This window comes from Lathyrus oleraceus, chromosome 4 (genome assembly GCF_024323335.1).
Source record: "Lathyrus oleraceus cultivar Zhongwan6 chromosome 4, CAAS_Psat_ZW6_1.0, whole genome shotgun sequence".
In the NCBI taxonomy this organism is placed as follows: Eukaryota; Viridiplantae; Streptophyta; class Magnoliopsida; order Fabales; family Fabaceae; genus Lathyrus; species Lathyrus oleraceus.
The window spans coordinates 153,295,185-153,583,542 of NC_066582.1; the positions used below are offsets into that span (position 1 = coordinate 153,295,185).

General features: G+C 36.3%; 2 protein-coding genes, 51 non-coding genes and 1 pseudogene across 53 annotated transcripts; 52 read left to right on the forward strand and 2 right to left on the reverse strand.

The window, feature by feature from the left end:
* Positions 1-32,507: 32,507 nt before the first annotated feature.
* LOC127074254 (potassium transporter 5) lies at positions 32,508-36,695 on the forward strand. The gene is made up of 7 exons (XM_051015556.1): positions 32,508-32,765; positions 32,845-33,067; positions 34,063-34,353; positions 34,443-34,703; positions 34,792-34,844; positions 34,936-35,050; positions 35,131-36,695. The coding sequence occupies exons 1-7, from the start codon at positions 32,583-32,585 to the stop codon at positions 36,462-36,464; spliced, it is 2,460 nt and encodes an 819-aa protein (XP_050871513.1). The 5' UTR covers positions 32,508-32,582; the 3' UTR covers positions 36,465-36,695.
* An 8,721-nt stretch (positions 36,696-45,416) lies between these two features.
* On the forward strand, positions 45,417-45,488 carry TRNAW-CCA (transfer RNA tryptophan (anticodon CCA)). The gene has a single exon. It is a non-coding gene; the product is annotated as a tRNA-Trp (tRNA).
* An 810-nt stretch (positions 45,489-46,298) lies between these two features.
* On the forward strand, positions 46,299-46,370 carry TRNAW-CCA (transfer RNA tryptophan (anticodon CCA)). The gene has a single exon. It is a non-coding gene; the product is annotated as a tRNA-Trp (tRNA).
* Positions 46,371-47,181: 811 nt separating this feature from the next.
* Positions 47,182-47,253, forward strand: TRNAW-CCA (transfer RNA tryptophan (anticodon CCA)). Its single transcript has one exon. It is a non-coding gene; the product is annotated as a tRNA-Trp (tRNA).
* Positions 47,254-48,943: 1,690 nt separating this feature from the next.
* TRNAW-CCA (transfer RNA tryptophan (anticodon CCA)) lies at positions 48,944-49,015 on the forward strand. Its single transcript has one exon. It is a non-coding gene; the product is annotated as a tRNA-Trp (tRNA).
* A 2,567-nt stretch (positions 49,016-51,582) lies between these two features.
* TRNAW-CCA (transfer RNA tryptophan (anticodon CCA)) lies at positions 51,583-51,654 on the forward strand. The gene has a single exon. It is a non-coding gene; the product is annotated as a tRNA-Trp (tRNA).
* Positions 51,655-53,344: 1,690 nt separating this feature from the next.
* TRNAW-CCA (transfer RNA tryptophan (anticodon CCA)) lies at positions 53,345-53,416 on the forward strand. The gene has a single exon. It is a non-coding gene; the product is annotated as a tRNA-Trp (tRNA).
* An 808-nt stretch (positions 53,417-54,224) lies between these two features.
* On the forward strand, positions 54,225-54,296 carry TRNAW-CCA (transfer RNA tryptophan (anticodon CCA)). The gene has a single exon. It is a non-coding gene; the product is annotated as a tRNA-Trp (tRNA).
* Positions 54,297-55,112: 816 nt separating this feature from the next.
* TRNAW-CCA (transfer RNA tryptophan (anticodon CCA)) lies at positions 55,113-55,184 on the forward strand. The gene has a single exon. It is a non-coding gene; the product is annotated as a tRNA-Trp (tRNA).
* Positions 55,185-55,991: 807 nt separating this feature from the next.
* Positions 55,992-56,063, forward strand: TRNAW-CCA (transfer RNA tryptophan (anticodon CCA)). The gene has a single exon. It is a non-coding gene; the product is annotated as a tRNA-Trp (tRNA).
* An 808-nt stretch (positions 56,064-56,871) lies between these two features.
* Positions 56,872-56,943, forward strand: TRNAW-CCA (transfer RNA tryptophan (anticodon CCA)). The gene has a single exon. It is a non-coding gene; the product is annotated as a tRNA-Trp (tRNA).
* Positions 56,944-57,748: 805 nt separating this feature from the next.
* TRNAW-CCA (transfer RNA tryptophan (anticodon CCA)) lies at positions 57,749-57,820 on the forward strand. The gene has a single exon. It is a non-coding gene; the product is annotated as a tRNA-Trp (tRNA).
* Positions 57,821-58,631: 811 nt separating this feature from the next.
* On the forward strand, positions 58,632-58,703 carry TRNAW-CCA (transfer RNA tryptophan (anticodon CCA)). Its single transcript has one exon. It is a non-coding gene; the product is annotated as a tRNA-Trp (tRNA).
* An 807-nt stretch (positions 58,704-59,510) lies between these two features.
* Positions 59,511-59,582, forward strand: TRNAW-CCA (transfer RNA tryptophan (anticodon CCA)). Its single transcript has one exon. It is a non-coding gene; the product is annotated as a tRNA-Trp (tRNA).
* An 808-nt stretch (positions 59,583-60,390) lies between these two features.
* Positions 60,391-60,462, forward strand: TRNAW-CCA (transfer RNA tryptophan (anticodon CCA)). The gene has a single exon. It is a non-coding gene; the product is annotated as a tRNA-Trp (tRNA).
* Positions 60,463-61,267: 805 nt separating this feature from the next.
* Positions 61,268-61,339, forward strand: TRNAW-CCA (transfer RNA tryptophan (anticodon CCA)). Its single transcript has one exon. It is a non-coding gene; the product is annotated as a tRNA-Trp (tRNA).
* Positions 61,340-62,147: 808 nt separating this feature from the next.
* Positions 62,148-62,219, forward strand: TRNAW-CCA (transfer RNA tryptophan (anticodon CCA)). Its single transcript has one exon. It is a non-coding gene; the product is annotated as a tRNA-Trp (tRNA).
* Positions 62,220-63,028: 809 nt separating this feature from the next.
* On the forward strand, positions 63,029-63,100 carry TRNAW-CCA (transfer RNA tryptophan (anticodon CCA)). Its single transcript has one exon. It is a non-coding gene; the product is annotated as a tRNA-Trp (tRNA).
* Positions 63,101-63,909: 809 nt separating this feature from the next.
* TRNAW-CCA (transfer RNA tryptophan (anticodon CCA)) lies at positions 63,910-63,981 on the forward strand. The gene has a single exon. It is a non-coding gene; the product is annotated as a tRNA-Trp (tRNA).
* An 807-nt stretch (positions 63,982-64,788) lies between these two features.
* TRNAW-CCA (transfer RNA tryptophan (anticodon CCA)) lies at positions 64,789-64,860 on the forward strand. Its single transcript has one exon. It is a non-coding gene; the product is annotated as a tRNA-Trp (tRNA).
* Positions 64,861-65,667: 807 nt separating this feature from the next.
* Positions 65,668-65,739, forward strand: TRNAW-CCA (transfer RNA tryptophan (anticodon CCA)). Its single transcript has one exon. It is a non-coding gene; the product is annotated as a tRNA-Trp (tRNA).
* An 809-nt stretch (positions 65,740-66,548) lies between these two features.
* TRNAW-CCA (transfer RNA tryptophan (anticodon CCA)) lies at positions 66,549-66,620 on the forward strand. Its single transcript has one exon. It is a non-coding gene; the product is annotated as a tRNA-Trp (tRNA).
* An 806-nt stretch (positions 66,621-67,426) lies between these two features.
* Positions 67,427-67,498, forward strand: TRNAW-CCA (transfer RNA tryptophan (anticodon CCA)). The gene has a single exon. It is a non-coding gene; the product is annotated as a tRNA-Trp (tRNA).
* Positions 67,499-68,306: 808 nt separating this feature from the next.
* On the forward strand, positions 68,307-68,378 carry TRNAW-CCA (transfer RNA tryptophan (anticodon CCA)). Its single transcript has one exon. It is a non-coding gene; the product is annotated as a tRNA-Trp (tRNA).
* Positions 68,379-69,184: 806 nt separating this feature from the next.
* TRNAW-CCA (transfer RNA tryptophan (anticodon CCA)) lies at positions 69,185-69,256 on the forward strand. The gene has a single exon. It is a non-coding gene; the product is annotated as a tRNA-Trp (tRNA).
* Positions 69,257-70,064: 808 nt separating this feature from the next.
* On the forward strand, positions 70,065-70,136 carry TRNAW-CCA (transfer RNA tryptophan (anticodon CCA)). Its single transcript has one exon. It is a non-coding gene; the product is annotated as a tRNA-Trp (tRNA).
* Positions 70,137-70,942: 806 nt separating this feature from the next.
* On the forward strand, positions 70,943-71,014 carry TRNAW-CCA (transfer RNA tryptophan (anticodon CCA)). The gene has a single exon. It is a non-coding gene; the product is annotated as a tRNA-Trp (tRNA).
* An 816-nt stretch (positions 71,015-71,830) lies between these two features.
* On the forward strand, positions 71,831-71,902 carry TRNAW-CCA (transfer RNA tryptophan (anticodon CCA)). The gene has a single exon. It is a non-coding gene; the product is annotated as a tRNA-Trp (tRNA).
* Positions 71,903-72,707: 805 nt separating this feature from the next.
* Positions 72,708-72,779, forward strand: TRNAW-CCA (transfer RNA tryptophan (anticodon CCA)). Its single transcript has one exon. It is a non-coding gene; the product is annotated as a tRNA-Trp (tRNA).
* An 810-nt stretch (positions 72,780-73,589) lies between these two features.
* On the forward strand, positions 73,590-73,661 carry TRNAW-CCA (transfer RNA tryptophan (anticodon CCA)). Its single transcript has one exon. It is a non-coding gene; the product is annotated as a tRNA-Trp (tRNA).
* An 810-nt stretch (positions 73,662-74,471) lies between these two features.
* On the forward strand, positions 74,472-74,543 carry TRNAW-CCA (transfer RNA tryptophan (anticodon CCA)). Its single transcript has one exon. It is a non-coding gene; the product is annotated as a tRNA-Trp (tRNA).
* Positions 74,544-75,352: 809 nt separating this feature from the next.
* On the forward strand, positions 75,353-75,424 carry TRNAW-CCA (transfer RNA tryptophan (anticodon CCA)). The gene has a single exon. It is a non-coding gene; the product is annotated as a tRNA-Trp (tRNA).
* An 810-nt stretch (positions 75,425-76,234) lies between these two features.
* TRNAW-CCA (transfer RNA tryptophan (anticodon CCA)) lies at positions 76,235-76,306 on the forward strand. Its single transcript has one exon. It is a non-coding gene; the product is annotated as a tRNA-Trp (tRNA).
* Positions 76,307-77,116: 810 nt separating this feature from the next.
* On the forward strand, positions 77,117-77,188 carry TRNAW-CCA (transfer RNA tryptophan (anticodon CCA)). The gene has a single exon. It is a non-coding gene; the product is annotated as a tRNA-Trp (tRNA).
* An 808-nt stretch (positions 77,189-77,996) lies between these two features.
* Positions 77,997-78,068, forward strand: TRNAW-CCA (transfer RNA tryptophan (anticodon CCA)). Its single transcript has one exon. It is a non-coding gene; the product is annotated as a tRNA-Trp (tRNA).
* Positions 78,069-78,878: 810 nt separating this feature from the next.
* TRNAW-CCA (transfer RNA tryptophan (anticodon CCA)) lies at positions 78,879-78,950 on the forward strand. The gene has a single exon. It is a non-coding gene; the product is annotated as a tRNA-Trp (tRNA).
* Positions 78,951-79,759: 809 nt separating this feature from the next.
* Positions 79,760-79,831, forward strand: TRNAW-CCA (transfer RNA tryptophan (anticodon CCA)). The gene has a single exon. It is a non-coding gene; the product is annotated as a tRNA-Trp (tRNA).
* Positions 79,832-80,641: 810 nt separating this feature from the next.
* TRNAW-CCA (transfer RNA tryptophan (anticodon CCA)) lies at positions 80,642-80,713 on the forward strand. Its single transcript has one exon. It is a non-coding gene; the product is annotated as a tRNA-Trp (tRNA).
* A 23,502-nt stretch (positions 80,714-104,215) lies between these two features.
* On the forward strand, positions 104,216-104,287 carry TRNAW-CCA (transfer RNA tryptophan (anticodon CCA)). The gene has a single exon. It is a non-coding gene; the product is annotated as a tRNA-Trp (tRNA).
* An 810-nt stretch (positions 104,288-105,097) lies between these two features.
* On the forward strand, positions 105,098-105,169 carry TRNAW-CCA (transfer RNA tryptophan (anticodon CCA)). The gene has a single exon. It is a non-coding gene; the product is annotated as a tRNA-Trp (tRNA).
* Positions 105,170-105,979: 810 nt separating this feature from the next.
* Positions 105,980-106,051, forward strand: TRNAW-CCA (transfer RNA tryptophan (anticodon CCA)). Its single transcript has one exon. It is a non-coding gene; the product is annotated as a tRNA-Trp (tRNA).
* An 809-nt stretch (positions 106,052-106,860) lies between these two features.
* On the forward strand, positions 106,861-106,932 carry TRNAW-CCA (transfer RNA tryptophan (anticodon CCA)). The gene has a single exon. It is a non-coding gene; the product is annotated as a tRNA-Trp (tRNA).
* A 1,526-nt stretch (positions 106,933-108,458) lies between these two features.
* Positions 108,459-108,530, forward strand: TRNAW-CCA (transfer RNA tryptophan (anticodon CCA)). The gene has a single exon. It is a non-coding gene; the product is annotated as a tRNA-Trp (tRNA).
* An 813-nt stretch (positions 108,531-109,343) lies between these two features.
* On the forward strand, positions 109,344-109,415 carry TRNAW-CCA (transfer RNA tryptophan (anticodon CCA)). The gene has a single exon. It is a non-coding gene; the product is annotated as a tRNA-Trp (tRNA).
* Positions 109,416-111,108: 1,693 nt separating this feature from the next.
* Positions 111,109-111,180, forward strand: TRNAW-CCA (transfer RNA tryptophan (anticodon CCA)). Its single transcript has one exon. It is a non-coding gene; the product is annotated as a tRNA-Trp (tRNA).
* Positions 111,181-112,705: 1,525 nt separating this feature from the next.
* On the forward strand, positions 112,706-112,777 carry TRNAW-CCA (transfer RNA tryptophan (anticodon CCA)). The gene has a single exon. It is a non-coding gene; the product is annotated as a tRNA-Trp (tRNA).
* An 813-nt stretch (positions 112,778-113,590) lies between these two features.
* On the forward strand, positions 113,591-113,662 carry TRNAW-CCA (transfer RNA tryptophan (anticodon CCA)). The gene has a single exon. It is a non-coding gene; the product is annotated as a tRNA-Trp (tRNA).
* Positions 113,663-115,354: 1,692 nt separating this feature from the next.
* Positions 115,355-115,426, forward strand: TRNAW-CCA (transfer RNA tryptophan (anticodon CCA)). Its single transcript has one exon. It is a non-coding gene; the product is annotated as a tRNA-Trp (tRNA).
* Positions 115,427-118,531: 3,105 nt separating this feature from the next.
* On the forward strand, positions 118,532-118,603 carry TRNAW-CCA (transfer RNA tryptophan (anticodon CCA)). Its single transcript has one exon. It is a non-coding gene; the product is annotated as a tRNA-Trp (tRNA).
* Positions 118,604-121,171: 2,568 nt separating this feature from the next.
* Positions 121,172-121,243, forward strand: TRNAW-CCA (transfer RNA tryptophan (anticodon CCA)). Its single transcript has one exon. It is a non-coding gene; the product is annotated as a tRNA-Trp (tRNA).
* Positions 121,244-127,016: 5,773 nt separating this feature from the next.
* TRNAW-CCA (transfer RNA tryptophan (anticodon CCA)) lies at positions 127,017-127,088 on the forward strand. Its single transcript has one exon. It is a non-coding gene; the product is annotated as a tRNA-Trp (tRNA).
* Positions 127,089-127,895: 807 nt separating this feature from the next.
* Positions 127,896-127,967, forward strand: TRNAW-CCA (transfer RNA tryptophan (anticodon CCA)). Its single transcript has one exon. It is a non-coding gene; the product is annotated as a tRNA-Trp (tRNA).
* Positions 127,968-165,781: 37,814 nt separating this feature from the next.
* Positions 165,782-168,744, reverse strand: LOC127074255 (serine/threonine-protein kinase SAPK3). The gene is made up of 9 exons (XM_051015557.1): positions 168,385-168,744; positions 168,009-168,083; positions 167,425-167,526; positions 167,265-167,318; positions 167,100-167,192; positions 166,899-166,991; positions 166,610-166,714; positions 166,417-166,515; positions 165,782-166,344 (listed from the first exon to the last, which is right to left on the reverse strand). The coding sequence occupies exons 1-9, from the start codon at positions 168,505-168,507 to the stop codon at positions 166,066-166,068; spliced, it is 1,023 nt and encodes a 340-aa protein (XP_050871514.1). The 5' UTR covers positions 168,508-168,744; the 3' UTR covers positions 165,782-166,065.
* Positions 168,745-271,232: 102,488 nt separating this feature from the next.
* LOC127077190 (uncharacterized) lies at positions 271,233-271,332 on the reverse strand (annotated as a pseudogene).
* Between the last annotated feature and the right edge of the window lie 17,026 nt (positions 271,333-288,358).

Sequence of the window (288,358 nt, forward strand, 5' to 3'; positions counted from 1 at the left end):
CTGCCAACTCTCCTTTTTTATCAACTTACCTAGTTCTAGATTGGATGATGTGATTTTTCCTAATAGGCTTTCTCAACACCTTTTTCCTATTGTTGTCTGTGTTCCCGCTACCACTGATACATCTAGTACACTATATGCCCCACCCAATCCTGAATCTACGTCTTAACATAGTCATTCATTATCCAATGGTCCAAACCTTGATATCCTCCAACCTGTTCAATCCTTACCCAACAGTTCTACTCCTCTTATCCGTGCTCCTACTTTAATTCCTAACATTCTAAAAATTATTCTTTAAGACAATCCATAAGAGTATCACACCCCTAGTTACTTAGCAGATTATCTTGATATTCCACCACATCTCCATTACAACAAAATATTGCTTATAATTTGTCTTTCGTCCTTTCATATTATCAATGTATCCTACATATAAATAATTTGTCGCACCATATTCTCAAATATTAAACCCCAAAACATTTCAAAAAACCATTAAGCTTGACTGTTGGAAACATGTTATGAATGTTGAATTGAGAGCCCTTACAACAAACCAAACATGGAATGTGGTTGACCTACCACCTGGAAAGGTTCCTATTGGTTGTGTATGGGTCTATAAGATCAAATGTAAGGCAAATGGTTCCACTGAGAGATATAAGGCTAGGCTAGTAGGTAAGGGTTACACTCAAATGGAAGGTATTGATTATTTTTGATATATTCTTTCATGTAGCTAAGGTTACTACAATTAGAGTGTTATTGTATATTGCTACTATTAGAGGATGGCATTTGGAATAATTAGATGTTAACAATTCTTTTCTCCATGAATGAAGAGGTATATATGACCCTTCCCTCTGACCTATTTGTATCCAATTCTTATCAGGTGTATAAGCTTCAGAAATCATTGTATGATTTGAAACAAGCAAGTAGGCAGTAGTATTCTAAGCTTTAGTTTATTTTTATCTCTTTGGGATATTGTCAATCACAAGAAGACCATTCCTTATATGTCAAATCAAGCAATGATAGTTTCACTACTTTGCTATTTTATGTTGATGACATAGTTCTTGTTGGGAACTCTATTAAGGAAATCAAATTTGTCAAACATCTTTTGGAGCAGAATTTTAAGATTAAGAATCTTGGTCAGTTAAGATTTTTTCTGGGCTTTGAGATTACTAGATTAAATACAAGAATTTTCTTGAATCAGAGAAAATACACCCTTGAGCTTTTTGAGGATACACGGTTTCTTGCAGCCAAACCATCTTTTGCACCTTTTTTATCCAACTTTCAAGTTTTCTACCACAGATGGTCAACCATTAGAGGGTCCTTCTTCTTATAGAAGGTTGATTTGTAGGTTGATCTACTTGACAAACACAAGTCCTAAAATTTCTTATGATGTTCAACATCTGAGCCAATATGTCTCTTATCCTTTCTTACCACATTACCAAACTACAACTAGAATCCTAAGGTACCTCAAATATTGCCCTGCTAAAGGAATCTTATTTCAACTTATAGTGCCTTGAAATTATACGGTCTTACTGATTCTCATTGGGCCAGGTGCCTTGAAAAAAGAAAGCCAACCACTTATTTCTGTGTCATTCTTGGCTCATCCCTTCCATGTCGGAAATCCAAGAAACAAATTATAGTTTCCAGATCCTTAACTAAAGTTGAGTATCAGACAATGACATCTTTAACACGTGAGATACAATGGGTTCAATATTTGTTTAAACACTTTTTGATCAATTTCTCTCAATCATATTTTATTTTTTGTGACAGTAAAGCTTTTATTTATTTGACTCGCAATCCTACTTTTCATGAAAGGAGGAAAACATATAGAGCTAGACTGCCATGTGATTAGAGAGAAACTTCAATCAAAACACATTCATTTTTTTGCTTATATCCACTACTACTTAACTATCCAATGTATTCACTAAACCACTGCATTTTCCAACCTTGTCGTCTATTTTAACCATGTCGGAACTTTGCAGAATCCATAGTCTAACTTGAGGGTGGATATTAGCTTAAGATTGTTATAGTAAGACAAGTAGTTATGTATTTTGATTGTTATAGTAAGACAAGTAGTTATGTATTTTGTCTTATATAATTGAGTATCTCTAATGCAGTTATTTGTATAGTTAGTTTGTTAGTTTATTCAAGTAACTCTAACACCAAGTGTATGTATATATAGAAGTCCCTTTCCATTATTGATTTAATTGAACAATTATATTTTTCATAATGACTCGACTTTCTCTTTCTTTCTATTTTTTTTGTTTTCATTATCAATGTCACTTGAGATCTTCATCATTAACAATATGCTAATACAAAAAAAAATAATATCAATAGAGTTGTGCTAAAATTAAACTTTATTAGTCATTTTTATGGATTATATTCCGCCATTATATATTTCTAAGATTTAAATTATATATTTTGCATGTCACTAATGTACATTTTTATCCAATAAACGAATAAAATTTTATTGTACTCAATGATTTTTTTATATTTCATTCACTTAATCGATATAGTAACAGATATACATATCAAAATATGTTAGATCATCAAATTGGAGCTTCAACAATCTTAAGGTGAGAGATACACCACATATTCACCTAAAATCTTAAGGTGATAGATGTGTCGGTTCTCTTATTTATAAATACTCTAGTCTCCATATTTCTTATCAATGTGGGACTTCCCGATACTTTGTTTCTCAAAGTTATTAACTGACACTTTATTTTTCTCAACAACACGCACTATGAATGTACATTCAACTATATGTCTATCAACTAGTATATATATATATATATATATATATATATATATATATATATATATATATATATATATATATATATATATATATATATATATATATATATATATATATATATATATATATATATATATATATATATATATATATATATATATATATATATATATATATATATATAAAATAGTTGTTTGGATAAAAAGTTATTGTCTCGCATTTTCAATATTTAACTCATAGAAGCATTAAACATGGAAATAAGACCGATGTAAAGAAATAAAGATTAAATCTATAATCAACAACATCAATGTTTACATGAAATTTCTTATTAACTATGCTTAATCCCCACACACAGAAAACTAGTTACACATAGTTATGATAGTGTTTACATGGAATTATGTTCAAGGAGTGATTGCATCAAAATCTTGAAATTCAAGTATTTGATGTTATCTACCTTGATGCTAAGCTCTCAGGCTCGTTCCCGTTCCTTTTCTTCTATGTAAATAATGTTACAATCTCATGATTTATATCACGAGCTTCTATTTATATATTTATGAAAGTGAGAATTTGTTAGGAGAACGAGCTTCTATTTATATAGTTTGCATTATAGAGTATGAAAACATATCATGCATACATTCGGAATAATATATTCAATATTTTATTTCTCCATTTGATAATTTGTCGCCATACTGATGTAATCATATTTTTTACAATTTTCATTAATGGATAGGAATAGTATGTTGGTGATTGTGTTAGGGGCAATAGAGACTCAACATTGCCTCTGTTAGGCAGGAGCGTTGGCGTAAGATTTGACCGGATAAAGTTAGACAATATGAGCCACAAAAGATGATCATGAATTTGAAAAGACCAAAAAGGATCATGTTAGGTTGAACTTTCTAAAAGATGAGTTTCAGAGACATCTAGAAGTTGCAAGTGGTGGTAAAATCGACGATGACGAGGTTGAGAAAAACCTGCATAGGTAGATCTACATTAATATTTGGTGGGTTCAAAGGTTTGTGCAAAATAAAGGTTCAAATTCTATAATTCTATAATTCTAACATATTGGAGGGTGTTTTGAATCTTTAGATCATAGAATCTGACCATCCGATAAATAAGCTAATTAAGTTATTTTTTTTATAAAATTTAAATCATGGGCCAGTTTGTTTTAGCTTTAAAAAAATGGATTTTTTTTTTGTATTTTTGAAAATGGATTCTACAAAAATATTTTTCAAAATATTATAAGTTTTTTTAAATTTGTTTTTTATAAATTAAAAGATTGAATTGTTCATTCTATAATATAAATATACATTATTGAAGATCAAAATATAGTCAAAATCACAAATTTTTCAAAAAGTTGTATTTTAAAAATGATTTTTATGAAAAGCTATTTGAAATAGCTTCAAAATTAAGTGATTTTTTGAAAATTTGATATCCAAAAAAAGTTTTGATAAAATGATAAAATACCTAAAATAACATTTTAAGAATAACTATTCAAACCAAATTTTCATTTGAAGCTTTTATGAAAAGTTTCTTTGTAAATTTTTTTTACACTTAAATATGTAACACTATAAAAATCATTTTTAGAAAAAGCTAAAACAAACGGGCCCCATATCAACACATTACTACATCATAAATTATGTTAGGTTCATTTTAACTTCACACCATCATAAAAATGAACTTTTTTTCCATACATTGTCAAAACAAATTATATCCTTGTTGTAGTTTTTTACGAAAAAAACTTCTCTCCACTTGTTTATGATCAATGTTGATGTTACAATGTATGTTTTGAATGACCTATTGAACCAAACACATTTTAGTTTCAACCACTGTGACACAAGAAGGATGGTTAGTATTAAGTATTTTCTGCAGTGATGGACGTGTTTGAAGATAAATCATAAACAAGCAAAGTAAATGCATCAGATAAAATTTAAAAAAAATCCATGCAATGGATATTTATGAATGGTAATGAGTTAGAGATTGATTGATAATATCTTGTAGTGTGGAAGCACTGATTGTTAAAGATAGATGGATCATGGGCGTCGTCGCGGTGAGAATCGGAGATCAGATTATTGGATTAATTAGACTCGTAAAACATTGATATCACCACCGAACTTTTATTTTTTCAAGGGAAGGGGAAAAGATTCAAAATAAACCCAAAAATAAACATGCGTAGCAAATAGTAAAACTAGAAGCAAAGCAAGTAGAGATCAAAGGTACGGGGGTTGATTATGCAAAGGAAAGGTATTAGTACCCTAAGCATCTGTTGTACTCTACATGAACCTTTTGAATTTATCTATGTTTTGGTTTAAAAGTTATTTGCATTTTTGAATGGGGTAATAAAAGGGGTAGAAAATATTTTGGAAAGTGTTACTTGACTAAAGGTAAGTCAAAATTTTGAGTTTGAGATGTTTCATGTGTACTAAAGCATTTGAAAGTGTAATTGAAAAATCCATTGACTAAAAGTAAGTCAAGGTTTGAGTTTGAAATGCCTCATGTGTACTGAAGAATTTTTGAAAGTGTAATTTAAAGTCCATTGACTAAAAGTAAGTCAAGGTTTGTGTGGGTATTTTAGCTTGAAAAGGGGTAGAGTTTGGTTTAGGGTAAATGCAAGAATGGACAAACAAAGTCAACAAACAAACAATACATGATTAGGAAATTAACATAAGATCTTTTCCCTTGGAGTTAGATACATAAAGATACATAAATTTGTAAGACATGAATAAGTTACTTACAAGTTTTTTTTAGGCATGATGAACATAAACAAGACATGACAAAGGTTTACATAACACCACAAGATATAGCACATGAACAAGTATGAGATGTTCAAAACATGGATCATATGAATATGGTATGGACAAAGTAAAACCCTAAGTGGATTACTATGCATACAAGTCAAATAAGAGGCAAGAACATGTTAGGGACAAGTTTAGGCCTAAATCCTAATCATGTCATGAATAAGAAACAAGCAAGTGGAAACCCTAATCACTTCCTAACAATTCAAACAAACATGTTTTCAAGGTGAATCAATTTAGACATGGTATGAAAATAATTAAGTTTAAGCATGTTAAGGATAAAAATAAACACTTAAAAGAATATGATATGATCATACAAGCTTTCAACATCAAGAACAACCAAGAAATAAATCAAAAGGAATCAATTAAGATCCTTAAAAACACTTAAAAGGTACATGTTTTCCATCAAACAAAAAATGGTGAAATAAATATTTTTTTTTGAGATTTTTTTGTATCATCATAAAATAGACATTCTCATGAACACATGGCAAAAGAAAGGGGTCAAAAATGTTAAAGGATCATAAAGTTATGGCTTTTTCAAGTTGTAAAAAAAATGGAAACTAACAAGTGATAAAAGAAATGCATATTGACTTGGCCATGTTAGAACCCACGCCCTTGGGGTTCCATGCGCTTCTTGGTAAAAATATAAAACAAAAAGGGTTGGGGCAAGGGAGATTCGAACCTCATACCCTTTGGTTGCAAGTGACTATGGCGCACACTTCTACCACAAGGGTGGTGATACATCCGTTAATCAAAACACAAATTTTATAATATATTATAAAACGCGTTTCACTTTAAATTTTCATCGCCACCTCAGCATCATCATCAACCCCGCGCTTCTCTTTCTCTCATTCTCTCATTTTTCATTTTTTTTCCAGATTTTTTATCAATTATATCTCTCTCATTTCTCAACCATTTTTCATGAAATAAAGACCAAAGTTGCTCAGAAGAATACAAGGAACACAATGATATGATAGATTTTAGCTAACACTCAAAGATGAGGATGCACGAAGGCCAAAACCAGATATGAAACCCTAGGTTCCGTGCAATATAAACTCACATAAACAACAAGATAAATGACATGTAAGCTAATGATCATTCTTAACACGATAAATGCTACATGTTTGCTTCAGAAATCAAAATGAAATGACGTATGTATGATGAGTTTCAAAGTGCAAGAATGTACCTATGGGAGAAAGGTCCAATGCCTCTTCAACACTACTTTCAGTTAAAGTTTGATGCTTCTCCTAATGCTTATGAGTTCCCAGAAGATGATTGGAACCCTTGGTTTGTAGAATGCACGAGCCAAATAAGAGAATGAGGGTCAAGGTTGAAAAGCTCTCAAGAATGAAGTTTTTCTTAGAAAGCTTGGTGTGTGTGTGTGTGAATAGATGAGGCCTTTCCCTCTATTTATAGTGATCCTTGAGGGTCTGATAAGTCTTACATATCATAAAATAATCATGTTCTTTGCTGGTTTGCTTACTTGGTTGGGTTTTGCACAAAACACCAAGTGTGAAGCATGGCAAAAGTATGAAGTGCATTGAGTGTTTCACATTGCTTTTTATGAAGAAAAGGGGTTGACTTAAAGTTTAGATTTGGTGTGCATCTGAACCAAGTCCATTTGGGAGCTCAATGGTACTAATTGTTGGATTAAAGTCACTTTACATAAGTGGAAGTGTGACCTTTATGCCAAAAATGGAATGATTCAATGTGCAATGGCTTATTGCTTGGATAATGACTCAAAAGTTTATGTAATCTTATGATTAGAGTGAGATTTAGAAGCAATAAGGACATGTACCTAGAGATCTTACAGATTTGCTTGAGTTTGCAATGCAACTTGGGCTTGTAACTTGACTTAGAACCACTTCACGATGCAATTTTCCCAAATTCGATTATTCTTGCTCTTGGACATTTTGGAAAGGTGAAATCATGATCTACAACTTTCATGTATTAAGTTTTCCTTGAATCAATTGGGATCTTGGTGAAAAATTGGCATAAAGTTGGCCATTTGATTAGGCCAACAGGCTGGAAATTTCACCAAGTGTTTTATCACTTGAAAAGCAAATAAATCCTCCACTTCATGGCCCCATATCTCCCCATCCATGCATTTTTGGGGGTTCATCACCTAGGACAAAGTTGAATTATGAAGCAAGACCTTTAATTTGATTATTGGAGAAAATAAAATGGTGGTTTGGATCACAAGTTATGGCCTTGGAAAGTTGGATACTTGGACATGATTTTTAGGGACATTGTAAATTCCAAATTCTCCATTTTTGCCCATTTTACAAGTAATCTTGATTTTCATGATTAAACTTGATCAAATGAATTTATTGATCACATTTTCATGATCCTTGACTTGAAAAGTCCATAGTTGACCAAAAATCTTAAAAGTCAAACTTTGACTTTAGGCATCTGTTGCTTTTTCATCAATTATATTCAAAACTTTCATTTGCTCATGAACCTAAATTCTTGAGTCATTTGAATTATATGAGTCAGTTATGAGGACGCATTTGAGGAACTTGGATCATGCCTTAGTCAAAGAGTCAACATTAAGTTGACTTTAACCAAAAACCCTAATTTGGAGTGTCAGATGAATTATGGCTTGGCGAACTTGAATTGAGGTGAGTACATATTTTGATTGTTGATGGAGGGAGAATCTTGATCACCTTGAGATATTTATGATCACACTAAGCCTTGATTGATCCATCCATTGAACTTCTTGATGCTAAAACCCTTACTTGAAAACAAAGCAAAGTAAGCCATATATTTTTTGTATTTTTGTGGGGGTTAACAAAGCATAAGGATATACACAAAAGTATTTGATGACCTTGATGTTATGCAAATGATACAAATGATAAGGGATCTTAGGAGTGAAATTTAGGGTATTACAGCTGCCCCTATTTAAGTTTCCTCCATCCGGAGATATGAAGGTTGAAATCTTCGTCTCAACGAGATTAGAGAGACTTAAATATTAAAATGCATAATTTTTTACCCTAAGATACCGCAACGATGCTTATAATATGATGTGAATTCAAGAATCTGAATTTCGTGGATAATGATGCCACATGAGACACATTACTGCTGGAGAACCAAACAGAGAGAAGAGGGACTAACACCGGGGAATAACATCAAAGGCTAACAAACTGGGGAAAGTGTTTAAATTATGGGGGGTAAAGTTAACACCCCACCGGCGAATGAGAATGTATGTTCTGATAATTAAATGAGAACTAACTTCCAATATTTCATTTGAGAAAAAGGTGATCACTAAATAGGAGATGGGAACCAATGACTCCACCGGGGATCTTCAAAACAAATTTCTCAAATAAAGAGAAAATAGCATCATCTGAAAGGAATCTCGTCAAACTTCTCTAGCGGAATTTTCCGGAGAGATAGCCATTTGATGGGAGGAAGGTTTTTGATAACGGGCTTATTGGGGAAATCTCTATTATCTGTAGTTAATCTCACTCTGGGGAGGATAAAAAATCTCGTAACAAATTATCTAAAATAAGGAGAAAAGCAAAAATGATAATTTTTGACAAACTTCTCTGACGGGATTTTTCTGGAAAGATAGCCATTTGAAGGAAGAATAATTGATATGTTGATAAACTTCAATTGGGGAATGGACAAACTTCTCGGAGAAGATTCTGTCATTTGTCATTCAGAATGAAACAAGCTTCTTAAATAAGAGACATCCACTTGTCGTCGGATAATAAACTTCAACCATGATTTGGGTTGTATGCCACAAATGGGTTTCCAAATCTTCTTTAATGAAGTATTCCACTTGAAAAGGGTAAAAGAGCTCCAACAAACTTCTCTGACAGGAATTTTCTGGAGAGATAACCATTTGGTGAGAGGACCTCACTGGGGATAGACAAACTTCTCGGAAAAGACTTCCATTTGTCATCCAAAATGAAAAAGGCTTCTCAAATAAAGAGACTTCCACTTGTTGTCGAATAAATTTCCACACGATTCGGGTTGTATGCCACAAATGGGTTTCAATTTCTTCTTTAATCAAGACTTCCACTTGAAAAGGGTAAATAAATTTCAACAGACAATTCGGGTTGTGTGTCGCGAACGAGTCTCAGTTTCTTCTTTAATCAAGTATTCCACTTGAAAAGGGTAAATAAACTTCAACAAACAATTCGTGTTGTATGCGACAAACGAGCCTTGGTTTCTTCTTTAATCAAGTATTCCACTTAAAAAGGGTAAAAGAGCTCCAACAAACTTCTCTGACGGGAATTTTCTAGAGAGATAACCATTTGGTGAAAGGACCTCACTTGGGATAGACAAACTTCTCGAAAAAGAGACTTCCATTTGTCATCCAAAACGAAACAAGTTTCTCAAATAAAGAGACCGCCACTTGTTTTAATTTCCACACGATTTGGGCTGTATGCCACTAATGGGTTTCAATTTCTTCTTTAATCAAGACTTCCTCTTGCAAAGGGCAAATGAATTCTAATAAACTTCTCTGACGGGAATTTTCCAGAGAGATAGCCATTTTATGGAAGAATAAGGAAGTTGATATGTGTGCTAACTTCACTGGGAAGAGACAAACTTCTCGGAAAAGAGACTGTCATTTGTTGTTAGGTAGGGATTTCAATAAATTTCATGGTGTGGACTATGATTGAACTTTTTTCACTAGTTGCAATGTTTAAATCTATTTAGATTTTACTTGTTATCGTTGCATACCATGATTATAAAATATTGAAAATGGATGTAAAAATTTATTTCCTTAATGGAAATATCCTTGAGGATGTGTACGTGACATAACCCGAAGGCTTTGATAATACAAAGCATTCCTAAAAAAGTATGTAAATTGCAATGATCAATCTTTGGATTGAAGCAAACTTTTAAAAGTTGGAACCTTCATTTTAATGAGTCTGTAAGGAAATTTGGATTCATTAAAAATCAATATTAACCTTATGTGTACAATAAGGCTAGTGGGAGAATATTTTTACTTTTGGTGTTATATGTGGATGACATATTACTCATCAGAAATGACATCTCTACCTTACAACAAGTTAAAATTTGGTTGGGAAATTGATTTTCTATGAAATATTTAGGTGAAGCTACCTATATATTAGGAATAAGGATCTGTGGAGATATATATCAAAGGTTTATTAGTCTAAGTCAAAGTACATACATAGACAAAAAATTTATAAGCTTTAATATCCATGATTCCTATAAAGGATTCATGCCCATGTCACATGGCGTGTGTATGTCAAAAGAACAATCCCTATCAACAAAAAAAGAAAAGGATTTCATGAATAATACTCCATATGCATATGAAATTGTATCTATCTTGTATTCCATATTGTGTCTTCGTCGAATGTATTGTATTCTTTAAGCACATTTAACATGTATTGGTCTTATCCTTGTGATGGTCATTGGTTGTTGTCAAGAATATTCTTAAGCACTTGAGAAGAACTAAGGATTCATTCTAGGTATATGAGATCAATAAGAGCTAATTGTAATAGGTTACACATATATTAGCTTTCAAACATACAAAGATGGATTTAGATTAATCTGGTTATATGTCTTATTTAATGATGGCATTGTGAGCTGGAAGAGTTCAAAGCAAGAAACAATCATTGTGCTACCATATATGTTGATTATATTGTTACCTCAAATGAAGAAAAAAAGGATGGTTACTTTTTTTTGTTCAAACGCAACAAAAGAGTTTGCTTGGATCAAAGAAATCTATTATAAAGCTTGGCATAGTTGATTAGTCACCATTTTATGATGTTTCTATCATTGTTTTAGTAGTAGATTTCATGTTCTATTAGTGCTTGCATATCGAACTTAGATGATTCTATAGATTTTATTTGTGGTACCAAGCGTGATATGATCTTGTAGGTCAAATAAAGAATTACGACCTAATTTTCGGCCATTTCTTTTCGTCGTGTACCTTTTTCGGCCATTTTCATATTCTATAGATTTTATCGTTCATATTTAAATGAAGGAAAAAATTTTCTTGATCTATCTTGAACTTGGATGACAAAATATCATCTGGGGGCAAGGAAAAACGATAGGAACATTGGGAAACACCAAATTCAATGGATTCCTCCAATGAATCTTCCTTCTTTGTGATCACTGTAGAATGTTTATAACTTTTATTATGTATTTTATTACAATTATGAGCAGCTAAACCCTCCAATGCTAGGGATGGTTCATTATTCGTGATCGAATTTGAATTTCTAAATTAACATTTGTAATAACTGAGGTTTCATTCTTATATGGTTTATTTATTTTCATGCTTAATTCTATTCTCTTTCTGACAAATTGAGAATTGATTTATGATTACCTGTTAGGAATGAATTTTAACATTAATTTTTGATTAAAATATTATACATTATATATCACCTAGGACAAGAGATACTATCAAGAAATTATTTTGTTCTTGATAATTACATGATTGAGTTCATTTACAATTTACAATGGTCATAAGAGTTGATTTGAATAGTTAAAGGCATATTCACTAAGGACTTGTGAATAAATACACTTAAGAACCAGTAATCTGTGCGAATATAGAAAGTTGTTACAAGGTCAATTTAGATTATCAAACGAGTTCAAGTTCAAACTCTCATTCCTAGCATGTTTTTCTCATATTATTTTCTACTCTATTGATTTATTTTAATTTTACCTTTTGTTTCAAACAATCCAAATTAAAAAACCCCAAATACCTTTTTGTTTAACTAAATTAAATTACAAACTCTATAATATCACGTAGTCATTGAGATCGACATTCTGGGGTTTCCCGGTATTACTACATTGGCATATAAGTACACTTGTTACTTTATTGATCAAGTTTTTGGCATTGTTGTCGGGGAAAACCAAATATTATAGAGTTTATAGTTTTATTTTAGTTCATATTTTGTTGCTCTGCGACCAAAAAATTTATTTTTATTTTTTGCTATAACTAATCTATTTCTAGCCTTTGTATGTGAGGAGAATCCTCAACTAATTTTTCTTTTGACGTATAAATCGAGAGAACTTTACACGTTCAACTCAGGAAAGCTCGGTCGCAGAAACTGGAAGATCAAGAGGAAAATATTTCTCATCCATCAAATACAAAATAAGATAAAGAGTTAGAAGAACCAATGGATGAAAATCAACCAGCTCCTGGAAGATAACTTGAAGATTATGGAAGAGCAAATGCACTAGGATATGGACTGACAATAGTAAATTAACTAGTGATTGTACCTAACTTTCAATTACATCCTATAATTCTCCGTCAACTAGAGAAGAGGCCTTTCACATGTAAAATAAATGAAGATGCAAAGAAACATCTATACAGATTTTTGATAATGAGTACAACTCTGAAGATAGCATGGAATACAAAAGAAAGCAAGAAATTGAGAATGTTTCCTTTTACTCTAGCAGAAGATGCTAAATAATGGTTTTACTCACTTCTAACAGAGAGCATCACAACTTGGGAAGAGATGGAAACAAATTTTCTGAATGAATATTTTCCTACTTCAATTTTCCTTAGAAAATGATACGAAATTCTCAATTTTAAACAGAGAGAAGGTGAATCATTAGGAGATGCATATAAAAGATTCAAAAGGTTGTTGGTTGCGTGCCTCACCATAATCTATATTAGACTGAACAAATGCAAATAATTGTTACTTGCCTCAAATTGAAGACTAAAAGTTGATTGATACAGCTGGTGGTGGCTCATCAAATTTTACAACAACCAATGGTATCAAGAAGATCATTGGAGTCATTGTTGCTAATGTACATCTCGAATTGTATGATCGATGCAAAAATAAGCCAAAATGAGTTATTTATTTAAAACTAGAGACTCAAAATATAAAAATAAAATATCAAGTTGCATCTAAAGTTGAAAGGATACTAGAAGCAATAAACATATGAACTCAACAGGTAGCTCAAGTTCAACTAGCACAACCAATAAGTTGTGAAATTTGCAGGGGTCCTTATTTTTCTATGTATTATGGAGAACATCTATCACAAGTAAAACAAGTAAATTACCTCAACAATAACAATCCATATTCCAACACGTATAATCCTAGGTGGAAAAATTCATCCAAACTTTTCCTGGCAAGATCAACAAGGGTCAGTGCAATATCAGAATCGACAACAATTTCAACAGCAACAATTAGCCCCTAAGAAAGAGGATTGGGAGATAGCTCTTGAAAAGGTTACTGCTTAGAATTCCCAATTTAAATAAGAGACAATAAATAACCTAAGGAACACTACAACATTTATCAAAAATCTAGAGGATCAGGTGGGATATAGAGCTTAACAACTTTACTAAGGAAAAATCACACACACTAAAAATACTTGAGATGCTTATCTTATTTTGTTAAAACCACCTGAAAATATTTTTGAGGTCTAGTCAATCCGTTAGAGAACTATTTGATTAATTAAAGGCCTTTTTACTACTGGATAATTGATTAACCCTAGTGCTCTAGTCGATTATTTTCATATTGTAAAGTATAAAATCGATTAAAATAGTCTTTTAATGATTGGTAACAAATAAATATGAAAGCCTTCCATTTTTGGCTTAAGTAATTGATTATTCATATGTAATAATCGATTGGCCTAATCAATTATGGCATTTAATTCGCCCATGAATTGTTTCCAAATTTAAACCATATTTTTGCCTATAAATAAAGAGTTTCTCTATCGTTTCAAATTACTCAGAAAGTGATCTTTTATACTACTTTCTCACTCTCTCATCTTTTTCTATAAATCTCTTGTTTTCTCACATATATTTTGCCTTAGTGGTTTGAGAGTGTTCTTGTGCTTAGTGAGGATCATTGTTCTGGGTGAGGCCATAATTTTAATTTACCAATAGTGTATTATCTCTTAAGTAAAATATACTTCTATGATACGTTGTTTATCTAAACTAATAAAAACTCTTGTTGGTTTGGGGATTATCTAAAGAATTCTCCATTTGATTCGTGAGTTCTGTCTACAGCAAAAGCTCTCTTTTGGTTCGTGAAGACCATCCATCAAAATATCCACAACAGTTCCTAAGCTTAGCCCGGTGTAAAACCTCTGTTGGTTAGAGAATAACCTTTGTAAAATCTCATATTAGTTCTTGATTTTAGCCCGATGTAAAAGCTCAGTTGGTTCGAGATTAGCTTGTGTAAAATCTCATCTTGGTTTAAGACCAGCCTATGTAAAATCTCGGTTCTATTTAGAGGTCTTCCCATGTAAAAACCTGGTTCAGTTCAGAGAATAACCAACATTAAACTCCATCTCAGTTTGGAGAATAGAAAATATAAAACTCCATCTTGGTTAGAGATAAACCTATACAAAATCTTAGTTTAGTTTGGAGGAAAATCACTCTAAACTCTGTTTGTTGTTTGGCTGGAAGTTAACCATTAAACTTCAAATCCTTGTAGAAGGAGGTTTATGCGAATTTCCTATTAAAAACTCTCAAGATAGTGGAAAATCATAAGAAGAATTCATAGTGGAAGATAGTTGAATCTGTATAAATATCTAGTGTCATTCTCTCCCCCTTATCTCTTTTATTTTCTTTTCTTTCCATTTATTTTCTATTTCTGATGCATATTTACTCGTTTGCTTTTAAAAAAAATTTAAACTTTGATTTTCAAAATTATTTTGATTTTAACCAATGTTTTTCAAACCCACATAATTCACCTCTTCTTGTGTTTGAAACACATGTACAACATAAATAAATAGTTGATTATGTGTTAGTGATCAATGAATTAATGGACTTAGCTAAGCAGAAAAAAAGGTGTGTATGTTGTTCAAGGTCGACTTTGAAAAGGCGTATTATTATGTGAGTTGGAACTACCTCTGGGAAGTGATGAAAATAAAGGGTTTTGGTTCTAAATGGTTTAGTTGGATGGAAACCTACATCGTTATAAGTTCTATGACTATCCTTATTAATAGGATCCCAACCCAGGAGTTTTAAGTTGGGAGAGGTTTACGTCAGGGAGATCCTATTTCACATTGTCTATTTCTAATGGAAGTATAAGGTTTGGTACGAAATACAACTCAAATTAGGGGAATTCCATAGCTTTAAAGTAAATGGTGAAATCAACTTTCAGATCTTATAGTTCGTAGATGACACTGCCATTGTGGGTGAGGGATCTTGGAACATTTATAGTATTAAAGCGGTTCTACATGGATTCAAACTGGCTTCAGGTTTGGTGTCAATCTCTATAAAAGTATTGTGTTCAAAATAAATTTGAAGGAAGACTTCATGCAGGCTACATCCATATTTCTGTCTTGTTATGCGGGCTGAATCCCATTTTTTCTTCCTTGGCATACCTATAGGGACAACCCCAAGGGGAGGAATATATTGGAATTTGATCTTAGAAAAGTTACGAGTCATATTATCATCATGGAATGGAAGGTATTTGTCAAACGGGGAAAGAGTAAAGATTATGAATTATGTTTTGAATAATATACCACTATACTACCAATCATTATATAAAGCACCAAGGAAAGTGATCCAAGATTAATCCAGATACAACAGAAACTTCTATGGAGAGGATTCGTTGAAAGGAAGAAAATCGGTTGGGTGAAGTGGGACAACATGTGCAAGTCAAAAAGGAATAAGGGTTAGGTTTCAAACATATTGAATTAGTTAACATTGCACTATTAAGAAAATGGAGAATAGAGAATCCTAAATGATCAAGGAGCTGTTTGGGAAGGATTGTTATCTTATAGGTGTGGTAATATAAAGTCTAGTATGTTTAATGTTAATGCTCCAACAATCGGTATTAGAGACTCTTTATGGTGAAGGAATTTAATGTCATTTGGAATATCAGGTGAGGAGGGATACAACTGGTTTTCTGATAGTATTGCTTGCAAACTAGGAGATGGAAGAGACATTGATTAACAAATGGGGGTTGAAGGAGAAATTCATTGACAAACGAAGCATCTATGACCATTGTCATATCTCAATCAAATCCAATAAACTGAATTGGGACCAAAGCTTTTTAAGTTTTTCATGGCTTGGATTGAGCACTCTAGTTTTTTACCTTCGGTTGAAGAGTTTGGTCCTCTTCAAGTGTTCAAGGGAGGAAATTGTTCACTTTTAAAGAGAAGCTTAATATCCTAAAGGATCAATTGAAAACATGGAATGGATAAATCTTTGGAAAATAGGATTTGCGGGTAGAGAATGCAATTAAGGATCTTAATTGCCTTGAACCCTTGGTGGAAGTTGATGGTGATGAATCAAGTCCCGGGACTTCTATTAAAAGGATTGAGGCACAACTATTACTTTTGGAAAAATTACACATTCGAGAATCTATGATCAAGAAAAAATCAAGATGCCGGTGGTTGAAGGATGGTGACTAGAATTCTAAATTCTTCCACTCCTTTATGAAATCTAGGTTTCACCATAACAATATCTTGGGGATAAAATCAGGTGACATTTTAATTGAAGATGTCGAAGCTGTAAAGACGATGGCCTTTAGTCAATTTAAAGATCGTTTTCAAGAGACTTATTCCAATATGCCAATGTTAGATGATGTGTCATTTAACGAGATCTCTCATGAAGATAGAATTGTTTTGGAGGTTCATTTCTCTTTATAAGACATCAAGGAAGTCATTTGGAATGTTGTTGGAGGAAAGAGCCCAGGCCTTGGAGGCTTCTCCATGGAGTTCTTCAAAGTCAGATGGGAAATTCTAAAACTTGATATGTTTATTTGCATTAATGATTTTTTTTGCAGGTTTATCTTGTTAAGGCTATGACACTGTCATTCATCTCTTTAATCCCCAAAAGTCGGAATCCTCAAAGCTTGAACGAATATTACCAATTTGTATTATTGATAGCATATATAGGATCATATCTAAATTGTTGGTGGGAATATTGAAGGGGGTTTTGGATAAGCTTGTATCCGCAAATCAGTCAGCTTTTATTCCAAATAAAGGCTTGTTTGACATAGTTTTGGTGCTATACGAGTTGATTGACTTTGCTCAGAGAAATATAAAAGGCTTATTCCTTTTCAAAGTGGATCTCAAAAAGGCTTTCAATTCCGTCTCTTCGGACTACTTGTTCTATGTTTTAAAAAGGATGAACTTTAGGAGTAAGTGGTTAAAATGGATTAAGGCATGTGTTTGCTCTTCTTCCTTCACAAATTTGATAAACGGTAGTCGAACTATTGACTTTCATTCTAGGAAAGGTCTTCGCCAAGGGGGTCCTCTTTCCCTTTTCCTTTTCCTTTTGGCTGCTAGAGGGATTGCATGTTTAATGTGGAATGCTCTATTTAGCCATTTCTTCCATCCTTTTTCTTTTACTGATAATCTTTCATTTAATCTTCTCCAATTCGTTGACAACACAATGATTGTGGCCCAACCGTCGTGGGAGAATATTTGGTCAATAAAAGCCTTGCTTCATGGGTTTGAGCTTTGTTCTAGTTTATCCTTGAACTTCCATAAAAGTAGGATTATTAGTTTCAACATTAAGCTGGATTTCTTGAAGGTTGTTTTTGACCTTTTATCGTGTGTTATTAGTCCTTTTTCCTTTTGTCATACCCCAAAATTTGCCCATTGGTGTTACAAAGCATTTTCCAAGACCCTCTGACTTGTTCCGCAAGGCACTGATGCCAAACGGACAAAAGCCCAGCTCACTACAGGCCCAATCCACAGGCGGTCCAAAGTAGCTTGCTCGCTAGGCGAGCAGCTCCTTCGCCTAGCGAGTATCTCAGCATGCCACTCGCCCAGCGAAGCGTCAGGTCCAGAAAAAGCCCAAACCTAATTTGCTCGCTAGGCGAGTAATTCCTTCGCCTAGCGAAGCTTGCGAAAATTGGAAATTTTGGACCTCATTTCAAGCCCATTAGGTCACCATTGCCACTACTATAAATACATGCTCTTCTGCCACGAAAAAGAGAACCCAGAGGCGGACGAAAAACGGAGAACCAACACGGAAAAGCAGAGAAAGACGGACGGAAACCCTAGCACGGGAACTTTGACGGCCACGTATCCGCACCGGAGTTACCACTGCCCAACGCAACCCGACACCAGCAAGGATCCGTCAATTCAGCATCATCCCTAGGTTGCTAACAGGTTTGTGTATCATTACCGTTTTATGTCTTCATTCCATAAGCTCTAAATGCATAACACCGCATGATATATTGAATTTTTGGATACGAGTTCATACTTTGCATGCAAGCTTAAATGTGTCTGAACATCATGAATATTGGACCCTGTTATTGCTGTAATTGAATGTGATAAGATATGTAATATGCTGGAGTCATGCTGTTCTGAAATTCCAAACCCGTGGTCGCTCGCTAGCTCATCGCTAGGCGAGTCTGCAGCGAGCCTTCGCTGAGCCTTCGCTAGGCGAGGCAGCAGCGAACGGGACAGTGGCTGCTTTGTCCCTTTGCTGTTCCATTTTATGTGTATTTCATTATTGTTGCATTTGGCCTGAACTCTAACTGTTATTTTATGGCATTTTATGGTATTAATTAAATCATATTTTATCCTTATGCTCTAACCCGTGCGTTGAATGATGTAAAAGCTTCCATATCCCCAATGAAGTGGCCGGCTAGGTACCCTTACGTGTGAGAGACTTTTGTGGAGATGGACTCCAAATTACTTCACTTTAATGTGAAGATTCATATTGATTACCAGTTAATTTTAATGTGTCGATTTTTAATGTATTGATTGATTTTAATGTGTTGGTTTTAATTGGTTTTGATGTGGAAATTCACCATAATTACCTAATGGACTTAAAACGTGGACTTCAAATTAATGATATCGGACCTCTCTCTATTACCCCACGATTACAATATTACGGTCATGTCCCGCGAATATGGGGATATCCTTAGCAAAGACCCTTCGGTAAAATCATCATAGTCCCTCGGATGTTGCCTTCAAAAATACGATTTTGTCCCTCGATGACCCTTCGGTGTAGCCTACGGTTAAATGATGATAGTCCCTTCGAATGCTAAGGTATCCTCACAACTGTTGCCTTCAATGACCAATCGATGACCAATCGATGACCCTTCGATGACCCTTCTACATCCCAAGGGAAAACTACTTACTTCTCAATAGTAAGGACAGTTTTACCCTCATAAGGATAGGAAACGCCCGGAAAGACCTCGGACAGGTATAACCTTAATTGCTCATTCATAACAAAAATGCTTTTCACACCTCACACCTTTCAAACATCTTTTAGAAAATCACCACCTAGCATACATCCGTACTAGGATCATTGCCGAGTTATATTTTTCTAAACTATTTTCGAAAAACTAAACGAGATAACCACTTTGTATACATTCATGCAAGAATCATTACAAAGTTAAATTCTCATTTTCAAAACATTTTTCACACATTTCTCAACCACCTTTTTTCAAACTAGAAAACATAAATGATTGAGCAATTAAGAGCCCATGGATAACCATGGATACAAAGGGTGCTAATACCTTCCCTTTGTATAAAGTACCTCCCGAACCTAAGAATTTAAAATTTAGGTCTTTCCTGTTCTTTTCCGCCTTTCCTTATGGGATAAAAGAAAAGTCGGTGGCGACTCTTGCTAACCGCGACATTGCGATTACAAATCCAATAAAGTCCAGTTCACCGTATGACAGAACTGGCGACTCTGCTGGGGACTCTACAAAGAGAGGTCCATCTTAAAAAAAAAAAAAAAAAATCATTTATGTTTTATTATTCCTTCTTTTAAGGGGGCTTTGAGTGAAAGATCCTACACCCGGATCTAGTGTACCTTAGGTAAGTAGCAATAGATCATCGCGACTATCCGGCGTATACTGGAATGGTCAAAATGATAGCTACGGTTAATGTGACACTTTGGTTGTCCTGATGGTCCTCATGTTATTTGAGGAAAAATTTGGCTTCCGCGTGGTGTCATCAAAGCATTAACCAGACCTTTAGAACCCTAATTGACTCATCCTAGCCATTAGAAAGTAGTGAGATAACTGACTTCGGTTCCGACTGGGGTTGGTTGATACTCGATACTACACTCCTTGAGATTGGACTTTAGGGAAGCTTCGGTCAACCACTTGGTGTTGCACTGAAGTGGACCTGAGGGAAGGTCAATGATTGGAGATCCTTTTAGAACCCGGTTACTATTCTAGGACAGGTTGAACCAACTAAACTTCAGTGGGGAGGGTACTTACCTATGGAACTCATGCAAGCCTTAAAACCTAGGAATGATGGTTGTGTGACTTGCTTGTGCTTGTTATTTATTTAACCTCATAACATCATAACATCATAACATTATGACATCATAACATTGAACTAACCATTTCAAGGACTTAGGGATTTAACTTTGCTCTGTTTTGTATGAAAAAAAAACAAAAAACAAAAAAAGTTTCCCTTTCCGGTAGTTTATGCAAAGTTAAATTCCAAAAGGCCTTGAAAACATTTCATGCATTGCATAGCATAACATAGCATAACAGGTACTCTAAAGGGATCAGTGTTCTCACGGTTTTCCTCCAAACAGAAAAATGGACCTCGAACAAACTGTCAAGGATCTCCATGCTCAGAATGCTCAACTCCAGGAGATGATCTTGAACTTATCCAGGGGGCAGGAGGAACTGAAAGCTCTCTTGCTCGAGGAAAAGAAAGACAAGAAAGCGGTGAGTTACATTAACCCGGGAAGAAGGCTTAAAGGACAGGCTGCGGGAATCAAAATCAGAATTCCGAAGGATCAAGAAGAGGAAACAGAGACAGATTCAGAAGATGAGAATGCTGATCCTTTCAACCCTGAGGATGACGATGAAGATTACGAGAATGAACAGTACTCTCCAAAGGATGGCAAGTACAAGTTGCTGGAAGAACGCATGCTAGCTATGGAAGGTCAGAAGGCGCCCGGTCTGGATTTTGAAAGTTTGGGTCTAGTCTCCGATGTGATCATTCCTCGCAAATTCAAGGTCCCCGCTTTCACTCAGTATGATGGGGCATCTTGTCCTCAGATGCATCTGAGAGCTTACGTGAGAAAGATTCAGCCGTATACCACTAATAAGAAGCTCTGGGTCCATTTCTTCCAAGAGAGTCTGGCTGGCACACAGTTGGAATGGTATTATCAGCTCGAGAGTTCTGACATCCGCACCTGGACTGATTTAGCAACAGCTTTCTATAAGCAGTACCAGTACAATTCAGAATTAGCACCTACTCGGCTACAGTTGCAGAATATGGCCATGGGATCTAAAGAAAGCTTCAAAGAGTATGCTCAGAAATGGAGAGATTTGGCCGGCAGGGTCAAACCCCCTATGACTGACCGAGAATTAGTAGACCTGTTCATGGGTACCCTGACTGGCCCATTCTACAGCCACCTACTGGGGAGTTCTTCATCAGGTTTCACTGAACTTATATTGACAGGTGAACGGGTGGAGAGCGGCATTCGAAGTGGAAAGTTACAGGCAACTACTTCTACAAGCAGTAAAAGGTCCTACCATGGGAAGAATGAATCCAATGCTATGTATGGTCAAAGGAGTCATAATAAGAAAATCGGTGACCATGCCATTGGAGCAGTGACGATCGCAGCCCCGCCAGCGCAAGACTTCCAGCACAGACAAGACAGACCAAGAAGGCAGTTTACCAAGCTCAATATGACTTTAGCACAAGCACTGCAAAGTATGCTAAAGGTAAACCTAATCACTCTCAGAGGTCCTCCTGCAAATATCAACACTGCCTCGCCTCGTTATAATCCCAATGCCAGGTGTGCATATCACTCCGATAGCCCCGGGCATGATACAAACGATTGTTGGCTGTTGAAGAATAAGATTCAGGACATGATCGATGCTGGGGAAATTGAGTTCGAGCCTCCGGAGACTCCTAATGTCATCAATGCACCTATGCCTAATCATGACAAGGCTGTTAATGCTCTCGATGACGATTCTCTCATCACTACTGTAGCGGACTTAACATCTTCTCTCCCGATCATAAAGCGGAATTTATTGCAAGCTGGTTTATTTCCAGGTTGTACTGAAGATTGCAATCTCTGCATACTTTGGCCCGAGGACTGTTTGAAATTGAAAAATGGCATTCAACGGCTGATGGACGACCGTACAATTCTCTTTGAAAGGGTTTCTAAGACGGAAAACCCTATTGAAGAAGTATCTGTGATTGCAAGGTCCAAAGTTCCAGTAAAGATTACCGCTCCCAGGGTACCTGTGAAGATCATTGCTGAGCCTAGAGCAGCTCCCCTGATCATTACTGCACCTGGCCCAATACCGTACTCCTCAAGCAAGGCCATTCCGTGGAATTATGGAGGCGAGGTGTACATCCATGGCGTAAAGCAAGTTGGTGATTCTGCTAATCCTAAAGACATCGTGGGGACTAGTAAAATTACTCGAAGCGGAAGGATCTTCTCTCCAGAGATCTCACCCCCAGCTCCTGAGACTCGAGGAAAGGAACCAGTCAATCCTTCCCAGTCAGAGACACCGGTCGAAGCTACTACTGAAGACGTTGCCAAACGAGAAATGGAAGAAGTGTTGAAAATCATCCGCAAGAGTGATTTTGATGTGGTAGAGCAGTTGGGGCACACTCCTTCCAAAATCTCGATGTTATCCTTGTTGTTGTCTTCTGAATCTCATGCCAATGCCTTGATAAAATTCCTGAAGACTGCCCATGTACCTCAGGAGACCTCCGTTGATCAGTTCGAAAACTATGTTGCTAATCTGACTGTCGACGGTGGCCTAGGTTTTTCCAATGCTGACCTGACACCAGCGGGAAAGAACCATAATAAGGCTCTGCATATCTCTATTGAGTGTAAAGGAATCACCCTGTCTCATGTGTTGATCGATAATGGCTCTTCTTTGAATGTGTTACCGAAAGCCGTGCTCGAGAAACTTGACTGCAAGAGCATTGAGCTGAAGCCTAGTGACATTGTGGTGCGGGCTTACGATGGTGCAAAGAGTGTTGTCCACGGTGAAGTTGTTCTCCCTATCAAGATAGGACCTCAAGTCTTCAACACTACTTTTTATGTAATGAACATTCGCCCTGCCTACTCCTGCTTACTGGGACGCCCTTGGATTCATGAGGCAGGCGCTGTAGCTTCGTCTCTCCATCAAAAGCTGAGGTATCCAATAGAGGGTAAGATCGTCACTGTGTGTGGGGAAGAAGAATACATTGTCAGTAGTGTGCATACCTTCAGATACGTTGAAATGGATGGTGAATTCTTCGAGACTCCGACTCAGTCATTTGAAGTGGTTTCTCCGCCCGATCCTGTCCTTAAGCCAACTCCCTGTGTGCCCAAGATTATTCGTGCTCCTCCTGCTATGATTTCTCTGAAAGATGCTCAAGCTGTAGTGGAAGATGGTGGCTGTACTGGCTGGGGTCAACTGATCAACGTACCGTACAAGTCTGACAAAGCTGGTCTGGGATTCAACTCTGAAAAGATGGTCAAAGATCAAATCAATGTTGTAGAAGATGCTGACAGTGATTGCGACCTGGATAGCTGGATCTACCCAACAATTGGCAACGGACTCAATAATTGGAAGGCTGAAGACATCATCCCGATTTCCTTTAGTCAGGAGTAATTGTTATTGCTATTTTTGTGTTTCAAAGCATTGTGTCTATACCCGGGGCATAATAGCTAATTTTTCAAGGGTTTTGTCATTTTCATAAGCATATTCATATTCAATAGATCAATGGACTTTTAGCATTCAAATATTGCGCTCTTTATCTTTCCTGTCATTTTTTTCAAAACAAGCTATGTTCTCTTGCACACACGCACGTAACAATTTTCCGATCCACATCCACTCTGGATCCTGTTGATAATAGTTCTGCTACTGTTCATTATGACTTTGAAAATCCGATCTACCAAGCCGAGGATGGAAGTGAGGAGGATTGTGAAGTCCCTGGAGAACTTGTCAGACTGGTACTACAAGAAGAAAAGACCATACAGCCGCAGGAGGAATCAATTGAAATTGCAATGGGTACTGAAATAGACAAGAAAGAAGTCAGAGGTTTCTTGGGGCACTCGAATTACATTGCCCGATTCATCCCACATTTGACTGCTACCTGCAAACCCATCTTCAAATTACCAAAAAAGAAAAAATCAAGAGATGGTATGGAGTGATGAATGGCAAAATCAAGAAATATCTCCAAGAACCTCCAATTCTAATGCTACCAGTTGAAGGAAGACCTCTAATCATGTATTTGACCGTGTTAGCAAATTCAATAGGGTGTGCTGGGGCAACATGGCGAGTCTGGTCGAAAAGAGCATGCCATATACTGCCTTAGCAAAAGGTACCGACTGTGAAACAAGATACTCACAGCTCGAGAAAGCTTGCTGCGCTTTGGCCTAGGCTGCTCGCCGACTAAGACAGTATATGTTGAATCATACCACTTTATTGATTTCTAAGATGGATTCTATCAAATATCTACTTGAGAAACCTGCTGTCCCCTGAAAGAATTATCACTGATAATGGTACTAATTTGAACAACAAGATGATTACTGAACTCTGCACGCAGTTCAAAATTAAGCATCACAACTCTTCTCCGTACCGGCCAAAGATGAATGGCGCCGTAGAAGTCGCTAATAAGAATATCAAGAAGATCATACAAAAGATGACGGTAACATACAAAGACTGGCATGAGATGTTACCGTTTGCCCTTCACGGTTATCGCACTTCAGTACGCACTTCGACAGGGGCAACTCCTTTCTCTTTAGTCTATGGAATGGAAGCCGTTTTACCGGTGGAAGTCCAGATTCCCTCTCTAAGAATCATGAAAGAGGCGGGCTTAGACGAAGATGAATGGATTCAGACTCGACTCGATCAAATAAACTTGATGGACGAGAAGAGACTTGCGGCTGTTTGTCACGGGCAGATATATCAGAAGCGCATGACCCAAGCATTCAACAAAAGAGTCAAGAGACAGGTATATCAGGTAGGCGACTTGGTGATCAAGCGTATCATTCTACCACAAGGTGACCCCAGAGGCAAGTGGACTCCCACATACGAAGGGCCATTTGTGGTTAAGAAGGTATTCTCGGGTGGAGCCATGATACTTGCTACAATGGATGGCGAAGATTTCCCGCATCCTGTGAACGCGGACATAGTTAAAAAATACTACGCATAAAAGAGACCCGCTAGGTCGACGTACCTAGGCAAAAGTAAGGGCATCCCGGCGAACCAAAAGGGTTCGGGCAAAAATTAGGGATAAATATATAAAGACGTATACCCGGCAAGTCGAAAACCTGAAAAGGCGGCTTGGGCAAAAAAGGGGTATCCCGGTGGACTGAAAACCTGAAAAGGCGGTCCAGGCAAAAATTAGGGATTAAAGCGTATGACTATGTCCCGTTCTCTGCCCCTTCAACCCAGTTCCAGGGACTGAACAAGCCAATCACTTCTATCTGACAGCAGGGGATGAGATACTTAAAGACATAATGACAATAGTGGAATCAAAATCAATAGGACTTTTTCTGCATAGCTTTCTCTTTTTCTTGACAATTTCCTCTTACTAGGATTTCCGTCTCCTTGTACATAAATTGCCTGTTTATAGGCCCTCTTTCAACATCAATACAATTTCATTTCCAAAAAGATGCTTTTGTTTCACGTTCTCTGTTTTGTTTGTGTAAACGTCCATTGGTTTCATTTGAATTGACTTATGCACTTGAATATGATCGATGTTTACCAAAAATGCATGCCTAAAATAGCGATAGCAATTACTACACGACTTCAGGATCGTGGAGAAGGTCTAACCACGCTTTCCAAGGAGGCTGTTACTAATTCGATTCCCCGGCAACGCCAATTATTCCCCAGAAGAGGTCGGCATCGCCCTACCGAAAGGTCATCCCTTCTATCCCCAGCCGGGCCCCGTTGGACAGAACCCAAATCCCCAGCTAAGGAAGGGCCATCAACACCAATGCCTCTGACCAGCAGACTGAGATCTATCTCCCCAGTAGTGTCCCCTGGAAGAATGCTTCAGACGCCTAGTGCATTCATTACATCATTTCATACTACATACCTGCATACAACGCCCACATTTATTTCATTCCGCATCATACACTTTACATCATTTCATATACAAGCATATACATGCATACCAGGTTCGCAGGTATAAAACATCTCATGCATCATGACATTGCATGAGGCTAATGTTGTTTTTCAGGTTAATTATCCTCTTGATACAATCAACACAAAGGTCCATCCAGACGGACATCTGTATCAATTACATTCAGGATTCAACTACACCTCCCAGATATACTCCCGGACATTTATCGCCAATGCAACAAATATTATCAGATACAGCCTAACGTACGGTTCATTCTGATTCAGTCCAACATATGACTCTTTCAACTCAGATACGGTCTAACGTACGATCCATTCTGACTCTCAGCAACTCCAATACGGTCTAACGTACGACCCATTTGGACCTCTAGCTCAGATACGATCTAACGTACGATCCATTCTGATCTTCAACAACTCAAGTATGGTTTAATGTACGACCAAGTTAAACCTTCATCTTCTCAGGTGCTACCTTCGGACAGGTACATTCCTGAATGGTAGTCTAGTATACGGCTACTCCCTTTCTCAGGTGCTACCTTCGGACAGGTACATTCCTGAATGTAGTCTAGTATACGGCTACTCCCTTTCTCAGGTGCTACCTTCGGACAGGTACATTCCTGAATGTAGTCTAGTATACGGCTACTCATCTTCTCAGGTGCTACCTTCGGACAGGTACATTCCTGAATGTAGTCTAGTATACGGCTACTCCCTTTCTCAGGTGCTACCTTCGGACAGGTACATTCCTGAATGTAGTCTAGTATACGGCTACTCCCTTTCTCAGGTGCTACCTTCGGACAGGTACATTCCTGAATGGTAGTCTAGTATACGGCTACTCCCTTTCTCAGGTGCTACCTTCGGACAGGTACATTCCTGAATGGTAGTCTAGTATACGGCTACTCCCTTTCTCAGGTGCTACCTTCGGACAGGTACATTCCTGAATGTAGTCTAGTATACGGCTACTCCCTTTCTCAGGTGCTACCTTCGGACAGGTACATTCCTGAATGGTAGTCTAGTATACGGCTACTCCCTTTCTCAGGTGCTACCTTCGGACAGGTACATTCCTGAATGGTAGTCTAGTATATGGCTACTCCCTTTCTCAGGTGCTACCTTCGGACAGGTACATTCCTGAATGGTAGTCTAGTATACGGCTACTCCCTTTCTCAGGTGCTACCTTCGGACAGGTGCATTCCTGAATGGTAGTCTAGTATATGGCTACTCCCTTTCTAAGGTGCTACCTTCGGACAGGTACATTCCTGAATGGTAGTCTAGTATACGGCTACTCCCTTTCTCAGATGCTACCTTCGGACAGGTACATTTCTGAATGGTAGTCTGGTATATGGCTACTCCCTTTCTCAGGTGCTACCTTCGGACAGGTACATTCCTGAATGATAGTCTGGTATATGGCTACTCCCTTACTCAGGTGATACCTTCGGACAGGTACATTTCTGAATGGTGGTCTGGTACACGACTACTCCCTTTTCAGCAGATTCAGCCTAACGTACGGCCCATTTTGCAACTCAGATACGATCTAGCATACGATCCATTCTGATCTTTCATCCCCAGCAAAGTCATCCGCCTAATGAACAGCTCACTTTGGTATTCAGACGCGGTCTAACATACGACCCATGCTGATCCCATATCCCCAGCAGCATATAGCATACTCTGACTCCCCAGCGAAGTCGACAGCATAATGGATGGCTCACCATACGGTCTAGCGTATGACCCGGTATGACATCCATATCTTCAGACATCGTCTAACGTACGACGCAATCTGGAAATCTCCTCAGCAAGTTTCTTGGATGGCATCTCTAAGCCCATCTCCGGCAAGACCGAAAGACAAGCGCAAATTTTCGGGGCATTCTAGTGTTCAATAATCTTTCACCTCCAGACCACGAACGGCGCGTGCCATTCTACTCTCTCGGTTCGAGAATATTGAACAGGGGCAGCTGTCATACCCCAAAATTTGCCCATTGGTGTTACAAAGCATTTTCCAAGACCCTCTGACTTGTTCCGCAAGGCACTGATGCCAAACGGACAAAAGCCCAGCTCACTACAGGCCCAATCCACAGGCGGTCCAAAGTAGCTTGCTCGCTAGGCGAGCAGCTCCTTCGCCTAGCGAGTATCTCAGCATGCCACTCGCCCAGCGAAGCGTCAGGTCCAGAAAAAGCCCAAACCTAATTTGCTCGCTAGGCGAGTAATTCCTTCGCCTAGCGAAGCTTGCGAAAATTGGAAATTTTGGACCTCATTTCAAGCCCATTAGGTCACCATTGCCACTACTATAAATACATGCTCTTCTGCCACGAAAAAGAGAACCCAGAGGCGGACGAAAAACGGAGAACCAACACGGAAAAGCAGAGAAAGACGGACGGAAACCCTAGCACGGGAACTTTGACGGCCACGTATCCGCACCGGAGTTACCACTGCCCAACGCAACCCGACACCAGCAAGGATCCGTCAATTCAGCATCATCCCTAGGTTGCTAACAGGTTTGTGTATCATTACCGTTTTATGTCTTCATTCCATAAGCTCTAAATGCATAACACCGCATGATATATTGAATTTTTGGATACGAGTTCATACTTTGCATGCAAGCTTAAATGTGTCTGAACATCATGAATATTGGACCCTGTTATTGCTGTAATTGAATGTGATAAGATATGTAATATGCTGGAGTCATGCTGTTCTGAAATTCCAAACCCGTGGTCGCTCGCTAGCTCATCGCTAGGCGAGTCTGCAGCGAGCCTTCGCTGAGCCTTCGCTAGGCGAGGCAGCAGCGAACGGGACAGTGGCTGCTTTGTCCCTTTGCTGTTCCATTTTATGTGTATTTCATTATTGTTGCATTTGGCCTGAACTCTAACTGTTATTTTATGGCATTTTATGGTATTAATTAAATCATATTTTATCCTTATGCTCTAACCCGTGCGTTGAATGATGTAAAAGCTTCCATATCCCCAATGAAGTGGCCGGCTAGGTACCCTTACGTGTGAGAGACTTTTGTGGAGATGGACTCCAAATTACTTCACTTTAATGTGAAGATTCATATTGATTACCAGTTAATTTTAATGTGTCGATTTTTAATGTATTGATTGATTTTAATGTGTTGGTTTTAATTGGTTTTGATGTGGAAATTCACCATAATTACCTAATGGACTTAAAACGTGGACTTCAAATTAATGATATCGGACCTCTCTCTATTACCCCACGATTACAATATTACGGTCATGTCCCGCGAATATGGGGATATCCTTAGCAAAGACCCTTCGGTAAAATCATCATAGTCCCTCGGATGTTGCCTTCAAAAATACGATTTTGTCCCTCGATGACCCTTCGGTGTAGCCTACGGTTAAATGATGATAGTCCCTTCGAATGCTAAGGTATCCTCACAACTGTTGCCTTCAATGACCAATCGATGACCAATCGATGACCCTTCGATGACCCTTCTACATCCCAAGGGAAAACTACTTACTTCTCAATAGTAAGGACAGTTTTACCCTCATAAGGATAGGAAACGCCCGGAAAGACCTCGGACAGGTATAACCTTAATTGCTCATTCATAACAAAAATGCTTTTCACACCTCACACCTTTCAAACATCTTTTAGAAAATCACCACCTAGCATACATCCGTACTAGGATCATTGCCGAGTTATATTTTTCTAAACTATTTTCGAAAAACTAAACGAGATAACCACTTTGTATACATTCATGCAAGAATCATTACAAAGTTAAATTCTCATTTTCAAAACATTTTTCACACATTTCTCAACCACCTTTTTTCAAACTAGAAAACATAAATGATTGAGCAATTAAGAGCCCATGGATAACCATGGATACAAAGGGTGCTAATACCTTCCCTTTGTATAAAGTACCTCCCGAACCTAAGAATTTAAAATTTAGGTCTTTCCTGTTCTTTTCCGCCTTTCCTTATGGGATAAAAGAAAAGTCGGTGGCGACTCTTGCTAACCGCGACATTGCGATTACAAATCCAATAAAGTCCAGTTCACCGTATGACACCTTTTAATTCCCATGGTATTCTGATTGGGCGCAACCCTAGAAGGCATTCCTCATGGATTTTGGTTCTATCTAAGTTTAGGAATATTTTGTCCTCTTGGAAACGAAAAGTTGCCTCTCTCTCAATGGAAGAGTGACATTGCTTAACTCGGTGATGAATACAATTCCTCTTTTCTCATTCTCTATCTACAAAGCACCAAAAGTGGTCATTCAATAGTTCATCAAGATCCATCGTGCGTTCAAGTGGAATGGAGAAGACAATCATATGAGGATCAATTGGGTGGCGTGGTCTACAATTTGTACCTCAAAAGCTGAAAGGAGGCTCGATGTAAAACATTGTGATTTGTTCAATAGGGTGTTATTGAGTAAATGGGGTTGGAGGATTTTATCAGACGAAGATTTATCATGGCATAAAGTGTTTTCCATAAAATATGGTGATATTAAGGCTTCGATTTGTGATACATCTTCTTTCATCAACAATTCTAAATCATCATTATGGTGGAGGTATTTAACGATTTTGCTGGAAACTTGGGGTGTAGAAAACAATTGGTTCAACATGAGCATTTTGTGTAAGGTAGTGAACGAAATCGACATAAAATTTTGGAGGGACTGTTGGATTGGTGCAACTCTTTGTATAATATTTTCTATGTTGTTCGATTGCTTGCAGAGACCAAGAATGAGAATTGGTGAAACTGGTCTTTGCTATATGACAATTGAGTCTGGTGTGCGTGTTCAAACAAGGAACTTTTATCGAATTCGATAAACTCTGAACGTGATAATCTCCTCATCATTCTGCATCATATTTCCCATATTTCAGCAATGGTGGACCAGTTTATGTGGTGGTGTGACTCAAGTGGATTCTCGATTAAATATGTGTTTTCCAGACCGAACTCTTTTATTTGCCTGAATTTCCAACTGAGTATCGATTTTAAGTTGTCATTGAAGTGTGTTTAGAACTTTAATGTTCCTAGTAACATACATATGTTTGTGTGGAGGTTGCTCCTATATAGGCTTCAAACAAGAGATGAGTTTGCAAAGAAAGGAGTTATATCAGGTGTTCATAGTCTTGTCTGTTCGTTATGTCTTAGTCCTGAAGAGTTTCATCGTCAGTTGTTTATTAACTATAATGTGGTTGTTGAGGTGGTTATATATTTTTTATTGGGTAAAGGTGTGTAGATTTAATTCTTCCCTTGATATTTTTAATCACCTGTTGTTTGACTCTGCATTGCGGGGGAGGGCGAAGAGAAAATATAGAATCCTCATTATTGTAAATGCTCTTTGGTTAATAAGAAATGATAATCTTTTTAACGGTGGAAAAGGCAGTCATGAGATTGTACTAGTTGCGAAATATTTAGCTTAAAATTGATTTAATGTTAGAATGACTTAAAATTGATTTAATGTTAGAATGAAGGGTAATTTAAAGTTGTTTGAATGTCTAATCCTTTAGGGATCTTGAGGTAGTTTAGTCTATCCACCTCCTTTTATATTAGAGTTGAATATCTTGTATTCGCGTTAATAAAGAGATATTGCTTATAAAAAAATATAAAAAAAATAAATTGTATTTTGATATTTCCTATTACAATTTTCAGCCTCCATTCCATAAATTCCTAGATCCTTCCCTCCCTATCTACACTACTTTTCATCTTTTTCTACTCTAATGTCTCTCTCCCATTCCCTTTTGTCAATGCTTTGGTCATTTAGCATACGTGCCAACCCTTCAATATTAAAACACACATTAAATTCTACATTAGTGACGCAGAAAACCAAAAATAATTGAGCCATTAGTAATTTAGTATTACACTTTCAGGTTTCAACTATATAATTGATAACCGATAATATATAAAAATTTAACAGACATGTAAACCTTATATAGTCAACTTTGGACTTTGAGTAGGTGAAGGAAATTGTAATTAAAATAGTCCAATTATTGGTAAGAAGAATAACTTTAATTAAAATTTAATTTGTTTACTTGTAAGAAAATTCAATAATTAAAATAATATTTATTTCATTAATGTAAGACATTGAGATCTACCAAACTTGTGACTATATAAACCAATGCAGAAGTAGAACTTCAACACCTCCATCACAAACATTAAGCCATTAAAATGTCTAGAGGTGAAACAAATGAAGTAAACATGGAGGAAGAAACAGATACAATAACAAAGGACATCATTCCAGAGAAGAAGCTGAAAGATCGTAAGGTGTCATGGGCAAAACTCCGTCGTGTAGATTCTCTCAATTTAGAAGCGGGAAGAGTTTCTATGAATGCAAATCATGACCATTCCAAGGTACGGTTTTTATTTCGATAATTTTAGTGGAGTTTTTTTTGTTATATCAACAAAATTTGAATCTGATTTTGTGATGTAGATGGGTTGGAGCGTGACGTTGAGTTTGGCATTTCAGAGTATAGGGATTGTGTATGGTGATATTGGTACATCACCACTTTATGTGTATGCAAGTACTTTCACAGATGGAATAAAAAACAGGGATGATATTCTTGGAGTTTTGTCTCTCATCATCTACACCATTGTTCTTATTCCCATGATCAAATATGTTTTCATTGTTTTATGGGCTAATGATAATGGCAACGGTATGTCAAATTTTATATCTAACTCTTTATTTTTATTTTTTTTACCTATTATAAAATATTAGATTTCTTTAGAAATTAATATTGAAAATATATATCTCTAATTATATGTTATGTTTGTTTATTTATTTATTTTTAAAAAACAAATATACTAATTAAGCCTCTTGAGAGAGAAAAATTCGTAGATAAAAACGACCAATCACAATTTTTTTATTTATAAATTGGTACATAGTAGTATTATTTAAATATTATTTTTAATGAATCATATTTGCAAACTAAAAAATAACTTTAATTTATAAGAAAATATCAAAAATATTCTAACAATTAATACATATGTACGATAGATAAACAGTCCCCAATATAGACCTAAAAAAAGTCTAAAGAAGAAATTCCACTGTTTTTAGTAAAATAGTAGGTTTGGCTATAAGTAAATTCTTATCAAAATAAATAAATAAAAATGAAAGAGGTGTATTATTTTATTAAAAGGGGGTGCAGGTTATATTTGGAAGTTTTTTTTGATAAAAACGATAGGTGAATAGTTCCTCTCATATGAGCCTAAAAACCCTCTAAAGATAGAACCTCTCCATTTTTTTACCATTTAAACTAAAATGATGGGTCGTATTCACACATTATGGAGTAATATTAATTTCTTACTATACGGAATCTCTGACAGTGATGTCGAATATTCCAATTTGAGAAAGAAAATACTCGTCTTTATGATTAATAAAAGACTTATAATGAGTTTAATATTCAGATAATATTAGTAATAATTGTTTACAATTCAAAGTGAAATAAGAGAGATCCAAACTTGATTTGATTATTACTCCTTAGATTAATGCACCAACATTAAAAGAAACAAGTAATAACCTTCCCAAGGATTGGAATCACGTGTTGAAGCCTACAATATTTTTTTTTTTAAATTCAAACAAAATATTAATTTTTATTTAAAATTTTGATATGAAATTGTAATAATTAAAATTCAATGGATATGAATATAGGTGGAGCTTTTGCACTGTACTCATTGATTTGTAGGCATATAAAAGTGAGTTTGGCACCCAATCAACAACCAGAAGACATGGAACTTTCTAATTACAAACTTGAAATTCCATCTTACAAGCAAAAAAGAGCCAATAAAATAAAGAAAATGATTGAGCAAAGCCATGTTGCTAGAATTCTTCTCTTACTTCTAGCTATCATGGGAACTTCCATGGTTATAGGAGATGGCATTCTCACTCCTTCCATTTCAGTACTTTCTGCTGTCAGTGGAATCAGTTCATCACTAGGTCAAAGTAAGTATTTTATTTAATTAATCCTTTATTATTTGCTAATGATAATATGTGATTTTTAACTTTGTCATTTTTTTATTTTATTTTTTCAGATGCTGTTGTGGGAATTACCGTAGCAATTTTGGTGGTGTTATTTTCTATGCAACGGTTTGGTACTGATAAAGTGGGAGCTTTATTTGCTCCCATTATTTTAATATGGTTTTTATTCATTGGTGGAATTGGTCTCTTTAATTTATTCAAATATGACCTTGGAGTATTAAAAGCTTTTAATCCTAAATATATAGTTGATTATTTCAAAAGAAATGGTAAAGAAGGTTGGATATCATTAGGTGGAGTCTTCTTATGTATAACAGGTGATTATTATTTATTTATTAATTAACTAATTAATTAATTAATCTTGTTTTAATTCTAACTAAGATATATATTACAATATAATCATAGGATCTGAGGCCATGTTTGCTGATTTGGGTCACTTTAATGTTAGAGCAATTCAAGTAAGTAAATAAAATAATACATTTATTATACTAGTATACTTGTATTTTATCAAGATCATACATTATAATAAAATATAATATATGTATGCAGATTAGTTTCTCTTTTGTTACATGTCCTGCAATATTGTTAGCATATGTTGGACAAGCAGCATATCTAAGAGAGTTCCCTGACAAAGTCTCCAACACTTTCTATGACAGTATACCAGGTAATTAATTTGATTCGTTTTAATTAATCTCGATTATTAATCGATTTTCCGTTTTATTGATTCATGTGAATAATTTGCAGACCCTTTGTATTGGCCTACATTTGTTGTGGCCATTGGTGCTGCCATTATTGCTAGCCAAGCTATGATTTCAGGAGCATTCTCCATTATATCACAAGCCCTAAGTCTAGGTTGTTTCCCTAGGGTTAGGGTTGTTCATACTTCAACAAAGCATGAAGGTCAAGTTTATATTCCAGAGATCAACTACATGTTCATGCTTGGATGTATTGTGGTTTGTGTTGCCTTCAAAACTACAGATAAGATTAGTCATGCATATGGTATTGCGGTTATCGGTGATATGATGATTACAACAACGTTGGTTTCGCTTATCATGCTTGTTATATGGAAGAAGAGTTTATGGATGGTTATCCTTTTCTTTTGTGTATTTGGTTTTACTGAGATTCTTTATTTCACTTCTCAACTAACCAAGTTCACAGGAGGAGGATATTTTCCAATTGTGCTAGCTTTTTTCTTGACCATCATTATGGGAATTTGGCATTATGTACACAAAGAAAGATACATGTTTGAGCTTAAAAACAAAGTTTCTACTGAGTATTTGAAAGAATTGGCTAATAATGCAGATGTGCATAGAGTTCCTGGAATCGGACTTCTTTATTCCGAGCTCGTACAAGGAATTCCTCCGATATTTCCGCATTTCGTAGCGAGTGTTCCGTCGATTCATTCCGTCGTTGTGTTTGTTTCTATCAAGACTGTTCCGGTTAGCAGAGTTGCGTCGGAAGAGAGGTTTTTGTTTCGGCACGTGGAGCCGAGAGAGTATAGAATTTTCCGATGTGTCGTGAGGCGCGGTTACAACGATGTCCTTGAGGAGCCTGTGGCGTTCGAGTCACAATTAATACAAAATCTCAAGGATTTCATTCAACAAGAGAATTTCATGCTTGAGGCTAATGAAGGAACTACTAATGTAGCAGCAGCAGCAGCAACAAGTGAAGGATTAGTAGTGCCTATTTCTACTAATGAGAATGAACAAATGGAAGATGTGAAACCAAAATCTACTCATTCTTCTAGTAGAATCATCCCAAGTGTTGGTGTGTCTCATGTTTCATCAGATTCAATTAGGTCATTACCTGGAAGTGTGACAAAATCATCAAATTTCTATGCACCTATGATCCAAGGACCTGAAGAGGAGATTAAGTTCATAGACAAAGCCATGGAAAGAGGTGTGGTGTATATGATAGGCGAAGCTGAGGTTGTGGCAAATCCAAGTTCTTCTATTTTGAATAAGGTTGTTGTGAACTATGCTTATAGCTTCTTGAGGAAGAACTTTAGACAGGGAGAACAATCCATTGCAATCCCACATAAGAGACTTCTCAAAGTTGGAATGACATATGAGTTATAACATTGAGACATGTAGTGAAATAAAATGATATATGATATGCTTGTATCATGTTATTGTCTGTTGTTGTGTTGTGTATGTCGACTACAATTGAGTTGGTATATTATATGATAAATATGTGTGTTCCATTTTATATTTAGTTTGTGAATTCTCCAACAAGTCATGTAAGTTTTGAGACTGTGGAGGAGTTAAAGTCATCGCTCTAACATAAATAAGAATGCAGATTGTGAATTATGTGTTGTGTGCAAATTGATAGCATTTAACTAATTTCCTAAATTGTGTATCATAATGAATTCATAGCAGCAAAGTTGCTGATTTTCTAAATGTTTTCATCTATTTTTTTCTATATTTTCGATGTTCTGGTTTTTTTGTTGTTGCAGATTTTGGTTTGTTGAACCATTTTCAATGGTGAGGATTTTTCTCAAGGTTTGTTGAACCATTTTCAATGGTGAGGGTTTTTCTGAATTTTTTTCACATGTTTTTTAAGTTGGGAGATGCAAAGCTATGTGTTAGTGGAATAGATGAAGATAATCTTAGATCTTCTAAATCTTTTGAATATTCATATTCCGGTCATTGTTGTTATGTTTTATGGTGGATAATTTTTATTTGTTGAGAAAACTTAAATCTTGAAGTTAATCGAATTAATCTTGATAATCAAGAATAAATATTTTTGATTGATCACACCTCGTGTTCTTCATTCTTTACTCATGTGAAACAACCACTCCACGATTACAAGATGATTCAACATTATACATAGAATTGAAAGAAGAAAACAAGACAATTGAAAATGAGAGAAAAGAGAAATTTTGGAGGAAGAAGATTGTATTGTTGTGCAAACTTCACTCTAAGTGTTTGTTACAATGCGCGTTAATCACAACTGTGATTTTTAAAACTACACATTTTTTCTACAAAACGTGTTACAAATGAAATATAGTTCATCTCTATTTATAGATCAGATTACTTGCACTCCAAGTAATCACAAATTAACTAACTCAACTAATACTAAGCTAAGCCAGTCTTCTTTGACTCTTTCGAGGTTGACTCCTTCGACAGCTACACCTTTGACTACATGATTCGACAAGTTGTATTTGACTTTCTGTCAAATACAGTTAATACAGACTTTATTCGATACAAACTACATCTTTGCATACTATTTCGACACAAAATAAAACACCCTTCGACATCCGTCGAATAATATAAGGCTTGACACAAGGAATTACAAATTTAACACATAACTTAATTCATTGTGTCTAAGCTATCTACATTCATCATTATTCTCAATCTCTTGAACAATTCCATCTACAATAGTCTTCGTCATTATATATGCAATATGATTCTCTGATCTGCAATGCTTCAATCTCAACATTCCATTCGCTACCTGCTCTCTCAGGTAATTGAACCTCATTTCGATATGTTTGCTTCTTCCGTGTGCTATCGAATTTTTTGTCAGATTGATAGCCGACATGCTGTTGATCTTCATGTTCATTGCTCCATGATTATTTCATGTAATTTCTTTGACTAGAATCATCATCCATGTCGATTGGCATGCACATAGCGAAGCTTCTATGTATTATGCTCACATGATGATAAAGCTGCCACAGGTTCCTTTCTCGAACTCCACGTGACTGGCACGCCACCTAACATGAATACATATTCTGTTGTCGATTTTCTATCTTCACCATCACCATACCAACTAGAATCAGTGTATCCACAAGTTTGCGTTATTTTCCTTCTTTGATTGAAGGAAACAAATGCCATAGTCGAGTGTTCCTTTGAGATACCTTAGTATCCTTTTGGTGGCTGCAAGATGGGATACCTTCGACTTCTGCATGAATATGCTGACCATACTTACACAATAGGCTAAATATGTCCTTGTGTGACAGAGGTATGAAAGTGATCCAATGAGTCTTCTGTACTACGATGGATCGACATCATCTTTAGTCGAGTCTTTTATCAGTTGCAATTTGGGCTCAGCTGGAGTTGAAGTTGGGTTGCAATCTTGCATCTTAAATCTCTTGAGTATTTCACCTGCATATCTTCTTTGCTGCATCATCAAGCTTCTACTACTCTTGTAGAATTCAATACCAAAGAAGTATGGAAGATTTCCCAAGCCTGGAATTTCAAACTCGTTACTTAAGTCATGTTTGAAATATTCGATCTCCTTCTTGCAATTGCCTATTATCAACATGTTATCGACATAGAGACACAATATAAGTAGCTCACTCTTGTTTCTTCTGAAATACACATCATGCTATGTCGTGCACTTCTCAAACTCCTTTTCTCTTAGAAAGCCGTCTATTTTCTTGATCCAAGCTCTTGGAGCTTGTTTCAGTCCATACAGGGCTTTATGCAGCCTGTATACTTTCCTTTCTTGGTCCAATTTCACAAACCCAACAGGTTGTGTTACATACACCTCTACGTCTAGAGGATCATTCAAGAATGCACATTTCACGTCCATCTGACACATATACCAATTATGCATGTTGGTTAGACCAACAACCAACCTAATTGCTTCAATTCTAGCTATTGGTGTAAAGACTTCATCGTAGTCAATTCCTTCTTTTTGAAGAAACCCATTTACTACAAGTATTACCTTGTGTCGAGTTACTTCACCTTTTGGATTCAGCTTGACTTTGTATACCCACTTCACATAAATTTCCTTCTTCCCTTTTGGCAATTTGACTAGTGTTCATGTATCATTGTCTTCAGTGGATTTTATCTCATCCATCATAGCTTTCATTCATCTTCAGTTGCATCGACTGGCTCAGTATCTGCATAGAAGCATAGTGTACAAACTCACCTTCATTATTGACCACATCATCTGATGTGATTACAATTCCTGCAGTCTTGAAGGCACATTTCTGGTTCTTTGAGGTCTACTTGTTGATGACTTTTCGACAAGTGTATTAGTAATGTCTCAGTAATAAAAAGATATTGATTCCACGGGGACTGCTATTTAACAATACAATAGTTGTGCACGTATAAAAATTAAAAATTGGGGGTTTTTAGTTTGAATGGCAAAAAATTGGGGGTTTTTAGTTTGAATGCCAAAAAATAAGATGATAGCAGTCAGGTTTTGTTTAGAATCCCTTATTTCTTCTCTGTTGATGTCTAATGCATTATATGAATAAGAAAGTCATTATATTTCAACGATAAATCAACACAACCACCATACCAAATCCCTTGGTGTATAACTCATTAATTTTCACTCGGGGTCTTCTATCCATATTCAACCAACGTAAGTGAAATTAGGCGATGGAATAGAATGTTAATTCAAATTCCACTACTTTGGGTCTCCTATCCCTATTCAACCACCGTAAGTGCAACAATTGTCCTAGTTCAAACACATAGACTAATGATCAGTATTCCATATGTGCCCAAGATCAGATTAAAAGAGTATCTCACATAAAATGCATTAAGAAAAAGAGGCAATTGAATAGAAATATAACTTCAATTATTCATGTAATGACAAATTAAACATATGTCCCAACAAGTTCAAAATAAGTTCATCAAACAAAACCTAACTTAGATATGTTTAGCTACTCATAATGATACAATCAAATACCAAGGAATGATATGAAGGTTGCATCTAAAAATTCTTGAAGAACTGACCTCCAATGGCTTCCAATGCTCTCAAAATTGCCCTCTTAGTGCTCCTTATCGTCACTTTCAGTCTCCCAACATAGGACCCTTGAAAAGAAGCCAAAAACTCCTTTTTATATCAGTCCAGAACGCGTCAGAATGGGCCTAAAAAATGACCTATCGCAAGCGTGGTAGCTTGCACCACGAGCGCGATGTTGATAATATGTTACTATCATGCGCGCGATGTTGCACGTGATTATTCTAATAACTGCATGTTTTTTTGTTCCTTTTTCCACCTGATTTTCACTAAGTCTTTATGTCTTCATACTTGGTCATTTTTGTATCTTCCTTTGATCTTTATCCTTCACTTTATCTCCTCTTTGACTTGTTTTGATTCGTTTCTTCGATCAAAAACATGCAATGATAGAGTGTCATCACTTGTTCTAGCTTGACCTTCGATAACTTCTTGTCGAACTTCTCTAATAGCTTCACTAGCTAGTTCATCACACAGGATTCTCACCTAAATCCTTCTTGATTTTCTCATTACAATCCCATAACATAAGTTCATCTACGATCACATCTTTGCTGATTATAACTTACTTGTTCACTGGGTCGAACAGTTTGTATCCACCATTCGAGTGATATCCCAGCAGGATCATTTGATTCGACTTATCATCCAACTTTCTTCTCGGATGATCTGGAACATGCCTATGTGCTATGGATCTAAGCACATTCAATTGGCTTAAACTAGGTTTGACAACAGACCAACATTCTTCTAGTGTGATACCTTCAAGCCTCTTTTTCGGACATTTGTTTAATATGTAAGTTGCAATCGACACAACCTCACCACATAGCTCATTTGGGAGATTCTTTCCTTCTAATGGTTTTGTTCTTTATTTCAACGGTATCATTTTGTATATGAGTATATGGTGGCACCACCTCATGCACAATTCCTTCTTTTGTACATAATGTGTCGAAATATTTTGACACTTAGTATCCACTCCCATTTGTCCTCAAAACCTTAATCTTGTGACCACTCTGTCATTCCACCATTGCTTTAAACTTGGTGAAAACATCGAACATCACTTTTCTTCTTAATTAAGCAGGTCCACAACTTTCTACTGTAATCGTCAATAAATGTAATAAAGTACTTGTTACCTCCAAGTGAATCTACCTGGAGAGGACCACACACGTCTGAGTAGATTATCTCGATAGTGGTTTTCGACTTGCTTCTTGCAACCTTGTTGAAGCTATTATTATGTTTCTTTGTTTGAACACATTCTTCACATACTTATTTTAGAATATGGATTTTTGGTAGGTCTAAAACCATGTCTTTCCTTTTTATATTACTAATGTCATTAAAATTCATGTGACCAATGCCATAACCCATTACTGAAGCATGCAACGGGTTATTATAGTTGGAGAAATTCTTGCAGGAGCTTGGGTTTGTTCAAGATAAATATATGTTATTTGTTGATAGTAAAATCACTATTTATCTTGGTAAGAATCCCACTTCTCATAATAGATCCAAACACATTGATGTGAGATATCATCGGATGCACGGTGTTTTGGATACTAAGTTGTCGGAGTTAGCTAAAGTCCATACATATGATAACTATTCTGATATGATGACTAAAGTGTTACTAAGAGGAAAATATAAAGCTTGTTGTGATATCGTCGGTTTGTAAATTTCCTCCACATAGTTGTTAAGGGGAGATTTGTTGTATTTGGGCTCCCTTTTTATGTGGGAAAATCTCAAATATGTTAATCGATTTGTGTCTCACTTGTTTAAGTGGGGAGAGTCAATTTAGGATTAAGAGAGAGAAAGAGAGAGAGAGAGAGAGAGAGAGAGAGAGAGAGAGAGAGAGAGAGAGAGAGAGAGAGAGAGAGAGAGAAATAAGGCACAAAAATTAGCTTCAAAAGAGAGAAAAGATAAGAGAAACTTATTCCCATTTTTTGCAACCAATCTCAGTAAATGGGCAATTATGAATTTGTTAATCGTTGGATCAAGCTCAATTTAAGAGGAAGAATTCGCAACACCCGTGTTTAACCATTGACTGTTTGGAGCTTCAAAACAAAGTCTGGACTGAGAGATATTGGCTTAAAAGCAAATCTATAGATTTAGGTATTTTTAGAGAAAGTCAACTTAGGGTTGAGAGAGAGAGAGAGAGAGAGAGAGAGAGAGAGAGAAGGAGGTATAAAAATTAGAAAAGAGAGAAAAAAGGAGAGGACTCTATTCCCATTTTTTCTAACCAATCTCAGTAAATGGGCAATTCTGAATTTGTTAATCGTTGGATCAAGCTCAATTTTTGAGGACAAATTCACAACACCCATGTCTAACCATTGACTGTTTGGAGCTTCAAAACAAAGTCTAGTCTGAGAGATATTGGCTTCAAACCGAAACTACAAATTTGGGTATTTTTCAACTTCTTGTTTCTTATTTGTAAGCTAGCTTGCTTCGTGATTTTGTTATATTAAAAACTAGTTTGTGAATCACCTCGAGACTCTCTTGAACCCTTATTTGATTATAGTGAAGCTATTTATTTGGTCTGGATGACCAGTGGGTTTTGACTCTCACATTGAGGGTTTTCCATGTTAAAATATTGATGTTCTATAGTGCCTTTATTTGTTCTATTTGTTGCCATATATTTGTTTTTTATCCTCATAGGTTCTTATAAGTTTGGTGAGTTTTATATCCACTGCATATTGGTCTATTATTGTGTGTTAATTTACCATCACTTTATCTGTTCCTCTGCTTGGAGATTTCAATTTAACAAGTGCTGAGATTTTAATTGAAAATAAGGTGTCTGAATTAGATAAATCTACAGGTGTTGTAGCCGAATTCGTGGATCCTAAAGTTAAGGGTACAAGCTCAAAATATTTTGCCCTTCATTTCCAATTCTCAAGGTATAGTTTAAAAAGAGATGATTTCGCTATCAAAATTCCTAAGGACGAGTACAAGGTTAGTCTTTAATCTTGCAAAAACATTATTCATTGAAGGTTGATTCTATCTAAAGAAGATCTTCCCCTAAAACTTCAAGACTTATATGATAAGTTGAATACTTAGTAAGCATTTAAGTAAATGGGGAATTTTTTTTAGTAAGAGGTTCCTATAAATTTATTTTCTCTTCATCTGAGGATGTTTCAGTGTGTACGTATGGTGCTTTCCTGGAGCCTAAAGCTTGGTTTTCTCAAAAAATTTACTTGGACTCCCGATTTTAATCTGGCTAATAAAAAACAGACAATTATTCAAAGTTGGCTTCGTTTTCTAGAATTGCCTCAAGAATATTAGAGCCTTAATACTATCTTTGCAATTGCTAGCTATCTCGGAAGGCCAATGTGTTTAGATGTCGCAACAAGTAAATGCTCTCTGGAGAGATTTTTATGACATTTTGCATGAGTTTTATTGATTTATTTTCTAAAATCAGACATAAATTATGGGTCAATAGAGAAGGTTATGCTTTTCTTCTTAAGCTTGATTATGAAAATTTTCCATTTTTTGTTTGCAGTGCCATAAAATTGATCCTAGTTTGTCGTCTAGTAAACTTGTTAAAGTGGATTAAGAGAAAGTGGTATCTAATGAGAAGCATAAACACATGGGGAATGAATCTAAGCATGTTCTAAAGGATGATTGATTAAAGGAATGGGTTGAATATGTAAGAAATATAATGACTAAAACACGTGTCGATAACAATTCTCTTCTAGAATTTGTGGATTGCTTGAAATCACAAAAGATGGGGATATATTCATATTGAGTTGACATTTTCTTTAAGGAAGATCAATTTTTTTTAGAAGATCACTCTGACTTGTCAAATTTGTATTATTCATGACATGAAAAGAAAAGAAAAAGAGATTATTATTACTTTTGGCACGCAAACAAAATGAAAATCCTCACACACTCAATTGTGAAGTTGTGTATTCATTTCAAATTTCAAAGCCAAATAATGTTCTTCAATCTAACAATTTTATACTTATTAACTAATAAAATGTCATTTTTCGTCCCTTAAGTATACTAGGTTTAGATTGATCACTTAATTATTTTTGGTGTCAGATTGGTTCCATTAACTCTTAAAATAATGTTGGTCTTTTTTGTGTAATTAACAATGAAAAAAATTCAAAAAACGATAACTAAATTCGTCGCTAATTAGACAAAAAAACCAACATGACGTGTTCTAAAAGTTAAGAGAATAATCTGACACGAAAAATAATTAAGAGACCAATTTAAATCCAAAGGTATAGTTAAGGGGAAAAACATATTTTACCTTATTAATAAAACTAAGATTTACGGACATACAAACCAAACCTAAGTTTTATATTTTAAACACCTGAAAGGTTAAAAGTTTTTGTACGGTATATGATAAATGTTACGCTTGCATGGTAGAAATGTAGAATTCATCAATCTTGCATTACGATTACGGTAATATTAACTCTCCCCCTCTATAAATGTAACAGAATTTTTATTATGTGGCTTTCTCACAATATTATCAAATGGATCTGTGGCGCAATGGTAGCGCGTTTGACTCCAGATTAGAAGGTTGCGTGTTTGATTCACATCAAGTTCATTCCAATTTTTTTTCTTTCTTATTTTTTAATAATTAATTTATATTATCGGTGCATCATCTATTTTTTATTAAGGAAAAAGAAAATAATTAGATCAACACAATTTTATCAATGTTTGATTCATGATAAAAATATGTTTCAGCTTTGGCACAAGACTGAGAAACAATCATGCTTCGATCCAAATATATATATATTTTTAAGGCTAAAATTTTTTGAAAAGCCAATATACCGTCTAATCAAGAGTAAAGAGAATTATGGTATTGATCATTGAGACATAAAGTTGATGATGATAAACCAAAGATGAATCCTTTTTAGCTATGGTTCAAAGGAGGGTTCTAAGACCTCATGGAGAAACATGGACCTGCCATATGAGAATATATATGATCAAGAGAAATGATTGGATGAGAACAATCTGATCATAAATCGAATAATATTCAAGCAATTGTCCTTTTTCAGACGGCTATTATGAGCAAGAGGTTCTAGGTTCCCAAAACCCTAGGACCTTACAAGAAAAAGAGAAGTAAGACATCAAGTCAAGGTACACACACTTATACCTTAATACTCCCTTCGTCTCATAATAAGTGTCTTATTTGAACTTTGTGTTGTTCTTAAGAAAATGATTAGATGTGTTTATTTTAACGATAAAGTAATATTATTTACTAAAATACCCTTATTTATTAATAAGTGGAGTAGTTGAAATGAGTGAAAGTTAATAAATAAGGGTATATCAATCGAAAAAAGAATAAATATTGTATTGGTATTCTAAAGAGACATTTATTTTGAGACATATACAAAGTGCAAATGTTATCAAATGGATCTGTGGCGCAATGGTAGCGCGTCTGACTCCAGATCAGAAGGTTGCGTGTTCGATTCAAGTTAGGTTCATTCCAAAAAATTTTCTTTGTTATTTTTTAATAATTAATTTACATTATTGGTGCATCATCTATTTTCTCTTAAGAAAAAAGAAAGTAATTAGATCAACACAATTTTATCGATGTTTGATTCATGATAAAAAATATGTTTCAGCTTGGGCACAAGAGCGAGAAACAATCATGGCCCGATCCAAATATATATATTTTTAAGGCTAAAAGTTTTTGAGAAGCCAATAGACCGTCTAATCAAGAGTAAAGAGAATTATGGTGTTGATCATTGAGACATCAAGTTGATGACGTTAAACCAAAGATGAATCCTTTTTAGCTCTGGTTCAAAGGAGGGTTCTAAGACCTCATGGAGAAACATGGACCTACCATATGAGAATATATATGATCAAGAGAGATGATTGGATGAGAACAATCTGATCATAAATCGAATAATATTCAAGCAATTGTCCTTTTTCAGACGGCTATTATGAGCAAGAGGTTCTAGGTTCCCAAAACCCTAGGACCTTACTAGAAAAAGAGAAGTAAGACATCAAGTCAAGGTACACACACTTTTACCTTAATACTCCCTTCGTCTCATAATAAGTGTCTTATTCGAACTTTGTGTGTTTCTTAAGAAAATGATTAGATGTGTTTATTTTAACGATAAAGTAATATTATTTACTAAAATACTGTTATTTATTAATAAGTGGAGTAGTTGAAAAGAGTGAAAGTTAATAAATAAGGGTATATCAATCGAAAAAAGAATAAATATTGTATTGGTATTCTAAAGAGACATTTATTTTGAGACATATACAAAGTGCAAATGTTATCAAATGGATCTGTGGCGCAATGGTAGCGCGTCTGACTCCAGATCAGAAGGTTGCGTGTTTGATTCACGTTAGGTTCATTCCAATTCTTTGTTCTTTGTTATTTTTTAATAATTAATTTACATTGTCGGTGCATCATCTATATTCTCTTAAGGAAAAAGAAAGTAATTAGATCAACACAATTTTATCGATGTTTGATTCATGATAAAAAATATGTTTCAGCTTGGGCACAAGAGCGAGAAACAATCATGGCCCGATCCAAATATATATTTTTTTAAGGCTAAAAGTTTTTGAGAAGCCAATAGACCGTCTAATCAAGAGTAAAGAGAATTATGGTGTTGATCATTGAGACATCAAGTTGATGACGTTAAAGCAAAAATGAATCCTTTTTAGCTCTGGTTCAAAGGAGGGTTCTAAGACCTCATGGAGAAACATGGACCTGCCATATGAGAATATATATGATCAAGAGAAATGATTGGATGAGAACAATCTGATCATAAATCGAATAATATTCAAGCAATTGTCTTTTTTCAGACGGCTATTATGAGCAAGAGGTTCTAGGTTCCCAAAACCCTAGGACCTTACAAGAAAAAGAGAAGTAAGAAATCAAGTCAAGGTACACACACTTTTACCTTAATACTACCTTCGTCTCATAATAAGTGTCTTATTCGAACTTTGTGTGTTTCTTAAGAAAATGATTAGATGTGTTTATTTTAACGATAAAGTAATATTATTTACTAAAATACTGTTATTTATTAATAAGTGGAGTAGTTGAAAAGAGTGAAAGTTAATAAATAAGGGTATATCAATCGAAAAAAGAATAAATATTGTATTGGTATTCTAAAGAGACATTTATTTTGAGACATATACAAAGTGCAAATGTTATCAAATGGATCTATGGCGCAATGGTAGCGCGTCTGACTCCAGATCAGAAGGTTGCGTGTTCGATTCACATTAGGTTCATTCCAATTCTTTTTCTTTGTTATTTTTTAATAATTAATTTACATTGTCGGTGCATCATCTATTTTCTCTTAAGGAAAAAGAAAGTAATTAGATCAACACAATTTTATCGATGTTTGATTCATGATAAAAAATATGTTTCAGCTTGGGCACAAGAGCGAGAAACAATCATGGCCCGATCCAAATATATATTTTTTAAGGCTAAAAGTTTTTGAGAAGCCAATAGACCGTCTAATCAAGAGTAAAGAGAATTATGGTGTTGATCATTGAGACATCAAGTTGATGACGTTAAAGCAAAAATGAATCCTTTTTAGCTCTGGTTCAAAGGAGGGTTCTAAGACCTCATGGAGAAACATGGACCTGCCATATGAGAATATATATGATCAAGAGAGATGATTGGATGAGAACAATCTGATCATAAATCGAATAATATTCAAGCAATTGTCCTTTTTCAGACGGCTATTATGAGCAAGAGGTTCTAGGTTCCCAAAACCCTAGGACCTTACAAGAAAAAGAGAAGTAAGACATCAAGTCAAGGTACACACACTTTTACCTTAATACTCCCTCCGTCTCATAATAAGTGTCTTATTCGAACTTTGTGTGTTTCTTAAGAAAATGATTAGATGTGTTTATTTTAACGATAAAGTAATATTATTTACTAAAATACTGTTATTTATTAATAAGTGGAGTAGTTGAAAAGAGTGAAAGTTAATAAATAAGGGTATATCATCGAAAAAAGAATAAATATTGTATTGGTATTCTAAAGAGACATTTATTTTGAGACATATACAAAGTGCAAATATTAACAAATGGATCTGTGGCGCAATGGTAGTGTGTCTGACTCCAGATCAGAACGTTGCGTGTTCGATTCACGTAAGGTTCATTCCAATTTTTTTTCTTTGTTATTTTTTAATAATTAATTTACATTGTCGGTGCATCATCTATTTTCTCTTAAGGAAAAAGAAAGTAATTAGATCAACACAATTTTATCGATGTTTGATTCATGATAAAAAATATGTTTCAGCTTGGGCACAAGAGCGAGAAACAATCATGGCCCGATCCAAATATATATTTTTTTAAGGCTAAAAGTTTTTGAGAAGCCAATAGACCGTCTAATCAAGAGTAAAGAGAATTATGGTGTTGATCATTGAGACATCAAGTTGATGACGTTAAAGCAAAAATGAATCCTTTTTTGCTCTGGTTCAAAGGAGGGTTCTAAGACCTCATGGAGAAACATGGACCTGCCATATGAGAATATATGTGATCAAGAGAAATGATTGGATGAGAACAATCTGATCATAAATCGAATAATATTCAAGCAATTGTCTTTTTTCAGACGGCTATTATGAGCAAGAGATTCTAGGTTCCCAAAACCCTAGGACCTTACAAGAAAAAGAGAAGTAAGAAATCAAGTCAAGGTACACACATATTTACCTTAATACTCCCTTCGTCTCATAATAAGTGTCTTATTCGAACTTTGTGTGTTTCTTAAGAAAATGATTAGATGTGTTTATTTTAACGATAAAGTAATATTATTTACTAAAATACTGTTATTTATTAATAAGTGGAGTAGTTGAAAAGAGTGAAAGTTAATAAATAAGGGTATATCAATCGAAAAAAGAATAAATATTGTATTGGTATTCTAAAGAGACATTTATTTTGAGACATATACAAAGTGCAAATGTTATCAAATGGATCTATGGCGCAATGGTAGCGCGTCTGACTCCAGATCAGAAGGTTGCGTGTTCGATTCACATTAAGTTCATTCCAATTCTTTTTCTTTGTTATTTTTTAATAATTAATTTACATTGTCGGTGCATCATCTATTTTCTCTTAAGGAAAAAGAAAGTAATTAGATCAACACAATTTTATCGATGTTTGATTCATGATAAAAAATATGTTTCAGCTTGGGCACAAGAGCGAGAAACAATCATGGCCCGATCCAAATATATTTTTTTAAGGCTAAAAGTTTTTGAGAAGCCAATAGACCGTCTAATCAAGAGTAAAGAGAATTATGGTGTTGATCATTGAGACATCAAGTTGATGACGTTAAAGCAAAATGAATCCTTTTTAGCTCTGGTTCAAAGGAGGGTTCTAAGACCTCATGGAGAAACATGGACCTGCCATATGAGAATATATATGATCAAGAGAGATGATTGGATGAGAACAATCTGATCATAAATCGAATAATATTCAAGCAATTGTCCTTTTTCTGACGGCTATTATGAGCAAGAGGTTCTAGGTTCCCAAAACCCTAGGACCTTACAAGAAAAAGAGAAGTAAGACATCAAGTCAAGGTACACACACTTTTACCTTAATACTCCCTTCGTCTCATAATAAGTGTCTTATTCGAACTTTGTGTGTTTCTTAAGAAAATGATTAGACGTGTTTATTTTAACGATAAAGTAATATTATTTACTAAAATACTGTTATTTATTAATAAGTGGAGTAGTTGAAAAGAGTGAAAGTTAATAAATAAGGGTATATCATCGAAAAAAGAATAAATATTGTATTGGTATTCTAAAGAGACATTTATTTTGAGACATATACAAAGTGCAAATATTAACAAATGGATCTGTGGCGCAATGGTAGTGTGTCTGACTCCAGATCAGAACGTTGCGTGTTCGATTCACGTAAGGTTCATTCCAATTTTTTTTCTTTGTTATTTTTTAATAATTAATTTACATTGTCGGTGCATCATCTTTTTTCTCTTAAGGAAAAAGAAAGTAATTAGATCAACACAATTTTATCGATGTTTGATTCATGATAAAAAATATGTTTCAGCTTGGGCACAAGAGCGAGAAACAATCATGGCCCGATCCAAATATATTTTTTTTAAGGCTAAAAGTTTTTGAGAAGCCAATAGACCGTCTAATCAAGAGTAAAGAGAATTATGGTGTTGATCATTGAGACATCAAGTTGATGACGTTAAAGCAAAAATGAATCCTTTTTTGCTCTGGTTCAAAGGAGGGTTCTAAGACCTCATGGAGAAACATGGACCTGCCATATGAGAATATATGTGATCAAGAGAAATGATTGGATGAGAACAATCTGATCATAAATCGAATAATATTCAAGCAATTGTCTTTTTTCAGACGGCTATTATGAGCAAGAGATTCTAGGTTCCCAAAACCCTAGGACCTTACAAGAAAAAGAGAAGTAAGAAATCAAGTCAAGGTACACACATATTTACCTTAATACTCCCTTCGTCTCATAATAAGTGTCTTATTCGAACTTTGTGTGTTTCTTAAGAAAATGATTAGATGTGTTTATTTTAACGATAAAGTAATATTATTTACTAAAATACTGTTATTTATTAATAAGTGGAGTAGTTGAAAAGAGTGAAAGTTAATAAATAAGGGTATATCAATCGAAAAAAGAATAAATATTGTATTGGTATTCTAAAGAGACATTTATTTTGAGACATATACAAAGTGCAAATGTTATCAAATGGATCTATGGTGCAATGGTAGCGCGTCTGACTCCAGATCAGAAGGTTGCGTGTTCGATTCACATTAAGTTCATTCCAATTCTTTTTCTTTGTTATTTTTTAATAATTAATTTACATTGTCGGTGCATCATCTATTTTCTCTTAAGGAAAAAGAAAGTAATTAGATCAACACAATTTTATCGATGTTTGATTCATGATAAAAAATATGTTTCAGCTTGGGCACAAGAGCGAGAAACAATCATGGCCCGATCCAAATATATATTTTTTAAGGCTAAAAGTTTTTGAGAAGCCAATAGACCGTCTAATCAAGAGTAAAGAGAATTATGGTGTTGATCATTGAGACATCAAGTTGATGACGTTAAAGCAAAAATGAATCCTTTTTAGCTCTGGTTCAAAGGAGGGTTCTAAGACCTCATGGAGAAACATGGACCTGCCATATGAGAATATATATGATCAAGAGAGATGATTGGATGAGAACAATCTGATCATAAATCGAATAATATTCAAGCAATTGTCCTTTTTCAGACGGCTATTATGAGCAAGAGGTTCTAGGTTCCCAAAACCCTAGGACCTTACAAGAAAAAGAGAAGTAAGACATCAAGTCAAGGTACACACACTTTTACCTTAATACTCCCTTCGTCTCATAATAAGTGTCTTATTCGAACTTTGTGTGTTTCTTAAGAAAATGATTAGATGTGTTTATTTTAACGATAAAGTAATATTATTTACTAAAATACTGTTATTTATTAATAAGTGGAGTAGTTGAAAAGAGTGAAAGTTAATAAATAAGGGTATATCATCGAAAAAAGAATAAATATTGTATTGGTATTCTAAAGAGACATTTATTTTGAGACATATACAAAGTGCAAATATTAACAAATGGATCTGTGGCGCAATGGTAGTGCGTCTGACTCCAGATCAGAACGTTGCGTGTTCGATTCACGTAAGGTTCATTCCAATTTTTTTTCTTTGTTATTTTTTAATAATTAATTTACATTGTCGGTGCATCATCTATTTTCTCTTAAGGAAAAAGAAAGTAATTAGATCAACACAATTTTATCGATGTTTGATTCATGATAAAAAATATGTTTCAGCTTGGGCACAAGAGCGAGAAACAATCATGGCCCGATCCAAATATATATTTTTTTAAGGCTAAAAGTTTTTGAGAAGCCAATAGACCGTCTAATCAAGAGTAAAGAGAATTATGGTGTTGATCATTGAGACATCAAGTTGATGACGTTAAAGCAAAAATGAATCCTTTTTAGCTCTGGTTCAAAGGAGGGTTCTAAGACCTCATGGAGAAACATGGACCTGCCATATGAGAATATATATGATCAAGAGAGATGATTGGATGAGAACAATCTGATCATAAATCGAATAATATTCAAGCAATTGTCCTTTTTCAGACGGCTATTATGAGCAAGAGGTTCTAGGTTCCCAAAACCCTAGGACCTTACAAGAAAAAGAGAAGTAAGACATCAAGTCAAGGTACACACACTTTTACCTTAATACTCCCTTCGTCTCATAATAAGTGTCTTATTCGAACTTTGTGTGTTTCTTAAGAAAATGATTAGATGTGTTTATTTTAACGATAAAGTAATATTATTTACTAAAATACTGTTATTTATTAATAAGTGGAGTAGTTGAAAAGAGTGAAAGTTAATAAATAAGGGTATATCATCGAAAAAAGAATAAATATTGTATTGGTATTCTAAAGAGACATTTATTTTGAGACATATACAAAGTGCAAATGTTATCAAATGGATCTGTGGCGCAATGGTAGTGCGTCTGACTCTAGAACAGAAGGTTGCGTGTTCGATTCACGTAAGGTTCATTTCAAATTTTTTTCTTTGTTATTTTTTAATAATTAATTTACATTGTCGGTGCATCATCTATTTTCTCTTAAGGAAAAAGAAAGTAATTAGATCAACACAATTTTATCAATGTTTGATTCATGATAAAAAATATGTTTCAGCTTGGGCACAAGAGCGAGAAACAATCATGGCCCGATCCAAATATATTTTTTTTAAGGCTAAAAGTTTTTGAGAAGCCAATAGACCGTCTAATCAAGAGTAAAGAGAATTATGGTGTTGATCATTGAGACATCAAGTTGATGACGTTAAACCAAATATGAATCCTTTTTAGCCCTGGTTCAAAGGAGGGTTCTAAGAACTCATGGAGAAACATGGACCTGCCATATGAGAATATATATGATCAAGAGAAATGATTGGATGAGAACAATCTGATCATAAATCGAATAATATTCAAGCAATTGTCTTTTTTCAGACGGCTATTATGAGCAAGAGGTTCTAGGTTCCCAAAACCCTAGGACCTTACAAGAAAAAGAGAAGTAAGAAATCAAGTCAAGGTACACACACTTTTACCTTAATACTCCCTTCGTCTCATAATAAGTGTCTTATTCGAACTTTGTATGTTTCTTAAGAAAATGATTAGATGTGTTTATTTTAACGATAAAGTAATATTATTTACTAAAATACTGTTATTTATTAATAAGTGGAATAGTTGAAAAGAGTGAAAGTTAATAAATAAGGGTATATCAATCGAAAAAAGAATAAATATTGTATTGGTATTCTAAAGAGACATTTATTTTGAGACATATACAAAGTGCAAATGTTATCAAATGGATCTGTGGCGCAATGGTAGCGCGTCTGACTCCAGATCAGAAGGTTGCGTGTTCGATTCACGTCAGGTTCATTCCAATTTTTTTTCTTTGTTATTTTTTAATAATTAATTTACATTGTCGGTGCATCATCTATTTTCTCTTAAGGAAAAAGAAAGTAATTAGATCAACACAATTTTATCAATGTTTGATTCATGATAAAAAATATGTTTCAGCTTGGGCACAAGAGCGAGAAACAATCATGGCCCGATCCAAATATTTTTTTTTAAGGCTAAAAGTTTTTGAGAAGCCAATAGACCGTCTAATCAAGAGTAAAGAGAATTATGGTGTTGATCATTGAGACATCAAGTTGATGACGTTAAACCAAAGATGAATCCTTTTTAGCTCTGGTTCAAAGGAGGGTTCTAAGACCTCATGGAGAAACATGGACCTGCCATATGAGAATATATATGATCAAGAGAAATGATTGGATGAGAACAATCTGATCATAAATCGAATAATATTCAAGCAATTGTCCTTTTTCAGACGGCTATTATGAGCAAGAGGTTCTAGGTTCCCAAAACCCTAGGACCTTACAAGAAAAAGAGAAGTAAGACATCAAGTCAAGGTACACACACTTTTACCTTAATACTCCCTTCGTCTCATAATAAGTGTCTTATTCGAACTTTGTGTGTTTCTTAAGAAAATGATTAGATGTGTTTATTTTAACGATAAAGTAATATTATTTACTAAAATACCCTTATTTATTAATAAGTGGAGTAGTTGAAAAGAGTGAAAGTTAATAAATAAGGGTATATCAATCGAAAAAAGAATAAATATTGTATTGGTATTCTAAAGAGACATTTATTTTGAGACATATACAAAGTGCAAATGTTATCAAATGGATCTGTGGCGCAATGGTAGCGCGTCTGACTCCAGATCAGAAGGTTGCGTGTTCGATTCACGTTAGGTTCATTCCAATTCTTTTTCTTTGTTCTTTGTTATTTTTTAATAATTAATTTACATTGTCGGTGCATCATCTATTTTCTCTTAAGGAAAAAGAAAGTAATTAGATCAACACAATTTTATCGATGTTTGATTCATGATAAAAAATATGTTTCAGCTTGGGCACAAGAGCGAGAAACAATCATGGCCCGATCCAAATATATTTTTTTTTAAGGCTAAAAGTTTTTGAGAAGCCAATAGACCGTCTAATCAAGAGTAAAGAGAATTATGGTGTTGATCATTGAGACATCAAGTTGATGACGTTAAACCAAAGATGAATCCTTTTTAGCTATGGTTCAAAGGAGGGTTCTAAGACCTCATGGAGAAACATGGACCTGCCATATGAGAATATATATGATCAAGAGAAATGATTGGATGAAACAATCTGATCATAAATCGAATAATATTCAAGCAATTGTCCTTTTTCAGACGGCTATTATGAGCAAGAGGTTCTAGGTTCCCAAAACCCTAGGACCTTACAAGAAAAAGAGAAGTAAGACATCAAGTCAAGGTACACACACTTTTACCTTAATACTCCCTTCGTCTCATAATAAGTGTCTTATTTGAACTTTGTGTGGTTCTTAAGAAAATGATTAGATGTGTTTATTTTAACGATAAAGTAATATTATTTACTAAAATACCCTTATTTATTAATAAGTGGAGTCGTTGAAAAGAGTGAAAGTTAATAAATAAGGGTATATCAATCGAAAAAAGAATAAATTTTGTATTGGTATTCTAAAGAGACATTTATTTTGAGACATATACAAAGTGCAAATGTTATCAAATGGATCTGTGGCGCAATGGTAGCGCGTCTGACTCCAGATCAGAAGGTTGCGTGTTCGATTCACGTCAGGTTCATTCCAATTTTTTTTCTTTGTTATTTTTTAATAATTAATTTACATTGTCGGTGCATCATCTATTTTCTCTTAAGGAAAAAGAAAGTAATTAGATCAACACAATTTTATCAATGTTTGATTCATGATAAAAAATATGTTTCAGCTTGGGCACAAGAGCGAGAAACAATCATGGCCCGATCCAAATATTTTTTTTAAGGCTAAAAGTTTTTGAGAAGCCAATAGACCGTCTAATCAAGAGTAAAGAGAATTATGGTGTTGATCATTGAGACATCAAGTTGATGATGTTAAACCAAAGATGAATCCTTTTTAGCTATGGTTCAAAGGAGGGTTCTAAAACCTCATGGAGAAACATGGACCTGCCATATGAGAATATATATGATCAAGAGAAATGATTGGATGAGAACAATCTGATCATAAATCGAATAATATTCAAGCAATTGTCCTTTTTCAGACGGCTATTATGAGCAAGAGGTTCTAGGTTCCCAAAACCCTAGGACCTTACAAGAAAAAGAGAAGTAAGACATCAAGTCAAGGTACACACACTTTTACCTTAATACTCCCTTCGTCTCATAATAAGTGTCTTATTTGAACTTTGTGTGGTTCTTAAGAAAATGATTAGATGTGTTTATTTTAACGATAAAGTAATATTATTTACTAAAATACCCTTATTTATTAATAAGTGGAGTCGTTGAAAAGAGTGAAAGTTAATAAATAAGGGTATATCAATCGAAAAAAGATTAAATTTTGTATTGGTATTCTAAAGAGACATTTATTTTGAGACATATACAAAGTGCAAATGTTATCAAATGGATCTGTGGCGCAATGGTAGCGCGTCTGACTCCAGATCAGAAGGTTGCGTGTTCGATTCACGTCAGGTTCATTCCAATTTTTTTTCTTTGTTATTTTTTAATAATTAATTTACATTGTCGGTGCATCATCTATTTTCTCTTAAGGAAAAAGAAAGTAATTAGATCAACACAATTTTATCAATGTTTGATTCATGATAAAAAATATGTTTCAGCTTGGGCACAAGAGCGAGAAACAATCATGGCCCGATCCAAATATTTTTTTTTAAGGCTAAAAGTTTTTGAGAAGCCAATAGACCGTCTAATCAAGAGTAAAGAGAATTATGGTGTTGATCATTGAGACATCAAGTTGATGATGTTAAACCAAAGATGAATCCTTTTTAGCTATGGTTCAAAGGAGGGTTCTAAAACCTCATGGAGAAACATGGACCTGCCATATGAGAATATATATGATCAAGAGAAATGATTGGATGAGAACAATCTGATCATAAATCGAATAATATTCAAGCAATTGTCCTTTTTCAGACGGCTATTATGAGCAAGAGGTTCTAGGTTCCCAAAACCCTAGGACCTTACAAGAAAAAGAGAAGTAAGACATCAAGTCAAGGTACACACACTTTTACCTTAATACTCCCTTCGTCTCATAATAAGTGTCTTATTTGAACTTTGTGTGGTTCTTAAGAAAATGATTAGATGTGTTTATTTTAACGATAAAGTAATATTATTTACTAAAATACCCTTATTTATTAATAAGTGGAGTCGTTGAAAAGAGTGAAAGTTAATAAATAAGGGTATATCAATCGAAAAAAGATTAAATTTTGTATTGGTATTCTAAAGAGACATTTATTTTGAGACATATACAAAGTGCAAATGTTATCAAATGGATCTGTGGCGCAATGGTAGCGCGTCTGACTCCAGATCAGAAGGTTGCGTGTTCGATTCACGTCAGGTTCATTCCAATTTTTTCTTTGTTATTTTTTAATAATTAATTTACATTGTCGGTGCATAATCTATTTTCTCTTAAGGAAAAAGAAAGTAATTAGATCAACACAATTTTATCAATGTTTGATTCATGATAAAAAATATGTTTCAGCTTGGGCACAAGAGCGAGAAACAATCATGGCCCGATCCAAATATTTTTTTTAAGGCTAAAAGTTTTTGAGAAGCCAATAGACCGTCTAATCAAGAGTAAAGAGAATTATGGTGTTGATCATTGAGACATCAAGTTGATGATGTTAAACCAAAGATGAATCCTTTTTAGCTATGGTTCAAAGGAGGGTTCTAAAACCTCATGGAGAAACATGGACCTGCCATATGAGAATATATATGATCAAGAGAAATGATTGGATGAGAACAATCTGATCATAAATCGAATAATATTCAAGCAATTGTCCTTTTTCAGACGGCTATTATGAGCAAGAGGTTCTAGGTTCCCAAAACCCTAGGACCTTACAAGAAAAAGAGAAGTAAGACATCAAGTCAAGGTACACACACTTTTACCTTAATACTCCCTTCGTCTCATAATAAGTGTCTTATTTGAACTTTGTGTGGTTCTTAAGAAAATGATTAGATGTGTTTATTTTAACGATAAAGTAATATTATTTACTAAAATACCCTTATTTATTAATAAGTGGAGTAGTTGAAAAGATTGAAAGTTAATAAATAAGGGTATATCAATCGAAAAAAGATTAAATTTTGTATTGGTATTCTAAAGAGACATTTATTTTGAGACATATACAAAGTGCAAATGTTATCAAATGGATCTGTGGCGCAATGGTAGCGCGTTTGACTCCAGATCAGAAGGTTGCGTGTTCGATTCACGTTAGGTTCATTCCAATTTTTTTGTTCTTTGTTATTTTTTAATAATTAATTTACATTGTCGGTGCATCATCTATTTTCTCTTAAGGAAAAAGAAAGTAATTAGATCAACACAATTTTATCGATGTTTGATTCATGATAAAAAATATGTTTCAGCTTGGGCACAAGAGCGAGAAACAATCATGGCCCGATCCAAATATATTTTTTTTAAGGCTAAAAGTTTTTGAGAAGCCAATAGACCGTCTAATCAAGAGTAAAGAGAATTATGGTGTTGATCATTGAGACATCAAGTTGATGACGTTAAACCAAAGATGAATCCTTTTTAGCTATGGTTCAAAGGAGGGTTCTAAGACCTCATGGAGAAACATGGACCTGCCATATGAGAATATATATGATCAAGAGAAATGATTGGATGAGAACAATCTGATCATAAATCGAATAATATTCAAGCAATTGTCCTTTTTCAGACGGCTATTATGAGCAAGAGGTTCTAGGTTCCCAAAACCCTAGGACCTTACAAGAAAAAGAGAAGTAAGACATCAAGTCAAGGTACACACACTTTTACCTTAATACTCCCTTCGTCTCATAATAAGTGTCTTATTTGAACTTTGTGTGGTTCTTAAGAAAATGATTAGATGTGTTTATTTTAACGATAAAGTAATATTATTTACTAAAATACCCTTATTTATTAATAAGTGGAGTCGTTGAAAAGAGTGAAAGTTAATAAATAAGGGTATATCAATCGAAAAAAGAATAAATTTTGTATTGGTATTCTAAAGAGACATTTATTTTGAGACATATACAAAGTGCAAATGTTATCAAATGGATCTGTGGCGCAATGGTAGCGCGTCTGACTCCAGATCAGAAGGTTGCGTGTTCGATTCACGTCAGGTTCATTCCAATTTTATTCTTTGTTATTTTTTAATAATTAATTTACATTGTCGGTGCATCATCTATTTTCTCTTAAGGAAAAAGAAAGTAATTAGATCAACACAATTTTATCAATGTTTGATTCATGATAAAAAATATGTTTCAGCTTGGGCACAAGAGCGAGAAACAATCATGGCCCGATCCAAATATTTTTTTTTAAGGCTAAAAGTTTTTGAGAAGCCAATAGACCGTCTAATCAAGAGTAAAGAGAATTATGGTGTTGATCATTGAGACATCAAGTTGATGATGTTAAACCAAAGATGAATCCTTTTTAGCTATGGTTCAAAGGAGGGTTCTAAAACCTCATGGAGAAACATGGACCTGCCATATGAGAATATATATGATCAAGAGAAATGATTGGATGAGAACAATCTGATCATAAATCGAATAATATTCAAGCAATTGTCCTTTTTCAGACGGCTATTATGAGCAAGAGGTTCTAGGTTCCCAAAACCCTAGGACCTTACAAGAAAAAGAGAAGTAAGACATCAAGTCAAGGTACACACACTTTTACCTTAATACTCCCTTCGTCTCATAATAAGTGTCTTATTTGAACTTTGTGTGGTTCTTAAGAAAATGATTAGATGTGTTTATTTTAACGATAAAGTAATATTATTTACTAAAATACCCTTATTTATTAATAAGTGGAGTCGTTGAAAAGAGTGAAAGTTAATAAATAAGGGTATATCAATCGAAAAAAGATTAAATTTTGTATTGGTATTCTAAAGAGACATTTATTTTGAGACATATACAAAGTGCAAATGTTATCAAATGGATCTGTGGCGCAATGGTAGCGCGTCTGACTCCAGATCAGAAGGTTGCGTGTTCGATTCACGTCAGGTTCATTCCAATTTTTTTTCTTTGTTATTTTTTAATAATTAATTTACATTGTCGGTGCATCATCTATTTTCTCTTAAGGAAAAAGAAAGTAATTAGATCAACACAATTTTATCAATGTTTGATTCATGATAAAAAATATGTTTCAGCTTGGGCACAAGAGCGAGAAACAATCATGGCCCGATCCAAATATTTTTTTTTAAGGCTAAAAGTTTTTGAGAAGCCAATAGACCGTCTAATCAAGAGTAAAGAGAATTATGGTGTTGATCATTGAGACATCAAGTTGATGATGTTAAACCAAAGATGAATCCTTTTTAGCTATGGTTCAAAGGAGGGTTCTAAAACCTCATGGAGAAACATGGACCTGCCATATGAGAATATATATGATCAAGAGAAATGATTGGATGAGAACAATCTGATCATAAATCGAATAATATTCAAGCAATTGTCCTTTTTCAGACGGCTATTATGAGCAAGAGGTTCTAGGTTCCCAAAACCCTAGGACCTTACAAGAAAAAGAGAAGTAAGACATCAAGTCAAGGTACACACACTTTTACCTTAATACTCCCTTCGTCTCATAATAAGTGTCTTATTTGAACTTTGTGTGGTTCTTAAGAAAATGATTAGATGTGTTTATTTTAACGATAAAGTAATATTATTTACTAAAATACCCTTATTTATTAATAAGTGGAGTAGTTGAAAAGATTGAAAGTTAATAAATAAGGGTATATCAATCGAAAAAAGATTAAATTTTGTATTGGTATTCTAAAGAGACATTTATTTTGAGACATATACAAAGTGCAAATGTTATCAAATGGATCTGTGGCGCAATGGTAGCGCGTCTGACTCCAGATCAGAAGGTTGCGTGTTCGATTCACGTCAGGTTCATTCCAATTTTTTCTTTGTTATTTTTTAATAATTAATTTACATTGTCGGTGCATAATCTATTTTCTCTTAAGGAAAAAGAAAGTAATTAGATCAACACAATTTTATCAATGTTTGATTCATGATAAAAAATATGTTTCAGCTTGGGCACAAGAGCGAGAAACAATCATGGCCCGATCCAAATATTTTTTTTTAAGGCTAAAAGTTTTTGAGAAGCCAATAGACCGTCTAATCAAGAGTAAAGAGAATTATGGTGTTGATCATTGAGACATCAAGTTGATGATGTTAAACCAAAGATGAATCCTTTTTAGCTATGGTTCAAAGGAGGGTTCTAAACCTCATGGAGAAACATGGACCTGCCATATGAGAATATATATGATCAAGAGAAATGATTGGATGAGAACAATCTGATCATAAATCGAATAATATTCAAGCAATTGTCCTTTTTCAGACGGCTATTATGAGCAAGAGGTTCTAGGTTCCCAAAACCCTAGGACCTTACAAGAAAAAGAGAAGTAAGACATCAAGTCAAGGTACACACACTTTTACCTTAATACTCCCTTCGTCTCATAATAAGTGTCTTATTTGAACTTTGTGTGGTTCTTAAGAAAATGATTAGATGTGTTTATTTTAACGATAAAGTAATATTATTTACTAAAATACCCTTATTTATTAATAAGTGGAGTAGTTGAAAAGATTGAAAGTTAATAAATAAGGGTATATCAATCGAAAAAAGATTAAATTTTGTATTGGTATTCTAAAGAGACATTTATTTTGAGACATATACAAAGTGCAAATGTTATCAAATGGATCTGTGGCGCAATGGTAGCGCGTCTGACTCCAGATCAGAAGGTTGCGTGTTCGATTCCCGTCAGGTTCATTCCAATTTTATTCTTTGTTATTTTTTAATAATTAATTTACATTGTCGGTGCATCATCTATTTTCTCTTAAGGAAAAAGAAAGTAATTAGATCAACACAATTTTATCAATGTTTGATTCATGATAAAAAATATGTTTCAGCTTGGGCACAAGAGCGAGAAACAATCATGGCCCGATCCAAATATATTTTTTTTAAGGCTAAAAGTTTTTGAGAAGCCAATAGACCGTCTAATCAAGAGTAAAGAGAATTATGGTGTTGATCATTGAGACATCAAGTTGATGACGTTAAACCAAAGATGAATCCTTTTTAGCTATGGTTCAAAGGAGGGTTCTAAGACCTCATGGAGAAACATGGACCTGCCATATGAGAATATATATGATCAAGAGAAATGATTGGATGAGAACAATCTGATCATAAATCGAATAATATTCAAGCAATTGTCCTTTTTCAGACGGCTATTATGAGCAAGAGGTTCTAGGTTCCCAAAACCCTAGGACCTTACAAGAAAAAGAGAAGTAAGACATCAAGTCAAGGTACACACACTTTTACCTTAATACTCCCTTCGTCTCATAATAAGTGTCTTATTTGAACTTTGTGTGGTTCTTAAGAAAATGATTAGATGTGTTTATTTTAACGATAAAGTAATATTATTTACTAAAATACCCTTATTTATTAATAAGTGGAGTCGTTGAAAAGAGTGAAAGTTAATAAATAAGGGTATATCAATCGAAAAAAGAATAAATTTTGTATTGGTATTCTAAAGAGACATTTATTTTGAGACATATACAAAGTGCAAATGTTATCAAATGGATCTGTGGCGCAATGGTAGCGCGTCTGACTCCAGATCAGAAGGTTGCGTGTTCGATTCACGTCAGGTTCATTCCAATTTTTTTTCTTTGTTATTTTTTAATAATTAATTTACATTGTCGGTGCATCATCTATTTTCTCTTAAGGAAAAAGAAAGTAATTAGATCAACACAATTTTATCAATGTTTGATTCATGATAAAAAATATGTTTCAGCTTGGGCACAAGAGCGAGAAACAATCATGGCCCGATCCAAATATATTTTTTTTAAGGCTAAAAGTTTTTGAGAAGCCAATAGACCGTCTAATCAAGAGTAAAGAGAATTATGGTGTTGATCATTGAGACATCAAGTTGATGACGTTAAACCAAAGATGAATCCTTTTTAGCTATGGTTCAAAGGAGGGTTCTAAGACCTCATGGAGAAACATGGACCTGCCATATGAGAATATATATGATCAAGAGAAATGATTGGATGAGAACAATCTGATCATAAATCGAATAATATTCAAGCAATTGTCCTTTTTCAGACGGCTATTATGAGCAAGAGGTTCTAGGTTCCCAAAACCCTAGGACCTTACAAGAAAAAGAGAAGTAAGACATCAAGTCAAGGTACACACACTTTTACCTTAATACTCCCTTCGTCTCATAATAAGTGTCTTATTTGAACTTTGTGTGGTTCTTAAGAAAATGATTAGATGTGTTTATTTTAACGATAAAGTAATATTATTTACTAAAATACCCTTATTTATTAATAAGTGGAGTAGTTGAAAAGAGTGAAAGTTAATAAATAAGGGTATATCAATCGAAAAAAGAATAAATATTGTATTGGTATTCTAAAGAGACATTTATTTTGAGACATATACAAAGTGCAAATGTTATCAAATGGATCTGTGGCGCAATGGTAGCGCGTCTGACTCCAGATCAGAAGGTTGCGTGTTCGATTCACGTCAGGTTCATTCCAATTTTTTTTCTTTGTTATTTTTTAATAATTAATTTACATTGTCGGTGCATCATCTATTTTCTCTTAAGGAAAAAGAAAGTAATTAGATCAACACAATTTTATCAATGTTTGATTCATGATAAAAAATATGTTTCAGCTTGGGCACAAGAGCGAGAAACAATCATGGCCCGATCCAAATATATTTTTTTTAAGGCTAAAAGTTTTTGAGAAGCCAATAGACCGTCTAATCAAGAGTAAAGAGAATTATGGTGTTGATCATTGAGACATCAAGTTGATGACGTTAAACCAAAGATGAATCCTTTTTAGCTATGGTTCAAAGGAGGGTTCTAAGACCTCATGGAGAAACATGGACCTGCCATATGAGAATATATATGATCAAGAGAAATGATTGGATGAGAACAATCTGATCATAAATCGAATAATATTCAAGCAATTGTCCTTTTTCAGACGGCTATTATGAGCAAGAGGTTCTAGGTTCCCAAAACCCTAGGACCTTACAAGAAAAAGAGAAGTAAGACATCAAGTCAAGGTACACACACTTTTACCTTAATACTCCCTTCGTCTCATAATAAGTGTCTTATTTGAACTTTGTGTGGTTCTTAAGAAAATGATTAGATGTGTTTATTTTAACGATAAAGTAATATTATTTACTAAAATACCCTTATTTATTAATAAGTGGAGTCGTTGAAAAGAGTGAAAGTTAATAAATAAGGGTATATCAATCGAAAAAAGAATAAATTTTGTATTGGTATTCTAAAGAGACATTTATTTTGAGACATATACAAAGTGCAAATGTTATCAAATGGATCTGTGGCGCAATGGTAGCGCGTCTGACTCCAGATCAGAAGGTTGCGTGTTCGATTCACGTCAGGTTCATTCCAATTTTTTTTCTTTGTTATTTTTTAATAATTAATTTACATTGTCGGTGCATCATCTATTTTCTCTTAAGGAAAAAGAAAGTAATTAGATCAACACAATTTTATCAATGTTTGATTCATGATAAAAAATATGTTTCAGCTTGGGCACAAGAGCGAGAAACAATCATGGCCCGATCCAAATATTTTTTTTTAAGGCTAAAAGTTTTTGAGAAGCCAATAGACCGTCTAATCAAGAGTAAAGAGAATTATGGTGTTGATCATTGAGACATCAAGTTGATGACGTTAAACCAAAGATGAATCCTTTTTAGCTATGGTTCAAAGGAGGGTTCTAAGACCTCATGGAGAAACATGGACCTGCCATATGAGAATATATATGATCAAGAGAAATGATTGGATGAGAACAATCTGATCATAAATCGAATAATATTCAAGCAATTGTCCTTTTTCAGACGGCTATTATGAGCAAGAGGTTCTAGGTTCCCAAAACCCTAGGACCTTACAAGAAAAAGAGAAGTAAGACATCAAGTCAAGGTACACACACTTTTACCTTAATACTCCCTTCGTCTCATAATAAGTGTCTTATTTGAACTTTGTGTGGTTCTTAAGAAAATGATTAGATGTGTTTATTTTAACGATAAAGTAATATTATTTACTAAAATACCCTTATTTATTAATAAGTGGAGTCGTTGAAAAGAGTGAAAGTTAATAAATAAGGGTATATCAATCGAAAAAAGATTAAATTTGTATTGGTATTCTAAAGAGACATTTATTTTGAGACATATACAAAGTGCAAATGTTATCAAATGGATCTGTGGCGCAATGGAAGCGCGTCTGACTCCAGATCAGAAGGTTGCGTGCTCGATTCCCGTCAGGTTCATTCCAATTTTATTCTTTGTTATTTTTTAATAATTAATTTACATTGTCGGTGCATCATCTATTTTCTCTTAAGGAAAAAGAAAGTAATTAGATCAACACAATTTTATCAATGTTTGATTCATGATAAAAAATATGTTTCAGCTTGGGCACAAGAGCGAGAAACAATCATGGCCCGATCCAAATATTTTTTTTTAAGGCTAAAAGTTTTTGAGAAGCCAATAGACCGTCTAATCAAGAGTAAAGAGAATTATGGTGTTGATCATTGAGACATCAAGTTGATGATGTTAAACCAAAGATGAATCCTTTTTAGCTATGGTTCAAAGGAGGGTTCTAAGACCTCATGGAGAAACATGGACCTGCCATATGAGAATATATATGATCAAGAGAAATGATTGGATGAGAACAATCTGATCATAAATCGAATAATATTCAAGCAATTGTCCTTTTTCAGACGGCTATTATGAGCAAGAGGTTCTAGGTTCCCAAAACCCTAGGACCTTACAAGAAAAAGAGAAGTAAGACATCAAGTCAAGGTACACACACTTTTACCTTAATACTCCCTTCGTCTCATAATAAGTGTCTTATTTGAACTTTGTGTGGTTCTTAAGAAAATGATTAGATGTGTTTATTTTAACGATAAAGTAATATTATTTACTAAAATACCCTTATTTATTAATAAGTGGAGTAGTTGAAAAGATTGAAAGTTAATAAATAAGGGTATATCAATCGAAAAAAGATTAAATTTTGTATTGGTATTCTAAAGAGACATTTATTTTGAGACATATACAAAGTGCAAATGTTATCAAATGGATCTGTGGCGCAATGGTAGCGCGTCTGACTCCAGATCAGAAGGTTGCGTGTTCGATTCACGTCAGGTTCATTCCAATTTTTTTTCTTTGTTATTTTTTAATAATTAATTTACATTGTCGGTGCATCATCTATTTTCTCTTAAGGAAAAAGAAAGTAATTAGATCAACACAATTTTATCAATGTTTGATTCATGATAAAAAATATGTTTCAGCTTGGGCACAAGAGCGAGAAACAATCATGGCCCGATCCAATATATTTTTTTTTAAGGCTAAAAGTTTTTGAGAAGCCAATAGACCGTCTAATCAAGAGTAAAGAGAATTATGGTGTTGATCATTGAGACATCAAGTTGATGACGTTAAACCAAAGATGAATCCTTTTTAGCTATGGTTCAAAGGAGGGTTCTAAGACCTCATGGAGAAACATGGACCTGCCATATGAGAATATATATGATCAAGAGAAATGATTGGATGAGAACAATCTGATCATAAATCGAATAATATTCAAGCAATTGTCCTTTTTCAGACGGCTATTATGAGCAAGAGGTTCTAGGTTCCCAAAACCCTAGGACCTTACAAGAAAAAGAGAAGTAAGACATCAAGTCAAGGTACACACACTTTTACCTTAATACTCCCTTCGTCTCATAATAAGTGTCTTATTTGAACTTTGTGTGGTTCTTAAGAAAATGATTAGATGTGTTTATTTTAACGATAAAGTAATATTATTTACTAAAATACCCTTATTTATTAATAAGTGGAGTAGTTGAAAAGATTGAAAGTTAATAAATAAGGGTATATCAATCGAAAAAAGATTAAATTTTGTATTGGTATTCTAAAGAGACATTTATTTTGAGACATATACAAAGTGCAAATGTTATCAAATGGATCTGTGGCGCAATGGTAGCGCGTCTGACTCCAGATCAGAAGGTTGCGTGTTCGATTCACGTCAGGTTCATTCCAATTTTTTCTTTGTTATTTTTTAATAATTAATTTACATTGTCGGTGCATAATCTATTTTCTCTTAAGGAAAAAGAAAGTAATTAGATCAACACAATTTTATCAATGTTTGATTCATGATAAAAAATATGTTTCAGCTTGGGCACAAGAGCGAGAAACAATCATGGCCCGATCCAAATATTTTTTTTTAAGGCTAAAAGTTTTTGAGAAGCCAATAGACCGTCTAATCAAGAGTAAAGAGAATTATGGTGTTGATCATTGAGACATCAAGTTGATGATGTTAAACCAAAGATGAATCCTTTTTAGCTATGGTTCAAAGGAGGGTTCTAAAACCTCATGGAGAAACATGGACCTGCCATATGAGAATATATATGATCAAGAGAAATGATTGGATGAGAACAATCTGATCATAAATCGAATAATATTCAAGCAATTGTCCTTTTTCAGACGGCTATTATGAGCAAGAGGTTCTAGGTTCCCAAAACCCTAGGACCTTACAAGAAAAAGAGAAGTAAGACATCAAGTCAAGGTACACACACTTTTACCTTAATACTCCCTTCGTCTCATAATAAGTGTCTTATTTGAACTTTGTGTGGTTCTTAAGAAAATGATTAGATGTGTTTATTTTAACGATAAAGTAATATTATTTACTAAAATACCCTTATTTATTAATAAGTGGAGTAGTTGAAAAGATTGAAAGTTAATAAATAAGGGTATATCAATCGAAAAAAGATTAAATTTTGTATTGGTATTCTAAAGAGACATTTATTTTGAGACATATACAAAGTGCAAATGTTATCAAATGGATCTGTGGCGCAATGGTAGCGCGTCTGACTCCAGATCAGAAGGTTGCGTGTTCGATTCACGTCAGGTTCATTCCAATTTTTTTTCTTTGTTATTTTTTAATAATTAATTTACATTGTCGGTGCATCATCTATTTTCTCTTAAGGAAAAAGAAAGTAATTAGATCAACACAATTTTATCAATGTTTGATTCATGATAAAAAATATGTTTCAGCTTGGGCACAAGAGCGAGAAACAATCATGGCCCGATCCAAATATTTTTTTTTAAGGCTAAAAGTTTTTGAGAAGCCAATAGACCGTCTAATCAAGAGTAAAGAGAATTATGGTGTTGATCATTGAGACATCAAGTTGATGACGTTAAACCAAAGATGAATCCTTTTTAGCTATGGTTCAAAGGAGGGTTCTAAGACCTCATGGAGAAACATGGACCTGCCATATGAGAATATATATGATCAAGAGAAATGATTGGATGAGAACAATCTGATCATAAATCGAATAATATTCAAGCAATTGTCCTTTTTCAGACGGCTATTATGAGCAAGAGGTTCTAGGTTCCCAAAACCCTAGGACCTTACAAGAAAAAGAGAAGTAAGACATCAAGTCAAGGTACACACACTTTTACCTTAATACTCCCTTCGTCTCATAATAAGTGTCTTATTTGAACTTTGTGTGGTTCTTAAGAAAATGATTAGATGTGTTTATTTTAACGATAAAGTAATATTATTTACTAAAATACCCTTATTTATTAATAAGTGGAGTCGTTGAAAAGAGTGAAAGTTAATAAATAAGGGTATATCAATCGAAAAAAGATTAAATTTTGTATTGGTATTCTAAAGAGACATTTATTTTGAGACATATACAAAGTGCAAATGTTATCAAATGGATCTGTGGCGCAATGGTAGCGCGTCTGACTCCAGATCAGAAGGTTGCGTGTTCGATTCACGTCAGGTTCATTCCAATTTTTTCTTTGTTATTTTTTAATAATTAATTTACATTGTCGGTGCATAATCTATTTTCTCTTAAGGAAAAAGAAAGTAATTAGATCAACACAATTTTATCAATGTTTGATTCATGATAAAAAATATGTTTCAGCTTGGGCACAAGAGCGAGAAACAATCATGGCCCGATCCAAATATTTTTTTTTAAGGCTAAAAGTTTTTGAGAAGCCAATAGACCGTCTAATCAAGAGTAAAGAGAATTATGGTGTTGATCATTGAGACATCAAGTTGATGATGTTAAACCAAAGATGAATCCTTTTTAGCTATGGTTCAAAGGAGGGTTCTAAAACCTCATGGAGAAACATGGACCTGCCATATGAGAATATATATGATCAAGAGAAATGATTGGATGAGAACAATCTGATCATAAATCGAATAATATTCAAGCAATTGTCCTTTTTCAGACGGCTATTATGAGCAAGAGGTTCTAGGTTCCCAAAACCCTAGGACCTTACAAGAAAAAGAGAAGTAAGACATCAAGTCAAGGTACACACACTTTTACCTTAATACTCCCTTCGTCTCATAATAAGTGTCTTATTTGAACTTTGTGTGGTTCTTAAGAAAATGATTAGATGTGTTTATTTTAACGATAAAGTAATATTATTTACTAAAATACCCTTATTTATTAATAAGTGGAGTAGTTGAAAAGATTGAAAGTTAATAAATAAGGGTATATCAATCGAAAAAAGATTAAATTTTGTATTGGTATTCTAAAGAGACATTTATTTTGAGACATATACAAAGTGCAAATGTTATCAAATGGATCTGTGGCGCAATGGTAGCGCGTCTGACTCCAGATCAGAAGGTTGCGTGTTCGATTCACGTCAGGTTCATTCCAATTTTTTCTTTGTTATTTTTTAATAATTAATTTACATTGTTGGTGCATAATCTATTTTCTCTTAAGGAAAAAGAAAGTAATTAGATCAACACAATTTTATCAATGTTTGATTCATGATAAAAAATATGTTTCAGCTTGGGCACAAGAGCGAGAAACAATCATGGCCCGATCCAAATATATTTTTTTTTAAGGCTAAAAGTTTTTGAGAAGCCAATAGACCGTCTAATCAAGAGTAAAGAGAATTATGGTGTTGATCATTGAGACATCAAGTTGATGACGTTAAACCAAAGATGAATCCTTTTTAGCTATGGTTCAAAGGAGGGTTCTAAGACCTCATGGAGAAACATGGACCTGCCATATGAGAATATATATGATCAAGAGAAATGATTGGATGAAAACAATCTGATCATAAATCGAATAATATTCAAGCAATTGTGCTTTTTCAAACGACTATTATGAGCAAGAGGTTCTAGGTTCCCAAAACCCTAGGACCTTACAAGAAAAAGAGAAGTAAGACATCAAGTCAAGGTACACACACTTTTACCTTAATACTCCCTTCGTCTCATAATAAGTGTCTTATTTGAACTTTGTGTGGTTCTTAAGAAAATGATTAGATGTGTTTATTTTAACGATAAAGTAATATTATTTACTAAAATACCCTTATTTATTAATAAGTGGAGTCGTTGAAAAGAGTGAAAGTTAATAAATAAGGGTATATCAATCGAAAAAAGATTAAATTTTGTATTGGTATTCTAAAGAGACATTTATTTTGAGACATATACAAAGTGCAAATGTTATCAAATGGATCTGTGGCGCAATGGTAGCGCGTCTGACTCCAGATCAGAAGGTTGCGTGTTCGATTCACGTCAGGTTCATTCCAATTTTTTCTTTGTTATTTTTTAATAATTAATTTACATTGTCGGTGCATAATCTATTTTCTCTTAAGGAAAAAGAAAGTAATTAGATCAACACAATTTTATCAATGTTTGATTCATGATAAAAAATATGTTTCAGCTTGGGCACAAGAGCGAGAAACAATCATGGCCCGATCCAAATATTTTTTTTTAAGGCTAAAAGTTTTTGAGAAGCCAATAGACCGTCTAATCAAGAGTAAAGAGAATTATGGTGTTGATCATTGAGACATCAAGTTGATGATGTTAAACCAAAGATGAATCCTTTTTAGCTATGGTTCAAAGGAGGGTTCTAAAACCTCATGGAGAAACATGGACCTGCCATATGAGAATATATATGATCAAGAGAAATGATTGGATGAGAACAATCTGATCATAAATCGAATAATATTCAAGCAATTGTCCTTTTTCAGACGGCTATTATGAGCAAGAGGTTCTAGGTTCCCAAAACCCTAGGACCTTACAAGAAAAAGAGAAGTAAGACATCAAGTCAAGGTACACACACTTTTACCTTAATACTCCCTTCGTCTCATAATAAGTGTCTTATTTGAACTTTGTGTGGTTCTTAAGAAAATGATTAGATGTGTTTATTTTAACGATAAAGTAATATTATTTACTAAAATACCCTTATTTATTAATAAGTGGAGTAGTTGAAAAGATTGAAAGTTAATAAATAAGGGTATATCAATCGAAAAAAGATTAAATTTTGTATTGGTATTCTAAAGAGACATTTATTTTGAGACATATACAAAGTGCAAATGTTATCAAATGGATCTGTGGCGCAATGGTAGCGCGTTTGACTCCAGATCAGAAGGTTGCGTGTTCGATTCACGTTAGGTTCATTCCAATTCTTTTTCTTTGTTCTTTGTTATTTTTTAATAATTAATTTACATTGTCGGTGCATCATCTATTTTCTCTTAAGGAAAAAGAAAGTAATTAGATCAACACAATTTTATCAATGTTTGATTCATGATAAAAAATATGTTTCAGCTTGGGCACAAGAGCGAGAAACAATCATGGCCCGATCCAAATATATTTTTTTTAAGGCTAAAAGTTTTTGAGAAGCCAATAGACCGTCTAATCAAGAGTAAAGAGAATTATGGTGTTGATCATTGAGACATCAAGTTGATGACGTTAAACCAAAGATGAATCCTTTTTAGCTATGGTTCAAAGGAGGGTTCTAAGACCTCATGGAGAAACATGGACCTGCCATATGAGAATATATATGATCAAGAGAAATGATTGGATGAAAACAATCTGATCATAAATCGGATAATATTCAAGCAATTGTCCTTTTTCAGACGACTATTATTAGCAAGAGGTTCTAGGTTCCCAAAACCCTAGGACCTTACAAGAAAAAGAGAAGTAAGACATCAAGTCAAGGTACACACACTTTTACCTTTATACTCCCTTCGTCTCATAATAAGTGTCTTATTTGAACTTTGTGTGGTTCTTAAGAAAATGATTAGATGTGTTTATTTTAACGATAAAGTAATATTATTTACTAAAATACCCTTATTTATTAATAAGTGGAGTCGTTGAAAAGAGTGAAAGTTAATAAATAAGGGTATATCAATCGAAAAAAGATTAAATTTTGTATTGGTATTCTAAAGAGACATTTATTTTGAGACATATACAAAGTGCAAATGTTATCAAATGGATCTGTGGCGCAATGGTAGCGCGTCTGACTCCAGATCAGAAGGTTGCGTGTTCGATTCACGTCAGGTTCATTCCAATTTTTTCTTTGTTATTTTTTAATAATTAATTTACATTGTTGGTGCATAATCTATTTTCTCTTAAGGAAAAAGAAAGTAATTAGATCAACACAATTTTATCAATGTTTGATTCATGATAAAAAATATGTTTCAGCTTGGGCACAAGAGCGAGAAACAATCATGGCCCGATCCAAATATTTTTTTTTAAGGCTAAAAGTTTTTGAGAAGCCAATAGACCGTCTAATCAAGAGTAAAGAGAATTATGGTGTTGATCATTGAGACATCAAGTTGATGATGTTAAACCAAAGATGAATCCTTTTTAGCTATGGTTCAAAGGAGGGTTCTAAAACCTCATGGAGAAACATGGACCTGCCATATGAGAATATATATGATCAAGAGAAATGATTGGATGAGAACAATCTGATCATAAATCGAATAATATTCAAGCAATTGTCCTTTTTCAGACGGCTATTATGAGCAAGAGGTTCTAGGTTCCCAAAACCCTAGGACCTTACAAGAAAAAGAGAAGTAAGACATCAAGTCAAGGTACACACACTTTTACCTTAATACTCCCTTCGTCTCATAATAAGTGTCTTATTTGAACTTTGTGTGGTTCTTAAGAAAATGATTAGATGTGTTTATTTTAACGATAAAGTAATATTATTTACTAAAATACCCTTATTTATTAATAAGTGGAGTAGTTGAAAAGATTGAAAGTTAATAAATAAGGGTATATCAATCGAAAAAAGATTAAATTTGTATTGGTATTCTAAAGAGACATTTATTTTGAGACATATACAAAGTGAAAATGTTATCAAATGGATCTGTGGCGCAATGGTAGCGCGTCTGACTCCAGATCAGAAGGTTGCGTGTTCGATTCACGTCAGGTTCATTCCAATTTTTTTTCTTTGTAATTTTTTAATAATTAATTTACATTGTCGGTGCATCATCTATTTTCTCTTAAGGAAAAAGAAAGTAATTAGATCAACACAATTTTATCAATGTTTGATTCATGATAAAAAATATGTTTCAGCTTGGGCACAAGAGCGAGAAACAATCATGGCCCGATCCAAATATATTTTTTTTTAAGGCTAAAAGTTTTTGAGAAGCCAATAGACCGTCTAATCAAGAGTAAAGAGAATTATGGTGTTGATCATTGAGACATCAAGTTGATGACGTTAAACCAAAGATGAATCCTTTTTAGCTATGGTTCAAAGGAGGGTTCTAAGACCTCATGGAGAAACATGGACCTGCCATATGAGAATATATATGATCAAGAGAAATGATTGGATGAAAACAATCTGATCATAAATCGAATAATATTCAAGCAATTGTCCTTTTTCAGACGACTATTATGAGCAAGAGGTTCTAGGTTCCCAAAACCCTAGGACCTTACAAGAAAAAGAGAAGTAAGACATCAAGTCAAGGTACACACACTTTTACCTTTATACTCCCTTCGTCTCATAATAAGTGTCTTATTTGAACTTTGTGTGGTTCTTAAGAAAATGATTAGATGTGTTTATTTTAACGATAAAGTAATATTATTTACTAAAATACCCTTATTTATTAATAAGTGGAGTAGTTGAAAAGAGTGAAAGTTAATAAATAAGGGTATATCAATCGAAAAAAGATTAAATTTTGTATTGGTATTCTAAAGAGACATTTATTTTGAGACATATACAAAGTGCAAATGTTATCAAATGGATCTGTGGCGCATAGGTAGCGCGTCTGACTCCAGATCAGAAGGTTGTGTGTTCGATTCACGTCAGGTTCATTCCAATTTTTTTGCTTTGTTATTTTTTAATAATTAATTTACATTGTCGGTGCATCATCTATTTTCTTCTAAGGAAAAAGAAAGTAATTAGATCAACACAATTTTATCAATGTTTGATTCATGATAAAAAATATGTTTCAGCTTGGGCACAAGTGCGAGAAACAATCATGGCCCGATCCAAATATATTTTATTTTAAGGCTAAAAGTTTTTGAGAAGCCAATAGACCGTCTAATCAAGAGTAAAGAGAATTATGGTGTTGATCATTGAGACATCAAGTTGATGACGTTAAACCAAAGATGAATCCTTTTTAGCTCTGGTTCAAAGGAGGGTTCTAAGACCTCATGGAGAAACATGGACCTGCCATATGAGAATATATATGATCAAGAGAAATGATTGGATGAGAACAATCTGATCATAAATCGAATAATATTCAAGCAATTGTCCTTTTTCAGACGGCTATTATGAGCAAGATGTTCTAGGTTCCCAAAACCCTAGGACCTTACAAGAAAAAGAGAAGTAAGAAATCAAGTCAAGGTACACACACTTTTACCTTAATACTCCCTTCGTCTCATAATAAGTGTCTTATTTGAACTTTGTGTGGTTCTTAAGAAAATGATTAGATATGTTTATTTTAACGATAAAGTAATATTATTTACTAAAATACCCTTATTTATTAATAAGTGGAGTAGTTGAAAAGAGTGAAAGTTAATAAATAAGGGTATATCAATCGAAAAAAGAATAAATATTGTATTGGTATTCTAAAGAGACATTTATTTTGAGACATATACAAAGTGCAAATGTTATCAAATGGATCTGTGGCGCAATGGTAGCGCGTCTGACTCCAGATCAGAAGGTTGTGTGTTCAATTCACGTCAGGTTCATTCCAATTTTTTTGCTTTGTTGTTTTTTAATAATTAATTTACATTGTCGGTGCATCATCTATTTTCTCTTAAGGAAAAAGAAAGTAATTAGATCAACACAATTTAATCAATGTTTGATTCATGATAAAAAATATGTTTCAGCTTGAGCTCAAGAGCGAGAAACAATCATGGCCCGATCCAAATATATTTTTTTTTAAGGCTAAAAGTGTTTGAGAAGCCAATAGACCGTCTAATCAAGAGTAAAGAGAATTATGGTGTTGATCATTAAGACATCAAGTTGATGATGTTAAACCAAAGATGAATCCATTTTAGCTATGGTTCAAAGAAGGGTTCTAAGACCTCATGGAGAAACATGGACCTGCCATATGAGAATATATATGATCAAGAGAAATGATTGGATGAGAACAATATGATCATAAATCGAATAATACTCAAGCAATTGTCCTTTTTCAGACGGCTATTATGAGCAAGAGGTTCTAGGTTCCCAAAAGTCTAGGACCTTACAATGAAAAGAGAAGTAAGAAATCAAGTCAAGGTACACACACTTTTACCTTAATACTCCCTTCGTCTCATAATAAGTGTCTTATTTGAACTTTGTGTGGTTCTTAAGAAAATGATTAGTCTGTTTATTTTAATGATAAAGTTATATTATTTACTAAAATACCCTTATTTATTAATATGTGGAGTAGTTGAAAAGAGTGAAAGTTAATAAATAAGGGTATATCAATCGAAAAAAGAATAAATATTGTATTGGTATTCTAAAGAGACATTTATTTTGAGACATATACAAAGTGCAAATGTTATCAAATGGATCTGTGGTGCAATGGTAGCGCGTCTGACTCCAGATCAGAAGGTTGCGTGTTCAATTCACGTCAGGTTCATTCCAATTTTTTTTCTTTGTTATTTTTTAAAAATTAATTTACATTGTCGGTGCATCATCTATTTTCTCTGAAGGAAAAGAAAGTAATTAGATCAACACAATTTTATCAATGTTTGATTCATGATAAAAAATATGTTTCAGCTTGGGCACAAGAGCGAGAAACAATCATGGCCCGATCCAAATATATATTTTTTTTAAGGCTAAAAGTTTTTGAGAAGCCAATAGACCGTCTAATCAAGAGTAAAGAGAATTATGGTGTTGATCATTGAGACATCAAGTTGATGACGTTAAACCAAAGATGAATCCTTTTTAGCTATTGTTCAAAGGAGGGTTCTAAGACCTCATGGAGAAACATGGACCTGCCATATGAGAATATATATGATCAAGAGAAATGATTGGATGAGAACAATCTGATCATAATTCGAATAATATTCAAGAAATTGTCCTTTTTCAGATGGCTATTATGAGCAAGAGGTTCTAGGTTCCCAAAACCCTAGGACCTTACAATGAAAAGAGAAGTAGGACATCAAGTCAAGGTACACACACTTTTACCTTAATACTCCCTTCGTCTCATAATAATTGTCTTATTTGAACTTTGTGTGGTTCTTAAGAAAATGATTAGATGTGTTTATTTTAACGATAAAGTAATATTATTTACTAAAATATCCTTATTTATTAATAAGTGGAGTAGTTGAAAAGATAGAAAGTTAATAAATAAGGGTATATCAATCGAAAAAAGAATAAATATTGTATTGGTATTCTAAAGAGACATTTATTTTGAGACATATACAAAGTGCAAATGTTATCAAATGGATCTGTGGCGCATAGGTAGCGCGTCTGACTCCAGATCAGAAGGTTGTGTGTTCGATTCACGTCAGGTTCATTCCAATTTTTTTTCTTTGTTATTTTTTAATAATTAATTTAAATTGTCGGTGCATCATCTATTTTCTCTCAAGGAAAAAGAAAGTAATTAGATCAACACAATTTTATCAATGTTTGATTCATGATAAAAAATATGTTTCAGCTTGGGCACAAGAGCGAGAAACAATCATGACCCGATCCAAATATATTTTATTTTAAGGCTAAAAGTTTTTGAGAAGCCAATAGACCGTCTAATGAAGAGTAAAGAGAGTTATGGTGTTGATCATTGAGACATCAAGTTGATGACGTTAAACCAAAGATGAATCCTTTTTAGCTCTGGTTCAAAGGAGGGTTCTAAGACCTCATGGAGAAACATGGACCTCCCATATGAGAATATATGTGATCAAGAGAAATGATTGGATGAGAATAATCTGATCATAAATCGAATAATATTCAAGCAATTGTCCTTTTTCAGACGACTATTATGAGCAAGAGGTTCTAGGTTCCCAAAACCCTAGGACCATACAAGAAAAAGAGAAGTAAGACATCAAGTCAAGGTACACACACTTTTACCTTAATACTCCCTTCGTCTCATAATAAGTGTCTTATTTGAACTTTGTGTGGTTCTTAAGAAAATGATTAGATATGTTTATTTTAACGATAAAGTAATATTATTTACTAAAATACCCTTATTTATTAATAAGTGGAGTAGTTGAAAAGAGTGAAAGTTAATAAATAAGGGTATATCAATCGAAAAAAGAATAAATATTGTATTGGTATTCTAAAGAGACATTTATTTTGAGACATATACAAAGTGCAAATGTTATCAAATGGATCTCTGGCGCAATGGTAGCGCGTCTGACTCCAGATTAGAAGGTTGTGTGTTCGATTCACGTCAGGTTCATTCCAATTTTTTTTCTTTGTTATTTTTTAATAATTAATTTACATTGTCGGTGCATCATCTATTTTCTCATAAGGAAAAAGAAAGTAATTAGATTAACACAATTTTATCAATGTTTGATTCATGATAAAAAATATGTTTCAGCTTGGGCACAAGTGCGAGAAACAATCATGGCCCGATCCAAATATATTTTTTTTTAAGGCTAAAGTTTTTGAGAAGCCAATAGACCGTCTAATCAAGAGTAAAGAGAATTATGGTGTTGATCATTGAGACATCAAGTTGATGACGTTAAACCAAAGATGAATCCTTTTTAGCTATGGTTCAAAGGAGGGTTCTAAGACCTCATGGAGAAACATGGACCTGCCATATGAGAATATATATGATCAAGAGAAATGATTGGATGAGAATAATCTGATCATAAATCGAATAATATTCAAGCAATTGTCCTTTTTCAGACGACTATTATGAGCAAGAGGTTCTAGGTTCCCAAAACCCTAGGACCTTACAAGAAAAAGAGAAGTAGGACATCAAGTCAAGGTACACACACTTTTACCTTAATACTCCCTTCGTCTCATAATAAGTGTCTTATTTGAACTTTATGTGGTTCTTAAGAAAATGATTAGATGTGTTTTTTTAACGATAAAGTAATATTATTTACTAAAATACCCTTATTTATTAATATGTGGAGTAGTTGAAAAGAGTGAAAGTTAATAAATAAGGGTATATCAATCGAAAAAAGAATAAATATTGTATTGGTATTGTAAAGAGACATTTATTTTGAGACATATACAAAGTGCAAATGTTATCAAATGGATCTGTGGCGCAATGGTAGCGCGTTTGACTCCAGATCAGAAGGTTGTGTGTTCGATTCACGTCAGGTTCATTCCAATTTTTTTTCTTTGTTATTTTTTAATAATTAATTTACATTGTCGGTGCATCACCTATTTCCTCTTAAGGAAAAAGAAAGTAATTAGATCAACACAATTTTATCAATGTTTGATTCATGATAAAAAATATGTTTCAGCTTGGGTACAAGAGCGAGAAACAATCATGGCCCGATCCAAATATATTTTTTTGTAAGGCTAAAAGTTTTTGAGAAGCCAATAGACCGTCTAATCAAGAGTAAAGAGAATTATGGTGTTGATCATTGAGACATCAAGTTGATGACGTTAAACCAAAGATGAATCCTTTTTAGCTCTGGTTCAAAGGAGGGTTCTAAGACCTCATGGAGAAACATGGACCTGCCATATGAGAATATATATGATCAAGAGAAATGATTGGATGAGAACAATCTGATCATAAATCGAATAATATTCAAGCAATTGTCCTTTTTCAGACGGTTATTATGAGCAAGAGGTTCTAGGTTCCCAAAACCCTAGGACCTTACAAGAAAAAGAGAAGTAAGACATCAAGTCAAGGTACACACACTTTTACCTTAATACTCCCTTCGTCTCATAATAAGTGTCTTATTTGAACTTTGTGTGGTTCTTAAGAAAATGATTAGATGTGTTTATTATAACGATAAAGTTATATTATTTACTAAAATACCCTTATTTATTAATAAGTGGAGTAGTTGAAAAGAGTGAAAGTTAATAAATAAGGGAATATCAATCAAAAAAAGAATAAATATTGTATTGGTATTCTAAAGAGACATTTATTTTGAGACATATAGAAAGTGCAAATGTTATCAAATGGATCTGTGGCGCAATGGTAGCGCGTCTGACTCCAGATCAGAAGGTTGCGTGTTCGATTCACGTCAGGTTCATTCCAATTTTTTTCTTTGTTATTTTTTAATAATTAATTTACATTGTCGATTCATCATCTATTTTTTCTTAAGGAAAAACAAAGTAATTAGATCAACACAATTTTATCGATGTTTGATTCATGATAAAAAATATGTTTCAGCTTGGGCACAAGAGCGAGAAACAATCATGGCCCGATCCAAATATATTTTTTTTTAAGGCTAAAAGTTTTTGAGAAGCCAATAGACCGTCTAATCAAGAGTAAAGAGAATTATGGTGTTGATCATTGAGACATCAAGTTGATGACGTTAAACCAAAGATGAATCCTTTTTACCTCTGGTTCAAAGGAGGGTTCTAAGACCTCATGGAGAAACATGGACCTCCCATATGAGAATATATATGATCAAAAGAAATGATTGGATGAGAAAAATCTGATCATAAATCGAATAATATTCAAGCAATTGTCCTTTTTCAGACGGCTATTACGAGCAAGAGGTTCTAGGTTCCCAAAACCCTAGGACCTTACAAGAAAAAGAGAAGTAAGACATCAAGTCAAGGTACACACACTTTTACCTTAATACTCCCTTCGTCTCATAATAAGTGTCTTATTTGAACTTTGTGTGGTTCTTAAGAAAATGATTAGATCTGTTTATTTTAACAATAAAGTAATATTATTTACTAAAATACCCTTATTTATTAATAAGTGGAGTAGTTGAAAAGAGTGAAAGTTAATAAATAAGGGTATATCAAGCGAAAAAAGAATAAATATTGTATTGGTATTCTAAAGAGACATTTATTTTGAGACATATACAAAGTGCAAATGTTATCAAATGGATCTGTGGCGCAATGGTAGCGCGTCTGACTCCAGATCAGAAGGTTGCATGTTCGATTCACGTCAGGTTCATTCTAATTTTTTTTCTTTGTTATTTTTTTATAATTAATTTACATTGTCGGTGCATCATCTATTTTCTCTTAAGGAAAAAGAAAGTAATTAGATCAACACAATTTTATCAATGTTTGATTCATGATAAAAAATATGTTTCAGCTTGGGCACAAGAGCGAGAAACAATCATGGCCCGATCCAAATATATATTTTTTTAAGGCTAAAAGTTTTTGAGAAGCCAAAAGACCGTCTAATCAAGAGTAAAGAGAATTATGGTGTTGATCATTGAGACATCAAGTTGATGATGTTAAACCAAAGCTGAATCCTTTTTAGCTATGGTTCAAAGGAGGGTTCTAAGACCTCATGGAAAAACATGGACCTGCCATATGAGAATATATATGATCAAGAGAAATGATTGGATGAGAACAATCTGATCATAAATCGAATAATATTCAAGCAATTGTCCTTTTTCAAACGGCTATTATGAGCAAGAGGTTCTAGGTTCCCAAAACCCTAGGACCTTACAAGAAAAAGAGAAGTAAGACATCAAGTCAAGGTACACACACTTTTACCTTAATACTCCCTTCGTCTCATAATAAGTGTCTTATTTGAACTTTGTGTGGTTCTTAAGAAAATGATTAGATCTGTTTATTTTAAAAATAAAGTAATATTATTTACTAAAATACCCTTATTTATTAATAAGTGGAGTAGTTGAAAAGAGTGAAAGTTAATAAATAAGGGTATATCAATCGAAAAAAGAATAAATATTGTAATGGTATTCTAAAGAGACATTTATTTTGAGACATATACAAAGTGCAAATGTTATCAAATGGATCTGTGGCGCAATGGTAGCGCGTCTGACTCCAGATCAGAAGGTTGTGTGTTCGATTCACGTCAGGTTCATTCCAATTTTTTTTCTTTGTTATTTTTTAATAATTAAATTACATTGTCGGTGCATCATCTATTTTCTCTTAAGGAAAAAGAAAGTAATTAGATCAACACAATTTTATCAATGTTTGATTCATGATAAAAAATATGTTTCAGCTTGGGCACAAGAGCGAGAAACAATCATGGCCCGATCCAAATATATTTTTTTTAAGGCTAAAAGTTTTTGAGAAGCCAATAGACCGTCTAATCAAGAGTAAAGAGAATTATGGTGTTGATCATTGAGACATCGAGTTGATGACGTTAAACCAAAGATGAATCCTTTTTTGCTCTGGTTCAAAGGAGGGTTCTAAGACCTCATGGAGAAACATGGACCTCCCATATGAGAATATATATGATCAAGAGAAATGATTGGATGAGAACAATCTGTCATAAATCGAATAATATTCAAGCAATTGTCCTTTTTCAGACGGCTATTATGAGCAAGAGGTTCTAGGTTCCCAAAACCCTAGGACCTTACAAGAAAAAGAGAAGTAAGACATCAAGTCAAGGTACACACAGTTTTACCTTAATACTCCCTTCGTCTCATAATAAGTCTCTTATTTTAACTTTGTGTGGCTCTTAAGAAAATGATTAGATGTGTTTATTTTAACGATAAAGTAATATTATTTACTAAAATACCCTTATTTATTAATAAGTTTAGTAGTTGAAAAGAGTGAAAGTTAATAAATAAGGGTATATCAATCGAAAAAAGAATAAATATTGTATTGGTATTCTAAAGAGACATTTATTTTGAGACTGTCGCATTACGCGAAAAACCGGCGGGAAAACAAGAACAACAGAGCCGCCACCGTGCGTTATTTTTCCCAAAAGAGGGAAAGGAAACGCTCAGAGTAAACCTGGAAAAAGCATGGTCTCGCGACCAAAGAGAATGGGATCGGGAGTCGGTTATGCGAAGGGAAGGTATTAGCACCCCTACGCATCCGTCGTACTCGACGGGATCCACGCACAATAGGAAAGAAAATGGTTGCTAAAACACTGCTCATAAACCAACAAACACTGGCTGAAAGAGACACAAGAAAACAAACAAGACTGACTCGGCAGGATATCACATCCTGGGCCTACTTAGTCTATCAGGCATAGACATCAGAGTCGAAGTAGTTCGGCCTGGGAAAAACACATGCTCGCTAGGATATCGCATCCTATGCATACGTATCTTCTCGGACGAAGAAGAATCAGAGCATTCGTAGCTCGGCTCACGCACACAAACAAAACAACACAAGAAATTGACTGCCAATCGCTGGGCTTACGTCAAACTCCACACAAAAACAGGCAAACATGGAACCCGAATGCCAATCGCTGGACTTATATCAGCTTCCGAACCAAACACACCCACACTGGAAACCAGATGCCACTTGATGGACTTATACCGGACTCCAAGCACACAACAAGAGGATACGGAATGCCAATCGCTGGGCTTACATCCATCTCCTGACACACACAACACAAAACAAAACGGGCGCCCGGAGAGATCAGCTCATCTCCTGCCTACGTACCTCATCTGGTATGAGGATCAGGGCGACGTAGTTCCCCTACGAAGGGACACAGGGCTAGCCTAACCAGATAACAGAGGGAGACACAACTAGGGAGACTACGACTCGAGCCTAGATGTTATCATGCAAAATCATCCCTAATTTAAGGTTTCTAGCTAACTTGCACAGGAAGCAAGCCTATCCTAAAGCACAAGCAATAGCAAACAATCACAAACAGCACACACTATATGCACACAAGTGAGGCTCAAACAAGGGTGGGGCTGCAAGAGCAAGCCAACTGTACAGGGTGAGTTTTGCTCTTAACCTTGACATTGAGAGCCAAGGTGAAGCTGAGGAAAGGTGGGTGAAGATAAGACTTCACAGCTCTTATCCCTGGCCAGGGAGAGCTTCAGACAAAGGAGCGTGGGTTCAGAATGTGGGAACCCTTCTACACTCAAGACACGGACTCAACTGTACAACTGTACAAGATCTTGGGTTACTGTCCTCAATGCGTCAACACAGTGGTGTGACCAGAGGGACGACTCAACAAGAATAGCAGGGGATGGATTGCACATCCCTTGGGTTCTGCCAATTGCCTTATCAAAAGGTCTTTACCTGCTTGGGGACAAAAATAAACAAGCACAAACATTGCCTCTTAAGGAGGACTTCAGACAGGTGCCTGGCCAAGTAACAGGCCAGGTCTTCCAGACTACATGGAGACAAGAGATTCTACCTCAATGCTAATGCTTAGCAAGCAAAGCAATGCAAGTTCTTAAAAGAACTGAGCAACTAAGGGTACCTGAAATCAATCAAATATAATCAGCATCCCAATCACAAAGTCAAAACCAACAAGATAAGAATCAACAGTCAATACAATCAATCACATGTGCAAAGCACAAACTCAAAGCAAATGAGTTAGCATCCTACAAAATAAACCAAGTTAGTTCATCACAAACAAATAAACCAAAATCAACTTGAATTAATCTCTTCAAAGCATTTGCTTCTTAACCTGAAAAAACAACTCAAATGTGAGAAATAAGACCACTAGGACAAGCCTAGGGTCAAAAGGAGGTGAAAAATCCAAAACAGCAAGTGAAAATTAATCAAAGTCAAGATTTAACAAATAAGAAGAACTTCCAGTTGGTCTCATATCAAAAACATTCACCAATTGCATTTCATAAGCTAAACATGTCAAATTATGCATTTTGGGATCACATTGGAGCAAACAGAATGGTCACAATCAAACCAATACCAAAATAGCTCAATAAATTCCCATAAAATTCAAGCTTAAACAGAACACACTCAATGAGTACCATATCAAATTTCATGCTATTTGGACCAGGGTAAGTATAGAAATTAAAATCAACAAATCATGGTATGCAAAAACAAACTCAAACAAGGCCACAAATCACGTATCAACTTTAGGTAAGTGTAAAACAGAAATGGCATAAGATAAATGAACCACACCAAAGCAAAAATGAAGTTAAACATGTTAAGAAACAATCCACAAAATTTCATCTTCATATGACAAGGTATGAGCATTTCACAAGCTATGTAAGTCGATCACTCAAGAAAAACCCTAAAATGACTAAACAGCAAACAAAAATACCAATCAAATAGGAAATGGATCAACAAATCCTACAAAAAATCCAGGTTAAACCTAACATACAGATGTAATCACATGCAAAAATTGAGAGCAAATGGCATTCACTAAGCATGGAAACAAAATTCAAGAACATGGCATAACATAGTGTGACACACATTGTCACACTCAACTTGACCACATCATATCTCTCTAACCAGGGACTCAAAATTAGCAAACTATATATCAAAATCACTAGGAAAGAGTCAAGAATATGCATGTAAAATTTCACACATTTTGGATAAGGCATCAAGATTTCATGATCAATATGGCAAAACATATACACATGGCATACATGGTCAAAGGCATTAGGCAAAGTCAAAAAATCAGCCAGGCACAACTTTGACTATCATACCTAAAATAAACTAGAGAGAATTTGGAGATGAACAAAAAAATCCTCACTCAAATTGGATCACCCATGAATATTCTATGAATTTTTGAAGATTAGTGATGAAATGAAATATTTATTTAACAATTTAAATGAAATAAATGGCGCCAGTGGCATTTTGGTAAATAAACGGAGCCAGGGGCGAAACGCCCCGTTTCACTAAAGGAGCTGGCATCGCGTTATTGGCTGATTCATGCGGTAAACACAATTTGAAAACGAAGCCTGGCAAAACAAGATCAAACGCGCGATCTGGGAAAGGAATTGGAGTGTTCATCGCGTTCATCATTCCAGAAATCATCAAGGACAAAATCATCACGAAAATCATCATGCCTTATATCAAAATGACCGGCGTTCAACATACATCATGAATCTAACAAGCATTTAACCTAAATCTACTCATACTTCACGGATCGAGCAAAAATAGTTTAACATGTCAAGATTCAAATCGCAATAACTCGCTCGATTCATCATGGAAATTCTCAATCTAAAGTTCTACATGATCTACAAAGTAAGATCTACAAGATCCACAGCCTAATTTCAAGAATTGTATCGATCGAATTCTGACCTTAGTGATGATGCAGTGTTGGATTCGGTGGATTCAAGTCCTAATTGTGCGAAACAGATGGCCTATTATGGTGCAGGAGGTGAATGGAGGTGATAGCTCAGCTCAACAGTGCTTGGATGATGGAGAATTTTCGAACTGCCATTGAAGCTCAAGGTTGCAACAGTGAGGAATTTGCACGATTCTTTCGATGTTAGCTGCAAACAGTTCTTCTCTTGTACCTGCAGATGAAGATCAAAGCAAAAGATAGCACAGAAGATGAAGGATTCTTGATGAATGAGTGAAAAAAGTGTGAGAAAGTTTGAAGAAAATTGGAGAGGATTTTGGTGATTTTGAGTTTGGATCTGAGAAAATGAAATGTGATTACCAATTTTTGTTATGATTATGCCTTTATACCATGTATTAATCCAAGTGTTAATCACAATTAGGCAAAATTCAAGTGGATTAGTGTAATGCACATGTTAAGCAAAGTGGCCAAAATGCCCTTTCCAATTGTAGCCAATGTAACAGTGTAAAGGCAATGCAAACAAGTCCAAAATGATGCTTATGATGTGTTGGAAAAGGTTTCAAGTGCAAATGACATGTAATTTTGAAAATCACTATTTTTCCCACCAATTTTTAAATGGTTCACTTGAAAAATGACCTTTTTATGTGAAGGTTTTCAATGAAATGTGATGATGCAATGTGATAGTACATGTCAAATATGACTTTCTCAAAAAAGAATCACCCAATTTGGCCAAATGGTTCATGAGTTATGGCCTTTTGAAGTTCAATATTTTCTGAAAATGATTTGATCATATCTTGCCAACCACACATGGGAATTTCATGTTCTTGGACTTTTTGGAAAGGTGAGAACAAGATCTTCAACTTTCATGTTGGACAAAATTCCATTTGAAGCTTGTATGATGAAGTAATTTTGAGGAGAAAAACTTTCCATTTTGGGCAGTTGAAATTACAGGTCACCTGCTATTTCTGGAAACTTTTTGTTTGACCTCCAATTCTTTAACCTTGGTATTTGAAATGTCAAATGAGACTTATATGGACATGAATGAGGCCTTTCAAACCATCTCAAACCTTCCAACCCATAAAATCAGGCACAGTTGACCACAGTTGACTTTCTAGGGTTTCTGAGGAAATTCAGCTTGACTGTTGAGCTTTGATCATCCAATCTTTGTCCAAATCACTTCAAAATGATCCTTAGGTCATATGAACTTGATAAACCAACCCTAGGGCTTTGTCTCAATGGAAATTGCACTTACTTGCTTGATTGACTGATTCTCTTAATCAGTTGACCTAATCTGTCTGAATGACTTGCACTTGGGCAAAAGGCAATGCAATGTTATGCAATGGACTTTGTTATGTTAATGACCTAATGATGAAAATGTATGTACACAAGGTAGGTGCAAATTTGAGGTGCTACAGCTGCCCCTATTCAATCAACTGGGAACCCGAACGGATGAGAGCAACGGCTGTCAGACTTTCAGGGTAAACAGGGATTGAATACCAAGAACCGTAGAATTTGCACACTGCTGGGATTCACCAATGGAAACGTCCACTGGGATCTGATATTTATTACTGGGTATTTTTTTTTTGGTTTTTTTCTTCTCAAAGGATACGGCCACATCCAGACATCACAACGACGATGAATGGGAATAGAAATCACAACCAGATGCCAACGGACAACTAGGAAAAACTCAACGTTTATCGGAACCAACGGAGAGGTAACCAGACATTAATGAATGACTGGAAGAGATACAACCATACGTCAACGGACGAAATGGGAAAAACTCAACGTTTACCGAAACCAACGGAGAGGTAACTCTACTGGGGACGACCAGGAAAAACTCGACGTTTACCAAGACCAACGGAGAGGTAACCAGACATCAACGGACGACGGATGAACTGGGAAGACTCGACCGGACGTCAGCGGACGAAAGGGAGAAGCTCGACGTTTATCGACACCAACGGAGAAGGAGAATCAACTGGGGACGACCAGGAAAACTCGACCAGACGTCAACGGACGAAAGGGAGACTCAACGTTTATCGACACCAACGGAGAAGGAGAAAGCCACTTCACGAGGGAAAGGCACCACAATCAGAAACCGGATAGTACGTCTACTGGGGATTCTGGCTGGGAATCAACCAGACATTAATGAATGACTGGGAAATAGGGTATACCATCAGACGCCAACGGACGAACGAGAAAAACTCGACGTTTATCGAAACCAACGGAGAGGTAAATCCGCATGGGGAAGGGTACAACTAGACGTCATCGGACGACTAGGAAAAACTTGACGTTTATCGACACCAACAGAGAGGAGGAAACTCTGAGGGGAACCATATGGTATTACCAAATGATCTGTAGGGAATAAGCAACTAGACGTCATCGGACGACTAGGAAAAACTCGACGTTTATCGACACCAACGGAGAGGAGGTTCAACTGGGGACGACCCTGTGGGGAAAGATATCAACTATACGCCAACGGACGCATAGGAAAAACTCGACGTTTATCGACACCAACGGAGAGGAGGATAGCTACTTCACTAGGGAAGGAGGACGACGTTACGAACATCGAAAGATGATGTTTACAGTCATCAAAGAAAACCAGACACTTACGCATGACTGGGAAAGCACCGAAAAATGGTATTTACCGACACCAAAGAAGACCAGACACTTACGCATGACTGGAAATCACCAAAAGATGGTGTTTACCGACACCAAAGAAATAACACACGCGGGTGTTAACAGAACACTGACATTTACAAGATGACAGGGCAAGGCTGAACACTTGCAGGGGGTCTCACTCGGGAGAAACAGGCTTTCCTTTCACTAACGGATGAGGAAATAAACCTCTGTGGGGATTGTCAACATCAACAGTTGACTGGAGCCACTGTAGCAAACGTGCCGTACAGGTTGAACAAATATCCGCTTCTGCCGGGGATACAGTCTGATGGGGTTTCGAACACATGAATGCATATGTTTGAATTTTTCTATGGCGTAATGCTCCATCTTGAATGGAAATGCTACGCATTTTTGAAGATGCAATGATTACTTCATGCAAAATGCAACACTGGCTAGGGAGCCATAAGATCAGACACTCCAACTCTGCGGGGAGACTCTGCTTGGAGAATACTCTGCGGGGAGAGCCTTATCGGGGAATGCTTTGCCGAGGAGGCACCGACTTCTCACTCATGCTGGAAGAACAAAACTGCTGTCGGGGAAAGGATAGACTCCGCTGGGGAACATCCTTCACAGGGCCCACTCCACTCGGGAAGCAAACCAATACTCCGCTGGGGAACAAACCAGGCAACTATTCGGGGATTAATCAATACTGTTCCACTGGGGAAAGTAAACCAGGCAACTCTCTGGTGAAACTACTCGCCGGGGAGTAACAAGACGACTTTACCGGGGAATGATAAAGCGACTTCACTGGGGAAGACTCAACCAAACCTCAGTTAGGATAGCTTTGGGGAATAATTGCTACTCCACTGGGGACGACCCACGCAATCCACAGGTAGAATAGACTCGGCTGGGGATGCAAACATCAATCTGCTACGAAAACTCGTCCAATCCGCTGGTAGGATGAACTCTGCTGGAGAAATATTTCATTGAAACCCGCTCCACTCGGGGAACTTGCTGAGGAAGCAACACCAATCTCTACTCGGGAGGTCTGCTAGGGAAATCCACCCTGCTGGGGATAACACACCTCTCTGCTAAGGAAGAGTAAAACTCTGGTGGGGAAATCAACATATCAGACATGTGCTCCGGAGAACCCTCCTGGGGAAAACATCTGCCAGGCACTCAGCGGGGGATCTCAACTGGGGAAATATTCGTTAGGGAATACACCCACTGGAAAAATCTGCAAACACAGGCATGCTGGGGATAGGCAATCCTTAGATCTGCTGAGGAAAGAAGATACTATCCACAGACACCTCTGCAGGGGAATATAGCTTTGCCAACTCTCCAACTTGCTCAGGAACAGTATCTGCTGGGGAAATGCTCACAGATGACGACCTGCAAAACAGCAATACGACTGCCCCAGGGGTACATGGACAAGATACGCTCAAGTGTCCTCAACATTCAAAATGATTTTCAAATGTTTTATCCTTCTGCGAATTATTGTTAAGCCTTCATGTTTTATTATATGCCATGTTTATCAAAAATTCGGACGTTTTTGCGAACAAAACAGTAAAAAAAAACAAGAGAGCTATTTATCTGAATAACGACTTTTATTGATTGAAAAATATGCCTGAAAAGGCGATTACATTGGGAAGCAATTCCTAGAAAGAGGTAATTGCGCACAAAAGGAAAAATCTATCCTAATGGCAATGTGAACACGACATCCACTATTTCCCAATTCTGTTATAACTCACAGATCATAAGTTTTCCTCCCAACTCCTTGCTTTCTGAGAAGAATGACTGGACCGATCACATCTTTCGAGACGACAGACGACGAATCGCAACGAAGTACAGAGAACTCAGACTGTAGTCTTCGCTTTAATCCCTCTTTTGGCTGGATCGCCCTTTCGGGTTTTTAATCCACCGGGATACCCATTTTTGCCTAAGCCGCCCTTGCGGGTTTTCGACTTACCGGGTGTACAAATTCTTTTCATTTTATCCCTAATTTTTGCCCGAACCTTTTCTCTCTGTTTTTTGGTTCGCCGGGATGCCCTTTTTTGCCTGGACTCTTTTATTCTTTTTGTCCAGCGGGTCAATTTATGCGAAGTATTTTTTGACTACATCTGAGTTAACAGGGGACGGGAAATCTTCACCATCCATAGTTGTAAGCATCAAGGCTCCACCGGAGAAGACCTTCTTCACAACATATGGACCTTCATAATTAGGAGTCCACTTGCCCCTGTTATCTGTACCGGGAGGAAGGATCCTCTTCAGAACTAGATCACCGATCTGATAGCTCCGAGGACGCACTTTCTGATCAAAGGCTCGCTTCATCCTTCTCTGATACAAATGCCCATGGCACACAGCTGCTAACCGTCTCTCTTCGATAAGGCTCAACTCATTAAACCTTGTTCGAATCCACTCGGCCTCGTCCAGCTTGACATCTAACAACACTCTCAGAGAAGGGATCTCCACTTCAACAGGTAGGACTGCTTCCATACCATACACAAGGGAGTACGGGGTTGCCCCGGTCGACATACGTACTGAGGTACGGTACCCATGCAAAGCAAAAGGCAGCATCTCATGCCAATCCTTGTACGTAACGACCATCTTCTGCACAATCTTCTTGATATTCTTGTTTGCCGCCTCTACAGCACCATTCATCTTTGGTCTGTAAGGAGAAGAATTGTGATGTTCAATCTTAAAATCTTTACAAAGCTCTTTCATCATCTTGTTATTGAGATTCGAACCATTATCAGTGATGATCCTCTCAGGAACCCCATAACGACAAATGATTTCTTTCTTGATGAACCGGGCAACCACTTGTTTGGTAACATTAGCATAGGAAGCTGCTTCCACCCACTTGGTGAAGTAATCAATCGCAACCAGGATGAAGCGATGTCCATTCGAAGCAGTAGGCTCAATCTTCCCAATCATGTCAATGCCCCACATGGCAAACGGCCAAGGCGAGTTCATGACATTCAACGGGCTTGGTGGTACATGCACCTTATCAGCATAAATTTGACACTTATGGCACTTCCGAGCATACTTGAAGCAATCGGATTCCATAGTCATCCAGTAATAACCGGCTCTCAATAATTTCTTAGACATTGCATGACCACCAGCATGGGTACCAAACGAACCTTCATGCATTTCTTGCATCAACATGTTTGCTTCGTGTCTATCCACGCATCTGAGCAAGACCATGTCAAAGTTTCTCTTATACAGTACATCATCCTGATTCAAGTAAAAGCTTCCAGCTAGCCTTCTCAGGGTTTTCTTGTCATTCTTCGACGCACCTTCAGGATACTCCTGAGTCTTGAGGAAGTTCTGGATATCATAGTACCACGGCTTCTCATCGATCACAACAGCCTCGGCTGCAAACACATACGCAGGCCTCTCGAGTCGATTCACCGCAACGTGTGGCACATGATTCCACCAATGAACTTTTATCATGGAAGATAAAGTAGCCAAGGCATCAGCCATTTGATTCTCATCCCGCGGGACATGATACAACTTCACCTTCTTGAAGAACGTCAGTATTCTTCTGGTGTAATCTCTATACGGGATCAAATGTGGCTGGTTTGTATTCCAATCTCCATTGACCTGATTGATCACTAGAGCGGAATCTCCAAATATGTCAAGAGTTTTGATTCTCAAGTCAATGGCTTCTTCTATCCCTATGATACAAGCCTCATACTCAGCTTCGTTGTTGGTGACATCAAAAGTCAATCTGGCAGCAAAAGGTATATGAGCACCTTTCGGATTGATCAGCACTGCACCAACACCGTTACCATTCACATTCACAGCCCCATCAAACATCAGTGTCCACTTGTCATCAGGGTCCGGTCCTTCCTCGACAAGAGGCTCTTCGCAATCTTTCATCTTAAGATACATGATGTCTTCATCAGGGAATTCAAACATCATAGGCTGATAATCATCGATCGGTTGTTCGGCGAGATAGTCTGACAAAACACTACCTTTAATAGCCTTCTGCGACGTGTACTGGATATCATACTCTGTTAAGATCATCTGCCAACGGGCAACACGTCCGGTGAGAGCCGGCTTCTCAAAGATGTATTTCACTGGATCCATCTTAGAAATCAGTAAGGTAGTATGGTTCAGCATATACTGCCTCAGTCGGCGAGCAGCCCAGGCCAAAGCACAACAAGTTTTCTCAAGCTATGAATATTTGATTTCACAGTCGGTAAACTTTTTGCTAAGGTAGTATATGGCATGCTCTTTTCGACCAGACTCGTCATGCTGTCCCAATACACACCCCATCGAGTTCTCGGTAACTGACAGGTACATTATCAATGGTCTCCCTGGAACGGGAGGAATCAGGATTGGAGGTTTCTGCAAATACTCTTTAATCTTGTCAAAAGCTTTCTGACAGTCGTCATTCCACCTGATTGCTTGATTCTTTCTAAGCAACTTGAATATCGGTTCACACGTGGCAGTTAGGTGAGATACAAACCTTGCAATGTAATTCAATCTCCCTAAAAGCCCACGAACCTGCTTTTCTGTTTTTGGTTCAGGCATCTCCTGAATAGCTTTGACTTTTGCTGGATCAACCTCAATCCCTTTCTCACTGACAATGAAGCCTAACAGCTTCCCTGATCTCACCCCAAATGTGCACTTGTTTGGATTCAGCCTCAGTTTGAACTTGACCAATCTGTCAAACAACTTCTGCAAATTAACCAGGTGCTCCTCTTCCGTTTGCGACTTCACAATCATGTCATCCACATACACTTCAATCTCTTTGTGCATCATGTCATGAAAGAGAGTCGGCATTGCCCTCTGATAGGTAGCACCGGCATTCTTCAGCCCAAATGGCATCACCTTATAGCAGAACGTGCCCCAAGGTGTAATGAATGTCGTCTTTTCCATGTCCTCTGGCGCCATCTTAATCTGATTATAGCCCGAGAAACCATCCATGAAGGAGAATACCGAGGATTGAGCCGTATTATCCACCAATACATCAATGTGAGGTAATGGGAAATCATCTTTCGGACTCGCTCTGTTCAGATCCCAGTAATCGACACACATTCTGACTTTGCCATCCTTCTTCGGCACGGGAACGATGTTGGCTACCCACGGTGGGTACGTTGTCACTGACAAGAAACCCGCATCGAACTGCTTCTGAACCTCTTCCTTGATTTTCACTGCCATATCAGGACTCGTTCTACGAAGCTTCTGCTTGACCGAAGGACAATCATCTCTGAGAGGTAGTCTATGAACCACAATATCAGTATTCAGCCCAGGCATATCCTGATAAGACCAGGCGAATATCTCTACATACTCTCTCAGCATCTCAACCAATCTGCTCTTGACCTCTGGTTTCAAAGCAGCCCCGATCTTGATATCCCTTCTGGCGTCCTCAGTACCAAGATTAACAATCTCCAAATCCTCCTGATGAGGTTGGATGACCCTTTCCTCTTGCTTCAACAATCTAGCCAATTCTTTCGGGAGTTCACTGTCTTCACCACTCTCCTCTTCAGCTTGGTAGATGGGATTGTCGAAATCATACTGAGCCATAACAAATTTGTTCATAGTGGATGCCATAAGGTCACTTCTGCATGTTTTAATGCTTTATTTTAGAAAAAGAGTTCAAGAAAGTCACAAAAACAAAAACATTGCCATTTTTATTTTTTTGAAAAAGTGAAAACAAAATAGAAAGACAGGGATCACAAAATTGTTTGCAAAACATCCTTTATTAATGATAATCACTGAAAACATGAGGCCCTACAATGAACCACTACGCCTTGGGCAGAACGTAGGGTTTTGTGCAGAATGAAAAAACAAAAGAAAATTACTCTGTTTGAAGAGTAACTTGGACTATATCCGTTGCAGTCCAATTGCTGATCACCTCCCCTGGTGCACTCGGGCGAACCCAGCAGTCGAGATCAATGTCACTGTCACTGTCTTCAACATCGGCTGCGAAGACGTCACGGTGGTTCATCAGCCCAGCGCTGGTGAAGGTACTCGGACCCGCTGCACCCTGCTCTGCTTGGAGAGGCTCATAACCAATGCCAAATTTATCTTCTTTGACAGGCAAGTCCACCATCTTGCCCCAGCCTTCAGCCTTACCGGAATCAACAACCTCCTTAGCCTGCTTGTAAGAAGTAATTGAAGCACCTGGCTTCCTCTGTTCAGCATACGCCACCTTCTCAAGAGCCACCGTCTCGAACGCCTGGCATAAAGTCTCGTGGATCTCGCCATCCACCTCGACATATTTGAACGAGGACAAATGACTCACCAAGATATCCTCTTCACCGCATACGGTCACAATCTGACCATTCCAGACGTATTTGAGCTTCTGGTGGAGAGTCGACGAGACTGCCCCTGCTGCATGAATCCATGGACGTCCCAGTAGGCGACTGTAAGCAGGCTGGATGTCCATGACATAGAAGACGATGTCAAACTCCTCAGGACCTATCTTTATGGGCAAAGTGACTTCCCCAAACATAGAACGTTTGGATCCGTCAAAAGCACGAACTATCAGGTCGCTAGGTGTCAACACAACTCCTTCAATAGGTATCTTTTTCAAGATTTGCTTCGGCAGCACATTTAGAGAAGACCCGGTGTCCACTAGTACGTGAGACAAAACAGCCCCCTTGCACTCCATGGTGATGTGCAAGGCTTTGTTATGATTCCGACCCTCGGGCATTAAATCAAGATCAGTGAACCCCACGCCGTGTCGGGTACTCACGTTAGCAATTACACCTTCAAGCTGGTTGACTGAAATCTCCTGAGGTACATACGCCATATTCAACATTTTCAGCAAGGCGTCTCGATGTGCCTCAGAGCACAGCAGCAGAGACAGAATAGAGATTTTGGAAGGAGTTTGGTTGAGTTGATCCACAATTTTGTAGTCACTCTTCTTAATGATGCGCATGAACTCCTCCACGTCTTTTTCGAACGAGCCACCAGGCACATTCGTTTGAGCAGGCGCTTCGTCAACCACGGCCTGTTTGCCCTTAGCTCTAGTAGATGCCTCAGCATTGGCATCCCTCAACGGTTGAGGCGCAAACAGCCGACCACTGCGAGTAAAGCCTCCTGGACCACCAACGTTGTCCACAACGGGACTCGCAACCACAGGAGCTCTACTGACTGGTGCATTAATTGTCACGGGCGCTTGATTCGAAGGTTTGACCCTATTCTCAGCCCTCATGTTGCTTCGGTAGGCATTGTCATACTTCCAAGGCACAGCATTACTGTTCTTAGCCCTTCTTACCGGAGCAACGATGGTCGTTGGAGTACTGGCGAAGACTGGTGCAGCAATGGTAACTGGATTACCACTTGTTGTAGGCGTACGTCCCTCAGACGGTTTAAAGAATATCGTGACAGTAGACACTGCCCCACGATTTCTGTTATCAGCCCTACCAAACTGGACACAGCCCTCATCAATCAGACTCTGTATACCAGCCCTTAACAGTTCACACCCATTCTCAGCTTTTGCATAGCCCACACAGTTTTCATCACAACCCGGATGAACACCACCTTTCAACAGACGGTCTTTAACCACAAGCAGTGAAGTCTGAATCTCGTCAACCCGGACAACCAGATCTTCAGCTTCACTCTCAACATAGTTTACCCGATGAGCACCATGCGCCGGCATGGGATTGTTCACAACATTAGGCACAGGGGCGAAGTTGATCGTCTTGGCATCGATCAAATCCTGGACTTTATGCTGAAAAGCCCGACATTTCTCAATATTATGCCCTGGTGCCCCAGAATGGAAATCGCACTGGACATTAACATCATACCCAGGTGGCAAAACAATTGGCGGAGCCATGGTTCTCAACTCGACAAAACCTAATCTGAGCAACTCAGGCAGTAGCTCAGCGTAGGTCATTGGCAAAGGATCAAAGCGTCGTTCGGGCATCCGTTGCCTTGGCTGATATGGTCGTTGTTGTTGTTGTTATCGTTGTTGTTGTTGTCTCGGTTGTTGCGGAGGTTGGCGTTGTTGAGGTGCACGGATGGTCACTACAGCAACCTGTCTGTATTGATTCTGATTTCTGTTCTGAACCCGGCGGTGTTGAACAGCATTAGTCTCTCCTTCTCTACGGCGAGGTGCCCCAGAGAAAGGTTTCTTGGATGAAGAGGAACCAGCATCACTGATCTTCCCAGCCTTGATCAAGCTCTCAGTCCTCTCACCGCAGATCACAACATCGGAGAAGCTTCCAAATGGGCAACTCCCCATTCGGTCCATGAAAACACCCTGAAGTGTGCCAATAAACATATCTGTCAACTCCCTTTCCAGCATAGGGGGTTGAACTCTCGCAGCAAGTTCACGCCACCTCTGGGCGTACTCTTTGAAGCTTTCATTATTTTTCTGGCACAGACTCTGCAGCTGAGTCCGGCTCGGTGCCATATCCATGTTGTGCTTGTACTGTCTGAGAAAAGCTTCTCCCAGATCCCTCCAACATCGAATAGAATCTCTTTTGAGCTCCATGTACCAATCCAAAGATGCCCCAGATAGACTATCTTGGAAAAAGTACATCCACATTTTCTCGTCATCTGTATATGCCGAGATCTTCCGATAATAGGCCTGCACATGAGTGCGAGGGCAAGAAGTACCATTGTACTTGTCAAAGGTGGGCGCTTTGAATTTGTGGGGAATTCTCAGACCTTCCACCAACCCCAGATTTGTTACGTCAAAACCAAGAGAGTTCTGACACTCTATTGCACGAATCTTCTCATCCAGGGCATCAACTTTCCGATCCCTGTCCTCCACTCTGACAACATCTCTGACCACATCCTCATCTTCACTCAGCATGGTGAACATGTCCTCTTGTCTGTCGACAATAGGAGCTGGATGACGCACCGGAGCCCGGGTAGCTCTGGCATTGACCTCTGCAGCAAGAGGCTGACCATTGATTCTGATACCCCTGAGTTCATCTCCCACAGCATAGTCATGAACGGGTGCAGCAGCAACATTGATATTCTCAGGCACGAGAATACCAGCAGGTGAACCACGGTTAGACGCCTGAATAACCGTCTCTTGTCTCTGAACCAAAGCACGGAGCTCCTCCTGACCCTGAGCAACCCCTTGCATCATCGTCATGAACTGGGCCATGTTCGCCCTTATCTCAGCCAATTCATTCTGAACCTGATCCATGCTTCTGCGCTGATTAAGTCTGGTAGAATACCGGTGCGGTCTCTGATCAGCTATCCTGCCTGACACAGGAACCAGAGTGAGAAGTCGGCACAAGCACACCTGTTATGCAAATGTTATGAGTATGATGCTGATGCACATGACAATGATCATTCCTCAGGCATTCAAAGAGCCTGATCCATCTTCAAAAGATGGCAACCTGCAACAACACGAAAGCAACAAGGAGATACAGAAACAGCATACAACAGAGCAGTGAGTACAGAGTGAAACAACAATCTCATCTATAAATGAGCAACTGGATCATACAACAAAGATCCAAATATCCAACAAAGTACAACAAAGAATCCCACCCAACAAGCCTGGGGGTGATTCTCAACATAACATCAGAAAAGTACAAGCTAAGACAAGCGGCCTCCAGGAATGAGCGTCTTTAAGTAGTGACACTGGTCTATCAACAGTTCACACTCTGAACATTCTGGCAAGGGAGTGATCTTCTCCTTCAACTGTCTTCTAAGCTCGACAACTTCTGACCCAAGTCGGTCTTCTGATGCAAGTCTTTGGTCGACTTCCTTCTTCAACTGGATATCTTTGTCTATGAGTTGCTTCTCCAAGTCTCTGATCTTCTTCAGATAACCGGCCTCAGCTCTCTGCAGTCTCAAACACTCTCTGTGCTCTGCATCCAACAAGTTTTCCATCTCTGAATAAGATCTCTTCTTGCTCCTCACTCCACCAACATCTGCACTCTGGGCATCTCTGAGTTGATGAGTCAGGTTCAACCTATCAGCTTTGGCTTGGTACAACTCCATCTGGGCATCTTGCTCTTTCTCCTTCAGGCGACGATTCTCCATCAGGGCTTGCTTGTACTGCTCAACAGGCACAGTTTCAGCAAGAATCAAGGGTGGTTGCACTTGCAACGGATTCATCCTATCATAGGGCAACAGTAAAGTCTCCACTCTCTTCTTCACCCAATCAATGTAATCAGGCATAGCTATGGCGAACTTCTTCCCTAAGACAGCCCCATCCCTGACACTAATAGACTTCCAAGCTCTTCCAATCTGCTCCAATCTAGCAGGGTCAGCACGCTTCTCAAAATACACACTTTCAGCTATCTCAGCTTCAAGTGGTCTTCCACTCATCACGAACCCTAACTGGCGAAGAGAAAGAATTGGGTTGTAATTGATGCAACCCTTAGTCCCCACAAGTGGCACGTTCCGGAATTCTCCACAACTCATAATAACATCCCGCACATCCATCCTGTATGACTGCCATCTGATGTCATACGAAGTGGGAGACATGACCCTCTGAGTCCACCTATAAGTGCTCTGAGCATCCACAAACGGTCCACTGACTGGCAGGAGAGACATAAACCACCTGAGCAAGAGTGGGAGACAACATCTGATAGCTCCACCCTTACCATGCCTACTGTGGATAGCATAGTAAGTGTCAGCTAACAGAGTAGGAACCGGATTCCCTCCAATGAAGATGCAGACTACAGCATAGTCAACAAAGTTGGGCATACTCGGAAACAGGACGATCCCATAGATCATAACAGCAAGCTGGGCATAAAAAGCTTCCCAATTTCCCTTCTCTACTTCTCCTCTAGCAACTCTCAGCAGAAACTTCAAAGGCAGCCCAACTGTATCCCCACTGGTCTTCCAACTATCATTGATCTCTCCGATACTCAGATGAAGAGCCCTAGCAATAACCCTGAAGTCAACTTCCTTTGGTACGTCCAAGAAAGGAATCTGATGCTGAATAGGGACACACAACAGAATGGAGTACTCCTCGAGAGTAGGCGCCAACTGATAGTCCTGGAAAGTGAAACATCTAAGCTCCGGGTCGTAGAACTGAAGAAGAGTCTGCAGCGACACTGGATCGACTGCCATCTTCAACAAAGTCAACAGATCCCCATACTGGTCACTGAACCCCTTCTGATGATCCCTAATCACAAGGCTACTCAACTCGATCAGAGACGTCAGAGGCTCACGATGAAAGCTATAGGAACAGGTCTTCCGCTTCGGCTCTGGGACTGTTGCCATCTCTATCAGTGAACCAAGCTCTGGAATGTACCTGAGAAATGATATGCATGCAGGGATTAGTTTTTCTTTTTTTTTTCTCTTTTTTTTTTCAAATTTTTTTTTATTGCATTTCATTTGAAAAATAAACATGCTATGATGCACATGATGCAGACACGACTGGCAAGCTGTGCATCTCTGAACACAGGATCGAAGCTTCGGCTCGAACCCTGATCACGATCATCTGAAACCCAAAGTCAACTGATCAACTGTCATCTGAACCCAATCTGAGAAACTGAGTCACTAACAGAACCCTGAGTCACCATCAAGTCACCTACCGGTCACCAACAGTCACCATCTGTACCTGTTAAAATGATCCTTCCCTCCCCACTCACGGGTGTCATCTAGGCCAGGGTAAGGTCGAGAGAAACGCAGCATAAATAACCTTTCGCAGAATATCATCATATACACACCCGAAGTATGTAACGATAATATCCTACCAGGGTCTGAACTGCTCGTGATGTCAATTTTCCGCTAAGTGGCGCATACCACCCACTTCCCATGAATCACTCTATTCCTAGGTTTCCTAGATTTCACTCATAGCCTGGGTATTGGGCCTTTTACCTCGGGTAACTCCCACCCCAAACAGAGAAACACAGCACAACCAGCACAAATGAATATGAATGAATGCAAACATTAATGCAAACAATAAATGCAAACAATAAACAATGAATGCAATAAATAACACAGCAAAAAGCAACCAAAGCCCTAACCTAGAGAACGCTAGGAGAGACTCGCTCGGGGAAGATGGACCAGCAAGAGGTCAACTTCTCTTACATCCCCAGCAGAGTCGCCAGCTGTCGCATTACGCGAAAAACCGGCGGGAAAACAAGAACAACAGAGCCGCCACCGTCCGTTATTTATCCCAAAAGAGGGAAAGGAAACGCTCAGAGTAAACCTGGAAAAAGCATGGTCTCGCGACCAAAGAGAATGGGATCGGGAGTCGGTTATGCGAAGGGAAGGTATTAGCACCCCTACGCATCCGTCGTACTCGACGGGATCCACGCACAATAGGAAAGAAAATGGTTGCTAAAACACTGCTCATAAACCAACAAACACTGGCTGAAAGAGACACAAGAAAACAAACAAGACTGACTCGGCAGGATATCACATCCTGGGCCTACTTAGTCTATCAGGCATAGACATCAGAGTCGAAGTAGTTCGGCCTGGGGAAAACACATGCTCGCTAGGATATCGCATCCTATGCATACGTATCTTCTCAGACGAAGAAGAATCAGAGCATTCGTAGCTCGGCTCACGCACACAAACAAAACAACACAGGAAATTGACTGCCAATCGCTGGGCTTACGTCAAACTCCACACAAAAACAGGCAAACATGGAACCCGAATGCCAATCGCTGGACTTATATCAGCTTCCGAACCAAACACATCCACACTGGAAACCAGATGCCACTTGATGGACTTATACCGGACTCCAAGCACACAACAAGAGGATACGGAATGCCAATCGCTGGGCTTACATCCATCTCCTGACACACGCAACACAAAACAAAACGGGCGCCCGGAGAGATCAGCTCATCTCCTGCCTACGTACCTCATCTGGTATGAGGATCAGGGCGACGTAGTTCCCCTACGAAGGGACACAGGGCTAGCCTAACCAGATAACAGAGGGAGACACAACTAGGGAGACTACGACTCGAGCCTAGATGTTATCATGCAAAATCATCCCTAAGTTAAGGTTTCTAGCTAACTTGCACAGGAAGGAAGCCTATCCTAAAGCACAAGCAATAGCAAACAATCACAAACAGCACACACTATATGCACACAAGTGAGGCTCAAACAAGGGTGGGGCTGCAAGAGCAAGCCAACTGTACAGGGTGAGTTTTGCTCTTAACCTTGACATTGAGAGCCAAGGTGAAGCTGAGGAAAGGTGGGTGAAGATAAGACTTCACAGCTCTTATCCCTGGCCAGGGAGAGCTTCAGACAAAGGAGCGTGGGTTCAGAATGTGGGAACCCTTCTACACTCAAGACACAGACTCAATTGTACAACTGTATAAGATCTTGGGTTACTGTCCTCAATGCGTCAACACAGTGGTGTGACCAGAGGGACGACTCAACAAGAATAGCAGGGGATGGATTGCACATCCCTTGGGTTCTGCCAATTGCCTTATCAAAAGGTCTTTACCTGCTTGGGGACAAAAATAAACAAGCACAAGCATTGCCTCTTAAGGAGGACTTCAGACAGGTGCCTGGCCAAGTAACAGGCCGGGTCTTCCAGACTACATGGAAACAAGAGATTCTACCTCAATGCTAATGCTTAGCAAGTAAATCAATGCAAGTTCTTAAAAGAACTGAGCAACTAAGGGTACCTGAAATCAATCAAATATAATCAGCATCCCAATCACAAAGTCAAAACCAACAAGATAAGAATCAACAGTCAATACAATCAATCACATGTGCAAAGCACAAACTCAAAGCAAATGAGTTAGCATCCTACAAAATAAACCAAGTTAGTTCATCACAAACAACTAAACCAAAATCAACTTGAATTAATCTCTTCAAAGCATTTGCTTCTTAACCTGAAAAAACAACTCAAATGTGAGAAATAAGACCACTAGGACAAGCCTAGGGTCAAAAGGAGGTGAAAAATCCAAAACAGCAAGTGAAAATTAATCAAAGTCAAGATTTAACAAATAAGAAGAACTTCCAGTTGGTCCCATATCAAAAACATTCACCAATTGCATTTCATAAGCTAAACATGTCAAACTATGCATTTTGGGATCACATTGGAGCAAACAGAATGGTCACAATCAAACCAATACCAAAATAGCTCAATAAATTCCCAGAAAATTCAAGCTTAAACAGAACACACTCAATGAGTACCATATCAAATTTCATGCTATTTGGACCAGGGGAAGTATAGAAATTAAAATCAACAAATCATGGTATGCAAAAACAAACTCAAACAAGGCCACAAATCACGTATCAACTTTAGGTAAGTGTAAAACAGAAATGGCATAAGATAAATGAACCACACCAAAGAAAAAATGAAGTTAAATATGTTAAGAAACAATCCACAAAATTTCATCTTCATATGACAAGGTATGAGCATTTCACAAGCTATGTAAGTCGATCACTCAAGAAAAACCCTAAAATGACTAAACAGCAAACAAAAATACCAATCAAATAGGAAATGGATCAACAAATCCTACCAAAACTCCAGGTTAAACCTAACATACATATGTAATCACATGCAAAAATTGAGAGCAAATGGAATTCACTAAGCATGGAAACAAAATTCAAGAACATGGCATAACATAGTGTGACACACATTGTCACACTCAACTTGACCACATCATATCTCTCTAACCAGGGACTCAAAATTAGCAAACTATATATCAAAATCACCAGGAAAGAGTCAAGAATATGCATATAAAATTTCACACATTTTGGATAAGGCATCAAGATTTCATGATCAATATGGCAAAACATATACACATGGCATACATGGTCAAAGGCATTAGGCAAAGTCAAAAAATCAGCCAGGCACAACTTTGACTATCATACCTAAAAAAAAAAAACTAGAGAGAATTTGGAGATGAACACAAAAATCCTCACTCAAATTGGATCACCCATGAATATTCTATGAATTTTTGAAGATTAGTGATGAAATGAAATATTTATTTAACAATTTAAATGAAATAAATGGCGCCAGTGGCATTTTGGTAAATAAACGGAGCCAGGGGCGAAACGCCCCGTTTCACTAAAGGAGCTGGCATCGCGTTATTGGCTGATTCACGCGGTAAACACAATTTGAAAATGAAGCCTGGCAAAACAAGATCAAACGCGCGATCTGGGAAAGGAATTGGAGTGTTCATCGCGTTCATCATTCCAGAAATCATCAAGGACAAAATCATCACGAAAATCATCATGCCTTATATCAAAATGACCGGCGTTCAATATACATCATGAATCTAACAAGCATTTAACCTAAATCTACTCATACTTCACGGATCGAGCAAAAATAGTTTAACATGTCAAGATTCAAATCGCAATAACTCGCTCGATTCATCATGGAAATTCTCAATCTAAAGTTCTGCATGATCTACAAAGTAAGATCTACAAGATCCACAGCCTAATTTCAAGAATTGTATCGATCGAATTCTGACCTTAGTGATGATGCAGTGTTGGATTCGGTGGATTCAAGTCCTAATTGTGCGAAACAGATGGCCTATTATGGTGCAGGAGGTGAATGGAGGTGATAGCTCAGCTCAACAGTGCTTGGATGATGGAGAATTTTCGAACTGCCATTGAAGCTCAAGGTTGCAACAGTGAGGAATTTGCACGATTCTTTCGATGTTAGCTGCAAACAGTTCTTCTCTTGTACCTGCAGATGAAGATCAAAGCAAAAGATAGCACAAAAGATGAAGGATTCTTGATGAATGAGTGAAAAAAGTGTGAGAAAGTTTGAAGAAAATTGGAGAGGATTTTGGTGATTTTGAGTTTGGATCTGAGAAAATGAAATGTGATTACCAATTTTTGTTATGATTATGCCTTTATACCATGTATTAATCCAAGTGTTAATCACAATTAGGCAAAATTCAAGTGGATTAGTGTAATGCACATGTTAAGCAAAGTGGCCAAAATGCCCTTTCCAATTGTAGCCAATGTAACAGTGTAAAGGCAATGCAAACAAGTCCAAAATGATGCTTATGATGTGTTGGAAAAGGTTTCAAGTGCAAATGACATGTAATTTTGAAAATCACTATTTTTCCCACCAATTTTTAAATGGTTCACTTGAAAAATGACCTTTTTATGTGAAGGTTTTCAATGAAATGTGATGATGCAATGTGATAGTACATGTCAAATATGACTTGCTCAAAAAAGAATCACCCAATTTGGCCAAATGGTTCATGAGTTATGGCCTTTTGAAGTTCAACATATTCTGAAAATGATTTGATCATATCTTGCCAACCACACATGGGAATTTCATGTTCTTGGACTTTTTGGAAAGGTGAGAACAAGATCTTCAACTTTCATGTTGGACAAAATTCCATTTGAAGCTTGTATGATGAAGTAATTTTGAGGAGAAAAACTTTCCATTTTGGGCAGTTGAAATTACAGGTCACCTGCTATTTCTGGAAACTTTTTGTCTGACCTCCAATTCTTCAACCTTGGTCTTTGAAATTTCAAATGAGACTTATATGGACATGAATGAGGCCTTTCAAACCATCTCACACCTTCCAACCCATAAAATCAGGCACAGTTGACCACAGTTGACTTTCTAGGGTTTCTGAGGAAATTCAGCTTGACTGTTGAGCTTTGATCATCCAATCTTTGTCCAAATCACTTCAAAATGATCCTTAGGTCATATGAACTTGATAAACCAACCCTAGGGATTTGTCTCAATGGAAATTGCACTTACTTGCTTGATTGACTGATTCTCTTGATCAGTTGACCTAATCTGTCTGAATGACTTGCACTTGGGCAAAAGGCAATGCAATGTTATGCAATGGAATTTGTTATGTTAATGACCTAATGATGAAAATGTATGTACACAAGGTAGGTGCAAATTTGAGGTGCTACAGAGACATATACAAAGTGCAAATGTTACCAAATGGATCTGTGGCGCAATGGTAGCGCGTCTGACTCCAGATCAGAAGGTTGCGTGTTCGATTCACGTCAGGTTCATTCCAATTTTTTTTCTTTGTTATTTTTTAATAATTAATTTACATTGTCGGTGCATCATCTATTTTCTCTTAAGGAAAAAGAAAGTAATTAGATCAACACAATTTTATCAATGTTTGATTCATGATAAAAAATATGTTTCAGCTTGGGCACAAGAGCGAGAAACAATCATGGCCCGATCCAAATATATTTTTTTTTAAGGCTAAAAGTTTTTGAGAAGCCAATAGACCGTCTAATCAAGAGTAAAGAGAATTATGGTGTTGATCATTGAGACATCAAGTTGATCACGTTAAACCAAAGATGAATCCTTTTTAGCTCTGGTTCAAAGAAGGGTTCTAAGACCTCATGGAGAAACATGGACCTGCAATATGAGAATATATATGATCAAGAGAAATGATTGGATGAGAACAATCTGATCATAAATCGAATAATATTCAAGCAATTGTCCTTTTTCAGACGGCTATTATGAGCAAGAGGTTCTAGGTTCCCAAAACCCTAGGACCTTACAAGAAAAAGAGAAGTAAGACATCAAGTCAAGGTACACACAGTTTTACCTTAATACTCCCTTCGTCTCATAATAAGTCTCTTATTTTAACTTTGTGTGGCTCTTAAGAAAATGATTAGATGTGTTTATTTTAACGATAAAGTGATATTATTTACTAAAATACCCTTATTTATTAATAAGTTTAGTAGTTGAAAAGAGTGAAAGTTAATAAATAAGGGTATATCAATCGAAAAAAGAATAAATATTGTATTGGTATTCTAAAGAGACATTTATTTTGAGACATATACAAAGTGCAAATGTTACCAAATGGATCTGTGGCGCAATGGTAGCGCGTCTGACTCCAGATCAGAAGGTTGCGTGTTCGATTCACGTCAGGTTCATTCCAATTTTTATTCTTTGTTATTTTTTAATAATTAATTTACATTGTCGGTGCATCATCTATTTTCTCTTAAGGAAAAAGAAAGTAATTAGATCAACACAATTTTATCAATGTTTGATTCGTGATAAAAAATATGTTTCAGCTTGGGCACAAGAGCGAGAAACAATCATGGCCCGATCCAAATATATTTTTTTTTAAGGCTAAAAGTTTTTGAGAAGCCAATAGACCGTCTACTCAAGAGTAAAGAGAATTTTGGTGTTGATCATTGAGACATCAAGTTGATGACGTTAAACCAAAGATGAATCCTTTTTAGCTCTGGTTCAAAGAAGGGTTCTAAGACCTCATGGAGAAACATGGACCTGCCATATGAGAATATATATGATCAAGAGAAATGATTGGATGAGAACAATCTGATCATAAATCGAATAATATTCAAGCAATTGTCCTTTTTCAGACGGCTATTATGAGTAAGAGGTTCTAGGTTCCCAAAACCCTAGGACCTTACAAGAAAAAGAGAAGTAAGAAATCAAGTCAAGGTAAACACACTTTTACCTTAATACTCCCTTCGTCTCATAATAAGTGTCTTATTTGAACTTTGTGTGGTTCTTAAGAAAATGATTAGATCTGTTTATTTTAACGATAAAGTAATATTATTTAGTAAAATACCCTTATTTATTAATAAGTTGAGTAGTTGAAAAGAGTGAAAGTTAATAAATAAGGGTATATCAATCGAAAAAAGAATAAATATTGTATTGGTATACTAAAGAGACATTTATTTTGAGACATATACAAAGTGCAAATGTTATCAAATGGATCTGTGGCTCAATGGTAGCGCGTCTGACTCCAGATCAGAAGGTTGCGTATTCGATTCACGTCAGGTTCATTCCAATTTTTATTCTTTGTTATTTTTTAATAATTAATTTACATTGTTGGTGCATCATCTATTTTCTCTTAAGGAAAAAGAAAGTAATTAGATCAACACAATTTTATCAATGTTTGATTCGTGATAAAAAATATGTTTCAGCTTGGGCACAAGAGCGAGAAACAATCATGGCCCGATCCAAATATATTTTTTTTAAGGCTAAAAGTTTTTGAGAAGCCAATAGACCGTCTAATCAAGAGTAAAGAGAATTATGGTGTTGATCATTGAGACATCAAGTTGATGACGTTAAACCAAAGATGAATCCTTTTTAGCTCTGGTTCAAAGAAGGGTTCTAAGACCTCATGGAGAAACATGGACCTGCCATATGAGAATATATATGATCAAGAGAAATGATTGGATGAGAACAATCTGATCATAAATAGAATAATATTCAAGCAATTGTCCTTTTTCAGACGGCTATTATGAGCAAGAGGTTCTAGGTTCCCAAAACCCTAGGACTTTACAAGAAAAAGAGAAGTAAGAAATCAAGTCAAGGTAAACACACTTTTACCTTAATACTCCCTTCGTCTCATAATAAGTGTCTTATTTGAACTTTGTGTGGTTCTTAAGAAAATGATTAGATCTGTTTATTTTAACGATAAAGTAATATTATTTAGTAAAATACCCTTATTTATTAATAAGTTGAGTAGTTGAAAAGAGTGAAAGTTAATAAATAAGGGTATATCAATCGAAAAAAGAATAAATATTGTATTGGTATACTAAAGAGACATTTATTTTGAGACATATACAAAGTGCAAATGTTATCAAATGGATCTGTGGCTCAATGGTAGCGCGTCTGACTCCAGATCAGAAGGTTGCGTATTCGATTCACGTCAGGTTCATTCCAATTTTTTTTCTTTGTTATTTTTTAATAATTAATTTACATTGTCGGTGCATCATCTATTTTCTCTTAAGGAAAAAGAAAGTAATTAGATCAACACAATTTTATCAATGTTTGATTCATGATAAAAAATATGTTTCAGCTTGGGCACAAGAGCGAGAAACAATCATGGCCCGATCCAAATATATTTTTTTTAAGGCTAAAAGTTTTTGAGAAGCCAATAGACCGTCTAATCAAGAGTAAAGAGAATTATGGTATTGATCATTGAGACATCAAGTTGATGATGTTAAACCAAAGCTGAATCCTTTTTAGCTATGGTTCAAAGGAGGGTTCTAAGACCTCATGGAGAAACATGGACCTGCCATATGAGAATATATATGATCAAGAGAAATGATTGGATGAGAACAATCTGATCATAAATCGAATAATATTCAAGCAATTGTCCTTTTTCAGAAGGCTATTATGAGCAAGAGGTTCTAGGTTCCCAAAACCCTAGGACCTTACAAGAAAAAGAGAAGTAAGAAATCAAGTCAAGGTACACACACTTTTACCTTAATACTCCCTTAGTCTCATAGTAAGTGTCTTATTTGAACTTTGTGTGGTTCTTAAGAAAATGATTAGATCTATTTATTTTAACGATAAAGTAATATTATTTACTAAAATACCCTTATTTATTAATAAGTGGAGTAGTTGAAAAGAGTGAAAGTTAATAAATAAGGGTATATCAATCGAAAAAGGAATAAATATTGTATTGGTATTCTAAAGAGACATTTATTTTGAGACATATACAAAGTGCAAATGTTATCAAATGGATCTGTGGCGCAACGGTAGCGTGTTTGACTCCAGATCAGAAGGTTGCGTGTTCGATTCAAGCGAGAAACAATCATGGCCCGATCCAAATATATTTTTTTTAAGGCTAAAAGTTTTTGAGAACCCAATAGACCGTCTAATCAAGAGTAAAGAGAGTTATGGTGTTGATCATTGAGACATCAAGTTGATGACGTTAAACCAAAGATGAATCCTTTTTAGCTCTGGTTCAAAGGAGGGTTCTAAGACCTCATGGAGAAACATGGACCTGCCATATGAGAATATATATGATCAAGAGAAATGATTGGATGAGAACAATCTGATCATAAATCGAATAATATTCAAGCAATTGTCCTTTTTCAGACGGCTATTATGAGCAAGAGGTTCTAGGTTCCCAAAACCCTAGGACCTTACAAGAAAAAGAGAAGTAAGACATCAAGTCAAGGTACACACACTTTTACCTTAATACTCCCTTCGTCTCATAATAAGTGTCTTATTTGAACTTTGTGTGGTTCTTAAGAAAATGATTAGATCTGTTTATTTTAACAATAAAGTAATATTATTTACTAAAATACCCTTATTTATTAATAACTGGAGTAGTTGAAAAGAGTGAAAGTTAATAAATAAGGGTATATCAATCGAAAAAAGAATAAATATTGTATTGGTATTCTAAAGAGACATTTATTTTGAGACATATACAAAGTGCAAATGTTATCAAATGGATTTGTGGCGCAATGGTAGCGCGTCTGACTCCAGATCAGAAGGTTGCGTGTTCGATTCACATCAGGTTCATTCCAATTTTTTTTCTTTGTTATTTTTTAATAATTAATTTTCATTGTCGGTGCATCATCTATTTTATCTTAAGGAAAAAGAAAGTAATTAGATCAACACAATTTTATCAATGTTTGATTCATGATAAAAAAATATGTTTCAGCTTGGGCACAAGAGCGAGAAACAATCATGGCCCGATCCAAATATATTTTTTTTTAAGGCTAAAAGTTTTTGAGAAGCCAATAGATCGTCTAATCAAGAGTAAAGAGAATTATGGTGTTGATCATTGAGACATCAAGTTGATGACGTTAAACCAAAGATGAATCCTTTTTAGCTCTGGTTCAAAGAAGGGTTCTAAGACCTCATGGAGAAACATGGACCTGCAATATGAGAATATATATGATCAAGAGAAATGATTGGATGAGAACAATCTGATCATAAATCGAATAATATTCAAGCAATTGTCCTTTTTCAGACGGCTATTATGAGCAAGAGGTTCTAGGTTCCCAAAACCCTAGGACCTTACAAACAAAAAAGAGAAGTAAGACATCAAGTCAAGGTACACACAGTTTTACCTTAATACTCCCTTCGTCTCATAATAAGTCTCTTATTTTAACTTTGTGTGGCTCTTAAGAAAATGATTAGATGTGTTTATTTTAACGATAAAGTAATATTATTTACTAAAATACCCTTATTTATTAATAAGTTTAGTAGTTGAAAAGAGTGAAAGTTAATAAATAAGGGTATATCAATCGAAAAAAGAATAAATATTGTATTGGTATTCTAAAGAGACATTTATTTTGAGACATATACAAAGTGCAAATGTTACCAAATGGATCTGTGGCGCAATGGTAGCGCGTCTGACTCCAGATCAGAAGGTTGCGTGTTCGATTCACGTCAGGTTCATTCCAAATTTTTTTCTTTGTTATTTTTTAATAATTAATTTGCATTTTGGGTGCATCATCTATTTTCTCTTAAGGAAAAAGAAAGTAATTAGATCAACACAATTTTATCAATGTTTGATTCATGATAAAAAATATGTTTCAGCTTGGGCACAAGAGCGAGAAACAATCATGGCCCGATCCAAATATTTTTTTTTTAAGGCTAAAAGTTTTTGAGAAGCCAATAGACCGTCTAATCAAGAGTAAAGAGAATTATGGTGTTGATCATTGAGACATCAAGTTGATGACGTTAAACCAAAGATGAATCCTTTTTAGCTCTGGTTCAAAGAAGGGTTCTAAGACCTCATGGAGAAACATGGACCTGCCATATGAGAATATATATGATCAAGAGAAATGATTGGATGAGAACAATCTGATCATAAATCGAATAATATTCAAGCAATTGTCCTTTTTCAGACGGCTATTATGAGCAAGAGGTTCTAGGTTCCCAAAACCCTAGGACCTTACAAGAAAAAGAGAAGTAAGACATAAAGTCAAGGTACACACACTTTTACCTTAGTACTCCCTTCGTCTCATAATAAGTGTCTTATTTGAACTTTGTGTGGTTCTTATGAAAATGATTAGATGTGTTTATTTTAACGATAAAGTAATATTATTTACTAAAATACCGTTATTTATTAATAAGTGGAATAGTTGAAAAGAGTGAAAGTTAATAAATAAGGGTATATCAATCGAAAAAAGAATAAATGTTGTATTGGTATTCTAAAGAGACATTTATTTTGAGACATATACAAAGTGAAAATGTTATCAAATGGATCTGTGGCGCAATGGTAGCGCGTTTGACTCCAGATTAGAAAGTTGTGTGTTCGATTCATGTCAGGTTCATTACAATTTTTTTTCTTTGTTTTTTTTTAATAATTAATTTACATTGTCGGTGCATCATCTATTTTCTCTTAAGGAAAAAGAAAGTAATTAGATCAACACAATTTTATCAATGTTTGATTCATGATAAAAAAATATGTTTCAGCTTGGGCACAAGAGCGAGAAACAATCATGGCTCGATCCAAATATATATTTTTTTTAAGGCTAAATTTTTTTGAGAAGCCAATAGACCGTCTAATCAAGACTAAAGAGAATTATGGTGTTGATCATTGAGACATCAAGTTGATGATGTTAAACCAAAGATGAATCCTTTTTAGCTCTGGTTCAAAGGAGGGTTCTAAGACCTCATGGAGAAACATGGACCTGCCATATGAGAATATATATGATCAAGAGAAATGATTGGATGAGAACAATCTGATCATAAATCGAATAATATTCAAGCAATTGTCCTTTTTCAGACGGCTATTATGAGCAAGAGGTTCTAGGTTCCCAAAACCCTAGGACCTTACAAGAAAAAGAGAAGTAAGAAATCAAGTCAAGGTAAACACACTTTTACCTTAATACTCCCTTCGTCTCATAATAAGTGTCTTATTTGAACTTTGTGTGGTTCTTAAGAAAATGATTAGATCTGTTTATTTTAACGATAAAGTAATATTATTTAGTAAAATACCCTTATTTATTAATAAGTTGAGTAGTTGAAAAGAGTGAAAGTTAATAAATAAGGGTATATCAATCGAAAAAAGAATAAATATTGTATTGGTATACTAAAGAGACATTTATTTTGAGACATATACAAAGTGCAAATGTTATCAAATGGATCTGTGGCTCAATGGTAGCGCGTCTGACTCCAGATCAGAAGGTTGCGTATTCGATTCACGTCAGGTTCATTCCAATTTTTTTTCTTTGTTATTTTTTAATAATTAATTTACATTGTCGGTGCATCATCTATTTTCTCTTAAGGAAAAAGAAAGTAATTAGATCAACACAATTTTATCAATGTTTGATTCATGATAAAAAATATGTTTCAGCTTGGGCACAAGAGCGAGAAACAATCATGGCCCGATCCAAATATATTTTTTTTAAGGCTAAAAGTTTTTGAGAAGCCAATAGACCGTCTAATCAAGAGTAAAGAGAATTATGGTGTTGATCATTGAGACATCAAGTTGATGATGTTAAACCAAAGCTGAATCCTTTTTAGCTATGGTTCAAAGGAGGGTTCTAAGACCTCATGGAGAAACATGGACCTGCCATATGAGAATATATATGATCAAGAGAAATGATTGGATGAGAACAATCTGATCATAAATCGAATAATATTCAAGCAATTGTCCTTTTTCAGAAGGCTATTATGAGCAAGAGGTTCTAGGTTCCCAAAACCCTAGGACCTTACAAGAAAAAGAGAAGTAAGAAATCAAGTCAAGGTACACACACTTTTACCTTAATACTCCCTTCGTCTCATAATAAGTGTCTTATTTGAACTTTGTGTGGTTCTTAAGAAAATGATTAGATCTATTTATTTTAACGATAAAGTAATATTATTTACTAAAATACCCTTATTTATTAATAAGTGGAGTAGTTGAAAAGAGTGAAAGTTAATAAATAAGGGTATATCAATCGAAAAAGGAATAAATATTGTATTGGTATTCTAAAGAGACATTTATTTTGAGACATATACAAAGTGCAAATGTTATCAAATGGATCTGTGGTGCAATGGTAGCGCGTTTGACTCCAGATCAGAAGGTTGCGTGTTCGATTCAAGCGAGAAACAATCATGGCCCGATCCAAATATATTTTTTTTAGGCTAAAAGTTTTTGAGAACCCAATAGACCGTCTAATCAAGAGTAAAGAGAGTTATGGTGTTGATCATTGATACATCAAGTTGATGACGTTAAACCAAAGGTGAATCCTTTTTAGCTCTGGTTCAAAGGAGGGTTCTAAGACCTCATGGAGAAACATGGACCTGCCATATGAGAATATATATGATCAAGAGAAATGATTGGATGAGAACAATCTGATCATAAATCGAATAATATTCAAGCAATTGTCCTTTTTCAGACGGCTATTATGAGCAAGAGGTTCTAGGTTCCCAAAACCTTAGGACCTTACAAGAAAAAGAGAAGTAAGACATCAAGTCAAGGTACACACACTTTTACCTTAATACTCCCTTCGTCTCATAATAAGTGTCTTATTTGAACTTTGTGTGGTTCTTAAGAAAATGATTAGATCTGTTTATTTTAACAATAAAGTAATATTATTTACTAAAATACCCTTATTTATTAATAACTGGAGTAGTTGAAAAGAGTGAAAGTTAATAAATAAGGGTATATCAATCGAAAAAAGAATAAATATTGTATTGGTATTCTAAAGAGACATTTATTTTGAGACATATACAAAGTGCAAATGTTATCAAATGGATCTGTAGCGCAATGGTAGCGCGTCTGACTCCAGATCAGAAGGTTGCGTGTTCGATTCACGTCAGGTTCATTCCAATTTTTTTTCTTTGTTATTTTTTAATAATTAATTTACATTGTCGGTGCATCATCTATTTTATCTTAAGGAAAAAGAAAGTAATTAGATCAACACAATTTTATCAATGTTTGATTCATGATAAAAAAATATGTTTCAGCTTGGGCACAAGAGCGAGAAACAATCATGGCCCGATCCAAATATATTTTTTTTTAAGGCTAAAAGTTTTTGAGAAGCCAATAGACCGTCTAATCAAGAGTAAAGAGAATTATGGTGTTGATCATTGAGACATCAAGTTGATGACGTTAAACCAAAGATGAATCCTTTTTAGCTCTGGTTCAAAGAAGGGTTCTAAGACCTCATGGAGAAACATGGACCTGCAATATGAGAATATATATGATCAAGAGAAATGATTGGATGAGAACAATCTGATCATAAATCGAATAATATTCAAGCAATTGTCCTTTTTCAGACGGCTATTATGAGCAAGAGGTTCTAGGTTCCCAAAACCCTAGGACCTTACAAACAAAAAAGAGAAGTAAGACATCAAGTCAAGGTACACACAGTTTTACCTTAATACTCCCTTCGTCTCATAATAAGTCTCTTATTTTAACTTTGTGTGGCTCTTAAGAAAATGATTAGATGTGTTTATTTTAACGATAAAGTAATATTATTTACTAAAATACCCTTATTTATTAATAAGTTTAGTAGTTGAAAAGAGTGAAAGTTAATAAATAAGGGTATATCAATCGAAAAAAGAATAAATATTGTATTGGTATTCTAAAGAGACATTTATTTTGAGACATATACAAAGTGCAAATGTTACCAAATGGATCTGTGGCGCAATGGTAGCGCGTCTGACTCCAGATCAGAAGGTTGCGTGTTCGATTCATGTCAGGTTCATTCCAATTTTTTTTCTTTGTTATTTTTTAATAATTAATTTACATTTTCGGTGCATCTTCTATTTTCTCTTAAGGAAAAAGAAAGTAATTAGATCAACACAATTTTATCAATGTTTGATTCATGATAAAAAATATGTTTCAGCTTGGGCACAAGAGCGAGAAACAATCATGGCCCGATCCAAATATTTTTTTTTTAAGGCTAAAAGTTTTTGAGAAGCCAATAGACCGTCTAATCAAGAGTAAAGAGAATTATGGTGTTGATCATTGAGACATCAAGTTGATGACGTTAAACCAAAGATGAATCCTTTTTAGCTCTGGTTCAAAGAAGGGTTCTAAGACCTCATGGAGAAACATGGACCTGCCATATGAGAATATATATGATCAAGAGAAATGATTGGATGAGAACAATCTGATCATAAATCGAATAATATTCAAGCAATTGTCCTTTTTCAGACGGCTATTATGAGCAAGAGGTTCTAGGTTCCCAAAACCCTAGGACCTTACAAGAAAAAGAGAAGTAAGACATAAAGTCAAGGTACACACACTTTTACCTTAGTATTCCCTTCGTCTCATAATAAGTGTCTTATTTGAACTTTGTGTGGTTCTTATGAAAATGATTAGATGTGTTTATTTTAACGATAAAGTAATATTATTTACTAAAATACCGTTATTTATTAATAAGTGGAATAGTTGAAAAGAGTGAAAGTTAATAAATAAGGGTATATCAATCGAAAAAAGAATAAATGTTGTATTGGTATTCTAAAGAGACATTTATTTTGAGACATATACAAAGTGAAAATGTTATCAAATGGATCTGTGGCGCAATGGTAGCGCGTTTGACTTCAGATTAGAAAGTTGTGTGTTCGATTCATGTCAGGTTCATTACAATTTTTTTTCTTTGTTTTTTTTTAATAATTAATTTACATTGTCGGTGCATCATCTATTTTCTCTTAAGGAAAAAGAAAGTAATTAGATCAACACAATTTTATCAATGTTTGATTCATGATAAAAAAATATGTTTCAGCTTGGGCACAAGAGCGAGAAACAATCATGGCTCGATCCAAATATATTTTTTTTTATGGCTAAATTTTTTTGAGAAGCCAATAGACCGTCAAATCAAGACTAAAGAGAATTATGGTGTTGATCATTGAGACATTAAGTTGATGATGTTAAACCAAAGATGAATCCTTTTTAGCTCTGGTTCAAAGGAGGGTTCTAAGACCTCATGGAGAAACATGGACCTGCCATATGAGAATATATATGATCAAGAGAAATGATTGGATGAGAACAATCTGATCATAAATCGAATAATATTCAAGCAATTGTCCTTTTTCAGACGGCTATTATGAGCAAGAGGTTCTAGGTTCCCAAAACCCTAGGACCTTACAAGAAAAAGAGAAGTAAGAAATCAAGTCAAGGTAAACACACTTTTACCTTAATACTCCCTTCGTCTCATAATAAGTGTCTTATTTGAACTTTGTGTGGTTCTTAAGAAAATGATTAGATCTGTTTATTTTAACGATAAAGTAATATTATTTAGTAAAATACCCTTATTTATTAATAAGTTGAGTAGTTGAAAAGAGTGAAAGTTAATAAATAAGGGTATATCAATCGAAAAAAGAATAAATATTGTATTGGTATACTAAAGAGACATTTATTTTGAGACATATACAAAGTGCAAATGTTATCAAATGGATCTGTGGCTCAATGGTAGCGCGTCTGACTCCAGATCAGAAGGTTGCGTATTCGATTCACGTCAGGTTCATTCCAATTTTTTTTCTTTGTTATTTTTTAATAATTAATTTACATTGTCGGTGCATCATCTATTTTCTCTTAAGGAAAAAGAAAGTAATTAGATCAACACAATTTTATCAATGTTTGATTCATGATAAAAAATATGTTTCAGCTTGGGCACAAGAGCGAGAAACAATCATGGCCCGATCCAAATATATTTTTTTTAAGGCTAAAAGTTTTTGAGAAGCCAATAGACCGTCTAATCAAGAGTAAAGAGAATTATGGTGTTGATCATTGAGACATCAAGTTGATGATGTTAAACCAAAGCTGAATCCTTTTTAGCTATGGTTCAAAGGAGGGTTCTAAGACCTCATGGAGAAACATGGACCTGCCATATGAGAATATATATGATCAAGAGAAATGATTGGATGAGAACAATCTGATCATAAATCGAATAATATTCAAGCAATTGTCCTTTTTCAGAAGGCTATTATGAGCAAGAGGTTCTAGGTTCCCAAAACCCTAGGACCTTACAAGAAAAAGAGAAGTAAGAAATCAAGTCAAGGTACACACACTTTTACCTTAATACTCCCTTCGTCTCATAATAAGTGTCTTATTTGAACTTTGTGTGGTTCTTAAGAAAATGATTAGATCTATTTAATTTAACGATAAAGTAATATTATTTACTAAAATACCCTTATTTATTAATAAGTGGAGTAGTTGAAAAGAGTGAAAGTTAATAAATAAGGGTATATCAATCGAAAAAGGAATAAATATTGTATTGGTATTCTAAAGAGACATTTATTTTGAGAAATATACAAAGTGCAAATGTTATCAAATGGATCTGTGGCGCAATGGTAGTGGGTTTGACTCCAGATTAGAAGGTTGTGTGTTCGATTCATGTCAGGTTCATTACAATTGACCTGCCATATGAGAATATATATGATCAAGAGAAATGATTGGATGAGAACAATCTGATCATAAATCGAATAATATTCAAGCAATTGTCCTTTTTCAGATGGCTATTATGAGCAAGAGGTTCTAGGTTCCCAAACCCCTAGGACCTTACAAGAAAAAGAGAAGTAAGACATCAAGTCAAGGTACACACATGTTTACCTTAATACTCCCTTCGTCTCATAATAAGTGTCTTATTTAACCTTTTTGTGGTTCTAAAGAAAATGATTAGATGTGTTTATTTTAACGATAAAGTAATATTATTTACTAAAATACCCTTATTTATTAATAAGTGGAGTAGTTGAAAAGAGTGAAAATTAATAAATAAGGGTATATCAATCGAAAAAAGAATAAATATTGTATTGGTATTCGAAAGAGACATTTATTTTGAGACATATAGAAAGTGCAAATGTTATCAAATGGATCTGTGGCGCAACGGTAGCGCGTCTGACTCCAGATCAGAAGGTTGCATGTTCGATTTACGTCAGGTTCTTTCCAATTTTTTTTCTTTGTTATTTTTTAATAATTAATTTACATTGTCGGTGCATCATCTATTTTCTCTTAAGGAAAAAGAAAATAATTAGATCAACACAATTTTATCAATGTTTGATTCATGATAAAAATATGTTTCAGCTTGGGCACAAGAGCGAGAAACAATCATGGCTCGATCCAAATATATATATTTTTTAAGGCTAAAATTTTTTGAGAAGCCAATAGACTGTCTAATCAAGAGTAAAGAGAATTATGGTGTTGATCATTGAGACATCAAGTTGATGATGTTAAACCAAAGATGAATCCTTTTTAGCTATTGTTCAAAGGATGGTTCTAAAACCTCATGGAAAAACATGGACATGCCATATGAGAATATATATGATCAAGAGAAATGATTTGATGAGAACAATCTGATCATAAATCAAATAATATTCAAGCAATTGTCCTTTTTCAGACGGCTATTATGAGCAAGAGGTTCTAGGTTCCCAAAACCTTAGGACCTTACAAGAAAAAGAGAAGTAAGACATCAAGTCAAGGTACACACACTTTTACCTTAATACTCCCTTCGTCTCATAATAAGGGTCTTATTTGAACTTTGTGTGGTTCTTAAGAAAATGATTAGATGTGTTTATTTTAACGATAAAGTAATATTATTTACTAAAATACCCTTATTTATTAAATAGTGGAGTAGTTGAAAAGAGTGAAAGTTAATAAATAAGGGTATATCAATCGAAAAAAGAATAAATATTATATTGGTATTCTAAAGAGACATTTATTTTGAGACATATAGAAAGTGCAAATGTTATCAAATGGATCTGTGGCTCAACGGTAGCACTTCTGACTCCAGATCAAAATGTTGCGTGTTCGATTCACGTTAGGTTCATTCCATTTTTTTTCTTTGTTATTTTTTAATAATTAATTTACATTGTCGGTGCATCATCTATTTTCTCTTAAGGAAAAAGAAAGTAATTAGATCAACACAATTTTATCAATGTTTGATTCATGATAAAAATATGTTTCAGCTTGGGCACAAGAGCGAGAAACAATCATGGCTCGATCCAAATATTTTTTTTTTAAGGCTAAAATTTTTTGAGAAGCCAATAGACCGTCTAATCAAGAATAAATAGAATTATTGTGTTGATCATTGAGACGTCTTGTTGGTGATGTTAAACCAAAGATGAATCCTTTTTAGCTATGGTTCAAAGGAGAGTTCTAAGACCTCATGGAAAAACATGGACATACCATATGAGAATATATATGATCAAGAGAAATGATTGGATGAGAACAATCTGATCATAAATCGAATAATATTCAAGCAATTGTCCTTTTTCAGACGGCTATTATGAGCAAGAGGTTCTAGGTTCCCAAAACCCTAGGATCTTACAAGAAAAAGAGAAGTAAGACATCAAGTCAAGGTACACACACGTTTACCTTAATACTCCTTTCGTCTCATAATAAGTGTCTTATTTAAACTTTGTGTGGTTCTAAAGAAAATGATTATATGTGTTTATTTTAAAGATAAAGTAATATTATTTACTAAAATACCCTTATTTATTAATAAGTGGAGTAGTTGAAAATAGTGAAAATTAATAAATAAGGGTATATCAATCGAAAAAAGAATAAATATTATATTGGTATTCTAAAGAGACATTTATTTTGAGACATATAGAAAGTGCAAATGTTATCAAATGGATCTGTGGCGCAACGGTAGCGCGTCTGACTCCAAATCAGAAGGTTGCATGTTCGATTTACGTCAGGTTCATTCAAATTTTTTTTCTTTGTTTTTTTTTAATAATTAATTTATATTATCGGTGCATCATCTATTTTCTCTTAAGGAAAAAGAAAATAATTAGATCAACACAATTTTATCAATGTTTGATTCATGATAAAAATATGTTTCAGCTTGGGCACAAGAGCGAGAAACAATCATGGCTCGATCCAAATATATTTTTTTTAAGGCTAAAATTTTTTGAGAAGCCAATAGGCCGTCTAATCAAGAGTAAAGAGAATTATGGTGTTGATCATGAGACATCAAGTTGATGATGTTAAACCAAAGATGAATCCTTTTTAGCTATGGTTCAAAGGAGGGTTCTAAGACCTCATGGAAAAACATGGACATGCCATATGAGAATATATATGATCAAGAGAAATGATTGGATGAGAACAATCTGATCATAAATCGAATAATACTCAACCAATTGTCCTTTTTCAAACGGCTATTATAAGCAAGAGGTTCTAGGTTCCCAAAACCCTAGGACCTTACAAGAAAAAGAGAAGTAAGACATCAAGTCAAGGTACACACACTTTTACCTTAATACTCCCTTCGTCTCATAATAAGTGTCTTATTTGAACTTTGTGTGGTTCTTTAGAAAATGGTTAGATGTGTTTATTTTAACGATAAAGTAATATTATTTACGAAAATACCCTTATTTATTAATAAGTGGAGTAGTTGAAAAGAGTGAAAGTTAATAAATAAGGGTATATCAATCGAAAAAAGAATAAATATTGTGTTGGTATTCTAAAGAGACATTTATTTTGAGACATATAGAAAGTGCAAACATTATCAAATGGATCTGTGGCGCAACGGTAGCGCGACTTACTCTAGATCAGAAGCTTGCGTGTTCGATTCACGTTAGATTCATTCCAGTTTTTTTTCTTTGTTATTTTTTAATAATTAATTTACATTGTCGGTGCATCATCTATTTTCTCTTAAGGAAAAATAAAATAATTCGATCAACACAATTTTATCAATGTTTGATTCATGATAAAAATATGTTTCAGCTTGGGCACAAGAGCGAGAAACAATCATGGCTCGATCCAAATATATATTTTTTTAAGGCTAAAATTTTTTGAGAAGCCAATAGACCGTCTAATCAAGAGTAAAGAGAATTATGGTGTTGATCATTGAGACATCAAGTTGATGATGTTAAACCAAAGATGAATCCTTTATAGCTATGGTTCAAAAGAGGGTTCTAAAACCTCATGGAAAAACATGGACATGCCATATGAGAATATATATGATCAAGAGAAATGATTTGATGAGAACAATCTGATCATAAATCGAATAATATTCAAGCAATTGTCCTTTTTCAGACGGCTATTATGAGCAAGAGGTTCTAGGTTCCCAAAACCTTAGGACCTTACAAGAAAAAGAGAAGTAAGACATCAAGTCAAGGTACACACACTTTTACCTTAATACTGCCTTCGTATCATAATAAAGGTCTTATTTGAACTTTGTGTGGTTCTTAGGAAAATGATTAGATATGTTTATTTTAACGATAAAGTAATATTATTTACTAAAATACTCTTATTTATTAATAAGTGGAGTAGTTGAAAAGAGTGAAAGATAATAAATAAGGGTATATCAATCGAAAAAAGAATAAATATTGTATTGGTATTCTAAAGAGACATTTATTTTGAGACATATAGAAAGTGCAATTGTTATCAAATGGATCTGTGGTGCAACGGTAGCGCTTCTGACTCTAGATCAGAAGGCTGCGTGTTCGATTCACGTTAGGTTCATTCCAATTTTTTTTCTTTGTTATTTTTTAATAATTAATTTACATTGTTGGTGCATCATCTATTTTCTCTTAAGGAAAAAGAAAATAATTAGATCAACACAATTTTATCAATGTTTGATTCATGATAAAAATATGTTTCAGCTTGGGCACAAGAGCGAGAAACAATCATGGCTCGATCCAAATATTTTTTATTTAAGGCTAAAATTTTTTGAGAAGCCAATAGACCGTCTAATCAAGAGTAAATAGAATTATTGTGTTGATCATTGAGACATCTAGTTGATGATGTTAAACCAAAGATGAATCCTTTTTAGCTATGGTTCAAAGGAGAGTTCTAAGGCCTCATGGAAAAACATGGACATGCCATATGAGAATATATATGATCAAGAGAAATGATTGGATGAGAACAATCTGATCATAAATCGAATAATATTCAAGCAATTGTCCTTTTACAGACGGCTATTATGAGCAAGAGGTTCTAGGTTCCCAAAACCCTAGGACCTCACAAGAAAAAGAGAAGTAAGACATCAAGTCAAGGTACACACACTTTTACCTTAATACTCCCTTCGTCTCATAATAAGTGTTTTATTTGAACTTTGTGTGGTTCTTAAGAAAATGATTAGATGTGTTTATTTTAACGATAAAGTAATATTATTTACTAAAATACCCTTATTTATTAAATAGTGGAGTAGTTGAAAAGAGTGAAAGTTAATAAATAAGGGTATATCAATCGAAAAAAGAATAAATATTGTATTGGTATTCTAAAGAGACATTTATTTTGAGACATATAGAAAGTGCAAATTTTATCAAATGGATCTGTGGCGCAATGGTAGCGCGTCTGACTCCAGATCAGAAGGTTGCGTGTTCGATTTACGTGAGGTTCATTCCAATTTTTTTTCTTTGTTATTTTTTAATAATTAATTTACATTGTCGGTGCATCATCTATTTTCTCTTAAGGAAAAAGAAAGTAATTAGATCAACACAATTTTATCAATGTTTGATTCATGATAAAAAATATGTTTCAGCTTGGGCACAAGAGCGAGAAACAATCATGGCTCGATCCAAATAATTTTTTTTAAGGCAAAATTTTTTTGAGAAGCCAATAGACCGTCTAATCAAGAGAAAAGAGAATTATGGTGTTGATTATTGAGACATCAAGTTAATGATGTTAAACCAAAGATGAATCCTTTTTAGCTATGGTTCAAAGGAGGGTTCTAAGACCTCATGGAAAAACATGGACATGCCATATGAGAATATATATGATCAAGAGAAATGATTGGATGAGAACAATTTGATCATAAATCGAATAATATTCAACCAATTGTCCTTTTTCAGACGGCTATTATGAGCAAGAGGTTCTAGGTTCCCAAAACCCTAGGACATTACAAGAAAAAGAGAAGTAAGCAATCAAGTCAAGGTACACACAGTTTTACCTAAATACTCCCTTCATCTCATAATCAATGTCTTAGTTGAACTTTGTTAGTTTCTTAAGAAAATGATTAGATGTGTTTATTTTAACGATAAAGTAATATTATTTACTAAAATACCCTTACTTATTAATTAGTGGAGTAGTTGAAAAGAGTGAAAGTTAATAAATAAGGGTATATCAATCGGAAAAAAAAATTCTGTATTGGTATTCTAATGAGACATTTATTTTGAGACATATAGAAAGTGCAAATTGTCGCATCCTGCGAAAAATCAACCGGCGAGGCTCAAATAAAAACACAACACAGAGCCGCCACTGCGCGTTATTTATCCCAAGGTAGGGAAAGGAAACGCTCAGAGAAACCTGGAAAGGAAATGGTCTTGCGACCAAAGAGAAAGGGTAAGGGAGTCGGTTACGCAAGGGGAAGGTATTAGCACCCCTCACGTCCGTCGTACTCGACGGGATCCACGTCCTAAGAAAAGAAAAGGTTGCTAAACATCACACACACAGGGAACGCAGGTGGGGTTAAGAGGAACGAGCTCGATAAGGTATCGCACCTTATGCCTACATATCTCGTCTGGAACGAGAATCAGAGCCACTGTAGTTCGGCTTATGCACGCCAAACAACACAAAACACACAAACAGATAAGGGTGGCAAACATGGAGCCCGACAACCACTCGATGGAATTACGTCAGCATCCGAACCAAAACACACTCCAAACGGCAAACGTGGAGCCCGACAGCCAATCACTGGGCTTACGTCGGCATCCGAACCAAACACACAGTCAGATAACAAGTAAACGCACACAAAAAAGAAAAAAGGTTGCCCGGAGTGATCTCGCACGACCACCTGCCTACATACCTCGTCTGGAACAAGGATCAGGGCGATGTAGTTCCCCTGAAAGGGACTGAATTGCTAGCCAGAAACCAGGGAAAGACACACTACTAGGGAGCTGGACTCGAGCCTAGTGTTGTCATGCATCGTTTACCCTAAGTTTGGTTTTCTATCCTACTTGCATAAGCAAACTACTCCTATCCAGGAAAGAAGAAAGCATACAAGCATACAAAATAATTCAAGCATACATCAAATGAGAACAAGCATCTCAAACAGATATCCACATAGCACGCACTATAACCAAACAAGTGGGCTCACACAATAGGTTTGACTGCCTCAGCAAGTCATCTGTACGGGCTGTGTTTGCTCTTAACCTTGCCATTACGAGGCTAAGGTGAAGCAGATGAAAGGTGAAGTGAGGATCAGACCTCACAGCTCTTATCCCTGACCAGGGAGAGCTTCTGACAAATGAGCATGGGTCCAGAATGGGGGAACCCTTCTATACTCAGAGACTCTGACACAATGTGCACTGCACAAGATCTTGGGCTGATGATCTCAATGCTACAACCATGTAATGGGAGCAAGGAGAAGACTCAACTGAATAGTGGGGGATAGATTGCGTATCCCTACCTTCCACCAATTGCCTTATTTAAAGGACTTTCACCTGCTTGGCACGAAAAATAAACAACCACAATCATTGCCTCTTAAGGAGGACTTCAGACAGTTTGCCCGGTCAAATAACAGACCGGGTCTCCAGACTACATGAAGTTAGGAAGTTATACCTCAATGCAAGTTGCTTAAGCAAAGCAAAGCAAAAGTTCACAAGGAACTGAGCAACTAAAAGTACCTGGAAACAGTCAAACACAGTTAGTACTCAGACATACAAAAATAAACAGCAAGTATTAATCAGTCAGACTATACAAACCAATGCACAACACAGGCAAGCTATGAGCTCAAGCCCAAACTCCACAACCTACAAAACAAAGTTGTGTTAGTGTACAAACATCAAACAACATCAATTGCATTTAACTTGATTCATTCTCCATGTGCATTGTGCTATTCATCCTGAAAAATCAAGCAAACATTAGCAACTAGACCACTAGGCCAAGCCTACGGTCCAAAGGCAAGAAAAATTCCTAAACAGCAAGGTATCTCTAACCAAACTCAAATTAATGTCAAACAAAAGCCAACACAATTAGTCTCATGTCCATATCATTCATTATATTCATTCCATGCACAAAACAATTCAAACTAGTTCAAATGAAGTACCAAACATCCAAACACAACTATTGCATTCAATTCCATATCAAAACAGTTCCAAAAATCCCCAAATAAATTATACCTAAACAGCACATGTTCAAGGTCTAGCATGTCAAATTTTAGCTTAATTGGGCAAAGGAAACCATGTCAATGAAAATCAACAAAAACAGACACAATTACATGCTCCAAATCACAACATCAACACATGCTTCCACTTCAAAAATTCATAAATCCATGAAAACAATAAAGAAATGGATGGGACCAAAACAGGGATGTTCTATCATGTGTCTATTACAAGCATATCAAATTTCATGAACATTCAATACCATATGAGCATTTCACATTAAATCTACCAACCTATGTCACATGAACTTGCACAATTGACCAACAGAGATGAAAAATAGCAATCAAATTGAAAATGCCACATAAAATTCCACAAAAATTCATATAGCATGTTAACATGTTAATGAACCATCATGCAAAATTTCATTCCATTCTAACAAGCCTAGGTCATTCAAATAAATCCAGCAAGTTGACACAATGAGGTGTGACACAAATTGTCACACCTAAGTTCCAAAATTCATAACTCAATAACCAGGAATCAAAAATTCACAAAGTGTACATGGAAATAAACATCAACCAGTCTACAATTACCACAAAAATTTTCAGGCATTTATTTTAGAATATGAGAATTTCACAAAGGAATTGGTAGAATGTATCAAAATATAGCACATGTTAAAGAACCCTAGGGCAAACACAATTTCCACCATGCACAACTTCCACCAATAGGTCAAAAAAATTCTACAGTCAACAAGGAAGTCAACACAAAAATTCCTATATTTTTCTGATTTTTTATCAATTTTTTATGAATTTTCTAACATGATTATGAATTTTTAAGAATTTATTAAATTAATTAGAATTAGTAATGGCATAACTGTAAATAATGGAGGCGGGAGCGGGAAACAGGTTATTCAAAAATTCAAACAGATTTTTGGATCAAACTAGCTAATCTTCATCACTTTCGCTTCAGATTTTTCCAGAACACACATGAACACTCGAAATCCAAATCATCACCAAAATGCGCATGCGAATAACCGTTCGAACCGTCTCACCAAGCACAATCCAAATATCACCTTGATTTAACCTAAATGTTGCTATGTCTCTCAAATCGAACGAGTTAGGGTTTTGACACGAAACCTAAATTCAAGATTTCTTAAGCTATGGTTCATCATTCACAAATCTAAAACCATCACGATGCTCTACAATCAATGAACTATAGAACACACATAACAATCAATCAAATCATGTTATTCGAAAATCTGGAAACCTGGTATGGCAGTGATGTTCTTGATGGAATTCGAGCTACTTCTCCTCAAACAGATGCAGTGGATGCTTCAGGGAGTTGAATGATGTGATTATGTTTGATTGAAACAGCTCCTAATGCTCACAATCCCGATTTGCCATTGATGATGCTTCTTTGAACAGTCACGATTTACCACTCCTTGTGCTTCAATGACCAAAAACAGTTGATGATGAGGATGAATCAAGATCAAACCAAAAAGAAATTCGAAGTTTGATCCAAAATTGATGAAGTTTGATGAGTTTGTAGGTTTTGTGTTCTTGAGGAAATTGAGAGAATGTGGAAAGTTTGAGATCTGATTCTTGGTGAAAATGATTTTCTGTTATGATTAGAATGTGTTTTGGAATATATATGATAGCTTAATCATCACTTAATCATGTAATTAGCCAAATTACATTTGTTAGTGAAATGTTAATTTCAAGCTTAGGGGCAAAATTGGAATTTCATATGCCAGCTCATTGCCACCTCTTTGACAGCTCACACAACTCCCAAATGCCATGTGTGAGCTGTTGCCACTTGCCTCACTCTCATTGGATGTGTAATTTTCAAATTCACTATGTAATGCCACTTTGTCCATTTTTGCAATTTCATTTTAATGGCCAATTCTCAAACCACAAGCCTTTGCCATGAAATGATGATTCCCACAACTTTTAAATGCCATTCATGAGGTGTAGCAAAAATCCCCACTCAAAAATTTCAATTATTTCACAAGTTGGACAATTTTGCCCTTGGTCCATTTTAACTGTCCAGTTGAAATTTGACTTTTTGCATTGGCCATTTTTGAGAAAATCCAATTATGCACCATGAAAGTACATGTCAAATGGAGTTTGTGCATATAAAGAACTTGCAATTTGGACAAACCATGTGGAAATTATGGCCTCCTGATTATGGGTCATTTTTGAAATTCACTGAGCCATAATTTTCCAACCATACATGGGATTTTCAAGTTCTTGGACTTTTTGGAAAGGTGAGAACAAGATCTACAACTTTCATGTTGAACAATTTTTCATTTGAAGCTTCCTTGGACACGTGGTCTTGAGGTCAAAAACTTTCCATTTTTGGAAACATCCATTACAAGTCACTTTCTATTTTTGGCAGTTTTTGTCCTGACTTGATTTTCTTCATTCTTAAGCTTTGAGATGTCAAATAACACTTGTTCCAACATGAATGAAGTGTATCCAACTCATTTCCACCTCCAAATCCATCAGATCATGTACAGTTGACCACAATTGACTTTTTCAACTGATAGATGAATCTGGCAATGCATAGATCAATCTGAGCCCCAATCTTCAACTGAAATGGCTCAAGGGTGAAACCCTAGCCTCAATAATCTCCATATAATCATATAATGAACCCCATAGCCATCATAAACCCCATCTCCTGATCATGCCCTGACTGGCCCAATGCAACTGATTAGGGTTGACCAGTGGTCAAAACCCTAATCTCAAGGAATTCTACTTCAACATTTGATGAAATCAAACCATGATGATGATGATGTATCATTGCAATCAAAATGAAGATTAATGTCCATTGAGAATCATGAAACCCTAATTCACAGCCCAATCCTCAGATGGCCCATGATCAGTCAATAAACCCCTAGGCTTGCACTTTGACTTTCTCATCTTCTGATCAAGACTTGAGAGGATGACTTGCACAATGTAACCACATGATATGCAATATGCAATGCCTAATGACCTAAAAATGATATGTAATATGTTAATGCTAGTCCCAAGAGAGGAGGGCAAATTTTGAGGTGTTACACAAATGTTATCAAATGGATCTGTGGCACAATGGTAGCGCGTCTGACTCCAAATCAGAAGGTTGCGTGTTTGATTCACGTCAGGTTCATTCCAATTTTTTTTTCTTTTTTATTTTTAATAATTAATTTACATTGTCGGTGCATCATTTATTTTCCCTTAAGGAAAAAGAAAATAATTAGATCAACACAATTTTATCAATGTTTGATTCATGATAAAATATGTTTCAGCTTTGGCACAAGAGCGAGAAACAATCATGGCCCGATCCAAATATATTTTTTTTAAGGCTAAAATTTTTTGAGAAGCCAATAGACCCTCTAATCAAGAGTAAAGAGAATTATGGTGTTGATCATTGAGACAAAAAGTTGATGATGTTAAACCAAAGATGAATCCTTTTTAGCTATGGTTCAATGGAGGGTTCTAAGACCTCATGGAGAAACATGGACCTGCCATATGAGAATATATGTGATCAAGAGAAATGATTGGATGAGAACAATCTGATCATAAATCGAATAATATTCAACCAATTGTCCTTTTTCAGACGGCTATTAGGAGCAAGAGGTTCTAGGTTCCCAAAACCCTAGGACCTTACAAGAAAAAGAGAAGTAAGACATCAAGTCAAGGTACACACACTTTTACCTTAATACTCCATTCGTCTCATAATAAGTGTCTTATTTGAACTTGGTGTGGTTCTTAAGAAAATGATTAGATGTGTTTATTTTAACGATAAATTAATATTATTTACTAAAATACCCTTATTTATTAATAAGTGGAGTAGTTGAAAAGAGTGAAAGTTAGTAAATAAGGGTATATCAATCGAAAAAAGAATAAATATTGTATTGGTATTCTAAAGAGACATTTATTTTGAGACATATAGAAAATGCAAATGTTATCAAATGGATCTGTGGCGCAACGGTAGCGCTTCTGACACCATATCAGAAGGTTGCGTGTTCGATTCACGTCAGGTTCATTCCAATTTTTTTTCTTTGTTAGTTTTTAATAATTAATTTACATTGTCGGTGCATCATCTATTTTCTCTTAAGGAAAAAGAAAATAATTAGATCAACACAATTTTATCAATGTTTGATACATGATAAAAATATGTTTCAGCTTGGGCACAAGAGCGAGAAACAATCATGGCTCGATCCAAATATTTTTTTTAAGGCTAAAATTTTTTGAGAAGCCAATAGACCGTCTAATCAAGAGTAAATAGAATTATTATGTTGATCATTGAGACATCAAGTTGATGATGTTAAACCAAAGATGAATCCTTTTTAGCTATGGTTCAAAGGAGGGTTCTAAGACCTCATGGAGAAACATGGACCTGCCATATGAGAATATATATGATCAAGAGAAGTGATTGGATGAGAACAATCTGATCATAAATCGAATAATATTCAAGCAATTGTCCTTTTTCAGACGGCTATTATGAGCAAGAGGTTCTAGGTTCCCCAAACCCTAGGACCTTACAAGAAAAAGAGAAGTAAGACATCAAGTCAAGGTACAAACACTTTTACCTTAATACTCCATTCGTCTCATAATAAGTGTCTTATTTGAACTTGGTGTGGTTCTTAAGAAAATGATTAGATGTGTTTATTTTAACGATAAATTAGTATTATTTACTAAAATACCCTTATTTATTAATAAGTGGAGTAGTTGAAAAGTGTGAAAGTTAGTAAATAAGGGTATATCAATCGAAAAAAGAATAAATATTGTATTGGTATTCTAAAGAGACATTTATTTTGAGATATATAGAAAGTGCAAATGAGACACTTTTTATGAGACAAAGGGAATAATACATCTCATTATCGACGATCATTGGCTTGGGCATCAGAGGGTTTGCAGGTACTACATGCCCACCCACTCATCCTCACATTCCTATGAAAACCATACCGAACTTAGAGTATGGTAGTGAATTCTCATAATTCACCCACAGATCTAGGACACTTATCACCCACATGAGTAAATCTGATCCACACAAGATCATTGGTGTCGTTTGAAGGAACATCCATCAACACTTCATCATAACAATCACATCAGACATGGTGAATTGGATAAGAACCACCACTTAAAACTCCAACCATCCCTGTCGATTTGTAGTCAATGAGGTTATTCAGGTCAATCACAACCTCGACGATGGAATCACAATATGCTCATCACACCAGGGAGCATCGATCATGCCACCACTAATTGAGATGATCCCTACCTCTCCTTTGCATCTTAACCAAATTCCATCTTCGGAAAATTCCATACCAAGTGAAGAAATTATATTACCACCTCTGAACCATGCACTGAGACATTGTCATTTTTGGCACTAACACACCTCACCTTCCTCTTTATATGATATTTTCAATGGAGACAAAGACACTCCTTTCAGAAAATCCTTCATCAAAAGGATAAATGAGTATCATATTTGTAGGGAGCTCTAGAAATCGTTAGGAATGTGAAATTACGATGGAGTAACAAATCCATTTGAACATGTAAAACTTGAGGATGTCCTCTTGAATTTATGGGGAGCAGAAAGTCCAAAGAATTGAAAACTATTCGTTCTTACTTTGAAGGTCAATTCCATAGCATGGCTCAAATGACTGAGAAATGAATTAATTAACTCACAAGGTGAGCTCCATATGCAGTTCACAATACAATTTACAACATCTTAGAGACACCCAAAATTGGTGCAAAGTTTGAGCTCAATAAGGAAGGCACCCATGTGACCGTAAAACTATAGATTTAATTATAAGGTCATTCTGGACAAATGTTTCGACAAGGAGATTAAAATGTATCTATGGAGTCTTGGACTTCAACTTGGATCAGAGCCACACAAAAATTCTATAGTCTATTGGTGATGGCAGGAAAAGATATACACTATGAGGAGAAATTATCCACAAGCAAGGACATTTATTGAGAAAGCTATGAGATGGTCAAAACAAGCAAAGGAGAAATTGAAAAACTAAGAAACAACGATGATCAAGGGAACTAAGGAGAAATAAATAAAGATAACTAATTTCTCCAAGAAAATAGAGGGAGTAAATTACCCATTTTTAAGTGTCAAGACTACACACCTCTAAACTCTTTCGAGGAACACATTCTATAGGACTTCATCAATACCGAGTTTTGAGATTTGTCACCATAACAAAGACATGTCTCCTAAGAAGAAAGCCAACATAGGAAAAAGGGAGAGGTGGCCCAAGTGGACAAAAAAGCAACAAAAAAAAGACGAGTAAGAGCAAAATAAGATATCGGTAGTGTGTACCATCGATGAAAGAACACTCAAAGAATGGGAGAAACCCCCACTATAATGATGGTTAAGGGAAAGTTATTCTAATCCTGGGAGGACCTCCCCATTAACACTGAGGTAGAATTTGAAAGTATAAAAGGAGTAGAGAAAAGAATATCTGCATATAACGTGACGACTCCAAAATGGGATTCTACAAAAACCACATGAGTGGTTTTAAGAAGTTTTACCAACCATGAGGGGGCCTCCTGCAATTTATTCAAAAGGAAGTTAAGGGAGATGATGTTGTAGAAACATAATTCGAATTATAAACCTCCAAATGTCTCCAAAGTTTAAATATAATTGGACCAATAAACAAATAAGTAAAAAAGTGTAGCCCTTATGAAGACACCGACACAAAAAGAATTTTCCTCCCAACAAGAGAAAGATAGAGGAAAAATAAATCCACCTGTGATGATAAAAGGACCTCACTTCCCAACTTTCCATCAGGAAGAAAAATGGTCGTCTTTGACAAATTCACCCTTCATCCAAGGCCAAATCATGTATTATAATAAGACAATGAGTATCAATTAGTCAGGAATGTCTCTATTATAATGTGTCATCGCAACAAGAAACAAAGATAACAAATATCAAACGCGGGAATGTCAAAATAAATTATGGGCAAGATAAATAGCTCCAACTAAAAAAAATCACCCTGTCAAAACAATAAAGCAAAAAGGTCGAGGATAGGGTAAAACAACCTTGGTTTAAAATCATACAAGTTTGGCCATGCCATACATAGTAAAACACATGCAAAAAGAAGAAAAGTGTCAAGTTTAATAATAATTCATACTAAGAAGAAAATTGTGGGGAAAGTGTTAAAAGGAAGATACTATCCTATGAGCAACATTGAAAACTGTTCCACGGGTTTTGCACCAAGTTACGCATGGCGCATCATCTTAAGCTCCAAGGAGTTAATTCAAAATGGATCTCGATGGAGGATAGGTAATGGTGAAAAAGTGATGGTTTATAAGGATAGGTGGCTACCTGGTAATGTTGGTTTCATAATTATGGGACAGGTTTGCAATATTGATAGAAGTTCAAAAGTGAGTGATCTCATAGATGGAGACTTGGGGTAATGGAAGAGGGATTTGATTTACTTCAGTTTTGAGCAAGAAGAAACAACCCAAATAGTCAACATCCCTCTTTATTTAAGAGGCAATGAAGACAAAATGATTTGGCACCATCAAAAAAATGGAGAGTATTTTTGTTCGTTCAACTTATCACCTATGTATGCAGGACGAAGCAGTTAAAAGGCTTGGTTCATCATCTATTTCTCATCTGAAGATGTGGAAGGATATTTGGCGTTCCCCTCTCAACACCTAAATGTGAAACTTGGCTATCCAAAAAAATTATGCCCACAAAGGATAATCTCAAGAAAAAAGGTATTCTACTTGATGTGTCTTGTCCTTTCTGCCACAATGTCACAGAATCTGTCAAATATATATTTCTGAATTGTGAGTTTGCAAAGCAAAACTTCTTCTCTTCCATTTAGACCTACAGGTTGCCTACTGAAATTGAGATAAACGACTGGTTAGAAAGTGTGTTCTCTTGTGGTGACATGATTGGCATCCAATTGTTGTGTACCTTGACCCACAGACTATGGTTGGCTTGCAACTTGCTTATCTATCAGCAAAAACAGACAAATCATGTCATGATTGCAGAGGAGGCGCTAGAAAATGTGCTAGAATTTAATAAATGGAATTCTAGTAAATGCACTAGAACGTAAAGCTCTGAGAAGTCTGAAGGAAACATGCACAACATTCATGTGTTACAGGTGAACGCGAGGGTGTTTGAAGAGGGGGTGACAACTCTGGGATGCATCATAAGCGACCATGACAAAGTCATCACTCTTGCAGCATGTAAACTAGAAGTGGTTTCGGTTGAACTAGTGGTAGCAGAAACGTTGGAATTTAGGTGGGGCCTATTGTTGGCAAGAGACTTGATACTGGAGAAGATTATCCTACAATCTGATGCTCTAGTTGCGGTTGATTGTATTAACTCGTGTTTGAAGCATGCAGTCTTGGAACCTTTAGCTGCATATTGGAGATTGTTGCTTAGCAATTTTAACGTTTCCTCTGTTATGTTCGTTAGTAGAAATTTAAACTTTGGTGCTCATAACTTTGATGTCTTCTGTTCTGTATTAGTTCCTTTTGCCTCTTGAATGAAATCTCTTTCCCATAAAAAAATAGTAAGACCCACACACTACGTTCGGATTAAAAAATATAAAATCTCATATATGAACCTCATAAGTATGGAGAAAATAAATCTATTACGCATATTCACTCAATTTTACAGTTTAGCATGTTCTTACAAGCATCTAAACATGTGCTCTTCAAAGTTATATTGGGATTCAACACTTAGATATGTGAATTAGAATTTTAAAAGCTTTGAATATCCATATAAGTAATCTATATCTCATATTCATAACAAAACCAACCAACTCGAATTGCTTCAAATGTCAACGCATAAATCTTACATTTGTCCTGAAGGTGAACCTCTTGATGAAGATTTTTTAATTCAGCATTTCCCAAAACACCCGAAGAAACTTTTTTTTCAACTTCCATGAGTCTAACTTGGCCGGAATGTTACGCAAAGGCACTTTTTTTTATTTAATAGAAACGACCATGTTCTATGAAGTTAACAATTTACCCATGATCTTTTATTATGCAATACTAATAGAAAATATGGTTTCGACCCTACTTTTCTCTTTGTCAAGAAATATAATATGGTCTTTAAGGTGCCTTTCTGATTCCCAGTGACTCTCCACGACCGCGTCAAAATTCTACTAGGAATGTTGTAGCCCGACACCCCATTTTCTCAATTTCCTACACACCTTGCAACATTTACATTGCACATGCAGGGATTTATCAATGCTTGCTTGAGCTTCCAAATTATCCAGTATTAATTCTTTGGAGAGTTACTTCTCCCTTTCTCATTGGACAGTGACCAATTTAAGTGAGTAACAAGTTAAAGCCACCAAGCGATCCATGTGAGGAATACATCCTGCGAGCACAGAATACCGACACAAAGGTCCTAAGTCATCGACCCAATTGACGTCTACTTCCGGGACCAAGGCTACAAATTTTTATTGAATTAACTAAAGGAAGAGGAATTGCGGATGAAGGGAGAAACCTAAAGCAACTTATCACCATCTCAAGACATTTCTCTATAGACAAAACACGTCAACTTCACTTCCTTAGGAAATGAGACAACCTTTCATATTGGTTGCAGTCCATTGCGACAACCCCTCTTTATATTCAACTAAACATGGTGGATAATAGTAAATGAAGCATAAATAGAGGAACCAACTTTATGCTCTATAATATGTAGGCATGGCAAACAAACTACCCCTGCCTAGACTTGGTTGTTCGCTCCCGCCCTGAATCTAATGGAGAAAATCTGATTTAACTAGGGACGGGGGTGATTGTGGGGAAAACCCAGTTTTTAATTATGCAAGCATGGGTGAGGGATGCTAGTATCGCCCCGCACCCACCCTCGCCCTCATCTCGATCTATTAAACTTATTTTGTTAACTTTATTTTTAATAATTTAACTATCCATTTACTTTTCTTAATCTTAATATAGGAAGATAATATCATATATGGGAAATTGTAAATGGGGATACCACCCACAAAACCAATCATCAGCTTCAAAAAAGATCGTCACCCATTCATCGGGCTTCCCAAAGTTTGTTTGGGATTCAAAATATCACAAGCCGTCGATGTAACAACCCAATTTTAGTAATTATTTCTTATATTATTATTACTATATTTTATTTTAATTATGTGGAGTGTTAATTAATTAATCGATTGTTAGGTAGTATAATAATTGATTATATTAATTAATTTGGTGTGTTAATTAATTATTTAGTTGATATGAGATACAATTGAATTAATTAACTTGGTGGGTATATTGTGTTAGTTTAATTTAATTAAACTAATTAGAGATATTTAAATATTAGGTCTTATTGGGCCTATTAATTAAATTAGAAGTATCATTCTTTAAGCCCAAACCCAATACTATATATAAGAGGTGAGGAGAGTGAGAATTAGGATTCATTTGATCATTTGACAACAATAGAGAAAGAGAAGAGGAAAAGTAAGGAGAAGAGAGGAAGAACAAGAGGGAAGTTAGGGTTTTCAGAAAATTGAAGAGGTAAGAGGGGAATCCTTATTGTTATGGGTTAGTATGATTGGATTAATGGGTAGAAGCATGTTTAGGTTAAAATCCTTAATTTTGTATGGTTGTTTGAAATTATTAGGTTTTGATGATTATTCTTGAATTGTGGTGAATGATTGTGTTAAAAATGAAAATTAACGTTATATGTTGAGAGTATTATGTGAGTTATAATTTTCTGAACGTTTGGCTTTTTACGGAATCGAAATCGGAGGTCCGGAAGTCCTCCAACGATGAAAAACGCAGAAAATTCTGCATTCTGTTTTGTGTAGGGGTGGCAAACGGGCATGCCCGCCCCGTTTAGGCCCGCCCCGCAAAAGCCCGCAAAAAATGGGGCGGGGCGGGGCGGTCATAGTTGAGGATGTGGGCCTAAAACTTAGACCCGCCCCGCAAAAAAGTGAGGGCGGGGCGGGGAAAGTCCGCGGGCACTGCACTCTTTAAGCCTAAAAATACAAAAATTTATGTAAATACATGTGCCCGCAAAAGCCCGCGAAAAAAACGGGGCGGGGCGGGGCAGACACATTTGAGGGTGAGGGCCTAAATCCTTGGCCCGACCCGCCAAAAATGACGGGTAAAACGGGCATGGCCCGTTAGCCGGACCCGTTTTGCCACCCCTAGTTTTGTGTTAGCGCAGGAATAACATTCTGTTTTTGCGTTAACCGGTTAACCAAATGCGCTAACCGATTAACACTGTTGAAAATCTGTTAGAAATTTGTATTATGTCTTGCGTTAACAGGTTAACCAAATGCGTTAACCGGTTAACACTGTTGAAAATCTGTTAGAAATTGTATTTTGTCTTGCGTTAACAGGTTAACCAAATGCGTTAACAGGTTAACCAAATGCGTTAACAGGTTAACACTGTTGAAAATCTGTTAGGAATTTGTATTCTGTCTTGCGTTAACAGGTTAACCAAATGCGTTAACAGGTTAACACTGTTGAAAATCTGTTAGGAATTTGTATTTTGTCTTGCGTTAACAGGTTAACCAAATGCGTTAACAGGTTAACACTGTTTGAAAAGTGAAAAATTGAGATTTAAATGCTGTAATCATTTTTGAAATGAAATCTAATTGTGTGTATTTGATGATTAGTGTATATATGGTGATATGTGGAATGTTAAGATAATAGAGATGATCTTAATTGCATATTATGTGAATGATATATTGTTATGAATGTGTATATGTACCATTGGTGGATTGTGAATGGTATATTGTTATGAATGTGTATATGTACCATTGGTGGATTGTGAATGATATATTGTTATGAATGTGTATATGTACCATTGGTGGATTGTGAATGATATATTGTTATGAATGTGTATATGTACCATTGGTGGATAATTCATAGAGTTGAATTATGGTGATATGTGGAATGTTAAGATGGTAGAAATGATCTTAATTGCATATGTATTGGTATTTGTACATTCATTCATGGCATGGTCGGCTTCATAGTGGAAGCGGTGAAACTGTGGGTTCACATAGACGTTGATCCTTAATTGGAAATAGGCGTAGTACACATTGATCCTTAATTGGAAATAGGCGTGGTAGTGGCTTGGATTCTAGATATTGAATCGGAAAGCGGTGAAACTGTGGGTTCACATAGACGGTGATCCTTCATTGGAAATAGACGTAGCACACGTTGATCCTTAATTGGAAATAGGCGTGGTAGATGTAGCACACGTTGATCCTTAATTGGAAATAGGCGTGGTAGATGTAGCACACGTTGATCCTTAATTGGAAATAGGCGTGGTAGTGGCGTTGATCTTGTCCGGATCGGAAGCGTGGCTTGGATTCTAGATATTGAATCGGAAAGCGGTGAAACGTTGGGTTCACATTGAGGTACCACATGCATAGAGTCACATGTCTTGCATTGAGTCACATTAGAGTCATATGATAATTGAGTGTATGCATTGTTGTGATTGTGATGTGTGTATGAGATATGGTAATTGAATTTGGTGATGTTTGAGTACATAACTTGATGTGGTTGTGATGTGTGTATGAGATATGGTAATTGAATTTGGTGATGTTTGGATACATAACTTGGAAAAATATGTGATTATGTGATAATTGTAGTTATGTGTATATTTGAGAATATAATATTGGATTTGAATATTGTACCCCTTGAGTTTTGATGGATGTTTTAGACATGTGAAAAATATGTTGGTTAATGTTATTGACATGGTTATGCAAGGTATGATGAATTCCGTTAATTGTTGATTTAATCACTGTGCCTGATTATACTTCTTCATAATGATTTGAATTCTCACCCTTTCTGTTTGAATGTTACCTTTACATGGGTATCGTGCAGATACTCAGGAGTAGTATCGCTGAAGTAAGTGGAAGGTAGCTCATTCGAAATTTAGCCGGAGAGCTTCCGTATTCTAGTTTGGAGACTAAGTAGTGAGTCAATGCTCTGGTCATGTAACACTGGGTAGATTAGTAGTATTTAACTCATATCTTATTTGGATATGCATTATGTTATTACTTGTTTCATTTTATCCTGAGGTGATTATTGAGAGATGATCATGGTATGGGACATGGATCATTTTATGAAATGCATGAGTATTCATTATTTTCCGCTGCGAACGCATATTCGTGAATATTCATGATAATTAGAATGTGTTATTTTAAATGATCAGGTGTATTGTATATTGATGATGAATGATGTTGGTTTTTGAAAGCTTTTAGTTTTTGAAAACGTCGACGTGACGCCCTTTTTGGTTATATGCGTGTTTATTCACTCTGATTATACGTTAAGTATTTTGGGGTAGAAAAAGGGGTGTTACAGTCGAGACTAGAATAAATGAAATGACAACCAAGATAAGTTTCGCTGATGTTGTCTTCTAAGACCATTAACTACGCAGGTACAAAAGGTCCTTCATGGGGATACCAATGAAACTCACTCATAGATACCTGCTGTAAAGAAATGCATTAGACATTAGTGTTCCCTCGCCAAGTTGTCCAATAAGAAATACAAAGCAAATAATAAACAAGTTAGTGACACCATAAATAGAGGTCAATTCTATCGTGGGTGGAGGCTAACACCACAATGAGTAAAGGTCAATTTCCCTGTGGGTAAAGACTGATGCAACCATTGGTAAGGGTCACTACCATTGTGAAAGGCGGGTCATGCCATAATCGACAACCACAAAGAAAACTCCACACACACACATTGAGACACACGACCCAAAACTCGTGATAAAAGAAAGAGAAGAACTTACCAATGATGTTTTTGCACCAGAACGTCACAATAGCATATATTTTATGGAATCTTACCCAAAAAACAAGATAGAGAGGGCAACACAAAAAAAACTTGAACCTAGAATGTAAAAAAGAGAATGGAATGAAAAAAACATAAATGAATGAGAAAATTCTGGTAGGAAACCAACCACAGAAACCACAAGAATCAGAATCATTACGGATATGCATTCTCACACCACAATTACCTCGCCTAGACATATGGGTAAATACAATTATTTGCTCCTCATGCCTAGAATCCCTAAAGACAATAATATGAAGATATGTTACAAAGAAGAAAGATACTAAGAGTCAAGATTTGAATAACCCAAAATAGCGTAAACCAATGTAAAACTCCTCATAGGACAAATATGCCTGGACCGACGACATTAAAATCATGCAGCTTACTATAACTAAAGAAGACAAATTGCAACGGGATGAATAATCAATAAGGTCAAGACCATATATATCAAGGGTAATCAAACCCATGTATATTAACCATTCTTCAAAAACAAAAAGGAAAACTTAAGCTCGGTTTGACTAAGTTGGGCTTCGGGGCTACAATTCAATCCTAGACAGAAGACCCATAAACAATCATGGTGCAGATGAAATATGAAATCCCATTGATGTTATATCTTTTTGAGAAGGAAATTGATTGTCATATCAAGAGCAAGAAGAGTTCTAATGTTGATTAATGTGAGGTCACACCAAAGACATAGCCTTCTAAACTATGGTTCAAAGGAAGGTTCTAGGATCTTAGAGCAAGCATGAACCTATTCTAGGAGAATCTATGATCAATGCAAATGATAAGATGATGATCATCAAACCACAAAATGAATAATATTCAAACAATTGTTTCTTTTAAGATAGCTATTCTTCCTAAAAGATTCTTTGTTTTCAAAATCCTAAAAACTTATTATAAAAAATAAGTAAAACGTGAAATCAAAATTCACAAAATTTTACTTTAAAAATACTTCTCACTATTGAAGATAACTCCGATCATGCGAGATTAAGGAATATATGTTTTACTAATGAAATTAAATGTATATAGTTTGCACAAGTATAACGTATTTGTTAGATTAATTATTTAATTAATAGAATATGGATTGACATGATCAATTATTAATTAATTATATTATGGTCAATTATGAATAAACACTAATTATTGATGAATTATTTAATTGAGCTTTGTGTCTGAATTGATCGTGATGGGTTGAATCATTTTGTTAAGTCCAATGAAATGTCTATGTCCTCAGTCGTTTAGTTATTTAAACGTTATCTCATTAAATGACAATTAGGATAATAATCATCTCATACTCACTCTTTCAATTGTAGTCTCTCAAATCTTATAAGATATACCGTTCTTATCATTGTCGATTATCCTTTAATATAACAATGTGCTATAATTTTGTATGTATCTATTAAATAAATCCTTCAATTGATATTAGAGCTTAGTTTTTTCTTAAATATAAGTAAATGTCAACAAATCTATGTGAAAATACACTTAATTATATTTCTTAATATACGTGAAATTGGTCTCTTTTGCTTATAAATCAGACCATACCAATACATTTTATAGCTATTAATCTATCATAAAATTGGTGCATGTTATTATTTAATATATGAACAGGAAAATATTGTTGATATTGTATAATTCATGAAAGTATCGAATTTTACCATAATAACATCCCAGATGATTTCAACTAAACATATTTTTCCTTAATCCAGGGAATTCTGTTCGATTGATCTTAATATTGCATAATCGATTTTGACATGAAAATATAGGAATTGTCTATTCGTTTAAAAGATGTTTTTTTTATCTAATGTGTCAATGTTTTTGAGTGACATATTAAAAATAAATAAAAAAATTGAGTGTAATATGATATATCCATTTTATTTTCAATTATGAGATAAATCCTTAATTTTAATTTGGGTTTTTTTTATCGATTGGCTTGATGAACTTAATAAAGAAAAAAGTGATATGGTAACATCTAGAATAATTGTATCGCTCTACAAGGTTATTTTGACCAAGTTTCCTATTAAATAGCAAATTAAATATAATAAAAGTGTATGAACTATTCTCTCTTTTGATAGCTATTTTTTCTTTGTTTCGTTCAGCAAATATTCTGTTTAATTTGTATTGACTATTTGTTATTTAGATAGTAAGAATGAATTTGTATATTTGTTTCAATTTGCTATGGAAAAATTATTTATAATTAGAATACTATTTGTTTAAATTGTGAGAATATCTCTAGCTTTATGAAAATTTCAATTATCATTTTGTTGATTCTCGTTCAGTAAATGCATCAATATGTAAATTTGTATTGGGAACATAAATTATGATTGGTTGCATTAATACATTTATTTTTCGAACTTTAACATTATATTAAGGTGAGCTCCACTATTTGATTCAAGCCATTTTGTTTCAATTTTGTTGAGGACTTTATTTTCGAAATCAAAGTAAATGTGTAGCCAACCTATGAACCTTAATATTTCTCATATAAAAATATTATTATCTTACCTTATATGACAATTTGCAATTACTCTATGCTCTATGAATCATATCTCATATATTGCCTACATAATAAAGTAAGAAAGAAAAGACATAAATTTGTTAAGCTCTATTGTTGATTCATGATAACAGCTGCATAACTTATTTAGTCAGTAAATTACTTTATAGCCAAATTTGTAGTAAACTTTAAAATGATTTTTAATCCATATATTATGCTTTGGAGAGAGAAAATCTTTTTTCTTTCTTTAATTATATATTTTGAATCATAATTAATCAATTTATCGTCGTTAATGTCAACATTGATATTACCGTGTATATTTTTTATGAGATTAATTGAAATACATGTCAGTGTAAAAGGGTTTTACACCATCACTTAATTATAGACGTTGGATATTAAAAGAAATTTGACTTTTATTTTAAAAATCTATAAAGTAATACAAACGGGTGATGGTGATGAATCGACGGTGTAAAACTTTTTACACTGACAGTGTATAGTAATTAATCTCATTTTTTATTTATTGGACACTTATATTCTTTCTCACGTGTCAATTAAATTGATTTTAATTATATTCTAGTAAATAAAATTTGGAATTTTTTATAAAAATAACCCACTTTTTCATTGAAATTTCCAAAATACCCCCGATTTCAAAAAAAATCTCAAATTACCCCACTTCTAGGAGAAGTCGCCAATTGAATTGGCGACTCCTCTTAAAAATTGAATGGAGGCGTCAATTGGATTGGCTAGGGCATGTGCCCTAGCTAATCCAATTGGCGCCCATGTGTATTACTTGATAGGAGGCGCCAATTGAATTGACACCTCAGTGTAAAATGCAATTTTTTTTGTAAATGATCTACGTGATACATAAATTTGAAATAGGACCAATTGATATTAATAAAAAAATTCGTTTACACAAAAAAGTCTAATGGTGATGACCAAGATCACCTAACCGATCTTCGGTCCCACATCCCCTAGCTACCCTAACCCACGTTGATGATTCACCACTGGTGTTTGAGCATCTGAGGGGCCAGGAGCGTCACTACCAACTACAGGAGATGGTCTGTTGAGGTAGTCAGATAAGTCGGCATAGTCTTCAGTATGCATCGAGGATGTACCGTCGTAGTTGAGTTCATGACCCATGCTAGAGTAATTGGGTTGTGGTTGACTCATTGGTGGGCGACCGAGACGGTTGAAGGAAGACATGGGTGTGAATGATGCGTCGAGGAAAGGTTGTTGGGGTGTTTGGTAGAGATAGGGTTGTTGGATGTTTTGGTTTTGTGAGGTTTGGGCTTCTTGGCTATGGTAGGAGGAGGGGCGGTTGGTGTTGAATGATCGTTGGGTGTTCTGGCTAAGGCGGCTTTGGTAGGGTGATGGGGTGGGCGCGAAGCAATGTTGGGTCTCAGGTTGATGGTCAATTTGTTGGTGGTGGTATGGGGTATGCTCTTGGTATTGGGGTTGGGTGTATGGCATGTTTTGGTTGTATGTTTGTGTGTTGGTTGAACGGAACGTTTGACGGACGGGGGGGTTGTGTGTATCCGGTCTGACACTGTTGTTGGGGGTTTGATGTTGAGGTGTCAAGTGTGTAAGTCATCTGGCGTGGGTCGTAGAGGTACATATCCTCGGCGATGAACTGAAAACCAACCGATATGTACCAAGTCATATAAGTATGACTTGGTTTTTCTTCATATGGCATAATTGCGTTAGTTAAGACATGGTCATGACGGTGCTTCCATTTGCGACACTCTGATCTTGCGAAGCTTTTCCATGGATTGAAGTTCCATTGTTCGTTAACTTTGCGCAGATGCCACTCTCCTAGGCTTGCTGGGGAATCTAGGATGTTTTGGGGCATACCAAACTGCAACTTCACACGATCACTGTTGTGCATCTCCACAGTTGTGAACCGTATTATCCGTGTGCATGCAGTCCATACGGCCACGTCTTCAGCGTTGATCTCATGGTTATGATCCAAATTAAGGTATGGACGCCAAATGAACTGAAATGTGAAAGAAGATAGGATTATAGTCTAGGTAGAAGAAGTTAACAAATTATAACGAAATAAATTAAGTTATTATCCTTACGTTTGTCAGTCGAAGGTGATCCAACAGATTGCGATACTGAGTAATACAGTGTCTAGGACATCTGTTATAACTCATTCCACGTGCAGACCATCTACACCAAAAAGGTAGGAATATTAGTTAGAGATAATAATCTTTAAAGAAGTAAGTAAAGATATAGCAATTTAAACAACTTACTTCTGTGCATAAGGGAATCTGAAAGGATTGTTGTTGACGGGTGCTAGGGACGGTAGTCTTGACCAACCCCATGCTTGTAGCAAAACAGCACATCCAGAAAATATAGATGTGTCTTTGTGTGAGTTTTTGCACAAGGAGCTATAGAGATAGGATAGACAAGCAGATCCCCAACTGTAACTTCTTATTCTATCTACATGTCTAAGTAAAGGTAAATACATAACATGCATGCTAGAACCACTACCTTCGGGAAATAAAAACGAACCAATTAACAACATAATGCAACACCTAGTTTTTATTATTCGAGCATCTTCGGTAGAATGCTCATCTAAGTATAAACTATTATAGTATGACTTAAGGCGTGAAAGTAGTATACCTTGACCTCTTGCGTTATCATCTAACAAATCAGTCTCCAAGAGGTCCATGCAAATTGAATTTGCATAGTTGGTTTTACCATTAACAGCCTTACCTTCAATGGGCAGTCCCAAAAGCATATAGACGTCTTCTAACGTCACAGTACACTCACCGGTTGGGAACCAAAATGTGTGTGTCTCTGGACGCCATCTTTCGTATAAAGCAAGAATGAATTTGTTATCTACTTACCAAGACAAAATCTTGCTTATGTGACCAAAACCGGTGAGTTCAACATAAGGTTGAATCATCGGGTCCATATGGACATGTTCGTGGATCCGAGTCCGGAACCTTGAAACATCCTATAAAAGAAAGAACAAAAAACTTGACTAAGTTGGTATGTTAAAATAAAAGGGACCTCTATTAAAACAAATAACAAAAGAAAAAACTTACATAAGTTGCTATGTTCGCAACCGTTCCTCTATGTGTTTCGCCCATTGTGAGGATAGACATTTTGTAGGGGGAGAAAGCGGTTGGTGCAGATAAAACTACAAGAAGTTGTTGCAGATGAAATTGTAGAAAAAGTATTATAGAAGAAGTAGTGAGAGTGATGGTGTGGAAGAAGTGTTGATGGTGTGGATGTATTTATAGGCAAATGAATGGGAGCATGAAAAGTTGTGCTTGCATGGTGTCTCCAATTAAATTGGCTCCCATGTACAACTTGTACATGGTGTCGCTATTCAAATTGGCGCCTCCATAGGGACATGCATGCAAGACCTAGGTATGATTGCTTGGTTTCGAGGTCTGCATGCATGCTTTGACAAGGTGTCGTCAAATGGATTGGCGCCCATGTGCAAGGAATGAATGGGGGCGCCAATTCAATTGGAGTATGTATCTGCATGTCTGACACGTCGTTGTCCTCTCTCTTGCATGCTGAACATGTCACTTCTTAGTAGCTTGCATGGTTGACACATCATTTCGGACTAGCTTGCATATGCGACACATCACTTCGAACTAGCTAGCATGTGAGACCATCATTTCCCTATTTAAGTGTCTTACTATCAACATCCAAGACACATCACTCACATTCATCTGCAGCAAGAAAATAGTTTTCATCTGCACAATGTCATCTTCACCAAAATACAGTGTCAACGTTCACTGCAACGGTGAAACATACGAGTCTGAGTTATATGGTTTTTGTTTTCGAAACACTGATACCATTAGACTTACGATCAAGAGAAATGCAACATTCTTGCATTTGAAAAAAAGAATACAATTTTGTATAGGATCGGGTATTGTGTCAAAGATCACGTATCAAAATCCAATATTTTTTTAGAATAGTCAATGCAAGTTTTTCCCGCTTAAGGTACGAGACGATGAAGATGTCGAATACATGTTTGTTAGTCATGAACATTCAGGCTGCAACTGTATTGAGTTGTACATTACTCTCCAACCATGTATACCGTCTCAGCAGTCTCAAATAACCAGTCAGGATGAATCTGGTGAATTTCATCCACAATGGTCAGATGACGTCAACCCAGAAGCAGAAGCAGAAGTTGACGTCGTTGATGAAGAAGAAGAGGAGACCGAGATACAGGTTGATCAGATGTTGAACAACGACATTGAAGATGATGATCAACCACCACAAATACCTCTTAGTCATGTCTACAATCCGCCTCAACATATGAAAAATTTGGATCTGCACGACGATGATACATCCAACAATGTTTTCTATAACCCGTATCCACGATCAGAAGGAGAATTAAAGGTGGGAGACATGTTTCGTACCAAAGAAGAATGTGTGCGAGCTATCAAAAAATTCCACATGAAAAACTCTGCTGATTTTATAGTGAAACACACTGATTCAAGAAGGTACGTTATCGAATGTCATAACATCCTTTGTAAGTTTCGGTTGGCTGCATCTTACAAAAAGAAAAACGACTATTGGGAGATCGCTTCAATAGACCCACCTCACAGTTGCATTGCAACTAACGTTGAACAAGATCACCGTAAACTAAGCGCTACATTGATATGTCAAGACATTCTGCCGTTGGTTAATAAAGACCCATCAGTGAAGGTGAGTATAATCATATCCCATATCAGAACAACATATAATTATACTCCATCTTACAAGAAAGCATGGATTGCAAGGACAAAGGTTGTTGAACAGATATTCGGCAACTGGGAGGATTCATACAAAGAATTGCCACGGTTTTTATGGGCCCTTAAAACATATGTCCTAGGAACTGTGGCAATTATGGAGACATTGCCAGCAATGATGCCAGACAGAAGCTGTGTTACAGGTAATCGAATCTTTCACCGTCTCTTTTGGGCATTTGACCCATGCATCAAAGGTTTCGCATTCTGTAAACATATTATTCAAATTGATGGCACTTGGTTATACAGCAAATACAAGGGTACTTTGCTTATGGCGGTTGCACAAGACGGAAATAACAATGTCTTTCCCATTGCCTTTGCTCTGGTTGAAGGTGAAACGGCTGGTGGATGAGGTTTCTTTCTTCGACATCTCAGGACGCATGTGGCTCCACAAGCCAATCTCTGTTTGATTTCTGATAGACATGATGCCATTGAGAGTGCCTACAACAACCATGACAACGGATGGCATGATCCTCCTTCTACCCATGTCTATTGCATCAGACATAATGCACAAAACTTCATGCGTGCAATAAAAGATAAGAATCTTCGCAAGAAGGTGGTGAATGATGGGTATGCTCTAACTCAACTGTCATTTCAATATTATCGTGATGAAGTTAGACTGTCTAATGAAGACGCATGGAGATGGCTAAATAACATACCAGTAGAGCAGTATACAATGGCATTTGACAGAGGTTGTCGATGGGGCCACATGACAACAAACCTTGTGGAATGCATGAACGGGGTATTCAAAGGAATTAGAAATCTGCCAATAACCTCCTTGGTAAGATCAACCTATTATAGGTTGGCTTCTACGTTCGCAACCAGAGGTGAAAGATGGAGTGCGGTGTTAATGTCCGGGCAAGTATTCAGTGAGTGATGCATGAAAGTCATGAAAGAGGAGAGCATCAAAGCTAGCACACACGTTGTAACAGTCTTTGATCATCATTGGCAAAATTTCAGCGTCCAGGAAACAATGGACCACAACGAGGGGAGACCAAATTTAGCCTATGTTGTTAGACTAAATAGAAGTTGGTGCGATTGTGGAAAATTTCAGGCCTTCCGCATTCCTTGCTCCCATGTCATTGCAGCATGCGCTTATACTCGTCAAGACACTTACAACCATTTATCTGATGTGTACAAGGTCGTCACCGTCATGAATGTATATAATCAAAGCTTCTCGGTACTACCAATGGAGGAATATTGGCCTCCATATGAAGGTGATATAGTTTGGCACAACGACGAGATGCGCAGAAAGAAAAAAGGAAGGTCAAACAACACACGTATCAGGACAGAAATGGATTCCACAGATAAAATGATAAGATTATGTAGTATTTGTCGTCAACCGGGACACAACAAGAACAATTATCCCAATCGATGAGCATCATCTAGGTCTTAAGCTTTTTGTTACATTGTATTTCTGTAACCTTCAATCATTATATATCATTAAGTTTTTGTTACAACGAGGTTCACAACAAACATCAGTACAAAATAAGCTATCTGAAAACAAAAATATTTCTAACTGATTACAACAATCAAATTGATGCCATCTCGACCGAACATCATTTTCCTAGCATCCTTATCAGTCTTCATTCGCACCCAACCAAAGATATTGTCGAGTCTCTCAATACTTCTAATTTTTTCCCTTCTGGTATTTTCCCATCTAACCAACGAACCAACTCCCTCTTCAGTTGATCGAACGTAGTGATGTTCCAGAACAACATCGGCATCTGAGGTTTGTCTATCGCATAAATCACCTTTACGTATCGGCGACGAACACCAAACATGATTGTCAAATGATTAAATGAGATGTGGAACAATGACTCAAACAACACATTTATTTATAACAAAAAAAAATGCATTTTACACTGAGGTGTCAATCCAATTGGCGCCTTCTCTCAAGTTATACACAGGGGCGCCAATTGGATTGATTAGGGCATATGCCCTAGCCAATCCAATTGGCGCCTCCGTTCAATTTTTAAGAGGAGTCGCCGATTCAATTGACGACTCCTCCTAAAAGTGGGGTAGTTTGGGAATTTTTTTGAAACCGGAGGTATTTTGGGAATTTCAATGAAAAAGTGGGTTATTTTTGTAAAAAATTCTAAAATTTGTATCGCTAATTTATGAATTCTTTAAGATGACACTTTAATATTGTATAAGTCATCAAAGTTTAATGGTTCTTGTGACACTTTTTTTAAAATATTATATAAATGCATATAAAGAAAATTTTATTTATAATATTATTTTAAATATCCTGTGATATATTATATAAATACATATATAAGGAGAAATTTATTTCTAATAATATTTAATTTTTTTAAAATTATAAAATATGCATTTAAATAAAGTTATTATTTTTCCAGAATACTCTCAAAATTAAAATTCTCTATCATTTTCATAAATTGATTTATTGTTATATGCTCAAATAAATATATAAATAAAAATCTAGTTTATGAATATATTTGAAATTATTTTATTTTGAGAGTTTTATTCTGAATAATTAAATAATAATTTTTAATTTGTATAATTATAATCTCTTCGGGATACAATTATACTAACTCACCTATCATGAGTACAATTGTATAAATTTTGTTTAATAAAATAATGAAACTCATTTTAGTTATAAGAAACATTATATTAATAATAGTTATATTTAGGGATCTCATCAGGGTAGGGAATATGTGCATGATGCTTCCCCGCCCCCCATCCTGCCCTCAAATGTTTTCTCCATCCTCGTTCCCGACCTCTGTCACTGAGAAATATTATTCTTCATCCCCATTCCTACTGATCCCCACAAAAAATTGAAGATCCATATTTTTCGATCAAAAATATGACATTAGTATTTTATTATTATTATTATTATTATTATTGTTATTATTATTATTTTAAAACATTTTTTTTCATCTCTTTTTATTTAAAAATAAAGATACATCTTACATCAATAACAAAAAAATTGCAAAAGCACTTGCGGTTACAAAAACATAACCACCAATTTACTAATTGAATGGAAAAACAGGTTACTAATTGAAGTAGGGTGAAATTGAATAGTAATTACCATAAGCACAACAAATAAAAGAGAATAGTGTTGTGATGATGAATGGAGGAGACAAAGAAAATTGAAAAAAGAAGAGGATACAATGTCTACGATGTATGTAATTGATGCACTTTTATAGGGTTTGGTATTTATTAGTGGAACAATACATTATACAAGGAAAGAAAATAATAAAATGATCCACTAATGACTCTTCATTTTTTAATATATTAACTATTGATTATATATTATACTCTGTCAGTGTGTTATTATTAATATAACTTTTTTATTTAATATACTTGTGATTTATGATTATGTAAATTATAGTTCGAGTACTCTATCGATATTAGAATTTTTTCTTGCATAATATTTGTACATTATTATATTCTTTATTTAATAATATTGAGACTATTATTTAATAAATAAGAAATTGTTTTAAAGTAGGTAATACTTTATAAAATTCAATAATTTATTTTTAATATTATTTTATTAAAATAGATTTCAATTTCTTTATATTTATGTAAGTGATGGATATACTTTATCGGTGTGATATTACTTGACATGATCTAGAGAAATGATAATCAAATATTATTTATTTCATATAATATTATTATGGAGACTTATATTAAGGATATTAAAGTCTTTTTTGTTATGGATGAAAATTATGACTACTTTTGTTATATCATCAATATTAAATAAATTAAAATCTTATTTTTTCCGCTGCGCATAACATAATATTTTTCTCAAATGTGTGATTATAATTGTAGCATTTGAGTTTTGAACGAGTTATTAAAATATTGCATATAATCATATATTTAAAATTATATGGATTTTATCTCACTCAAATAATAGTAAATCTTTTATATGAACATCATATTATTTCATATGAAATTATCTAAATAATGATATATTTTATTTACGTGCAAAATATGTGGTTGAATTTGTAAAACTCTAACGATGATATATTCTACAACCACTTATTGGTATAATTTTGCAATAAAAATAAAATTAGTATCTCATTGTATAATGAGAGTATTTAATATAGGTGGACTCTGGTAAATCTTTATCTTATTGGATCAGTGGGAGTGCATGTTTACACAATAATATAAAAAAAATTCAGATTATTATACTCATATCTTCATATATTCTTGAGCGCATTATAAATATGACCTATTCTAAGAATACTTTAATATATACAATAATTCTAAGAAGTTTTATTCTATTATACTAAAACTAGTAAAGGACCCGTGCGTTCGCACGGGTCGCGCAAGTGCAATAATTTATTTAAAAAAAATTAAAATATAATATTTTTTTTTGTTTATATATATATATATATATATATATATATATATATATATATATATATATGGTTGGATCAACGTACACAAATTTATTGCATAAGAGTTTTTTTTAATGTAATGGATGTTAAATGATCAATAAATGGGTTCAAAAAATTTCCACAAATAACTTTTTCCAGTTTGGGACATAATAAAGTAAAACATTATTAATTTATAGTAATATAATTTGCTTAATTTTTTGTATACTATATTAAGGAAATAATCAAAAAATATAATACAAAAATATTTTTACAATTTATTGATATATTGATATATAATAAACATTTCATTGTTAATGTTATGAATAAACATTCCATTTATCATTGAGATTTTGGACATAAGAAATAAAAATATATTTATTTAATAATGGATGAAATTTTCCAATCTGTTACTAATTTGAGGTATAAAAGCGCAAATATTAACGTTCATAATAAATGATTATTTAACCAAAATACATAAACCATGTAAAAGAAATACCAGAACCTCATTTGTTTTAAAATATAGTAATGAATTGCAATTGATACAGTAAGGTTTAATGCAACAAAAGATATTGAAACAAAAGGTTCACAATTTTAGTTAAAATTGTGAGAAATAAGTCGAGCAACAAAAATGATTTAACTTCGTACAATTCTTTGGTCCTTAAAAAACTGGGTTTATACAAAACCTGCCCGCAACCTTTTAGGAAGTGATGATTCAAAACCTGCCCGCAACCTTAAAAACTACAATAATGACTAATTTGATTTCAGGATATTGATTTCATTTTGAAATGATAAGATTGCAACAACAATAAAATAACGGTAATATTTTTTAGTAGTATAAATAGGTAATTTATTTTATCACATTTTTCACTCACATCTAGTCTAAATTTGACCAATTTATTTTATTTAATTTTAATTTTTGTGTGTACACATTTCATTTGAAAATGAACCTCAATCAACATAACACATGCTCCAATTTTATGCAAAATGATGGAAGTCCTCTTTGTATCTCAAATCAACAAAACACCCCATATTTTGGAAATCCACCTCTTATTCCAAATCCACACCATAATTCAAGATTTCAAAATTCTCTTTTTATCCCAAATCCATAAAATAATTCACCAATTGGAAATTACTCATATCATACATCACCTTACCCAATGAAAAACTCTCTTTTAATGTATTTTGATATATTTGAATCAATTTTTTAATTATATTTTATATAATATATAGTGGGATTTAGTGGGGCCCATTTTCTTAGCCCACTTTAATTATTTACAATCATTTTCTTGTACAACTAAATGTATAAAGAATTGATATTCTTATTGATTTATTACAAATCATGCATAACATTAATTATCTTACGGCTGAATTATTTTAATACTCCACTGACCTAGCCAATAGAAAGGAGGCAGTGGACATAATTATTCATTTCAACCCCCAACTATATTTTGGCAAATAAATAATTTAAATATGTTGAGTTATAATACTATATATGATGACGTGAGATTGGTAAAAAGTATAGTTCCATGCTTAACTTAATCATTTCAAACAAACAATGTAGATTTTCAATTACCAATCAAAAGACAATTCACTGTATATGATAATTATACCTTATTTTTTTTATAAATCCTTAATTCAGTTGAATGCAAGATTCAAACATTGCTCCAACATTTCTGAACTACCTGCAATTTTAACATATGTATTAGACTTTGAAAAAAATTGTAAAAAAATGTGTTTCTATGTGTTTTCTATAATTAGTTTTGAAGGATTTCATAATAAATTTTTATGTAATTGTTTTTTTAATTTCTAACACCATTAGGCATGCTGAAACCAAACATGACATGCAATAATCTATTTATAATTTAGTCGTATACACATATTTCATAAGATGACAACGTATTTTGTTATCAATCTAAAATACTTATTAACATTTGAAGATATGATATTCATATAAATTTTGTAGTTGAAAGAACACACAAAACACAATGTTCAACATAACAACATAGGATTTTGAATAATTTCACACACATGAATTAAATACTCATTATCATCCTTTAAACCATACATGAAATATAAATGTCAATTGTAATCCCACAAAATAAACACTTCAAAAAAGTAAGAACACATCCTACAACCAAAACATATCATGTTCTTAACAACTTCATACTTAAACTCATTCTGGTGCTAAAAAGTTCATAAAATATATTTCAATATCAAATTTCCGAAAATTCTAATTAAGAAGATGGTTCTATCTTTAATTTCTTGGATGGTTTGGTGCCTGATAATTGTGTTGCGCCAGACGCTTCAAAATCAACTTCTTCACCCTTGTCAGCAATTACAACATCCTTAGCCGGAGTCATTAGAATGATTGATTCTGGATCATTTTTACCAGATGCAGATAATGTTTGCTTGCAATATAAAAAATTAATTGTCAGATATAAAATGAATTATAATAATACAATATTTATCATAGAAAATTATTATGTTAACAAATGAAGATACTTACTGCGGAAGTTTCCAAATTTTCTTTGTTAGGGACCAACTTTGCATATTCAGTTTTAGACTGATTCTGCACATTGAAACATCGAATATTTATTATACTTGTTAAATGTTTAAATAATACATGAATTAAGTGAATATTATACGTCTTCTACTATGTAGTCATTTTCAATCTCTTTAACAAATGCTTCATCATCACAAAGCTTCCAAACAGACGCTTGGGAAAACGTTGGCTGCACCTTAAATCTAAAAGCCATTTTCTTATTCAACAGCATTTCAAGCTCATCAGGATAAACCATTGGATCATCTTCTCCATTCTAATGGAAAAATAAAATATCAACCATGAGTGATAATCTGAACTTTACAACTCGATAAACTATTAACATTTTAACTTATGTATAACAATGTACCTCCACCATAGAGTTATACATAAATTCAGCAGTCATTCCAAGTATAGCAGCACATTCGGAATTTCAAAATACAAATCGATATTTTGATTCACCATTGCTAACATATATCTCAATCTTGTACCTATAGTATTTTAAACGAAGAAAATAATATGATTAATAACAAATCCATTACCAAATTTATTTGCAATTCATCTAGATTATATGTACCTTGGTATAGGCTGTTCGACTTTTTGCCCACATGAACATTCATAAGCTTTTTCAGGATTAGGTGCCTTCGAAGAACACCTTGTGCAGCCATAATAAAACCATCCATACTTTGAGACAGCAAATTTCAATGTGGTTGCTACAGTAACACATAAAGTTTCCTAAAAGCAAATCAAAAATGATATTAATTTCAAAAAGCAAACAATATAATTGTAATAGTAAAGATAAATTCGGCTCTATAGTATTCAACTTACATGTTTGATTTTGCAGAACTGACTTAAGGACATACATTTCGCATTATGAACAAACCTTTCTACTGGCGAATACTGAGAACCACCAGACCAATTAGAAAGAGATTTTGCAGATTGAGTAGGCTTCTCCTTCTGTTCATTAGTAGGCAACCTATAGAAATAAGATTGTTTTTGAAATTAAAAATTATGTATAATAATCTGAATATAAATAAATAAATAAAATCCATACTTAGACATAAAATATTGAATTTCAGGGATGTCTTCATTTATCAACAATTTGGAACCACTCCATGCATTTGACACTGTAAATTGTATAATTAATATAAAAATTATTGAACGTATAATGAAAAATACAAATCAGCTATGTATTTATAAAGTCTGATAGTGTAATACCTTGATCATCTTTTACCATTGCATGAGTGAGCAGAATTACAATAGCTCCATTATTTTTAGGATCATTGTAGTAAGCCAAAAAATTTGATCCATAAATTGCAATTTATGCAATTACCCCTATTTTGCAATATAAATAAACAATATTATATGATGGGATTCAGTGATGCAAAATATATAAATTTATCAAACACATAAGTTATGAAAACAATGCGCATTACTTCAAATCTTTCAGCACAATAGAAACAACAACTTTCTTCCCCGGAGTGTTGGATTGGATATGGTTTATCTCACTAACAGCACCAATAATATCTACATTAAAGTAAGGTTCATTATTGAATGTGTTTGCAAATATATAAGTTATATAAGTTATAATAGAATTTAAATTACCTTCCAGTCTATCGGTTTTGCATTTGCCTTGAAGTATCTCACCAAAATCTTTAAAGAAATATCCTTTAGGTGGAATATTTTGAAGTTCGATTGCCTTCATTGTGGTACCACCAAGAAACACAAATTTTTTTGAATGATCACATACCTTCCACTGAAAATCATTGTTATAGACACTGCCATTGTTTATAATGCAGGTCATATTCTCCTTAATGACCTCTTTCCATTTCAGTAAATGGTCATGACAAATAAGGACCTGAATTCGATCACCCTAACAAAATGAAAATAATCTTCTTTTTATATGTTAACAAAAAAACATTTTGTTGTAATTACTAACTATCATACAAAAATCTATACTTAAAAAAAGAAAAACAATTTACCAAGGAATCCATAACAATCATCTCCAAATGTTCAATACCCTTATTATTCACAACACTCCAAACATCCATTATTCGAACAGCAAGACGCCAAGTTTCTTTTGAGTCATTGATGTCTTTCACAGAATCAACCTTTCTACTCATTTTCACTGAAAAAAAATTCAAAAATTAATGTAACTGCAAATTTAGATGACTATAAAATTACAAACCTAATAACCTGGAAAAAAAAAAGAGTATATAAATTTGATAGAGGTGTGTGGCAAAATGCTGAAAAGGATCCAACCTTTGATGTTACACATATATAACATCGTTTTGATTGTATAATCATATGTTATTAAATTATAACTTTAAATTAAAAATAACTATTTAATATAGTTGATTAATATTAATTGAGTAATTTAATATTATTGTTAATTTACCTACCAATTAATTATTATTATTGTTATTATTATTATTGATATTTACCCGCCATATATGATAAGAATATTTTTAAAATTTAAATAGTATATTTATTATTTGATTTGATTTGATTTAATTGAGATCCAAACTCTATAAATTAAAATCGGTTACTTATTATGAACAATAATATAGGGTCATTCCAATGTCAATCTATTATTAATTGAATTTTACATAGATGTAATTTTGCAATAAGACGCTGGCATATTGAATCTTATACCGCTGTTATCTTTGCACTAACATATTTTATCCTTTCAACAGAATAATTATAGTAAATACGTACATTTTGTATACCGAATTATAATAAAAATGTATTAAAATCAAAAGCAATAAAACTGTTTACAGTAAATAAAAATATAGTCTAATTTCTTCATGATCATAAATATTTAAAGAAAAATTCATTGAAATAAAAAATCAATAATAAATCAAAAGTTGAAATAAATGCTAATGACACAACATATATTTAAAATTTTATTTGATATATTTTTATATAATAAATAAATTAGTAATAAGTAAATGAATAATCAAATAGAATAGAATTTTAAGATGTTATTCTATATTTTTATTTACTATAAACAGTTTTATTGCTTTTGATTTTAATACATTTTTATTATAATTCGGTATACAGAATGTACGTATTTACTATAATTATTTTGTTGAAAGGATAAAATATGTTAGTGCAAAGATAACAGCGGTATAAGATTCAATATGCCAGCGTGTTATTGCAAAATTACATTTATGTAAAATTCAATTAATAATAGATTGACATTGGAATGACCCTATATTATTGTTCATAATAAGTAACCGATTTTAATTTATAAAGTTTGGATCTCAATTAAATCAAATCAAATCAAATAATAAATATACTATTTAAATTTTAAAAATATTCTTATCATATATGGCAGGTAAATATCAATAATAATAATAACAATAATAATAATTAATTGGTAGGTAAATTAACAATAATATTAAATTACTCAATTAATATTAATCAACTATATTAAATAGTTATTTTTAATTTTAAAGTTATAATTTAATAACATATAATTATACAATTAAATATTCATTTTGTCATTTAAAGAAAATCAAGTAACGATAATATTTGGCAAAAAAACTACAATAATAATTAATTTGATTTCAGAATATTGATTTCATTTTGGAATGATAAGATTGCAACAACAATAAAATAACGGTAATATTTTTTAGTAGTATAAATAGAGTTTAGTACGAAATTACTTATAGGAACATGAAAGTAGCTGTATTATGGATTGTAATTAGGGTAATTAAGTAATTATGGTGGTAATTAACTTTTATATATTAAAAGTAGATATATATTATTTTCTTAATTTCAGGAAACATCATAATTCGATGATTAGGTCGATATTGAAAATACACAATAATTCTTTAGCATGCAATAATAGTGTTATTCTATATTCAACATTCACACTCTTGAGGTCATAAATACGAAAGTATAAGTATAATATCAATTTTCATATCGAGTATGATATTGTTTTATGAAAGTATTTATGATTAAATGTAATTAATCTCTTAATAGGGTACACCTCTATGTAATTATTATTGTTGGACCTATGTGGATATTCTATGACCTATAATTTAAAATTCATTAGTATAATCATTAATTATAGACTTATACACATGAGTAAGTCTTATGATATTTTGAATTTTCTTAACTGAACTCGCACTAAACTAGAAATTTTGAGTTAACTCACACAAAATATGTTGGTGCAAAGGTAGAATAAAAGATGAATATTCTATTAAGAGAATGACGGCTACAAAAAGGATTAAAAGTTACAATGATTGACACCCTATTTATAAGCCTCTAACAAACTTAAATATGAATCAAATCTAATATTTAAATCTAATATCTAACAAACTTAAATATGAATCAAATCTAATATTTAAATCTAATATCTAACAAACTTAAATATGAATTAAATCTAATAATTAAATCTAATACCATCCCTTAATTCATATTCCATCAAAACTTGTAACACCAATTCCATCCCTTAATCTGAGAAATTGATCAGTCTTGATAGCTTTCGTCAGAACATCTGCCAACTGCTTCTGAGTGCTGCAGTGTACAACTTCTAACACTCCCCTCTGAACTTGATGTCTCAGAAAATGATACTTGGTCTCAATGTGCTTGCTTCTCCCATGCAACACTGGGTTTCTGGCAAGATTGATTGCAGACTTGTTGTCAATCATCAGCTTCAGAGGTTTGTTTACTTTAATCTTCAGATCCTGCAATAGATTCAGAATCCACACAGCTTGGCATGCAGTAACAGCACCTGCAATATATTCAGCTTCACAAGTTGACAACGCCACAACAGGTTGCTTCTTGGAACACCAAGAAATGGGACCTCCCAGAAATTTGAATAAGTACCCAGACGTACTTCTTCTGTCAACTCTGTCTCCACACCAATCAGAATCTGAATAACTCAGAAGTTCTGACTCATCCTTTCTTCCAGAAGGAAATAATACTCCATACTTCAGAGTTCCCTTGATATACCTCAGAATCCTGACAGCAGCTTGGTAATGGGACCACTTAGGTTTACTCATGAACCTAGTAACCATCCCAACTGAATAGCAAATATCAGGTCTGGTATTGCACAAATACCTCAGAGAACCAACCAACTGTTTGAAGGTTGTAGCGTCCACATCCTTTCCATCAGAGTCAGAATCCAGTTTCTGATTTGTATCAGATGGTGTGACAGCAATCTTACAATTCTTCAATTCAAATCTCTTCAGATGTTCTAATTCATACTTGAGCTGATGCAAAATAATACCTTTCTCAGAGTATCTGAATTCCATCCCTAGAAAGTATGTCATTTTGCCTAGATCAGTCATTTCGAATTCATTCATCAGAACTTTCTTGAACTTGGCTATCTCCTGTTCAGAACTTCCAGTCAGCAGTATATCATCAACATATAAACATACCAGAGTCATATTTCCTTCAGAAGTATGCTGAACATAGACACCGTACTCCATCTCACATTTATGAAAGCCTTGCTTCTTGAAAAAAGAATCAATCTTCTTATTCCAAGCTCTGGGCGCTTGTTTCAATCCATATAGAGCTTTTTATAATCTGTACACCATCCCTTCCTGATTCTTTTTCACAAATCCAGGAGGTTGTGACACGTAAACTTCTTCTTCTAATGGACCATTCAGAAATGCAGATTTTACATCTAAATGCATCAGAGGCCAATTCCTGTTAGCAGCTATTGCAATCACCATTCTGATTGTTTCATGTCTTGCTACAGGTGCAAACACTTCAGAGTAATCCAACCCAGGTTTCTGTAGAAATCCTTTGGCTACCAACCTTGCTTTATGTTTGCCAATTGAACCATCTGGCTTTAACTTCTGCTTGAAAACCCATCTGACGCTGATGGCTTTCTTGTCTTTTGGAAGTTCTGTCAGCTTCCAAGTCTTGTTTCTCTCTATAGCATCAAGTTCTTCTTTCATGGCCTTCAACCAGAGCTTCTGCTTAAGAGCCTCTTCTGTACTTATGGGTTCAGAGTCTACTAACATGGCACACTGAATAACTTCTCCTTCAGAGTCTACTTCAGTGTCTTGCAGCATGTCAAATTCTGCATATCTTCTGGGGATGTTTCTGACTCTTTGTGGTCTCTGAACTTGTTCAGAGTCTTCAACTTCAGAGTTTCTACCTTCAGATGGTTGACTTCCTCCAGAGCTTTGACCATCTTCAGGGGCTGGCATATTTCCAGAGTCTGAATTGCCACTAGAATCTGGATTACCATCAGAGTCTGGGTCATCAGAGTCTGGATCATCAAAGTCTGAAACATCAGATTCTGGATCACTATCAGAGTCAGAATCAACGTCAGAGTTTACTCCAACCTCAGAAATTCTGAACTTTGACCTTTCTTCAGAAGTTCTAACATCAGAATCAGATTGAGACTTTTCCCAATTCCAAACTTCTGATTCCTTCACAATCACATCTCTGCTGAATTCAATTTTATTGGTTTCTGGACAATAGAGCTTGTATGCACCTGTACTGTGGTACCCTATCAGAATCATCACTTTGCTTCTATCATCCAGCTTCTGTCTTCTGGCTTCTGGAACATGTTTATAGCAAACAGAACCAAACACCTTCAGATGACTAACACTTTGCTTATCTCCAGTCCACTTCTGTATTGGAACTATTTCCTTCAACTTCTTCGTAGGACATCGGTTGAGTACATACGTTGCAGTGGCAACAGCTTCTCCCCAGAGCTTCTGAGGAAGCTTCTTCTCCTTTAACATGCTTCTCACCATATCAAGCAAAGTGCGGTTTCTTCTTTCAGCAAGACCATTGTGTTGAGGGGTATAAGGAGCAGTAACCTCATGCTCAATTCCATTCTCCTCACAGAACTTCTGGAACTCTTTGGAGTTATACTCACCTCCACCGTCAGTTCTAAGAATCTTCAACTTCTGACCACTCTGATTCTCAGCCTTCATTCTGAACTTCTTGAATTCATCAAACACCTCGTGTTTAAACTTAATAAGGGATACCCATGTCATTCTTGTGAATTCATCAACAAATAACACAAAGTATTTATTCCCTCCAATCGATGCTACTGGAAATGGACCACACACATCAGAATGTACAACTCCCAAGGCATGTTTTGCTCTTGGAGCAGTTTCTGACGCAAATGGCAATCGTGGTTGTTTTCCTTCCATGCAAACTTTGCATGACTTTTCAGGCTTCTTAATTACAGGAATTCCATGTACCAACTTCTTTGAATTCAGATGTTTTAAGCTTCTGAAATTCAAGTGACCAAATCTTCTGTGCCACAGCTCACTCTCCTTCTCAGCACTTGTTGCACTAAGACATTCTGAGTCTGCAGTTCTGACATTCACCTTGAATGTTCTATTCCTTCCCTGTTCTGACTCCATAATCAACTTCTGATTGCAGTCATACAGCTTCAGAAGATTGTCCTTCATGGTAACTGAGAAACCTTTCTCAATTAATTGTCCCACACTCATCAGATTGCTTCTGATGCCAGGTACATACCACACGTTCTGAATCAATGCTGTTTTCCCATTGTTCAGAATCACTCTGACATTTCCTATACCTTCTGCATTAAGATATTTGTCATCAGCACATCTGATCTTTGTTCTCTTTTCAGAGTCAAAGTCAACCAGCCATTTCTTGTTTCCAGTAAGATGATTTGAACAGCCAGTGTCCATATACCACCAGTCTATCAGATCCATATCATCAGATTCAGAGGCCATCAATAGCACAGATTCGTCATCAGAACTTCTGGCTATATTTGCTTCTTCTGATTTTCTCTCCTTGTTTGACCAACAGTCTCTAGCAAAATGACCGAACTTCTTACAGCAGTAACATTGGATTTTCTTCTTGTCATACTTCTCTTTTCCCTTCTGAGCATTCTTTTGTCTATCAGAGGTTGAGCTTTCTGACTTCTGACCACCATCAGATCTTCTCCTGGCTTCTGACTGCTTCTGATACCTCCTATCAGAAGTTGCTTTCAGAGCCTGCTGCTCTACTTCCCTTTCAGAAGTTCTCTCAATTAAACACAACTCTTGCGCTTCTAGACTGCTCTGCAGCTCTTCAATTCTCATGGTGCTCAGATCTTTGGAATGTTCTATTGCTACCACAATGTAATCAAATTGACAGGTAAGGGATCTCAATACCTTCTCCATGATTGTTTCTTCAGAAAGAGTTTCTCCACACGCTTTCATCTCATTAGTGATCAGAATCACTCTGGAGATGTATTCAGAAACTTTCTCATTATTCTTTATGTTGAGATTTTCATATTGCTTTCTCAAGGACTGAAGCTTCACCTTCTTCACTGATGCGTCACCACCATAACATCTAACCAGTGTGTCCCACGCAGCCTTTGCTGTCGTTGAATCTGCAATCTTCTCAAACACATTTACATCAACACATTGATGAATGAAGAACAATGCTTTCTGATCCTTCTTCCTTACTTCCTTCTGCGCGTTTTTCTGTTCATCCGTTGCATCTGCTGCTACCGGAATATAACCATCAGTGATAAGATCTAGAACATCTTGAGCACCGAACAGTACACGCATTTGGATCATCCAACGATTCCAGTTTTTACCGTCAAATACTGGAAGTTTGGTGTTCATGTTGCCGTTTCCGTTCATCTTTCTACCTTGCACAGTACACTCAGATTTCTCACACAATGTTTCCCAACCCACAGAATTAAAATTCTGATCAGATTTTGTTCAAGATTCAACACGAATCTAAGAATCAAAATCAAACACACAAGACCTCACGTTCACTCGTGTTTCCCGTGTTTCCCAATGAATCCGAACCGGAGCTCTAGATACCAATTGTTGGTGCAAAGGTAGAATAAAAGATGAATATTCTATTAAGAGAATGACGGCTACAAAAAGGATTAAAAGTTACAATGATTGACACCCTATTTATAAGCCTCTAACAAACTTAAATATGAATCAAATCTAATATTTAAATCTAATATCTAACAAACTTAAATATGAATCAAATCTAATATTTAAATCTAATATCTAACAAACTTAAATATGAATTAAATCTAATAATTAAATCTAATAAAATATTTAATTGAGTTATTTTTATCATTTTCATTTTCATCTCAATTTTCAAATCCGGATACTTTTCTTCTTTTTAATTTGATTTTTAATCATGTTTTTTTTATAGTAATCGTGTTTAAAATTTGAATTACCAATGTATTTATTGTATTATATAAGTATAATAATGTTATGTATATTTTTTTTTAGGTTGGCTAGGCATGGCTCATGCTAAATTATAAAATGTTGTTACCAACATCTTACAATCTTTAGTTCGATTCAGTTAGACTACCTCTCTTCAATGTGAGTTAAACTAAACTAATACAAGTCTAAATGTCAAATTTACAAGAGTTTGGAGTTAACAATCTTGCACCTATAAAAATTATGTAACTTTCTAGGAGAATATGCAAATGATTGGATGAGGATCATCAAACCATAAAACGATTAATATTCAAACAATTGTCTCTTTTAAGACAACTATTTTGCTCAAAATGTTTTATGTTCCCAAAATCCTGTAAACTTGCTACAGAAAAATAAGTAAAAATACTTCTCATTGTTTAGTTTGGACAAGTATGATATATTGTTCCAATGATAACTTATTATACATCAATAAAACTCAAAATATATTATCGGAGATACCTTAAGTATTAAGTATTAAGGATCAAATGCATCACATGCTATTTTTACACATACAAAAATGAAAGGAAATTTCTTATCTCAATTTATGAGATAGAAAAACACCCTATGGAAAGTTTAAAATATTTCTCATATTCTTGAGATGTATCTCCGGACGTATAAAATTGAAATATTAACTAATTCGGAGATATATCTCCGAAATATTTTAAAACATATACCATGCATCCCACTCTAAAATGAATTTTATACGTTTATTGTTCTAGAGATGCATCTTTGTTTAGGATTTACGGAGATGCATCTTTGTATCCTATCAGAACAGTACATGTTATATTTGTTTTATGTTTACGTAGATGGAAGTGTTGATTTATAAATGTTAAGAACCAAGTTATGTGATGAGATTTAAACTATACAATCGATATGCAAAAAATGACATATATAAATGCAGATGGTAAAAAAATAACATATATAAATAAAGTCAAAATACACGATAAAGTAGAATGAAGTAAAAAAAAATACAATCCATAATGAATCCAAAGTACAACTACTATATACTATTGTGTGATGAACTACAACTCCTCGGTCTCGTCTACCCCCATCCTCCAACGTTGTCTCTGGTACATCCGTGTCTCTCGTGCATCCGTCATAATGGCATCTAGGACATGTCTCACCTCAGACCCATCAGGGAAGATACATTTGTCAATGGCTTCCTGCGCAATCTCCACTATGCAACGACATTTAGGCAAGACATCATGAGTATGACCTAATTGTGCCTATTCCTCCTCTATTATCTCCTGATGAGTTGGTCTCGATAGATCTCCTGGAACATCATGCACCATATACTGATGTGACACCCTGAAGAACCACCTGATGTACATGTCGACATAGCTCCAGTCGCTCTTAGGTATGATACTCTCTGTCTCCCCCGGTACGAGATGATTAAGATAATAATCAAACATGGCATTTATATCTCTACGTGCCATAGCAGAAGGAGCAGAGACAACAAGATATCTGGGAATAGTACGAGTGTAGTCGAACTGCCGTATGACGCGCTCAGGCAAATGAGAAAATGTGAGACGTGAGCCGCAAGCCACAATCTAGAGTATAACATTATGTCATCAAAGGTCGCATATAAAGTACATATCATCGACAACTCAGTGGTCAATATACACTTTGAGTGACTATATCTCCTAGTTGCCTCTGAGCGGGTTAAATGTAGAATCGCATGGCATATCCTTAGTGTAAGTTGGTACACATGACCATCCGGAGATACGCGAAAAGTGCTGGAGGATCCAAGCCTCAAAAGTGTTGGAACACACGAATCATCAGTAAGGGCGTTGCAAAAATGTAATGAAAATGACACAGAAACATTAAAAGATCAATAAATATTACTGTCAGTAGTGTGATGTTGTCTGTGACCTGCTTCGTCTTCCACCTACAGCCTTTAGATAACTTCGAGTATAAGTAGATCAAACAAGTGGCCCCCAATTGTACTCATGGATCCGCTCGAAGTGCCATAGGTAGGCGACATCCACATAAGTGGCACTCTTGTCCACAAAAATCACAGTGCCAACAAAATATAGCATGAATGCTCTCATATAATACGCTCTATGAAGCCCCACACCTGCTTGTTATCGCCTTTAGCCTGCTCAACTTTAAGGGTCTCACTATATATACTTCTTTTTAAGAATTCAAACCTAGCATGATCCCCTCTGGGTTTTTCAAACTCGCTAATGGCATCCTCTGGGCCAACTCCCAAATAGTTTATCATCATCTCGAGTGTCTCGTCTTTGCTAATCCTCACATGATCTAGACATTTTCCCCTGATCGGAAGATACAGCGAACACAACACATCATCGAGTGTGATAGACATCTCATCAAGCGGTAGATAAAATGAAAAGGTTTCGGTGTGCCATCTCTCCACAAATGCATTAAGCATCTTGTGGTTGACCGTAACATAACTGATCATACAAAATTCATTCATCCCAGATAGGGACGAAACAACCTAAAACCACTCCTCATTCGGTGGAGGCAAGCCAGTAATCTTCCGCCCATGGTTAATAAACTTCAGTGGATCATTGTTCTGTATAAAAATAAATTTATGTCAGAAACTTGTAATATAATAATAAACCTAATTTAAAAAGAATGAATCTAACTAATCTTTTAGATATGTCTGGTAGTATGGTCTAGGTACAGAGGCAGCAATAATAAATCTGCAAAGCCTCCTTCAAATGCCTGAGGTGGCACTGACTCATCATCCTCAACAACCTCATCAGCTGGAGGTGGCATTGGCTCATCAACATGAGATCCCTCTAGTACCTGGGATGGCACTGGGCCTCAGGTACCACCGGTGACTCGGGTATCTTTGGTGCCTGAATAGGTGAAACATGTGTCACGCGGGAGGATGAAGACAGTGAAGCGTCTGTAGGTGACACCTGTCTCCTACGGGAAGAAGAAGATGCAGAAGCATGAGCCCTAGAAGTTGATGTATTCGCATGCGTCAGGCTAGAGTGAACAAGAGCCTCTAAAACCTGACTTTTCTCCCTCTAGATTGATGCATGTCATGCAATCTTCTAATGCATCGGTTTGTCGTCTCTATCAGCCATAATGCTTGTAAGTAAACTAGATAATTAATACAAGCAAACCTACAAGCAAGAAAAAGCAACAACAAAAAACAGATTGATAATTTTCGGAGATGCATCTCTGGTTACTGTGCAATCTAAACGTTGAAAATTTTTAGAGATGCATCTCTAGAATTTTGTGCAACTTTTGAGGTTCGTCAATGACAGTAATGCAGACTGCCAAACTCCAAAAATAATGGTTTGATCGTTATTTTTAACCATCAAATATGTTCTACAGTATGTATAAACTATCATTCATGCAAATTCTATTAATTTCTTATCAGAATTATCAATTTATATTCATTTATACAAAAATTAAAAAAAAAAATCAAAACATCAAAAACTTACAAATTTAGAGTTTACTTTAGTGTTGAATGATGTCTTTGATATACCTGATGTTGATGGAAGAACCTTTTGAACTTAGTTGATTGATTTTGAACTTGGTTGATTGAAGAACCTTTGAGAGATTTTGAGAAAGTTGTGTTTTTTTATAAATGAGAAAGGAGAAGGGTTCTGGCGCGATATAGAACAAATATCTTCTGGAGATGCATCTTCGAATAATTAAAAAGATGCATCTAAAGAGTTTTTTAATGTTAAGTCAAAATTTTATTTACTTGGGGTGCGTTCGGATATACATCTTGAAAAAGCAAAAACCGGTGTTAATATTATATTTGGATAATGCTAACTTGTGCCCTAAGGGCACAAGATAAGACATTCACTTATAGAAAGTTTGTATTGAATGAAACAATTATAAAATTAATTTTAGACCTTTATTAAAACAATGCATAATTTCCAACACAAAATTACTTTCTTTAGTTCTTATCTTGTGCCTCTATGGCACAAGTTAGCATTACCCATTATATTTTCGTGAGGCTCTAATAATATTATACGAGGCATTAAAAAATTCTTAAATAAAGTTGAATTTAACTTAATTATAAACTCAAATTTTAAATAACACAATAATGAAATTAATCAAATTTGCTTAACTGGACTCGCACTAAACTAGAAAATTGAGTTAACTCAGAGAATATTTAAATGAGTTTTTTTATCATTTTTATTTTCATCTCAATGAGTTTTTTTATCATTTTTATTTTCATCTCAATTTTCACATCAGGATACTTTTCTTCGTTTCAATTTGATTTTAATCATGTTTCTTATAGTAATTGAGTTTATAATTTAAATTATATATATATATATATATATATATATATATATATATATATATATATATATATATATATATATATATATATATATATATATATATATATATATATATATATATATATATATATATATATATATATATATATATATATATATATATATATATATATATATATATATATATATATATATATATATATATATATATATATATATATATATATATATATATATATATATATATATATATATATATATATATATATATATATATTATTTTAATGTCAGCTAGGCATACTCTTCAATTTGAATTAAACTAAACTAATCTCCTTTACTTTATATAAGAGATAATTCATCTTTTAGATTAATTAATCAATGATCTTAAAATGTAAATTATCTCTTATATAAAGGAAGAATTATATAAAGGAACAAAATAATAGAAGTCTAAATGTCAAATTTACTGAGTTTGGATTTAACAATGTTGCACCTATAAAAAGGATGTAACTCTTTATGTCTAGAAACAGTCAAGTGAGTGTAGCAAATGTACATTTTTCATAAAACCAAAGTTTTTGAACGGCTCATAAAAACTGTACCAAATCATTTTTGCCCTTAGTTTGGGATTTACTGAATGAAAATCAACTCAAGCCCTTTTTATCAAATGTTATTCACACTCAAATAAACACAAAACCCTACTTCAAACCTAGGTATAGTGTTTATCTTTACAACATGCATGTTGCAGTGTGGTAAATGTTGATAATAATGCAGACCAATGTCTTATAAACAATGTAGCCAGCCACCCACCCAGTGAAGGCATCAATCACGCATTTTCATACTCATACTCACCACTGACATCAACATCGATTTCCTCGTCATCTTCCATGTTCATTGAACCGGAACCAGCTTGACCACCTTCGCCAACTTTCGATCCCGGTCCCGGTACACTTGCCTCTTGTATGATCCTCATGATTTCTTCCACACTTTGACTTGGTTGATCCTTGTTTGTTTCCACAAAACCTTTTCTTTCAGCCTCAATGATTTCTTTAGGCAAGTTCTTTAAAAACCAAGGGTTATGCCTTATCTCTTGGAGACTGATCCTCTTTAACAATGAACATAAATAATTAGTTCAAAAAAGCGACCATAATACAGTATCTAAATCGACTCGAAATACCTTGGCAGGATCGGCAACAAAGATGCGAGATAGAAGATTCCTACACTCTGCAGAAACGCGTACGTAGTCGGGAATGGAGTACTGAACACCTATTATTCTCTACCAAACCAGAGAATCAAAGATCAAATTCTTTGCTATTAGAGATTATTCATAATCAATGGCATTTTGAAGCTGAAGTTAAATAAAATCTTACCCCAATAGTCTTTCTGAAATTTCTAGGATCTTCTGGTTCTTCAAATGGATATGCACCAACTAGCATGACATAAAGAGTCACACCACATGACCAAACATCTGCAGTCTATACAAAAGAGCCAAAAACATTTGCTGAATTGACCATTTTGGACTAAACGATGAACTTTTCAATCGATGTGAGACTATACTATTACTATATGTCAAATGCTAAACCGTGATTGTTAATAGCCATAACATTAACATGTGGTTTGAAATATAGTTTTTAAGGCTCTTGAGAAAATCTCAGGTACCTTTCCATCGTATTCCTTTCGTGACAGAACCTCTGGAGCAATGTATGCAGGAGTTCCAACTGTTGACTTTGGTATAGAGTGCAATAGCGCAGACTGCAATTGAGTATTGAAGTAAATGGGAAACATAAACAAATACTATTAATTAACCACGGATATAATATAAGATACAATATATGATATATTAGGTGAAATAGTATTAACCTTGGAGTAACCGAAGTCGCAAATTTTAAGCCGAGGGGATGGATTTCCGTCCAAGAGCGTGTTTTCCAATTTCAGATCTCTATGACAAATTTCCTATAGCACGAGGCATAATATAAGACACGAGTTTGTAATGAAAAATACAACAGATTCTAAGTGCACGCATACCATTGAATGACAGTAGCTAACACCAGATATTAGCTGTTGGAAGAAATATCTTGCCTGTAATAACATAAGAAAATCATTCACACGATAAACTTCAATGCGAATAACTGAACGTTTCAAAAAGAAAAACAACAATTCAATTCAACCGCATTAGTTCTATAACCTCGTCTTCACTAAATCGTCCAGCAGTGCATATCCTCTCGAAGAGTTCACCACCAGCAGCATATTCCAAGACAATGGCTAAATGAGAAGGCGTCAGCAAGACCTGCAGAACAGATACCCCATTCATCATTTTACTATAACTTCTGAAAGCTCCGAATACTACAAATCAGAATCGCGCAACACTGATTGAACGCAAACGATTATGACCTTTTTTTAAGTAATGATACACCACATCATATAACTTTTTGCGCATTATGATCCAATATCGATTATGTCTAACATAAAGAAGCTAATTTCAACTCATGAAAGATGCTAATAGCTGGTATACTCATGGTTTTAACATTATATTTTCAATAAGAATTAGCAACAAAAAAAAATCATACAAACTAACTCAAGACCAAGAACAAACTCACTATGCAAAGAGAATTACGAATTATACCTGGATTTCTTTATGAGTCGGTCGCATTAAACTACGAACAAGTCAAATCTCATTGAGACAAGTTTCAATGCAGATAACCAAATACTACATTCAAAATGCTCCTCTAAACCTAATGAAGAAACAGTTAAAGAAAGTAAAACTGTTACCTCTTTGAATCTGATAATATTAGGATGCCTTAACGATCTGTGGTTAATTATCTCCCTCTGGACATTCTCATCAATCTGATATCACAATCACAGCTCATTCAGAACAAACACATATCAGAAAGAATTTGAATGAAAAAAAAAATGAAATATCCCTAATCCAAAGTTTAAGCTAATTAAGCTTTGATAATACACTACACCTCTCCATAGTTTAACACAAACCAATCTAATAATTAAAGTAAATTACAAAATTGACAAAACTAATTTCCAAAAAAAAAAAACACGAACCAAGAAAAATCATGTATCAGCATAAGAAATATTCAAGAGAAAGTTACATGAATACTCAAGAAAACAAGAATGGAAAAAGAAAGAAATTGACCTTTTTGCCCCTTTCAATGTATTTGAGAGCAACAAGTTCGCCAGTGTTTTTGTCTTTAGCCAACCTAGCAACAGCAAAATTTCCAGAACCAAGTTCCTTTAATGGCTCATATCTTTCTTCCATGTCAACCCTCTAAACCAAAACTCTCGAAAAACAGAAAAGAAATGTACGAAATTAGATGATAAAAATATGTGTAAGGAGGCTAAGTATAATATTAATTTGGTTATGATGATAATGTTTTGTAATGTAATGTGTGAAAGAGACAGAAGAGGGACCCAATGGAAAGAGAATCAAAAGAGAGAGAGTGGACAATAGTTACATTTAGAACTGAAAGCTTCCCTCAACGAAGTTATACAAAGTTATTTATGGGATGTTTTTAATGTGTTATAAAGTTAGGGATGGAATGGTATTTTAATTAATGGGATAAGTTGCTTTCATGAATATTGTTTTAAAATATGAATGATGTAAGGTATAGTGTTGGTAAGGTGGAGAGGTAATAATTGGATTGAACTTTGGAGGTTGTGATGAACCTATTTGCGTGTACTATCAATCAAACACTATACGACAATTATAATACAAATTCATTTCTTTATTTGTGTATGTTGTAATCAAGGGAGATAAAGTAAACTCAAAGTCTCATTTTCTTTTCCTTTTATGTTTAATTACAATTTTCATCTATAAATATCATATCATATCATGACTAAGTAGTTTCGACCCTACTTATTTTGAGTAATATTTACCTTTTGTATCTTTTTCATTTATGAATTGTATTCTCCTGTTAATTTTTTTTATATAGGGTCTTTCATTAAGGAATTAGAATTGGTGTGTCGACGGTGAATGATTTTGAACATATAGTGTTGATTTTTGATACGACGACGTGAGTTGGACTTACAAGATTAACACTTTAATGTCCAAGTAAATTTTGGATTTAAGATGAGTGTAGTAAAAAATGGATATCATAATAGTGTACTTTGAATATCGTGTGTGATGGCATTTATATGTTAGGTCGTTCAGGGTGAATTGATATTGGATTGGATCTTAGTTTTTTTTGGACTTTGGTCGGCCCAAAATAGTTTTCCATGAGGCTTGCAAGGCGAATATTAGTCGGGAAAGTCTTTAGAAGTCATGGTCGGCCTTTGAGGATGATGTTCACTTTAGGTCAAAAGTGGCATCGTCTTGGATCAACATGTGGATTAAATGTTTTTTCATCATTGAAATGTTTTGCTGCTCTTCCCTAACGTGTGGCATGAGATGACGAGTTAGGGCATGGTGTTGCTTATAGTATACTCAAATGCACATGAGTTTGTTTGCGTTTCCTAGGAAGAATACAGTCGTAGATCTTGTAACCCCCCGCTTCCGTTGATCTGGTTCGTTGCTTATATATATATATATATATATATATATATATATATATATATATATATATATATATATATATATATATATATATATATATATATATATATTAAAAACGATGTCGGAATTACAAATTATAATTGGTTTTTTGATCGGTAAGAAACCCACAAGGATAGAAAAGAAGAAAATAATAAGAACACAATGAAATTGGTTATAAATTGATATTCTTTACTTTCTCTTTGAAACAGGATTACAAGTGTTATAGAATAGCAAAAACCTCTCTCACCTTAACTAGGATTTGCATTATACAATTATAAGAGACTAGTATGCTATTTATAAGAAAACTAACATACTAAACTAATGGGCTTTTACACACATGTTACACAAATTAACTTAGAGAACAAGTTAACTTAAACAATTGGGCATAACAAACAGTCTCAATTCAACATGCTAACAATCCTAACATACTTCGACTACAACATGTTAATAGACTTCACGGCATGCTAAGGTCCTGTCGAATTGTTAAACCAAGAAGCTACTCTTCGGCCATACTAGAGTTCGATCCAATATCTCACAAATCTGCACCTTGGAACAAACTCTATAACATCAAGGGAACAAACTAGCTTTCTTCATGGAGCTTTATCAACTGCATATAATTGAAAAATTTGCAACTTGGTAATATCTTGGTGATCATATCAGCAGTGTACCGGTAAATTCATGACCACTAAGCTATGGGTAAACTTGACGTCAAAACCAGAGTCGCCACCGTGCTTTTATTGTTTCCAAAGGAAAATGGCAAAAGTACGAACAAAACCCAAAGGTAAGAAGTTTTCAAATCAAAACTAATAAAATGCCAGAGATTACAGGTAAGGGGATTGGTTACACAGAGGGAAGGTGTTAGCACCCAAAGTGTCCTAGGTACTCCTAGGGAGCCCTTTTTTGTATATAAGTGATTTGGTCAAAATGATGTTTGATAAAATATAGAATTAGGGGATGAGAAAAGAATTCATTAATTATATTTTTGTGTTTGACAAGACCTTCGGTTTTGTGCCTACGTACCAACATAAAAATGAGAGATCAAAACCTCGTAGTTCGTGGTAAAATTTTCGAAGAAGTTGATGAATTGATTTTTAACAAAAATTTAATAAGAAGGCACAAAAGGTCAAAGTTCTGAATGGAGTTGTTATTTCTTTTTGTCTTTTTGAAATTAAAGTCAATATTGTTAAGTTCATTTACAAGCTTGATTAAGAAAAAGATTTTAAAATTTCATTGGCATAAGGCCTAAGTTTCTAATCATTAAAACGTGTCTAAGTTTGAAATCACAAGCAAAAAAGGTTTTTGAAAAGAGGGAGAAATTTGAAATTTAAGAAGTGGGAGGAGATGAAGGGACTATCCTAGACAAAAATTAAAAGTTAAGGATTGAAAAGATTTATTCAATGGGATGCAATCCAATAGATAAGAATGTCATATAGAAACTCATTTTCCTTTGGACTTTAGCAGGCAACAATCATAAGCAATATCCAAGCAAATCAAATGAAGGCCATGACATCAATAAAATATAGCCAGAATACCCAAGCAAGCAACTCTAATAGCTAGCAGTCTTCAACTTCTTCAAATGCATCAGATGAAATATTCCTTGATCAACTCATAACAATCATCAGACAACAACAATAATAACAGTATAACCAGCAATCTCAAAGTCAAAGTGACAGTTGAGCCATAAGCACTCAAGGTTTGCATCAGATGAAAGGCACAATCAAAGATAGCTCAGTCTCAGATAGTGGCATTGGCCAAGTCCTCAAAGCATAGGGAAGTTGCATATCCTAAGTCCAAAAGTTCAAATAGTGGCATTGGTCAAGTCCTCAAAGCAATTGTGATTGCTCTGAGATTGTGAGGTTGTTGTTGATTTTATGAAATTGGTGAAGGATGAAGGTACTTATAGAGGCTAGATTTAACATATATCCAACTTTGTTAAATCGTGATAGCATGAGTTAGTTGGATATCTCAATTATGTTAGCTCACTGTACTAGAAATTAGTTATAAGATTCGAAAGTTAGTTAGATGAAATCTGAAGTTAGTTAGTTAGTGAAGTGGATTCGATTTCTGAGATGTTAACTGAAAATTGTTTAACTGTTAAACTCGACTCCAATTAGTTAAGAAAAAGAACTGTTAGTTAATGAGTTGAGTTGTTGGTTGTTAAGTTAATTAAGTTAACATGAATGTTAGTAGTGGAATTGGATTTTAACCTCGAATCTCAGTTAGTCGTTAGGGTGTAAAAAACTCAACAACTAGTTTTTGATTATTTTAAAAGTTAGTTGGTAATGATGATGAATAAAAATTGACGTAGTTTAAATGATTGGCTAGGTCTGAACATGATGCTCTGCTGCAGGGTTTTTTGTTGGTGTAAGTGGATTCATCTTCAACTTTCTCTCATGGCCTGCTTTGTGATGTTTATTTTCATCTGTCAACTGTTTATTCAGTCTTGTTATGCAATGCAAGGATCATGGAGTTGTTATGTGATATGGTCGGGCTTGTATGGCAATGTTATGCAGCTGTTTGCGTTCTGCATGTCTGTCATGGTGATGTGTTCATGGATTGGGTATAATTGGGTTCAAAGTTTGCTTAATGATAATAGGTTGATTTTTTGTAGGACGAATGTTTAGTGATTTGCTAGGTTAGGGGGATGCTTGGTTTATGTGTTTGATTTTGTTTATGACATATGATGAATGGATTTGGAATTTCATCAAGTTGTTTGTTTGTTTGGGTTCATTGTTAAATAAAGCATAACACTTCCATGTTGTGATTTTAACATGCCTATGGTGATGTATGCAGACTGCCTTTTCATGGAATCACACTTGCAATGTTTGGAAATGGCATGGATGGTAATGTGAAGGTTTCTCGCACATGAAGCTACCTTGGATCATGAAGCTCCAAGTGATGATGTTATCATGGAGAATCCCTAAAGGAGGTTTGGGTTTATGGTCTTGGACATTTGGAATTGTTGTAATTGGTTTGAAATGGATGTAACCATGTTTCTAGTTTATGTCATGTAGGATAAGGTATAGGCATGAATGGTGATATGTAATTTGGTCAAGTGACTTGTAAATATCACATGTAATTTGGATTCACATTACACTTTAAATGGTTGTATGTAATTGATGGATTTGGATGTAAATGGTTTGAATTGTATTGAAAAGTAATTTGAAAAATGAAATAGTAATGACTTGTAAATGGTTTTGGAATTTGGCATTTGAATGGTACATGTTAAATGGACATGAAATTTGAACAAGGTTAACATGGAACAATGTTGAAATGTGGTATGGCTAGAAAAAAAAAAGGAATGGAATAATGGTTCATGTGGAAATGCATGGTATTTGTGATTGAATGGTTTATGTGTATGGAAAAATTGGATTGCAAATGACTAAAAATGGAAGAAAACTCATGCAAAACCAAGCAAAGACCAAATGAATCATTGATCTTATGATGAATCTTGATTTAATGCATAGAGACAAGTACTAAGGGATCAAGAATGGTGGGTTGACTTTAGTTAACTGGTTGACCAAAAAGTCAATAGTTGACCAAAAGTTATCTGTAACCAAATTGGCTAATCAATGTAACCTCTGCAATAATCATGGACATTTGTGATGGAAGGAAGATGATATGATTGAAGTGGGGTATTGGATGGATTGAAATGGTCATAAATGCAATTGGATTGAAAACCTGACTGACTACCCAATGAACCAAGCATCAACCAAGATCTTGTCCATGGAAATGAATGACATGCATACCATGATTAGATGCACTTGAATGTCAATGCCCATATAAGATGAATAAATGAAATGATGAGACTTGGAATGGATCCAATCCAACCAATGAAATCTCCCGATGAACCAAAGACACAAGTCCTTGGATAGAACTTGAACAAACCAATACACCATGATCAAATGAATGGTGATGCCTCAGATGAAACTTAGGTTTAGAAGTATCCACAAGCAAGGATATCCCAAATTAGGGTTTTGATTGAATGAGTAAGCACAGATGAATCAGAAACATCAATCATACACACAAGGAACCACACAAGATGAAAAGTCAAGCCAACAAGGCACACTATAACCAAGGCTTCCTGATTAGGGTTTCATGGTGCACACCATCTAATCAAGGTCTTCAAACTAAGCATGATGCTCCATAGACAAGCTCCTAATACATGGGCTCGTGATTATGGTCTAGATGATCAAACCAATGCTCAAGAGCCAATCACAAGGTCCCATAATAGCAAGACCAAGAATTAGAGTTTTGATATCTAGAAGAATATCATGATGAGGTTTCCTTGAATCTATATCTCAAAAGATCAAGGATTTAGGGTTTCACCCCCATGATGGACATATGAAGAGCCATGTCCCACTTCTGAAGCTTGATCCACAAGAAAATTCTAGATTTTTAAGCCACAAGTTTTGAATCTACGATGATTAGTTAGCAAGTGTCAATATGAATGAATTATGCATATGAATGGGTATGAATGGATACAGATGAATCTTAAGTCAAATGTTGGATGAAAGGTGAAAAGGGGAGGACACATTTTGGGGTATGACATCTAATACTGATCATTGCTCCAACATAAATAAGAGATTTTGAGGTATTGCAAATTTGACCCAAGTGTCGCTACCGGGATTTCACGATAATGAAACCGGCACTAAAGAGAATGCCAAAGAGAGGCAAAGTCAGAAGAGTCGCCACCGAATTTTATTTAGTTCACCTCTATCGGAGAGGAGAGGGGAAATAGTCGATAAAACCCTCGGAAAAGAGACGCGCACGGGAAGCGCTTAAAAGAGAATAAGGAATCGGTCTCGCAACCGAGATTTGGGTTCGGAAGTCGGTTGCGTAAGGGGAAGGTGTTAGCACCCCTTACGCCCATGGTACTCCATGGGAACTATTTGGGTTGTTTTACATACATGGGATTCATCTATTATTGTTTTATTTTCAAAAGAATGTGTGAAAAGAAGGGGGGTGTTTTTGTTATTATAGCGCTCGCCAAGGATTGTGGCCCTCGTGCCTACGTATCACTCATTCGGGGATGAGGAATCAGAGCTTCGTAGTTCGGAGTAGAAAATATTTGTGTTGGTTGATTTTACCTTTGAAAAAAAGGGTTTTTGGGATGATGCCCTAAGGCACAAAAAAGAGCTTGATGAGTTGTATTGTTTTTACCTTGAATAAGGGTTTTATGAAAGACTGTTTGTGATTATACTGTACTAAAGTCTATGGGCGGAGGTGATTATTCTAGACAACAAGTCAAGCGTCTTGCGTCCAAAATAATCAGAGTAAGGGTAGGAATGCTCCATTCTCACTCATTCTCCACCACTTAAGGCTCGTGGCGCACAATAATAATCGTAATTATTAAGTGTTTTGAATTTGATTATAAAAATGCCACTTGACGTTGAATCAAGGGTTTATTTTATTTTGATTATGAAATTTGGCTTATGCAACATGAATGCAAAGTAAGCAACAAGAAATTAAAGAGTTTCATTGTAAGGTAGCCCAAGAGAAAGCCTTTTGTGTGCAAAAGTGACCTAAGCTAAACAAAGGATAATGGTCTTAAAAACATGTCCCCCTAGGGTGGTGCCATGATGCCATTCTTACAACATGAATGTAAGTTACAAATAAAATCCAACATTTACAAAGTATCACAAAGATAAGGGAAAGACCTCCAAGCAAGGGTCCTAAAATGAAATCCTCTAAGTCCAAGTTGATTAAGAGTGGAATGAATATTTTTGTCTTATCATTTTATCATGTTTTTGTTGTCTTTAATGTTTGATGACAATAAAAATAGACAACAAGTAAATAAACATGCATGATGAATTTGTACAATGATAATGATGATGATGAGTACTTTAGTGTAAATTACAAGATAATGACATAAAAGTAAATTACAAGATAAAGAAACAATATCACAATAATAATGGTTAGTGAATATAAATGATATAAAACAAATATAAGTCAATAACACCAAAATCACAATAACAAAGGTTAATGATGAACAAAATTAATGAAGTATAATTAGTGGTTAGTAACATGTACAAAAATGAATATTTTTTAAGACTATTTTCTTAGGCCAAAAAGACTTAAAATATGACACATTAAGGGATAGCTTATCATTGATGCAAAGTATTGAAGATGATTAAAAAATCAACTAACAATAGATTTGTAACAAAGAAAGTTATGCAACCTTAAGTCCATCTATTAGTATTAAAAAATAAATTAAAAAAGTGATTTGTTCTCTTTCTTTTATTTTTATTCCTCTTTTATTTAACAAGATAATGAGGTAGTAAATAAGTTAGCCTAATGTAAATGATATAGTTAGATAATAATAAACATAAACATAAAATACTTGAAGTAAAGTGAACAAAAGAAAAAAATAAATAAAAAAAATAAAGTGCAATAATATAAATGTTAGGAATTAGTAATTAGTAGTTAGTAACAATAAGCAAATGGATTAACAAGTTAATGTAAAGACATGGTTTCATCTATGCATCAAATGACCCAAATATGGTTAAAATAGAGGCAAGCTATCAATGCCTCAAAGTATCATGAATGATCTATTGATCAACCATAGATAGGTTTGAAACATTGAAGATTTAATCAACTCTAAACAACCATGGTCATGATCTAATAGACCTCATCAACCAAACAAATACAACAATAAGTTCATAATAAAAGAAAAAAAATAACACACACAAAGCAACCACAAAAAGGTGAAAAAAGATAGTAAGAGTAAAAAAATCTTTAAAAAATGGTGAGTAAACCAAAGTCAATCATTTTTTTTTGCAAGCTTGAATCTAAACCATCTCAAAAGACCAACCAAGAACAAGCAACCATTTTTAATCAAAAAAAAGAAACAAAAAGTTAAAGAGTTTAAGTTAAAATCATTACCCACAAAAATGTGAAAAAAAGCTAGGTAGAAATGGTGTTGAGCTTGAATGTGAAGTGAGGGGTTTGGGATGAAAATATTTATGGTGAAAGCTTAGTAAATGGGTTGGGTTATGAGTGTTAGAGAGTGGGAAATTTTGAGGAAAAAAATGTGTAATGAAAAAAAAGTTGGTGGTGGTGACTTTTGGGAGGGAAAGGTTTTTTGGGTTTTGATTTAGGTTTGGAGAAGAGGGGTTGAATGATATTTTTTTCATCATTTTTGGGGGCTAGAAAGCATGAAAAATGAAAGGGAATGATGCATCTATTTATAGGGAAAGTTAGTGGGAAAATGGGGGAAACCAAATACCCATTGTGCAAAAGAAAGGCTCTTTTTTGGAGTCCGTGCAAGGCAAATCCGGTCCCCCCCCCCCCCTTTTTTTAAAATCATGCCTTGATCCCATGCAATATGTATTTGGTTATGAAAGTAATATAATTATGATGAGGAGATAATGAAAGCATGCATGTGCAGTAGGGTCATGGATCAGATGAAAGTTGTATCAGAGTAGGGTGAATTTTGGGGTATGACAGCTGCCCCTATTTAATCTTCTCGAACCTGAATGTTTAGATAGCAACGGCTTCCACACATCCAAGGTAAGAGAAGATTAAATAAATAAAAATATCCAGAAATTCAACCTGCTAGGAATGAAATGAATGTGATATGAAGTGATGGGTATTTGTGAAGATTGTTCATGTGGTGGAAAATAAATTTGATATGAAATCATCTGTTTAGAATAGTTTATGGTATTATGTGGGGAGGACATGGGTCAGATGTATGATGGTTATGTCATGATGTGTATGATATGCAATGTATGTTATGGTGTACGCAGAATACCGAAGTATGCTCGGGCTGCTAGGGTATGCAAATGCATGGTCTACAGATTGTGCCAAATATGATTGGGCTTTAGTGGAACTTTTCGTTTCGGAGGGAAAAATCATGCATGAAGTGATGCATGCAATGCATGTGGGACTGCAACAATGTATTTGGATTTTTATAGGGATTTTTTTTTCCAATGAGGGATCATCATCAAAGGGTTGATGGAAAAGGGTGTCATCATCAAAGGGTTGATGGAAAGGTAATTTGTCTTCGTCAAAGGGTTGACGGAAAAGAGTTTGTCATTGTCAAAGGGTTGACGGGAAGGTAATTTGTCTTCGTCAAAGGGTTGACGGAAAGAAACTGTTGTAAAATGTCGTCATCAGAGGGCTGATGGAAAATTTTATTGGGGAAAATTCCTAACAACGGTTGGGAAATTCCGAACTCTGACGAGTTAATTTGAGTAAGTTAAGGAGATACTCATGATGTGATGTTATGTATGCCAATGCATGTTTGGGCTTTCATGAGGAATATATGAAATGCATGGTCTGCAAGTTATGCCAAGCATGTTTGGGCTTTGCGGAGGAGTGTGTTTAGGGAATGCCAATGGTGATTGGGCTTAAAAAGGGTGATTGGATGAATCGTACTGACTTTCCGATACTTGAGAAATTGAAGTTCGACGTCCAAGCAGGCGCTGAATGTAATGTTTGAGAATTCCCATTGGGGGGAGAAATGATCGGCTTAGTCCAAAGAACTATGTGGCACCCTTGAGTTGGAAATCTGTTTTGACTACCTTTAGCAAAATTCTAAAAAGAATATAATTCGATATTGTCTTCCTTATAGTTTTTTTTTAAAAAAGGTCTTTTAATCGAAAATTTCCCATGTAATTTTATTTAGAGAAAGGTCATATTTCGCAGACAAAGCAGGAAAAGTAAAAATATGGAACATATGTGAGGGAACTTGATTTTTATTGACAAGTGATTCCACAAGTAGGGAATTTGGTACAAAGGAAAGCAATTCCTAAAAGAGGTGATTGCGAAAGGAAAATGATAATTGTAATGGCAATGAAACATTTTGAGTTTCCACCAAATTCTAACTCTGCTATAGTCTTCATGCCTTTGGTCGTCCTTTGATCTTGCTTTTTTGAAGGAGGGTGATAGGATTGGCTTGCTTGGGACCCACATAATTGACCTGCCAAGGAATGAAGAAGGATTCCTTACGGGATGCAGCCTCTTGCTCTTATTAAATCCCTAATTTTTGCCTAGACCGCCCTTTCGGGTTTTCAGTCTACCGGGATACCCATTTTTGCATAAGTTGCCATTTCGGGTTTTCAACATATCGGGCTATATATTTTATTGTTTAAGCATAGTATTTTTTGACTGCATCCGCATTCACCGGGGATGGAAGATCTTCACCATCCATAGTTGCAAGGATCAAGGCTCCTCTGGAGAAGACCTTTCTTACAACATACGGACCTTCGTAGTTTGGCGTCCATTTTCCCCTTGGGTCAGTATGGATTGGAAGAATCTTTTTCAATACGAGGTCTCCGGCCTTTAGGCTGCGGGGGAAAACCTTTTTGTCATGTGCTCTCTTGATGCGCTTTTGATAAAGTTGGCCATGGCAGATGGCTGTTAAGCGCTTCTCATCAATGAGGTTTAGTTGGTCAAATCGAGCTTGTACCCACTCAGACTCATCAAGCTTAACATCTATCAAAATCCTTAAGGAAGGAATCTCTACTTCGACCGGTAAGACCGCATCCATGCCGTACACAAGGGAGAAGGGAGTTTCCCCAGTGGAAGTGCGTACGGAAGTACGATAGCCGTGTAATGCGAATGGGAGCATTTCGTGCCAATCTTTGTAGGTTTTCACCATCTTTTGCACGATCTTCTTGATATTTTTGTTAGCTGCCTCAACAGCGCCATTCATCTTAGGCCTATAAGGCGATGAGTTGTGGTGGTCGATCTTAAAATTTTGGCATAGCTCTTTCATCATTTTATTATTGAGGTTAGATCCATTATCAATAATGATCTTGTTGGGGACCCCATAACGGCATATGATTTCTTTCCTGAGGAATCGGGCCACCACTTGTCTGGTAACGTTGGCGTACGAGGCTGCTTCTACCCACTTTGTGAAATAGTCAATGGCTACAAGGATGAAGCGGTGTCCGTTCGAGGCAGTTGGCTCTATGCGTCTGATCACATCAATGCCCCACATGGCAAAAGGCCAAGGTGATGTTAGGATGTTGAGAGGCGTTGGCGACACATGGATCTTATCAACATAGATCTGGCACTTATGGCAGGTTTGGACGTGGCGATGACAGTCAATCTCCATAGTCATCCAATAATATTCGGCCCTTAAGATTTTCGTCACCATAGTGCTCCCACTAGCATGCGTCCCAAAGGATCCTTCATGAATTTCCATTATAATCTGGTTTGCTTCTTGCTTGTTCACACATCTAAGCAAAACAGAGTTATAATTTCTCTTGTACAATACCCCTCCACTTAAGAAAAATTTGGATGACAATTTTCGAAGATACTTCTTGTCGATGATAGACGCGTCCGTAGGATATTCTTGGTTCTCTAAGAATTTCATGATGTCATGGAACCAAGGATGACCATCAGCTTCGTCTTCTGCTGCCAGACAATAAGCAGGTTCGTCCAAGTAGTTCAGGTGAAAGGACGGTGTTTCGTTCTTCCATTTAACTTTAAACATAGATGCCAAAGTTTCCAAAGCGTCAGCTAGCTGATTCTCTTCTCGAGGGATGTGGTGGAACGTAATTTCATCGAAGTAGGGGACTAGTTTCAAGACATGCTCTTTGTAAGGAACGAGCTTATGGTCTCTAGTATCCTAATCTCCTTTGACTTGGCTGATTACCAAGGCTGAGTCCCCATAGACTTCCAGGATTTTGATTCTAAGATCGATAGCAGCTTCAACACCAAAGATACAAGCCTCGTATTCGTCCATATTGTTTGTACATTCAAAACATAATAGGGCGGTGAAGGGGAGGTGAAAATTAGTTGGAGAAGTGATTACTGCCCCAATGCCATTGCCATGAGCATTAGAAGCTCCATCAAAAACCATGGTCCATCGGGATCCAGGCTCGGGTCTTTCCTCGGGACCGAGGATGTTGCAATCCCTAATCAACATGATATCCTCGTCAGGGAATTCGAAATGCATAGACTGATAGTTCTTCAAGGGTTGTTGTGCAAGATAATCAGACAATACACTCCCTTTGATGGCCTTTTGAGTGACATGTTGGATATCGTACTCGGTCAGAGCCATTTGCCATCGGGCTACTCTACCAGTTAGAGTCGGCTTCTCAAAGATGTATTTGACAGGATCCATCTTAGAGATCAACAATGTCGTATGAGTGAGCATGTATTGTCTTAAACGTTTGGCAACCCATGCTAGTGCGTAACAAGTCTTTTCAAGTATCAAATACCTACTCTCGCAATCAGTGAACTTCTTGCTCAAATAGTATATTGCATGCTCTTTTCTACCAGTCTCGTCATGTTGGCCAAGAACACAACCCATTGATCCTTCGAGAATGGTGAGATACATGATTAATGGTCTACCAGGTACAAGAGGCATCAACACAGGAGGCTCTTGCAAACATTCCTTTATTTTCTCAAATGCGTCTTGGCAGTCATCGTTCCAAATGATGGCTTGATCCTTTCGAAGAAGTTTGAAGATTGGATCACAAGTGGCAGTGAGGTGAGATATGAACCTAGAAATGTAATTCAACCTACCTAGGAATCCTCGGACCTCCTTCTCGGTTTTGGGTGCAGGCATAGCTTGTATGGCCTTTACTTTCTCGGGATCTACTTCGATGCCACGTTGACTGACGATAAAACCTAACAATTTGCCGGATCTTACCCAAAATATGCATTTGTTGGGATTAAGCCTCAATTTGAACTTCCTCAGCCTCTCAAACAGCTTTTCTAGATTGACAAGGTGTTCTTCTTCGGTTTGAGACTTGGCTATCATGTCGTCGACGTAGACCTCAATCTCTTTATGAATCATATCGTGAAAGAGAGTGGCCATGGCTCGTTGGTATGTGGCGCCGGCGTTCTTCAATCCAAAAGGCATCACCTTATAGCAGAAGGTGCCCCATGGTGTTACGAAAGTGGTTTTCTCCATATCTTCTTGAGCCATGCGGATCTGGTTATAACCGGAGAAACCATCCATAAAAGAGAAAACAGAGAACTGGGCGGTATTATCTACTAGCACGTCAATGTGTGGCAGTGGAAAGTCATCTTTTGGACTTGCTCTATTTAGATTTCTGTAATCTATACACATTCTTACTTTGCCATCCTTCTTAGGTACAGGCACAATGTTAGCTATCCATTGAGGATAATTGGAGACCGCTAGGAAGCCGGCGTTGAGCTGCTTTTGTACCTCCTCCTTGATTTTCATAGCCATGTCGGGACGGGTCCTTCGTAGTTTTTGCTTTACTGGAGGGCATTCTTCTTTAAGGGGTAGATGATGGACCACAATGTCAATATCGAGGCCGGGCATATCTTGGTATGACCATGCAAACACATCTTTGTATTCCTTCAAGAGCTCAATCAATTTTGTCTTCACCTCGTCTTGTAGAGCGGAGCCGACTCGAACTTCTTTCGCTTCCTCATCTGTCCCAAGGTTAATCACTTCCACTGATTCTTCGTGCGGCTGGATGACTTTTTCCTCTTGCCTGAGCAGCCTTGCCAATTCTTCTGGGAGTTCGGCCTCTTCCTCACACTCTTCATCAGCTTGATTAATCGGATTGTCAAAGTCGTATGAGACTGTAGCAGAATTTTCATTGGTGGTTGTCGAGGATGATCTGCATGATTTAAGGTTCACGCTTTTATTGGTATGAAAGAAAGGATGATTTGAAAAGAAAATTTTTATTTTTATTTTTTTTAAAAGAAAAATGTCATTTAAAAAAAGTGAAATGAATAAATGAAAGACAAGGATCTCAAAATTGATTGCGAACATGAACCCTTTTTCATTAATGATTAATAAGGAAATTTGATGAGGCCCTACAAATGATTCCCCCATGCCTTGGGCTTGACATGGGTTCTTTTGATAAAAGGAAGGAAAACAACATTGGGAATTACATTTCAATCAAGGTCACTTTAGGTATTTCAAACTCGGTCCATTTGGTGGCACCATTTCCATCAGTCTTTGTGAAGATCAAGCCATCATCATCATCATCATCTTCTTCTTCCACGGCACAAATACGGTTGTCATCCAGGTAACCAGCACTTGAGAAGTTGTCGGACAGCGGGACCATTGATCCCCTTGTAGCTATCGGCACGGGCTTCTTCAAATTCTGGGAGTTGTATCCCAAACCGGTGCAGTCCTTGTTGGCAGGAAGTTCAAGCAATCTTCCTCGCCCTTTGGGGTGTCCATCCTTTATGATTGTCAGGGCGTCTTTAAGAGATGCCATGGGAGATTCGGCATCTTTTGATTCACCCCTTACTGGGCAAACCATTTCAACATTGATAACTTTAAATGATTGGAATGAGACTTCCCTTATCTCCCCTTCTCCCTCAACGTATCGGAAAGATGCGAGGTGACTTACCACAATGTCCTCCTCACCCTCGACAACAACTAGCTTATCATCAGCTAAGAATTTTAATTTTTGGTGGAGCGTTGAAGTGACTGCAGCGGCTGAATGGATCCAAGGCCTCCCAAGCAGACAACTGTAGGCTGGATAGATATCCATTACGAAGAAAGTGATAAGGAAAATATGGGGACCAATATTCATAGGCAAATTCACCTCACCGATTACAGTCCTTCTAGTCCCATCAAATGCTCTTACTATAAGCTCACTCGACTTCATTACGAGTCCTTCAATAGTTAGTTTAGCAAAAGAGCTCTTAGGCATCACATTGAGGGAAGACCCAGTGTCTACCAAAACTCTTGATAGGACTGTGTCCACACACTCAATAGAAATATGGAGAGCCTTGTTATGATTCCTCCCCTCAGTGGGAAGCTCTTCATCACTGAAATCTAAGCTTAAGCTAGTAGCGATATTGTTAACTACTCCATCAAACTGACAAACAGATATCTCTTGCGGTACGTGAGTTGTCCTCAGAAACTTTACCAAAGCCTCCCTATGGGCCTCCGAGCACATTAATAGAGACAACATTGAGATCTTCGAGGGTGTCTGGTTAAGTTGATCAACTACTCGATAATCGCTCTTCTTGATAATGCGTAAGAACTCGTCTACTTCACTTGAAGGTGCGGGGTCTTGTCTTTGCTGAGCGCCCTCAATTTGTTTGCCTTTGTCTGAAGTTGAAGGATTGATAGTTCCAATTGGAGTGGGTGTCGGTGCAAATATCCTTCCACTTCTTGTGACTCTACTAGTGCCGGTGATATTGATCATTGGGTCACTAGACTTTATCAGTTCTTCTTGAATCTTTTGACCATGAATGTAGACTGAGGTGTCATACATCCAAATGACCGCCTTGGTGTCAACATATGGGAATGGTGTGGGAACTGTTATTATGATTGGAGTAATAGGATTTGTCGACAGAGTTAACTGAGAGAATTCATATGGAATTTGCAGAGGAGGGACTTCGTCGTATGGTATCTCGAGGGTAGACACATCTTCCTTTATGGACGGGCAGTCTACCACCAAGATCCCTTGGTTCATTAATTGTTGTATGACAGACTTCAATGTTCTACATTGTTGCGGGTTAATCAGACAATGTTCACAGTCATTACCACAGATGGGAAAGGTATTATTCTTCATCAAAGCATTCTTGATCTCGATGAGTGGTGTTTTTAACTCGTCCACACAGGACATCAATCTCCTTCCATTGTCAGCCTCCATCATATTCACTGATGCATTGTTGTGAGGGGGCATCGGGTTATTATTTACATTCGGCCCCTTGGGGGCGAACGTGATTGCCTTAGAATCAATAAGATCTTGAACTTTGTACTTTAATGCTTTACAATTCTCGATCGAATGCCCAGGAGCGCCAGAATGAAATTCACAGCGGGCATTTCCATCATAACCGGGAGGAAGAACCGCTGGTGGGGGTCCTAACTCCCTTAGTTGCACAAGTGATCCCCTCAATAAATATGGTAGAATGTGGCTATAAGGCATGGGAACTGGGTCAAATCTTCTCTCAGGCCTTCGCATCCTTTGTTGTTGTTGATATTGTGGTTGTTGTTGATACCATTGTTGTTGAGTTTGAACAGAAATTGCAAATGGTTGTTGTTGACTTGGTTGGACGGGAGCTATGACAGCTACTTGTGGATAAGTGGGATTTCTTGTTCGAATGATGGAGGCAGCATTGGTCTCGCCTTCTCGTTTTTTACCATAGGGAACAAAAGGTTTCTTCGATGCACTAGAAGTACTGGCAGAGTTCTGGATCTTTCCCATTTTAATCATATTTTCCATCCTTTCACCGGCTAAGACCAGGTCAGAAAAGCCTGAAGAGGTGCTCCCTACCATTCTATCAAGGTATGGACCTTGCAAGTTTCCCATAAACATGTCTACCAGTTCTCTTTCTAGCAATGGGGGTTGTACCCTATAAGCTAATTCCCTCCACCGTTGGGCATAGTCTTTGAAGGACTCCTCAGGCCTCTGAGTCAGATTTTGCAACTGCGTGCGATTAGGTGCCATATCAGTGTTGTACTGATAGTGCTTGAGGAATGCCTCGGCCATTTCCCTCCAGGTGTGAATATGGTTGCCCTCGAGTTGCATGTACCAATCCAAAGATGCCCCACTGAGGGAATCCTGGAAAAATGCATTAAAAGTTGATCATCGCTGGAATAGGCAGCCATCTTTCGGCAGTATGCCCTAATGTGTGTCCTAGGGTCGCTATTTCCCTTATATTTTTCAAAGTCCGGAACTTTGAACTTGGTCGGGATGATGACCCCAGGTACTAAGCACATTTCTGCTGCATCGAGGCCCAAAATGTCAGTGCTCCCCATTGCCTTGAGCTTTTCCTCGATAGCCTTTACCTTCCTCTCCACCTTGTTGGTTGCGGAACCGAAGGCGTCATTCTGAGAAGCGTCCCTTGGGCTGAAGAATGCATCAAGTTGGTCGTCTGTCTCAGGAGCATGAGGACGAGGATTATCGTTTGGAACACCGTCGGGTGCATTAATGTTAATTGGAGGATCAGCTTGAGGAACTGGAGTCGGGTCCTCGACCGTTTGAGGGGTAGGAGGATTGGTAGTACTGGCACGTTGATTCATTTCTTCTTGCATTTTTGCCATAACTTCCTGGCTTCTTGCGACTGCTTGAATAGTCTCCATCAATTGCCGCATTTGGGATACTTCTTCCTGAAGGACAACTTGGTTCTCTTGAAGTTGCTCCATGATAGCTTGTCGACGTCCTCGTGTATCGTACCGAAAAGTCAACATTGGAGAGTGGTTCTGGAAGGAAAAAAGGGTGGATGGATGAGTTTTTTATGTTTTTGTGTTTCGAAAGATGCATATGATGCATGAATTTTTTCTTGTTAAAGCAAAGCTCTTTTTAGTTATTCATGTTTATTCATTGCAAAAAACTACTTGACGATTCTCGTTCACAATCATGAAATAGGAAAACACAATAGAGAAAAATCGCAACTTTCATTCATCCTTTGAAGGGAAAATAGACAACAATACATAGAAGTTGCAAAATACAAGTAATGGAAGCAAATAAACCAACTAGATATCCACCCTAAAAGTGACCCCTTGAGACTTGCGGAGAGCCTCAATGTCGGTGATGAGTTCGGCCATTGTTCTTTTGCAGAACTTGACGAAGTGGTAGACCTCTTTGGGGGTATTATCTGGGCACATGATCAAATCTGCCTCCTTCAACTTGTCGGGAAAGTCTTGAAGGGCATAGTTGGTTAATACTGTCATGTTGGTGTACTTGTCCCTCCATTCTTCGTAAAGGACTTGGAGATTATGGATGATTTTGTCCCTTTGAACAATGGCATCTTCGAATTCATAGCAACGCTCCTCCCAATGTTTGCAGTTGTTTTGCAATTCTACATAGGCTTGGTCATAGATTCCCCTCTTCAAGTTCTTGATTTTCTCGCAAGCTCGTCCAATGTTGAACTGCTCACGCATGAAGCTTCGATGAATCTTTTCTTTCTCTAGTTGCTCCTTGGCTAGCAAATCCTTATACTCTTTTAGAGTGGTCCTTAGTTCGAGAATCTGGGCCTCGTAATCTTCCCTCGCTTATTTCTTCATGGCATTAGACCTCTCGACAGTATTTTCAAGGTCCTTGATGATTCGGGATGCTCGATCCAACTCCTCGTTGCGGAAATCTAGCTCAGAATTAGCTCCTTGTAAAGCTCCACCAACCCAAACTCTTTGTCCCTCGGCTAATCGGAGCCTTTTCTTGCTATCTTCAAATTTTTCACAGACTTGCTTACCCTTATCCTCCAAGACGTGGTTACGTTCCTTGGCGCGATTGAGTTTGACTCGTAGTTGAGTGTTTTCCAACTCGAGCTCTTTGATTTGGCTGGTAAGTTTGTCCATGTCCTCTTGTAGGATAGGCTCGGGATCAGGCATCAACGGGAATGAAGAAGGATCAAACAGAAACGACATCTTAACCACCCTAGCCCTATCTTTTACCCACACATAGTAGGGTTCCTTAGCTAGGATATTTTTCTTGCCCCATTCATGGCTAATACGGACTATGCTTGTCCAAGCTTTTCTCACTCTTTTCACGTTCGAATCAAGCGGATCCACGGTATTGATGACAAATGGAATGAAATCTCTTTCCTCGGGGGGACTTGTCATGGCGTGCCCTAGTTGTCTCTTGAGTATAACAGGGTTGTAGTTGATGCAACTTTGTGTTCCTATCAAGGGTACGTTAGAGAACTCTCCACATCTTGCGATGACATCCTTTATATCCCATTCCCTCTTGTACCATAGAATTGAGTTGGCAGAGAGAGATGTGAACCTTTGCGGCCATGTCAGTTTGTTTTAGACGAAGGGTCCACTTTGAGGCATGCGGGCCCTCATCCAAAGATGTAGCATAGGAGCGCAACAAAGGAAAGTACCTCATTTCTTCTCATATCTTGTATGTAAGGTATGGTAGAAATCGGCAAGTAAAAAGGGCACCGGATTTTTTGTTAAAAAGACTTCAACTGCTAATTGATCCACGAACTTGTCCAGATTTGGGAAGAGGACAATTCCATGAATCAAAAGTGCCAAAGTTGCACTGCAAAAGTCGGGTCTTCCTTCTTTGATCATTTCCCAAGCATGGGCTTCTAGGAACTTTTGAGTTAAACCTTTGAGGGATCCTTTAACGCCCCAATTGTCCACTAACTTGTTGGTGTTGATACCCAAGATGAGTGAGAGCTCGGTCAAACAGAATCCTTCTTCCAATTTCGGGAAAGGTTTGTATTCCTTGATTGGTCGATTGAGGAGTCTCTCGAGGTCTTCCAAGGTTGGAGAGATTTGGAAGTCGGGGAAAGTGAAGCATCCTAAAAGGACGTCATAGTATTGGGACATTATAGTGATAGCACAATAGTCAACCTTCTCAGTTAGAAGATCTATGATGTTCCCAAAATTGGCTTTAAACTTGTTGTCTTTGAGAGCTACGACCTTTGAACAGAGGACCTTTAATGACCTGATGTCGGGACTCTTGAAGCGGAAAGAAGAAGTGCTTTTCTTTGTTGAAGTATCCATGATTGTGTCGGAAAATAGTCTTGTAATTCTGTGTTTGAACAAACGAAAGATTTTAAGAGCTTTGCTTATTATTTTGATGATGAGTGAATGTATGAATGAATGATTGGTTTATTATTTCCACAGGTTTTTAGGCATGGGTTCGTGGTTTTGGACCATCGTGATGAAACATGGAGTTAATAATGACTGCTTAGTAAACCAAGGTTCTCGCTTTGTGTGATCTAAGGCTTTTGGAAAATTGGGTGTAAGACATTGCCCCTAGAGTCATGGACTTCCTTGACTGTCAGCCGCTTATGTCAATTTACTTGCCAGGCGACTGCTCCATCAAAGTCATCTACTCTAAGTGAGATCTTCGTATCGACCCTTACGAGGAAGGCACCTCGGTGGCCTATACTACGCGACCATCGGTCTAGGCTAGCCATAGTTTTAAAGGTTCTAAAAGGGGTCTTAGGGTCATTGACTCTAGTAAAAGAAAAGATGCTTACGTCGAAAGCATGACGGTCATTAATCCCCTTAAGAGAATCTACCACTAAGTGAGGTTCTCGTACGACCCTAACGAGGAAGGAACCTCACGGATCAATACTACTCAACCTCTCCTATCTCAAGCAAACTCTTAGACTCGGGTGGGGAGTCTTTCACACGAGGGTTTTTTCTTTGCAATCATTATTGCTTCTAAGAAAATATGTATAGATTAGCAAAAAAAAAAGATAATAGATAAAATCTCCACATACGTAAAAGAGAAACAACCCAAACTAGGCTAGACTTGCTTGGGAATTTTGGGGTCCCCAGCAGTCGCTACCGGGATTTCACGATAACGAAACCGGGACTAAAGAGAATGCCAAAGAGAGGCAAAGTCAGAAGAGTCGCCACCGAATTTTATTTAGTTCACCTCTATCGGAGAGGGGAGGGGAAATAGTCGATAAAATCCTCGGAAAAGAGACGCGCACGGGAAGTGCTTAAAAGAGAATAAGGAATCGGTCTCGCAACCGAGATTTGGGTTCGGAAGTCGGTTGCGTAAGGGGAAGGTGTTAGCACCCCTTACGCCCATGGTACTCCATGGGAACCATTTGGGTTGTTTTACATACATGGGATTTATCTATTATTGTTTTATTTTCAAAAGAATGTGTGAAAAGAAGGGGGGTGTTTTTGTTATTATAGCGCTCGCCAAGGATTGTGGCCCTTGTGCCTACGTATCACTCATTTGGGGATGAAGAATCAGAGCTCCGTAGTTCGGAGTAGAAAATATTTGTGTGTTGGTTGATTTTACCTTTGAAAAAAAGGATTTTGGGGATGATGCCCTAAGGCACAAAAAAGAGTTTGATGAGTTGTATTGTTTTTACCTTGAATAAGGGTTTTATGAAAGAATGTTTGTGATTATACTGTACTAAAGTCTATGGGCGGAGGTGATTATTCTAGACAACAAGTCAAGCGTCTTGCGTCCAAAATAATCAGAGTAAGGGTAGGAATGCTCCATTCTCACTCATTCTCCACCACTTAAGGCTCGTGGCGCACAATAATAATCGTAATTATTAAGTGTTTTGAATTTGATTATAAAAATGCCACTTGACGTTGAATCAAGGGTTTATTTTATTTTGATTATGAAAATTTGGCTTATGCAACATGAATGCAAAGTAACCAACAAGAAATTAAAGAGTCTCATTGTAAGGTAGCCCAAGAGAAAGCCTTTTGTGTGCAAAAGTGACCTAAGCTAAACAAAGGATAATGGTCTTAAAAACATGTCCCCCTAAGGTGGTGCCATGATGCCATTCTTACAACATGAATGTAAGTTACAAATAAAATCCAACATTTACAAAGTATCACAAAGATAAGGGAAAGACCTCCAAGCAAGGGTCCTAAAATGAAATCCTCTAAGTCCAAGTTGATTAAGAGTGGAATGAATATTTTTGTCTTATCATTTTATCATGTTTTTGTTGTCTTTAATGTTTGATGACAATAAAAATAGACAACAAGTAAATAAACATGCATGATGAATTTGTACAATGATGATGATGATAAGTACTTTAGTGTAAATTACAAGATAATGACATAAAAGTAAATTATAAGATAAAGAAACAATATCACAATAATAATGGTTAGTGAATATAAATGATATAAAACAAATATAAGTCAATAACACCAAAATCACAATAACAAAGGTTAATGATGAACAAAATTAATGAAGTATAATTAGTGGTTAGTAACATGTACAAAAATGAATATTTTTTAAGACTATTTTCTTAGGCCAAAAAGACTTAAAATATGACACATTAAGGGATAGCTTATCATTGATGCAAAGTATTGAAGATGATTAAAAAATCAACTAACAATAGATTTGTGACAAAGAAAGTTATGCAACCTTAAGTCCATCTATTAGTATTAAAAAATAATCTAAAAAAGTGATTTGTTCTCTTTCTTTTATTTTTATTCCTCTTTTATTTAACAAGATAATGAGGTAGCAAATTGTTGGTGCAAAGGTAGAATATATGATGAATGGAAATATTCTTATTCAGAGAATGATGGCTACAAAACATGATTAAAAGTTACAATGATTGACACCCTATTTATAAGCCTCTAACAAACTTAAATATGAATCAAATCTAATATTTAAATCTAATATCTAACAAACTTAAATATGAATCAAATCTAATATTTAAATCTAATATCTAACAAATATGAATTAAATCTAATAATTAAATCTAATACCATCCCTTAATTCATATTCCATCAAAACTTGTAACACCAATTCCATCCCTTAATCTGAGAAATTGATCAGTCTTGATAGCTTTCGTCAGAACATCTGCCAACTGCTTCTGAGTGCTGCAGTGTACAACTTCTAACACTCCCCTCTGAACTTGATGTCTCAGAAAATGATACTTGGTCTCAATGTGCTTGCTTCTCCCATGCAACACTGGGTTTCTGGCAAGATTGATTGCAGACTTGTTGTCAATCATCAGCTTCAGAGGTTTGTTTACTTTAATCTTCAGATCCTGCAATAGATTCAGAATCCACACAGCTTGGCATGCAGTAACAGCACCTGCAATATATTCAGCTTCACAAGTTGACAACGCCACAACAGGTTGCTTCTTGGAACACCAAGAAATGGGACCTCCCAGAAATTTGAATAAGTACCCAGACGTACTTCTTCTGTCAACTCTGTCTCCACACCAATCAGAATCTGAATAACTCAGAAGTTCTGACTCATCCTTTCTTCCAGAAGGAAATAATACTCCATACTTCAGAGTTCCCTTGATATACCTCAGAATCCTGACTGCAGCTTGGTAATGGGACCACTTAGGTTTACTCATGAACCTACTAACCATCCCAACTGAATAGCAAATATCAGGTCTGGTATTGCACAAATACCTCAGAGAACCAACTAACTGTTTGAAGGTTGTAGCGTCCACATCCTTTCCATCAGAGTCAGAATCCAGCTTCTGATTTGTATCAGAAGGTGTGACAGCAATCTTACAATTCTCTAATTCAAATCTCTTCAGAAGTTCTAATTCATACTTGAGCTGATGCAAAATAATACCTTTCTCAGAGTATCTGAACTCCATCCCTAGAAAGTATGTCATTTTGCCTAAATCAGTCATTTCGAATTCATTCATCAGAACTTTCTTGAACTTAGCTATCTCCTGTTCAGAACTTCCAGTCAGCAGTATATCATCAACATATAAGCATACCAGAGTCATATTTCCTTCAGAAGTATGCTGAACATAGACACCGTACTCCATCTCACATTTCTGAAAGCCTTGCCTCTTGAAAAATGAATCAATCTTCAGATTCCAAGCTCTGGGCGCTTGTTTCAATCCATATAGAGCTTTGTATAATCTGTACACCATCCCTTCCTGATTCTTTTTCACAAATCCAGGAGGTTGTGACACGTAAACTTCTTCTTCTAATGGACCGTTCAGAAATGCAGATTTTACATCTAAATGCATCAGAGGCCAATTCCTGTTAGCAGCTATTGCAATCACCATTCTGATTGTTTCATGTCTTGCTACAGGTGCAAACACTTCAGAGTAATCCAGCCCAGGTTTCTGTAGAAATCCTCTGGCTACCAATCTTGCTTTATGTTTGCCAATTGAACCATCTGGCTTTAACTTCTGCTTGAAAACCCATCTGACGCTGATGGCTTTCTTGTCTTTTGGAAGTTCTGTCAGCTTCCAAGTCTTGTTTCTCTCTATAGCATCAAGTTCTTCTTTCATGGCCTTCAGCCAGAGCTTCTGCTTAAGAGCCTCTTCTGTACTTATGGGTTCAGAGTCTACTAACATGGCACACTGAATAACTTCTCCTTCAGAGTCTACTTCAGTGTCTTGCAGCATGTCAAATTCTGCATATCTTCTGGGGATGTTTCTGACTCTTTGTGGTCTCTGAACTTGTTCAGAGTCTTCAACTTCAGAGTTTCTACCTTCAGATGGTTGACTTCCTCCAGAGCTTTGACCATCTGAAGGTTCTGGCATATTTCCAAAGTCTGAATTGCCACCAGAATCTGGATTACCATCAGAGTCTGGGTCATCAGAGTCTGGATCATCAGAGTCTGAAACATCAGAGTCTGGAACATCAGATTCTGGATCACTATCAGAGTCAGAATCAACGTCAGAGTTTACTCCAACCTCAGAAATTCTGAACTCTGACCTTTCTTCAGAAGTTCTAACATCAGAATCAGATTGAGACTTATCCCAATTCCAAACTTCTGATTCCTTCACAATCACATCTCTGCTGAATTCAATTTTATTGGTTTCTGGACAATAGAGTTTGTATGCACCTGTACTGTGGTACCCTATCAGAATCATCACTTTGCTTCTATCATCCAGCTTCTGTCTTCTGGCTTCTGGAACATGTTTATAGCAAACAGAACCAAACACCTTCAGATGACTAACACTTTGCTTATCTCCAGTCCACTTCTGTATTGGAACTATTTCCTTCAACTTCTTCGTAGGACATCGGTTGAGTACATACGTTGCAGTGGCAACAGCTTCTCCCCAGAGCTTCTGAGGAAGCTTCTTCTCCTTTAGCATGCTTCTCACCATATCAAGCAAAGTGCGGTTTCTTCTTTCAGCAAGACCATTGTGTTGAGGGGTATAAGGAGCAGTAACCTCATGCTCAATTCCATTCTCCTCACAGAACTTCTGGAACTCTTTGGAGTTATACTCACCTCCACCGTCAGTTCTAAGAATCTTCAACTTCTGACCACTCTGATTCTCAGCCTTCATTCTGAACTTCTTGAATTCATCAAACACCTCGTGTTTAAACTTAATAAGGGATACCCATGTCATTCTTGTGAATTCATCAACAAATAACACAAAGTATTTATTCCCTCCAATCGATGCTACTGGAAATGGACCACACACATCAGAATGTACAACTCCCAAGGCATGTTTTGCTCTTGGAGCAGTTTCTGACGCAAATGGCAATCGTGGTTGTTTTCCTTCCATACAAACTTTGCATGACTTTTCAGGCTTCTTAATTGCAGGAATTCCATGTACCAACTTCTTTGAATTCAGATGTTTTAAGCTTCTGAAATTCAAATGACCAAATCTTCTGTGCCACAGCTCACTCTCCTTCTCAGCACTTGTTGCACTAAGACATTCTGAGTCTGCAGTTCTGACATTCACCTTGAATGTTCTATTCCTTCCCTGTTCTGACTCCATAATCAACTTCTGATTGCAGTCATACAGCTTCAGAAGATTGTCCTTCATGGTAACTGAGAAACCTTTCTCAATTAATTGTCCCACACTCATCAGATTGCTTCTGATGCCAGGTACATACCACACGTTCTGAATCAATGCTGTTTTCCCATTGTTCAGAATCACTCTGACATTTCCCATACCTTCTGCATTAAGATATTTGTCATCAGCACATCTGATCTTTGTCCTTTTTTCAGAGTCAAAGTCAACCAGCCATTTCTTGTTTCCAGTAAGATGATTTGAACAGCCAGTGTCCATATACCACCAGTCTATCAGATCCATATCATCAGATTCAGAGGCCATCAATAGCACAGATTCGTCATCAGAACTTCTGGCTATATTTGCTTCTTCTGATTTTCTCTCCTTGTTTGACCAACAGTCTCTAGCAAAATGACCGAACTTCTTACAGCAGTAACATTGGATTTTCTTCTTGTCATACTTCTCTTTTCCCTTCTGAGCATTCTTTTGTCTATCAGAGGTTGAGCTTTCTGACTTCTGACCACCATCAGATCTTCTCCTGGCTTCTGACTGCTTCTGATACCTCCTATCAGAAGTTGCTTTCAGAGCCTGCTGCTCTACTTCCCTTTCAGAAGTTCTTTCAGTCAAACGCAACTCTTGCGCTTCTAGACTGCTCTGCAGCTCTTCAATTCTCATTGTGCTCAGATCTTTGGAATGTTCTATTGCTACCACAATGTAATCAAATTGAGAGGTAAGGGATCTCAATACCTTCTCCATGATTGTTTCTTCAGAAAGAGTTTCTCCACACGCTTTCATCTCATTAGTGATCAGAATCACTCTGGAGATGTATTCAGAAACTTTCTCATTATTCTTCATGTTGAGATTCTCATATTGCTTTCTCAAGGACTGAAGCTTCACCTTCTTCACTGATGCGTCACCACCATAACATCTAACCAGTGTGTCCCACGCAGCTTTTGCTGTCGTTGAATCTGCAATCTTCTCAAACACATTTACATCAACACATTGATGAATGAAGAACAATGCTTTCTGATCCTTCTTCCTTACTTCCTTCTGCGCGTTTTTCTGTTCGTCCGTCGCATCTGCTGCTACCTGAACATAACCATCAGTGACAAGATCTAGAACATCTTGAGCACCGAACAGTACACGCATTTGGATCATCCAACGATTCCAGTTTTTACCGTCAAATACTGGAAGTTTGGTGTTCATGTTGCCGTTTCCGTTCATCTTTCTACCTTGCACAATACACTCAGATTTCTCACACAGTGTTTCCCAACCCACAGAATTAAAATTCTGATCAGATTTTGTTCAAGATTCAACACGAATCTAAGAATCAAAATCAAACACACAAGACCTCACGTTCACTCGTGTTTCCCGTGTTTCCCAATGAATCCGAACCGGAGCTCTAGATACCAATTGTTGGTGCAAAGGTAGAATATATGATGAATGGAAATATTCTTATTCAGAGAATGATGGCTACAAAACATGATTAAAAGTTACAATGATTGACACCCTATTTATAAGCCTCTAACAAACTTAAATATGAATCAAATCTAATATTTAAATCTAATATCTAACAAACTTAAATATGAATCAAATCTAATATTTAAATCTAATATCTAACAAATATGAATTAAATCTAATAATTAAATCTAATATAAATAAGTTAGCCTAATGTAAATGATATAGTTAGATAATAATAAAAATAAACATAAAATACTTGAAGTAAAGTGAACAAAAGAAAAAAGTAAATAAAATAAATAAAGTGCAATAATATAAATGTTAGAAGTTAGTAATTAGTAGTTAGTAACAATAAGCAAATGGATTAACAAGTTAATGTAAAGACATGGTTTCATCTATGCATCAAATGACCCAAATATGGTTAAAATAGAGGCAATCTATCAATGTCTCAAAGTATCATGAATGATCTATTGATCAATCATAGATAGGTTTGAAACATTGAAGATTTAATCAACTCTAAACAACCATGGTCATGATCTAATAGACCTCATCAACCAAACAAATACAACAATAAGTTCATAATAAAAGAAAAAAAAATAACACACACAAAGCAATCACAAAAAGGTGAAAAAAGATAGTAAGAGTAAAAAAATCTTTAAAAAATGTGAGTAAACCAAAGTCAATCATTTTTTTTTGCAAGCTTGAATCTAAACCATCTCAAAAGACCAACCAAGAACAAGCAACCATTTTTAATCAAAAAAAAAAGAAACAAAAAGTTAAAGAGTTTAAGTTAAAATCATTACCCACAAAAATGTGAAAAAAAGTTAGGTAGAAATGGTGTTGAGCTTGAATGTGAAGTGAGGGGTTTGGGATGAAAATATTTATAGTGAAAGCTTAGTAAATGGGTTGGGTTATGAGTGTTAGAGAGTGAGAAATTTTGAGAAAAAAAATGTGAAATGAAAAAAAAGTTGGTGGTGGAGACTTTTGGGAGGGAAAAGTTTTTTGGGTTTTGATTTAGGTTTGGAGAAGAGGGGTTGAATGATATTTTTTCATCATTTTTGGGGGCTAGAAAGCATGAAAAATGAAGGGGAATGGTGCATCTATTTATAGGGAAAGTTAGTGGGAAAGTGGGGGAACCAAATACCCATTGTGCAAAAAAAAGGCTCTTTTTTGGAGTCCATGCAAGGCAAATCCGGTTTCCCCTTTTTTTTTTTAATTTTTAAATCATGCCTTGATTTCATGCAATATGTATTTGGTTATGAAAGTAATATAATTATGATGAGGAGATAATGAAAGCATGCATGTGCAGTAGGGTCATGAATCAGATGAAAGTTGTATCAGAGTAGGGTGAATTTTGGGGTATGACGCCAAGCAACTACTATATATAGAAAACAAATTGGTAATTGCCTTGATATATTTTTTTATCTCCTCTACAAAATATCATAAAATAATCAGCATATAAGATATGAGAGAGAACCTTGATATGCCTAGAGTCCTCGATCAAGTTAATCTGCTTATCAATAGATCATTAATGATACTTTGAGGCATTGATATGCCTAGAGCCCTTGATATGCCTAATAGTGCTGATAAAATAATGCACAAAATCCATTAGGATCTGGTGCAAAGTCAGTCTTTAGGCTCATGACAACATTATGAATCTCAATCTCAGAAGGAACATTTGTGAGCATGGAATTGGAATGATCATTTATCAACTTTGGGATGGTTTCCTCTATCAATCCATTATCCTATAACACAAAAGAACGGTTAAAAAGATTCTAAAAATGTTCATCAATATAATTTTCCAAAGTCCTTTAATCAGTAACCACATGTTGATCAATTTTCAAAGAAGATTTTAATTTAGTTTTTTTCTGATTTTTGCATAGGTGTGAAAATTTTTGGTGTTTCTATCACCAAGTAAATTCCAACTCATTCTAGAATTATCTTTCCAAAAGAGTTCTTCCAGGTTGAGAGATACATACAGGTCAGCTTGATCCTTTTTCTCCTTTTCCTGCTAAGTGTCATTTAGACCAAGATTGTTAATATCAGCTTGTATGTCGCCCAGGACCTTTTCACCTTCAGTGACTTTTGTATGCACATAACCAAATTTAGTTTTGTTCCAAACCTTAACATCAGCTTTCAGCACTCTCAATTTTTTGTTAAGAATATATGCAAGACATCCTGAAACATGAGACAACCAAGAATTCTTAATAATGTCTACAAAATAGGATAATGGTCTGATTTAATAGTAAGATTATTGCACACCACAATAGGGCAAGAATCAAGCCAATCAACACTGTAGACTGCTCTATCCAGTCTTTTTTCTGTTAAATGTCTTCACTTTCTACAATTACACCAAGTGTATTTGTTACCAACTGCTGGGATATGAATATAGTGGTTAGATTCATCAGCACTGATGATAGCATTATATTCACCTGTAAAGCACCAAGGTGTGTTAGGAATCATTGTTGTTAGATTGTTGCATAACTCCTTTCTATGCAGGTAACTAGTAGAGGATTTGTAGAGAACAAGAAACATGGATTAGTAGAGGCATAGATGACAGAGAAACTTATAGTCTTCTATTTGAGTTGCATCTACAAATAGATATTCGTTTTTTATTTTTATCCAAAGACGAAAATCCATCTATTACTACTGTTCTTGATCTGGTTACCATGTTTATTTTTCTGTCCAGGTTATTATGATAGAAAGAAGAAAGGAATTTTTGTGATAATATTTCATAAAAAAGTATGATTGTGAGAAGACTTAGAAGATAAGTATATATATATATATATATATATATATATATATATATATATATGTTTGGATTGAAATGCAAATATACAAAATATGTTCTTAAAACTGAAGATACCATACGTTTTATTAAATGACAATTGTACTATTGTGTGGCAGTTCGTTATTGGACCACCTGGACAAGTTGCTAATACCCTTTCTGTACCAAATTATAAATAGTTTGAAAAAACACATATATTATAAGTCTGATTACAATTATTATAAAATACTAGTATAATTTATTTACTTTTTATTACTTATTTTCTTTTATTTGTTTATAAATATTTTTAATAAAAATAATTATGTAAATTATCATATAATTTCTCTTTATTATACAAAATTATTTATATTCATTACACGGTAGAATAATTAAAATGACATATAATCAAAAATAAAATAAATATAAGATTATTAATTTATATTAATATACCAAAATAAAATAATAATATATTTATTAATAGCATATTTAATAAAGTTTTTAAATGAATAGATCATTATTTAAAAAATTAAAATTATTTAGGGTCTGATTGGTTCAAATGAAGAGAGGAGAAATGAGAGATTTTAATGAATGAAAGGGAATGAGAGGGGAGGAGATGAATTCTTTTAGTTATATATATGTTTGATTCAAAAGAGGGAAGTGAAATAGAAGGATTTTAATTAAAAATATTTTTGATTCACAAGAGGAGGAGAGAAATTGTATCAATAATTTATATTTTTATCCTTATGATCTTATATAAGTCCTATGATATTTAAAAAGTGAAAAAAGAATTTTTTTATAATAACATATGCATAAATAACTAAACACAAAATTTATATTTTTGAGTGATTAAAAAGATTATAACTTACTATATAATGTTTAAAAATATTAAATAAACTTGATTCATAATATAAATCTCTGACACAAATTAAATTATGAATTTAATTGAAATACACTTACAATGTAAAGGAATTTTACACGGTCAGTTAATCATAGACGTTGGATATTGAAACAAATTTGACTTTTATTTTAAAAGTCTATAAAGTAATACAAACGGATGATGGTGATGAATCGATAGTATAAAACTTTTTACACTGTACGTGCATAGTAATTAATCTCTTAAATTATAGATTGATAACAATTATATATATATATATATATATATATATATATATATATATATATTTGATAATTGTTTAAAATTTGATATAAAATATCTAATAGGATAATAAAATTAGAAGGAAAAAAATAATCTTAATAATTATAAAAATAAAAATAAAAAACTATAAAAAATAAAGTGATTATAATTTATATTAATAACAAAAATATGAAAAATAATTTGAAGGTGGAGAACATTTATAATAAATCTATGAAAACAATAAAGAAAAACAATACAAAAGAGAAGAATAACATTAAAATACCAAAATAAAAATAAAAATATTTTAATAAATATACTGATTTATTAAATATCAAAATCCACATCCCTCACCCTCACCTGTCCTCCTCTCCAAATTCCCCGATATAAGGGGACACAAAAAATATGTTTTAGAGGGATTTGCTCCCTTCCTCTCTCACCCCCTCATAAATTTAAGAATTATTCTCTTCCCTCCATTTACCCTAAATCATCTTTAAAGAATTTAATAAAAAAATAAAGAATTAATACAAATAAACCACCTTACAATATTAGTAGTGTACTTTAGAAACCAGTCCATATTCTAAGAGTAAATGTTAAGAAACAAAATAAAAAGATATTTTATTTTAGATATTAAAATATTGAAATTAGTTACTTTCTAGTATAAAGTTTGAATTTTCTTTTTAAAAGTAAAATTATTTTACAATAATGAATATTATAATAACAGACCATAACATATATTTATATTTAGTATTAGCAAAATAAATAAATAAACAAACAAATAAAAACACTAGCAAAACTAAACATGTTATGTAACATCACATAAACTACACAAAACCAAAACAGCATAATGACACTAACCAACAAAATCAATCACATAGGCAGCTACACTAATAAAATAAGTATTTCATTATCAATAAATATAGAAACTTTATATTTTATATCACAAAATAACATTTTACATGCAACAAAATAGAAATCATCAGTTCAGTTTCACACATCACATTAAATCATTAATTAACGTTATAAAATATTTATTATTCAAATCATGCCTCTTGTTTTTATTTTTATAAAAAATTATTTTATTTATCCTCTTATGCATCAAAAAATTATAATTAATATAAAATAATATTAAACAAATGACTAGTTAAATTTTGCATGAGAAATAACCCTTACCTCCGCTTATTTTTATGCGGATTTTATTTTTCTTATGCCTTATGCCTTCACGTATTAATTTGAGATCACATGCAAGATTTTAACTCCTCTGACTCTTTGTTTTACGATCATTTTGCTTTTGATAATTTATAAAAAAAAAAAAAAAAAAAAATATTAAAATTATCATTTTTTAAATTAGGTAAAAGAAACTTATCCCAAAATAAAAATTAAATTTGTGAAACTATCAGTGATATTCACACGGACGATATTTTTAACCTGAAAAAAAAAAGGCTAAAAAATTAAATAAGTACGAAATAAACTAACTCAATAATAGAAATAACATATTAAAAATTGGAATGAAACGAAGAAAGTTTTTGGACAATTGTTTGAGACTGGAAAAAAAAATCCTTTTTACTAAACCTACTGCACCATTCAGGTAAATCATCCTGCTCTTTTTTATACTGTAGCGCTAGTTTTCATAGGTTTCCCTTGTTTTTTTTTCTTGTTTGTTAATTATTCATGGTTTGGCTCATTTATTTACTAATTCAGACTCTCTTTATTTTTAACACAAGATTCAATTAAATTACATAGACATTCATTTATTAATTTTATTCATTTATAATAAAAATATTATATTTTTTAAATGAAAGGTTTGAGACTTGGAGACACCGTTTAGAAACACATGATTTTCGCTTAAGCATAAGTAATACCGAGTATATGGAATGTAGGTTCAATAAAAAAGAAATGTTTCTAACGTATAAGTGAAAGTTAGAGACCATATCATTATTGGATCAAATATTATATTCATCAAAGTCCCACATCCGATAGTAGAAAAAATAGAATTAAAGTACCAATATAAATATATATAGTTAGTTTGAGTTTTCTACCCAACAACATAATCTTTTTGGGTGTATTTGTTGGAAATTCCCCAAAACCTATGGAGAATTTCAATCAATCTTGATGAACAAGATTGTTATTACCCACACAATAGCAATGAAAAGAGAAAAACAATGGAGAAAGAGAGAGTGTATAGAACGATGAAGGAGAAGAGTAATATAATTCTGCAGAATTTCTCTTTGCCCATAAACTGTGGAAAACTCTTTGCCCATAAACTGTGGAAAACTGTGAATTACAAGTGTTGTGAATACTCTATTCACTTCTATATGCAAATAAGGGTTACTCCCTCTATTTATAGATTTAGGTTAACTTGGACTTCAAGCCAAAGCCCAAAACTATAAAAGCCCAAAATAGCTAACACTACTCAACACACTAGGTGGTTGGACACTTCCTTGCTTCTGTCGAGCAACCTGCTTCGACACAAGGAATTACAATTCAACACACCACCTAATTCATTGTGTCTAAGTTATCTACATTCATCATAACTCTTAGCCTTCTAACATTTCGACCTGCACTCCCTTCGTCATGATGTATGCAATCTGATTCTCAGTTCTGCAGTGTTCCACATTCATCTTCCCATATGCTACCTGCTCTCTAAGATAACGGAACCTCATCTCGATGTGCTTGCTTCGACCATGTGTTATTGGATTCTTCGCCAGATTGATAGCTGACATGCTGTCGATCTTCATGGTAATTGCTCCATGACTCTTCGTTGTTATCTCTTCGACCAGATTCACCATCCATGTTGTTTGACATGCACAAAGAGAAGCAGCTATGTATTCTACTTCGCACGATGATAATGCCACTACTGACTCGTTTCTCGACCTCCAAGCAACTGGTGCACCATCTAGCATAAACACATAGCCAACTGTGGGTTTTTGATCCTCAACATCACTACACCAACTTGAGCCGGTGTATCCCACTAATTTGCATTCTTTTTCTTCATCAGCGACAGGAAACAAAATGCCATAGTCGAGAGTTCCTTTCAGATACCTTAGTATCCTATTCGTTGCGGCTAGATGTGATACATTTGGCTTCTGCATGAACTTACTCACCATACATACAATGTATGCTAAGTCAGGTCTTGTATGACAAAGGTATCGAAGTGACCCAATAAGTCTTCTATATTGGGTTGGGTCGACATCATATTCATCTGAATCCTTCAACAGTTGTAATCTGGGCTCAGCTGGAGTCGAAGTTGGGTTGCAATCTTGCATCTCAAATCTTTTGAGAATTTTGCCTGCATACCTTCTTTGGTGCATCATCAAACCTCTACCACTCTTGTAGAATTCGATGCCAAGGAAATATGAAATGTCACCCAGATCTAACATTTCGAATTCCTTGTTGAGATCACCTTTGAAGTCTTCGGTCTCCTTCTTGCAACTACCTGTTATCAACAGGTCATCAACATAGAGGTATAATATAAGCAATTCACTCTTGCTTCTTCTTACATATACTCCATGTTCACTTGTGCACTTCACAAATTCCTTCTCCCTTAAAAAGTCATCTATCTTCTTGTTCCAAGCTCTTGGAGCTTGTTTAAGTCCGTACAGGGCTTTATGCAGCTTGTACACTTTTCTTTCTTCGCCATGTTTCACAAATCCAACTGGTTGTGCAACATAAACTTCTTCTTCTAAGGGGCCATTAAGGAATGCGCATTTCACGTCCATCTGGCACACCTCCCAGTTGTTTATGTTTGCTAGACCAACAACCAACCTGATTGTTTCGATCCTAGCAACAAGTGCAAAAACTTCATCGAAGTCGATTCCTTCTTTCTGAAGAAATCCTTTCGCCACAAGTCTCGCCTTGTGTCGAGTCACTTCTCCTTTGGGATTCAACTTCACATTGTATACCCACTTCACATATATTGCCTTCTTTTCTTGGGGAAATTCGACAAGTGACCAAGTGTTGTTGACTTCGATTGACTTCAGCTCTTCATTCATTGCTTTCATCCACTTCGGATCTTTCAATGCCCCAGCTGCATTGATAGGTTCGACATATGCGTAGAAAGCATAATGTACTAGCTCACCTTCATCATCGACCACATCATTTGATGTAATCACACATTCTTGCAACCTTGCGGGCATGTGTGTTGTTCTTTGAGGTCTGCTTGTGCTTGCTTCACCTCTGACTTCTTCCTGTCGAACTTCTCTTTCGACTTCACTAGCTGGTTCATCACAAAAGATTCTCACTGAATATTTCTTGACATTCTCAGTCCAATCCCACTCCTTAAGCTCATCTATGATCACGTCCATGATGATCACTAGCTTATTCACTGGGTCGAACAACTTGTATCCTCTAGTCGAATGATATCCTATCAGGATCAAATGTCTGGACTTGTCATCAAGTTTTCTTTTCAACTGATCTGGCACATGTCTATGTGTTATAGATTCAAACACCCTCAGATGACACAAGCTAGGCTTGACACCAGACCAACATTCTTCTGGTGTGATTCCTTCTAGCTTCTTTGTCGGACATCTATTCAGGATATATGTCCCAGTCGACACAGCTTCTCCCCACAATTCTTTGGGTGGATTATTGCCTTTCAACATACTTCTAACCATATTCATGATGGTTCTATTCTTCCTTTCCGCGACTCCATTCTGTTATGGAGTGCAGGGTGGCACCACCTCATGCACAATACCCTCTTTCATACATAATGCGTCAAAGTCTTTCGATACATATTCTCCACCACCATCAGTCCTCAAAATCTTGATCTTTCGACCGCTCTGTCTTTCGACCATAGATTTAAACTTGGCAAATACCTCGATCACTTCACTTTTCTTCTGGATCAGGTAAGACCATAATTTTCGACTGAAATCATCTATGAATGTAACAAAGTATTTGTTACCTCCAATAGAGTCCACCTGGAGAATAACGCATACATCAGAGTATATGACTTCAAGAATTGCCTTCGCCCTGCTTCCTGCATCCTTACTGAAGTTGTTCTTATGCTGCTTTTCTTACACACATTCTTCACATACTTCGTTTGGAATGTCAATTTCTGGTAATCCTGAAACCATATTTTTTCTCTTCAAATCTCTGATGTCTTTGAAATTGAGATGACCAAGTCTGTAATGCCATATCCATTCATCCCTGTTGGCTGCTGTTGCAAGGCACATATGCTCCATCACATTTAGTCCAATCTTGAAGGTTCTATTTTGAGACATTGGAGCCTTCAAGATCAACCTTCCAATTGAGTCGAGAACTCTCATCATCTTGTCTTTGATCGACACTTTGTAGTTCTTTTCGACCAACTGCCCTATGATGAGCAAATTACTCTTCATGCCTGGTATGTACAACACATTTGAAATTACTGACCTCTTGCCATCTTTCCTCATAATCAGAACATCACCAACACCTTCAGCTGCTAGAGTGTTGTCATTTGAAATTTTTACCATGTTCTTCATTGAGGGCTTTATGTTAACAAACCAATATTTTCTTCCAGACATGTGTGATGAACATCCTGAGTCCAAGTACCACTGGTCCTTGAATCTCTCTTGTTCTCTTGTTGTAACCATCAGCAACGTCTCTTCTTCTTCATGTTTCGCCAGTTTTGCATAAGTTTCTTGATTCTTCTGCTTTTCTGGACAATCACTAGAATAATGATCATACCTTTGACAATTGTAACACTGAATGTGACTCTTGTCTGGCTTTTGACCACCACCTATGCCTCTACCTGCAACACCACCTCTTTGGTTGCCTTGGTTCCTGGGTTTTCTCTGATTCGACCAGTTTCCTTCTTGCTGATTTCGACCAGTCGAATTGTTGTAGCCTCCTCTGCCTTTGTTGTCATTCCAGCTACCTTTGCCTTTTCATTCTTTTGTTAATTAAGCCTACAAAGCCATATCACTCTTCGACTTTCCTGCAACTCTTTCAGCCATTCTTTGTTCATGAGATTCAAGCGTCCCTTGAAGCTTTTCCTTTGTCAATTTTGACAAATCTTTCGAATCTTCTATGGCTACTACCACGTGGTCGAACTTTGGAGCCAACGACCTCAAGATCTTTCCAACAACAGATCTTGATGTCAACACTACTCCATATACCTTGATTTGATTCACCAGTTTCGTAACCTTGGTGAAGAAATCAGTTATGCTTTCACTATCTTCCATCTGAAGCAGTTCATACGTTCTTTTGTGAGTTTGTAACCTCACCTCTTTCACCTTCTCCGCGCCTCCAAACGATTTCTCTAGAATTTCCCATGCCTCTTTCGCTGACTCTCCATCACTAACCTTTTCAAAGTTATCTACATCAACACATTAATGGATTATAAAGAGAGCTTTACAATCTTTCTTCTTCAATTCTTTATGTGCAGTCTTTTCTTGATCTGCCGCGGCTTCTGCAAGCGTTGCTACTCCTTCCTTCACAAGATCCCAAAGATCTTGATAACAGAACACAACCTTTATCTGCTTGCACCAATTCTCATAATTGTTGTTCTTAAGAATCAGAAGATTTGATGGAAAATGCCCGTTTGGATGATTCATTTCCATGGTGATTTTCTTCCCACGAATCGATCAATCGGAGCTCTTGATACCAGATGTTGGAAATCCCCCAAAACCTATGGAGAATTTCAATCAATCTTGATGAACAAGATTGTTATTACCCACACAATAGCAATGAAAAGAGAAGAACAATGGATAAAGAGAGAGTGTATAGAACGATGAAGGAGAATACTAATATAATTCTATAGAGTTTCTCTCTGCCCACAAACTATGGAAAACTTCTTATTCACTTCGCAACTGCAAAATACTGTGAATTACAAGTGTTGTGAATACTCTATTCACTTCTATATGAAAATAAGGGTTACTCCCTCTATTTATAGATTTAGGTTAACTTGGACTTCAATCCAAAGCCCAAAACTATAAAAGCCCAAAATTATAAAAGCCCAAAATAGCTAACACTACTTAACACACTAGGTGGTTGGACACTTCCTTGCTTCTGTCGAGCAACCTGCTTCGACGCAAGGAATTACAATTCAACAGTATTGGGGTTTTGGGGAGTTGTGTGTTTAGAGAGGGTTTTCTATTTTTTCCGTTTAAAAGTAGTTTGTTGAGAGGATTTTCTATTTTTTCGATCAAAAATAGTTTATTGAGAGAATTTGCAATTTTTCGTTCAAAATTTGTAGTTGAGAGAAGGTTTGCAATTTTTTTGTCCAAAAATTATAATTGAGAAAGAGTTTACAATTTTTCCGTTCAAAAATTATAATTGAGAGAGGGTTTGTAATTTTTGAATTTTTTTAAAATAACCAGTTTTTCAAATAAAATTCCAAAATAACTAAATTTTCAAAAAATATATCAAAATAACCACTTTTTCTACTGATGCGCCAGTTGAACTGGCGCATCCAACTAACCTAAATAGGAGGCGCCAAGATTCTGGGAGCATGCATGTGTAACACCTCAAAATTTGCCCTCCTCTCTTGGGACTAGCTTAGCATATTGCATTTCATATTTAGGGCATTAGTCATTGCATATTGCATATCATGTGGAAATAATGAAGTCATCCTCCAAAGTCTTTCTCAGAAGATAGAGAGGGTAAGAGATCCATGCCTGAGGGTCTTATTGAATTGATGATCAATCATCTGAGGGTTGCTCTTCAATTAGGGTTTTATTGGTTCCTTAAGGAGGCTGAGTATTATCTTGATTGCAAGGGTACATCATCATCATCATGGGTATGTCATCTGCAAGGGGTTCATTGTTCATGCTCAGATTCCTTGGGATTAGGGTTTTGACCTCTAGTCAACCCTAATCAGTTGCATTCTTCCAATCAGTGATTTTCAAGGAGATGAGGTATTCTATGGAGAGGGGGATCACATGATCATTCTATTGAGCTTATATGAGCCAAGGTTCATTTTGAAGCTAATTGGCCAAGTGTTAGAGGCTCAAAGCTGATCAGAGCATTGCCATGTCATCAGGGGCCCATAAAAGTCAACAGAAAGTCAACTGAGGGTTAGGAGGTGGAGAAATGGTTTGAGATCCTTCATTCATGTCCCAAAGAGGCTTATTTGTCATTACAAATACTTATCTTGAAGGATTTGAGGTCAGATCAAAAGTTTCCAAAAATGGAAAGTGACCTGTAATTGAAAGTTTCCAAAAATGGAAAGTTTTTGGTTCAAATTCAACTTGATCTTACATCATCAAAAAAGCTTAAAATGAATTTTTGTCCAACATGAAAGTTGAAGATCTTTCTCTGCCATTTCCAAAAAGTCCAAGTTCATGAGCATCTGATGAATGGTTGAGGAGATATGATCAAATCATTGCCAAGTGTGCTTGAAACTTCAAAATGCCATAACTTTTGAACCAAAACTCCAAATTGAGTGCCTCTTTTTGCACTTTGCTCCTTATGACCTATATTTTCCAAATCATTCATGGCATTGCATGAAATTTCATCACATGATTATTTGCTTATTCATGACCATTTTGGAGGGAAATTTGCAAATTTGAATTTGGTGCATCATGGGAACAAAATACCATTGCCAACATGTGCATGAAGTAATTTTAAGTGAATTTGATCATCCATTTGCTACTGTTCACGTGTACATTTGCATGGCACCACCAATTTTCCAAAATTTGTCATACACCTTATTTTTGCCTAATCCTAATTAACTCATGACTAATAGAGCATATATAAGGCAAACCCTAACAGAATTGTTAATAATCACAAATTTTAGATCTAGATCTCATTTTCCCTCCAAAATTTCTCTCATCTCAAATTCAAATTTTCTACACACAACCACACATTTTCTTGATAGATCCATTATCCTCATGACATTTGGAGCATGATTCATCCATTTTTTGTGGAATTTGAGCAAGGTTTGAAGCATGTCAAGCATATGAACACATCAATGGCAAGTGCAAATTGAGCTAGATCCAAGCATCTCCAAGCCTCAATTCATTCACAAAGCTTCATAACAAAAGTTAAGGAGTGGATTCACACACTTTGGAGGCCTTGAACTCACTGTTTTGATCACTGTCATTCCAGGTTGGTCCAAATTCGAGTCTCTTAATTCTCAATTTTTTGGACATGATTAGATAGATCTTTGCTCGCTGAAAATTCTATTCTAAATTTCATAAAAAACGGATGAATATTGCATGAGATATGTGAGTTTAAAGTTTGACATGCATATGTGTTTTTGATCGATTCTTAAAATTTATGAAGAATTAGGCCAAAACAATCGTGGATTTCGAACCTACATGAGTTAAGCTTTCATTTGATATAAGTTTTATGCGATTCTGGAAAAAAAATTGCGCGCTTGTTACTGTTCACCACCGTCTTCATGAAGAAGACGGTGGTTTCCGCCCTTGGCCATCGCGCGCTCCTCCCTATGGTTTTCGCTAGGGCTTGTCCCTGTCAGCGCTGGCATGGCTTGCTGAGTGGCAGATTGATAGGCCACGCTTCCTTTGACTCTGTCCACGTGCGTGTAGACTAATGATGTGGACGCCACATCAATAAATGAAACGACTGCGTTTCACTTGCTCACACGCATACTCCCTTCGATTCCCAGGCGTGGCACTTCGTGAATTTATTTTGATTCCAAGCGCATACATGGTTCGATACTTGGCTGCTGCATTTCCATATTGCCTTTTCCATTTCATCATATATTTTCTTTATTAATTCATAATATTTTTTATCCAACTTCCAAAAATCATAACAAATTGAAAAATGATCCAATTAATTCCAAATTTTTTTTTACATGATCATGTGTTTGTCTAGTATTTTATGGTGTTGATTTTATGATTTTACCATGTCTGGATTTTTAATTATGTTGAATTGATTGAACATGTACACAATTATGCCATGCCTCATTCAAACTATTGTGAAATGCTCATACATTGGCCAATTGACTTGAAATTTGGTAGACTGATTCCTAACATGTTGATTGATTTTTGAGGTTTGGTTGTGTATTTTTCATATTTTTCATTTCTGTTTTAGGCATGTGATAGTATGGTGTGACAATGTATGTCACACAATTTGATGTTGATCTTATTCATTTTCATTGCCATATCAATTGAGCTCTGTTGATTCTAATTTTTGGCATGATGGTTGTGCTTGACATGTTGTATGCTCATAAAAATTTCCAGAATTGTTTGATTCATTTCTGTTTTAACATGGAATTTTGATTCTTGATGATCAATTGTATGCTTTGAAATTGCCTTTGCCTTCTCATGCTCATGAAATGACTTTGCTTAATGCTTTTGATTTGGTCCTTTTTAGGACATGTTCTTGCTTGATTATAGATGCTTCTTGTTGAATATCAAGTTCTGTTTTGACTTTTTACTTCACCTTTGACCCTAGGCTTTGCCCTTGGGGTTTGTACTCACATTTGAGCTTTGAATTTCAGGTTCAAGCATTCATCTCCATGATTGATGTTGCCTCATCATTTGAGCTTGGCTATTTGCTATGTTTGCTAACCTTTGGTTCTTTTGTAGGTCCTTTGGTGAATCACTTGAGTGTTTGCCTCTTATGGCTTACATGTTGTGCATATTGGGATTGTCTGACTGTTGTTGATTGTTTGGTTGTCTGAATGTGAATATTGACTTGTTTGCTTTTCTTACAGGTACTTTAGCCGCTTTAACTCATTATTTGAGTTGCTTTGCTTTGCTTGTGGTTGGCATACCACTTAGGTAATCTCTTGAACTCCATGTAGTCTGGAAGACCTGCTATCTTTGGCAGGCACCTGTCTGAAGCCCTCCTTAAGAGGCAATGTTTGTGATTGTTTATATTTGTGCCATGTACTTCAAAGACCTCCTAAGTGAAGAGGCATTGGCAGATATAAGGGATGTGCAATCCATCCCCTGCTATTCAGTTGAGTCTTTCATCTTGCTCGCATTACGTGCTAATGCATTTTGAATAAACACCCAAAATCTTGTATATATAGTCAGTCATTGTGGAGTAGGGTCCCACATTCTGGACCCCCACACCTTCATTGATTCCAAGCTCACCCAGGCCCGGGTTAAGAGCTGTGAGGTCTAACCCTCATCTCCCATTTCATCTGCTCACCCTGACGGTCAATGTCAGTGGTTAAGAGCCTCAGACACCTTTCCAGTTGGCTTGTTTGTCGAGGTCGATATGACCCCTCGACTAAAGCCCAACCTTGTATGAGCCGTTTGTTTGCGTATAGTGTGTGCTGATTGCTTTTGATGTTTATCTGTTTTGCTTCTCATCTCCTTTCTGTAGGAGTCGTATGATCAACTTTCAAGGAAGTTGAATGTACGTAGAGATAGACTTGAGTTGACTCACTGCCTGTGTGAGTCGAACTCTTGTTAGAAACCTCAACCTAGGACTATTGTGGATTGCATGACAACTATTAGGCTCGAGTCAGTCTCCCTTTTAGTTTGTTATTTCTCGGTCTCTGGTTAAGAGAAAGTTTCTCCCCTATTAAGGGGAACTACGTCGCCCTGATCCTCATACCAGATGAGGTACGTAGGCAGGAGATCGTGCGAGATCTCTCCGGGCGCCCTTTTATTTTTTGCGTGTGTTTTGTTGACAGCTATTAGGTTCGAGTTCCCGACTCCCTTTTAGTCTGTGTGTTCAACTTCTTTGTTTCTTCTGACGTCTCAGCGTCTTCTTGGTGTTTGCTTGACAGCTTTTAGGTCCGAGTACCAGACTCCCTATTAGCTTGTCTGTTTGATAACCTTTTTGTGTGTGTTAGGAGTCTGATGTAAGCCCAGCGATTGGCATTCGGTTTCCCGTTTGTGTGTGTGTTTGGAGTCTGATGTAAGCCCAGCGATTAGCATTCGGTTTCCCGTTTGTTGTGTGTTTGTTTGGAGTCTGATATATGCCCAGCGATTGGCATTCGGTTTCCTATTTGTGTTTCTTTTGTTCGGAGTCGGACGTAAGACCAGCCATTGGCAGTCTGTTTCCATTTGCGAGTTTCTTTTGACGTCTCAGCGTCTTGGTGTTGTGTTTTGTTTCGGCGTGCGTTAGCCGAACTACGGTAGCTCTGATTCTCATTCCATATGAGATACGTATGCATAGGTTGCGATATCCTAGCGAGCCCGTTTCCCATTTCCCCGAACTACGTCGACTCTGATGTTTGTTTCTGACAAACTACGTAGGCCTAGGATGCGACATCCTGCCGAGTCACCTTCCTCCGTCTTCTTTCATCTATTTAATCCAGTGTGTGTGCATTCTTTGAGCAGTTATTCAGCAACCTTTTTCTATTCTCTTGAGCGTGGATCCCGTCGAGTACGACGGACGTGAGGGGTGTTAATACCTTCCCCTTGCGTAACCGACTCCCGTACCTTGTAATCTCCGGTCGTAAGACCATTCCTTTCCAGGTTTACTTTGAGCGTTTCCTTTCCCTCCTTTGGGATAAATAACGCACGGTGGCGGCTCTGTTTGTTGTGTTTTTTTCCCGCCGGTTGTTTTTCGCGTTGCGACAGCTGGCGACTCTGCTGGGGAAATAAGGAAAGCCTGGCACAGAACACCCGTCGACTCGTCGATCCCTGGTATTCAACATCTAAATCCAGTGTAAAGAATAAAAAAGGGAGAGGAGAGAAGGAGAATAATCCCTAGCTAAGCGCAATTTGTTCGTTCACAGTGGATTAAGCAGGGATGGCATGCTCATGACTTATTATCCCTAGCATAGGTCATTGGCCCGCGTGCCGCCTCATTTATCACATTTTCTTATTTTTGCCGACGCTGCCAGGCATGAAGTTGTTTCGGTATTCAGACCGATGTGGCATTCAGGCCAGTTTCCGATGTTCAGATCGAAGAAGTTTCCGACGATCAGGTCGAAGTACTTGTGGCACTCAGGCCAGTTTCCGATGTTCAGATCGAAGAAGTTTCCGACGATCAGGTCGAAGTACTTGTGGCACTCAGGCCAGTTTCCGATGTTCAGATCGAAGAAGTTTCCAACGATCGGGTCGAAGTACTTGTGGCACTCAGGCCAGTTTCCGATGTTCAGATCGAAGAAGTTTCCGACGATCAGGTCGAAGTACTTGTGGCATTCAGGCTAGTTTTCTGGTATACATACCGATGTGGCACTCGGGCCAGTTTTCCGGTATTCAGACCGAAGCGGTATTCAGACCGAAGCGGTATTCAGACCGAAGTGGTATTCAGACCGAAATGGCATTCAGGCCAGTTTTTCAAGCATTCAGGCCAATATCTCGGTGCTCAGACTGATATCAATACTCCCAGATTCCGATGCTCAGTATTCAGACTGATGAGCGGCGTTCAGGCCATGGTGGTTACTGTGTTACCATTTACTTTGGTATCCAGGTCAACATTCTTTTCGGTATTCAGGCTGACCTTCTCCGTACCAGACGGATTCTTCTTTTGAGATTGCTTCTCTGCCGATTCTGACAGGCATTGTTAATTATTTTCCCAACGGAGTGCAAATTGTTCGTCTGTTCTTGGTATTCAATCACTCTTCACCCTAAACATCTGAAAGCCGAGGTTGTTCATGTCGACAGGTTCACAGTGGATTGAATAGGGGCAGTTGTAACACCTCAAAATTTGCCCTCCTCTTCTTGGGACTAGTTTAGCATATCGCATTTCATGTTTTAGGACATTAGGCATTTGCATATTGCATATCAGCTGGCGACTCTGTTGGGGACTTAAAGAAGTTGACATCTTGCTGGTCCATCTTCCCTAAGCGAGTCAATCCTAGCGCTCTCTAGGATAGTTTTGGTTGCTTGTGCTGCTTTATTTATTGCATTTATGATTATTATACTGTGTATATATTTGCATAAATGTTTGCATGCATCATATTATCATTGTGTTGGATTCTGTACAGGTTTGGTTCCTCGAATTTGGGGGTGGGTGTTCTGAGTGGGGCTAAAACCCAGGCCCGAGTATACACCTAGGATTAGCGTGGTCTCATGTTGCCTCTCATGTTAGGTCAACATGTTTTTGGCGACGTGACACACCACAAGCCGGACGAGGTTCTTTTGAGAGAGCTCTTCCTTTGTGGAGTATCCACTTTGGTTGAGTCACTTCATCTGAGTTGTTGACTTCGGTGACCGTTCTTTCCCGGATCTTTGGTTTAGACGATCTTATGAGAGCTGCAGCGGCACACCCGAAAGGGCAAACCCGTTGAGTATCTTGCCCGATTGTCTAGACCATTATCCGCCTTAGGATGACCTTGTTAGAATTCACCTGTGAGGGGAGGGTTTGATTCTTACAGATGCATGTTCTGATGGTGACTAATGGTTCAGTTATTGATCAGGGTTCTATTTATAAGTCGGATTTATGGATATTTATTTCTGAGACGCCGGAGTTCTGTCCGTGGTATTTATCAGTGGGGATCCGTTTATTTCAGGATTCCCTGGGTTGGTACAGATGATTTTGTTGTTATCATATCAGTGGTTCTCCAGTGATGATGGTGGTATATCCTCAGGTTCCGTTTATTTCGGAACCCCGAGTTGGATTTATGGTTACTCTGTACCTCAGATGGTTGAGATCAGTTCAGAGACCATGGCTTTCGTGCAATAGATGTTCAGATGACTTGGAGGATAGCACAGTGCATTGCATTCATGCATCAACATCATTCACATTTTGCATTTATCCGCATCTAACTCATGTTTATCCATATGCAGGGAACATTTTTTATTGAGATCCTGGTTGAGAGACATCCCTGTTCCAGATATGAGGCCCGGCTTGAAGAATGATGTTGTATACAGTTTCTTTGATCCAGAGATTGATGCACTGAAAGAGATGATAGCATTGATTACACCTGACCATGTGGGGATGTTCCGTGAGGCTTATGGGGGTATTCTGAAGTTGGTTTTCAGGCTCACAGATACAGATAGGAGTGCCATTCATACTCTTCTCCAGTTTTATGACCCGGGCTTAAGATGCTTTGTGTTCCCGGATTATCTGTTGGGGCCTTTGATGGAGGACTATGCCAGTATCCTGGGTATTCAGATCAGGAACCAGATTCCTTTCTATGTCACTAAAGGGGAACCTGATGTTGCTGAGATCTCTCGTGCTCTTTATTTGAGCTCAAGGGTGACTAAGGGGGGTTTGAAGGAGAAGGGAAAGTTGCCCGGTTTTCATCTGAGTTTCTTGGAGGCTAGGGCCAAGGAGCATGCTGTTTTGGGTGATTGGAAGACTGTCTGTGCTTTGCTTGCTGTGAGCATCTATGGAATTATCCTGTTCCCTAATCAGAAGAACTTTGTAGACATTAATGCCATCCGGGTGTTTGTGCAGAGGAATCCTATTCCTACCCTGGTTGGAGATGTTTATTACTCGGTCCATAATCGGAACGAGAGGCGGCGAGGGGGATTGATCAGGTGTTGTGCTCAACTGTTGTACAAATGGTTCATGGGGTATTTCCTTCAAGAGGTGCCTTTGTCTTTCTTGATCCTACTGTCAAATGGTCAATCAGGCTGATGGGTTTGTGAGCCAAGGACATAGCTTGGACTCACAATGGTATGGCTGGACGAGATTTCATTTACAGTTGTGGGAGTCTTCCCAATGTGCCTCTTATAGGAGTTCAAGGTTGCATTAATTACAACCCGGTGCTTCTTAGGAGACAAATGGGGTTTGCTGTGGAGGGTCCTCCCCTTGGGCGCGAGATTCAGGAGTCTTTCTACTTCCCAATTGAGGGTAATCTGCCAAAGTTGAGGCAAGTGTCTGATGAGTGGCGCGACATTCAAAGGAAGGGCAAGGTTCCTTTTGGTAGGGTTAATAGCAGGTCTTTTCCTCCATTTGATGATTGGCTCAGAAAGAGGATTGAGCTCACGCATCTACCATTTCCTGGGGGTGATCCTTGGTGTCCATTGATTGAGGGCCCATGTTCTTCTGTCAGCATGGAAGAGTTTCTTGAGATGAAGAAGGCCAGAGATCAGCTGCAAGCAGAGAAGACTGAGTTGGAGATGAGTGTCGCTAGAATCCAAATGGCTAATCAGGAAATCAAAGGGAAAATAGAAGACCAGGATAAGAGACATGCTATTGAGGTGAAGCGCTTTGAGATAGACACTGCTTATTACCGCAAGATCAACCAAGCTTTGGAGTCATCTACAAAGGAGCACGACATCACTAAGGAGAAGTTGGCTAGAGCTTTGAAGGTCATTGACGATGAGAAGAGGAGGCAGATCCTTGTGAAGAATCAGAGGGAAGCTAGAGCCAAAGTCCTTACCACAGAATGGGAAGCGGAGAAAGCGAAGATTATTGCTGAGAGAGATCACTATATTGCTGAGAGAGATCACTATATTGCTGAGAGAGATCACTATATTGCTGAGAGGGATCATTATTTCTGACAGATGAAGATTCATCAGAAGGAAGTGGGAAGACTGCAGCAGGAGAACACTGAGCTCAGGTTCACCGTGAAGTTCACCAGGATGGTTGATGATGCAGAGCCTTCTGTGGGACCTTCTTCAGTGTAGACTTTTGTTGTTGTGCTGGATTACCGTCAGGCCTATTGACGGAATTCACTTGCTTATATTTTCTTTCTGATTCTGGAGAATTGTAATTTGATTTGTATCAGCCTGATGTATGACTCTCGCATGTACTGTGCGCTTTTGATATACAGTGGTTATTATCTTTCAGATGATTGATCTTCAAGCTTTATTTGCTTTTCTGTGCACACTCACATAGCACACACATGGTTGGGTGACATCTTTGCTAAATCATAATTCTCTGCTCTGTATGGCAAAATCAGATGATTGATATCAGAATATTGCTGCCGGATTATTATCTGTCTCGATGAAACCAGGAACGAAAGACAGAGTGTTCCTCATAGGGATAGACATTGCATTCATGCGTGAGTCATAATAACCTGTCTTCTGTTTTGCAGGTGTCAGTTTCTAACATGTTTGATTGACTCAGGAATGATGAATCCACCCAACGCTGACATTCTCGAGCTGAAAGAGAAGATGAGTGAGCTGATCAGTGTCATGCAAGAGTTCGCCTTGGGGCAGAAAGCTATTGCCGAGAAGGTGGAGAGGATTGAAAACTGGCTGAGAATGGGGGAAATACAGGGAAATGCTCCGTCGTCTGGAGTAAAGAAACCCTCTGGTAATGGTCAGCACAAGAAGGAGGTTGAATCAAGTGATGTGTACAAGGGGTAAGGATCGTTACCACCCGTATGTTGCTGCAGTAAATATTACTGCTGGTAATCAATATGTACTACAGCAACAACAGCTACCTCAACAGAGAGTACAGAAAGTCGGGTGCCAAGTTAGAAAAGGGAAGACAGATCGGCAGTTTGATAAGCCACCCATGACGTATGCTCTTCTGTTGAAAAGGTTGAAGGATCTTGGATTGGTGCAGCCAAGGATGTTGGCTCCGTTGAGACCTGACCAAAGGCCTCCTAACTATGATGAGAACGCCAAGTGTGAATTCCATTCTGGTACACCAGGGCATAACATTGAGGGTTGTAGAGCCTTTAAGCATGTTGTCCAAGACTTGGTAGACTCCAAGGCCATAAAATTTTGCACCATCTCTGAATGTTAATGTTAATCCCATGTCGGCGCATGGTCAGGTGATGGTGGGTGTAATTGCTGAAGATCCAGATCATATATGTGTGATGGGTGAGGAGATCGACAGTGACTGTGAGCTTGATCAGTGGATAAAACCGTGCGTACCAGGGATGGAGATCCAGAACTGGAAGGCCGAAAAGATCATCATTGTCACTCTACGTGAAGAGTAATATTTCCTGTTTTTCAAATCTGTCTGCATGAAAGCCATACGTTTTGCCCGAAACGTAATGGTTCATTGTAAGGGCCACCTCATGTGTTTCATTGTGCAACATTTTGCATCATTAATAAATGGATGTTTTTCACATTAAAAGCGGTGTTCCCTGTTTTTCATTTATTTTTGTAGTTTAAAAAACAAAAATAAAAATGGCAATGTTTATTTTCATTTTTCCTTCTTTTTGATTGGCTTCGTTCCGACTGTTGTATTCTCCGGATCTCATTGATAACAATTCTGTTACACCCTCATATGACTTCGACAATCCGAGCTATCTCGCCGAAGATGAAGGCAAAAAAGATTGTAAACTGCTGGAGGAATTAGCCAGATGTTGAAACTAGAGGAGAAGGTGATTCGACCGCATGGGGAACGAGTTGAGCTTGTTAATCTGTGTACCGAGAAGGTCAGAAAGGAAGTAAAGGTTGGGGCCACCTTTGAGGCGAGTGTCAAGAGTGGAGGTGGTGTCATTCAGTCTCAAGAACGCCGGTGCCACGTATCAAAGATTTATGGTGACTTTGTTTCATGATATGATTCTTCATCAATTGAATGCTATGTTGATGACATGATAGCAAAGTCCCAAACAGAAGAGGGGCATCTGGTAGATCTGGCCAAGTTGTTTGACCGGTTGAGACAATTCAGACTGAGGTTGAATCCGAATAAGTGCACTTTCGGGGTGCGGTCCGGTAAGTTGCTGGGGTTTATTGTGAGCGGAAAAGAGGAATCGAGGTCGATCCTGCTAAAAAAGAAAAAGAAGAAAAAAAGCAATACAAGAAATGCCTGAACCGGAAACAGAGAAAGAGGTTCGTGGTTTCTTAGGTAGATTGTGTAAGCATAAAAATTGTTCTACAACAGATTCCAAGATTTTGATGATAACAAAGGACGAAACCAAAAATGGCACTCTAACAAAAAGTTTCTAAGTGTGCAGGAATCTAAACAAAAAGAAAGGAATCTGATTACGTCATCAGATACAGAATCATATCAGATACAAATTATCAAAAGCATCTGAAGTAGTAACGCGCTCAAGATGTTCTAACTCTGAGCAAAACAGCAAAAACATCAGAGGCATCTGAACAAGGAGTACGCTCTAGAAGTTCTGACTCTGAACAAAGGTATATCTAAAAGCTCTCAGCGTCATCTGAAGACATCATCAGAACCCTAAGAGATCAAAACATCAGAAGCTCCGAATCCACATAGCAAGATCTCAGATTAACAGAGTCACATAGACCTTGATTATGGATTTCCTAAATCAGAAAGAGTAACGTCAACTTAGAATTTAAATGGAAAGGAACTATTATTGGAAAGAAGTTATTCAGGGAGACAAAGTTGTTTTGGCAAGAAACAACAGAAGTTATGGCATTAACTCCTATTCAAGATTAAATATCTGCCATTAAGTTCAACGGTCCTTTCATCTCTATATAAAGGACAACAAACAACATTGAGAGACACACCAACACGCATAAACTCCTTCTTCTCTCTCTCTCTCAATCTTTCACGAAGCTTTTGCTTAGAATGTGAAACATTCTTTTGCTCTTACTGTTGTAATATTTGCTTTATCCTATAAGCACTCTAAATTACAAAGTCTTTTTTTATCTATTACTTTATTGCCTCAAGTGACTCTGCGCAGTCTGTATACTTGAGAGGACTAAGAGATCTTTCTCTTAGACGTTGGTTGTAATAATCTTTCAAGATTAGTGGATTAAGTCCTTATTGAAGGCGAAATCACCTTGGCCGGGTGGACTGGAGTAGCTTTGTGTTATAAGCGAACCAGTATAAATTCCTTGTGTGGTTTTATTCTGAAATAACGTTTATTTTCCAAAAACAATTCAAACCCCCCTTTCTTGTTTTTCTCACCTTCAATTGGTATCAGAGCTTCGGCTCTGTTATTGATTTTCTAACCATACACTTAACAGTGTAGAGAGATCCAAAACGAGAAAAACCATGGCCCACACAAATGAAAGAGACAGTTACAATGCTAAGCCTCCTGTCTTTGATGGAGAAAAATTCGACTACTGGAAAGATAGGATTGAGAGCTTCTTTCTAGGCTATGATGCTGATCTCTGGGACATTGTCCCAGATGGATACAAACCTCCTGTCACAGAGGATGGAGTTGAAGTTCCCAGAAGTATGATGTCAGATGATCAGAAGCGAGTTTTCAAAAATCATCACAAGGCCAGAACCATACTTCTCAATGCTATATCTTACAATGAGTATGAAAAGATCACCAACAGAGAAACAGCCAAAGACATACTTGACTCTCTAAGGATGACTCATGAAGGAAACTCTCAGGTCAAAGAGACAAAGGCTCTGGCGCTTATCCAGAAATATGAAGCCTTCAAAATGGAGGATGACGAAGCCATAAAGGTAATGTTCTCTAGATTCCAAACTCTTATTGCAGGTCTCAAAGTTCTAGACAAAGGGTACACAACTGCAGACCACGTCAAAAAGATAGTCAGAAGCTTGCCAAAGAAGTGGAGACCCATGGTCACTGCTCTGAAGCTGTCTAAGGATCTGAACAGTATCAGTCTTGAAGAGCTTGTCAGTTCTCTCAGAAGCCATGAGATAGAACTAGAGGAAGACGAACCTCAGAAGAAGAACAAGTCTGTAGCATTAAAGTCCAGATCTGAAAGACGCAAATCTGACAGAACCAAAGCATTCCAGGCCGAGACAGAAGATGCAGATGACTCTGAACAAGAAGATTCTGATGAGGAAGAAGAATTGTCCCTCCTGACCAGAAGAGTTAAACAACTCTGGAAAAAGAGGAACAACAACTTCAGAAGACCAAAACCCCGAGGGGATCGATCAGAATCAACCTCAAAAGGTAAAACTAACAAAGATATTACTTGTTATGAATGTAAAGAAACAGGTCACTACAGGAATGAATTCCCCAAGCTAAAGAAAGATAGTTCCAGAAAAGAAAGTTTCAAGAAAAATACCTTCAGGACAAAGAAAGGATTAATGGCTACCTGGGATGATAGCGAATCTGACTCATCAGAATCTGACTCTGATGAACAGGCCAATGTGGCATTCATGGCTACCACATCCAGGAACAGTTCAGATGAAGAATCTGAAGAGGTATTTTCTGAACTCTCTCGATCTAATCTAGAATCATGCTTGTCAGAAACTCTTAACTCATATCAGAAATTAAAACAAAAGTTTAAAGCAATAAAAGGCTGTCTTGAAGAAAAATTTGAAGAATGTGGCAAACTTGAGATGACAATTCTAAAACGAGAAAATGAAATCAGATCTTTAACATTACAAAGAGATGTAGCAAATAAAAATCGTTTAGAACTGGAAGAAGCGTTATCTCAAGCTCCACAGACTTCAAATACGATAATTTATAAATACGAAGAAGCCTTTCAAGAATTTCTGAAAAATGGGATAGGAAGGAGTGTTATGGCATCCATGATTTATGGAGTCAGTCAAAACAATAAAAAGGGAATTGGGTATGATCCTAAGGAAGATAAAACTTCTACTAATGACCAACTCAAATCTCCATTTTCATATCACTACACACACACACAAGAACAAAAATTTGAAAATGCTAGAAAACCCAAAGTTATAAGAAACTTTGGGAAAACTAATCAGAAAGGACCCAAGAGACTCTGGGTACCAAAAGATAAGATTGTTTATGTTGCAGATATCCTATGCAGCAAAGTTCAAACACCAGTCATGGTACCTGGACTTTGGATGCTCACGACACATGACGGGAAGAAAGTCTATGTTCCAAAGCCTGGAACTTAAAGATGCTGGATTTGTAGGCTTCGGAGGAGATCAGAAAGGGAGGATCAGAGGCTCCGGAACTATTGGTAATGGTACTCTTCCCTCTATATTTGATGTTCTTTACGTGGAAGGATTAATGCATAATTTGTTATCCATAAGTCAATTAAGTGATAACGGTTATGACGTGATCTTCAATCAAAAAACATGTAAAGCCATAAATCAAAACAATGGTTCTGTCCTATTCACAGGCAAGAGGAAAAACAATATTTATAAAACTAATCTTTCTGATTTAAAAGAACAAAATGTGAAATGCCTGATGTCTGTTCACGAAGAGCAATGGGTATGGCATAGACGCTTGGGCCACATTAGCATGAGAAAACTATCTCAGCTAAATAAACTCGAGTTAGTCAAAGGCCTACCTAAACTGAAGTTTTCTTCAAATGCCCTATGTGAAGCATGTCAGAAAGGAAAATTTTCAAAAACTTCCTTCAAAAAGAAAACTATTGTTACCACCTCTAAGCCTCTAGAACTTCTTCACATTGATTTATTTGGTCCTGTGAAAACAGCATCAGTCAATGGAAAGAAGTATGGACTAGTCATTGTTGATGATTTCAGTCGCTGGACATGGGTGAAATTCCTAAAGCACAAGAGTGAGTCACACTCTGTATTCACTAGTTTCTGCTCCAAAGTGCAAAAAGAATTTGACTCTAAAATTATTAGAGTCAGAAGTGATCATGGTGGGGAATTTGAAAACAAAGATTTTGAGAAATTATTTGACTCTAATGGAATATCCCATGATTTCTCCTGCCCTAGAACTCCACAACAAAATGGAGTTGTAGAGAGGAAGAATAGGACACTCCAAGAGATGGCCAGAACCATGATCAATGAAACGAATGTGGCTAAGCACTTTTGGGCCGAAGCTGTAAATACAGCGTGCTATATTCATAATAGAATCTCCATAAGACCTATTCTGGAAAAGACTCCCTATGAACTATGTAAAGGAAGGAAACCAAACATTTCATATTTCCATCCATTTGGATGTTCTTGCTTTATTTTAAACACTAAAGATCATCTGAACAAGTTTGATTCCAAAGCACAGAAAGGTATTATGTTAGGATACTCAGAACGCTCTAAAGGCTACAAAGTATACAATACAGAAACCAAAATTGTGGAAGAATCAATTCATGTCAGATTTGACGATAAGCTTGACCCTGAAAAGTCAAAGCTAGTTGAAAATTTTGCAGATTTAGAAATCACTCTTGCAGGATCTGATAAAGCTCCAGAAGCAACTGCCACTCAGAACTCTGAGGAAATTCATTCCCCAGTAATACCAAAGAAAGCTAAAAGTCGCATCAACGTATCTGAAGATTTGATTCTGGGCAACAAAGACGAACCTGTCAGAACCAGATCTACCTTCAGAACCTCTGAAGAAACGCCTTTGGGACTAGTGTCTCTGATCGAGCCTACGTCCTGTGATGAAGCACTTCAAGATAACGACTGGGTTTCAGCTATGCAAGAAGAGTTAGATCAATTCACAGAGAATGATGTCTGGGATCTTGTTCCCAAGCCCAGAAGCACTCACGTTATTGGAACCAGATGGGTATTCAGAAACAAGCTGAATGAGAAAGGAGAAGTCGTCAGAAACAAAGCTCGACTGGTAGCTCAAGGTTACAGTCAACAAGAAGGTATTGACTACAATGAAACCTTTGCTCCAGTCGCAAGGTTAGAATCTATTCGTCTTCTTGTATCTTTTGCTATTAACCATTCTATTAAATTATATCAAATGGATGTCAAGAGCGCATTCCTTAATGGTTATATATCAGAAGAAGTGTATGTCAACCAACCTCCAGGTTTTGAAAATCCAAATTTTCCAGAACATGTTTTTAAACTTAAAAAATCTTTATATGGACTTAAACAAGCTCCCAGAGCTTGGTATGAACATTTAAGTAACTTTCTTCTGGAACACAATTTTATAAGAGGGAAAGTTGACTCCACACTCTTCTGTAAGAACCTTAAGAATGATCTCATGATATGTCAGATATATGTTGATGATATTATTTTTGGTTCTGCTAACACCTCTGTTTGTCAAGAATTCTCTGAGTTAATGCAGGCAGAATTTGAAATGAGCTTAATGCAAGAACTAAAGTTCTTTCTAGGAATTCAAATTAACCAAACTTCAGAAGTCACGTACGTTCATCAAAGCAAATACATAAAAGATGTTCTGAAGAAATTTGACATGGCTGAATGCAACTCTGCAAAGACTCCCATGCCTCCAACATGCATTCTTGAAAAGGAAGAAATCAGTAAAAAGGTTTGTCAGAAGCTCTATCGTGGTATGATAGGCTCCCTTCTCTATCTGACTGCTACTCGACCTGATATTCTCTTTAGTGTCTGTCTATGTGCCAGATTCCAATCAGATCCTAGAGAAACTCACTTAACAGCAGTTAAGAGAATTTTCAAATATCTGAAAGGAACTCCTAACCTGGGCCCGATGTATGAGAAAACATCAGAGTATAGACTTTCGGGTTACTGTGATGCAGATTATGCAGGAGATAGATTGGAACGAAAAAGCACATCTGGAAATTGTCAGCTCCTAGGAAATAATCTAATATCCTGGGCCAGCAAAAGACAGTCAACTATCGCTCTATCAACTGCAGAGGCAGAATACATCTCAGCATCACTGTGCACAACTCAGATGCTCTGGATGAAGAATCAGTTAGAAGATCTGCAAATCTTCTAGAGTAACATTCCTATCTTTTGTGATAATACTGCTGCCATTTGTTTAAGTAAGAATCCTATTTTACACTCCAGAGCTAAGCACATTGAAATAAAACATCATTTTATCAGAGACTATGTTTAGAAAGGGATAGTAACATTGAAGTTCATTGATACAGATCATCAACGGGCAGATATCTTTACTAAGCCTTTAGCTGAAGATAGATTTCTTTTTATCTTAGAAAATCTGAACATTCAAAATTGCCCTGAATAAAGTGTGCCTCTGAAAATGTAAAATGAGACTCTGACAAAAACAAATGAGCTTCTGCCTCTGACTCTGATACTCCTACCAAGTTAAGAAGATATTTGAGTTAGAAATCTCCAGGAACCAATCCTTTGGTATTCCTGAAGATCAGATACATCAACACGTGGAGTGAATTGCGTCTAACTTTGGAACTTCTAGACAGTTGTCCAGAAGAAATTCAAAGGACAAACGTTTGAGATCTCCTCGAGCAGTGTGCATACTGTTGGGATTAGACATTCATTAATGAGCCATAATCATTTCTCCCTCTAAGCGTGCTAACTTAGTTTTTGTGCTAAACTCTGATTGTTGTGTCGTTTTGCATGCAGTTCATTTTTAGTATATAAACACTTCTCTCACATTGTGCACACACTTCACTCTCACTCACTTTCTCAAACCAACTCTCTCAGGCATTTCTAGAAGCAGTTCATCTTCATCTTGTTCTTCATCATCAATGGATTCTCAACAACAATCAGTATTCAACTACTCTCAACAAATGGACTCCAGCAACGCAGTTCAAAGCACAAGCACTCCTACTCCAACAGTTACAGGCGTAACCATAACACCAGTTTACAAGGAGCCTCATATTCTTGACCGTGAGGCTCACATCAATCTTGCAACTCCTTTTGAAAAACTGGAAGTTTTGTGTGAATCTCTTGTGGATTTCAACAACATGAAGAGGAATGGAGTAGACCTAACTGAAGAACTCCGTCAACAAGGTTGGGAAAACTACTTTCAACGGCTCTATGGCCCTGTTTACCCAAACCTCATCAAGGAATTCTGGAGGTTTGCTGACGCTGACGACCATTTCATCGTGTCCTACGTCTTGGGGGTAAAAATCGTGATTACTGAAAAGTCAATAGCCTCATTGCTAAACATGGAGAAAGCTGGAGGAAGAAGGATTTATGACATCAATCCTAGGTCAAAGTACATTGCTCATGAAATCAACCCCACCATCTTCAAACTCAACACAGAAGGCAATCCCTCAAAGAACAAAGAACTTCATCAGAACCTCCGGGTATGGCTAAAAATCATTCTGGGAACTATTCATCATCGCCCAGCATCCAACTCATTAGATTACATCAATACAGATCAGAAGTGTATTCTGTACTGTATTCATAAGGGTCTGAAGCTTTGCCTCCCAGCCCTCCTCTTCAAATATCTCAGAGACTCCGTACGGGAGACCAGGAACAACATGAAACCCAGAACCTACATCCCTCTAGGAAGACTTCTCTCTGATGTTCTAATAGAAAATGGGCTCGTAGATCATCTGGAGAAAAACAAACTCATGGAAGATTTGGCAATAGATACTGGAAGGCCTCTGAACTCCAGAAATCTGAAGAGCATGGGAATTCTGAAGAAGATTCAAGTCAAACCAACTCTGGACACCTCTTGGGAAGCTTTAAAGGATCAGAGGGATATGCCAAATGGTCTCGCAAGATTCTACAAGAATGAACCCAAAGAGGCAATCCTCCACTATCTCCAACGTCTGAAGGATGAAGGAGTGGACATCTCAGACTTCAGATTAGACGATCTTCTAGATTCAGAACCAGAATTCGTGAAGTTCAAAAGAGGTCCATCTGAGAAGTCTTCAAGAGCGAAGAAAGCAAGGCTAGGAGAACCTTCTGAATCAAGACCTCCAGCGCCTCTGCAAGAATCTTCTGGTAAGTCTGCCTCTGTTATTCCCTCTGTACAACCATTAGCTTCTTCTACTCCTCTACCAACCCCCATCTACACCACATCTGAAACCCCTCCTTCTACAACCAGAACCTCTCAACCTCTACCAAAATTCAATCTTGCCAATACCTCTTTACCACTATCCGAAGCCGAACAATTAAATCAAACCACTTCCTCATCCACAGCCCCAAAATCACCTCCCTATTTTATCATTTCCTCAGATACAGAACACTCTGACCCAACCTCTCCAACCCTAGCCCAACTTCAGGCTCAAAACCTTGCCTCTCAACAACCAACACAACCTCCACCTGAAGTAACTTCACCACCCACAGAACAACCAACCATCACTCCTTCTGAAGTTCAACCCTCTGATCTTCATACCTCTGACACTATCCCTCCAAACCCTTCCGCTGAACCTGAACCTGAACCTGAACCTGAACCTCAAACACTAAACCTAAGCCCTCCAACCTCTCCACCTCAAACATCTGAACCTGAACATTCCTTGCCTACCCTAGAGGAAGCCATTATGCTGTTCGCAGGGGCTTTAGTACAAAAGGTTAAGTCTCTGACCATGAACTCTGGCATCAGTGATGATCCTGACTCTGTAAGGACACACTGGAACAGAGTCATTGGCTGGATGACTTCTGAGACCTTCAAGCTGAAGCACATCTCTGAGCAAGTCAGAAACGACTTCATCAGAGATGCTGAGGCAAGACTACTGGAGCGTCTGGCCAGAGAAGCTGAAGAAAAAGCCAGAAGGCAAGAAGAAGAAAGAGCCAGACAAGCAGAAATCCAAAGGGCCAAGGAAGCTGAGGCCAAAGCTCTAGCTGACGCTGCCACTGCAGCTGCAGAAGCTGAAGCCAAAGCTGCTGAAGAACAGAGTGCTCTGACTCAGGGGGAGTCCTCTACTGTCATTCCTATGGTTCTCAAGACACTTGAAGAACTTCAGAAAGACCAGAAGGAACTCAAAGCCAGAATGGACAAACAGGACACCGTCAACGACAATATCCAGAACCTGCTGACTCAACTGCTTCAGAGAATGCCTCCTCCTCCCAACCCTTAGGCACTTAGGATTTTTTGCTTGTTGCCTTGCTTATCTTTGTTTCTGATGTTTGTTTTTCTTGCCCTTATCTCTGATGTCTGTTATCTGAATATATTCAATGTTTTGTTGATTATCTTGTTTAAGTCTTTTTGATTCTGACAAAAAGGGGGAGAAATCAAATATAGCTCTGATGAAAAATTGCCTAATACCTTAAGCACTCTGCAAACATACTATTCCTTAAAAATAAATTCTTCTAACACTGGACTTAAGAAATTGCAGAAGGTATCAAGAAACTTCATTGCTTGGAAGCTCTGGTAAGAACTTCTTAACTCCCTAGCCTATCTCAGGGGGAGCTCACTTCTATCTGATCTGATATTTTTTATGTTTCATCTGCTAATTGAGTTTGTTTTGTCATCATCAAAAAGGGGGAGATTGTAAGCACAAAAATTGTTCTACAACAGATTCCAAGATTTTGATGATAACAAAGGACGAAACCAAAAATGGCACTCTAACAAAAAGTTTCTAAGTGTGCAGGAATCTAAACAAAAAGAAAGGAATCTGATTACGTCATCAGATACAGAATCATATCAGATATAAATTATCAGAAGCATCTGAAGTAGTAACGCGCTCAAGATGTTCTAACTCTGAGCAAAACAGCAAAAACATCAGAGGCATCTGAACAAGGAGTACGCTCTAGAAGTTCTGACTCTGAACAAAGGTATATCTAAAAGCTCTCAGCGTCATCTGAAGACATCATCAGAACCCTAAGAGATTAAAACATCAGAAGCTCCGAATCCACATAGCAAGATCTCAGATTAACAGAGTCACATAGACCTTGATTATGGATTTCCTAAACCAGAAAGAGTAACGTCAACTTAGAATTTAAATGGAAAGGAACTATTATTGGAAAGAAGTTATTCAGGGAGACAAAGTTGTTTTGGCAAGAAACAACAGAAGTTATGGCATTAATTCCTATTCAAGATTAAATATCTGCCATCAAGTTCAACGGTCCTTTCATCTCTATATAAAGGACAACAAACAGCATTGAGAGACACACCAACACGCATAAACTCCTTCTTCTCTCTCTCTCAATCTTTCACGAAGCTTTTGCTTAGAACGTGAAACATTCTTTTGCTCTTACTGTTGTAATATTTGCTTTATCCTAGAAGCACTCTAAATTACAAAGTCTTTTTTTATCTACTACTTTATTTCCTCAAGTGACTCTGCGCAGTCTGTATACTTGAGAGGACTAAGAGATCTTTCTCTTAGACGTTGGTTGTAATAATCTTTCAAGATTAGTGGATTAAGTCCTTATTGAAGGCGAAATCACCTTGGCCGGGTGGACTGGAGTAGCTTTGTGTTATAAGCGAACCAGTATAAATTCCTTGTGTGGTTTTATTCTGAAATAATGCTTATTTTCCAAAAACAATTCAAACCCCCCTTTCTTGTTTTTCTCACCTTCAGATTGAACTACATTTCATGGTTCATATCTCATCTGACAACCACGTGTGAACCCATATTCAAGTTGTTAAGAAAAGATCAAACGGTCAGGTGGAATAATGATTGCCAATCGGCATTTGAAAAAGATAAAAGAATATTTGCAGGAGCCTCCGATTCTGATGTCTCCTGTGGAGGGACGACCGTTAATTTTGTACTTGACGGTCCTCGAGGGGTCTATGGGGTTTGTACTGGGGCAGCATGACGAGTCTGGTCGAAAAGAGCATGCAATTTACCTTAGCAAAAAGTTTACCGACCGTGAAACAATATATTCACTGCTCGAGAGAACTTGCTGTACTTTGGCATAAGTTGCTCGCTGACTAAGACAGTATATGTTGGTTCATACCACTTTATGGATTTCCAAGATGGATCCGATCAAGTATGTATTTGAGAAGCCAGCATGGAGAAGCCAGCATTGACCGGACAGGTTGCGAAATGGTAAATGATTTTGACTGAATACGATGTTCAATATACCTCTCAGAAAGCGATAAAGGGGAGTGTATTGTCTGATTACCTCGCCCGGCAATCCATTGAGGATTATCAACCGATGAAGTTTGAGTTCCCTGATGAGGACATCGAGGTTCTCAAATCGAAAGATTGTGAGGAACCAATCCCGGAGGAGGGGCCTGACCCTGAATCCGAACGGATTCTGATGTCTGATGGGGCCATTGATGTGAAGGGTAATGGAGTTGGTGTTGTTTTGGTTATGCCGAAGGGATCCCACATTCCTTTTGTTGCCCGGATAACGATTGAATGCACCAACAATGTGGCAAGCACGAAGCTTGTATCCTGGGTGTCTAACCTCGGAGCGTCTACTGGGGCAAAGCCTATCTCGCTGTATATAGGACGGAAGTTGTGCTACCAGTCGAGGTCCAGACTCCGTCGTTGAGAGTCCTGATGGACGTGAAATTGAAAGAGACAGAGTGGGTAGGGACTCGGTACGAAGAGTTGAGCCTAATTGAGAAAAAGAGGCTGGTAGCCATTTGTCATGGGCAGTTGTGCCACCAGCAACGAGCGTGCTTTTGACCGAAAGGTACGGTCTCGTGCGTACCACGTGGGAGATGTGGTGTTGAAAAGGATCCTTCCTCCTCAAAACGATCGTAGGGGCAAGTGGACACCCAATTATGAAGGTCCATTCGTGGTCAAGAAGGTTTTCTCTGGCGGAGCCTTGTTGTTGACGACCATGGATGGCGAGGATTTTCCATCCCCTGTGAATGCGGACGCAGTTAAAAAATACTTCGTATAAGAGACCCGCTGGACGAAAAGAATAAAATAGTCCAGGCAAAAATGGGCATCCCGGCGAACCAGAAAAATGAAATGAAAAGGTTCGGGCAAAAATTAGGGATAAAAGGAGAAAAAATGTACACCCGGCAAGTCGAAAACCCCACAAGGGCGACTTGGGCAAAAAAGGGTATCCCGGTGGACTGAAAACCCGAAAGGGCGGTCCAGGCAAAATAGTGATTGAAACGAACAACTGCGTCTAGCATGATCGTTTGTGTTTTGGTTAAGACACCATGGATAATCCCCGGCAGGGATCGGTCGGAAGCGTCTTGTTCAGAAGGCAGAAAGCACGGAGAGTCTTGAGGACATATGGGGTGTAACCGAGTTGGAACTCGATGAGATCACGGTTTCTCATTGCCATTAGGATAGATTTTTCCTTTTGTGCGCAATTACCTCTTTTCAGGGATTGCTTCCTGTGTATCTGCTCAGTTGTGAGCCACCCTTTTTCAATCAATAAAATGCATATTCAGTCAAATAATTTTGTTTTTGTTTTCATTACCGCTTTGATTGCAAAAACATCCGTTTATTTTGATAAAGAATCTTTGCATTTTAAGACATACAGGTCCCTTCCAATGCATGTTTATAAGATTGAAAAACTTGAAATCTTATTTGGAATTTGGAGTGACTCAGGTGTTGAAATTTTGGCACGCCTGGGGCACGTTTTTATCTAACAATCTCGTTTGCAGGCGCTGTTAGATATTTTCACTCACTTGCAGGTTGTGATGTGAAGCTTTTTGACAAAAGATCCCCGTGGAGTCCAATCAGGGATAAGGGATAGAAGAATGGTGAAAAGACGGCGAGAGACGAGCGACGATCCTTGAGTGTTAATCAAGAAGACTCTTCAAAGTCTGAGGACTGGAAAGTTTGTACGGATCCGAGGGGTTCGATCTCCGTAGAGTACGGAGAAGTCAAGAATACAAGGTGATGAATCAGAAAAGTCCAGACGAGTCTGCGAGCTCTCAAAAGTGGAAAGGTGATACGCTGGTTAAAGGATGAACGCTAGTTCGGCGAGTTGACAGGTGTTCCATGTCAATGTTCCGTATTTTCCCTAGCAGGGTCGGGATTGTTATCTCCCCAGCAGGTTCGAGATCGGTGTTTCCTCGGCAGCCAGGTCTGAAGGTTGTTTCCCCTAGCAGGGTGGAGATTGTTATCTCCCCAGCAGGTTCGAGATCGGTGTTTCCTCGGCAGCCAGGTCTGAAGGTTGTTTCCCCTAGCAGGGTGGAGATTGTTATCTCCCCAGCAGGTTTGAGATCGGTGTTTCCTCGGCAGTCAGGTCTGAAGGTTGTTTCCCCTAGCAGGGTGGAGATTGTTATCTCCCCAGCGGGTTCGAGATAGGTGTTTCTTCGACAACCAGGCCTGAGGTTGTTTTCCTAGCAGGGTGGAGGTTGTTATTTCCCCAGCAAGTCGAAGATTGCTGTTTTCCCCGCAGAGTGCGTTGGTAGCTGTCTCCCAGCGAAGTACCCAAGCGGATCGGGTCCAGTGGAGTTCATCCCTGTTGAAGGTTGTCCTTTCCCCAGCAGCAGTGCTATTCCCCAGCAGGGTGGAGATTGGAGTGTTGTCGAGTTCCTCAGCAGAGCGCCTCGAGCTTCCCAGTAAAGTCCCTTGAGGGGGATACTTTTTATGCATTCATCATTTAGATAAGCATAGCATATTGCATAGCTAATTGCGTAGCATTTCCATGGTTGTGGAGCATTACGCTGTAAAAAATCATGCATTAGCATTGCAAGCATAAACTAGTCTGAAGCCATGGTTACCGTTTGAGGATTGGTTTCGTTGGAAGTTGGAAGGTGTTACTCTGAGGAGCTTAGCATCGTGACGTTGGGTCAACGGTATTCCCCAGTAGTGCGATACTGGAGGAGATTTTTGTCGTGTGAGATGGAAGTTGGAAGATGTTACTCTGAGGAGTTTAGCATCGTGACATTGGGTCAACGGTATTCCCCAGTAGTGCGATATTGGAGGAGATTTCTGTCGTGCGAGATGGAAGTTGGAAGGTGTTACCTTGAGGAGCTTAGCATCGTGATGTTGGGTCAACGGTATTCCCCAGTAGTGCGATACTGGAGGAGATTTCTGTCGTGCGAGATGGAAGTTGGAAGATGTTACTCTGAGGAGATTAGCATCGTGACGTTGGGTCAATGGTATTCCCCAGTAGTGTGATACTGGAGGAGATTTCTGTCGTGCGAAATAGAAGTTAGAAGATGTTACTCTGAGGAGTTTAGCATCATGACGTTAGAGCAACAATGTTCCCCAGTAGTGCGATATTGGGCGAAAATTTTCCGTCGGGCGGAGATGGAAATAAAATCAAAGAATGTTACGCGATCAGCGCGAAAATTGAAGAATGGAAAAAAGGAAGTGTTGCGGCATTTTTTTGGAGAACGGGGTTCAAGTGGAGATTGGAGTTGAAGATTATATCCGGGATGAGGTCCTCAGGATTGTCTTCTGATCATGTGTCACCTTAGACTTTGGCGAGGCCTACAGAAGTCGTTATGGGTATCTTCGGAGGAAGAAATGCACATGATTACTTTCCTATTGAGGAGGTGTACCCTCTGATATGTCGCCATCAGAGTGGTGTTTTGGTGTTATTTCCGATGTTGCCAGCGGAATTATCACAAGAAAATGGAGAACGGGGTTTAAATGGAGAGAAGGAAGTGTTGGGCATTTTCTGGAGAGCGGGGTTCAAATGGAGAAAGGGAGACACCTGGTGTTTTCTGGAGAGCGGGGTTCACAATGGCGATCGTGAGTTATCGTCAGGCGACTGGGGTTCAAATGGAGATCGGGGTTCATTGTTTGGCAAACAGGAGTGTTATGAAGTTGTCGGGGTTCAAATGCGGTGATCAGGGATCATACGCGAGAAAATAATTGTTCGGGGTCCAAGAAAAAGAAAAAAAATCAATCAAAGAAGTACCGGGGTTCAAGAAAAACGAAAAAAGAGGAAATCATCAGAAAGTTTCGGGGTTCAAGAAAAGCAAAAAAAAAAATAATAATCCCCAGCGGAGCGCAAATTGTTCGTCTGTTCTTGGTATTCAATCACTCTTCACCCTGATCATCTGAAAGCCGAGGCTATTCATATCGACAGGTTCACAGTGGATTGAATAGGGACAACTGTAACACCTCAAAATTTGCCCTCCTCTCTTGGGACTAGCTTAGCATATTGCAGTTCATATTTAGAGCATTGATCATTGCATATTGCATATCATGTGGAAATAATGAAGTCATCCTCCAAAGTCTTTCTCAAAAGATAGAGAGGGTAAGAGATTCATGCTTGAGGGTCTTATTGAATTGATGATCAATCATCCGAGGGTTGCTCTTCAATTAGGGTTTTATTGGTTCCTCAAGGAGGTTGAGTATTATCTTGATTGCAAGGGTACATCATCATCATCATCATGGGTATGTCATCTGCAAGGGGTTCATTGTTCATGCTCAGATTCCTTGGGATTAGGGTTTTGACCTTTGGTCAACCCTAATCAGTTGCATTCTTCCAATCAGTGATTTTCAAGGAGATGAGGTATTCTATGGAGAGGGGGATCACATGATCATTCTATTGAGCTTATATGAGCCAAGGTTCATTTTGAAGCTAATTGGCCAAGTGTTAGAGGCTCAAAGCTGATCAGAGCATTGCCATGTCATCAGGGCCCCATAAAAGTCAACAGAAAGTCAACTGAGGGTTAGGAGGTGGAGAAATGGTTTGAGATCCTTCATTCATGTACCAAAGAGGCTTATTTGTCATTACAAACACTTATCTTGAAGGATTTGAGGTCAGATCAAAAGTTTCCAAAAATGGAAAGTGACCTGTAATTGAAAGTGTCCAAAAATGGAAAGTTTTTGGTTCAAATTCAACTTGATCTTACATCATCAAAAAAGCTTCAAATGAATTTTTGTCCAACATGAAAGTTGAAGATATTTCTCTCCCATTTCCAAAAAGTCCAAGTTCGTGAGCATCTGATGAATGGTTGAGGTGATATGATCAAATCATTGCCAAGTGTGCTTGAAACTTCAAAATGCCATAACTTTTGAAACAAAACTCCAAATTGAGTGCCTCTTTTTGCACTTTGCTCCTTATGACCTATATTTTCCAAATCATTCATGGCATTGCATGAAATTTCATCACATGATCATTTGCTTATTCATGACCATTTTGGAGGGAAATTTGCAAATTTGAATTTGGTGCATCATGGGAACAAAACACCATTGTACTCACATTTGAGCTTTGAATTTCAGGTTCAAGCATTCATCTCCATGATTGATGTTGCCTCATCATTTGATCTTGGCTATTTGCTATGTTTGATAACCTTTGGTTCTTTTGTAGGTCCTTTGGTGAATCACTTGAGTGTTTGCCTCTTATGACTTACATGTTGTGCATATTGGGATTGTCTGACTGTTGTTGATTGTTTGGTTGTCTGAATGTGAATATTGACTTGTTTGCTTTTCTTACAGGTACTTTAGCCGCTTTAACTCATTATTTGAGTTTCTTTGCTTTGCTTGTGGTTGGCATACCACTTAGGTAATCTCTTGAACTCCATGTAGTCAGGAAGACCTGCTATCTTTGGCAGGCACCTGTCTAAAGCCCTCCTTAAGAGGCAATGTTTGTGATTGTTTATATTTGTGCCATGTACTTCAAAGACCTCCTAAGTGAAGAGGCATTGGCAGATAGAAGGGATGTGCAATCCATCCCCTGCTATTCAGTTGAGTCTTTCATCTTGCTCGCACTACGTGCTGATGCATTTTGAATAAACACCCAAAATCTTGTATATAGAGTCAGTCATTGTGGAGTAGGGTCCCACATTTTGGACCCCCACACCTTCATTGATTCCAAGCTCACCCAGGCCCGGGTTAAGAGTTGTGAGGTCTAACCCTCATCTCCCATTTCATCTGCTCACCCTGACGGTCAATGTCAGTGGTTAAGAGCCTCAGACACCTATCCAGTTGGCTTGTTTGTCGAGGTCGATATGACCCCTCGACTAAAGCCCAATCTTGTATGAGCCGCTTGTTTGCGTATAGTGTGTGCTGATTGCTTTTGATGTTTATCTGTTTTGCTTCTCATCTCCTTTCTGTAGGAGTCCTATGATCAACTTTCAAGAAAGTTGAATGTACGTAGAGATAGACTTGAGTTGACTCACTGCCTGTGTGAGTCGAACTCTTGTTAGAAACCTCAACCTAGGACTATTGTGGATTGCATGACAACTATTAGGAGAAAGTTTCTGGTTAGGAGAAAGTTTCTCCCCTGTTAAGGGGAACTACGTCGCCCTGATCCTCATACCAGATGAGGTACGTAGGCAGGAGATCGTGCGAGATTTCTCCGGGCGCCCTTTTCTTTTTTGCGTGTGTTTTGTTGACAGCTATTAGGTTCGAGTTCCCGACTCCCTTTTAGTCTGTGTGTTCAACTTTTTTGTTTCTTCTGACGTCTCAGCGTCTTCTTGGTGTTTGCTTGACAGCTTTTAGGTCCGAGTACCAGACTCCCTCTTAGCTTGTCTGTTTGATAACCTTTTTGTGTGTGTTAGGAGTCTGATGTAAGCCCAGCGATTGGCATTCGGTTTCCCGTTTGTGTGTGTGTTTGGAGTCTGATGTAAGCTCAGCGATTGGCATTCGGTTTCCCGTTTGTTGTGTGTTTGTTTGGAGTCTGATATAAGCCCAGCGATTGGCATTCGGTTTCCTATTTGTGTTTCTTTTGTTTGGAGTCGGACGTAAGACCAGCCATTGGCAGTCTGTTTCCATTTACGAGTTTCTTTTGACGTCTCAGCGTCTTGGTGTTGTGTTTTATTTCGGCGTGCGTTAGCCGAACTACGGTAGCACTGATTCTCATTCCAGATGAGATACGTAGGCATAGAATGCGATATCCTAGCGAGCCTGTTTCCCATTTCCCCGAACTACGTCGACTCTGATGTTTGTTTCTGACAAACTACGTAGGCCCAGGATGCAATATCCTGCCGAGTCACCTTCCTCCGTCTTCTTTCATCTGTTTAATCCAGTGTGTGTGCATTCTTTGAGCAGTTATTCAACAACCTTTTTCTATTCTCTTGAGCGTGGATCCCGTCGAGTACGATGGACGTGAGAGGTGCTAATACCTTCCCCTTGCGTAACCGACTCCCGTACCTTGTAATCTCCGGTCGTAAGACCATTGCTTTCCAGGTTTACTTTGAGCGTTTCCTTTCCCTCCTTTGGGATAAATAACGCACGGTGGCGACTCTGTTTGTTGTGTTTTTGTCCCGTCGGTTATTTTTCGCGTTGCGACAGCATGCAAAGCCAATGCATGTAGGCGCCACATGCATTGGCGCATGCATGCCTTGATGCCACATGCATTGGCACATGCATACACTACATAGTGTATGCGCCAATGCATGTGGCGCATGCTCCTTATTTATTTCATTTTTTAAAATTTTAAATGTTATAATTATAAATAATTAAATGAAATGCTGAAAATAAAAATTATATTATATTATAATGAAAAATTACATAGAATTGAAAAGAAATTCAATGACTCTCCCGATTGAAATGCCTCATGTTCCACATCTAGATGTGTTAGCTTGTCTTCAAGGTATCCCACGATTTTCTTGAGGTGTTTGGGGTCTTTGAGTGCTGACATGACTCAATGGTGGCTGATGTGAAGGTCCGATGGAAGGTCCAGCGGTATTTGATAGATGTGTCATAATTTTTCCATAATAGTTGGGGGGTTATCGCCAACGACGCTTCTGTAATTTAGTTTGGTGCCCATGTTGTTGTAGTTGGGTCGTTGTGGTTAGGTGAATTATGGACGATATGGTTGTCCAAATTGAGACATTGAATCGGTCTGGAAACGAAGCAATGGTTCATGTGGTGTATTATAGTCAAACAATGGTTGGGTGTTATGACCATGGGATGTTTAGGTGTCCATTGGTGGGGGGCTACGATAGCATGATGCTGAATTGTATGAATCATTTGGGCTATAGACTGATGTGGTGGTTGTGTATGGTTGTTGGTGGTTAGGGTTTGATTCTTGGTTTTGAGTTTGGGTGTGTGTCATTAATGGATTGTGAGGTTGGGTGTTTGATTGTTTGGTGTATATGGTAGGGTGATGGTGTGAGGTTGGTCGTTGGATTTGGATGGGTTGACATTGTTCTTGGACGGGAATTTGTTGTTGGGCGTATGATAATGAATCTCGTTGGCATGGATCAATCAAATACCTTTTCTCATACTCAAATTGTGGCGTTGTAACCGACCTAAATCATGCCATATAATGTTGAGTTGGTCTAGCACCCTGTATGGCTGGTTCGTTTAAAATGTGTTGTCGTCGATTCCTACAATGACGATACATCACTTTTGTGAAGTCTCTCCAGTAGGAATAATCCCATTGGGCATCAACTCTTTGTTGATGTCAATCTTCCAAACACGTCGAAGGTTCTGGAATTTATTGTTGCATGGCGAACTACAGTTTTACACGACCACTCTAGTGCATCTCCATAGTAGTGAACCAGATAATTGGTGTTTTTGTTGTCCAAACTGCATCATCATCATGGTTAACCTGATGGTCAAGACCCAGATATGACCTCCAGATAAACTGTACAAGAATATGACATGATTAGGTTATATGTAATTGAATCATTTTTTTAAAATCAAATGTAGAGTTGTGTAGTAGTATTACATCGCCTGGTCCAATGTGGTCTAATAGATTACGATAGACTACTACAGCGTGTTTCAGACACCTGTTGTAGTCTATCCCTTTAACTGACCACCTAAATCGAAAACATTTGAAAAATATTATTTTACATTTAGTTGTAATATAAAGTCTAATAAATTAGATGGTAAAATTTTAAGCTTACTTTGTTGCAAAAGGGAATATGAATGGCTTCTCGTTTACCGGGGAGAGTGACGGGATTCTTGACCAACCCCATGCTTGTAGCAAATACGCGCATGAATAAAATGTACAAGTGTTTTTTTGGGGGCATTTTTACACAATGCACTATATAGATAGGTGAAAACAGTTGAACCCCAACTATATGTGCTTACCTTTATTATGTTTCGTAAAATCGACAAATACATAATATTTACCGTATTACCAGTACTTTCAGGAAATAAAAAATTACCAAATAGAATCATAATATAACGCCGAGCTTTAATTATTTTTTCATACTCGGTAGATTCTCCGGTTAATGTTATACTCACATAATATTGTTTGAGATATTTTAAGTTAATACCTTGACCCCTAGCTTTACCAGAAGTCTCACCCGTAGTTATGTCGTCACACAAAGGGGTAACGAACAATTCATTGCATATAGAGTTATCATGGTTAACTCTATCATTTACGGCCTTACTATCGATACGTAAACCTAACAACATGTAGACGTCCTCAAGTGTGACGGTACACTCAACGAAAGGAAGGTGAAATGTGTGGGTCTCGGGTCTCCATCTCTCTAATAAAGTAAGAATAAATTTGTAGTCAACAAAGTATGAGACTATATTGAGTAGATTACCAAAACCGCATCCTCGAATATATTGTTCAATCAAAGGATCGTGTGGTACATATTTATGTACATGACATCGAAATCACTTTGGGTCCTAATAAAACATAAGTAAGAAATAAAGTAAGAAGAATTAATAAACAATAGAAACATAAGTAAGAAATAAGTAAGAAATAAGTAAGAAGAAGTAATAAGAATAAGAATAAGTGATAACATACAAATGTTGTGATATTGTCAATTGTTCTTCGATGTTCATCACCCATAGTTAATAGAGACATAATATTGCAGAGGTTGAATGTTGTATAGGTTGAGCATTGCAGAGGTTGATTGTTGTATAGATTGAGTGTTGCAGAGGTTGATTGTTAGTGTTACAGATGTTGAATGTTGTAAGTTGCTGCAATATTTATGGATGAGATAGGCAACATGTGAAGCATGGGAGTAGGGGTAAGGCTAGGGCGCATGCATGTGAAGAATGGGGTAGGTGCCAAGGCTATTGGCGCATGCCTTGCTTTAATATATGCATGGTAGTAGGTGCCAAGGATAGTGGCGCATGCATGCCTTTTATCCGTGCAAAGAATAGGCGCCAAGGCTAGTGGCGCATGTCTTGCTTCATGTGTCATTGATAAGGACATCTGCCTTGGATTATTAGGGCAGAAGCATCTTCTTTGCAGGCGCATGCTTTGGCTAGCTTTGGATTATTAGGGCAGAAAATCATGCAGGCGCATGCTTTATATTGTCTTGTCTCTGCATGAGTTCTTTGCGTTTTATTGTCTTGTCTTTGCAGATTATTTGCGTGATCAGTATATTCATCGTCTCCCCTATTTAACTGCATGTTAATATGAGATCAATGCATTCACCATCAAACACTAAACTTACATTTAAAAAAATGTCTTCATCACCACATTACACAATTAGTGCCCATACTAATGGTGAAATATTTGAGCATCAATTATTCGGTTTTTGTTTTCGCAACACAGAAGTAACTCGGTTAAAAATAAATCGACGATCAAATTTTTCACATTTGAAACAAATAATAGAAAAGGTATTGTAGTGTAGTTAGGTGGGACAAATCATCTATAAAAATTCGGTGTGGTTTACAGACAACCAAGTAAAGTTTTATTAGTTGAAGATTCAAGATGATGACGATGTTCAACGTATATTTGTCATTCATGAAAAATCTAGGTACAATGATATAGAGTCATATATATCACCACAATAACAATAAGTGCCTTAGTTTGTTGATCAGTCACAAGTGTTCTGTGAAACTGATGACAACAAACAAGTTGAAGTCAATGTTGTTGATAAGGAAGAAGAAGAAGCTGAGTTGTTGGTTGATTCGATGGTGAATGATAAAGAAGAAGAAGAGGAGCCATTACCAGTTAGTCATGTATATTATCCACCTCAACACATGACAAGCTTGAATTTGGGTGCAGATGAACCTTTATCAGATATATTTTATAATCCTTATGTGCAAATTCAAGGATCATTGAAAGAAGGAGACACGTTTTTGCACAATAGAAGAATGTGTAAAAGCCATTAAAAAGTATCACATGGAATTATCAGCTGATTACAGAGTTGATCGAACTAATGCAACGAGGTATAAGATTTATTGTCGAAATTAGCTCTGCCATTCCCGGTTGTCAGCTTCTTACTAGAAGAGGAGTGATTCTTGGGAGATTGGTTCCATGGGTTCAGTTCACACATGCATGCTCCTGAACCCAATGCAAGTCCATCGCAAACTTAGCTCTCCGTTAATATGCGATGAAATTTTGTCTGTCATTAGCGGCAATCCATCATTAAAGGTGAGTATAATAATCTCGCGTATTGTAACACAATACAACTATACTCCATCATACAAGAAGGCTTGGATAGCTAGGACAAAGGCGGTTGTAAAATTGTATGGAAATTGGGAGGAGTCTTACAAAAAACTTCCAAAATACTTGGTGGCTCTTAAACAGTATGCTCTAGGGACTATTGTCAAGTTGGAAACGTTGTCGGTGTATACCCCAGACGGGACTTGTGCTATTGGAAATGGAATATTTCACCGACTCTTCTGGGCGTATCAACCATGCATCAAAGGTTTTGCTTTCTGTAAACATATTATACAAATTAATGGTACATCGTTGTACGGGAAATAAAAGGAACGCTACTGATGGCAGTGGCACAAGATGGCAACAATAACATTTTTCCAATCGTCTTTGCCCTAGTTGAAGGGGAGACTGCTAAGGGGTGGAGTTTTCTCCTAAAAAATCTCTGATTGCACTTTGCTCTTCAACCTAACTTATATCTGATCTCTGACCGACACCCTTCAATAATGAGTGCCTACAAAAACATTGATAATGGTTGACAGGATCCTCTATTGACGCATGTCTACTGCATTAGACATATCGCTCAAAATTTTATGCGGGAAATCAAAGACAAAACATTGCAGAAAAAGGTTGTCAACGTAGGTTATGCATTAATAGAACCTTCATTCAAACACTACCGCGAAGACATCAGATTGTTAAATGCAGATACAGTACGGTGGATCGACAATATTCCATTGGAGAAGTGGACTAGGGCATACGACAACGGTCAACATTGGGGCCATATGATAATAATTCTTGTGGAATCAATGAACTTTGTCTTCAAAGGCATATGAAACCTACCTATATCCGCTTTAGTGCAAGCAACCTATTTTAGGCTACGGGCGTTATTTGAGACCAAACGTTCCAAATGGAGTTCAGTGTTACAATCTGGGCAGTTGTTCAGTGATGCTTCAATGAAATTTATTAGACACGAATCTGCCAAAGTTAACACACATGTGGTTATGATATTTGACCGTACTAAAGGTTGGTACAGTGTTATTGAGTTCATGGATGACAATGAAGGCATACCGAGGGAACAATATAGAGTGGAACTAGATAGAGGCTGATACGACTGCCGAAAGTTCAAAGTCTTTCGTATGCCATACTCTCATGTCATAGCGGCATGTTCAAAGGTTCGACGGGATATGTCCTACTTACTATCCGACATTTACAAAGTCACAAGCCTCTCCAATATTTACAATATTAGCTTTTCAATGGTAGCAAAAGAGGATTATTGGCCTGGATATCAAGTGGACATTCTCTGGCATAACGAAGTAATGCCAATAAAGAAAAAGGGTCGCACAAACAGCACCCGTATTCGAACTGAAATGGATACAGCGAACAAAATGGTTCGATTATGTAGTTCATGTCACCAGCCCGACCATAACCGTACTAATTGTCCCAGTGTTGGAACAAGCACAACAACATAATTTTAATTGTACCTATTTTGCTTTATATTAAAAACAACATTTATTTCATATGATAATCTTGTGAGGAAATATCATCACAAACAAATACAACCCATTTAACATACAAGCAACACATAAACAACAACACAACAGACTACAACAAATAAAATACCATTACTATAATTATGCGATTACAACCATCAAAACAATTTTGAACATATTATACATCATCTTGTGAACGTATTTGTCAGTCTTAATATCCACCCCTACACGAACTTCTCCATTTTGGTTGAATGTGGACTCAAGCCATTGAATTCTTCTAATCCTTTCATCATCTGCAATTTTCCATCTAACCAACGGTTCAACATCTGACTAAGACGTTCCAACGATTCTATATTCTAAAGTCGAATCTTTATCGAAGGTTGCACTGCTGAAAAGATTAAATCGACATTTCTCTTGTAAATGTATTTAGACAAGATTAAAGAAAACAAAATCGAAGGAGATTGAAGAAATTGAAGGAAAATGAAAGGAGGGTAAGAAGTTGTGTGAAAAAATATGGGAAATGTGTATGATATTTATATGAGAACCAAAGCATACATGCGACAATGAACTAGACTCCACACACATATAACACATGCATGCACCAATTCATGTAGCGCGCACACACACGTGCACCAATGCATGTGGTGCCTACATGCATTGGCTTTGCATGCATGCGCCAAGGCTTTGGGCGCCTCCTATGTAGGTTAGTTGGATGCGTCAGTTCAACTGACACATCAGTAGAAAAAAGTGGTTATTTTGTTTGTTTTTTTGAAATTTTGGTTATGTAGCGGTAAATTCATGATCATCAAGCTATGGATAAGCAAGACATCAAATAACAAGAGTCGCCACCGCGCTTTTATTGTTTCCAAGGGAAAAAGGGAAAATACGAACAAAACCCAAAAATAAGAAGTTTTCAAATCAAAACTAATAAAATTCCAGAGATTACAAGTAAGGGGGTTGGTTACAAAGAGGGAAGGTGTTAGCACCCAAAGTGTCCTAGGTACTCCTAGGGAGCCCTTTCTTGTGTGCATATGTATTTTGTACAAAGTGACGTTTACAAACAAATAGAATGAGGGGATGAGAAAAGAATTCATTAATTATATTTTTGTGTTTGACAAGACCTTCAGACTTGTGCCTACGTACCAACATAAAAATGAGGGATCAAAACCTCGTAGTTCATGATACAAATTTCAAAGTGGATGCATTGCTTTTAATCAAAAATTAAGTTTGAAAGGCACAAGGACCTAGAAAATGGTTTGAATAAGTTAGTTATTTTTGGATTTTGAAAATTTTAAGTCAAGTATAGTTAAGTTTATTTACAAGTTTGATTTAAGAAAAGAAGTTTGAAAATGCAATGGCATAAGGCCAAAGTTTCTAATTTGCAAATGGTCTAAGTTTAAAAAAAAGACAAGCACACGCAAAGAAGTTTTTAAAAGGAGGGAGAGATTTTGGAATTAAAGATATGGGGAGGAGATGAAGAGACTAATCCTAAGCATAAATTTAAAAGTTAAGAGTTGAAAAGATCTGACCAATGGCCTGCAATCCAATTAACAAGAATGTCATATAGAAAACCCCAAATTCCCTTGGACATTAGAATCAAGCAACAAACAATGCACACCATATTAACTTGAAGAGCAAAGGCATCAAATAAAGATAGCCACATCCAAGCTTTAACCACTCCATAATCTTCTTCAAATTTGCCCATGTAACAGATGAATTCCACAAGTCACAGGTTCAAAATAACAGCTTCACAATGATCATGTTGCAGATGAACTCAAAGGGATCTTCAATGATGTATCAGATGAAGTTTTAGATTACAAGCACTTGGTTACATGAAAATTGACATTGGCCAAGTCCTTTGCATAGGGAGTGTTGCCTAAATTCTAAGTCCAATTGTCTCAGATCAAACCAACAGTCCACACAAGAAGTTTTTTAGGGTTTTTGTTCTTATTATGTACATTAATGGTCAAAGACCACACAAACAAACACAATATACACAAGCAAAATATGGTCCAAGTGGACAAAGTGAAAATGAAATTAACATAAACAATTAGAATGGTATGAATAATGGCAAATGAATAAAGCTTAAAAAATAAAGTGCATTAAAAGTAAAGGACTTGAAATTAAATGTTAGTTGTTAATGAGTTAGAAGTTAGTATTGTTTTTTCCTTTTTTTTAAGTCATTCTTTGGAGAGCACTCAACCCACTTATCACAAACATGGATCCTTGAACCAAGACATCTTCCAAAGGAAGGAAAAAATGTCAAGTTTCCACACAATACCATGAAAGAGGGGAGACTTACAATCTCACTAACTAGAATGCTATGCCTTTTGTGTCAAAAATTTAGCACTATATTAAGCAATCGTAATTGGATTTATGTAGATGCACAACTATTTGAGGTCGGGAAATAGAACTTTGGTGTTAATGCACGTTAGAGACATAGTATAATGGACTATGCTCATGAAACATACCACACACAAAAAGAATATGCAAAAGAGGTGGCATAATCTCATCCATACTTATGTTGATTTTTCAATCAACTAGCCTTAGGACCTTGAGATATCATAGGACCATGACATGAATGCACAAAGAAGAGGAATAAGATGAAGAGGGAGGGGAATAGATCAAAACTCAAATTGGACAAAGGAGGACTTTTACCAAATTAAAATCATTCATTCATTTTGGGAGATGAAATATACATTCCATCAATCCCCTAAATCCAATGATCTTAACCTAACAAAGTTAAATCAACCTTGACCAAGGCCCAACAACACAAGTCAAACTTATACAAACAATCAAAATGGCTCAACACAATTATTTGGCATTTATTCAATTTAAAAATACTAAAAATAATGCATTAAATTAAATATGGTTTGTCAAATTCATAAAACCTCATCAAAACACCAAAGAAATGGCCATGAGATTTATCATAGGTCAAACAAGGTCAAAGGATCTTGGAGAAAAAATTTCAGAATTTTTGGAGACATAAAAGTATTTTTAAACAATTAAAAATATTTATAAAATTAAGTAAATCATGAAAACGATTTGAATTGATCATGTGGCTCAGAACACACGATCAAGATTAAAACGATTTGAACTGATCATGTGGCTCAGAACCTATCCAGCACACCACCGACGCTGAAACTTCGGTCACCTTCTCAGGTGAGGCTCACCGAACTGGTTCAGTCATCACCATCACATAAATGAAAAAGGAGGACATGATCTGAAAGAAAAAATGGCATAGAGTACAAATCTGACCTCAACTTTAACTAACTCCACATATATAGAAAGATATGAGGAGTTGAATTTTGAGGTGTCTCAACTGAGTTGCTTCGATTTGACCTCAAAGCAACTCAATCTTCTTGCCTATATTGGTAGGACTTCAGACAACCAAAGATCCAATAGAATTGATGAGAATTGAGTGAGAATCGAAGAGAAGAAAATTTCTGGAAAATACCTCCAATATTGTGCAGAATTGGATCTTGCTTGCTTCGAACTTTGCTTGATCACCTTCATGAAGCTTGTAGAAGTGGCTTGGCAATGGAACAAAGCTTTGGATCCTGGAGTTTTTGAATCTCCAAACAGTGAGATTCAAACTCAATTTTCAGATTGAAAATTCTCAGGTTTTCGTTTGAATTGTGAGGGTTTGAAAAGAGGGGGCAAAGCTGGCGCGCAAGGGATCCTTCAAATGAGCTCGAAGGCCTTGTATTTATAGCAATTGGGAATGATATTTGCACACTTGAAAATGTTTCCAATTTTGGAAATTGCATGATACAAGCTTGCATGGGAGTGTACAGGCCCACGAAGCAATCCATTTAGGTCCAAATGTATCTGAAATGAGATTGAAATGAAGCTTGAATAGCAAGGCAATGTGAAATGGTGTTTTGGACATTTGAGCTTTCCACTTGATGCAGTCCTGTTAAGACCATGCGCAGCCCTAACAAACCTAATCCAAAATGCATGAAATATGACTCTTTGGAAAGATTAGATCAAGGGGAACAACTTTGATGTTGAACACGTTTCCATTTGGAACTTGGATGAAGGTGAATTTTTAGGTGGAAGTTTGGAAATTTCAACATGTTGAAATTTTTTCTAAGTGTCAAGTCATATACCTCAATGTTCCACCCTACTTACCTTTTCATGTGAGATCTAAATGAAAAAAGTGTCTTCATAAAAGTTGTAGATATTTCAAATACCTTCAAAATGGTCACCAATTTCATGTAATTTGGATTTAGAATGATAGAGTTATGCATTTTTGAAGTTGAGGAAAATCACTTGTTCAATGGTATTGGTCCAAAATGACCTATAATGTATCCTCATATCACATGCTCATAAAAGTTGAATTAGCTCTCACTCCAAACATCAAAGTTTAAGTATACGTCTTTAATTTGATTGTGCAACTTGGAAATCTTTCATCTCATAAAAATTGAGCAAGTTATGGCCTTGGGAAGTTGACTTTCAAATTAGGGTTTAAACAAAATGACCTATAATGTTTCCACATAAAAAATGATTTTCCAAGCAAAACTAGCTCTAGGTCTCAATATGAAAGTTGTTTGGAATGTCATTTAGAGTAACGTTTATCTTGGAATCATTTTAATATGGTGAAAACTATAGGAGATAGGGTCTAGGGATACCCAGTTTTGATCAGATGAATTCATCTGGCCAAACACCATCAACCATCTTGCTAACTTCCAATTCTCTTGACTCTTTAGGATCATGGTAGATTATACATGCATAAGATGATGAAATTTGAAGTGTCCCTTTAGAAATTTGATCAATTGGTGAGGTAGCTTGTTGAAGAAGTTACTCAAGATACCCTGGCAAACTAGGGTTTCCAAGGCAAACTACCTCCAAACTCTTGAAGAATACTTGATCAAAGTAACATATGAAGATCATGGGGACTCATATATGATGCTTTGAGACATTATGGATTCATCCTTGGTTGTGATTTTAGCCATGAGGGTCTTAAATCCTAGATATGAGCTTGCTAGATCAATGGGGATCATGCCCTACCTACAAAAGAGTAAATGCAAAGACATATTTTTGGTATTTGGGTTAGTAAAATGATAATATACAAGCATGATACAATCACATGGTGCTTGGTGATTTCTCCCAAAACAAAACCCAATGAAAGAGGGGCAAGGAGGATGCTAAGGTATGATCCCAATGCTAATGCATATGATGAAGTTGCATGAGGGATCTTAGGGTCAAAATTGGGGTCTTGCAGGTTATTTAAAAAAAACGCAATTTTTTGCATGAGAGTTTTTAATTTTGTTTTGTAAATATTTGAAGTTGAATAATGAATTTGTGAGCTTCGTTTTTGAATTTTTTTGCTCTTTTTCTTTTTGTGGGTATGCTTCGAGTAGAATTTTGTTTTTTTGTTGTTGTTACTTTCCCAACAATCATCCCTCAAATCACGCGACTTAAATATGTTAGATATGTAATATAAAATGATGGAGAAATAGAAGGAACATAAACCATCAAATTCAAGTTGAGTGACTGAAATGGAGGAGGGCTTCAGGAGTTTTATGTGATGTAAAGGTATTGTTCAAGTTGAAGGGATATTTTTTTTTTCAGATTACGGTAAAAGTTGTGATGTTGTAAGAGATAAAATGTTTGACGGTTAAGAATGAACACGAAAATAAAATAAGTATAGCAAATATGAGGATGTTGCGTTGAATGTGTGATAAGACTAGACATGATAGAATTATAAATAAAAAATATTAGAGAGAATGTTGAGATAACCACTTAGAAAATAGTGAAAAATAAATTTAGGTGGTTTGATCACGTAAAGAGAAGATATATAGATTTTGTGGTAAGAGAGTAAATTAGAAAGAGAGGAGTAAAACAACTAGAGGAAGAGAAAGATCTAGAAAGACTATAAGAGAAGTTATTAAGAAAGATCTCGAGATTAATGATTTGGATAGAAGCATGGTCATGGATAGAACATTATGGAAAAAAATTGATCCATTTAGTCGATATTCCTTAGTGAGATAAAACTTGTTTGTTGTTGTAGTTGTTGTTGTTGTTGTGTTTGTATTAAAATAATATCTTATTTAAAAATGATTAAAATAACAAAATTTCAAATATAATACCGACGCTTAATTTTATCTATTAAACACAATAAAATATATAAAATCACGTTAACATAGAGTATACAAATAATTAAAATTAACTATAATATTACTAATTTATCAAATTAAGTATTTATAAAATAAATAATTAAAATATGAGAATAGCAATAAATAATTAAAATTTAATTATATATATATATATATATATATATATATATATATATATATTATATATATATATATATATATATATATATATATATATATATATATATATATATATATATAAAAGATAAATTAATGATTAAATAATAAATCAATAAAAAGTTATCAAAAGAATATATTTAATGTATGAAAAAATATTTGGATGTTAGAGTAACAATTAGTAGTTGTCTTGCTCATTGTTAGTTTTTTTTTTTTTTTGCTTAAGTATGTTTATTTTCCAACAATTTCCTACTTTATTGCATTTTGATCTATTTCATCTAAATTTAATAATAATTATTTTATTCTTCTTGTTTGAACTTTTTGACTTATGTGCTTGAATATGCTTTTCTCGCCTTATTATATGTCTGTTTATTTTTTCCCCACCTTTTTGATAATACAAAAGAGGGAGAAGTATACTCTTAGGAGAAGTAAGGTATTTATGAGGAAAGTTTAAACACTATAATATCTTAACTATGTTTATCTATCTGTTCCACCTCATTGTGAGATACGTTGTAATCATAAAAATGAGGAGAATATGTTTCTATGTATTTGCAGATACAACTATCTACAGTAGTCAAACATTCATGATGGTTTTGATGATGACAATATTATATGTCAAACGATATTTTTTGAATTCTTCATTTGTGAAGAAGAATTATTGATCAAGATGTTATATCAAGATCAATATGTTTTTATGAGATCAAGATATCAAGCCAGATTCAATAAAGACAACATCTGGTGTCAAGCAGTATTTAGTGGAGTCCCTATATCAAGATGTTTGTTTGTGAGATTAAGATATCATGCCAAATTCAATAAAGACAACACTTGATGAAAAAATCATATTATGTAGAGTCCTTGATGATCCCTCTTTAAGCAATATATGATGATGATGTCTATCAAATAAGTTATATAAAGCTTCATCATTAAGAAGAAGTTAAGTCTCAGATGAAGTGTTGAATCAATTATGAATCAAGCAATGGATCTTAAAGCTTTAAATTGTGAAAGCTCTCCTGATTTTTATTTGAGTGATCAATGTTTTTTAAAGTAATAAGTGAGAGTGAAAAATACTTTCTCACTCTCCACTCTTTCCATTTCATTTATTTATTTTTCCTGAAAAAGTTGTCTTAGTGCTTTGAGAGTGAAAAGTATAATTGAGGATCTTGTTGTTCTGGTATTGTGAGAAGTTTGTAAGTTAGTGAAGAAGGTTTGTATATTGTGAAATATCTTCGAAAGAATTCGTTGTTTGGTTCTAAAGCTAAACCAGATAAAATCTATATTTGGTTCTTGAGCTTAGCTTGATGTAAAAGCTCTATTTGGTTCTGAGATTACTCCGGTATAAAATATCTTATTTGGATTGGGGATGAGTCAGTATAAAATCTATTGTTTGGTTCTAAGAAGGTTCGTGAGCATAACACGTGAAAAACATATAGTAGAAACTCTCAAGAAGAAATTCTAGAGGACATGAGTAACCCAAGTGGTTAACCAAACCTGTATAAATTATTTGTGCATTTCTCTTTTCTCTTATCTCTTTGTATTTTAGTTCTTTATTTCTTTTCACTGCATTTACATCTCTTCATCTCTCTAATTTACTTTATTTCAATTATTATGTTGTCTATTCTCCATTTTATTCATAAATTTGATTTAAACATTTTTATAAATCAATTTTTTTTATAATTGAACATCGTTTTCAACCTACATAATTAATTACTTCTCTTTAAGTATACTGATAATGTCGCACTAATAAAATATTGAATCCACAGGGACTGCTTTTTAATAAGACATAAAGTGTGCAATGCGTAAAAATATAGTAAATGGGGGGGGGGGGGGGGGGGGGGGGTCAGATCTCAAAACGAAAATAAACAAAGTGTTCGGACAAAATTATGGAAGCGGTCAGGTTGTGTATAGAATCCTTTGTTTCTCTATTATTGATGTTTGATGCCTTACATGAATAACCTCATTATTATAATCCCACAGTGAATTAACAAAACCGCTATAATCAATCCCTTGCGATATAGCTCACTAATCACTACTCAGAGCTTCCTATCCCTAGTCCCCTAACGTAAGTAGGATTGGACGATGTAACAAACCGTTAATTCACTAGCCACTACGCGGGGTTTTCTATTCCTAGTTAACTAGTGTAAGCATGACAATTGGTCTAGGTATAACACATAGACTAATGGTTAGTATTTCCTATATGCCCAAAATCATATTAAAGAGAGTATCTCATATAAAAAATATTACGAACAAGAAACAATTGAATAAAATTATAGATCAAAGAATTCATGGAAAGTTAAATCAACATATTCTCCAACAATAATAAAACAGGTTCATCAAAATACAATCTAACTTAGAGGAGTTTAACTATTCATAATTCAAAATACAATACCAAAAACAATTAAGAAGAATTGCATATGAGACTCCTTGAAGGATTGACCTCCAATGGCTTCAAATGCTCTCAAAATCACCCTTGATGTTATAAAAATCGTACTTCTGGTGCCAATTTTCGTAACCCTTGAAAAATGAAGAAAATCCCCTTTAATAGCCTTCAAAATAGACCAAAATGCATATGAAAAGCCCAGAAAAAAGAGTCACCGCACACACGATGCAACCTTTATATCCTTATCACGTGTGTGATGTTGCACATGATTATTCAAGTGGATGCACACTTTTGCTCCCATTTTCACGTGATTTTTCACTAACTCCATTTTCTTCACACTTATCTATTTTTTCTCATTCTTTGGTCTTTGTTCTTCATTTTTACTCCTTTTTAACTTATTTTGATCAATTTCTTTGACCGGATTCATGCAATGACGGACTGTTATCATAAACCCAAACTTGAATCGTTGATTATCCTCAAGTAACTTGCCTGCAACTACACATTTCAACATAAAACAAGTCTCACAATACAATTGAAAATCACCATACAATTTTTTTCTTTACCTAACCATCTTTCTACCTTCCAACTTCTATCCAGCAAATTTGGAAAATGTCCTCAAACATGTCCCTTATCTCACATTGACTCAATCAATGAATAAGACAATCTCTCTATAAACATACAAAATTGTTTATGCTTAACTTGATCATGTTCTAATATAATTCATTAAATAAATCAAAACACACACATTTGAGGATTTTTTAGGTTGTATCTTGGCTTATGTTCAGGTAGGATATTGTTGGGAAAGTAGGTTTAAACCTTTGGAGTTAAGTACCTAGTTCTCCTTTTTATTATCATCCCTCTTTTGTTCCTTCTTAATGGTACTAGAGTTTTTACTATTGTGGTCCTTATCATGCATTTTTGTACTTTTTTCCTTTTTTTTGAAGAAGTGCCCTTTTCCACTTCTTATTTTCTCACATTTTTTTGAAAATTTAATCAATTTTCTCTAGTACCTCAACCCCAAACTTAAAAGTTTGCTCACTTCCAATAGCAACCCCAAACTTAATATTTTTCATACCACTTAAGAACTTAAATTCTACCAAACTCTAAAGAGAGAGTGGAAATTTAAGATCTTTCAAGTCATACGGCTAAAAATTAAGGCTAAGTCACCGAAAGAAAGGCTAAGCTCAAAGTGGTTAGAAACGGATATACCTATTACTACAAGGTGACTTTAAAAGCCTCAAAGTTATAAACAAACAATTTCCTTAGTGTGTGTTAATAAATAAAGACAAATTTAAGTGGAAATAGTTCAAACTAGATAAAACAATAATGCATGGATACACTCACTAAGAAAGAATAGTGAACAGTGGAATTTATTTGGCTCAAACCTTACTAGTTAAGGTATCTGAAGGTTGAATACAAGTCCTTTGATTATTTTCTCATCCTTTACCTTCAAGTAATAAGTTTATTTTTTGAAGATTAAGTTTCTCTTGGTCCATTTGTTCAATGCTAAAGTGATAAACTTGTAAATCTGGAGGGAAAAAACACAACTACAAACTTGTTTATCAAAGACAACATAGATAATAATGGAAGGGCATGCTCGAGTGGCTAATTCCTATCATAGAAGGTCTCGAATAACATAATGTAAATTCTGCAAAACAAAAAACTGGTTATAACCGATGAGCTGTCTCCCATCCAACACTTCTTTTCTATCATTAGTTTGATGTTTGAAATTAGGGGTCCGACAATATTAAGGAGGTTTTTTCACTTGGAATCTCCCTTCCATAATAATTCTTTAGCCATTACCCATTCACTTTAAATCTCCTCATATCACCCGGATCTTGAATTTCAATAGCAACGCTCTAGCAAACTTCTGTGACCATAAATGGTCCTGACCACTTGGACTTCAGCTTTCTTGGAGACAAACTCAACCTTGAATTGAACAGTAATACTTGTTGGCCGAATTGAAATTTTTGCCTGACGAGCTTCTTGTCATGATATCGTTTGGTTCTTTCTTTATAAATTAATGCATTTTCATATGCAAACAATTGTATCTCCTCAAATTCATCCAATTTCAATAATCTCTTCCTCCCAACTAACTTTTAGTCAAAATTTAGGAATTTTATCGCCCTATATGCTTTATGCTCCAATTCAACAGGGAGATGAAATGCTTTACCATACACAAGTTTGTATGGAAAGAAACCCAATTATGTTTTGAAAGTTGTTTTGTATGTCCATAGGGTGTCATCTAATTTTTTGACCAATCTTTTCATGATACTACCACCATTTTCTCCAAAATTTTCTTTAGTTGTTTGTTCGACACTTCAACTTGGTTACAGGTCTGCAAATGATATGGAATTGACACCTTATATTTAACATTATAACTTTCTAACATTATTTCCAAATACATATTTCAAAAAAGTGTCCCTCCATTACTGATTAATACTTTGGGTACACCGAACTTGGCAAAAATATTCTTTTTCAAAAAATTAGTAGCGATCCGAGCGTCATTAGCACTGCAAGCAACTTCTTCCACCCATGTAGTAAAATAATCAACACATACAAGAATATAAAGATACATATTTGATTGGGGAAATGGACTCATGAAATCAATCCCCCAACAATCAAATGGTTTTACTTCAAGCATAATATTTAAAGGCATCTCGTCTCGTTTTGAGATATTGCCAGTTTTGTTGCATTCAGAGCATGTAGACACATATAACTTACAATCATTAAATAAAGTATGCCACCAAAACCCACTCTACAATATTTTAGCTGCAGTTCTCTCGACACTATGGTGTCCTCTATATGTTGAGTTATGGTCGTGCCATATAATGCTATATGTTTCTTTACTTGAAACACACCTGCGAAGTAAACGATCAGAACTTCTCTTAAAAGAGTATGGATCATCCTGTAACGGTGTATTCGTTACCATTGGAGATATTGACTAAATCCAAGGTAAAGCATACAAAGTCGAGTCGCCACCGCACTTCTATTTATCCAAAGGAAAGGTTAGAAAGCGAACAAAAACCTAAAAGTTTTACAAACAAAACTAGTAAAAGAAACAGATATCTGGGTAAGGGGGTCGGTTATGCAATGGGAAGGTGTTAGGCACCCAAAACATCCTAGGTACTCCTAGGGAGCCCTTTTCACGCTTGTTGCAAAGGTTATTGTTTTTGTGATTTTTTTTATTTGTGCAAACATGATTGAAGTGATGAGAAAAGAATATACAAGTATTTACATTTTGTGTTTGGATGGATGAACCCATTGCCTACGTACCCTCTTATAAAAAGATTAGGATCAAAACCTCGTAGTTCGGGTAAAAAATTTCAAAACAAATGAGTGGATTGATTGGTCCAAAAGCCTTAAGGTCTTTTGTTATCAAAGGGAGAAAACTCAACCTGAAAAACCACAAGTCCACCATGTGAGGATAGCTTCAACATGCTAGTGAGGGGTTAACCCTATAATAAGCATGGAAGGCTCATTGTCCATCACTAAGGACAAAGGTGAGTATTACATCTACCACAAAGATAACTCAAACCTAATAGCTAAAGGTTATGAAAATTTTGATTAATAAGTGGACATGGAACCACAAAAGAAATTTGAATGGGTTATATTTACCAATTAGAAGTATATACAAAAGTGGTCAAAGTTGACTTAAAGATTCAATTCAAAATGAGTATTATGAAAAGAAAGTTTGAAAATCAAAAGCATAAGGCTTAGGTTTCTAATGTCGAAAACAAGTAAAATGTTTGCACAAAAAGGTTTTTGGTTTGGGTTAGGATGGAGAAATGAAGAAAAAAGGGTGATGGTTAAGAAATGAAACCACACTAGGAGTTCCTCTCTTGAAATCATATAGATGATCCAAGTAAGATCCCATCCTTTGGAATAAGCAAGCACAAAGCATAAGCAATCACACAAATCTCATAAGAGATCCTCAATGAAAGGAAACAGAATGCCAATACATGGACTTAGATCTGACTCCTAACAACAAAACGGAAACAGAATGCCAATACATGGACTTAGATCCGACTCCTAACAACAAAAACGGAAACAGAATGCCAATACATGGACTTATATCCGACTCCCAACCATAACAAACAAATATCAAAAGCAAACACATCAAAAGCAAACATGCAAACAATCATCACACATTATATACATACAAGAGGCTCAAACAAAAGGGTAGGCTTTAGTCAAGAGGGGTCATATCAACCTCGACAAACAAGCCAAACTGTACAAGGGTAGTTTGTAGCTCTTAACCACTAACATTGAGAGTTAGGGTGAAGCTGATCAAAGATGGAAATGAGGATGAGACCTCATGCTCTTAACCCTGGCCTGGGTGAGCTCATGATAAAGAAAGCGTGGGGATCCAGAAAGTGGGATCCTATTCCACTTGACAGACACTGCACAAAGATCTTGGGTACATGTTCAAAAGCATCAGCACGTAGTGCGAGCATAATGAACGACTCACTGAATAACGGAGGATTGGCTACTAATCCCTTTTATCCGTCAATTTCCTCAACTATTGGAGGTCTTATCAAGTAGCACATGCCTCATCTTGGAGGTCTTTGGCACAATTGTAAACAAACACAAACAGAGCCTCTTAAGGAGGACTTCCAGACTACATGGAGTAAGGAGATAACTACCTAAGTGGTATATCAACCACAATCCAAAGCTCAAGCAAGAGCTAAAAGCAAGCAACTAATGTACCTGTACAAAAGCTAAACAGTTAATATTTCAGTCAGAAAATCAACAGACAAACAGTGGAACCATTCACAGTTACACAACTTAATGAAAAATGCTCAAGCACTCATGAGCTCAAGCACATCACTTAGAATCCTACAAAACCAACAAAAGTTAGAATTCAAATCATTTGCATCTCACAAAGTGAGAAGAAATCAACCATCAATGCTAAATGTCCAAACCTGAAACACAAAGCACAATTAGTTCATGTACAAAACACTAGTACAAAGACTAAGTTCAAAACCAAACCAAATGATCAAAATAGAACTCAATCTTCCACATAATGCACATTCAAACATGTCACAAAATGTCCTCAAAAGGACCAGCATTAATTCAAAAAGCAAATATCTCAAATGTCCTATGCTATGCAATGATCACAAAATATGCACAAAGTGAACTTCCAATTTAGAAAATTCAAATCAAAACAGAAAAGTCTGCAATGACTTTGAAATTTTTTATGCAAGTTTCTCATGTTATGAACAAGAAATATGCGAAAAATCAAATCCAGAAGAGTTCAAATGATAGGTGAACAAAAATGCACATATGCAATGTCAAAAATGTGACACAAATTGTCACACACATCTTCATGTGTCAAAAACAATGATAGCATATGAGAAAAAATCCAAACCAGTGACCAAAAAATCATATCATGAGTGATAATTAAGCATACAAAAAATCAGATCAATTGGATCAAAGATGAAGATTTCACAAAGCATTGAATGTAACATATCAAAATAGCATGGCATGGATCAAAAAATTCACACATTAAAAATCAGACATCAACAATTCATGAAAATAATATATAAAAAAAACTAGACATTAAAATAGAACTATGAAAAAAAGTTGGAGTTAATTTGGATCATTTTTCTATTTTTAATGCATTTTTCAAAATGAACAAAATAATATGAAATAAACAAATAAAATGGAGGGAAAAGAATTATTTGAAATAAACTCAGAATATTCATGACCACACGATCTCAGCGCGCGCCAAGATCCAAAGCTCCATATTTAAAAAGCAAAACGCACCGTTTCACTAATCTACATCAGCGTGCCACTCAGCAAGTCAAAGCAACGTGTGGCAAGTCAAACAAACCATAACCAATCGAATACACACGCAAGCGCCACACAACATACACACATGGAAGCCATATCAGCTAAATGAAACGATGTGTTTCATTAAACAGTCATCAGCACACATCAGCGAGTCAATGCAACACATGGCTTGGTCAAAAGAAACACTACCAATCAAATGGACACACAAGCGCTTACATGGAAGCCACGCGAGCAAAACCCTAGCAAATAACCAGACGCCGGAGCTGTAGCTCCGGTCGTCTTCTCCGACCATCTCCGGCGGAGCTCAACCACAAAATTTCCAGAAATGGACAAATTGTGCATCATTCGAACCGCTCTCTCTCAAGGAATCCAAATATCATATCAAAACATCCTAAATCATCATGAATTTTCCAGATCGAAGCAAAACATTTTTGAGATCCAAACTTTAAGTTCATCATACATGCTCGATATTCATCCATTTTCAATTCTAATCATATCTACATTCTCTACACAATGAGATCTACAGTTCTATGGTCTTTAAACAGCAAAAGGAGATGACGAAATTTTGACTTACTTGAAATGGAGGTTGCTGAAATCGTGCTATTAACTGCTCTAGAGCTCCAGATCTACTCCACTACAATTGCCTTGAAGCTTTGTGCAAAGAGAATCCACTGAAACCAACTGGATCTAGCTCAATTTTCAGATTCCATTTCCATGAAGATGCACTTGAACAACTCGAATATGGACTGAATTGATCAAACCAATGGTTGACTCTTGCTCAATGAAGCATGATGATCAAGAATCTTGAAGAATTTTTGGTGTTTGTGTGGAGAAATTGAAGAATCGAAGAGAGAGAAAATTTGGAGGGAGTTTTGAATTTGGATCTGAAAATGCTTGTTATTGAGGTTATGGATTAGGGTTTGGCTTTTATATGGCCTGTTAATCACACTGAAATCCAATTAAGCCTTGTATTAAACATGATTAGTGAGATGCAAGGCAATTTGCAAAAATACACAAGTGAGCTAACATGGCCATGTTGCACGTGCAAAGCTTCATGCAAGGGCTGAAATTCACTCAATAGTAAATAAGGATCATCATGGAATTGGTATTTTGCTTGTATCATAAGCCAAATTTGAATTATGGAAATTCCCTCCAAAATGAACACATGTGAAATAATGGGCATACAAGCCTCTCTCATGCATGGCAATGGTTCATTTGAAATGTCTTGAACATGAGGAGCAATTTGCAAAAAGAATGGATCAATTTGGAGCTTTGTACCAAAAGTTATGTCATTTTGAATTTCCGTGCACACCTTGTGATCAAATGACCATAACTTCTCAACTAATCATCATATGGACATGAATTAGGACTTTTTGGGAAGGGGAGACAAAGATATACAACTTTCATGTTCACCAAAAATACATTTGAAGCTTCTTTGATGTTGAAAAGTCAAGTTGAAAGTGGACTAAAAACTTGCCATTTTTGGAAACTTGAAATTACAGGTCACTTTCCATTTTTAGTAACTTTTGCCATGACCTCAAAATCTTCAAGATAGATGTTTGAAATGACAAATAGACTTCATTTGAACATGAATGAGGTGTTTCAAATCATTTCCCCCACCTCATAGTCCTCAGTTGACTGCACAGTTGACTTTTTGGTCCTTAGATGACCTTGAAATGTCTGGATGAACTTGAGCCTTTATCTCTTGATGAAATGGCTTCAAGATGGAACTCTAGCTCATGTAAGCTTTTTGTAATGATCACGTGGTCCTCATCTCAAGAAAAATTCCTCATCTCTTGCACAGAGGATCTTCTTGAAGCTCTTGACCTGGTAATTGCTTGAGCTATGAACAAAAAAGTAAATGACATATTTTTGTGCTTTTGGTTAGTAAACAAAATGAGAAAAGCAATGATATACAATTTAAGCATGCCTGGTGATCTCAAACCACTCACAAGGAGGTCCCACCCAAAGGGAAAGGAAGCCAAGATGCTCAAAGATCCTTGAGGCTATGCAATGCAATGCTATGATGGCATGAGGGATCTTAGGGACAAAATTGGGGTCTTACACATCCCACAGATAAAAATTGGCTTCTTTATAGAAGAGTTTCCTTTGTTGTGAAGTGTATTCTTCTAGCACTTCATTTGCCACCTTATAATTCCCATGTTCGCAAACCAAGGTCTTTCACTAATTGCCATCAGTTGCTCGTTCGGGAATGTCTTTGTAATACTTTGCTTATTTTTTTGTCACTTCAGCATTTTCTAACCTGGAGAGGTGATCTTCCACCATATTTTTTACTCCTTTCTTATCTTTAATTTCCAAATCAAATTATTGCAACAGAAGGACTCATCATTGAAATCTTGGTTTGGAGTCACTTTTATTGAGTGAATACTTCAAAGTTGCATGATTTGTAAAATTAATAACCTTTAAACCAATTAAATAAGGGCGAAATTTTTCCAAAGCAAATACTACTGTAGTGGTGTAGTTAACTTGATTATCATTTAAATCTTTGTTGACATAGTAAATTGCATGGAAAAACTTTGAGTGCCTTTGGCAAAGTACTGCACCAACAGCATAATCACTAGCATCACACATAATTTCAAAAGGAAGCTCCCAATTTGGGGACATAATTATCGGAGCGGTTGTCAATTTATGTTTTATGACATAAAAATAATGTAGGAAATATTTATCAAAGTTGAATTCATTTTCTTTGATCAATAGGTTACATAAGGGTATTGAAAATTTTGAAAAGTCTTTAATAAATCTCCTGTAAAAACTTGTATGACCTAGAAAACTTCTTACTCCTTTAACATTTTCCGAAGGTGGAAGTTTTCCTATCACTTCAGTTTTTGCTTGATCGACCTCTATGCCTTTTGTAGAGATTTTATGGCCAAGAACAATGCCTTCAGTTACCATAAAATGACATTTTTCCAATTTAACACAAAGTTTGTCTCGATACATCTCTTAAGGACATTATTCAATCGAACAAGGCAACAGTCAAACAATTTACCAAATACAGAAAAATCATCCATAAATACCTTTACTGAGTTTTCAATTATGTCAAAAAAAAATAGAAAGCATGCACCTTTGTGTCGCATCTCGAAAAATACGATTCCTCGCGATGGTCGCGGAAAAAATGTAGTGTTCGAACAGAATCGCCATCGAACTTTATTTATCCCAATAAAGGGATAGGAAAATATCGATAAAATCTTTAGGAAATGGAATAATGATCGTCGCAACCATATTCGGGTTCGGGAGTGGATTACGTAAGGGGAAGGTATTAGCACCCCTTACGTCTGTTGTACTCAACGAGAACCTTTTAGTTCTAATTTGCATTTCGTGTGTTAATTTATGTTTGTTTGTTATCTTTAGGTTATAAAATTATTAAAAATAGAAATGGATGAGAACCTCAAAAAAAGGAAAGGGGAGGTTTTTATTAGTGTGCTCGCGAAGATACAACAATCTTTTGCCTACGTATCCTTAAAGTATAATAAGGAAATCAGAGCATTCGTAGTTCGGGGAACTACAGTTGGTTGGTGTTTGTTAATGAACAACTATTTAGATCGCATTCTAAAGGCTAAACGCTGACTTGTCTACTCTCGGCGGAGGCTTAAGCATTGGTTTGTTGTGCGCATTAGAAAGGATTTACAGTGTTCTTTCTGCAAAGAGTTTTGGTCACACGGGGGTGGCAAGTTGGATTAATATGTTGGATGTTTTGATTGGTTGAGATGTTTTTGGTTGGATGACAATTATTCAGATAGTCGAGTAAGACAACTCGTATCCTAACAGACGGGAAAGGGAATAGAAGACTCTAATCCACTTTCTTTTTCATCCTTAATTATAAAAGGATTTTAATGATGATTAGGGTGTTTTTGAATGAATGACAAATACTTGGATAGTCGAGTAAGACAACTCGTATCCTAATAATCGGGAAAGGGAATAAAAGACTCTAGACCGCGTTCTTTTTCATCTGAGTGATTATGAAAATAGGTTTGCGTATGGTTGACGTATTTTAGAATGAACGACAAGTACTTGAATGTCTGAGTAAGACAACTCATATCCAAGCATTTGAGAAGGGGAATTGAAAACTCAAGACCATCTCTCTTTTCGTACAGTTTTGATTTGCGGAAAAATGGAAATTGTTTGACTGACCGAGTAAGAAAACTCGTATTCAAACAATTGAGGAGAGAAGTTGAAAACTCAAAGTCATCTCCCTTTTTATTTTGTTATTTATGAAAATAATTTGATTTAATCTTGATTTAAAAGTTTTTAGAGAAACGACAATTATTTGACTGACCAAGTAAGAGAACTTGTATTCAAATAAATCGAGGAGAAAAATTTAAGACTCAAAGTCGTCTCCCTTTTCGTTTTGTTATTATGAAATAGTTTGGTTTGTTTGTGCTTAGGTGGATGGAAATGACGACTATTTGACTAACCGAGTAAGGGAACTCATATTCAAATAATTGAGGAGAGGAAATTTAAGACTCAAAGTCGTCTCCCTTTTCGTTTTGTTATTATGAAATAGTTTGATTTGTTTGTGCTTAGGTGGATGGAAATGACAACTATTTGACTAACCGAGTAAGGGAACTCGTATTCAAATAATCGAGGAGAGGAATTGAAAACTCAAAGCCATCCCCCTTTTTATTTCCAAATGAAACAGTATTTGATTGTGATTGTGTATTTTAATTTGATTTGAAAAAAAGTACCACTTGACGCTGGATCAAGGGTTTACTTATTGATTGCGAAAGAGTGAGCGTTCCTAATGCCTAAGGAAGAGCTATCAAGCGATAAAAGATAAAGAAAACGAGTAAACATACATCTGAAAGAGGAGGGGGTACATGTAAAGTACAAGGGAGTGCAGAAATAAAAGTCAATCGAATGGAAATTAATTCTAAAGATTAAGCTCTATCTAAACATGAATTAGAACCAAAATTAATCACATGAGAAATGACTGTTGACAATGAATATACGAAGATCTAAGTTAATGAATCAGTTAGAAACTTCTATAAGTCCTAAAACTAAGGGAGCATGCAAGATTAGCTTACTTCCAAGTCTAGGGGTAAAACCATTGTAAGGGCAAACTGTCATACAACATACGATCATAGGTTTCGATGATGACAAATTACCACCATGGATGAATCGGCATTGTCAAATCCACCTCTACAAAACAAATGCAACATATCACCTATCATATCATTTTCTATGCTCATCTAAACTGTTATACCTCATACAACATATGTGGGTAAAATGTGGTCATGACAAAATGCATGAAAACCACAAAAATCTGAATTTTTGCATATTTGCAGGGTTTGAGTCGACCGTAGGGTCGGCGCATAACATAGTGCATTTCCTCACGGGTCAGCGCACAAAGGCTTGAGTCGACCGCAGGATCGGCGCATGAACCACGGGTCAGCGCACGCCGACCTATGGTCGACGCATACTGATGTGATTTTCAGACTGTCCAAAATTGCAGGCTATGCATCGACGCATAGACCTGCTATGGTCGACGGTTCGTGCGCAAACACAGCCTTTCAAGTAATTCCCACTTTGTTTGAAAAGTTGTTAAGTGGGTTGGTTGGTTTGTCACTATAAATAGAAGTTTAGTTACTTGTATCACATAACATTTGACAAATTGATTCAAGTGTACAAAGAACAAGAAAAAGTGAAATAGGTGTCCAAGATTCTTCATCTTCATCTTCAACATCTCACAACACATCAATTACACACAACCATTTTTGAAGTGCTTTGTGATTGGTTAAAGGTGATAACGTTCGAAGCCGAGATTGGGGAATCCGGTTCGGGTTGAAGCTTGCGACAGGTTTTTTCTTGAATAAAACCTTTAGGGTTTTGTCCTCCAAGACTGGTTTGATTTTGGGGGTTTTTGGACGAATTCTTCATCAATTTTCAGCTGAGCGAAGGTGATTGAGAAGAGGAAGTCTTCATCAATCTAGTAGCGGATTCAGTGATATTGAAGGGAAGATTTCGGGTTTGATTTGTTGTAGTTGAGATCAGTCGGGCTGAGGGTTTGAAGAACTGAGAGTTATTCAACAAAGGGGCTGGAATCGGAGGTCTATCAACAACAATCGAAGGACTTGATTCACCCTGAATCAAGGAATAAGGAGTGGAAGCAACATTCAACGTCTTGAGAATTCTGTTGTATATTTGCTTATCAATCCTTGTATAAACTGTTATACTCAACAAGTGATATCTATTAAAGCAATCTCAATTCTAGTTTTAGAATTGAGGGCAGACGTACCCCGAAGCGAGGACGACGGGGGAACTGCCTTATCAAACCTTTGTCTTCTCTATTTTTTCAGCATATTTATTTTGGCTTAAAAATAAGTGATTTTTGTATAAGCATTTTTATCAAACCTTGATATTAATTGAGTAAGAAGTTAAAACTCTGTTTTTGAATCCAAAGTACAATAAGATATTGTACTAGACTAATTGGAATCACTTACTCAATATAAATATCACTTGGAGTGTTTTTACACACCAAGTGTTTGATAATTTGCCTAAACCAAAATTATCTTAGTTGTGTATCTAGTTTGGTTTGCTCTTTGAATCATTGCAACTAGGAATCCTAGTAAGTGAAATAAATCACTGATAGTGTGACTAGTGTAGTGATTCTTATTCTACATTATCACTAATCCATAGGCTAGACGCATATCCGGTTTTCCAATAACCGTTCGTTTTAGACTATATTTTCCTCGGCCGCTTCCGCACTTAAAACAAATTTTCAAAACCAATTTTTATTGGTAGCACCGACTCAAATTTTAATTGGGATCTATTCAACCCCCCCTTCTAGATCCGTGCCATAGTCTAACAAGTGGTATCAGGAGCACCGCTTCACTCCGTGCTTCAAAATATAACTTTGATAGAAAATTGGCTAACGAACCTAAAGGGGCTTATAATAGAGCTCCCGTTTTCAATGGTGAAAATTATAGTTATTGGAAAGAATGTATGCGGGTGCACATAAATTCCATAGATAGAAAAATATGGAACGTTATTCTCAATGGTCCAATTGAAATAACCATGACCAATGAGAATAATGAATTAGTGCCAAATCTCGAAGCACAATGGACTGATGATGATGAAAGAAAATACAATTATGATTGGAAAGCCAAAAATATCCTAATCTCCTCATTAGGTGTAGATGAATACTATCGTGTATCCCATTGTCCTACTGCTAAGGCCATGTGGGATTCACTACAAATCGCCCATGAGGGGACGAACGATGTTAAGTTGGCAAGAATCAACACACTAACACAAGAGTTTGATCTCTTTTTCATGGAGCAAGGGGAAACCATTGCTGACATGCAAAAGAGATTTACTCATCTCATCAATCGATTACATTCATTAGGTAGGCCGGTTTCCAATGATGTTGCTACTAATAAGATCTTGAGATGTCTTAACAGGGAATGACAGCCGAAAGTGACCGCCATCAAAGAAGCAAATGATCTCACCGTATTAGACTTGACAACATTATTTGGCAAACTACAAGAGCACGAACAAGTACTCTTGAGCCTAGAACAACACGAAAAGAAAGAAAAGAAGTACAAAACAAAGGTGAGTGAAAAGAAATCTATAGCTCTTAAGACATCCTCTTCGAAGTCTCAAGCAAAAGAGCAAAGTGATTATTCCTCGAGCGACGAAGAAGAAGAGGACAAGAGCGAAGATATGGGGTTGTTCGTTAAACGTTACAATCGTTACGTGAGAAAGAACGGCATCCAACATTCCGAGAAGAACTTGGTAAACTTCCGGAAACAATCGAGGTAATCTAAAGATGATGACTCAAAAGGAAAAAAGACTAGAGGGTCGTACTACACTTGTGGGAAGCCCGGTCATTACAAACCGGACTGTCCGATGAACAAGAAGACAAAGGAAAAGGAATCATACAAATCACACAAGAAATCATCAAAGCCAAGGAGAGCATACATAGCTTGGGAAAGCGATAGCGACTCCTCTGATGATGAAAGTTCTAGTGATGAAGATGAAGCTGCAAACCTATGCCTCTCTGCTCATCAAAAGAACAAAAAGAAACAGGTACGACATGCTAAATATGAAAATTCCTCTAGTATGTCTCATCATGAATTACAAGCTGCATTTGATACTTTACACTGTGAAGCTAAAGAGGCCTTTAAAAGGCTTGCCTCAAATAACCAAATTTTTATCCATTTGGAACAAAAAATTCGAGAATCCGAAAGGAAACTTGAGGCACTTAAAGCTTCTATAGTAGAAAGCACAAAAGCAGGTTATGAGGACCTTAGAAATACGATAATCAACTATGGGTGTGATACTTGTTATATTTGGCAAGGTGAAGTAAGAAACCTAAAGATCAAACTTGACAAGGCTCTTGAGCCCAAGATTACCTTTGCAATCGATAAATCAAACTTTCGAAAAAGTATGGTTAATCCATATCAAAAATATAAATATGTTATAAAGGATGAAGATAGCAAAGTCAATCAAAATGTTAATTTCTCTTGTCTTTATTGTTGCAAGAAAGGCCACTCCATTGCTAAATGCAGGTTTAGGAGATTCTTAGTTCCTAAAGGCATTTATCAATGGCTGCCCAAATTCAACCATTTCGTTACTCACCATTCAGGACCCAATAAGCCATTGGGTACCTTTTCGTGTTAATTGCATTTCCATAGGTACAATGCCTCGAGACCACCGAGAGAAGATGGGTTCTCAACAGTGGATGCTCAAGGCACATGTCAGGAGACATATCACTCTTCATTGACTTCGTGGCTAAGAAGAAAGGATATGTAACCTATGGTGACAACAACCGTGGAGCAATACTAGGTAAAGGTAGTGTAGGTAACCCTTCTTCCACTACTATTTCTGATGTATTGCTTGTCGAAGGTCTTAAACACAATCTACTTAGCATCAGTCAATTATGTGACAAAGGATACAATGTATCTTTTTCAAAAGATTGTTGCAAAATTGTACATAATGATGATAAGAAGAGTATGTTTAATGGCCTGCGAGTGAATAATGTCTATATGTTAGACTTGAACAAAGTATCGTTAACAAGTGACAAATGCCTTGTAACAATGAGTGAAGATTCATGGTTATGGCATAGGCGTTTAGCACATATTAACTTTGACTTACTAAATAAAGTAGTCTCAAAAGATCTAGTCTTAGGTCTCCCCAAAATAAAGTTCACCAAGGATCACCTTTGTGATGCTTGTCAAAAAGGGAAGCAAACGAGGATCTCATTTAAATCCAAAAATATCGTTTCAACAACAAGACCTCTCGAACTTCTTCATATGGACTTATTTGGGGCATCTAGGATTATAAGTCTAGGAGGAAATTATTACGGTTTCGTAATAGTGGACGATTTTTCTAGATTTTGTTGGACTATCTTTTTAGTAAGCAAGAGCGATATGTTCGCCGCCTTTGAAAGATTTGCTAAGCTTTCCCAAAATAAATTAAATACAAACATTGTTTCAATTAGAAGCGACCATGGGGGTGAGTTCGAAAACCATTTATTTGAAGAATATTGCGGTAACCATGGTATCGATCATAACTTCTCCGCTCCACGTACTCCTCAACAAAATGGGGTTGTGGAGCGTAAAAATCGAATTTTGGAAGAATTGGGAAGAACAATGATTAACGAAAGTGGTTTACCGAAATATTTTTGGGCCGACGCCATTAGTACGGCGTGTTATGTTTTGAATAGGGTGCTCATTCTCCCCATTCTAAATAAAACACCGTATGAGCTTTTAAAAGAGCGAAAGCCAAATGTTTCTCACTTACATGTTTTCGGTTGAAAATGTTTTGTATTAAATAATGGAAAGGAAAACTTGGGCAAATTCGATTCCAAGGCCGACGAAGGTATCTTCCTCGGATACTCTCAATCGAGTAAAGCATATAGAATATATAATAAACGATTACTTGCTGTGGAAGAGTCTGTACATGTCACTTTTGACGAATCCTATCCGAGAAACGTCGGAAAGGGTAGTGTTGTTCATGGTGCAGGTACATCTACGGAAGACATACTCAAGGGTGGCGAGCCGGGGATTGATCAACCCGACAAAGTCAAAGTTGAGGAGGATAAAGATGTACATCATGAGGAAACCGAGGTAGCTCATCCGCCTTTAAACGATGATCTCCCTCAAGCTTGGAAGTCTCCCAAAGACCATCCAATTGACAACATTCTCGGAGATATCTCAAAGGGTGTTACAACTCGATCGAAGCTAAGTAATTTCTGTTATCACTTCGCTTCCGTTTCACAAATGGAACCTAAAAACCCTAAAGAAGCCCTACTCGATGAACACTGGTTTTTGTCAATGCAGGAGGAACTAAATCAGTCCACTAGAAATGAGGTTTGGGACCTTGTCCCTCCTCCGCGAGGTCATCGAGTAATCGGCACCCGATGGGTGTTTAGGAACAAGTTGGACGAAAACGGGGTAATAACCCGTAACAAGGCGCGTTTAGTTGCGCAAGGGTATAACCAAGAGGAAGGCATCGACTATGAGGAAACTTATGCGCCGGTTGCCCGACTCGAGGCTATACGCCTTCTCCTTGCCTTCGCTTGTGCGAAAGACTTTAAACTATTCCAAATGGATGTTAAGAGTGCGTTCCTTAACGGTTACATAAATGAAGAGGTCTACGTCGCACAACCTCCGGGTTTTGAATCTCATGAGTATCCCGATCATGTTTGCAAACTAAAAAAGGCTTTATATGGTCTCAAACAAGCTCCTAGAGCTTGGTATGAGCGACTAAGTAAATTTTTACTTGATCAAGGTTACTCAAGAGGAAAGGTTGACACAACTCTCTTTATTAAATGTCAAGGAAAGCACTTGATATTAGTATAAATTTATGTTGACGATATTATATTTGGGTCTACTAACATGAATCTCGTGAGAGAGTTTTCGGATCTTATGCAGGGTGAATTCGAGATGAGTATGATGTGGGAGCTCACATACTTTCTCGGTTTGCAAATTAAACAACTCAAAGAAGGAACATTCGTGAGTCAAACAAAGTATTGTTTGGACCTTATCAAAAGATTTGACATGGCAAAAGCCAAGGCCATTGACACCCCCATGCCAACATGTGCAAACTTGAATAAAGATGAAAACGGTAAGGACGTAGAGGTAAAAAGGTATAGAGGTATGATTGGATCACTTCTCTATCTTACGGCTTCTCGTCCCGACATTATGTTTAGCGTGTGTATGTGCGCAAGATACCAATCATGTCCCAAGGAATCCCATCTAAAAGCTGTCAAACGAATACTTCGATACCTATCTGGTACTCCGAAGTATGGACTATGGTATTCCAAAGGTAATGATTGCTCATTGGTAGGTTTCTCCGATTCCGATTTTGCCGGTTGCAAATCGGATAGGAAAAGCACTAGTGGTACTTGTCAGTTATTTTCAAATTCCTTGGTCAGTTGGCATAGCAAGAAACAAGTTTCAGTTGCTTTGTCAACCGCCGAAGCGGAATACGTTGCCGCCGGTAGTTGTTGTGCTCAAATCATATGGGTTAAGCAAAAATTATTGGATTTTAATCTCAAACTCGAACGTATTCCCATTTTCTGTGACAATACAAGTGCCATTAATCTTACCAAAAATCCTGTGTTGCATTCTCGCACCAAACATATCGAAATTCGACACCACTTTCTTCGGGATCATGTAGAGAAAGGTGATGTTGTATTTGAACATGTTAACACTAAAAATCAACTAGCGGACATTTTCACAAAGCCGCTAGCTACTGAGCCTTTCTTTCATATTCGCCGAGAACTTGGTATTCTCGACATTTCGGAACGGGCATCATAAATTGCTTGATTTATCTTATTTCATTTAAAACTATAATCTTGTACTTCTAACAAGTTAATATTGTTTCAAGCACAAGTATATTGTTCATCAAGTTATTCCGGCATCGAGGTGATATTGCTCCTTTACCCTTCTCTCTCTCCCAACCTTCATGGCTAAATAGGTGTATTACATGATAATATTGTATATATATGACTTGTTTCGTATACCATATCTGTTTGGATGTTTAATGTTGTGTGGCATTCTATTTATGCATCAAACATGTGAGCATATGTGCATAACAATGAAAATCTGCAAAATTTGCCTGTATGAGTCGACCATAACAGGGCAATGGTCGACACATACCTTAAAAACTTTCTTTTTTAAAAAAATTCAAACAGTATGCGTCGACGCATGCAGAGGGTATGGTCGACGGATCGCGCGAAAAATCAGTTTTTCTCTGCAAAAAACGTTCAAACTTCCCATGCATTTACATTTCAAATTCTCATTAAGTGTGCATTCAACCCACTACATTGTGAGTTGCATCTACCTAGTGCCTATTGTCTCTTGACCTCTCCTCTTCCCAAAACCCCTAAAATCTTCATCTTAAAAAGGGCAAACCTCCTTCTTGCAAATCATTCTCAAAATCTTACACAAAGCTTCACTCTCTACCTTTACAAAAAGCTTCAGAATCATTACCAATGGCTTCCTCATCCCGCAAACCTACCGGTAAGAGATCAAGGGGATCATCCTCTGCCTCCCTACCCATTACCGTTGTCTCATTAGTTCCACCGGCTCTTGTCGACACCTTCAACAACGACATTGGTCAAAGAGGAGTTGTGAGGCAACATGCCTTCTACAAACTCACAGCAGAACGCATGCATCTCGTAGACATCATGTCTCTGCTACAGTATCACGGTATTGTTAAATTCCTGGAATGCAATGCCAAATATAGTGAAGACCTAGTCCGTGTGTTCTACACTTGCCTTCATGACAAATTTCGTGGTCAAAAGTTTCACTCCAGGATCGGCACAAGAAAGGTATCGTTCAAGTCTGATGTTTGGAATAAATATTTTGATCTGACATTGGCTGCTGATGAAAATCCTCTTGCTGAGGTAACTGATTCTCACACAATAGAAGGATATGAGTTTAAGAGCGCTTTGAACGCTATGCTGAAACAACCCTACCCAGACCACATTGTCAACAGTGATGCGTTCCCACGAACTATCACTGCCGGTAAGCTGAAAACAGGTGAGCGCATTCTTCAGTGGATTGTGGCGCGCATCCTGCGACCTAAGAAGGGTGGCCTTTCCCGAGTTGAACAGGTTGAGGTTCATCTCATATATATCCTGAAAAATCAGCACAAAATAAATTGGCCCTACTACATTGCTAGTAGGATGTTCAGTTTACGAGACTCCGGACGAGGCATTGCTCTTGCCTATGGATCTCTTATTCAAGAGGTTCTTACTGCAGGCGATGTTGATTATCCGTCCTTTCCTTATACCTCCATTTCCTCAGATAAAGAATTCAGCCCAAAAACTCTCTCTATGATGGGATACTTTTGGTCTGATGAGCGGAAAGCATACAAATTTGTTCGCAGGGGGTATATTCCTACGACTGTTGAAGAATATGATGAAAGTGATGAAAGTGAAGAAGAAGACCAAGAGGAAAACGAAGAAGAAGGAGCAGGACAAACATTTGAGCAGCATGATAGTCCTCCACAAGCAGACACACACGACTACACAAACACCGCTTGGGTTCAGAATACCTATTCAACTGAAGAAGATGCCCCCAACTGATAACATGAAATTATATCACATTTTAAGACTTAATTTAATTAGATTATATTATCATTTACTTTAATTTATCCCATTTTATCAGATATTATGCAGTATTTCTTTTCTATTTACATCAGGTACCCATTTTGAAGCAAAAGTGAAAAAGGGAAGAAAAGGAGGTGTAAAAAGCAATAAAAAGGAAACAAATAACCAAGACTAAGCCCAGCCCAAGAGAAAGCGCACGTTGCCCCTGTGACGGGCGTCACAAGGGTTGTGACGAGCGTCACGCGAAGTAGCCTTGTGACGGACGTCACACATGGTGTGACGAGCGTCACACCAATCCACTAGCTTTTTGGCGCAAGTTACGCTCTCAGAAGAATGGAAGTAACGTTGAGGACTTCGTGTCCTATTCCCAAGCCGTGTATTTAGCCATGCTGAAGACTCGTAGGGAACGGAAGGCAGTTACCAAGGCTATTATAAATAGCCATCTCCTCTCTTTGCCGTAAGGAGAGTTTTTGCACGCTCAGTTTTGCGGAAGCTCTGCCAAATTTTCCTTTCACGCCTTTGCTTATTTTTCTTCCTTTCCAGCATTGTTCATTTTATTTATTTCTTTTGCAAGCTTTACTTTCTCTTTTCCCTTGCAATTTATTTTTCCCGTTTTTAGCTTTTAGATATTTTTTCGCGTAATAGTTTCTACACCGGAAACTACTGTACAACTTTATACCGGATTTAACCTTACGTTATATTCGAGTTTTATTTCCTTGATTTATTTTACTGCTTAATTGAAGAATCGAAGAACAAATCCTACCGGCTTGTGGTGGAGTGTTCAAGACCATTGTATTACGCATTCAGGTTCTTTAATCGTTATTTAATTTTTAATGTTTTATTCTATTGTTTATTCATATTGCCTGCCTGGAATGAGTCTGTTTATGCATGATATAAATTCTTGTTTATTTAGCATGTCTGGCTAATTTGCCTAGGTATCGGTATGTAAAGTAAGCAGAATAAGGGATCGAGACTGAGTCGGTCTATCTAAACTTAAAATCAAAATCAATCTTTTTATGGTCTCAACTTACAGGTTTAATAACAAGATTTTTTACAAAAGTAAAAGACATAAAGAAGTTAAAATCAATAGAGCGAGAGTTTGAGATTTTAACTGGACAGTGTAAGTTAGGCATTAATTCTAGATCAGGGCGAGAGCAAGTTTTAGAGTTAATTAAATTCTGACCTTTTCCAAAAAGTATGTTTAAAGATTGAATGTGAGGACGAGAGTTAAGCATTTGGATTTAATTATATAACCTAAGTCAACAGAGCGAGAGTTTGAGATAAGGGTGTTTAAAACGGTCAGTATTTTCTTAAAAAGAGTTTCTGCAACTTTATTGTTTTCAAAATATGGTTTTTGACTTAATTATAAGTGACAGCAACATTAATATGAAATCATGGTTTATTCAACAGAGCGAGAGTTTGAGATAGAACCTTTAACCAATAAAGTTAACCGAAACGATTCATTTTAAAACCAAGAAACCGACAAAGACTTGATTCCCTAGTTTTGACGAATTACATACCGATATCCGTTTTATTAATATTTAATCTAGACATTAGTTTAGCTCTTAGTTTTTCCCCAAACAATCAAACATCTTCACCTTAGATTTACGTAGTAACTTTAGATAACGGTATATCGATTCATAAGTCCCTGTGGGATCGATATCTTTTAAAACTACGCGATAGAACTGTGCACTTGCAGTTTGTATCCCATTCTCGACTCACCCAGTCGAGCGATCAAGTTTTTGGCGCCGTTGCCGGGGACTTTTATTCAATCGATATCGTAACTCTTCCGTTACGCTGTAGAGACTAAGGTTTCTTTTTCTTCTATTTTCTTTCTTTCGTTGATTTGTATGCCACGCACTCGCTCTCAAGGCGAACCGCTCTATTTACGAATCAACGATATCGAACTATATCTCCGAGTCTTACGACGAATTCGGGAATATCGTGCTGAAAACAATCTCCCTCCTATAGACCTTCCTGATCTCAAAGATTTTCCTTCTTTAACCGAGATGGCAGAACCAGCTCGTGCTCTTAGAGATTACGCCGCTCCATCGCAAGATGAACCGCATTCAAGTATTGCTCCGCCCGCAATCGAAGCAAACAACTTTGAACTTAAACCTTCGTTGTTGCAGGCTGTGCAACAGAACCAATTCTCTGGAAATCTTACCGAAGATCCAAACCTTCATTTATCCGTATTTGTCCAATACGCTGATACTGTTAAAGCTAATGGTGTCACTTCAGAGGCAATTCGACTTCGTCTTTTTCCTTTCTCATTAAGAGATAGCGCTAGAAGATGGCTTCAATCTCTTCCTTCCAACTCAGTCACCACATGGAACGAGTTGAAGAAAGTTTTTCTTGCCCGATATTTTCCACCAAGCAAAACAGCTATGTTAAGAGCCCAGATAAACGGATTTAAACAGAAAGACAACGAGTCTCTTTTCGAAGCATGGGAAAGATACAAAGACATGATGAGACTTTGCCCACACCATGGTTTGGAAGACTGGTTAGTAATTCACACATTTTATAATGGTCTCTTATACAACACAAGGTTAACAATAGACGCCGCTGCAGGTGGTGCACTAATGAACAAACCTTATGCTGATGCTTACCAGCTTATCGAGAGCATGGCCCAAAACCACTATCAGTGGGGAACCGAACGAACAACAGTGGAAAAACCTCAACCGAAAACTGGCATGTACGAGATAAGTAACCTTGATCACGTCAATGCAAAAGTGGATGCTTTGGTCCAGAAGATTGAAAGTTTAAACGTATCACCTCCAGCAGCCGTGGTTGCTATAACTCAGAATTGCGAGGTCTGTGGAATCCAAGGCCACACTCCTGCGGAATGTCAACTCTTGACTGGAATCCAAACAGAGCAAGTAAACTATGCTCAAGGAAGCCCCTAATCGAATACCTATAACCCAAATTGGAAGAACCATCCAAACTTCTCATATAAGAGTAATAATGCTTTATACGCACCTGGACAGTCTCCAAATCAAGCCCCATCTATACCTCCAGGATATCAGAAACCGAATCCTAACAATAATACCCCTAGAAAATCCAACTTGGAAATCATGATGGAAAACTTTATAGCTTCCCAACAACAAACCAATAAAGATTTCTTAAACCAGAACATACACACTGGCGAACAACTTAAACAACTAGCAAGCAAAGTAGATGCCTTGGCTACCCATAACAAAATGCTGGAAACGCAAATATCTCAAGTAGCTCAACAACAAGCACCTACTGCTGCACCAACTGGTACATTCCCTGGACAGCCCCAACCCAATCCGAGAAGCCAAGCTCATGCAATTATATTGAGAAGTGGAACGGAAGTGGAAGGACCGTCTGACCCAAGGATAGAAAACCAAAACCCTGAGAAATCCACTGAGGAAAGTGAACCTAAGGAAAAGGAAGAGAGTAATAAGGAAACCCTAGAAAAGAAGGAACCCTATGTACCTCCACCACCTTACAAACCACCTATACCTTACCCTCAAAGGCTTGTTAAAACCAAAGATGTAGGTCAATTTAGAAAATTTGTTGATCTCCTTAAACAATTAAACGTTACAATTCCGTTTACCGAAGCTATTACGCAGATGCCCTCATATGCTAAATTCTTAAAAGAAATTCTTTCTAATAAGAGGAAACTTGAGGATAGCGAAACCGTTACACTCCCTGCCGAATGTAGCGCTATAATCCAAAACATGCCCCCTAAACTCAAGGATCCGGGTAGCTTCTCTATACCCTGTCACATAGGAAAATTTGTCATCGACAAAGCCTTATGCGATTTAGGAGCCGGAATTAGCGTTATGCCCTTATCCATATGTAAGAAACTGGAGATGAGAGAATTAAGACCGACCAAAATGTTTGTGCAATTAGCAGATCGTTCCATCAAATATCCTGTAGGAATCCTTGAAAACGTTCCCGTACGCATAGGTCAGTTTTACATTCCCACTGACTTCACAATTATGGACATTAGAGAAGATGATACGACACCTATTATACTAGGAAGACCATTCTTAGCAACTGCCGGTGCAATCATAGACGTAAAACGAGGACGACTCACCTTCGAAGTAGGTGAAGAAAAAATTGAATTCATTCTTTCCCAATTCTTGAAAGCACCTGCAATAGAAGATACATGTTACTTCATGGATATCATCGATGAATGCATAAAAGAAGCAGAGTCAGGAGAAGACAAACCATCAGACTATCTTTTAGAGGACAAATCTAAACAATGCCTAGCAATAACACCAGATCCTACGTAGTGTCTTAACAAACCAACCCCTGATTTGAAAACACTTCCCAAAAATCTGAGATATGAATTCCTAGACTTAGAACTTGAACGACCTGTGATAGTTAATGCAGATCTAGGAAGACTCGAAACAGAAAAACTCCTACATATCTTAAGAAAATATCCAACTGCACTAGGATACCACATCACCGATCTTAAAGGAATAAGCCCTTCTATTTGTATGCACCGCATCATGTTAGAAGAAGACTGTAAAACCTCTAGGGAACACCAGAGAAGACTAAATCCGATCCTAAGTGAGGTAGTAAAGAAAGAAATAACCAAGTTATTAGAAGCAGGTATTATATATCCTATATCTGACAGCAAATGGGTTAGTCCTGTACACGTTGTACCCAAGAAAGGAGGCATAACCGTCATTGAAAACGAAAAAGGAGAAACTATAACTAAACGAATCGAATCGGGATGGAGAATGTGCATTGATTATAGGAAACTAAACAAAGCAACCCGAAAAGATCATTTCCCTTTACCATTCATTGACCAAATGTTAGAACGATTAGCTAAACATTCACATTTCTGTTATTTAGACGGTTATTCAGGCTTCTTTCAAATACCAATTCACCCTGATGACCAAGAAAAGACAACATTCACATGCCCTTTTGGTACCTTCGCGTATAGACGAATGCCGTTTGGTCTGTGTAATGCCCCTGCAACTTTTCAAAGATGCATGATGGCAATATTCGCCGACTTTCTCGAAAACATCATGGAAGTATTCATGGATGACTTTTCTGTATACAGACAAAGTTTCGAAGAATGCCTTGAAAACCTGGAAAGAGTTCTGGAGCGATGTGTAAAAGTAAACTTAGTACTTAATTGGGAAAAGTGCCACTTTATGGTACAAGAAGGAATTGTTTTAGGACACATCATCTCGAACAGAGGAATTGAAGTAGACAAAGCCAAAATAGAGGTAATCGAAAATCTTCAACCCCCAAGAACCGTGAGAGAAGTACGAAGCTTTTTAGGACACGCCGGTTTTTACCGACGATTCATCAAAGACTTCTCTAAGATAACTAAACCCTTAACCGGACTGTTGATGAAAGATGCTGAATTCATATTCGACGATAACTGTTTAAAAGCATTTCAAACTCTCAAGCAAGCATTGATCTCCGCACCCATTATGCAGACACCAGACTGGAACGAACCATTCGAAATAATGTGCGATGCCAGTGATTATGCTGTAGGTGCTGTTTTAGGACAAAGAAAGGATAAAAAGCTTCACGTTATATATTACGCTAGCAGAACCCTGGATGAAGCGCAGATGAATTATGCTACAACCGAGAAAGAACTCCTAGCAGTGGTATTTGCGCTAGATAAATTTCGTTCTTACCTGGTAGGAGCCAAAATAATAGTTTACACTGATCACGCTGCTATCAGGTACCTTTTAACAAAAAAAGATGCTAAACCTAGACTCCTAAGATGGATCTTGTTACTGCAAGAATTCGACTTAGAAATCAAGGACAAGAAAGGAATTGAAAACGTAGTAGCAGACCACCTCTCTAGACTTGAGAACCTTGAACCAGAAAGAACATCCATTAATGATGATTTCTCGTATGATAAACTCATAGCTACTTTGGAAGAGAACAACTCCGACATGCAAGTAGAAACCACCTTAGCTATATCTGTCATACCATGGTACGCTGATCTAGTCAATTATTTAGCTGCCGGAATAGTTCCACCTACTTTATCTTACCAGCAGAAGAAACGATTCTTCCACGACATAAAACACTATTACTGGGATGATCCCTTACTTTTCAAAAGAGGCCCCGATGGTATTTTCCGTCGATGTATACCCGAAGAAGAGGTAGAAAATATAATCCAACACTGTCACTCTGCGCCTTATGGTGGTCACACAAGTACATCCAAGACCTGCTCTAAAATCCTACAAGCTGGCTTTTATTGGCCAACTATATGGAAGGACGTACATGCGGCTATTAAGGAGTGTGACAGATGTCAACGCACGGGAAACATATCTAGACGTGACGAGATGCCACAAAAAGGTATTTTGGAAGTAGAGATTTTTGACGTGTGGGGGATAGACTTCATGGGACCCTTTCCATCCTCTTTCGGTAACAAATACATACTCGTGGCAGTTGACTACGTATCAAAATGGATCGAAGCTATAGCTTCTCCAACAAATGACACCCGAGTAGTAACTAGACTCTTTAAAAATATAATATTTCCGAGATTTGGCATCCCAAGAATAGTAGTCAGTGATGGTGGATCACACTTTATATCCAAGGTACTCGAAAAACTACTACTTAAATATGGAGTGAGACATAGGATAGCAACACCTTACCACCCTCAAACCAGTGGACAAGTGGAAGTATCTAACAGAGAAATCAAGCAAATACTAGAAAAAACGGTCGCCACTTCAAGGAAAGATTGGTCATTGAAATTACCAGAAGCTTTATGGGCATACCGAACTGCTTATAAAACTCCCATAGGGACGACCCCATTTAAGCTCATTTATGGAAAATCCTGTCACCTCCCGGTAGAATTAGAACATAAAGCCTATTGGGCTATTAGAAATTTAAATTTGAATTATAAAGCCGCCGGTGAAAAGAGAATCCTTGACATAAACGAATTAGAGGAACTCAGAAGAGACGCCTATGAAAATGCCAAAATCTATAAAGAAAGAACAAAACAATGGCATGACAAGCGTATATCAAGGAAAGTCTTCAAGCAAGGCGACGCAGTACTTTTATTTAACTCTAGACTAAAGTTATTCCCGGGAAAATTACGATCCAGATGGTCAGGACCTTTTCATATCACTAAAATCTTTCCCAGTGGAGCGGTAGAAATAAAAGGACAATCTACAGAACCGTTCACCGTAAACGGGCAACGTCTGAAACATTATCACTATGCGGAAACCAACGAGGATTCGCAAATTCTACACTTAGACGAAACGCCCCCAGGACTCATAGACTATATTTAACAGTTTCTCTGTCGAGCTTGCGACATTTAAACAAAGCGCTTAGTGGGAGACAACCCACAAATTAATCTGTTATTTTATTATTCTATTATTATTATCATTTCCCTATTTTTCTCTTAATTATTTCTTTTAATTTCTATTTAGTATTCATTATTGATTTATTCAAAAAGAAAAAAAATATATATATATAATAATAATAATTCTTTTCTTCTTTTGGCATTTGGCCAAATCCTGACTTAAACTCATGTTTCTTTTCTCTAGTTAACACTAACCAGATGGGACATTTTGATCGTATGGGTATCAAGTTCAGAGGAATGGCTCAGAAACGAAAGTTTGAAGAACTAGCCGCTAGAGAGATGCTACCTAGTTTTTATGCTGATGATTGGGCTATGACTGCCCTTGGACTGAGACAGAGTGTCCTGTTTTTGCTGAATCAGATAGGATGGGAGACCTCCCCTATCCTGAGACATTTCACCACCTACCGGAGACTCACACTAGAATTCCTTAGTTCATTAATCTATCTACCTAGCCATGGAAAAGGAATTAGCAGAGGTTTTATCCAGTTCAGAATGTTCAATATGGAGTACCAATTTAATATTAGAGACTTCACCAACCTTTTGGGTTTTCCTACCTCCTTTGATACATTCACTGTAAGCCAGGAAGAACTTTTTGAATATAGAGAGCTTGAACACTTTTGGGGTAAGCTGACTGGAAATGATGAGCCCGAAGAACATGAGTTTCTCTCTGGAAACATACATAACCCGGCTTTTCGCTATTTCCATAAGATCCTGACCCACACTTTATTTGGGAAGAAGCCAAATAGTACTTCAGTTTCACGTGATGAACTCTTCATCATATTTTGTGCTTCCCAGAACCGTCCAGTAAACGGTGCTACTTTTATGTTAGCTAATTTGGACCACCTTATCCAGGATGAGCGAGCACCCATTAGAATAGGCGGTTTGATCACTATGATAGGTAATGCTATTGGACTACGTCAGCCTATGCTTGACCTTCACCCTTTTTGTGGCATTACTACTATGAGTATACCCTTCCTCTTCAACACTATGTTTATAGCAAACATAGGGTCTGATGAGTTCGAGCTTATTATTGATAACCAGGTTCTCTGCCTATTCACCATGCCCGATCCTAGAACTAGTGTTCATAATCAAAGGAACTGGCTCTATAACCTGAATGAAACCCCAACTCCGGCTGGATCCACTGAATCCATCCAGGATTGTGAGATTGGTGACGACTATGAGCACTATGTTGACCATATCTCTCTTGCTGAATCTGACCCTCAGACACCTTCCGGCTACTATGATATTGATCCTCCTCCTCAGCCTGTCCTGACCGAAGAATCAGTCATGCCTGATCTCCGACATCATATGCCAGGAACAGATATTAAAACAATCATTGAAGCCTTGATGTCAGAGCAAGACGCCCTCAGGGAAGATTTCCATAACTTGAGACTTGAAATCCTAGAATACATGAGCAGCACGGCAAGTCAGTTACGTATGTTACGGCATCATGTTAACTCTTTTACTCCTCCGGCCAGAGATCCGAAGATAGATGGAATTTAGTTATATTTCTTTCTAAGTTATTTAGTTTTAGGCTAGATTTTTTCATTAATGTTTTTTGAATTCATGTCTATTTCTATTTCATTTCATTATTTTCCTTCCCTGTAATACATTATGATCATTTTTATTGAAGCTGTTTAATTAATTTTATTATGCAATGGCTATTATGCTCTACTGTTGTTACCTATTATTATTATTATACAAAGCAAGTAAGCGTGCACAATGCATTAAAATTGCATACTAAAAATGATCATAAGCAAAATGAAACATTAAAATACGCTACCAAAGTAATTCTGTGAAGCGCCACTGAAGCCTTGCCAAAAAGGAGGTGTGACGAGCGTCACACACTCCATGACGAACGGCACGCAAAACGCCTGTTACGAACGTCACACCCCTGTGACGAGCGTAACGCCCTTCAGACAAGTGAACGTTAAGGAGCCGTTGGAGACGAACGTTACACTTTAATTTTTTACATTCCCCATTCATTTTTCATTTACCACACTTAATTACTTTTCAACCACTTTTTCTTTCTACCTTCCAATCCTTCTCCTATAAATACCTACCAAAACTTCCTTCATTCACCACAAAACAATTCTCTCATATCAAATACACTTCTTTTCCTTTCCAAATCATCCCTTCAAAAATTCATCACAATGGCGGGAAATCAAAATTTCGGAAATATCATCTTCCGATCCGGAGATGACAACTATCAGCAAGAGCAATTCGAGCGCTTCCAACAGCGAGGCGTCGCTTCCACCAGGTACCCCGATTTAACTTGTTTACAACAATTGGGCTTACTCCAAGGTATCGAGTGGATGCTCCGTAAAGCCGATTTAACCTTCCTTTGCACCCATAATCAACCCACCTACCCTTCCCTAACCTTAGAATTCCTAAGTTCTTACGACTACACCACTCCCGCCGGTGAAGGTGAATTTCTGACCGGTACCGCAACCTTCCGTATGTTTAACACCGAGTACTCTCTCACCCAACGCCAATTGAGTGCCATGCTACAATTTCCCACAGAAGGTCTGCTGCATGCCAGAATCCCTCCAACCTCAAACTGGAACACAGTTCTAGTTTTCGATCTTTTTAAGAAAATTTCCGGTATAAATACCTACAACTGGGAAGAACTCCTTCTCTCCCACATCCATAACCCCACCATCCGTTATTTTCTCCGTATCCTGCAAAACACACTTTTTGGAAGACCAAACAACAGTAAGGTCAACTCAAAGGAGTTATTTTTCCTCCAGTGCGTTTTCGAATCGGATGCTCAGGTAAACGCCGCCTCTTTTCTCTTTCATCATATCCGCACCTTATGTGCTAGAGGCCGGCAACCCTTTATAGTTGGTGGATTAATAACCTCCATAGCACTTGGCCTGAACCTAGGGGATAAACTCCAAACTTTAGAATCCCTACCTCCCCTGTCTATGGATATCAGCTATTGCCGCTCCAGCCGCCTGATTAAAAACAGAGTAGGCGGAGGCTATTATCTTATGGTGAACAACCAAGCAGTCCCGAGTGTTGTGCTACCCAATACCACCCTAACTGATGTCACAAACCCCGACCATCACCTCTACGATCTTAGCGCTCCTGAAACCACCGAGCCTTCACAAACAAACCAGCAAACAGATGAGTTTGAAGAAATGGAACAAGGTGATCATCCGCCAACACAACAATCAGTCCCGCTAAACCCTTCCAGTAATGCAGCCGGCCCATCCTCCCAACGTCGTCGACGAAGAAGGCCTGCGACCAACGATGACATTATGGATGCTATCGATGGAATGCAGGCACAGAATACAGAGATGATGCAGATGATGCGTCAAATGCAACAGCAACAGGATGCTCGGAATGCCATAACCGACCAGCGGTTTACTGAATTGTTCAGCAGGTTCGACAACTTAGACATACGTCAAAGATCACCAGGTCCAAGAACCAGAGGCGGAAGGCAGCCTTAGTTGTTATTTTCTTTTGCCTTTCCATTTTGTATTCCCTTCCCTTAAAACATTGAGGACAATGTCCAGTTTAAGTATGGGGGGGGAAACAATATTCTCCCTATTACCATTTTTCAAGTATGTTATTTTCCCTTTCATTGTTATTTCCCTTTCTTATTATGAAAAAAAAAAAAAAAAATTATTATAATATATATTTATTTTAAGTTAAGTTCCTAAGTGTGAAAATTTTCTATTATCTATTCCCCTCAATTTCCTGAGCCATAATAAAAATTTTAACACACCCAATAAGTATAAAGGTTGCTTACTTTATAAAACTTGAGTGAGATCAAAACAAAATTATTACCATAACAACGCTCTGAGAACCTCAATATGTTAGATCAGGATAAAGTACCTATTATACCAATTCCTTGAACTTTTAGTTCTATGGCAACCCCAAGTAGTTTATACAGAAGTCAGCACCATCTTAATAGCAAACTACGTGGAGAGCCGATGAATATAAGTGAATGATCCCCAAAGTAACCTAAAATATATAAATATATCAAGAAATGCACTAATTAAATTAGGTGATCCTTACCAGATCATTTAATCTAAAGGTTGCAGATCATGCAAAAGCACAATACGAAAGATCCATTATGAGTTGGTTCAGTAGGAATCTGGTACTGAACTTGGTAGGGCGGACTACGGTTCGATCCCCCGCAATTTGCAATGGACTGAATAATGAAGTTATCCGACTTATATACCAGAACTTCTAGCTAAAAGCGGATCATAATCACTAACCGGTTACTCCACTATGTGCGCGAAAAGATAAAGGGCTTAATGTGATTTCGCTAGAATGAAAACGGGTAAAATAAGACTAAAGGAACCAGGATAGCTATCATAGGGTACTTGAAACTGATTGGCATAAAAATAGGGTTATCTAAGTTGTAACGGTGGTTGTTGATGTCAAGATTAAACTCAAGTCCTCCTAAACAAAAATCCATTCGCAACCTAGTACGAATTGATGTGTGCTTTGAAATTTCATCTGGCTAAAACTTTTAACAAGTTCTATACTGAATTTTGCTTGAGGACAAGCAAAGATTTAAGTATGGGGGAGTTTGATAACATGAAATTATATCACATTTTAAGACTTAATTTAATTAGATTATATTATCATTTACTTTAATTTATCCCATTTTATCAGATATTATGCAGTATTTCTTTTCTATTTACATCAGGTACCCATTTTGAAGCAAAAGTGAAAAAGGGAAGAAAAGGAGGTGTAAAAAGCAATAAAAAGGAAACAAATAACCAAGACCAAGCCCAGCCCAAGAGAAAGCGCACGTTGCCCCTGTGACGGGCGTCACAAGGGTTGTGACGAGCGTCACGCGAAGTAGCCTTGTGACGGACGTCACACATGGTGTGACGAGCGTCACACCAATCCACTAGCTTTTTGGCGCAAGTTACGCTCTCAGAAGAATGGAAGTAACGTTGAGGACTTCGTGTCCTATTCCCAAGCCGTGTATTTAGCCATGCTGAAGACTCGTAGGGAACGGAAGGCAGTTACCAAGGCTATTATAAATAGCCATCTCCTCTCTTTGCCGTAAGGAGAGTTTTTGCACGCTCAGTTTTGCGGAAGCTCTGCCAAATTTTCCTTTCACGCCTTTGCTTATTTTTCTTCCTTTCCAGCATTGTTCATTTTATTTATTTCTTTTGCAAGCTTTACTTTCTCTTTTCCCTTGCAATTTATTTTTCCCGTTTTTAGCTTTTAGATATTTTTTCGCGTAATAGTTTCTACACCGGAAACTACTGTGCAACTTTATACCGGATTTAACCTTACGTTATATTCGAGTTTTATTTCCTTGATTTATTTTACTGCTTAATTGAAGAATCGAAGAACAAATCCTACCGGCTTGTGGTGGAGTGTTCAAGACCATTGTATTACGTATTCAGGTTCTTTAATTGTTATTTAATTTTTAATGTTTTATTCTATTGTTTATTCATATTGCCTGCCTGGAATGAGTCTGTTTATGCATGATATAAATTCTTGTTTATTTAGCATGTCTGGCTAATTTGCCTAGGTATCGGTATGTAAAGTAAGCAGAATAAGGGATCGAGACTGAGTCGGTCTATCTAAACTTAAAATCAAAATCAATCTTTTTATGGTCTCAACTTACAGGTTTAATAACAAGATTTTTTACAAAAGTAAAAGACATAAAGAAGTTAAAATCAATAGAGCGAGAGTTTGAGATTTTAACTGGACAGTGTAAGTTAGGCATTAATTCTAGATCAGGGCGAGAGCAAGTTTTAGAGTTAATTAAATTCTGACCTTTTCCAAAAAGTATGTTTAAAGATTGAATGTGAGGACGAGAGTTAAGCATTTGGATTTAATTATATAACCTAAGTCAACAGAGCGAGAGTTTGAGATAAGGGTGTTTAAAACGGTCAGTATTTTCTTAAAAAGAGTTTCTGCAACTTTATTGTTTTCAAAATATGGTTTTTGACTTAATTATAAGTGACAGCAACATTAATATGAAATCATGGTTTATTCAACAGAGCGAGAGTTTGAGATAGAACCTTTAACGAATAAAGTTCACCGAAACGATTCATTTTAAAACCAAGAAGCCGACAAAGACTTGATTCCCTAGTTTTGACGAATTACATACCGATATCCGTTTTATTAATATTTAATCTAGACATTAGTTTAGCTCTTAGTTTTTCCCCAAACAATCAAACATCTTCACCTTAGATTTACGTAGTAACTTTAGATAACGGTATATCGATTCATAAGTCCCTGTGGGATCGATATCTTTTAAAACTACGTGATAGAACTGTGCACTTGCAGTTTGTATCCCATTCTCGACTCACCCAGTCGAGCGATCACCAACCAAGGTGGCTGGGGTGAATGGCAACATATGGGCTGGTCAACACAACGCCAATTCTATCAGCCATATCAATATGGTGCTGAAGAATCTCCATCGTCTCCTCCGCAGCAAGAAAATTCTTCTAAACTTTTAGATATGATGCGAGATATGCAGCTGGCTCAACAATCATTCATACAAACTCAGGATGAGCGTTATGCTAATATAAGCAGCCAGCTTCAAGCACAAAATGAGAGGTTCGATAGCATCTCAACCAGCATGAATGAATGGTATGCAACATTCACCAAAACATTTGCACGACAGGAGCGGTCCGTAGATGTGGGCCTCAAGTATCTAAGTAGTGTTGCTGACCAAATAACGGATGTTTGTTTCGGTCGAGGACGAAGCTATTAGGGCATAAAACTGCATGTGCATCTGTAATTTTGTTGTTTGACTGAACTTATTATCTGTTATGCTTGTTTATTAATCTAGTTTAATGTTATCTCATTTTCAATTTGTTCAGTAATAATATTTGGTGTGGTATTGTTATATGATTCGTTATCTCCTGTTGAATATCATGTTATGTTGAATAATAATTCTCTTTCTCTTTTTGATGTTGTCAAAGGGGGAGAAGAGCATGTACCAAACCAAAGCCAAGCCAAACCAAAGCCAAGCCAAGATATTCACACCAATTAACAGTTTGTTTTGCAGCCAGCCTTAGATTACAAAAGAAAGGGGGAGTGTGTGTAAATATTGGTATGTTGTTCTTTCTTTGGTTTCACACAGGTTGTCATCATTAAAAAGGGGGAGTATGTAAGGGCAAACTGTCATACAACATACGATCATAGGTTTCGATGATGACAAATTACCACCATGGATGAATCGGCATTGTCGATTCCACCTCTACAAAACAAATGCAACATATCACCTATCATATTCTTTTCTATGCTCATCTAAACTGTTATGCCTCATACAACATATGTGGATAAAATATGGTCATAACAAAATGCATGAAAACCACAAAAATCTGAATTTTTGCAGATTTGCAGGGTTTGAGTCGACCGTAGGGTCGGCGCATAACATAGTGCATTTCCTCACGGGTCAGCGTACAAAGTCTTGAGTCGACCGCAGGGTCGGCGCATGAACCACGGGTCAGCGCACGCCGACCTATGGTCGACGCATACTAATGTGATTTTAAGACTGTCCAAAACTGCAGGCTATGCGTCGATGCATAGACCTGCTATGGTCGACCGTTCGTGCGCAAACACAGCCTTTCAAGTAATTCCCACTTTGTTTGAAAAGTTGTTAAGTGGGTTGGTTGGTTTGTCACTATAAATAGAAGTTTAGTTACTTGTATCACATAACATTTGACAAATTGATTCAAGTGTACAAAGAACAAGAAAAAGTGAAATAGGTGTCCAAGATTCTTCATCTTCATCTTCAACATCTCACAACACATCAATTACACACAACCATTTTTGAAGTGCTTTGTGATTGGTTAAAGGTGATAACGTTCGAAGCCGAGATTGGGGAGTCCGGTTCGGGTTGAAGCTTGCGACAAGTTTTTTCTTGAATAAAACCTTTAGGGTTTTGTCCTCCAAGACTAGTTTGATTTTGGGGGTTTTTGGACGAATTCTTCATCAATTTTCAGCTGAGCGAAGGTGATTGAGAAGAGGAAGTCTTCATCAATCTAGTAGCGGATTCAGTGATATTGAAGGGAAGATTTCGGGTTCGATTAGTTGTAGTTGAGATCATCCGGGCCGAGGGTTTGAAGAACTGAGAGTTATTCAACAAAGGGGCTGGAATCGGAGGTCTATCAACAACAATCGAAGGACTTGATTCACCCTGAATCAAGGAACAAGGAGTGGAAGCAACATTCAACGTCTTGAGAATTCTGTTGTATATTTGCTTGTCAATCCTTGTATAAACTGTTATACTCAACAGGTGATATCTATTAAAGCAATCTCAATTCTAGTTTTAGAATTGAGGGCAGACGTACCCCGAAGCGAGGACGACGGGGGAACTGCCTCATCAAACCTTTGTCTTCTCTATTTTTTCAGCATATTTGTTTTGGCTTAAAAATAAGTGATTTTTGTATAAGCACTTTTATCAAACCTTGATATTAATTGAGTAAGAAGTTAAAACTCTGTTTTTGAATCCAAAGTACAATAAGATATTGTACTAGACTAATTGGAATCACTTACTCAACATAAATATCACTTGGAGTGTTTTTACACACCAAGTGTTTGATAATTTGCCTAAACCAAAATTATCTTAGTTGTGTATGTAGTTTGGTTTGCTCTTTGAATCATTGGAACTAGGAATCCTAGTAAGTGAAATAAATCATTGATAGTGTGACTAGTGTAGTGATTCTTATTCTACATTATCACTAATCCATAGGCTAGACGCATATCCGGTTTTCCAATAACCTTTTGTTTTAGACTATATTTTCCTCGGCTGCTTCCGCACTTAAAACAAATTTTCAAAACCAATTTTTATTGGTAGCGCCGACTCAAATTTTAATTGGGATCTATTCAACCCCCCCCCCCCCCCCCCCTTCTAGATCCGTGCCATAGTCTAACAACCATCAATTCACAGTTATGGTTTAGTTTCTAAACTAAACTTAATATTCCTAATTGTCTTTTTTCTAGTTTTCCAAAATTTCCAATTTAAATCTAAAAATTGTAACAAACCTAAATTCCTAATTATCTTTCTAATTTCTTAAATTCTAATCTAAATTTAACATCTCTAATTAAACTATACAATTCTAAAATCTTTATTTCTAATTAATGTTTCCTAAATATTCTAATTCTAAATTTATTTAATTATAATATTTCTAATTAATTTTTGAAAATCTATTAAGTCCTAATTAAACTAATTAATCCTATAACTAATTAAGATGATTTCTAAGAAACTAAATAACCAAAACAGAAAACCCTAAAAAAAAGGCAATGGGCCTTGGAATCGATGGGGACCGGCCCAGATCCGTGCGGGTGAAAGGAAAGCGTGAAGAAATAATCCCTAGCGGCGATTTCACAGAGGAAACAAAATGCCAAGCCACCCAATGTCATCGTGTTCAATTCTGAGCAACATCCATGTCACTGATTTGCATTCCGATCTTGACTTTACATTTGACATCAAGGCTTCGACTTGAACCAGTATGGTGCTCTTCACTTCCCTTTAAATTTCGAATTCTCCTTCTTCTGTTGTCTTCTTCTTATTCCTTCTTCTCAATCTTCGGTTTTGTACGTTGCAGATTCTGTTGGTGAGGGAAGTGAGGGTGAATGTTGTTGCGAGAGGTTGAAGACAGTTGCGGTTTTGTTGGCGATTGCAAAGGTGGAAAGACGGTTTGAACGTTCCGGAATAATACAGTGGCTTAAGGTGTGTGTTCTTTGGTTTTTAGAAGAATTACTGTGTTGTTCTTGTGGTTTAGATTTTTTGAGAAGAATTGCTTTTCTGTTGTTGTTGTGGTTTAGGTGAGAATTGCTTTGCTGTTGTTGTTGTGGTTTAGGTGAGAATTGCTTTGCTGTTGTTTAGGTGAAATTGCTTTTTTGTGTTTATGTTGTTCTTCGTGTGGGGTTTTTTTGAGAGATATCTTTTTCTGTTCTTGCTAACTTCTCCTCTATTGTATTATGAAGAAAGGATTAAGTCTTAAAAAACTCTTTTCTCTTTTCGATTTTCTCATCCCAGATTCTGTGGGATTTGATTTGTTCTTGTTTTAAGCTAATGTAAAAAGCGCTTTTTGGATGCTTAGGTTAAACTTATGGATAAAGCTTCAAACTGAATGATTCATTTAGTTGTTTTTCCAGCTCTCTAAGTGCTTTTGAAAAGTGCTTTTAAAATAAGCTATTTTCTCTTTGCAGGTCACAGGTTTGAAGGGACTTTGATGCAATGGAAAAGTGGCTGCTCCAAGCTTCAAGACATCATGTTTTTGCGCCTAGGTCCAAAGGAGTGTTTAACCAGTCCATTGATTTTAGTCTTGGTCATTAGAATTAGGAACCTGTTCTTGCAGCAACTTCCACTTAGTCAAAAAATGTAATTATTTAGTTTAATAAAAAAATTTAAAGACAAAATATATTTGGATTATTTGGAACTTATTGAATTAAATTTTAATTATGTAATTACCTTTTAAGCTTTTCAAAATTTAACTCAATATTTATTTATGCTAATCAATTTCAACTTTTAAAAACAACATATTTCTAACTTAAGTGTAATGACTTAATTTTAAAAACAACATATTTCTAACTTTAAGTATAATGACTTAATTTTAAAAACAAAATATTTCTAACTTAAGTATAATGACTTAATTTTAAAAACAAAATATTTCTAACTTAAGTATAATGATTTAATCTAAAAAATAACATAATTCTAACTTAGTTACAAAGAAACTAAGTATAGTGATTTAATTTAAAAACAACACAATTCTATTTTAAATACAAAAATCTAAATATGGGACCTTTTAAATTAAAAAACAACACAATTCTATTTTAAATACAAAAATCTAAATATGGAACTTTTAATTTAAAAAACAACACAATTCTATTTTAAATACAAAAATCTAAATATGGAACTTTTAATTTAAAAAACAACACATATTCTAATCTAAACACAAAAATCTAAATATGAGACTTTTAATTTAAAAAACAACACACTTCTATTTTATATACAAAAATCTAAATACGGGACTTTAAAAAAAAAAAACACAATTCTATTTTAAATACAAAAATCTAAATATGGAACTTTTAATTTAAAAACGATACATACATGTTTCTAAAAAATGCAAATTTAATTGGGAACCCATGAAGAACTTAGAACTTGGTATAAATATTTGGGATGTGCAAATGGACTAGTAAATAGTGATCATAGAAATAATAACGTGGCTCTTAATACTTACTAATAGAAAAAATAGGTTTTGGATTAGTAATGTAAAAATATTCAAACCACATATTAGATTATGAACACACTTATGCAAATGAGCCTTTGAAATAAAAAGATCTCATGGATAAACCACAAATGGCCGGACAAAATTGGGGTATGACACTTTGGAACGTTGTTGGCGCATTACATAGGCCGAAAGGCATCCTTCGATACGCAAAAACTCTAAATGGGCATGTGAATTCGGTTTTCTCTTGATCGGTGGGATCTACAGCAATTTGGTTGTATCCTGAGTATCCATCCAGAAAATAGTAGTAGGCTTGTCCGTATAATCTTTCAAGCATTTGATCCATAAATGGAAATGGAAATGATCCTTCTGCGTGGCTAGATTTAACCTGCTGTAATCAATACACATTCTCCACCTCGTAATAGTATGGGTTGGGATTAATTCATTTTTTTCATTACGAATAGCAGTGGTGCCCCTTTTTTTGGAACTACATGCAGTGGGCTTATCCACGAACTATTGGAAATAGGATAAATCATATCTGCTTCAAGTAATTTAAGGACTTATTTTCTTACCACTTCTTTCATTGCTGAATTTAAGTGTCGTTGAGGTTGAACAACCGGTTTGAATTCTTTTTCCAACTTGATTTTATGCATGCAGTATGTTGGACTAATCCCTTTCAAATCTAATATTTTCCATCCCAATGCTTCTTTATTTTCTCTCAGTACCCGTAACAACTTTTCTTCTTCGATTTTTGACAAAGTACTACTTATATTTGTGGGGTGCCTATTTCCTTGACTTAGAAAAAAATATTTCAAATTCCCAGGGAGTTCTTTTCGTTCGGGCTCCGTCGATTTCTCCTCACTACTTCCTCCTAATTCTTTTTTATAAGCATGATCTAACTGTATTCCTTGCAATTGTAGTACCAACTCATTTACCTCAACATTATCATCATCTTCTTTGTTTCCTCGATGGATTACACTAAAAAAAATTCTATTAGAGATGATGGATTTTCTTATTTCGAAACATTTTCTATC

Bases quoted from the DNA above. Each gene is read 5' to 3' on its own strand.
- LOC127074255 (XM_051015557.1), bottom strand. From the start codon at position 168,507: ATGGAAGAAAGATATGAGCCATTAAAGGAACTTGGTTCTGGAAATTTT. The intron at 168,084-168,384 runs GTCAATTTCTTT...TTGTGATATCAG, and splicing joins ACATTGAAAGGGGCAAAAAG to ATTGATGAGAATGTCCAGAG. The intron at 166,516-166,609 runs GTAAGATTTTAT...CTGGTTTGGTAG, and splicing joins ATTTCAGAAAGACTATTGGG to AGAATAATAGGTGTTCAGTA.
- LOC127074254 (XM_051015556.1), top strand. From the start codon at position 32,583: ATGTCTAGAGGTGAAACAAATGAAGTAAACATGGAGGAAGAAACAGAT. The intron at 34,704-34,791 runs GTGATTATTATT...ATATAATCATAG, and splicing joins AGTCTTCTTATGTATAACAG to GATCTGAGGCCATGTTTGCT. The intron at 34,845-34,935 runs GTAAGTAAATAA...ATATGTATGCAG, and splicing joins TTAATGTTAGAGCAATTCAA to ATTAGTTTCTCTTTTGTTAC.